The following is a 284,842-nucleotide window of genomic DNA, read 5'->3' on the forward strand; positions in this document are numbered from 1 at the left end:
AGTTCTGTTCCTACATCAATGGTGATTTGGTATTGAAACGGTTAACCTGGCAATAATTGTGCGTTTTCTTCTCCTGGCGCAAGCTTGATATGATATGCGAGCTCCGGCTGCAGAAGTCTTCTGTGTGCTTCAACGTTCAGGAGCAGTTTGCTGCATTGTCACCAATTTGTCAGCTAGCTATCACATGGAGGGGCACGTAGATAACGCGGGTCACTGTGCTGAATGGTGCAATTATTCTGAGACTTGGAGCACACCTATATGAACATAGCTCAGGCACTCTCCGTTGAAGTATAAGGGGCCCTTTCCATCTAGCAGTTGGTTGGGGGACCAGATTGAGGATTTCCACTACTGACGTGACATTGAGATCCTCTCTTTAACCAAGGCCTTCAGGGGAAGATTTATCAGATTTCTGATGAAAAAGAAGTCGCAAACCTTGCAATTTTGTTGCAAGTGGTGTTTCTACGCCGCCCTCGCCACTTTCCAACAAGAGGGCAGAACCAGCAGGTCCCGGCACATTTAACTTCATTTTTTTTGCCAGTTTTCTTGCATAAATCACAAAATTTCAGCTTAGGCGCACTGACTGCTGGAGGATATGCCTAATATAGGATATATGATGAGGCATGCTCCTTACCATAAATTAGGCGCATCCTCTGGCAGCGCAGGGGATATTGTGACCAGTGCAGAAAATGCCGGTCTCACCCTCAGTGCCTAACCATCCACTACTAAATTTCACTTTTTGTAGTGTTGTGTTTAGGGGTAAGCGATTCGACTTCGGATGAAACATCCAAAGTCGATTCACATAAAAATACTGTACGGAGCGAGCGCTCCGTACAGTATTAGAATGTGTTGGCTCCTATGAGCCGAAGTTATTACTTCGCAAAGTCTTGCGGGAATTCAGGTAATAACTTCAGAAATTAATTTCTACTGTTAAAAACCTTTTACCGACCTCTGTTTCGGTTCCAAGTGGTACCTTCGGTAAAAGTTTTTTTTACAGTACAAATTAATTTCTGAAGTTATTACCCGAAGTCTCGTGAGACTTTGTGAAGTAATAACTTCGGCTCATAGGAGCAAATACATTCTAATACTGCACGGAGCGCTCGCTTTGTACAGTATTCTAACGAAGTTTTATGTGAATCGATTAAGGATGTTTCATCCGAAGTCGATTCCCTCATCCCTAGTTGTGTTCAAAAGCCTCATACAGACAGCTGGAATGCGACTGCAACCTCTGGACCCACCATAAGACCTCATGCATACGACTGTGTCCGTATTGTTGTTCGCAAAATACAGGTATCTTCTGTGTACAATTCACATTTTTCTCATTACTAGAAATGACTATTCCTTTCCGCAAAATGGACAAAAATAGGAAATGTTCTATAATTTGTGGAATGGACATACGAATGTGGACAGCACATGAATGAGATCAGTGTGCTGTCCATTTTTTTGCACACGACCGTTGTAACTCGTGGATCCGCAAAACACGGATGGCGTCCGTTCCGCAATTTGCGGAACGGCACGGACAGCCTTTAATATAACTGCCTATTCTTGTCCGCAAAGCAAGGACAAGAATAGGACAGCTTATTTTTTTTTTGTGCACCAGGGAAGGGAGCAACGGATGCGGACAGCACACGGAGTGCTGTCCGCATCTTTTGCGGCCCCATTGAAGTGAATGGGTCCGCATCCGAGCCACCAAAACTGCAGCTCGGATGCGGACCAAAACAACGGCCATTAAAAACTTTTACACAGGCCATTTAGGGGTTAAAAAAACTCACCTCATCCATTTGCTCGCGGCAGTCTCTTCTCTCTTCATTGAGCAGGACCTGCGATCTGCGTGGTGATGTAACCACGTGCGAGCGCGCAGTGACTGCATCGCGCACCTTTTGGCAGGTCCCGTTCTGAGAAGAGAGCGCTGCAGCACGAGCAAGTGGATAAGGTGAGGGTGGGTTTATTTATTTATTAATTTTTTTGGGCTGTGGGACTCGATGGGGGCATTATATAAACCATGGGGGACATTATAAAGCTGGGGGCCCTAAAAAAAAAAACACACACACTATGGGGGATATTATTTAAGATGGGCCCCTACATTGGGGGCATTATTAAAGCTAGGGGTGAATCATTATATGCTGACACACATATTAAGCTACTGGTGTTTTGCAAATATCAGTGTTTCTAAAGCTAGGGGTGGTTAAAAAGATTATATACACCGTGGGGGACATTTATTTAGCTGGGGCCTACATGGGGGCATTATGAAAGCTGAGGACACTATAAAAAAGTGATATACACTGTGGGGGACATTTATTTAGATGGGGGCATTATTAAAGCTGGGGGACTATAAAAAAAAATATTTACACCTTGGAAGACATTATTTTAGCTGGGGGCCTGCCATCCTGTGGGTGTTCTCAGAAGGGTCTAGAAAAAACTGCCAATCAAATTCATCCATTTTTCATGGCCGTTTTTAAGGGACATGAAAAACTGATGCAAAACGGATATTAAAAACGGACACACGGCCAGAAAATGGATGCACACACTGATGTAAAATGGACAGTTTGTCCGTTTTTAACAGACGTTTTTTTTTTCCACTGTCCTGTGCCTGTAGCCTAACATCATTACGTCTATTTTTGTTAGCCATTAAAAATATCAAACCTGCAATACTCTTATTTTGTTTCTCTTAGGCCTCATGCACACGACCGTTGTTGTGTTCCGTTCCGCAAAATGGGGTTCCGTGATCCGTTTCCGTGTGTCTTCCTTTATTTTTGGAGGACCACCAAACATAGACTTTTTTTTACATTCCTTTAAGACAGGTTTGCCATGCAAATGATAGGAATAAAACGGACGCGGATGACAATCTTGTGTGCACCCGTGTTTTTTAGCGGTCCCATTGACTTGAATGGGTCCGCGAACCGTTTTCCACGAAAATAATAGGACAGGTTATATTTTTTTGACGGACTGGAACCACGGATCACGGACGCGGATGGCAAACTGTGCATTAGCCGAGTTTTCAATGGACCCATTGAAAATCAATGTATCCGCAGAAAATCACGAAAAATGGTGCAACGGACACGCAATAAAACGGTCGTGTGCATGAGGCCTTAAAGAGAGCACTAAACTAGTTTTCTATTGGCTAACACGGTACTAGACTTTTTCCTTTTTCTTTTAGCTAACATCAGGCGTGTAGAAAAATACTACTGCACACTGGACAGAAACTGTACGATGTGCACAGAGCATCATGCATGGGTTCTGATCTAGTAACTAGTATCTCTCCATCCAGTTCCGCCTGTTATCTTGCAAGTTGGTCCAGAGGAAGGCAAAGAGAAGAAGCCAAATTTCCTCACTTTAGGGGAAAAAAAATTATTTCCCGACTCCAATCAGGCAATCAGACTAACTCCCTGGATCAACGACCCCTCTCTAGTAGCTATAGCCTGTAATATTATTACACCCCAGAAATACATCCAGGCCCCTCTTGAACTCTTTTAGTGAACTCACCATCACCACCTCAGGCAGAGAGTCCCATAGTCTCACTGCTCTTACCGTAAAGAATCCTCTTCTATGTTTGTGTACAAACCTTCTTACCTCCAGACGCAGAGGATGTCCCCTCGTCAGTCTATGGTGGATTATAATAGGTACTTTTGGGTCGGCAGCCCCGGACCCCACAATTCCAAGAGGCCCCTGGCTGTCAATCCAAAACACCCACTCTCTTAAAAGCCTGCAGTGTATTGCCAGTCTTCTTAAGCAGGCTCGGTTACGGAACAAACAGAATACTGGAGGGATGAATGAGAAAGGTCAGGTGACCTCTGGACGTCAGGTCACGTTCTTACGTCGGGGTCATTTTCACAGATTATTCCCTGCAATGTAAAGCTGAGCGTCTGCTGGCTGTAACTAAATGCAGCCACTAGTGTTGGAGAGTGAATCAGGAAGAATCCAAGAGACCGGTCTTCTGCTCCACCCAGAAGTTATCCCTGTATAAAAAATAAAAAAAGAAGCTCTGTCCTGGCATGGGGCAGTAAGGTAATAGACCCTTTCACCTAACCATGACAGAAGATAACAAGAGTAAGTGAGTGTGTGTATATAGAGGAAGGCTCTAGCACTGAGCCGAAACGTCGCATTGTCTTATGGGTAAATACATTTATTTTAATTTTATTTTCTGGAGTGCTGCCTGTTTTTCTGTTATATGTGTTTGTGTGTGTGTGTGTGTGTGTATATATATATATATATATATATATATATATATATATATTGTGTGTGTATATATTATATATATATATATATATACACTGCTCAAAAAAATAAAGGGAACACTTAAACAACACACTGTAACTCCAAGTCAATCACACTTCTGTGAAATCAAACTGTCCACTTAGGAAACAACACTGAGTGACAATCAATTTCACATGCTGTTGTGCAAATGGAATAGACAACAGGTGGAAATTATAGGCAATTAGCAAGACACCCCCAATAAAGGAGTGGTTCTGCAGGTGTGACCACAGACCACTTCTCAGTTCCTATGCTTCCTGGCTGATGTTTTGGTCACTTTTGAATGCTGGCGGTGCTTTCACTCTAGTGGTAGCATGAGACTGAGTCTACAACCCACACAAGTGCCTCAGGTAGTGCAGCTTATCCAGGATGGCACATCAATGCGAGCTGTGGCAAGAAGGTTTGCTGTGTCTGTCAGCGTAGTGTCCAGAGCATGGAGGCGCTACCAGGAGACAGGCCAGTACATCAGGAGGCCGTAGGAGGGCAACAACCCAGCAGCAGGACCGCTACCTCTGCCTTTGTGCAAGGAGGAACAGGAGGAGCACTGCCAGAGCCCAGCAAAATTACCTCCAGCAGGCCACAAATGTGCATGTCTGCTCAAACGGTCAGAAACAGACTCCATGAGGGTGATATCAGGGCCCGACGTCCACCGGTGGGGGTTGTGCTTACAGCCCAACACCGTGCAGGACGTTTGGCATTTGCCAGAGAACACCAAGATTGCCAAATTCACCACTAGCGCCCTGTGGTCTTCACAGATGAAAGCAGGTTCACACTGAGCACATGTGACAGACATGACAGAGTCTTGAGATGCCGTGGAGAACGTTTTGCTGCCTGCAATATCCTCCAGCATGACCGGTTTGGCATTGGGACAGTAATGGTGTGGGGTGGCATTTCTTTGGTGGGCCGCACAGCCCTCCATGTGCTCGCCAGAGGTAGCCTGACTGCCATTAGGTACCGAGATGAGATCCTCAGACCCCTTGTGAGACCATATGCTGGTGCGGTTGGCCCTGGGTTCCTCCTAATCCAAGACAATGCTAGACCTTATGTGGCTGGAGTGTGTCAGCAGTTCCTGCAAGACGAAGGCATTGATGCTATGGACTGGCCCGCCCGTTCCCCCGACCTGAATCCAATTGAGCACATCTGAAAAATTTGATTTCCATTTTTTTATTTTTGTGTGATTTTGTTGTCGGCACATTCAACTATGTAAAGAACAAAGTATTTCAGAAGAATATTTAATTCAGATCTAGGATATGTTATTTTTGTGTTCCCTTTATTTTTTTGAGCAGTGTGTGTGTGTGTGTGTGTGTGTGTGTGTGTGTATATATATATATATAAGTTTGGACACACCTTCTCATTCAAAGAGTTTTCTTTATTTTCATGACTATGAAGGCATCAAAACTATGAATTAAAGGGCTTCTGTCACCCCACTAAACCTTTTTTTTTTTTTTTTTTTTTTGCTTACTTATAATCCCCACACTGCGATTTATGCCTACATAATCAAATTAATCATTTTGGTCCTGTAGATTTTGTTTAAAACATGCTTTTAAAATATACAAATTACCTTGCTACCAGCAAGTAGGGCGGCTACTTGCTGGTAGCAGCCGCATCCTCTGATCCTAAAGACGCCCCCTCCGCATTGTGATTGACAGGGCCAGGGAACGGAATCGTTCTCTGCTGGCCCTGCCTGTTAGCATTCAAAATCTGGCGCCTGCGCCGCGGCCGTACCTGTCTTCAATCGGCGCAGGCGCATTGAGAGGCGGCCGCTCGCTCGGCATTCCATCCTCAATGCGCCTGCGCCGGGTGTAGATGTGACGTCATCGGTGCAGGCGCATTGAGGATGGAGCGGCCGAGCGTAAGGGCTATTTGACCATGAAGGAGAGTGATGGGGTGCTACGCCAGATGACCTGGCCTCCACTGTCACCGGACCTGAACCCAATCGAGATGGTTTGGGGTGAGCTGGACCGCAGAGTGAAGGCAAAAGGGCCAACAAGTTGTTTCACACTTGTTTGTTATGTATATAATTCCACATGTGTTAATTCATAGTTTTGATGCCTTCAGTGTGAATCTACAATTTTCATAGTCATGAAAATAAAGAAAACTCTTTGAATGAGAAGGTGTGTCCAAACTTTTGGTCTGTACTGTATATATACACAGGTTCATAAATATTGGGACATGAATGAATTTGAAATGAAACAAACAAGATGTGCTTTAACTGCAGACTGTCAGCTTTAATTTGAGGGTATTTACATCCAAATCAGCTGAACGGTGTAGGAATTACAGCAGTTTGCATATGTGCCTCCCACTTGTTCAGGGACCAAAAGTAATGGGACAAAATAATCATAAATCAAACTTTCACTTTTTAATACTTGGTTGCAAATCCTTTGCAGTCAATTACAGCCTGAAGTCTGGAACGCATAGACATCACCAGACGCTGGGTTTCATCCCTGGTGATGCTCTGCCAGGCATCTACTGCAACTGTCTTCAGTTCCTGCTTGTTCTTGGGGCATTTTCCTTTCAGTTTTGTCTTCAGCAAGTGAAATGCATGCTCAATCGGATTCAGGTCAGGTGATTGACTTGGCCATTGCATAACATTCCACTTCTTTCCCTTAAAAAACTCTTTGGTTGCTTTTGCAGTATGCTTTGGGTCATTGTCCATCCGCACTGTCAAGCGCCGTCCAATGAGTTCTGAAGTATTTGGCTGAATATGAGCAGATAATATTGCCCGAAACACTTCAGAATTCATTCTGCTGCTTTTGTCAGCAGTCACATCCTCAATAAATACAAGAGAACCACACTGTGACAGACTGAACTGTCACTGGGGCTTCTGGAGAAGCCTGAGGGTCAGCCTCCTTCCTACAGACTATGGACCGAGAACTATGGAGACCCCCTCAGACCTTTTGAGGTTACAAGGAACTATGAACCCTGATTTATGTGTGTAATTTATATGCCACATATTTCCTATTGACCATTAAAAAGGCATGGTGTGGATTCGGCAACACAAAAAGGGTTAACTCTGCACTGAGGCTCCCACTGATTGTGTTAGTGATGGGATTAAGATAGTTGATTATAATAGCAGCCAACTCCTATGATACACTCAGGAGATAATCCCATCACATGTGTCTCCTCTTCCCATTCATTCATTATGGAGGGGGTGAAGATATCTGTTTGCATGTTCATTGTTGATTGCGTCACAGACAATGCCATTGTGTTTGTTGAATAGGGTTAGTTTTGTGTTTAAACTGTACAGGATTGGCTGCTATGTCATGTCCTCAGTATGTCATGTGTATATAAGTCAATGCTGTGTGTTCAATAGAGAGTTCCTGTTTTACCCTTCATCATGTTGAGGCTGGTGTTTGGGTAACTGATCGACACTGGGGATTGTTATACGCTGAAGATTTGCTATACTCCCCTGGCTATACTATTAGCTCTTGTAAGAGCTGTTCCTGGTTCCTGTGGTGGTTTTGGTGTACAGTGGGAGAGCCGGTTAGGCTCATCAACGTGTACGCCTCCCCTGACAAGGGTGAGCGACGTGAGTTATTCCAGGCCCTACGACTGCAGCTCGCTACCACCAAGACCGTAGTGATGGCCGGGGATTTCAACTGCCCGATAGAGGGGGACGGACGCAGCTCCGGGACCTCAAGCAAGCTAGACGTCACTTCCAAACTGCTTATTGAGATGGTGACCGAAGCGTCCTTGCAGGACGTTGTGGGATCCATGGGGAACGACTCCATTAATTATACGTGGTGTCGGCCCGTTGGCTCACTCCGTTCTCGGATCGACTTTGTGTTTACCTCTCGGGCAGTCAGGCGGTGTAGGCACTCTATGGTCCCCTGCTTTTTCTCCGACCACAGGGCCATTCAGGTCCAGTGCACCCTAGGCATCGGGTTTCCCCCAGGCCGTAGGTCCTGGAAGCTGAACTGCGCTCTGCTGAGTCGGGGAGATGTGCTGGCGGAGCTTAGGGACACCTACATAGCCTGGCGGAACGACAAATGCTTGTTTAAATGTACTAGTGACTGGTGGGAGTATGTTAAAGTCCAGATCTGTTGTTTCTTTCAGGCCAACCAACAACATCAGGCGTGTGAGAAGAAGAAGGACTTCAGAGCGCTGCAGCGTGAGTTGCGGTCCCTGCAAGATCTTCACCGGTGCGGCTGGGACGTAAGAGAGGACCTGGAGGAGACCAAAAAGAGCCTGAAAAGGCACTTTGAGGAGGAATCCAGACGAATCGTCTTCCGGTCCAAAGTGGAGAACCTGGAGAAGTGTGAGAGGTGTAACTCTTTCTTTTTTAGGAAACTCCACGCCGGCCACATGCCCCTGAACGAACTGCGAGACAGAGACGGCAACATGCGCTTGGGGAAGGAGGAAGTAATGGGAGTCGTCACAGACTACTACAACGACCTCTACTCCCTGAAGAACACCGACCAGACGGCCGCCGATAAATTCCTGTCGGGTATCACTAACCATCTTGATCCGACAGGTACGGAGGCCATGGATGACCCTCTGACAGTGGGGGAGGTGCTCTCTGCCGCTAGATCCTTTAGGTCCGGCAGGACCCCGGGCAGTGACGGCCTCCCAGCGGACCTCTATGTAGCACTGGGGGATCTGATCTGTCCGGACCTGCTGGAACTCTATGAGGAGATGGTGGTGGAGGGTAGGATGCCCCCATCGTTGAGGGAAGGAATGATCACGATCCTGTATAAGCGGAAGGGGGAGAGATGTGACCTGAAAAACTGGCGTCCCATCTCTCTCCTGAACGTGGACTACAAGATCCTCGCCAAGGTACTGGTCAACCGGCTGAAGGTCGTCGGCGGTGGAATCGTCCACCCGGATCAGACCTGCGGCATCCCTGGCCGCATGATCGCAGACAGCCTCGCTCTTGTGAGAGACACGGTACACTACATCCAGGACCGTCGTGTTCATGCCGCCCTGGTCAGCCTGGACCAGGAGAAGACATTCGACCAGGTCTCTCACGAGTTCATGGGCAAGGCGCTGCGCAGGCTGGGTCTGGGCAGGAGGTTCTGTTCTTTTGTTGACCTAATGTACCTTGACATTTGCAGCACAGTGTTGGTGAACGGTTGGAAGACTGACCCCTTCCCTCTCTGGGGTCAGGCAGGGCTGCCCTCTTTCACCTCTCCTTTTTGTCTGTGTTATAGAATCCTTCGCGGAGGCTATCTGGCAGAACGGAGAGATCAGAGGGATCACCGCACCAGGACACTACGAGGTCAAGTGCTCGCTGTACATGGACGATGTGACCGTCTTCTGCGCTGATCGGCGTTCGGTGACTGCACTCGTCCAGACCTGTGAGGAGTTCGGACAAGCTTTAGGGGCCAAAGTCAACTGCGGCAAGTCAGAAGCCATGCTCTTCGGGGACTGGCAACTGGCCTCTTCTGCCCCCTTTCCATTCAACATCAAATCGGACTTCATCAAAATCCTCGGAGTCTGGTTCGGGAAGGAAGGCGCAGCCCTCAAGTCTTGGGAAGAACGCTTGGCCAAGGTGAATCAAAGAATCAGACTGTGGAGCCTTAGACTCCTCATGATTGAAGGGAAAGCACTCGTCCTGTGTAATGAAGTTTTGCCTGTGCTCCAATACACCGCACAGGCATGGCCCCCCTCTTGCCACCGTTTCCAAGGCCATCACCAGGACAGTGTTTCATCTGGGGATCTAAGATGGACAGAGTAAAGCGAGCCATCATGTACAAAGAGCCCCGCAAGGGCGGAAAGGGCATACCAGACCTGCCCACTTTATTGCGGATCGCCTTTGTTTGTGACAGCGTTCGCCGGACTCTGAGAACTGCCAACGGCTCTGCGGGCAAGGCTATGTCTCGCTTTTTCCTCCTGCCCCTCTGGAGGGGTCTGGGCTGGGACAAGTGGGACAGCTCCATCACTTACAACTGGCACGCTCCCTGGTTCTACGGGGACGTCGTCAGGTTTGTGAGGGAACATCAACTGGAGGGCCTCAAGCCCGACTTGTGGAAGCCAAAAACTATCCACAAACTCATCAGAGCAAAGGATGTGGTGGAGTCAATTCCAGGGATCCATGACGACACCGCAGAGACAGTTTGGACTAATGTGTCGTCAAACAGGTTGATCAACGGGCATAAGGACTTGTCATGGATGGCCATTCAGGGCGGACTGCCAATCCGGTCATTCATGCATGCCCGCAATCTGTGCAAAACCCTGTACTGCCCCAGGTGCCCTTTCGTGGAGGAAACATCTTATCACCTGTTTTGGGAGTGCCGTTTTGCACAGCGCCTGTTGGACGCACTGGAACATGAACTCAAAGGGCCAGATTTATCATTAGCTCAGGTCAGAATAATGGAGTGAAAAAGTCCCAAAAAAAGTCCCAAACGCTAAAACTGCGCACAAATTTGCGACTTTTTTCTGCTCTGCACTATGCTCACCAGTTTTCTGAAAGTGGGCGTGTTTTCTTATGTAAATTAATCTCTAGACAGATTTACTATTGGGACTATTTAAAAAGTCGCAAAAAAGTCGCAATTTCACTCCAGTGAGGACCATGCTTATCTTATGAGACTTTTTAATAGAACATGCGACTTTTTCATAAAAACATGCGACTTTTTCGTAAAGATGTGCGACTTTTGTAAAGCTGCTTACTGACGGATAAACTGCTACCGTCAAACCACATTTATTACAGTCTTAAAGGGCCGATCATAAATCTGACTTGGCTAAAACTGACTTTAGCCATATGTTAAAGGGGAGTGAGCTGTCAGAGTCATGATAAATCTGGCCCAAAGACTCTGTGCCCAGGAACAGCCTGCAATGCACTTCGGTGCTGTATGGACTATTTCCTGGGATTCATACTGTTGAGGCCATCCAGGAGGCCTGGCGCCTTATGAACTGTTTTAAGGACGCTATTTGGGTCTCCAGGAACCGGCTCGTGCTCAGGAGGGAGAACATGTCCGTCCTTGACTGCCGCAGACTTATCCACAGCCTGCTGCGGGATTACAACATCTCCGAGGACGTCGACGAAGAAGAGGACTGAACCCCTCTCCTTCCCCCACCTTCTCCCCCCCCGTGTGTTTTTGTCTCATCAATAAAGCTTCGGACATGTGATTTCCCCCTCCCTACCCCCTCCTCCCCACCACCTCACCCGCATCACTGTCTGTATGCTTTGTTGTAAGGCTTATTGTGATTGAATAGGTATGATAGTGTAGCATGCATTGCAATGTATAGCGTAGGTTAGCCTGTGTCTTTATATAACAATGCCATTCTCGCCAAGACGATTGTTTGTAATTTATTGAGTGCTGTGCTGCGTCACAGTACCACAGTATGCATGTATGACGATTGATTGTAATATAGACGTTTTCAATAAAAAAAAAATATAAAAAAAATCGACACTGGGGATTGCTATACGCTGAAGATTTGCTATATTCCCCTGGCTATACTATTAGCTCTTGTAAGAGCTGTTCCTGTTCCTGGTTCTCGTGGTGGTTTTGGTGTAGAGCGGAGTGCTTGGAGTCCTCGGGAAGCACTAGGAGCATCCATCAAAGGAGGTACCCGGTCGGGGTGCTAGGAGATCCGTTACCACCACCATGCTTCACTGATGAGGTGGTATGCTTAGGATTATGAGCAGTTCCTTTCCTTCTCCATACTCTTCTCTTCCCATCACTCTGGTACAAGTTGATCTTGGTCTCATCTGTCCATAGGATGTTCCAGAAATGTGAAGGCTTTTTTTTATGTAGTTTGGCAAACTCTAATCTGGCCTTCCTGTTTTTGAGGCTCACCAATGGTTTACATCTTGTGGTGAACCCTCTGTATTCACTCTGGTGAAGTCTTCTCTTGATTGTTGACTTTGACACACATACACCTACCTCCTGGAGAGTGTTCTTGCCAACTGTTGTGAAGGATGTTTTTTTCACCAGGGAAAGAATTCTTCGGTCATCTACCACAGTTGTTTCCGTGGTCTTCTGTGTTGCTGAGCTCACCGGTGCGTTGTTTCTTTTTAAGAATGTTCCAAACTGCCACGCCTAATGTTTTTGTTATCTCTCTGATGGATTTGTTTTGGTTTTTTTACTCTAATGATGGCTTGCTTCACTGATAGTGACAGCTCTTTGGATCTCATCTTGAGTGTTGACAACAACAGATTCCAAATGCAAATAGCACACTTGAAATAAACTCTGGACCTTTTATCTGCTCATTGTAATTGGGATAATGAGGGAATAACAGACCTGGCCATGGAACAGCTGAGAAGCCAATTCTCCCATTACCTTTGGCCCCTTAACAAGTGGGAGGAACATATGCAAACTGTTGTAATTCCTACACCGTTCACCTGATTTGGATGTAAATGCCCTCAAATTAAAGCTGACAGTCAGCACATCTTGTTCATTTCAAATCCATTGTGGTGGTGTATAGAGCCAAAAATGTTAGAATTGTGTCGATGTCTCAATATTTATGGACCTGACTATGTATGTATGTATGTATGTATGTATGTATGTGTATATACACTGCTCAAATAAAGGGAACACTTAAACAACACAATGTAACTCCAAGTCAATCACACTTCTGTGAAATCAAACTGTCCACTTAGGAAGCAACACTGAGTGACAATCAATTTCACATGCTGTTGTGCAAATGGGATAGACAACAGGTGGAAATTATAGGCAATTAGCAAGACACCCCCCAATAAAGGAGTGGTTCTGCAGGTGGTGACCACAGACCACTTCTCAGTTCCTATGCTTCCTGGCTGATGTTTTGGTCACTTTTGAATGCTGGCGGTGCTTTCACTCTAGTGGTAGCATGAGACGGAGTCTACAACCCACACAAGTGGCTCAGGTTGTGCAGCTTATCCAGGATGGCACATCAATGCGAGCTGTGGCAAGAAGGTTTGCTGTGTCTGTCAGCATAGTGTCCAGAGCATGGAGGCGCTACCAGGAGACAGGCCAGTACATCAGGAGACGTGGAGGAGGCCGTAGGAGGGCAACAACCCAGCAGCAGGACTGCTACCTCCGCCTTTGTGCAAGGAGGAACAGGAGGAGCACTGCCAGAGCCCTGCAAAACGTTCTGCTGCCTGCAACATCCTCCAGCATGACCGGTTTGGCATTGGGTCAGTAATGGTGTGGGGTGGCATTTCTTTGGAGGGCCACACAGCCCTCCATGTGCTCGCCAGAGGTAGCCTGACTGCCATTAGGTACCGAGATGAGATCCTCAGACCCCTTGTGAGACCATATGCTGGTGCGGTTGGCCCTGGGTTCCTCCTAATGCAAGACAATGCTAGACCTCATGTGGCTGGAGTGTGTCAGCAGTTCCTGCAAGACGAAGGCATTGATGCTATGGACTGGCCCGCCCGTTCCCCAGACCTGAATCCAATTGAGCACATCTGGGACATCATGTCTCGCTCTATCCACCAACGTCACGTTGCACCACAGACTGTCCAGGAGTTGGCAGATGCTTTAGTCCAGGTCTGGGAGGAGATCCCTCAGGAGACCGTCCGCCACCTCATCAGGAGCATGCACAGGCGTTGTAGGGAGGTCATACAGGCACGTGGAGGCCACACACACTACTGAGCCTCATTTTGACTTGTTTTAAGGACATTACATCAAAGTTGGATCAGCCTGTAGTGTGTTTTTCCACTTTAATTTTGAGTGTGACTCCAAATCCAGACCTCCATGGGCTGAAAAATTTGATTTCCATTTTTTCATTTTTGTGTGATTTTGTTGTCGGCACATTCAACTATGTAAAGAACAAAGTATTTCAGAAGAATATTTAATTAACTCAGATCTAGGATGTGTTATTTTTGTGTTCCCTTTATTTTTTTGAGCAGTGTATTTATACAGTTATTAGATCGCCTCTCAGTCTTTTTTCTACACTGAATAACCCTAATTTTGATAATCTTTCTAGGTCCTGTAGTGCCCTCCTCTGAACCCTCTCCAGCTCTGCTATGTCTGCCTTGTTCACAGGAGCCCAGAACTGTACACAGTACTCCATGTGTGGTCTGACTAGTGATTTGTAAAGTGGGAGGACTATGTTCTCATCACGGGCATCTATGCCCCTTTTTATGCAACCCATTATCTTATTGGCCTTGGTTGCAGCTGCCTGACACTATTTTCTACTGTTTAATTTGCTGTCCACTAAAATCCCGGAGTCCTTTTCCATGTCAGTGTCTTACTGAGTGTTTTAGCATTTAGTATGTACGGGTGACTTGCATTATTCCTTCCCATGTGCATTACCTTACATTTGTCAGTGTTAAACCTCATCTGCCACTTCTCTGCCCAAGCCTCCAATCTATCCAGATCCTCTGTAGCAGTATACTGTCCTCTTCAGTGTGTATGTGTATATATATATATATATATATATATATATAAATATATATACACTCACCTAAAGAATTATTAGGAACACCTGTTCTATTTCTCATTAATGCAATTATCTAGTCAACCAATCACATGGCAGTTGCTTTAATGCATTTAGGGGTGTGGTCCTGGTCAAGACAATCTCCTGAACTCCAAACTGAATGTCAGAATGGGAAAGAAAGGTGATTTAAGCAATTTTGAGCGTGGCATGGTTGTTGGTGCCAGACGGGCCGGTCTGAGTATTTCACAATCTGCTCAGTTACTGGGATTTTCACGCACAACCATTTCTAGGGTTTACAAAGAATGGTGTGAAAAGGGAAAAACATCCAGTATGCGGCAGTCCTGTGGGCAAAAATGCCTTGTGGATGCTAGAGGTCAGAGGAGAATGGGCCGACTGATTCAAGCTGATAGAAGAGCAACGTTGACTGAAATAACCACTCGTTACAACCGAGGTATGCAGCAAAGCATTTGTGAAGCCACAACACGCACAACCTTGAGGCGGATGGGCTACAACAGCAGAAGACCCCACCGGGTACCACTCATCTCCACTACAAATAGGAAAAAGAGGCTACAATTTGCACAAGCTCACCAAAATTGGACTATTGAAGACTGGAGAAATGTTGCCTGGTCTGATGAGTCTCGATTTCTGTTGAGACATTCAAATGGTAGAGTCCGAATTTGGCGTAAACAGAATGAGAACATGTATCGATCCTCTGATGGCTACTTCCAGCAGGATAATGCACCATGTCACAAAGCTCCAATCATTTCAAATTGGTTTCTTGAACATGACAATGAGTTCACTGTACTAAAATGGCCCCCACAGTCACCAGATCTCAACCCAATAGAGCATCTTTGGGATGTGGTGGAACAGGAGCTTCGTGCCCTGGATGTGCATCCCTCAAATCTCCATCAACTGCAAGATGCTATCCTATCAATATGGGCCAACATTTCTAAATAATGCTATCAGCACCTTGTTGAATCAATGCCACGTAGATTTAAGGCAGTTCTGAAGGCAAAAGGGGGTCCAACACCGTATTAGCATGGTGTTCCTAATAATTCTTTAGGTGAGTGTATATATACAGTATCTCAGAAAAGTGAGTCCACCCCTTACATTTTTGTAAATATTGTATTATATCTTTTAATTGGACAACTCTGAAGATCTGACAATTTGATATAATGTAAAGTAGTCAGTGTGCAGCTTGTATAATAGTGTAAATTTGGTGTGCCCTCATTGAGGTACTTCAAGATAGCATCTCTTAGAAAACCTTCAAACAGTTTACCCACGACAGATGTTAAACTTACCGGCCTATAGTTTCCAGGCACTGTTTTTGGACCGTTTTTGAATATTGGCACCACATTTGCTATGCGCCAATCCTGTGGAACACTCCCTGTCAGTACAGAGTCCTTAAATATCATAAATAAGGGTCTGGCTAGGACATTTCTTAATTCTCTTAGGAAACGGAGGTGTATGCCATCTGGTCCTGGCGATTTGTCTATTTTAACTGTTTTAAGATGCCGCTGCAATTCTTCCTGGGTCAGACAGGGCACTTTTATTGGGGAGTTTACTTTTACATTCTGCATTTCATCTGACAGTTTATTTCCTACAGTAGAGAAAAAAAATATTTAATAGCTTTGCTTTCTCCTCATCGCTCTCTGCATCTACCCCCTCCTTACTATGTAAAGGGCCGACACCTTCAGATTTATACTTTTTACCATTTATATAATTGAAGAACATTTTAAGGTTAGTTTTACTCTCTTTGGCAATTAATCTCTCTTGGCTGCTTTTATTTGTCTTTTCCATATTCTATTTTTTTCCTTATAGTTTTCCAATGCTTCCTCGCTACCCTCCTGTTTTAGTGATTTAAATGCATTCCTTTTGTCATTTATTGCTTTCTTTACAATTCTATTTAGGCCTCATGCACACGACCATATGTATTTTGCGGTCCGCAAAAAACTGATCTGTAAAAAATACGGATGACGTCCGTGTGCATTCCGTATTTTGCAGAACGGAACAGCTGGTCCCTAATAGAACAGTCCTATACTTGTCCGTAATGCGGACAATAATAGGACATGTTCTATTTTTTTGCAGAACAAAAATACGGATATACGGAAACGGAATGCACACGGAGTAACTTCTGTTTTTTTTTTGTAGACCAATTGAAATGAATGGTTCCACATAGTTGTTTTTTTTCTTGTTCCTTACCCTTTCAATAGGACCTGTGCAGGATACTTTTTGGGCACCATATGGTCCTCACGACAACTGTACCGACTAATGTGAAGTAGTACCATGTCCATGCCTGATGTCTTATCTAGTGGGAGATAAGTGGGAATGCACTTTAAGGGCACGTCCACACACAACATAAATTCACTGTCGATTTTGCTGTGAATCCGTGGCTAAATGGGAATGAGTTGCACGGGGATTTTGTGCAGCATACATTGACGTGTTGAAAATGTCAAACCTGCTGGTCAATTTCTGCTGCTTTGCTGATACTGTAAAAATGAGCGGTAATGTCTTTGCAGTGTTCCTTTTTCCCAATGATGTCTGTGAAATCGGCGTAAAAAAAAAAATCTGTATATGGGCTCATGCACAAGACAAATTGCGGATTCGCAAAACACGGATACTGGCCGTGTGCATTCTGCATTTTGTGGAACGGAACGGCTGGCCCCTAATAGAACAGTCCTATCCTTGTCCGTAATGCGAACAATAGGACATGTTCTATTTTTTTGCGGAATGGTCATGCGGACATACAGACATGGAATGCACAGAGTTGGTTCGTTTTTTTTTTTGCTGTCCCATTGAAGTGAATGGTATCGCATACCAGCTGCAAAAAAAATGGAATGGACACAGAAAAAAATATGTTCGTGTGCATGAGCCCTACATCTGTAGGTTTTTGGAGTTTAGTCAAAATTTTCAGGAAAAATGCAGCATCTTGTGCTTCCACTTCAATTCAAGCTCACCGACACCATGTTTATGCTGCTATACACACAGAATAATTGAAAGTCGTCCTAGCCATTGCTACATATAATTAGTAGAGCAGTTGAACTTGGAGGAGATTTAGAGGAAGATCATGGTAAGATGTGGGAGGCAGAAAAAAATTTGTTTGTGTCGCTGTGGAGCAACTGATTCAAGGATTACAAACTTATAGATCCAGTGAGTGAAGACGACTTTGGAGAGTTGTCCGTGATGAAGGGGACTGCCGGGCTGCAGGTCGTGGAGCGGTTGCTAGGTTACAGCCTTTGAAGATCGCTTTCATCATCACCTTTGTAAGGACTCTCACTATTAATGAAAGACTTTAACAGGAGCTATTTGAAGTCTTCGAATCCGATCGCATTCACATATAGCATCCCAGGGGGGACTTCCTGCGAGACCTGCAAATTGGAATCTGGGTTCCACTTTTAAGACGTCTCACTGTGCAATCGTCCATCAACATTCTGTAAAATTATCTTGACACTGACCATAAGACCAAGGAACAGGGTTCTTATACGAGGTGTCACAGTCCATAAATTTGTAATATGCTCCTATATAGATTTTCCGCACGGTTTCCTTTGGTTACTCAAGTTTCAGCCACATTCGCTACAAAACTAAAACCAAATTTGTGCTGCAAAATGGGTCAAGCCAAGATTAAACCTATCACCTGTGATCATACTCTATCATAGAAATTAATAGAGTGACATTGCACATGCTCAACCACCAGACCATCCATGCCGGGTGAGACAGAGCCCCTCTTCTCTTGATTCTGGGGGGCCCAGCAGTCACCCCTTTGCTGATCAGACTCAGTACTTTTTCTGTGGATAGGTAATAAGTTTAATACTTGACATAACCCCTTTAAAGCGAACCTTTCACCTGCATTTCACTTAATAAACTATCAAAAGTACCTTATAGATCATCCTCATTGTGTTAGCACACGGTCTTGTCCCGCTTTTCTGCCATGTATATGCATGAAAAAATTGCCTTATAAAGTACTCCTCTCCAGCTCCACAAGTCACGGTAGAAGTTAAGGGGGTAGCCCTTCCCTCACTCCAGGCTGTAACTCCCCTGCCCTAACCCCGCCTCTATGCAGTCTAATTGACACCCTGCTCAGTCGCCGGGACCGCGCTTGTACAGGCGGCGCATGCGCCGTCTGACTCAAGCGCGATCCTGTAACTGAATCGCGCATGCGCCGTCCCCGATGCCTGCCTGTCTTCTCTTCCTCACGCGCGATTCAGTTACAGGATCGCGCTTGAGTCCGACGGCGCATGCGCCACCTGTACAAGCGCGGTCCTGGCGACTGAGCCGGGTGTCAATTAGACTGCATTAGAGGATGATCTATAAGGTACTTTTGATAGTTTATTAAGTGAAATGCAGGTGAAAGGTTCGCTTTAAGGCTACTTTCACACTAGCCTGCAAAACTCTCTGGATCTGGAATGGCTGGATGCTACCTGACTGTCCGCCGGCCCCGTTAACTATAATGGGGACCGGCAGAGATCTGGCCGCAGCCTGGCAAATATGCCGAGAATAGCAAGACAAATATAGCTGCGCTGCAGAGGTTAATCATGCACATAATAAAACACAATGCATATTATAGAATATGTGGCCAACATTGCCAATAACAACACTATATAAAGGCCAAATAATACTGCTCCACCATGAGTCTTTCTTGTGATGAATACCGCACCTCGCTGCCGCCGGACGTCAAATATGTAGAGCCAGCGAGATATGGTATGGTCAATGGTTACCAAGACGTGACGTTACACCGTCCCTGAGGAGCAGGTAAGGTCAGCTTGGTACAGTGTTCACAGACTCCTCCTGTTCACACGGGCACAGAGAGGCAACAAGCTGAGGGAGCCTTTTCACTGCCCCAGTGAAACAGTGCTTCCTCAGCTTGGGTATACTGCCACCAGTTTCTTGTTTGATACAACCCGCGGTAGCGCACGAAACACAAAATTATGTTATACACTATACACACACAGAATATATACAGTGGTCGGAGGTTACAAATACAGATGGTGTGGTACAAACAGGGTTAAGCAGAACAAAAGTCAGTTTACCAGGTATAGGAGTCCTTTGGGTTGTGATGAGTTCTTAGCTGTGGTCACATGGGAAGCAGTGATGTCAGCTGGTTGCAGTTCCCTCTAAACACATGGCACGATGTGACCTCCCTTCAGAGAAAGACACGGCCGCTTGCTGGCACAAGCCTTTTAACCTGTAGCCGGCCCCTCTCCTCCCTGCCTCTGGGGGGGGTCCACTCCCCCTCTGCTGGGCTGGCAGCACATGAGCCACAAAACCGATTAGGGCTCATGGCTCCAGACCGGCATGTCGCAGGGAGGTGGTTCTGGGACCAATGGATCCGCCTAGGTTCCGGCTACCAGTAGAGTCCAAGCATGGTACTGTTATTTGGTTTCTGTGGGGAGATATGTATATCTCCCCTCCCTGGCATCCCACCACCAAACTATGTTCATCGTGGCCACAAGGACACAAATATGCATCTGGTTTATGTCTGTGATGGACGGGTGATTCATAATTCCTTATGAATCACCGGTTCTATGATGTCTGATAATGTTCATTGAACTGGGGAATGGCCTAGACCCCCTGCAGAGAGGTTTTTCCTGTTCCATTAACTGGGTTCCTGGCTGGCTGAATGAAGGTGAGAAACTGTGAACAACAGTGGCCTGCTAGAGGTTCTCTGCCAGTTAGAGGGCACTAGAGGCAGCACATTCCTGTGTTTCCCCATGCGCCCATCCGCGCCCTCTCTGGTGGCGAATGCAAAGTGTTACGGCTGGAGCGCAAGGCTTCCCCGTACCAACCTCCCATTCGTTCCTGGCCAATGGAGTCATCTTGACTGAGCATGATACTGAGGCCACAATTCCTGGCGTCAGTCGGTACTATAAGGGATCTCCCGGGCAATAAATCATGGGGTGCCACCAGTTCAGGCCGTACCAGAGTCATCTCAGCGCCGGAGTCTCTAAGTCCCACGGCCTGGCCCATGGTGACTGGTTGAAAATTGTCAAGGGACCTCCTACCACCCCCACCCCCACACAACTGAGTAGACGGTTTGCGGGTCGATGACTGGGACGGGTCCCTCAGGCGCTGGGGACACATGGCCTTGAAGTGTCCTGGCTGTTTACATAGGTGGCAAAGTCAGTGTTCAGCCCACTTGGGCCTAGGGGCAGAGTGTGTCTTACCCCCTCTCCAGCCGAAAGGTTTCCGGGCCTCTGAAGTCCTGTTGTTAGTGTACTCGTCAGCCAGGGCTGCTGTTGCAGAAGCCCCCTTTGTCTTCCGGTCACGGAGGTACTGCTGGAGGTCCTCCGGGCAATTCCCCAAGAACTGCTCTGTGGCGATGAGCTCCTTCAGCTGTTGGACGGTAGAGAGCTCCAATCCCGTGGTCCATTGGTCGACCGCTCTCATCGAGGCCCGCATGTAATCAGCCCAGCTCTGGGTAGGACCCTGCTGCAAACTTCTGAGCTTTCCGGTATGTCTCAAGGGTCAAGTTGTACTGCCGGACCAGAGCCTGCTTGATGTCCTCATAGCTCAGGATGGTCTCGCTGGGCAGGTACCCGAAGATTTCAAGGACTTTTCCCCTGAGATGTGGCGCTAGGAATCTGACCCACTGGTCCTCTGGCAGCTGCCTGGTCTCCGGTCTGTGGTTGGTCCACGGACGCTTTTAGGAGAGCAGCAGAGCCTGCCTGGCTGGGGGGGTGGGCAGGTGGAGCGCGGCTCCTTGGTGGGCTTTGGCTGTGCTCCCCCTCGCCTCAGAGAAAGTTGCCTTCCACCTCCTCTTGGCTCCTCATCTGCACTGCGTCCTCCCCGCCACCATTCATAGCATCGGCCATCTCCTTAGCTTTGCTCCTTGCGATACTGGCCATCATTGCAACTGATGGTCACTGACACAGACTGCAACCTGATGCACACACACACCTTATTGTATTTGCACTCAGACTGTCTAGTGTTGAGCTGATCTTAAGACTCCAGCAGCAAAAGCTACTGCAGGTAGTCTTTAGTGTCTGGGAGTAAGGGTCCCACACTCACACACACTAGTATCTCGATCCCACTTTGCTGCCACCAATATGTGACGAATACCGCACCTCGCGGACGTCAAATACGTAGTGCCAGCGAGATACAGTATGGTTACCAAGACGTGACGTTACGCCGTCCCTGAGGTGCAGGTAAGGTCAGCTTGGTACAGTGTTCACAGACTCCTCCTTAACCCTCAGTCATAACGCATTAACTAGATGTGATAACTCATCAAGTATGTGTGTTCACTTTGCTACACCTAAGGATCAGACCACACAGGATTTGTTTGTAGTATGTTACCATGGAGACACTCAAGCCTGCATTGAAGCTGTAGAAGAAAAACAAATCAGGCATTCTAAATAATAGAATATTGTGCATTGGAATATTCATTTTGGATGCAATGGAACGATAAAAAAAAAAAATGTTTGCGAAGACATAGCCTTTAATACATTAAAGGGGTTGTCCAAGTTATATTTATTGATGACCTATCCTCAGGATAGGTCATCAATATCAGATCGGCTGGCATCCGACACTCGGCAACCCCGCCGATCAGCTGTTTGAAGAGAAGGCGCGTGCCTTGCCAGCGCCACCTCTTCTTTACTGTTTACCTTCTCGCCGTTGCATCTGCAGCAGTGAGCAGGTGTAATTACACCCAAGCCGTCCCATTCATTTCAATGGTACGGATCACTCCTATACAAGTGTATTGGAACAATCCATCCCATTGAAATGAATGGGACGGCTTGGGTGTAACTACACCTGCTCACCGCTGCAGATGCCATGCCTAGTAGGTAAACAATGAAGAGGAGGCGGCGCTGGCAAGGCGCGCGCCTTCTCTTCAAACAGCTGATCGGCGAGGGTGCCGGGTGTCGAACCCCAGCTGATCTGATATTGATGACCTATCCTGAGGATAGGTCATCAATAAATATAACTTGGGCAACCCCTTTAAGGATTGTTTCACACTATGAACATCACTTTTTTTTGTCTATGTTTTTTGGGGGAGAAAACACCCCCCAAAACCAGATGTTACATGTTGGCCAATAGGAAATTATAAAATGCCCTACAAAAACTACATTTTTTTTTGTAATGGTGTTCTGAAACCATTTCCTTCTATTTTTTCTTTTTTTTCCTTTTTTGCAATCCCGAGAATGCTGTGGGTGTGGCAGTTTTTCAGGGATTTTCCCATCTCTAAAACATGCTACCCCCCCTAGAAAAAAAAAAAGCTTGTAAAAAAAAATGTGAAAAACAAATTAGTGTGAAATTAGTGTGTGGTAGCACCATTATGGTCATTGCTTTAGGCTGTATTCAACCTTGTATAAAAATAAAAGAAATCACAGATAATATCCAAAACTGTAAAAAAAAAAAAAAAAAAGTCTGTGCAGAACAGCAGATACATTGCAAATGTGAGTTCTTAGTTTGGGGAGTAGGGGAAATGGGGGACACTGCAGAAACACGTATTACTAAGGGCATGATACAATGTAAAATCTCTTTCCTTTGAATAATTTTTTTTTTTTTTCCCCATGTCTATATTTGGTGCTGTACTGTAGTTTTTCTTTAAAAAAAACCAAAAAACCACAACTAAAGGACCAGCTTAAGCTCCTCCAGTAATATTAATATTATATAATTATATTCCCCTCTATTTTCCTTATATTCTGCTGAATATGAAGCCCCAGTCCTGCTTCATTTCACTTCTCCTTCTTTTACTACCTACTTTCTTTGGCAGTGGATCTTCTAGGCTTTTGACGAACTTGAAGCTTCTGTCTGGAAATATATTTGGGTTGGCGCTTGCACCCGTGCATTAAGATGTGAGATATTCCTTAAATAACATTTACATATTTTATTAGAGGAAAGGAAACCTCATTTATAAGAATTCAATATTACAATGAGAATGAAGAGTCAAGAACCTTACTCTACAGAGAGCAGTAGCTGTGGTGGCACCTGTTGACCCATGGTGGTGCCCATCCCTGTTTTCAATGGAAATTGCTATAAGCAACTAATCCTGCAATAATATTACGTACAGGCACCGGTAGCCCCTATATTGTATAGGTGTGTCAAAACTAAAGTCTAGTGCTCTAAAAGTGAATAGCCAGATATATACATTTAAAAAAATATATGTAATAAAATAAAGTTATCAGCACTTAAAGGGACTCTGGTCAGATTTTCAAAAAATGGCCTGGTCCTAAGGTGTAAAAAGGCTGTGTCCTTAAGGGGTTAATGAAAAGTGTAATTTTATTGCACCAAAGTCTTGTAGAAAAAAACTGACACGGACGACATACCAGTTGTGCATCCGTTTTTTTTGACGGACCCATTGACTTGAATGGGTCCGTCCTCCGTTTTCCACTGACAAGAATAGGACAGGTTATATTTTTTTGACGGACTGGAATCACGGATGCGGAGAAAATACGGAGGACTATCAGTTTTTTTCGCAGCTCCATAGAAATTAATGGGACCTCCGCTAAACTGTGAAAAATGACGGAACGGACGCGGATGCACACAACGGTCGTGTGCATGAGGCCTTAGTCTATTGTGGATTTTGAGGTGTATTTAGGATCATTATCCATTTGTAGAAACCATTCTCTTTTGAACTTCAGATTTTTTTACAGTTGGTGTTATGTTTGCTTCCAGAATTTGCAGGAATTTCATAGAATCCATTCTTCCCTCTACCTATGAAAGGTTCCCTGTGCCATTGGATGCAACCCAACCCTAAAGCCTCATGCAGACGTCCATGGAACACGGTCCGTGAGATACCGGACTGACATCCTCCTGAGTGCAGGAGCGCACAGCGTCATTGGTTGCTAAGACGCCATGCACTCCTGCACTCAGGAGGATGTCAGTCCGGTATCTAACGGACCGTGTTCCGTGGACATCTGAATGAGGCTTTAAAGCATGATTGATTTACCCCATGCTTAATGGTTTCATGAAATTCTGTGCTCTTTGTGGCCAAAGAGTTCTATTTTAACCTCATAAATCCACAGGATTGGTTTCCAAAATGAATCAGGCTTGCTTACATGTTCTTTTGCAAACTTCTGACACCAATATTTGTGATGAGGACGCAAGAGAGGTTTTCTTCGGATGACTCTTCCATGAAGGCCATATTTGTGCAGGTGTTGCTAAACAGCAGAACAATGCACCACAACTCCAGGATCTGCTAAATCTTTCTGAAGGTCTTTTGCAGTCAAGCAGGGGTTCTTATTCGCCTTTCTAGCAATCCTACGAACAGCTGTCTCTGAAATGTTTCTTGGTCTTCCAGACCTTCTCTTGACCTCTACTGTTCCTGTTAACTGTCACTTCTTAATCACATTTGAAACTGAGGAAATGGCAACCTGAAAACTGTTTGCTATCTTCTTATACCCTTCTCCTGCTCTGTGAGCCTCAACCATTTTCAGAGTGTTGGGGTACTTTTCACATTTGCGGCAGGACAGATCAGACAGGCTGTTCACCCCGGCAGAATAGCGGAAGGACGGATCCGACAGGGTGAACAGCCTGTCGGATCTGTCCTGCCGCAAGTGTGAAAGTACCCTTAGGCAGTTGCTTTGAAGAACCCATGGCTGCTGTTTTTTGGGACAAGGTTAAAGGAGTCCTAATGATGATTGTGAACAAGCCTTAAAAGGGGTTGTCCTGCCATTTATATTGATGACCTATCATCAGGATAGGTCATCAATATCTGTTTGGCGGGGGTCCCATACCCGGCAGCCCCAGAGATCAGCTGTTTGAAGAGGTGGGGCTTCATGTGAGCGCTGCTTCCTCTTCACTACGCGTAATCTCCTATGGAGCAGTGCTGTAGTGTAATTACAAGTACTCGCTCCATTCAAGTGAATGGAGCAAGTACTTGTCATTACACTGCACCGCCAAAAATTCAAAGACGATGGGCAGTGTAATGAACAGGAAGCAACGCTTACATGGAGCGCCGACTCCTCTTTAAATAGCCAACACCCAGCACTCCTGCCGATCAGATATTGATGATCAATCCTAAAAATGTAATTAATATAAATGGCAGAACAACCCATTTAACCCTAACAGACTATTTAAGGTCTGAGAACTCGGTCAAAGTTATCTAAGCGCTCAAATCTACTTTTCCAAGGAACTCCTTTCCTTTTTTTCACTCTAAAATTGTACAAAACGAAATAATCCACAGATTTTGCTAAAAATTTTAAAAAGTGTTTCATCTTCAACTTTATATCTTTTGGAGATCATTTCATGTTCAACTTGCTTAACTGTTCATAGTAACAGTCATTTTGCCTAGAGGTGCCCAAACTTTTGTATGCCACTGTATATTTGTATACAGGATTTTAATTGTTTATGTTGGCTCTAATATTTATATTTTGTATTATACTTTTGGTTTGCTTTTTCTGTTTCTGTTCAGTTATTATTAATAATAGTAAGCCAGTATAACAATATTATAAGGGTTTTCCAGGTATTTTCTATATTGATGGCCGGTCAGTGACAGCACTGTTCATTGGTCACATGGCCTACTAGCAGCTCACTCCCAATCAAGTGAATGGGCCTGTGCTGCTATACCAAGCACAGCCACTATACAATGAACGGCGCTGTGCTTCTTAAGCTGTGAGAAGGTCACAGCGATCAATGGAGTGCAGCGACAGAGGTGGCTGTGCTTAGTGCACATCTATCAAGCATTTGTGGCATATTTTGTGGATGTGCCATAGATGGCTATGATATGCGGATACCCCTGGATTGTCATTTAAAGTGATCAGATTCAGTTTTATAAGGGTTGGGGGGGGGTCTTGCCTGTTTTCAGTGCCGCGCGCTCAACTTTGCTGCAAGTCCACTCTTTGCCATGAAAACAGAATACACAATTGATGACACCTGGAGCAGATCATTTCTTAGCAGTCTCATCTTAAAAAAAAAAACTCTCTAGTAATAAAACCCCCTTATTGTAGGGGAGGCGAGCTGCCTCTCTCCTCTACATTTAATATACAGATGTTGATGCCATCAGACTAAATTATATTCTGTAATCTTGGAAGTGGTAACCTGCCAAGCCCATGATTAATATGGTGCTAGTAATGTTAGGGCAAGGATTCCTGCTCTTTGCATCGTGAAATAAAATATGGTGTACTTTGATCTGCTTCTTTTAAATGCATTGCACATATGGGAAGACCAATAGCGCTGGTTATTGCAAAATCTTTAATAAAAAGTAAAATCATTGTCCCTGCCACATCATAAACTGCCAGCTTTACTGCGCGCTCAAAAGAATGTTTAACTAAGTGACAATGAACTCGAAAATTCCACGTTGACGTCCTTCGGCCAAGCACAATGTGCGTCCTATTCTGAGTTTTAGGGCTCATGCGCACGACCATAGCCTGTTTTGCGGTTTGCATTTTGGGGAACAGAATGTCCGGCCCATTATTGAACAGTCCTATCCTTATCCGGACAATAATAGGATATGTTCTATATTTTTGCGGGTGCCACTGAACGGACATGGACAGCACATGGTGTGCTGTCGGCATCTTTTGCAGCCCCATTGAAGTGAATGTTACACTGTTCATGGCACTTGTTACCCATGACGTGCTTAGTGTGGAGCTCCAACCCTCGTATCTTCAGGATAAGGCCTCTTGTGGCCCACATACGGCAGGTCTGAAATACACAGGCACCGGCCGTGTGCACTCCGCATCACGGATGTGGACCCATTCACTTGAATGTGTCTGCAATCATGGAGATGCGGAATGGAAGTGCTTCTGTCCGTTCCACCAGCTGTTTAAAGGTGTGGCAATGCTCCAGTGATCGCTGGGGCCTTTACACAGCATACCAAGCACAGCGCCATACATTGTATCGTGGCTGTGCTTGGCATTGCAGCCCGGGCCCATTGTCTTAGTAGGGCTGAGCTCTCCCTTGGTCATGTGACTGATAAACACGATGTCACTGGCCTAGGAAGAGGCCACGGCACTCACTGGAGGGCCATGGCCTCTTCAAACAGATTATTAGTGGGGTTTCCAGAAGTCGGACCCCCACCATTCTGAGGATAGGGTATTCATACTAAACTCCTGGAAAAACCTGTTTAATACTTTAATAATGTTGATGTGGTATTTAAAATATTGTATATCACAGACCACCACCACTAAAACAGCCTTTATTTGATATGTCTAAAAATAACCAATAAGTGTCTTAAAATAATTTTCGGACTTATGGGCCCTATGGCGAAGAGAAATAATGTCCCTAATCTATAGGCCCCATAGAGCAGAGATGAATAGGGACATTATTTCTCTTCGCCATAGGGCCCATAAGTCCGAAAATTATTTTAAGACACTTATTGGTTATTTTTAGACATATCAAATAAAGGTTATGTTTTAGTGGCGGTGGTCTGCGATTTATATTTCTATAGCCCCACTTCGAATAATTATCTGACAGGACTGTGACATTTTTCAATAATGGGTTTCTGCCCCTTTTGTCCTCCCCACGATCCAGCCAGGTTTCTATGATTGTTTTCAGCTATATAATCCTTTTACCTTACTATTGCTCCATTCCTTATCACCCGTAGCGCAGGTAACACAGCTTCATCCTGTACATTTCCGGAAATTCAGAGGCTTCTTTCCATTGCAATCTTCCAGATGGGTTTTGGCTGTAATGAAGTTTTGTCTTCGTGCACCTGAAGCCTAGATTCCTGATAAAAAGCTGCAGGCGTCGGCGTTAAGAGCTGATGACTCCTCATCTCCACCCACACAACTATCTGTGCACACGTGCAACCACAAAGCCCTGTGATCCGGAGCCGAGAAGATGAAGGGAGGACGCCATGACCTGCGCCGCCCTGCAATCACGTAGTAACGCAGCCAGCCTGTGTACATTATTAAAATTTATTCTAAAAACTCCTGTACATTTCTCTCGATACACATGGATTGTGACATCTAAGTAATAGAACAAACCAATTGGTTAAAGCAGTTGGTGACGATACAAAACTGGAACCAGGCTGCCTGCCTCTTACATACAAGCGTGTACAAAAATCACTTCACCCGGGTCTTAAAATCCCCCTGAAAATATAAAAATAAATTAACTTTAATTTGTATTTTATTCCATTTGTCGATTTGAAATATTACAAATCAAAATATTATTGTTTCCATATGAACTTTTCTTATTTTGTTATTAACAATACAAAACAGATTCACAAAAAGAGAACGAAAAAAAATAAATCCCTATGTACAGAATGAGGTAAGGGCTGAGCAGTAACCTGCAAGACACATTACTGGAGGAAAGCGTGCTCTCGTCAGACGCACAGTGGAGGTCAAATTGCGATGGGGTCCATTTCTCTATTACCGTTAATAATGCAAACAGTCAACTACAGATCAGCAGTCCTGCAAGCGATAGCTCTGCAAGCAGTGATATGAAGTCGGCCAGTAGGGTTTTAATGACGAGGACCGGAGCAACTCAAAAACCGATGCCGCTCTCCTGGACATATATGCCCCTTGTGTTCACACCATGGGTAACACAGATTTGTTAATGTTTTTTTATTTTTTTTGTATGTAGATAAAGAAGACCCCCCCCCCCCCCCCCCAATTCCTCACTTTTTTCAAAACCTTTGCTTGTGTCAGTGAATGGAATAACTCTAGTTGACATCCAGATTCTTGCCCGTACAGCTATGTGAGCAACACATTTTCAGGATCAGATTTTTTGCCTTTGTAATAAAAACTGATTATTTCTACTCAGTTACAGCAAGCAGAGATCTGCCATTTGGGTGTTCAGTGTCAATACTTATTTACCAAAAAGAGAAACAAAGAGAATGAGGACACGAGCCCCAAAACTTTCTCTGGGAATGTTTCTCCTCTGAGCTTGGTTTTGTTCCCATTTTCGGTAATTAAAGGGGTATACCCACCTTGGACACTGGGGGCATATCGCTAGGATTTGCCCCCAAAGTTTGATAACTGTGGCTCCCACCTCTGGGGCCCGCACCTATGCTTAGAACGGAGCCCGCAAAGTGCCGGAGGGCGCACCGCACATGCTCGGCCACCATCCATTCATTTCTATGGGACTGCCGAAATTAGCCCAGCTGTGGGCTTGACTATTTTTGGAAATGAATGGGAAGTACACCGCACAAGCGCAGCGACCGCTCCATTCACTTTTATAGGGCTTGTGGAAATAGCTGGACCAATGCTACGGTCGGGCGGTTGCATCCTCCAGCACTTTGCTGGCTCAGTTCTTAGTAATAGGTGCAGGTGCCAGAGGTGAGACCCACACCTATCAGACATTGGAGGCATAACCTAGGGATATGGCCCCAATGTCCAAGATGGGTATACACCTTTAAGGCAGTTCTCCGGGATTTACATACTGATGACCTATGCTCAGGATAGGTCATCATAATGAGATTGACAGGTGTCTGACTCCGGGCGCCCCCGCTAATCAGCTGCTTGAGGGGGCCAAAGCACTCCTCTAAGCGCCGCGGCCTCCTCGCAGACTACCAAAAACAGCGCCGTACATTGTATAGCGGCCGTGCTTGGTATTGCAGCTCAGCCCCATTCACATTAACGGGTCTAAGCTGCTCCCAGGCCATGTGAACGATAAATGTAATGTCACATGGCCTCAAATCGAGCGCCGTGGTCTCTTTGTTCATCTGATTGCCGGGTGTCTGACCCTCTGGCAATCTTATATTGATGACCTATCCTGAGGATAGGTCATCAATAAGTAAATCCCGGAGAACCCCTTTAAGGGTTTTGTTTCACCTGTCATACACCCTCCGTATTAGGACATACCGATGTAATAGATGAAACAGACAGGGAAACTTTCCAACCCAGATGGCCATACATTATACAAAGCTTATCAAAACTGTACATAAAACTGGACAACCCCTTTACCAATCGATCAGGACAGTCCGCATACCATCGCACCTCCCTAAGCATTTGGGGCATACTTAACAGCTGCAACCTTTTCTCTCCCTAATGTCAGCAGGGCTCTATAATGGGGGCAGATGCAGCATTCTACTAGATGAGAAAGAAGAAGCCTTTAAACTTTTTTGGAATAAATAGGAAAGGATATTTAAACTTTCTTTTCAGTTTCATTTTTTTTAAAGCAACATAAACGAGAAAAAAATATTTTCAAAGTGTGGTAGAATGACTTTAAATGTCAAGTTTTCAAATTCCTGCTGTATTTTATTCTCTCTGGTACTGTGTGGATCTACATGCCTTTCAGTTGCATAGATCAGCGGGTCCCTGTCATTTATCATGGGAAGAACATGCCCAGTGTGCGATATCATATTAGATAAGGTAACTATCGACCAAACCCTCCAAATTTGGGCAACTGGCCAACCATCTAATGTGTATGGGGGCTGAGCTTACTCTACCCTGACGGCAGATGTTGGAGGTAAAGAAACATAGGCATATTGGATGTGACCGTGCTTGTTTTCAGGAGATAAGTTGGCGTCAGAGATATCTGACAACAGGCTATGCTCATCTCCATAAAAACACACCGCAGAGCTAAGCATGCATGTGTATGGGGGGTGTCGGAAGGAATGGCTGGCGTATCAACAACAGCAATCTAATGTGTATGGCTATCTCAATCCATTGTCTCATCGCAGACAACCCTTTTAATCAGAGAAATGCTTGGTTTTGAAAGGGGAAGGTTTGCCCGGCTATACATTTTTCCTGCAGCAGTACTATATGGTGGTTCATCGAGGGGGTCGCGATCAGGACTACCCCTCTCAATGTCTGATGGGTGCAGGTCTCACCTGTGCGACTCGATATTATCTCTAGAACTGAGTCCACAAAGTGAAAGCGAGCGGACTGCGCATGTGTGTCCGCCCTACATTGATTTCTATGGGACTGCAGAGCGCTGGCTTGGCTATTTCCGTCAGCCCTATAGAAGTGAATGGACCAGTGGCCACGCTTGCGCAGTGTGCTTCCCATTCATTTCTATGGGACTACCGAAAATATTTTCGGAACCCCCATAGAAATGAATGGAGGACAGACACACATACGCAGTCCGCTCTCTTTCACTTTGGGGACTCCGTTCTAGAGATAGGTGCAGGTTCTAGAGGCGAGACTCGCACCTATCAGACATTGGGGCATATCCTAGTGATATGCCCCCAATGTATGACATGGGCCAACCCCTTGAAGCCTTAATTGGACATGGTGTTGTCCTGCATGCACCGCCCCTTTAATAACTCTGAGCTTCAGCAATGAGAGGAATATAAAACACAGCCGGCATGGTGCATGAACCAGGACATTGCTGAACTAAGCAAATGCTGGTATTCCAAGCTGAAGAGTAAGAACATCAAATGCAGTCACTCTCAGTCCTAGGAAACCTACATGACACGTAAACCTGGCTAATTCCACAGACTAATCTCGTAACTGTCTGTTTTCATGTCCTACAAAAAAAAAATCAAATGCTGCCACAGAAATGATCTTAGATAAAACAGCCCAAAGTGTCGGGAATTCTCCCCGCAGTTGCATAACTCATTGCTCAGAAATAAATAAGCGTGAACCACGGCCAGTATTAGTGGCATCGAAGACAGACCCAGCCTCTAGTGCAATGTGAATGCTTCTGGCACGTCTGCTCTGGGAACCTCAGCCACAGGCACTTTCAATGGAATAACATGGCGCTGTCCCCGCACCAACCCTTCCGCAATCTCTTACTGTACATCAACTGCTGGAGAACACGTCTGGTAACACGTACATTGTTCATTAATACCGTTAAGTGACCGGTAATAAAATTGCACCAAGGTATCACGAGCGCCCCCCCTAGCAGTCGGGAGTCACCAGTGTTTTTACCTTTCTCAGACTCAATACAGCAAAAGTTTCAGTGCAACAAAGCGACAAGTAAGTTACAATGAATAAATATCTGAAGCCTTGTCAAGCTGCCGCCATTTTCTCTTCGCTCTGAAATAGCGAGCCCATCGACGTGCAGCAATGTGCTACTTCCCCGTCTGTCAGAAGGACAAGGGAGAATATGGGGTCAAGTCAATGGGTCTTCATTTGCATTGTTTCTTTGCTACAAAAAGGAAGACGTTGGTTTTGAGAAAGTCAAGTGCCAGGTGGATGCATGGAGCCGTTCCTCTCGCGCATCAGCTCTTATCTTGCATAACTGGTCCATTCTTCTCTCCGAGTCTCTAAGGAGAAAGGAAACGTGCAGTGCATTATTTTTGGGGCACTGATGCAGCAGCGTTCTGTGCTCAATGTGAGTTTGCCATTTGGCACAACTGATCATATAACAAGCTCTTCAAATGACAAATCCAGCAGTACCGCATCAGACTAGCCTCTAGAATGAATAGAGAAGTAAACTGTAGACCAGAGGCACAAATGCTCTCGCCCGAGGAACAGCCTGGCGTCTGCTAATTTTTCACCAATAACACAATAAAAAATAAAAAAACACAAATGCTTAGCTAAACATTGGTTTTCAAAGAAATTCTCAAAATCTCCTAATCCTTCTAAATGCAAGACAAGGCTCCCATTCACATTAGTGAATTGCTGGTCAAACACACCGTTTTCAGCAGGACCAACCAACAACCTAATGTGTACAGGGATCTCCTGACTCTCTCTGTCGGAGGAGAGAAGGATCAGGCAAATTGAATTTTTTGGCCTGATCCTTTTGTCCTTCCAAGACATAAGCTTCCATAAGAGGTGTCTGGCAGCAGCTTTCTCCTCTCTCCCCACTGAAAACATATATTCTCAGCCAAGCTGGCCGTCTATGTGTATGGGGGAGTTGGAAGAGAGAGCTGTTGGTCAAACGTTCAGCCGACAGCTACTGATGGTGTAGGGACCCTTTTACAAAAGGTTCCCTCCTAACAATCGTTTATCTCCTAAGCCACCTTTCCACCTAAACCCTACTTCTATTCTTTTATATAAGGCAGGCATGCTTAACCTGCGGCCCTCCAGCTGTTGCAAAACTACAACTCCCAGCATCCCTGAACAGCCTACAGCAGGGCATGGTGGGAGTTGTAGTTTTACAACAGCTGGAGGGCCGCAGGTTGAGCATGCCTGATCTAAGGGAATTCTGACATTCCTACTCACCATCATGACTACTGTTTTTCTGGAGTGAAGATAGAGCACGTGCATTGACAATCCAAACAGCAGCTATGGCAGCTAGAAACAGCCAGGTGTGATTTTCTATAACTCCCATAGAGTTGATCCTTTGGAGGAAGATTAGGACCCCTGCAGTGATCGATGGGAACCCCAGTGGTGGGGAACCCAAAATATAAACCCTGTTAAAGGAGTCATCTCATCTGAGACATTGGTGGCATATCACTAGGATATGCCACCAATGTCAGATAGGTGCAGGTCCCAAGTCTGGGAACCGCAGCGATCTTTAGAACGGGTCCCCGAATGTGATGGTGGCAATCTGACTTTGTTTGTACCCAAATGTAATGGCGATTGCACCATGCATGCGCGGCATGCTCTCTATTAATTTCTATGGCAGTCCTGAAAATAGCTGAGCGAGCGTGCCTAGCAATTTTCAGAACTGCCATAGAAATTAATAGAGCGCACTGCGCAAGCATCACTTCTAGCTCGGCTGTTTTTGGCAGTCCCACAGAAATGATTGGAGGGCAGCCATGCATGCTCGGCTGCTCCCCGCTCACTTCAGGGGTCCTGTTCTAGACATAGGTGTGGGTCCCCTACCGTATCTGATGTTGGTGGCATATCCAAGCGATATGCCACCAATTCCTCAGATGATACAACCCTTTTAAGGTCAACAGAGTGCACATTCTTCCGAGGAGGGCTGCATTTACCAGGCTAAACACTTAATTCCAGATTTGATTCCTTTATTAACATGAATATTTCTTTAGGCTATAAGTCACACGCTTGCTCCACTGCTGACACACAGACACTTACTCCGACTTTGTGAGCTGCGTTGTCGGCGTGCATGGCCAGGAAAGGGTTGGTAGCGGCGGAGTGCAGGGTGGTGGCGTGTGCTCCAACCAGAAGGTTGTTGAGGGGTAAATGAGCTGTGGATGGGATCTGCAACTGCTGAAGATCAGGCTGGTGGTGGTGGTGGTGGTGGTGCTGTTGCTGTGAGTGTTGCTGCTGCATGATCTGATAGAACAGGGCGTGGTGCTGCTCCTGGGGGCGACAGACAACATTCAAATGAAGACATACAGCTTGTCAGCTGGGACACTGCAGGCGATAGTCACATGTGAAAATGCATGTTATTTATATGAATAAAAAACTCAGCGTTCTGACTGCATAAAAAGCACCACTGGGGGGCAGGCTGCTCTGCCGTGCTCGTCTTATCATAAGTCCCTTCTCATTAAGCCTCAGAAATCAGACCTAAGATGCAGGATGTGGACATGATTATTGGAGATTCTTATAAAAACCTGACTGGGGTAAAATCAAACAAAATTCTAATGGAAACAGCAATTTTTATTTTGTAGTGACTGCCTAATCTTTCTCGACAGCGGATAGAGCAGGCCCAGAGTCTGCAGCAATGTCTTTTGGCATAGCAGCTTTAAAACTCCTGCGATCTAACAGGAGCAATACTGTGGCCTTGATTGCACCCGGCGATCATGTGATCACCAGATGCTCCCCTGGGATGGCAGAGCTGCTGTGTCTACCTGGATCAGCTCTGCCAGAGACTCATTTCCACAGGGGACTGGCGGCTCAAAAAATATTTTGTTAGCCCAACAAATAAAGTTAGGTTCTGTTAAACCACCCCAAGGGAAAAAAGCACTAAGAAGTGCTCAATCATTTAGAGCTAAAGCACCCGGCTCATTAAAGGCGTTGTCCCATCTTGCCAAGTTGCTTTTATTCTGTTCCTTTTAGCTTAATAATAAACTTACCCTATTCATGTTATTTCCGCTATGGCCTCCTCCTCTACCTATTTCTTACTTATTCTTCTTACCCTTTGTTTATTGCTTGTTGTGAGGGGATATGGCCACCGCTGATATATCGTAGCGGTGGCTGCGCTTGCCCTGTGTCTTTGTTTCAGTGTTTTTGCCTGTGTTGGCCAAGACTAGATGAGAGCGCATATATTTGCACATGCGCAGCATCTCCCAATCCAGCCATCGCTCTGCATTGCAATAGTCATCAATGGAACAGCTCCTGAGCATAGGCAATAGCCCAGGAGCTATTCGGTGAAGCAAAGTAGAGTGCAAGCAGCTGCTGTAAATGCTGCTAATAGGCTTATGGCGTGAGCTCGTACAGAACATTGCTTGCCTGTACTAATAGGCCTCATTCACACGTCAGTGGTCCACGGACGTGTGCTGTATGTGTTCTCCACGGACAGCAAGCGTCCCCATTAATTTTAATGTGTGTATTTAAACATCAGTGTGTTAGCACTGTCTGGGGGTCAGTTTTTATTTTTTTTGCCCGGATGCATGCTCTAGTTTGTCTGTGTTCACAGATCCATCACGCCCATTATAGTCTATGCATCCGTGATAACCACGGATGCCATCCGTGCTGCATCTGTGTTTTACGGATCATTAGGAAGGGATGCTTTGAAAATTATTTTTCCACTGTGTAGTGTCAGCGAAACACGGATGGCACACGGACAGCAAAAAACGGACACAATGACCCAACACGTATCCGCAACACTGACCACCTGCTCACAGATTTGAGCACGGACACGGACCTGTGAATGAGGCGTTAATCAAAGTGGAAGGTACTGCCCATGCATAGGACAGGAAGCAGTGACATGCGGCAAGGGAAAGGAGCTCAGAATGACAGATGGGACAACCCCTTTAAGGAGTTAAAAACCAACTGGTCGATATGAGGACATTTTAAGGTCTGCTTTACGGATGCAGCATGCGAGACCTCATCAGCTTCTACTTACAGACCATAAAACTTAAGAAGAACCAAGTTCCTTCAGTAAAACCAAGGGATCCAAGTGTTGTGGCTGTAATAGGGACCCCAAGATGCATCCATACTTGTACGGGTAAAGTGGTCCTAGACCTGCAAACTCTTACCGGAGTCAGCTGCTGGGAGCTCAGAAGCTGCTGGAATTGCTGCTGTTGCTGATGAAGGAGCAGCTGCCTTTGCTGGTCCGAGAGGAGTCCCAATCCAGAGGCACTGTAATAAGGAGCAGCTTTAGTACAGACCACTATGCAGGGTGTGGGCTAAGCTAAAAAGCAATAGGAAGCCACTGTCTCCACAATATCGCACAGGTGACAATGGTCAGCCCTTACCTGTTTGTTAAAGTAGAAGAGATTGGGTGTGTAACGTTGGGCAATATTGTCCCGTGAGTAAGAGCAGTAGTTTGGGGTAATGTCGCAGGAGTCTGAATCACTCCGTTCAAAGCCCCAACAATCCCATTAATCGCCAGCTGGTTTGCTGGAAGAGCTCCCATTATTGCACCCACTCCCGGCACGGCAGGAAGAGCTGGCGTGACTGACTGAATGCCACTTGTTAGTGTTCCCATGGTGACTCCATTGATTCGCTGAACCCCTTGGACTTGTTGTGCTGGACTCTGACGATCGGGGGGCGGAGTGGAGAGTGAGGAAGAACTGCTGGTGCTCTGCCTACTTGATGTGAGTTCCTTAAAAGGGTTAAAACATAAAAACAAAAATCAAGATCACTAAAATCCTTTCTGCAATATCTACTCAACCTATACGCAGACCGCCCGCCCTAATCTGACTTTTATTACAGTCGGGGATGGTAGAAGCCCCTTAAATATTGATTCATTGCAGCCAAAACACATTCACGTTGGCATTCAGAAAAGCCTTTGTCCATCCCTCAAAATGGCTGCGTCTGGGGTGACAGGTCTTCATGAGGTTCTGTGACCTTTAAATTGACAGAGCCTGCCGAGGAAACGCAACGCCGCTGCCTGCACTTGCTGTGTCACATACCAATAACATGGGCTTTCCAGGGAATCTATAATATCAGGTCACTATATACACTCACCTAAAGAATTATTAGGAACACCTGTTCTATTTCTCATTAATGCAATTATCTAGTCAACCAATCACATGGCAGTTGCTTCAATGCATTTAGGGGGGGTGCTCCTGGTCAAGACAATCTCCTGAACTCCAAACTGAATGTCAGAATGGGAAAGAAAGGTGATTTAAGCAATTTTGAGCGTGGCATGGTTGTTAGTGCCAGACGGGCCGGTCTGAGTATTTCACAATCTGCTCAGTTACTGGGATTTTCACGCACAACCATTTCTAGGGTTTACAAAGAATGGTGTGAAAAGGGAAAAACATCCAGTATGCGGCAGTCCTGTGGGCGAAAATGCCTTGTGGATGCTAGAGGTCAGAGGAGAATGGGCCGACTGATTAAAGCTGATAGAAGAGCAACGTTGACTGAAATAACCACTCGTTACAACCGAGGTATGCAGCAAAGCATTTGTGAAGCCACAACACGCACAACCCTGAGGCGGATGGGCTACAACAGCAGAAGACCCCACCGGGTACCACTCATCTCCACTACAAATAGGAAAAAGAGGCTACAATTTGCACGAGCTCACCAAAATTGGACTGTTGAAGACTGGAAAAATGTTGCCTGGTCTGATGAGTCTCGATTTCTGTTGAGACATTCAAATGGTAGAGTCCGAATTTGGGGTAAACAGAATGAGAACATGTATCCATCCTCTGATGGCTACTTCCAGCAGGATAATGCACCATGTCACAAAGCTCGAATCATTTCAAATTGGTTTCTTGAACATGACAATGAGTTCACTGTACTAAAATGGCCCCCACAGTCACCAGATCTCAACCCAATAGAGCATTTTTGGGATGCGGTGGAACGGGAGCTTCGTGCCCTGGATGTGCATCCCTCAAATCTCCATCAACTGCAAGATGCTATCCTATCAATATGGGCCAACATTTCTAAAGAATGCTATCAGCACCTTGTTGAATCAATGCCACGTAGAATCAAGGCAGTTCTGAAGGCAAAAGGGGGTCCAACACCGTATTAGTATGGTGTTCCTAATAATTCTTTAGGTATATTCTTGAGTGTATATTCCTGAATGTTAATCTCCAGTTCTATAACGGCTGACGTACCTGGTGCTGGGCAGGATGAGAGCTCTCAGTCTTGAAGTTTCCGAGGTGAGGGCTTTTGCTGATGCTCAGTCGGTCTGTGCTGGATACTACAGACAAGGAAATACAGCAGATTAGTATATAATGTAGAGCTGGCCATACCCCCTTAGTCAACAGCTATTCCTCCCGACCCTCCACCACACCATACAATCTGCACAGGACGACACATGATCCTATTTGAGGATAGCATCATCCTTCGTGGTGCACGGTATAAGCTTAGACCTCCATATAAGCCCAGCTATTTTTTAATACCCACCATCTACCTAAAAGCACTAATGAATGTGGCAGTGTGAAATTAACCCTCAGCATACCCTGACAGATGCTGTGAGTTTTAGTTTTACAATAGTTGGAGAGATGTTGGTTGAAGGCTGTGGCCGTAGAGCACGCTCCATCTCGTTCTTTACTGCGGGGGCTTGCACAGGTGCAAAATCAGACCACAGTGGATCATAAAGCGTCAGTCATGTCTGTTCTGGAAGCCATGATGCCAATATGAACAATGCGCATGAACAGAGGAAGAGGCTAGACTTTGGGTTTCTTGACCAAACTAGCAGAGACAGTGGGGGATCATGGCCTCTACGTCGCCTCCGTCTTTCGCTGGGAACTAACTAAGGAGGCAGGACCTACAGAAAGACGTAGGGGTTGGACTTTAATTGTAGATAAGACAGTGAAGCGGGCAATGGAGGAGAAGGGGAGACTAAATGAAGCCTCCATATGGAACAGGATTAACTTTAGGAAAACGCATCATGGGAATATCACCTCAAACTTTACCGGATATTAAACTCAGCTCTCCAGTGCTCTTACCATTCTGCAATGGGTATGAATGCACCTGAGAAGATGCCGCATGGTTGGAAGATATAGTGGGGAAGGGAACAGACAGCTGTGCATTCAGAAGCTGCAGCCGCTCCTTTCTGGCAGTGAGGTTCTTGATCTGTTCTTCCAATCGCCGGTTCTCCACTTGCAGCTGGTGCAGGGACTTTAGCATACCTAAAACTGGAAGCAAAGGAAGACGTCAGCAGGCACTCTGCTACACGAGGGTGAGATCACAGGAAATAATACTACGCTGCTATGTACCTTTCATCCACCAAGGATTCTGTGCTGGATTTTACCTTTGACGGAGGCTCTCACAGACACCAAAACATCACCGGTGGTACAGATCGAATGACAAGTCAATGCTACAAAGCTACATCTTCTAGTTATACGGGAGCAGAGGATAGGTCATTCAGGAGTCTAGGAAAGCTGGGTGACTAGCCATTTATAAACTGTAATGGCAGCCACCTTGGTCGTCTCCCAGCCTGTCACACATCTATGGGGTCACACTTCTGCACATTTAAAAGGGTTTTTTCCAAGATATTAATACTGATGACCTATCCTTCGGATAGGTCATTAGTATCTGATCGGTGGGGGTCAGACGCTTGGGAAAACCATTTTAAAACTTGATTCCGAAGTTGGCTTCAGTACCAAGATGACAGCCGGTACTGAAGCCAACTTCGGATTCAAGTTTTAAATAGTTTCCAAGTTTAAAAATCGAAGTCTGAAGTTTCGCAAGACTTCGATCATAACGAATTTCACCTCACCAGAGCCCGTACATTTAAATGCTGTACGGAGACGGATCTCCGTACAGCATCTAAACAAACTCTTGACCGAAGCTACTTCGGATCTATGATCCAAAGCTTGCTTCGCTCAACCCTAGTTCTTATGACTGATGTAAAGGTAGATGCTGTGTGATATTTCCTACAGTGTCCTCATTGACCAATGTACTGGATCTGGGGCTGATTTAATGACTGATTTAATGTTAGACGGTATCTCAGTATCTTCTGCAGTGTCCCATTAACCTAACCTCTCCTGTGTTAACAGTGACTGAACTACTGTCTGTCACCATCCCAGTCAGAATTTTTCGACCATCCCCTGCACCTGTGTAGGCGCCCCCATGTCTTCTTCCTAAATAACCCTGGGATCGCCCTTGTCAGGGTGGCAGTTCTGCTCCTAGGCAGGGAGAGCACAGGGATACCCGTAGGGTGTTTTACTGGGGTTGTCTTCATTTTGGGAGTTTTATAACAACAATTAAAGGTTACGTTTATGGGGTAATTCTGTTTTTGCTGTGATGATATTTACAATACCTAATATTTGATATCCCGACTTTGCTGACAAGTGATTGGTCAGATCTGTGATAATTTGATTGATGACCAATCTTCTCCTTCCATACTATACGTATAAGCCGGGCGATAGAATACCTTGCTGATGAAAGGGCTTGTCCAGCATAAGGAATTTATGGCTGCTTTCTTCCAAAAGCAGCGCCCCATCTGTCTAAAGGCTGTGTGTGGTACTGCAGGTCGGTCCCATTCGCTTCAATGCAGTGCAGCTCCAATACCGTACACCAGCCATGGACAGGTGCGGTGCTGTTTTTGGAATCCTCGACTAGTACCTATCCATCGTCACTGAATGTCACGTTGATGCCTTCGCTTACCTTCTCATGCAACGTTTTCAGATCCTGCTGTTTTATAGTCTATTACAGGCGTGCTCAACCTGCGGCCCTCCAGCTGTTGCAAAACTACAACTCCCATCATTCCCGGACAGCCTACAGCTATCAGAAGGGCATGGTGGGAGTTGTAGTTTTACAACAGCTGGAGGGCCGCAGGTTGACCATCCCTGGTCTATCACAATCCTTCTTGCCTGCTCAATGCAAGTTCTAGATGTTTTACTAATTACAATGGGGACGCCGTTAGCTGCCGAGCTGCTGCTTGTGTGTAAATGCCGGCGGCTGGACAGGAAAGTGTTAATCCTCATCCTACAATGCACAGCCTAAACCAATATTAGGAAATGAACTACGCGTTACGTCATACGTTTCCTAGGCTGGGATGCTTTTCTTCTCTGCTATGCCCGGCATGAAGTCAAGGCAGGAGAAGGGTCACTTCTAATCAGATTCTGACCACCGAGATTCCTGGACCAGAAATTTCCTGCTCTTTGATGAAATTGTAGGGAGCAGATTTTCCCGGCAGGCCCTCGTGGCGCCACATGAGTGAAATCTGCACTGGCAAACGTCACCTTCACTCCGATAAACGCCGACAAGCAGAACGTAACCTGAGCTTTGGCTGTAGGAGAACCGGCTGCAGGTTTAACCAAGCGCCATTGTTCTGCATTCATATATGCACAAATGTCTTCCGCCCCTGCAGCCGAACGGCATTTTTATTTTCTTTCAGTTTACAGCGGAGAATTTCCAGCCGTTGATTCGATACCTTTGGGAGAATTGTATTCTGGAGCTTTCACTCCCGATAGAGGAAACACAATACTGATGGGATTACCGACAGGACCCTGGAAATGGCAGCCTGCTTACTGATTCCTCCGACGTCCAAGGCTCAAATGGTTCTGCTGCTCCACAGCTTGTCTGTAGAAAATCGGACAGCGTGCAATAAAGTTTTCTTTGTTTGCTTGACCTCTATTCCAGAAGATAAATCTGGATCAGGAATAGTCACATCTGGTCATTTCCCAAGGATTTCACTTGACCCCCCCCCCCTTTTTTTTTTTTTTTTAAGCCAATACAAAGGGGATCTTAGTGCATCCAAATGAGATGCAGGACAACGTGGGTAAACCTGTCCTCTAGCTATCATGTTTAAAGGATTATCCCTGCATGAATTTCCTTGCAATTAGCATTTTCGTCCAGGATACCATTAATATCACATATACGAAGGAGGACATCCACTTTAGCGGCATGGAAAACTTTTAACCTCTAGTTCTCCATTCTGAGAGCATAAAAGAATTTCAAGTTTTGGCTTTCTTACTAATTTTGTGGAGAATGAAAAAAATAAAGAAGAACTAGAGCAGAGTCGCTCCAGACAAGAAGCAGAGATGGTCAAAAAAGTGTAATTTTTCTCCACCAACTGGTTGTCTAGGGGCGTAAAGATGGTGGAAAGCTGCCCCCAAAATGGAGAGCCGCTCTGGCGGACCTTGCCTCTCCCTGCATTACACGAATGTCCATTCATCTTTAACATTAAATCCCTCTGTACAGCGCCCTCTGCAGGAAAATGTCTGGCAAGATGCGACTGCCCCAGGGGATAACAGCTGATCGCCAAAAGTTTGAGAATTTTGGTTCCATTTGAAAAATTCCCATCAGATAAAGAGAAGTCATATTGCTAGGATATGCCATCTCTTTATGATCGGTGGTGGTCTGATCTCTGGGAACCCCACCATTACTGAAAATGAAGGGATTGCAGCAGTGGTATTACACTGGGCTTAGTGGGTGCCCCATTCAAGTGAACAGGACCAACTGCAGTTCCCTGCACAGACTTTTAGCCGGGGGGCGCCACTCTGCAGGAACTGTGCTCCTTTATTCTCAGGATCATTGGGATCCCAGAGGTCGGACCCCCGCCAATCAAAGAAGCTTTAGGACATGTGCACAGATTTTGCATACAATTTAAGTGCAGAACAATCATCCTTGTCACATGTGCTTCATACATTGCGGGGGGGAAAATTACCTGTTCATTCTTGCCCGGTTTCCATGTGGAAAATGCACACAATCCTATTAATCCCACTGAATGGGGTGAATCTGCAGGTGGATCTGGGGCATATACTCAGCAGAAAAGGCTCAGCCTTGAATTTTTGGCTGAGGATTCTGTAGCCAATGAATCCCGTGTGTGAACATGGCCTAACATTTGTGTGCTTTCTACTACAGGTGTAGTGACTTTCATTTCTCAACCAAAATATGTTCCCACTGATTGTTACCAGCCTACTGTATAAGGCGACTTTAAAAGTGCCCATGGCATAGTATGAATAGGCAGGGTGACCAGGGCGGTACTTACTGTCACTAGTTGCCCCTTGTTCTTGCAGAAACTGCTGTCCTTCACTCCACTGTTTCTCTAGAAGCTGCTCTATACTGGTAAGCATCAGGGGGGCGCTCTCTGCATTGCCATTCCCAGACTGCTCGTAGCGGGTCGAGAGACTGTTCAGAGGGGACCTGCCACAAGGAAACATTTAGGTCAGAAATTCGTACCAAAAAAAATAATAAATCAGATCAGACCATATAAAGTTGTAGAACCACAGAAAGTGACATGGGTACAAACAAGCACATTCTCTCCAGTTTGCAAACAGTTATGACAATTATTAATGACAATTATTACAGGATTCAGAAAAATGCCACAGTAATAAAATAATAATAAAATGAATCAATTTATATGACTACAAAAATACAATTTACCAGCTTAAAGGGGTTTTCTGGGGTGTTACTACTGATGGCCTATCCTCACGATAGACCATTAATATCTGATAAGTAGGGGTCCAACACCCCGCCGATCAGCTGTTTCAGAGTAGCTCTGGCAAGGGCAGATAGAAAGAGGGTTTCTTGCTCTGGAGGACCTTGGGCGTCATGTAATACCTCATATCTCCTATGGCGGTGCTGCAGGAATTTTTAACAGCTGATCACTAGCAATTCCAGTCTGATTCGCTTATAAAAAATAAAAAAAGGAATATCCATAGCTGAGAACTTAGGGCACTTTCACACTTGCGGCAGAGGATTCCGGCAGGCAGTTCAGTCGCCGGAACTGCCTGCCGGATCCGTCAATACGTATGCAAACTGATGGCATTTGTCAGACGGATCAGGATCCTGATCCGTATGACAAATGCATTGAAATTTTTTTCCACATTTTTTGCGGTCTGAGCATGCGCAGATCCGTTTTGCCGGAACACTCGGGGCCAGATCCTGCATTAATGCAGGTCAATGGGAAAAACGGCATTCTGGCAAGTGTTCCGGAATTTTGGACGGAGATAAAACTGCAGCATGCTGTGGTATTATCTCCGTCCTGAAAAGTCAAAAAGACTGAACTGAAGACGTCCTGAACGGATTTCTCTCCATTCAGAATGCATTAGGATAAAACTGATCAGTTCTTTTCCGGTATTGAGCCCCTAGGACGGAACTCAGCGCCAGAAAAGAATAACGCTAGTGTGAAAGTGCCCTAATATGTTAGCAGGCACAACTTTCTGAAAATCTCCCGAAACAAATACAAATCTTCTTTGAACCATTGACATTCAGCAACTGATCAAGAGGGAAAAGTCACTATATATATATATATACACCCACTAGATTCCAACAGTCAGCAGGTAGCATTGCTGTTTTTGTTATTTGTTTTATGTTGAAGTGTCCCCATTGGATTCCGATCTTCACCAAAGAGCAGTTCTGTTTTTGTGATTTTATTTTTAATGTTCGCTCCCCTTTAATAGGGTTCAGTTTCCATCCCCCAACTACTAATTGCATGGAAGAATGCTGAACATACTTTTCCAGCATGTAGGACTGGTAATTGGTCTAATATTTACATAGTTATTTAGGCAAAGTACAGGTTTTTCATTGCAAACACACAAGGGCAGGGAACAGGTGACTCTCCCAACGCTCCTGGTAATGGGCAGTCCAAGCCGGATACAATTTCCCTAAAAAATGTACACAGGATTAAAAAGCTGTGATCAGTCTTTCAGCTGTCAGCCGGCCTCCTTCACAGGAGAATCCCATACTGAAAAACAAATGCAAAGTACTCTCGCTGGGACTGCGAGTCAATCTGACTTATGATTGCAGGTCTGCTGGCAGGAACCTGGGGCCCTCAAATGAATGCTGGGACCATGATGGACGAGCACTTCCAAGGAGAGAGAATTGAGAACCACGGGGAACGAGCTCAAGTTGCTGAATAGAGTTCACTTATTTCCCGAGCTCGGGAATTCCTGCCCCCCCCCCCCCCCCCCATCTCCTTGCCTTATTTATTTGATTAATTATCCTTAAAAGGGGGTCGGAGACGCACACTGGAAGTATACAGCGTCTTCTGCGCAATATTGAAAGATCGTCAATTAATTAATGACATATTAAGTAAAATCTGCTTATCCTGGACCTGTCGCCTCTCCGGACATGTCTGTTTCAGTCACTACTTACTCCTCATGAAATAACTATTCTGGAGCATCTTTTATTAGATGTTCACATTGTGTTTTTCCTCTGTTATTCCTTCTGGAAAGGTATGGCATTCACAACTGGGTGTTACCATTTCCCTTGCCATAGGGGTGCGTCCCTACAGAGTCTTCGAGGTGTCAGCACTGGCTGGACGGGGTGCTCAGGGACACGCTTCTTTCACAAGAGGAATGGACACCTCCAGTTGCCAGTGAAGTGATTAATTTCTAAGAGGAATAACAGAGCACCAGCACAATGAGTTCTAAGAGTGGATTGTTATTTCATGGGGAATACAAGTAGTTACTAAAACAGACCTGTCAGGACAGCAGACAGGTCCTCGTTAAATAACGTCTCACCCAATAACCGCTCTTTATATTAAAGAGGTCCAAGTGATGGCTGCTCGGCCAGGATCAGTAATCCTCAGCAACTGGCAGCTCCAGCATCTCCTACGGTACATGTGGTTTTACATGCCAGTCAAATGAACCCCCAGAGATGTAATACATGGGCAGTCCGGGTCCAGAGTGAGAGCCGCTGCTTGCTGCAGTTCTCCTCATTCGCTGGTGCAGGGGGCGCCAGGTGGCAAACCCAATTCTATGATCATTGATTGAAGGGGTTGTCCACCTTTTTTTAATTGATTAATGGGAGCAGCACTGAAGTGATGAGCTCTGCAGATTGCTGGACTCCCGCCGATCAGCTAGTAAAGGCCTACACTGAAGATAGGCTATCCCTGAACAAAAGTGGACAACCCCTTTAAGGAAAAAAATAATAATAATATTCAATGATCCAGCGAATGCATGGTTAAAGGTATATTACATTATCATAATTACTGCTGTGCTAAACAATTTATATATTGGTTCAGTAGCTTCATTTTTGCATATTAAAGGGGTTCTGCACTTTGTTTAAACTGATGATCTATCCTTTGGATGATCATCAGCATCTGATCAGCTGGGGTCCGACACCCGGGACCCCCGCCGATCAGCTGTTTGAGAAGGCAGCGGCACTCCAGCAGCGCCGCGGCCGTCTCACTGTTTACTGCCGGCCCAGTGACGTCACAACTAGTATCAACTAGCGTGGGCGGGGCTAAGCTCTGTTCACTTGAATGGAGCTTAGCCCCGCTCAGTTGATACTAGTTGTGATGTCACTGGGCCTGCGGTAAACAGTGAGAAGGCCGCGGTGCTGCTGGAGCGCCGCTGCCTTCTCAAACAGCTGATCGGCGGGGGTCCCGGGTGTTGGACCCCCACCGATCAGATGCTGATGATCTATTTAAAGGATAGATGATCAGTTAAAACAAACTGCAGAACCCCTTTAATTAAAGGGTTTATCATTTAAATGATTTAATCTCTTTCCGACCTTTTTTATACTGATGACCTGTACTCTTGATAGGTCTTCAGTATCTGATCGGTAGGGGTCGGACACCAGACAACCCCACCGATCAGCTGTTTGAGAAGGCTGCTGCACTCCTGTGAGCTTACCCTTGGCCAGAGACGTCACGTTCCAGTGAGCTGCAATACCAAGCACAGCCACTATACAATGGATGGCACTGGGAGGCGGCAACTGCGCTCACCGGTAGTATGCAGATATTTGACCTCTGCTGATCAGATATTGATGACCTATCCTGACCATAGACATTCAGCTAATCGAGGACGGCAGCATTATTCTCCATCGATTCTTTATTGTTGGTTAATCCATGATGTACATACAAAAACGACCCAGAAAAACAGCAACGTTTCGACTACGGAGCTTGATAAAGACTACACAGTAGTCGAAACGTTGCTGTTTTTATGGGTGGTTTTTGTATGTACATCATGGATTAACCAACAATAAAGAATCAATGGAGAATAATGCTGCCGTCCTCGATTAACTCAATGTCTATTGGCGGGCTGCTGTGGGCCCAAGACTGGCTGATGCATATCTCCTGAACAGAGTCAAGAAGGTACAGAAGTGCTGCTCTACATATAATTTTTCTCTATCCTGACCATAGGTCATTAATATAAATAACTCAGAAAATCCCTTTGAACAATTATTTTAGCCCTGAAGTTTTACTAAGCTGCGGCCTAAATAGGTGTGGCGCCCTCTGGAAGCAAAATTAAATGTACAAGGCTAGTCTTGAGGTACGAGGCCTGTAATCATGGGGGAAGGAGAGAATTTATTGTGGGTGGGGGCCTGAAGCGATCACTGTAGGGAGGGAAACCTTAGAACAGAACATCCAGTCCTAATAAAACGGGAAGCACGGTGGCTCCTTGGTTCAAATCCAGCCATTGGCATGGAGTTATTCAGGCTCCTCTCACACTTTAATAAACACACTAATTTGGATTTTAACGGGGGCAATGACGATCTCTGTAGAGCATTACAGCCCTATATAAATGAATAAAATCGAATGCATCCCTCCATGTGGTGTACTAATACACGGACCTACCTACGGCATGGCCTCCTCTAAGCCTTACACATCTCCCTGCAACCCCTTACTGGAGGGGCACTGTCCAGATCTCAGTGACGGATGACCTAGAAGTGATCGGATGGTTACTTAGCACCTATCAATGGATACATGTTTATGTGAGGTCATCTCCTGCTGAGCCAGCACACCGCTCAGCCCTCTTTCCATTACGCTTATTGGCTTTGGTAGATGGATGCTATAGACAAAGAGTGAACGAAATAACAAATTATTGGCTCTAAGTGCTGTACAGTTAGTTAAAGGACACCAATTACTCCGCTAAAAGCTCCGCACATTTCCTCTCCTGTGTTCTGGGACTCTGAAACCATTTTATAACCAGATCAGTTCCAGGACAATCTGCAAGGTTTTTATGGTTCCCCTCCCCAACAGAAAATTTTGTCCAAACCCATAAGGTGTAGACACCCCCTTTAAACAATGTACAGATTTCTATACAATGCTGGATCTAGTAAATTTAAAGGCATTATGAGTATCATAGAGGAGATGGGGGGGGGGGGGTTCTGTGCTTCAGGAGCCTCTTCTGTACAAGGGGTTCCCATTCAAGACAAACTTGTATTACATTGACGGTCATACGTTTAAATGGCTGTCGTGTAAAAACACATGTCCTCTGCAGTGGCCACCTCATTGACCACAGCTTTTCTCTGCAAAGGTGGCTGCATTTTTTGAAAGCAGTTATGTTTCTGATGAGACAACCCCATAAATTCAATCTTTACTTTTTTTATTTTTATTGTTTCAGTACCTCTAAAATGAAAAGCTCCATCTTTTTGTCTTAATTATAATTCTATATCTTTGTGTCTATGGCTTCCATGCAGACTGGTGCGTCTCCACGGTAACAGACTACAAACAAACCCTGTGTCGACTGATCCTGTGGTCCTCTCCGTCCACATGTCCTCTACATCTTACCAACCTATGGAATATAAAGTAGTACGAAGTAGTGAACTGATGGATCAGACGATGCAGGGTTTAGCAAAAACTCTTCCGTTAGGATAATACAACCGTCTGCATCCGCTATGAACGGATCCGGTTGTGTTATCTCTAAAAGAGCCATGACGGAACCATCTCTAAAATCATTGTAAGTCAACGGGTGCTAGATCCGTCTTGTTCCACATTCCACGCTGCTTGCATCGTTTTTCTGTCCGGTATGGGAACACAACCAGATGGAACAGAATGCACTCCGTCCCCCTTCAGTTCAGTTTTGTCCCTATTGACCATGAATGGGGACAAAACTGAAGAGTTTTCCTCCGGTATTGAGACCCTATGATGGATCTCAATACCAGAAAGGAAAAGAGCGGATGTGAAAGTAGCCTCTTATAGTGGAGACACCTAGTGCCGCGTAGAAGCTGTAGACCACAATTTACTGATTTGTAATTAAGACTACCAGCAAATGTAAATCATTTTTCAATTTTAGATGCCCAGGAACAAAGAAAAAAGGTTGCAAAGATGAACCTAGCCCAAAAAAATACACCGCCAATCCAACAGATCTGCCAGATCAGGATTTCTTATGTTGGATGAAGACGGTATACAAACATCAACTTATGGACAACTGGTGATATTACTCCATCCCATTCTCCACCCTTGCACGGTGAGGAAGACATGTAAGCAATGAGAAGCTCAGATGAGAAGATAATAAATGAAGGGTGTCACCCATGGCATAATGAGGTGCTAATAAAGATGAGCAGCAAACTAGAAGAGCTGTGTCTGCCGCTGCCAGGGCCGGCGATGCCCCCCAAGGGACCCTCGAGGAAGCTGGACAGCCTTTCAGCACATGTTTTAATATCGTACAAAAGCAAATTCCTGCTCCTGGGAGACTACCGGCAGCCATTTCTCCACGTCCACAGGCTGTCTTTATTATTCTTCCAAATGTCAACAAAATCACCGGCCTCCGACGAGAGCTTTCTTCATTTCCGAGGTGCAATTCCGAGGAAAGAATACTCACCGCGGAGAGAGGCTTCCTCTAGGGGAGGCGACCTTCACGGCCAGGCTGCGACTATTGTCTCCAAGATCTTGATCTGCTGGAAAACAGGTCAGAAAAGCAGATGTGTTACTATAAAGGCAAATAATGACCTGTCCGACCAGTTCTACGCTGAGGAGAAGACCTCTACTGTCTACCTTGTCTCCATCAATCCCTTTTCTGGTTGTCAAAGACATTTAAGAACAGTTTGGGACGTTTCCCTCAATCGTTTCAGCCTCGTCGAAGCAATTCCTTTCCAAATAAGAGTGCAATGACCTAATTTTACATAAACTATGCGTTGCCAATTAATAACTCCCAGCTTCCACTGTGCAGGGGGGGATTTTGACATCACAAAGCTTTTCATGCACCGCACAGCAGGACGACTGGGACATGTGATCTGGCTTTCCTCAACGTAAGCTACATCCGAAATTTTACAAACAACTGGAAAATGAAAGAGGCTAAGTGCAGGCAGCAGAAACATTACAGAACACAGCCCGATGTTACTGCCAGCAGCCATTCCCCTCTACTTGTGGGAGATGACTTTCTATCCGTGACGATGGTATCTAGTGAGATGTGATTGTTCAGTGATACAAAGACAAGGCAATGGATATACAAATTGTTATGATGCTGGCTTACCGACGACCCTCCAGCACTCTACTATCTATATGTGCACGCACAACCTCATGTGAAGTATAATTTTTTTATACGAGGGCTAATCTTGATTATGGAAGCAGAAATTAATGGTGCACGCCACCTAGAAATAATTCATAAACATCGAGGACATTCAGCGCTTGTCACAGAAAGAATAAATTATTTACGATCCTACAGAGAGAGAAAGAAACAAACTGCAGTTACCCTACTAGGCCTCTCAGTAGTCCTGTGTTTGTGTAGGGTCCTCATAAAGCACAGCAAACACTTTTCAAATAGCATGAAATGCATACCAATATACTTCAACAAGGTCTAATCAGAAGAGTAAAATAATTTTGAATACACTTGATCGTACACCGCACATCTCATGGAGTCGGAGAGGGGGGGGGGGCTGACTTTAGAGTGAACGGTGGGCTTCCTCACTGTCCCTGCCCAGCACTGATATGTATGATCAGGGCTGGAAGGAAATCAATCTAATTCAGCCCTAGACCACCGGGTATAACAGTCTACCCCCGTCCTTGACCACCAGGGATAATCGGTTTACTTTTAACAGAAAGTAACCTGAAAAAGCCGTCAATTGTAAAGAAAATGGAGGGTGACAGAGAAGTGACCGGGTTTAGTCAGAGAAGGAGTAATGTGAGAAGGTCAGTTTCTAAAGGGTTACATGGCTGCCTTTTAGCATATGTAGCTGCCAACACCAGATTAGGCTACTTTCACACTAGCGTTCGGGGCTCCGCTTGTGAGCTCCGTTTGAAGGCTCTCACAAGCGGCCCCGAACGCATCCGTACGGCCCCAATGCATTCTGAGTGGAGGCGGATCCGCTGAGAATGCATCAGTCTGCCAGCGCTCAGCCTCCGCTCCGCTCAGTGAGCGGACACCTGAACGCAGCTTGCAGCGTTCGGGTGTCCGCCTGGCCGTGCGGAGGCAAGCGGATCCGTCCAGACTTGCAATGTAAGTCAATGGGGACGGATCCGTTTGAAGATGACACAATATGGCTCAATCTTCAAACGGATCCGTCCCCCATTGACTTTCAATGTAAAGTCTGAACGGATCCGTCTGAAGCTACTTTCACACTTAGAATTTTTTCTACAATATAATGCAGACGGATCCGTTCTGAACGGATCCCAAGTCTGCATTATATGAGCGGATCCGTCTGAGCAGACATCAGACGGACCCGCTCTGAATGGTAGTGTGAAAGTAGCCTTAGTTGACAGAGCTTGGTAAAACTGCTGGGGCGGAGGGAGTCTTCATGTTACAGCCTTAGGCTAAATGCACACGACTGTATGTGTTTTAAAAAAAAACAGATGACATCCGTATGCCATCCCTTTTATTTTGGCGGATCAATTGTACCAATGCCTAAAACGGACAAAAATAGGACGTTCTATTTTTTTTGCGGAGCTACAGAACGGACATACTGATGCGGACAGCACACTGTGGATGCAGACATAAAGGAGGAGTAAAATGTACTCCAGTCAGGGGTCGGAGTAGTTTATACTACAGGCACATGGACAGCTGGCGGTACGCCTGAGCCTAGTCATAACTTACACGCTTTCTCCACAAGCGCAGGGGGGAGGGGGGGAAACACGGCCAGTTTTTGTAAATGAACCCCAATGTCCTCCCCCCCCCCCAAAAAAAAGGACTACATACAGATATATAGATATTAGAGATAGCTTGTACTTTAAAGGGGTTGTACAGAGAAACACGGTTGCTTTCTTCCAAAAACAGCACCGCCCCAGTCAACAGGCCGTGTGCAGTATTGCAGCTCAGCTCTATTGACTCCAATGGAGATTAGCTGCAATACCAATGACAACCCATAGACAGGGGGGTGGGTGTTTTGGGGAAAAAAGAAGTCAAGTTTTCGGAGGACTTGCTATCATTTTTTATAATCCTGGATAAACCCCCCCCCAAAAAAACATTTTTTTATAGTATTATTTTTTTTTAATAGCACAAAAAGCTTACATGCCGGCCAACAGGAAATTCAAAAATGTCGACAAACATTGCTTTTTTTTTATGGCAGGTTTAGTCTTTCGGAGGACTTGCTATCATTTTTATCTCCGATAGGACTCCACAGACACATGTCGCCGTAGCTGCCGGGCCCGCAGCGGAGGAGGAGTGTGCTTCCCGTTTGCTGTACGCCTCCCCTCTGCCACTTTTAATTTCTCCAGTGAAAGTAATGAATCACAGCTGTGAGGAGCTAATCTGTATGCTTATCACAGCAAATCCCAATGTGTTGGGCTGTTTAACACTTTCTACGCTGCGGCACACCACAAACTCCAATCCCCCTGGGGCGAATGCTTGGAGGAAGGGAGGTCTTCGTGTGTGTCAGTCAATGGGTGTGCAGGGGGGGGGGGGGGGGGGGGGGGTCGAACTTAAATTTCTGCTTGTTGCACATAAAATTGTCAGATCGTCTCCGGCCCTGAAAATGGATCTCCTTGGGAAAGAAACAAGACCAGCCTATACAATAACAATGCGCGGTCAAAACAATAATCGTGAGCGTAAGAACTCGCCTGTAGCCAGAAACAAAGGCTCCATCCCCGGCTGGCCCCTCTCGAGGTTATCCCCCCCCCCCCCCCCTTCCCCAATTCTGAGGAAAACGACCTCTGACCCTCGGCTGGCAAAGACAAGGCTGATCCATGCTTGGTGCACTGGTTAAACCATCCCCCCTCCTGCAAATAGTGGTGACAGGCAGGACATGTCAAGGAAGCTCTGAAAGCAGAAACTTCTCCTCAAGGAAAGGACAAATGGATGGAGACCAGAGCCTGCAGATGTGCGAGGACAATGCTGGCTCATGGCTTCCTGTCAAAGTCCAGATAGTGAGGGGTCACCGTAAGTCTGCGGGCAGTGGTGACAATAAGGTAGGCATTTGGTGTTCTTGTGCGTTGGTTGATGTGCTTTATTAAAAATATGGAAGGGAAATGGATTTGACTCGCAGCAACTTACCCAAAAATCAAATGAGGTAAATGTAATAAAGGACCTATGTGTCATAGCGAACCATGGCAAAGGCAACACTGCGTATAGGGTCTGATTTAGAGGAGACGTCCACCTCCAGAAATATATATAAAAAGAAGCAACTTTTTAATTGAAAATGAGCTACAGCTCCTATTTAACCTATGTGTCTCCATGGTAACAGACCGCAAACAAACCGTGTGGTCTGGTCCTGCAGTTACAGTATCTTCCCTTCCAATACACAGATTTTTTTTTACCATGCAGACACACAAGGAGCTGTAGCTGCTCATTTTCAATTAAAAAGTTGCTTCGTATTATATACGTTTTTTTTTTTTTATAAAAGCAATTTTGCAAAGTTGCTTCACTTTTTGTTTTACATTGGTATTGGTATAAAAAATAAAAAGTTGATCATCGATATCAATATCTGAATGGCGGGGGTCCGATTCCTGGCAGCTCCGCCAATCAGCTGTTTGAAGAGGAGACGGCAAACGTGAGAGCGCAGCTTCCTGTTCGAGATTACACCGCACATCGTCTCACTAGTAGCAACGGCGCAGTGTTATAAGTGAAAGGGACGAGCAGGAGCGAGACGACGCGCAGTGGAACCTTGAGGCGGCAGAGCTCTCACCAGTGCCGCCTCCCCTTCAAATAGCTGGTGGGCGGGTGTCCCGGCAGTCGGACCCCCGTCGATCAGATATTGATGACCTATCCTGAGGATAGGTCATCTATAGGTACTGGCTGCACAACCCCTTTAAGCCTATCGTCCGTTTCTCCTAACTCCAGTCCACAACAAATCAAATTTTAAAGGTTAGGGTTTTCTTAAAGGGGTTTGGATCGACAAGACAAACTTCTGGTTATATACGTTTTCAGGATCCCCTTCCATTAGCAACAGCGGGGAGCCACTAACAAAGAGGGGGTCTTGCTTGTAGAAGACCTGGGCCATCCATGTACTGCATGGTCGGCCATTCACTTGCAATGTAGGGTGGTTCTACAGATCTATAGGGTGGTCTTTACCTGTCTGGCTGTTTTCAGTCAGCCCTACAGACGCGGTGAGATTTTGCCTATTTCCGCTGAGATGAGATGACGTCACCGTCGCCGAGGATCCAGGAAGAGAATTTACCTGCAGTGAAAAGACTTGTTAGTGTATTCAGAAAGTCAGAAAACAGGTGAGAGTTGACACGATATTCATAACTATTAATGCAGCAGGCATATACAATTATATTCAGTCCATTCTTCGTACTATCTGTTCTTGGGAAAGCTGGGTGACCCCAAATGACATGACAGCACCGACAGGGGATCTCACCTGCCTTTACAAGTCCTCTAAGGCTACATGCACACGAACGTTGTTGGTTTCAGTGTCCATTCTGTTTTTTTTTTGCGGATAGGATGCGGACCCATACATTTCGATGGGTCTGCATCAGTATGTCCGTTCCGTAGCCCCGCAAAAAAAATAGAACATATCCTATTCTTGTCTGTTTTAGGCATTGTTACAATGTATCCGCAAAAAAAAACAAAAAACAGATGGCATACGGATGTCATCCGTTTTTTGTTTTTTTTGCAGATCTGCAATTTGCGGACCGCAAAACACATACGGTCGTGTGCATGTAGCCTAATGTGCAAATTTGCCCGCCTATATTGTGTTGTTGTACTGGCAGCTATGGTAGTAGCCTAGTTTGGGCCCTGTTCACATCTGCGTTCACATGCTGTCATTCTGACCGATCTGCATGCAGTGCAACACATTGGTTATAACACCACAGAGTCAATGGAGTGCAGTGGGCGTCACCGGTGTCTATCGTGTGTCAGATCCACTAGAGAAGGCATGGCCAACCTGCGGTCCTCCAGCTGTTGTAAAACTACAACTCCCACCATGCCCTGCTGTAGGCTGATAGCTGTAGTCAGTCTGGGCATGATGGGAGTTGTAGTTTTGCAAAAGCTGGAGAGCCTCAGGTTGGCCATCCCTGCACTAGTGCGCCTTTGTAACATAAACCATGACACAAACGTGAACAGAAACTTATAAAGATCCTATCATCTCTCCTAAAAAGTCTAATTTTTTAGTAAATTATTGTATTCCCCATGAAATAACAATTCTGGAGCATCTTCTCCACTCCTCAGTTATTCCTATTAGAATCTATGAATAAGCTGACAACAGCTATTCCTATGGCTCTATGTTTTACTTTTCCTCCATTATACCTGCAAGAAGTTATGAATGGATTGCATTAAAGGTCCAGCTGGGTGTTCCCAGGGTCCCTGCACAGTCTGTCACCGATTGGATGTTGTCAGACTGTGCAGGAACATCTCCACCCCCAAAAGGTAACACCCATCTGGATCTTCACTGCAAATTTCTAGCAAATCATTCATAAATTCTAGCAGGAATAATTGGGAAATGGCCCAACATAGAGTCATAAGAATAGGTGCTGCAGAACCTATTACATGGGGGATGCAAGTAGTTACTAGAACCGACATGTCCGCGGAGGTGACGGCTCCTCTTTACGAGCTGCTTTGGAGGAATGTGGGGCAAGACATGCACATCGTGGTCCGCAGATCAATGCACGTTCACTGACATGGGAACGATACGAGATGTGACATTTTGCCAATAGATGACAAACACGAGCTGCTTCTCTGAATACATGATACCAGCTCAGCAATGGCTCGTGCCCGTGCATCCCTTATACTGGCATATAGGAAAAGACTGGAGGACTCCCCTGAGGTTAGGACACAACCAGGGGCATTAATCAAGACTATGCCAGCAAAGAAAAAGTTGCAAAATGTGGTGCCCGGAATATTTGTGCCACAATTTGGTGATTTTTCAGCTTTTCACTTTTCTAAGGTGGTGGGGAAAGGGGCGTGGCTTAGCAGAGGGGACGGAGTCTATCGCGACCCGCCGGATTTACTGTATGCATAGCCCTTCTCATATGCAATGAATGGCGCTTTAATAATAAATAATAATACCGCTGTGGCCACGGATTTCGCTTTCCTGTGGACAGCGTCTATAAACCAAATCAGTCAGCAATCCCATTAGCCACAGTCAATGTATTTACCTGGTTTATTCTTTGCCCCAGAGGCTAACAATCTAATTTCTTAGGCTGGACAACATGCCATTATGAAGGGAACCTACTCAGCACGGTAACAGGAGACGCCACAAATGTGTGCCAATTCACAGCACCATACATGTGGATACGGTATTAAACACCCCATCCACACACACTGGGAAAAAAATAAATCTGTGAAAAAATGTCAGAATGCCGCCGACAAGGATTCTGCAGACGAGAATGCCGCCAACAAGAATGCCGCCGACAAGGATTCTGCAGACAAGAAAGCTGTGCATTCCCACACATTTTCAAAGCAGGATGCACCCTCTGTGGCGAAATCTGCATCGGATAATTTACCCTTAGGATGACTGCACATGGTGCAGATTATGCACTGTTTTGCCACCGGAAATACCGCAGTATAGTCCACTACCAGCAAACTGTATGAGAAGAGACAAATCTAATGTACACTTTTTTTTTAATCTTTGAAGTATAAATTGGCCTGCCGCGCAGATTTTTAAATCCGCAGCTCAGTATACCGTATCCAATATGGAACACGTCACTGTGCGCATCCCTTCCCCATGCAGTCCAATGACAAGAATTCAGGAATTTCACTCCACCTCCAGGAAGACTGGACCAGCATGGAGGACGGATGTTATAAAATGAGTTAATTGGCCGATATAATGCAGCCCCCCCTGCTTGTAATAGTGGGGAACTAAAGTAATTACACAGTATGAAGGATTGCATTCACCCCCAAAGTGCCCTGCCAAATAATGGGACCTTGGGGTATGGCGACCATGTGGTTATCCTGTTAATGATTTAATCTTATTAAACCCTTCAGAACGCAAGAACAGGTAGACAACAGATGTCTCGCCAACAATTGGCCCGTCTAACATCTCAAGCCGGCTGCGGGGGTCAGAGGGCTCAGTCTTCAGACGCACCGTTCAATCCCCGCATGACGGCATAGGACTGTGCGCCGTCGTCCCTCCGAAATCTGCACGCTGTCTGATTGCTTCCTTTTTCTGCCTGGCTCCATGCTCCTCGAGAGGAGGAGAGCAGGAGAAGGAGGAGGAGGACGTGTTCGACACAATAGACAGTTCCACAAATAGGCGCTTTGCCCTGACCTCAAACAAGGAGCTGGATTTTTTGGCAGCGTCCCAGCCCTACTTACTGAACAGCCCTTCAAAACTTTTGTATTCATTCATGTCGCTAACCACTGCTCGAAAAAGGCCTGTACTGGGACCTGTGCCAAACACGTGAAAATGACCCCTCCAACATACGCAGCCAAAGTCTTGCATAATCCGCTGCAATAAAAACGCTCTCCCTCCTTGGCCGCACACACCACTGCCTTTCTAAGAACATTCCTGTGTCTGTCATCCTGCAGGAACAGAAGCAACTTGTGCACCGCGGCCACAAAGGCATCCTTAAAAACCAAACAAGTTCAATCGGGGGCAGCAGAACGGTCCTTACCCCAGCGCGGAGAGGAATGGGGGAGCAGACCAAGAGCCGCTTACCCCCGGGATCTGCCTGTCTAATCGCCCAAAGTCTGGTGGAACACATAAAGGGGCTAAAAGTAGAAATACACAAATGTACTGAAAAAAAGGGAAGCATACAAGAAATAAATGGTTAGATGCAATGGGTATGAGTAAGGCTCTGTTCACACTGCCACCACAGGCTGCACTGCTCAAAATGATGGAAAACATGTTGGAACCCAAAGGACCCCATTAATAAGTCCACATGGGTCCAAAGGGTGCTGATGGTGTCTGACATGACCGGGGGGGGGGGGTTTAGCGGGGAATTGAGGCTTCAGTTCTAAACAGAAGCTAGAATGATGTGAATTCAGCCATACGTCCTTCTATTAGGCCCCATGCACACGAACCTATTTTCGGTCCGCGCCTGATCCGCATTTTTTTTGGAACCTCTCATTTCTAAGGGGCAGCAAAAAAATGCCGGCAGCAGACAGATGTCATCGGTCTGCTGTCCGCATCTGTGCAGCCACATGTCCGCCCTGGAAAATATATATATATATATATATAAAAAAAAGGGCGGGACATGCAGGATGAACACGGCTGGTATCCGTGTTTTGTGGAACTGCGGTTAGCGGACTGCAAAACACATACGGTCGTGTGCATGAGGCCTTATGCTCTATATGCAGTATTCCCTTTGAGGACTACATGTGCTGGATCTATTTAAAGGGCAAGGCAGTCCAAATGATTTTAACGTATGCTATTCATTTTCTGTAGGCTACACACGTCTGCCCCGTTGAGGCTGACAATCTAATTTCCCTATCTTAGACACACGCGCACATTAGGGATGATTTAGCAGGAAGTCAATTAGCCTATCAGCATATTTTTGGAATTTACAAACTCCATCCAGATGTTGGTCGCACAAGGTGGACACCGTATATAGGAGAAGTGGTCTATTCCAAACGATCAAAATTGTGTCAGCTTCTCTGTAATAGAAATCTCTGAGCAGTGCCAAAGGGGTTCAAAAGGATTTGAAAAAATATATAAAAATAAATTAAATATATATATATATATCTTTGTTACAGAAACAGTGTCACGCAGTCTATATGTTGCGCCTGGTACTACAGTTTGACTCCATTAATGGCGCTTTCCAGTACATAGATATTGATGACCTATCTTCAGGATTGGTCATCGATGCCAAATCAAATCAGTGGGGCTTCAACCGCCAGTTGTTTCATGCACTGTAAACTATACAGTGGATGGAGCCGGATGCACTGTGTAGTGGCCGTGTCCTATTCACGTGAACGGGAGATGACCTGCAGACGCCAGAAACTACACGGTGGATGGAGCTTTCCGTTTCTGCATCTACAGTATAGTTTTCAGCGGCTGCCTGATCGGTGGGGGTGCTGTGTCTGAAGCCCACCTATCTGATATTGAGGACCTATCCTGAGCAGATATCTAAAGCAGCAGCATTATCCAATACATTCCAGACCTCTAAGGGTTATATAGCATCATAAATCAATATAATGCTAACCCCGGCAGTGCTGGGAGGTCAGGACGGGAGCTGTCTTATACTCACGCTCCGAGTCTCGTGTGAAAGCGGCCAGAAGGTTTGTACCTGATTTCCCCTTCTCCCTACCAGGCTGAATGGGATGGGACGGGATGGGGACCCCCCCCCCCCCCCCCATTGCTTACTAAAACGGAGAGGGCGGACAGATCTTCTTCAACAGGCTACACACCGGGAGGTTAGTGCAGAGATTTCCATATTTTTTTTTCACTTTTAATGCCGTGGACCCACTCACCGTTTAGCCCCACTGACTGCAGCTAAACCGTCTTGGTGTTGCCGTGGTTTTAAGCCCCCGGATGCGTGTACGGCAGCGTGGCCTCCCACAAAAAAAAAAATTGGAGACAGACACCAGGTGGCTACCAGCAGAATTCTGGCATGGGATCTGACAACATTTTTAAGATAGTTTCTTGGCCCCCTTTGCATTTTTTTTTTTTTTAAATAAATTGGCACCATGGGCATGGCATTTTTTTCATAGACTTCTCTATAGGAAAAAAAAAGTGTGAAAAAAACTGAGTACTATTAAAAAAAAACAAAAAAAAAAACGTAAACAATATAAAAAATTGCAATTTTATGGTGCGTTTTCCATGCCAAAAAGAACAGTCCCTTACTAGGACTGCAACCCGAGAGGTCAGTGCATACACCTATATTAGAGGGATGGGCGTCCTGGACACGAGGCCGTGATCACCACTCAGAGACGCTCGCCCCTTTTTGCCATCATGTCTCTCTGACCGGCTGTACGCTAATTCCTAGTGACTGTCCTGACACTTGCCGGTGAAGAGAATGGTAACAAGCCCCTGCTGTTCGGCGCAGCCATCACTTTTGTCCGAGTCACTACTTCTGACTGCACAGCGCTGCTCATCTCTGCCGGCCCAGGGTTCAGCCGCTTAACCCTTTCATGGCTGGACGTGGGCGAGCATCCTATGCCTCGATCATGTCAATGAGATCCTAAAGAATAAGAACATTTATGACAATTCTGCTTACACCCCATTATAAATATATCCGATTACCTGGTGGAGTCTGCAAGGGTCTGAACAAGACTGTCAAGACGTGAAGGAAATAAATGATTTCACAACAGGCAGGAAGATTCATCGCTCTACATTGCCTGCTGATCGTCACAAGTGATTTCTCCTTCTAGAATTCAATGCTGGACAAATCCCGGGAGTCAGGCAGTCAACTTTTTGGTAAGTTTTGCCATGCAAAGAAAAAAATTGGTCTCCCAGAAGAGTCTAACTGACTTCTTCAATGTTTGTCCAGTCTACTCAAATAAAAGGGCTTTTGGACAGGTTTCAATGTGTTCTAAAACACTTAAAAGGTCACTGTACTTTCAACAAACCTTGTATAAATCAGTAGTGAATATGAAAAACATTGTAATATATTTTATCAGAGAAAAATGCCTCTTTTGACATCTTGCAGCTCATTTCTCCTCTGCTTCGTCCATGGACATGTAATCTGATTCAGTCAGCCAACAGCTCTCTTGTCTCTTAAAATGGGCATCAGAAAAAAAATGTTAGTTTGTGTGGAGGGGATGGGGCGAAACCTCTTCTCTGATAACGAATATTACATAGTTTTTTATATTCACCTGTACTATAGATTTATGCAAAGACTGATGAAAGTACATGGACCATTTTGGAGGTGCCAGAGACCATTTCCAGTTGTGTGGTCCATGAAGACCATCCATGATACAGTCATCTCACCGCTACTTGCCTATTCTTGGTACCACAAGCTAAATGCCAACTGCTTTTCTGCCCATCTGCTGAGGTCATAAGATGTCATCCAGTTTCCAAACGGTCCCTATACACAGCAGCTACGTTACAATATGGCAGGTCTTGTAGGCCACACCTGAGATGCAAAATGGCTACCATATTGGGTGTTCTCCTGAAACAAGTAGAAGCTTAAGGACTTAACGTGATGATTGGGAGCTAGTGCTTGTACAAAATTTGTTCGGCTGATCGTCAGCCCTTGTAGGCAATATGCAAACTGCATGGGGGATGAACAATCGTACTACCAATCAGCCCGTGTAAAATCCCTCTAAACAAGCAGCGATCAACCTGCTACATGGTCGATCTCTGGTTGCACCGGGCTGTTAACGCCCACTTTAAAAGGACCCTTAAACAATACTTATTAGAAAGGCTTGTTAAATCAGGCAAAAATTATAAAAATGTATAAAACTAGACTTGGCAACCATTACATTAACATTTTGCATGATATAACGGTGGCAAAAATACAATATCAAAAACACGTAATCCACTGGCAAACAACTAGTTACACAGACCTAATGTGTAATTCACAACTACAAAACATGGAATCCACAAAAAGAAAAAAAAGAAGAAGAAGAAGAAGAAGAAGGGTGCAGCCAAACTGCGGCTCACTCCAGCCTCGGCAAGAAGGAAAAAGTAATAAATATTTAAGTTGCGCATTATTAACACCTTTGCATTGCGGGGCTAATGGCAGCGCAGGGATTAAATGTGAAGCGGGAGATTCATGTTTCACTCCCGGTAAAAACAGGCCATAGCAAGCATTTATTAAAAAAGTGCAATCATCCTGTCAATACACATTAAGGGCAGAGGATTCCGACAAGCCGGAAAATTCCACAGCTGAAATCAGCTTTCGCTGGCTCCCAAGAGTGGACGCCCCTTTATGGCGAATGTTCTGCAGAATAGAGAGAAATTCCAGGACCCTGCAGCGTCACCCAGGCCATTGAAACCCACCGGGCAAGGATCCACAAATGATCAGTGGGCTGTAATCACTGGCAAAATGAAAAGATGCCAAAACAGATGCAAAAAAAAAAAAAAAAAGAAGCAATGATATTGTCTATTCTGTGGAAAAGCTGGGTAACCACTGTGGGACCTGAAAGGCCATGTTCACACGTGGTGGATACACTGCCACAGAATTGCATGTGGAAAACCGCATTGTTTTACGGTATTAGCAAAGTGCACGCGATTGTAAAGCATTGCATCCGCCGTGCGAATCCTACATCCACAATCCAATTAATGCTTAGAGGAAAATCTGCAGGAAATAAATGCAGTAGAATCTGTGGCTCAGATTCCGCCACATGTGCCCGTACCCTAGGGGTAAGCCATTTACATGTGACTGGTTTGAAACGGATGACAGTACAGTGTACGGTAACGTGTATATAAAGTGTTATATATACAAATAGACAGCACTCCAAATGAAAGATATGCAAATGAGTGTATTTATTCAGCCAGAGATGGTGGCGCACAACAATACAACGTTTCGGGCTAAAGGAAAGCCCTTCATCAGGCTGGTGTGCAAAAAAGAAAAATGTGTCTACAAAGTGTTGATGTTGGAATGATGAAGGCGGCATTCACACGCTGCTGGTTTTTGGTGCGGATTCCACTGCAAGACGGCAGTGAATTACAGAACCATACATGAATAAGGGTTTAAAATGTCTCAACCACAAGCAGCAGAAAATATCTGCGTGGAAAAATTCATCCATTTAATGTATAGGAGTGATGTACACAACTAATTTGCAGCTCACGAACGACATACGGATTTTGCTGCAGAATCGGGACGGAGATTCAATGCGGCAAAACTTCCACCACATGTGGACCTAGCCTTAAAGGAGATATACAACTCTTTACAAATGGCTTTATCCACAGGTTAAGCCATCACTCTCTGATCAGTGGGGGGTCTGACACCATGCTGATCAGCTGTTCTACACTGATCCGTCCATTGTGAAGTGGACAGAGAAGGTTACTGCCATGTTGCTCCTACTGAAGTGTCCAAACTCTGTCCACTTCACAGGGACAGAAACTACAGGGAGTGCGGGACATCGGACTAAGATACTACAGGGAGTGCGGGACATCGGACTAAGATACTACAGGGAGTGCGGGACATCGGACTAAGATACTATAGGGAGTGCGGGATGTTGGACTAAGTAACTACAGGGAGTGCGGGGTGTTGGACTAAAACTACACGGAGTGCGGGGTGTCAGATTAGGAAACTACAGGGAGTGCGGGGTGTTGGACTAAAACTACAGGGAGTGCGGGGTGTCGGACTAAGTAACTACAGGGAGTGCGGGGTGTTGGACTAAAACTACAGGGAGTGCGGGACATCAGACTAAGATACTACAGGGAGTGCGGGACATCGGACTAAGATACTACAGGGAGTGCGGGATGTTGGACTAAAACTACAGGGAGTGCGGGATGTCGGACTAAGATACTACAGGGAGTGCGGGACATCGGACTAAGATACTACAGGGAGTGCGGGATGTTGGACTAAAACTACAGGGAGTGCGGGATGTCGGACTAAGATACTACAGGGAGTGCGGGACATCGGACTAAGATACTACAGGGAGTGCGGGATGTTGGACTAAGTAACTACAGGGAGTGCGGGATATCAGACTAAGATACTACAGGGAGTGCGGGATATCAGACTAAGATACTACAGGGAGTGCGGGGTGTTGGACTAAAACTACAGGGAGTGCGGGGTGTCGGACTAAGTAACTACAGGGAGTGCGGGGTGTTGGACTAAAACTACAGGGAGTGCGGGGTGTCAGACTAAGTAACTACAGGGAGTGCGGGACATCAGACTAAGATACTACAGGGAGTGCAGGGTGTCGGACTAAAACTACACGGAGTGCGGGGTGTCAGATTAGGAAACTACAGGGAGTGCGGGGTGTCAGATTAGGAAACTACAGGGAGTGCGGGGTGACGGACTAAAACTACAGGGAGTGCGGGGTGTCGGACTAAAACTACAGGGAGTGCGGGGTGTCGGACTAAAACTACAGGGAGTGCGGGGTGTCGGACTAAAACTACAGGGAGTGCGGGGTGTCGGACTAAAACTACAGGGAGTGCGGGGTGTCGGACTAAAACTACAGGGAGTGCGGGCTGTCAGATTAGGAAACTACAGGGAGTGCAGGGTGTCAGATTAGGAAACTACAGGGAGTGCGGGGTGTCGGACTAAAACTACAGGGAGTGCAGGGTGTTGGACTAAAACTACAGGGAGTGCGGGGTGTCGGACTAAAACTACAGGGAGTGCGGGGTGTCGGACTAAAACTACAGGGAGTGCGGGGTGTCGGACTAAAACTACAGGGAGTGCGGGGTGTCAGACTAAGTAACTACAGGGAGTGCGGGGTGTCAGACTAAGATACTACAGGGAGTGCGGGACATCAGACTAAGATACTACAGGGAGTGCGGGGTGTCGGACTAAAACTACAGGGAGTGCGAGTGTCAGATTAGGAAACTACAGGGAGTGCGGGGTGTCGGACTAAAACTACAGGGAGTGCGGGGTGTCGGACTAAAATACAGGGAGTGCGGGTGTCAGATTAGGAAACTACAGGGAGTGCGGGGTGTTGGACTAAAACTACAGGGAGTGTGGCGTGTCAGATTAGGAAACTACAGGGAGTGCGGGGTGTTGGACTAAAACTACAGGGAGTGCGGGGTGTTGGACTAAAACTACAGGGAGTGCGGGGTGTTGGACTAAAACTACAGGGAGTGTGGGGTGTCAGATTAGGAAACTACAGGGAGTGCGGGGTGTCAGATTAGGAAACTACAGGGAGTGCGGGACATTGGACTAAGATACTACAGGGAGTGCGGGATGTTGGACTAAAACTACAGGGAGTGCGGGACATCGGACTAAGATAGTACAGGGAGTGCGGGGTGTTGGACCCTTAGGCTTCTTTCACATTATTGTTATTAGTTCCAGCAGAGAACAGCCTGTTGGAGCTATCTGGACCCGGATGTTACCGCAATGCCCATTGGTCCTATAACCCATTGACTATAATGTGGTCCGGCGGAGATTCGGATGCTACCCGGAAAAAATGCAGGCATTCAGCCAGACAAAAACTGCTGCGTGCCTTACCAATCAGATAGTGATGGCCTATCCTGATCCATCACTTGCAAAGGACGACTCCTTCAAGCTATGCGTGTGCATGGAATCTGTATGATCAGTACAAAGCCACAGGGTCTCTGTATATAAGGAGCTATCCTCCAGTGGAGGCAGCACTACTAGGGTCCAGTACCTCCATACAGTACATACAGCATGTGATCAAATTTGTATGAAACGTGAAAGAGAAAAACCTGTGTGTGCCTCAGTAGTATATTGGGAACGGGAGCCCTGTTTTGGCTCTGTACAATATAAAGTGGTAACACGACCATGTGCATGAGGCCTTACTGTTCTAGAGACCTGCGCGCCCGCACCTCTAATCTCATCGTGTATAAGCACCACTCGGCTCTGGTGGAATAGTTCCCTGTACACATATTATTAAAGGATCAGTAAAACTAAGAAACTACAGGGAGTCACTTGAAACCACTTAGGAAATTATGACTGTACATTACCTGATACCCAATAACAAGCACAATTATCTCAAGATCTATCCAGGTATAGTCACATGGACACGTCTAGGAAAGATGGCGCTTTCAATTATCAACCAAGCAGGATGGAAATCAGCTAAAAAGTTATTAAAGGGGTTGTATAAGATTACAAAAACAGAGTCTTCCAGAAACAGCGCCACTCTTCTCATTGGCTGCATGCAGTATTGCAGCTTAGCCCCATTAATGGTGTTTTTTCTGGAAGAGGGGAAGTATGTTTTTGTAATCTCATCCAATTTCTTAAAAGGGTTGTCCAGTTTCACTTATAAACCAGACAACAATGGGGAATAGGCTGCAATAAAGAAGTGAGCTGCTCTCATCTCCGCACCTCAGATGCAGCTCCGCAACTCAAATTCTCCTAGCCGCGCTCTGTTTACCGCTGCAGCGGTGATGTCACAACAAGTGACCACTGCAGCCAAACACTGGCCTCTGCTGAGGCCAGAGATTGGCTGCAGCCATCACCACTGCAACTGGGTAAGGCTACTTTCACACTTGCGTTTGGTGTGAATATGTCATGGATCTGCACAAACGCATCCGTTCAGTTAATACAACCGCATGCATCCGTTCAGAACGGATCAGTTTGTATTATCTTTAACATACCCAAAACGTATCCATCTTGATCACCACTGAAAGTCAATGGGGGACGGATCAGTTTTCTATTGTAGCATAGTGTGTCCCTATTGACTTAAATTGTGTGTCAGAACAGATCCGTTTTGTCAGACGGACAACAAAACGCTGCATGCAGTGTTTTCGTGTCCACCTCCAAAGTGGAATGGAGACGGAACAGAGGCAAACTGATGCATTCTGAGCGGATCCTTATCCATTCAGAATGCATAAAGGGCAAAATTGATCCGTTTTGGACCGCTTGTGAGAGCCCTGAATGAATCTCACAAACGGAAACCAAAACGCCAGTGTGAAAGTAGCCTAAACGGAGTCCGGCCAGGAGAACCGGAATGGTAGTGCTGGATCTATTAAGCAATAATAAAAGGACAATCGCCACAGTGCTCTCCCTGCAGCTCAAAGGGTTCAGTCAACCGCAGACCACCGGTCAGAAATCCAATTTCAGAACATTTATTAAAATCGTCCAACTTTTATTTCATCTTCTGAATAAAATTAGCGGTACAGTAGTAGTTCACCCATAACCATTCTGTACCGCTAATCCTATTAAGAAGATGAAATAAAAGTTGGATGATGTTCACAAAGGCTCTAGATTTGGCTTTCTGAAGCTGGATCTGATAGGCAGGCACAGCTCAGATCTTTTTTTAACCTTTATAACTGTATAACACCTATAACTCGGTGACAACTAGACAACCACACCAGGAGCCATTGGATTCTTATAAATGCCAGTGAGCAAAAAAATTAAAAATTCCAACATCATCGGTAGAAAACCACCCAAAAAGTTAAAAGACTGGTTAACTGGCTCTTGGGAAATGTTCAGTCTCTGATTATTACGATGATGTGCCATCCAGCTGATTAAAAGGTTTTGCCTAGGAAAAAAGGAGGGAAAAACAGTAATAAAACAGCCTTGACAAGATAAATAAATCTCCCACGGCTTCAGATGTCCCTGTTGGCCTTTGTGGATTCACTTGAGCCCAGCAGCCAATGACTAGCCTCAGTGCCCTTGTGGTCCACATGGAAGAATCCACCGGCAGGGACCATAGGAACAAGACACACTGAAATGGTAAAGGTTCTTTCATTATGGTATTCCCTCCATTCTTGAAAAACCCCTTTAAGATCTCTGGAAATCATATGAATAGCTGTTTTTCAGAATATGCTTGGGTCCATCTTGTTCTGGATCAGTCTCCACGTCTGGTTGTTCAACTCTTCCGGGCACAAACGCCTCTTCCGTTGCGAAGGAGACCGTAGACCTAGAATCTACTCTCTGCATTGAGTATATTCTCTAAAAAAAAATATACTAGTAGATCAACCAGATCTCTAAGAAAGTGGACCTAGTACTGGTGTGGAAGCACCATGGGGCCACAAACGTATCTATGGCTAAGAACCACAGTGAAGGGTGGAAAGATCTCGAAAGACAACCAGCTCGGAAGAGAGGTGGCAGATTTAGGTGCACACCTGGAAACTTGACATTTCTTCTAGATCTACAGGAAGTATCGTATATGGGGGGAGGTACCGTGGGGTTAAATAAATTTTTAGCTTTTTTCGGAAAGCCCATTTTTTGTTGTTATTTTCTTCTTTTTTTTTTGCCTCAGCTCCCGACAAGTAGGGCTTTAATACTCAGCGTGTGATGAGAGATGAAACCAAGTGTGAACAACTTTCAGGTCCCATGAGGGGGCTGACTGTTCAAGCTGTCAGGTTCAATTGCATCATTCGACATTATTCAATGCCCCAAACTGCTCCCTAATTGTTAGGGGCTTAACATATTCAGAGCCATTGTTTAGGCTAATGCTGAATGCCCACAAGTCGAGTTTCCATAAAGAAGGGGGTGGGATTTCATTGTACTTAAACCATACAGAACCCACTGCCTCCGCAGTCTTTGGTGCCATCCCGTGTATGAAAAACCGACTGTGAGACGGCTTTAATCAGTTTATATACTATCAATAAGCCTCTTATTTTATGACTACAGATATATAGCAAGAGAATTGCCGAGACTGATGCAGGGACAGTTCACTGGCTCGATACAATCACAGGAGAGAGCGCCGCTTTCAATCCTCCGCAGCTACAAGTCATTGTAAGTTTTTTTTTTTTTCTGTACCTAATATCAGATGTGACACCTCGTAGAAAGCCACGCACAAACCCTTTTACATTCGTCTGAAGATCCGTTGCCTCGGCTGACAAACGATTATTTTTTCAGTTGCATTCCTTATCCTGCTGATAATGAGATGGGGTCAAGCAGATTATTCGCTTCCTGTTCTGTCACTGCTTTGTATTGCTGAGAGAGGAAGTGAAAAAACGAAGGGGAGACACCGGGTAAACAAACCAAAAAGGAACGCCGACGCTACAAAGCAACGGAGAAATCTGTATGATCTGGAAAGTGGTACAGATTATTGTGCTTCCGAAATTGTGATTTCTGCATCTGTGTGTCTGTTCAAAGGCAATAAATAGACAAGTTGCAAAAAAAAGATTCCAATTCTGCAGTAAAAAAATAATATATATATAAACACCATCTCAATATAAAAAGTTACAAACGCGGGTAAAGTAGCAGGAATAGAAGAGGCAGCAAGGCTGAAGCAAAGCTGGCAAAATGTGATGCTCCGACAGGAAACAGCAAATAGGTTTACAAATCACAAGATAGCCGGAGGGCGCGGACCATATGCTCACTTCTCAGCAGTAATGAAGCCATGTGGGTTAAGATTGGAAATACCAATATGGAAACAAAACAAAGAATAAAAAACTGAATAAAAAAAGGAAATATATTGTAATTTGCCTGTGTGTGTATATATAGTAAAAATATAGTTAAAAAAATAATAAAAAATAAATAAATATATATATATATATATATATATATATATAATAAAAATTTACAGAATTTTTTTTATTATAAAATTTTGACAATACAAATATTTTACATACACATACCTAGGATAATTAAAGTTTTAGGCTACATGCACATGGTGCATATTAGGCTACTTTCACACTCGCATTTTGGCTTTCTGTTTCGGAGATCCGTTCAGGGCTCTCACAAGCGCTCCAAAACAGATCAGTTTTGCCCTAATGCAATCTGAATGAATGGATAAGGATCCGCTCAGAATTCATCAGTTTGCCTCCGATCAGTCTCCATTCTTCTCTGGAGGCCGACACCAAAGTGCTGTTTGCAGCGTTTTGCTGTCCGCCTGACAAAACTGAGCCAAACGGATCCGTCCTGACTCACAATGTAAGACAATGGGGACGGATCCGTTTTCTCTGACACAATAGAAAACGGATCCGTCCCCCATTGATTTTCAATGGAGTTCATGACGGATCCGTCTTGGCTGTGTTACAGATAATACAAACGGATCCGTTCATGACGGATGCATGCGGTTGTATTATTGTAACGGGGAGGCGTTTTTGCAGATCCATGACGGATCCGTAATAAACGCTAGTGTGAAAGTAGCCTTACACACAAATTTTCCACATGGTTTTACGTCCAGAAAATGCACAGCATAAGGGCTCTTATGCGATCCGCAAAAAACGGATCTGAAAAAAAAATACGGATGGCGTCCGTGTGCATTCATATTTTGCGGAATGGAACAGTCCTATCCTTGTCCGTAATGCAGACAATAATAGGACATGTTCTATTTTGTTTGCGGAACGGACATACGGAAATGGAATGCACACTGAGTAACTTCAGTTTTTTTCTTGAGGACCCATTAAAACGAATGATTCTCCATACGGTCCACAAAAAAACTGAAAAATACGTTCGTGTGCATGAGCCCTAATACAGTAGCAGCTACGTATAATCTTCCGTACAAGGTGCAGAAATTGACCCGCGGTGCGGATCTTTGAAATCTTTAGCACGTCAATTGTTTTGCACGGATTGTTTAGCGCAGATTTCGCCCTTTGCATCTGGGGCAAAAACGCGAGTAACATTTGCTGATTTTGGTGCAGATTTCCTGTGGAAATCAGTGAAACCTTCAGCAAATTCAGAGCGGAAAATCTGCATAAGGGCTCATGCACACAACTGTATGTCTGGTCCCATTCATTTCAATGAGCACACAGCACGCCGCGCGCTTTCCGCATCCGCTCGTTCGTTCCGTGGCCCTGCAAAAATTATAGAACATGTTCTATTCTTGTCCATTTTGTAGATAAGGATAGGACATTTCTAGGGAAGTGAAAAAGAAAATGGCAGCATGCACGTGGCCAGGATCTGCGATTTTGCAGACCATGAAACACATACGGGGTAACTGCACAAAGTGCAGATTTGTGTGCAGAAAATCCACATGAAATCTGCATCAAAATCGCACATAAATCCGCCTTACCTATCGCATTTTTGTACAGTTTTTATGCGTTTTTTGGGGCAGATTTAGGTGAACAATACCATAGAAGTCTATGGGGAAAACCACTCTACATAAGGTGCGAAATCACACAAACAATTGACTTGCTGCAGATTTCAAAAACCACACGGCAGATCAATTGCCTTTGCTGGCACTGTATTAATCTGCCACGTGTGCAGGTACCACTAAACCTGACTGCTGTGTGCACATGCCCTTACTCATTACTATACAATTTAAACAGCGCCACCATGCAACTTTGTGATGAAAAATAAAATAAAAAAATAAATAAAAAATAGACAAAACATAAAATACCAGAGCAATTATTAAAGCAAACAAACCTGATTCTGACACAACGACGAGACCTATTGGGGGGGGGGGGGGGGGGGGGAGACAAAAACAGCTGTACGGAAGGAGAAAAGAATCAGTACTAGATGTTTGCACTATGTTCCTGTCACAGGCAATGCTACACGAGCTATAGCAATAGTTTTGATATTATTTTTTTTTATTTTTTTTTATTACAGTGGCTTTTATTTTTAGTTTATTTAAAAAAAAAAAAAATATATAAGATCAAAATCTGCAGAATCCAGATATCCACCAAAAATGTAGACCTGACCCAGTGACACGTGGATTTGAATTGTTTCTTACATTAGTGAGTATGTTGTTCTGGCAAAGGAATTATCTGTCAAAAATTAAGAACTTGACAGGCTATTAAAGTGATCTCGATGACATCAGGAGCGGCGAGATTTCTGGAGAGCAGACAATAGAGCTGACAGGCACGCTACTTATACCAAATTTTAAGGCCACAGACAGCTTGTGCCTGGTTCAGTGTCATTTCATCAGCGACTTACTGCAGAGAGAGGACTCCATAAAAGAGCTCCTAACGCTACTCATCGGGCGCGTCTGCCATTTTAATGCAACCAGTCAAACGCTAATACAAAAAGAAATCCAACTATTGCATTATAGCTGGATATTGCCTGCAGCCATCAATCTCGCAAAATGGGCAGTAGACAACGCGCCCGGGTTATTTAAATCAACGCAGTGTTAAGTCTCAATTCCTCCTGTATTTGCATAACTCCGTTTCTGCAAAGCTATGCCGCCGCACATTAATATCCCACTTCAATCCCACGCCAAATGTTTGTCTCGTTTCTCATTGCAAAAGAGGAAATGCACCATTTATAACCGCAACATGACCAAAAATACTGCAAAATACTGAAATAACAGGCAACATTTACAATGTAGCATCTGTTTAAAACCGCATGTGTTTTGGGGGGGGGGGGGTGCAAGACATTGTATAGATTAGATTACGATAGATAGATAATGAGATAGATAGATAGATGTATAGATAGAAGGATAGATATGAGATAGATAGATGGAGATAGATAGATAGATAGATAGATAGATAGATAATAGATAGATAGATATGAGATAGATAGATGGATGATAGATAGATAGAAGGATAGATATGAGATAGATAGATAGATAGATAGATAGATAGATAGATAGATAATGGATAGATAGATATGAGATAGATAGATAGATAGATAGATAGATAGATAGATGTAAGATGGATAGATAGCTAGATAATAGATAGATAGATATGAGATAGATAGATAGATAGATAATGGATAGATAGTTTTTAATTCTTTTATCCCACACTCAAAACATGTTTTCACTTTTCTAGATAATTGTTAACATCCACTTTTTCATTATTAAGATTTATCCAATAACATTTTTCTTTTATAATTTTTTTTTACGCATTTATTATTTACATTTAGTACACATAAAAATGCTAAACCATATATATTTTTATAGTATAAAGTCTTCAAAATAATAATCAACAGCAACTGTATCTGAACACAAAGTTTTATCCAACTGTTCACAAATCCAATCCTACAATCGAAAAAAAAAAATCAAAAAGCAAACTTCAGAGACACCGACCCCAAGGTCTCCTTTACAGACCCTTTTATTAGGTGGTTTTTTTTCTGCTTGGTTAAAAAAAAAAAAAAAAGATGCTATGAATTTCATGTTTTTTTTTTAATGCAGACCTTTTTCACAATGCTTTTTTTTCTCTCCTATAGAGAAGCCTAAGGAAAAAGGGACAGAAATAAGCCCATACTTAAAGCACGCTGCTATAATGCTACAAATTAGTGCATTTAATATTGTCCTACTGACCGCATATATCTTTAAAAAAAAAAAAGAAAAGAAAAAAATCGCCATGAAAAATGTGGCAAAAAAATAAAAATAAAATGGTGTTTTTCCTAAACTAATTAAGAAAATCCTTAAAGTTAAGCAACAAGAAAACCAAAGGGAAGAAAAAGAAAGAAAGGACTTGAGCTCCTTCTATCAGGCAACATGGTCTTCGAATGCGGCTCCGTCACTATTGTTTTAGGCAGCTAAATGAAGGTCCTGCTACACTCAGTTCAATGAAGAGGTCAATGCGGCTGGGTTGCCTGGAGACTGATGGCTGCTACAGGAGCACCAGATAAGCCACACTAAATAAGCCTCAGCTCCCAGGCAATAAGCATTCACTGCTAGGAGCAGAATCGGAGATGCAGCTGTCTCGGCGCGCAGCGCTGTACCGGACCATGCAGCGGCCGCCACAGCCGCGTCCCTCTGCTCGCTCAGGATTTCAATGTGAAGCCAACCTCGCTGGGACAAGGGATGAAATAAGATTGGAAGGATTTTAATTCGAGCGAATACAGGATTACTCTAGTACTGGGACTCCTTTGTTCTTCCTGTTGGGTCACATGTTACCTAAGAATTTCCCCCCCGAGCTGTAAATTCCTTTTTTTCCCCCACCCTCTGACCTCTTCCTACTTAAAACCCACTGCTTTCCCTTTAAACGCCAAAGGCTCGGCGCGTCCATCATCTCGTGCTTGCCTCAATCAATCAAACGATCGTCAAGGGAAACCATAAAAAAAAATAATATATATATATATATATATATATATATATATATATATATATATATATATAATGGGTGTTTAGTAAATATTAATAATAATACTGACCAGCTGGGGGCACTAGAGCTGTGTGATATGTCTTATAAACAGGGATACCCCACCAAATGCAACACGATGAGCGTATACAACAATGCAGTGCAGATCATATACTTCCATATCAGCTACAGAAACTGTACAAAGTCATGGCTTTTACACCAGAAAATTAGTAATCATTTTGCATGATAAAAAGGCCACTAGGGGGCAGTGTTCTGTAAAATCGACAGAAACACGATTTAATTTACTTTAAGGGTCCATTCACACGTCAGTATTTTTACCTCTCCAGATAAACATTCCTTTATTCTGCGGATCCGTTATTCAGTACAACCTTCCGTTTTTTTTACTAAAGTGCTTCCGAATCCATTCCGTGTTTCCGTTATTTTTTTCCATCCATTTTCCTGTCAACGGATCCACAAAATCGGATGACATTCGGATGGTTTTTGTACATGTCATCCGCATTTATGCGGATCCATTGACTGGAATGGACAACGGACCCGAAAAACGGACAGAAAGTAGGACAAACCTAATTTTTTTTCAGGATCCGCATACTCGAAAATAGGAAAACGGAACGGATTCCGTGATTCGGACAGCACTATGATTGGTGTCCGCATTTTTGCAGAGGCAATTGAAATTAATGGATTCGAAAAAAAAAATCAGATTTAAATCGGAACGGAAACGGAGTGTTATAACGGACGTGTGAATAGACCCTAAAGGGAAGGCGTCACCAATTTTTTTTTTCTTACAGTTAAAACCAGATCGTGACACATCTCCTTTTTTTTCTAATCCTTTTTTATTTTCTGATTACAGGTTTATTTATTCTATTCTCTGCACATGATTATGGGGGCGGCCATCTTGCCTGAGCTGTTCTTAACAGCATTAGAAATATGCTTTACGGCAGTTCTATGTCCATAGACACAGTGGTCTGAAGGGGACCTCATTGACTTCTATGGAAGAGTTTTCTAGGCCGCTCTGTGACCTGTGCAGAGGTCAGGAGGGAGAAGATGAGCTGTGATGTCATCTGTTGTGAATGGTGGACCTACAAAGTTTCAGCGCCGTCAGGAGCAAGCAAGGTAATTTTTTTATTATATTTTTTTTTTATATATCTCATCTGAGGTCTGATCCGAGGTTTGATTTTTCTTATTTACCTCCTCTAAATCCTAGGTGCGTCTTATAGTCTGGTGCGAAAAAAACTGTGTGTAGTATATAAAATATATATACACACACACACACACTGTGTTACAATGTTACTTCCACCACATATCTCAATCGTAGATAGTAGGTGGGACCACACAAAATGTCCCTTTATGACCCTAGTGGACAAAGAAGCATCTGCTTGTTAGCCTTCATCAGAGCAATGTTTGGAAACAACAGTCCAATAGACGTTGGCTTTTGGGTGGTCTTTAGCCAAGACAGCTATCAGGGTTAGGGTTAAGAGGGCCTCGATACCTCCATCTCATATGTGGAGTGTTTGTGGCGTTATGTTTTTTTAGAGTGTGAACCTATAAGTCTTATCTTGTGCACTGCCTTAAAGCTTGCCAGCTGACCATACACATTAGATTTCAAAATGGCCAAACCTGTCGATTTCATCTGTGCATGGGGACCTCTTGACTTCCTCCCCACTGTAGATGTCCATAGAAGAATTGGGTCCATCTCTCTGCCCCGCTACTCTGATGCCTCCGCCCTGTACCAGTCATTGCACTGGTTGCCCATACAGCACAGGATTTAATTTAAACTTCTCACTCTCACCCCCAAAGCTCTCCACAGTGCTGCACCCCGTACATCTCCTCCTTAGTCTCTCTCTACCACCCTACCCATGCTCTATAAAACATTTAAGACTAACATCCACCATAATCAGAACCTCTCACTCCTGTCTCCTGAGCTGCCCCAGTTCTCTGGAACGCTCTACCCCAAGAAATCAGGTTAATTCACAACATCCACAGTTTTAGGGTCTCCTTAACAACACGTCTTTTTAGGGTGGCCTATCACATCCTCTGATCTGACTCTTCTCCATTCACCCTCTTCTTCCTGATTCTTTCGAGCCTGATCCATAATCCAACACTATCCACCACACCCCATGCCCTCAGAAGCACTACAGATACCAGCTAGCGACGGCCCATGCAGCTTTATATCTACTCTCCTATTCGGATAAGATGGCTGGACTATTGTACGGCACAAGCACTTCTTACCTTTTGTCTTGCCCCTGTCTCCTGATAGATTGTAAGCTCTTGTCAGCAGGGCGCTCATTCCTCTTTAGTTATTGACCTGTTTGCTGCTCTGTTATTTATGACTGTTTGTACATGAACCCCTGAACTGTGAAGCGCTGCGGAATATGTTGGCGCTATATAAATAAAGATTATTATCATCGGGTTGTTGGATTTCAACATGTCCTATCCTATTGTTCTCAGAAGATAAACCGCCGCCAGAGGAGTCTGACAGCAGCTTACTCCTATCTACCAATGGAGAACACCTGCAAGAACGGCTGAGCCAAGTGTGCATGTGTACGGAGGGGTTCAGAGACAGAATGTATATGGCTAGCCTTAAAGGGATTTTCTGACTCTTAATAACTGATGCCCTATCCTCTGGATAGGTCAACAGTATCTGATTAGTGGGTGTCTGACACCCGGGACCCCCACTGATAAGCTGTTTTAGAAGGCACCGGCGCTCCTGTGAGTGCTCACCAAGCACAGCGTCGTACACTGTATAATGGTTGCGCTTGGTATCGCAGCTCAGCCCATTCACCTCAATGGGACTAAGCTGCTCCGAGACCAAGTGACCAATGAACGTGTTGTCACTGGCCTCGGGTAAGCTGCGAGAAGGCCGTAGCGTTACTGCGAGCACCGCTGCCTTCTCAAACAGCTGATTGGCCGGGGGTCCCGGGTGTTGGACCCCCACCGATCAAATACTGGTGACCTATTCAGAGGATAGGTCATTAGTTAAAGAGCGTCAGAAAACCCCTTTAATGCTACCATACAGACTAGATCATATTCTGTTAAACCCGCCAACTTTGGTGAGGTATGCCGACTATGTAATATCGGAACCAAGCATGCATGTGCACAGGGGGAGTCAGGGGGATATCTATCAGACGTATGCTACTGGAGAGGTATCAGCATCTTTACAAATGTCATCAGTTTTACAAAATAATGACCGATTACACATAAGCCTCGAGAAAAGCTCGCATTTCTGCCCCCGATCTCTTCCGACTGATCTGCCGACAAACAGACGATGTTATCACGGCCGGTGTTTGCCGGCTTTCGTCTCTCCAGCGATAGCGCTGAATGTAAACAGCTCCATGTTTTCTCTGACAAATGACTGCGCCGTAATTAGTTTAAATAGACAGAGCGGAGAACAACGATCCCCAGATAAGATTCAGATGAAAGGAACCAGAGCAAAATACGCGAAGAAGAACGGCTCCATGTAATCTGCGGCTGCAAATTACAGCGCCGGCAGATTGTCTGTGACTTGGGAGACGTCCTCCATGTGCCGCTCCTGGCTTACTGCGGGAATAAGCCTTCCAAGACCCGAGTGGCTCTAAAGACCAAGCATCCAAATATCCAAGTGCAATAATATTAACCCTCACATAGGCAACAGAAAGCTAACGTTACGTGACCCCTGGCAGTCGATATGCTCATACCTAAACACACACATTCAGCAAAACTAGAGCTAGGGAAAAGCCCCGAGCAGCCAGACTACAACTCTCATTTTTTCAGAGGCTCTTTGGAAAAGGAAAGCAGCAAATTATTGCTTGCTACGGACAACTGCTCCATTTTTCTGTTGCACAATACATCTTGGGTAGAAGATACAATATACGAAATGCAGCACTTGTGCCAAGTCATAAAAACCAAATTCTTTATTGATGGAAGCAGCAAAAATCTCTTACGCGTTTCAGGCTACACTAGCCCTTTTTAAAGTGAGCTGGTTGAGGGTGGAGACCCACTGTGTGCAGGGTAGAAGATGGTGATGAATAGGGTTAGAAAAAGATAGCTGCCTTCCACCAGAAACAGCGCCACCTCAGTCCAAGGGTTGGGTCTGGTATTGCGGCTCATCTCCACTGAAGTGACTGGGGGTGAGCTGCGTCACTAACCACAACCGAAGGATAAGAGAGCGTGGCAAGAAAGAGGTCATATCTTCTAACCCTGCACAATCCCACCAGACATAGCCTCTCGACCGACTGAACATTGGGCGTGGAGAGACTCGCTACATGCGCCAAAGCAGCTGACACCCAGCGAGTATTATGTACGGGCCCTATTCTAATTGATAGAACCCATCTACAATACTCGATGGGTGCCATGCGGCGGCTTCAACAACTGTACCGCCCAGCGTGCAATTGTGCCTCTCCATGCCTGATGTCATATGGGGTGGTTATGCTTGGTCCAAAGGCGTGCATGTCCACGTTCTTTTTCCACTGACCCACGGCCACTGGAAAACCACTGAGGTGTGAACAAACACATTAAAAACCAATGGAGAGTTCAGTAGAGAACACAGACGGCACACGTCCATGATTCACTGAAGTGTGAACAAGGCCTTAGTGGACAAGCCAGTGGATTTTTATGTTGCAATAAAAAAATTTTTTTAAAAAGCCTAAAAAGTGTCAGGTTTATACCATGCTCCCAATGAATTCAATGGGAAAGGGGTAACATACACTGAAGTGTAGTTGGCACCATTTACTCCACCAAAAATGCCAGCTTACCTTCTGACCTGCCACGTATTTTGTCACGTGAACATAGCCTTACACTAATGTGTCAGGCCACCTTGAAGGATCCTGGGGATACAAGACTACTTATTTTCCAGTCTTGGCAGCAGCTGAGTGATGCAAGCACGATATGGCGCCTCTTCCACACTGTACGGGCACATGGCAGCTCCATAACAGAGCGGGGGGAGAGGGACATTTTTCAGAGCCTCGTTATACCAGATGCCAGAAAGAGACTGGAGTAAACGGGGATGAATCCCTGCGGACTGGGATACGACGGAGGCAGTAAGAACCCACCAGTGATGCAACCCCCACCGGCGAGCGTTGCGTCAGTCCCGCAGTTCTGGCTGGGTTGTCTATTTGCTTGCGACGTGTTTATTGCTCTCGAAATAAGCCCTCATTAGTGTAAATTGACTTCTCATTCCTGAGAGGATACTTTGCATCACAGCTCCGAGCCTTGTCACACTGCGCTGGATGTCTCATTTCATGGTAGTGCTGAACTATAAATTGCATCCAGAATGGCAGAGGACGCCCCGGGCGTACGTGTACCTGTCCTACTAAAGCATGCCCCTACCGAGCTGATCATCAGACAAAGGGCTGGATGCCATGCCAGGTCTACCGGGGTCTTATGGCTCCTTCACCTGGTGCATGCCTCGATATATGAGCTTCTCTACACTCTTCATAGGGCTTAATGAGCCTCTGATGTAGGTGCGCTGCAGCTGGCAATGACAGCGCAGACACCAGTGTACACGAGTCCTCCCTGACCAGTCATTACTTTGTCAGTCCTGAGTCCACATCTTATTGCATCGTCACTATATTCGTGCCCTCCCCACTTCTCTGATCAGAGCCAAGTGGAAAAGATCCAACTCCAAAAGTGGCCGCTGACACACAGATTCATTAGACCCGTCAGCACTTGCCACCTCCTTGTCCCAAGCAATGTACCAAGAGTTCCTATGCTTAAGGGCTCATGCACATGACCGTATGTATTTTGCAGTCCACAAAACATGGATCTGCAACAAAAAAAAATGGCCAACATCCGTGTGACGCCAGTGTTCCATCCGTATTTTTTGCGGATCCGTTGTAACAATGCCTGTCCATGTGCACAAAACGGACAAGAATATGACATGTTCTACTTTTTATGCGGAACGGACTTGTGGACTTACAGATACAGAATGCACACCGAGTCATTTCTGTTTTTTTACTTTTGTGTGGCCCCATTGAAATGAATGGTTCCGCATACGGTCCGCAAAAATAAAAAAATAAAAATACAGAACGAACACGGACAAAAAAATTTGTTTGTGTGAATGAGCCCTAAAGGGAAGGTGTACCTTCATGTAAAACACTCATTAGATTATTGGTCCTATGCAACTTTGCAACATCTCCTCTGCAGCTCTGTGTCGCCATGGAAACAGACTACAAAAAAACCCGCCCTGTGGAGTCAGGTCAAGCAGTCATAATCTTTTTCCTGTATCCCACACATATTGCTAATCTACACAATGAATGTTAGTAAGCAGTAGAGGTCAGATGGAGGAGTGTATGGTTGGAGGATCTGACCACACAGGGTTTGTTTGTAGTCTGTTACCATGGAGCCACATTAGCCTGCATAGGAACAAAGTGATAGGATAATTGGGGCTACAGAATATCCGACCTCTGCAACCTGAGAATGAAGGGGACATAGTACTGTTTCCCCTCTGCACAGAGGCTCACAACCTCCTGGATGTGCAGGGAACCCCAGCACTGCCCATTAAAGTCAAAGGGACTGTGCCACAGTTTCCTGCACCTGTGGATGGCTGGCAGTGAAGCTGTGCAGGAAAAACTAGAAGGGGCGGCAGTGTTACACCAGGGATGTGCCCCCTGTCAGATTCGAACAGAGCATAAGGTGACGGCATATGATAGCGATATGCCATCACTTTATTAGAAGGGAAACCCCATTTAAGATGCAATGAAATTTGCAAATCACCACAACAACAGGACAATAAAGCAGCATTATCAATACACTCAGAATGGCTCTATGTGTAAATGTGAACCAGTTGCATTCCACCAGAGGACCGCAGGACATAAAAATAGGGGGGTGTCAACATTACATGCCACAAATCTCCCAACACAACTTGTATACATCCAGAATAGAACAGAAGACGTAAAAAGCATGTCTATGCCAACATGAGGACGATAGAGGAACCGTCTTACCTGAGTAGTAGTAGTGCTGGCAGGGACAGTAGTTGAAGTTGAGGGCAATGGGGATGAGGATCCTCCAGGCTGTAGATGGGCCGTGGAGCATTGTGATACATGGGTACTGGAAACGGGTGTACTGGAGCCTGACAAAGCACTGGGAAAGGACACCGCTACGTCATTGCTGCTGAAAATACCTGTAATAAAAAAAGAGCATAAAATAGATTCTGTTCAGATACTTAGAAGATAGGATTTACAAAGAAATAAAACCATTTGGAACCGAACCAGAGTTCGGGAAATGTTTTTTTACAGTATAAATCAATTTCTGAAGTTATTATGCGAAGTTTCGCGAGACTTCACGAAGTAATAACTTCGGCTCATCGGAGCCAATACATTCTAATACTGTACGGAGCGCTCGCTCCGTACAGTATTCAAACTTTTATGCGAAGTTTTATGCGAATCGACTTCGGATGTTACATCCGAAGTCGATTCACTCATCCCAAATAGTATCCCCCGAATCCTGACCTAGGCCTCTCAGCCAGTACTACTTTGCACTGATGAGAGGCTGGCTTATGTAATATCCAAGTCATGTCTCAAGGCCTGTTTAAAGGGTTGAACATTGACTTATAGGATAGCTGCCTTACATCTGGTGGCACCAGAGGCAGAGCTGGCCTATAAGACTCTCCATAAGGAGATATAGTACCCCCCGATGTATGGAGCAGTGTAGCACACTGGACAGATTTGTGGATATCTTTTTAATGGGGCAAAAGGGAATAAGCTACTTCCAGACACCTCCAGCATCTGCTTATTTCCCATATGAAGAAAGGTTAGGGCATGTTGAAATCCAGCATGCCCAATCCTTCTTTCTTATAACATCTGGGATTGGTGGACTGTTGGGACGCCCTTACACATACAGTAGATAGTCCGATCCTGCCACAATCAGTGGATGTGATCTCCTTTCATCTAAGGTGTACGGGGCCCCTTTAGAATAAAATAGTGCAAAGGACTAAATAATATTGAAATCACAAAGATTTCCTGTGACATTGGGAAAAATCAGGGAACTAATCATGACCGTTTTTTCTTACTGCCGTGACGTTGCTTCTGACTTTTATCCCCATGAGAGATCACAGTGGCTGCATAGAAGAATTACAGTGGTTTTACTGTGTGGCCCTAAAAACCTCTCCTCCTCTCCACAGTACTAAAGTCCATCCACTGCATATGAATAAGACACAAGGAGATTACCATCTGGGGTAAAATATAAAAGACTAACAAATAAAGAGAATTAAAAAACAAGAAAATTGGGGGCAGACTGAGAACTCAAAGAAGCCATAGAAAAAAAAACAACCTAAAAAAGTGGCCCCATGTTGTAGTCAAGTCCAAACTGACAGAAGGTAAGACAGAACAAGTAGGCTGGAATAACAGGAGTGGGCAGGGCCAACAATACTGTAGTACAGAACAAAATACCGCCCCCGCAGAGCCAAATACCACAGTGCAGCACAAAATACCACCACCCCCAACTGCAGTATTCAACTATATCCCCTTAATTCTGGAGGGCAGTTGTGGCTGCCGGCCACGGGCATAAGTACCTGATGCTCCTAGCATTAATGCTGAAGGCATCAGATCATTATGTACCAGGCCTGTGTTGTGAGGAAGGCATGGGCGGCCCCCTGGGCATTGGCCCACCAGGATATTTCCATGTAGGGTCTATGGCCAGTCCGCCCCTGCCTTATATGCCTGCTTAAGTAAATGCATGTATTCCCCATAAAAATAAGCTTTTTTTTTTTTTTTTTAGGCCTCTGCATTAAGTTGTTCATCTGTTACTGCTGGAAATGTACAACTAAACTGACAACTGGGTGTTACCTTACCCTTTTTCAGTGGGTGTCTCCCTACGGAGTGTAATACAGTCAGCCTGATTGGACAGTGTGAAACTGTACAGGGACACGCCCCCGACTGGTAACACCCAGCTGTCAATTTATTCTTAAACTTCTAGGAGTAATAAAAATTATCCTTTACCAGCAACATAAAACGATAAATGAAAATACAGGAATTCTTGATTTTTCAGTGCTGGTCACTGCAACAACCAATATGATGTAAATACAGAGAAACCACACCAAAAGACCAACCCCTCATCGAGACCAGATTCTCTCATGTGACAGATTTTCAATTCCCCTATCTTCTGTGTATTATTTATTTTATGCACTTATATAGCGCTACGTCTTTGGAGTGTGTGAGGAAACTGGAGCAAACGCACGCAAACACGGGGAGAACATACAAACTCCATGCAGATGTTGCCCTTGGTCGGATTCGATGTTGGTATCTTTTAGGAACAATTCCCCAAGAATATTTTTCACTAAAAATTTTGGGTGGCTGTCTCAAAATACTATAAACACTAGCAATTCAAAAAGCTCAACATGCAAAATCATCACCTAAGATCCTAAAAACTCAGTATAAAAGCAAAGTAAAAAAAAAAACAAAAAAAACTAGCAAACAGTTCAAAGACATAACAAACCTGTGAATGTCATGAGAACAACCCAACAAAAAGTCATCATCACCCCCCCCCCCCACCCCGCCAAAAAAAAAAAAAAAGTGACAAATAGAAAGCGTTCAAACACAACAGACATATAAAGACAAACAGAAAAAAACTCAAAGAGCAACAGAATCTCTTATTTATCTTAATCTCACGCTGGACTGACGCCATCCGTGAAATACATAAGGTCTCCTAATTTATCCACCGCGTGCTAGATTAGGACATTTCAGATCTAAAGAGGAAGATCACTCAGGAGAGAGAGTGACGGAGAAGGTTTTCAGCTCTTGAATAAACCCTGTTGGGATGCACAAAACAGATCAATCACAACATTTGGAGAAAGGTAGGAGCCTTTTCACAGGGCCTCTGTGAAGTTGGCACCCATCCGTCTTCTGGTGAGAACACAAAGAGGAGCATGATGGAAGATTGTGAGGTCGAATGTGCGCTCCCTTTCTCCTTTGACACCTAGTGCATGAGGAGGGTGAACAACAGGTCAAAGGCTGCTTGGTGCGCCCACCGCTACCAATTCACTGAGGGAGCTGGGCTCGAAAGGGCGATTCCCCTGTTTTTGTTTCCAGTTATTCAATCAGTGCACATAGACACAATACAATAGATACGAGCAGTATAGATAAAGATATAGAAAACCATCAATGGAATAAAGAAAAGAAACAAAAGTCCTGATAAAGAGAGAAATAGATAGATATGAAAACGATAGATAGATAGATAGATAGATAGATATGAGATAGATAGATACATAGATATGAGATAGATACATAGATATGAGATTGATAGATATGAGATAGACAGATACATAGATATGAGATTGATAGATATGAGATAGACAGATACATAGATATGAGATTGATAGATATGAGATAGACAGATAGATAGATATGAATGAGATGGATACATAGCTATGAGATAGATACATAGATAGATATTAGATGGATAGAGATTAAATAAATAACAGATAAGAGAAAGATAGATAATATAGATTAGATAGATAAATATCTCATAGATACATATTAGATAGAGATTAAATAGATAATAGATATGCGATAGATATGAGTATTACACAGACTGACTTCCTCTGATAGGACAGGAAAACACACAGAGGTTAAATACCCCGCCCCTTCCCCTCATCACCAGTGTATTTTAACAGAGACCAGGATAAAGGGTAGAACCCAAAAAATATATGTGCTGTCATGGAGACTTCCAGGAAATCGGATTACCGGTGAGTGTAATACTCATTTCCCCAGTCGTCTCCATGACAGCACACACTGAGAACTAACAAAGTGAAACAACTCAGAGAGGGACTACAGCACCCAGGACCTTGCGTCCAAAGGCCATATCCTCATTGGCAAATACATCAAGCCTATAATGTTTGGTAAAAGTATGGGCCCTCTTCCAAGTGGCCGCCCTGCAAATCTGCTCTAGGGAGGCAGAGGCCCTTTCGGCGGCCCAGGAGGTAGACACTGCTCTCACTGAATGAGAGATGGAGGAGGCTCTTTACCAGAGGCTGTATACGCTTCCGTAATAGCACTTCTTATCCACCGGGATATGGAGCTCTTCGCTGTTTTCCTACCTTTATTAGGGACAATACTGCACAAAAACATTTTTGTCTATCCTCCATTCCCTGGTAGCATCAATATAACGAAGAACTGCCCTTCTTACATTTAAATTATGGAATTTTGCTTCCTGCTCGTTCCTGGAATTAGCACAGAATGAGGGAATGACAATATCTTGGGACCTGTGAAAGGTGGATACTACATTTGACAAGAAATTGGGGTCCAACTTAAATATTAACTTATCCTCTAAGACTCTAAGGAAAGGCTCCTGGATGGATAGGGCCTGAAACTGGCAAACTCTCCTAGCAGAAGATATTGCTACCAGGAAAACGGACTTAAGAGTAAGCCACTCGATAGACAGAGAATCTAAAGGCTCAAACGGGGAATCTGACAAGCCTAAAAGAACTGTGTTTAGGTTCCATGGGGCTACCAAATTCTTAATTCCCCGGTTTAGCCTATCTGCAGCTTCCAAAAACCTAGCAACCCAGGGGACATCATACAGACTAGTGTTGTAGAGGGTACCCAGGGCGGACACCTGCACCTTTAGAGTGTTTAGGGAAAGACCCATATCGAACCCATCCTGGAGGAACTCCAAAATGAGAGGGCTATTGGGAGTGGACTGGTTAAACCTGTTGTCTCTGAGCCACCACTGTAAAGAGATTTTTACATCCCTGGGTAGATCTATCTTCTGGTCCAGAGTTAGCAGAGACCTGTTCCATTTCCTGAGGATCAGATCTTGCAGGGGTCTCATGTGGTGTTGAGCCCAGGCAACTGCAGGGATACATGACGAGAGATGACCCAGCATTTTCATGCCTTCTCTTACGGAGCAAGCCGGACATCTCAGGAATTGCCTGATTTTGACCTTCAGATCCTGGACATTTGGGGAGGGTAGGAAAGATTTCTGGAGGATGGAATCTAGAAGGATGCCCAGAAAAACTCTCCGATTGGCTGGAAAAAGGCTGGACTTTTCCCAATTGACTATCCAGCCAAGATCCTGAAGATGAGCAAGGACCACCTGGATATGTGATTGAAGCAGATCTGTACTTTCCGCTACGACTGACAGATCGTCCAGATATGGAACTATTAGTATTCCCTTCCGGCTTAAGGAGGCCACTGCTTCTGCCATGACATTGGAGAAGATGCGAGGGGTAGAAGATATTCCAAAAGGAAGGCAGTTAAACTGATAATGATGAACCCTTCCTTCCAGCTGTACCGCAAATCTTAGATACTTCCTGGATTGAGGATGGATCGGGATGTGGAAGTACGCATCCTTGAGGTCTATCGTGACCATCACAGCCCCTTTCTTGATAATATTGAGCCTTTTACCTTGAAAAGTTGACTTCTGCTGTGTGACGTCACTGGAGCTTAAAGGGAAAGTGTCATCAGAAAATAACTTAATTGTTTAAATTAAGTTTTAAAGAATTTTTTGTTGATGCGATTTTCAATTTTCCATTTCCCTATCTATAGTTAATAATAAAAAAAAAGAATCCTAAAATACTGCAGATTGCACACTGGCCACTAAGCCTAATAATAGACTCCACTTTACTTGGACTGTACAGATCACTTTTCAGTAGTCATCTCATTGTCATCACATGCAGGATTGCACTGACAGATCTCAGCTTTTATATAGATAACACAGCATCCACCATTCCCAATAGGTGATATCACAGCTCATCTCCTCCCTCCTGACCTCTGCACAGGGCATGCTTAGAAAACTCTGCCATAGAAGTCAATGAGGTCTTCTCCTGTCCATTTTGTCTAAGTGCCATGAAGGGTGTTGGACGCAATATTGCATGGATCAAGCGTTTGAAGCTCCGTACACTGGTTTGATCCTGTGTGTGGATCTATGACAGTGGGAACTGCACAGTCATTACATCTGGGAATCTGATAGCGCTGCCGCCCTACTTGTCTTAAAGGGGTTTTCTCGCAATAATTATATTTTATCTAATGCCATAAGCCTGCCTCCAGAAAATTCATACTTACCTGTTCCGCACCACTGCGGTTCTCCGCGCTGCCTCTGCTGTGTCCATGTTTATATCCGGCGCTGTGTGGGCATGGTCACATGCTCCGCTACAGCCAATGGTTGGCTTCAGCAGTGATGTGCCACTTGCGGCCATGTCACCGCTGAAGCCAGTCAATGGCTGGGGGTATACAGTGCCGGACGTAAACACTCCGGGGATCGGAATATGGACACAGAAGAGGCAGGGCAAAGGACCCGAGCAGGCACTACATAACAAGTAATTACTCCTGGAAACCCCTTTAAGAATCACATCATTATGGTGGAGCGTTAACAAGGAGGCCACACAGGTTAAATCATATTAATGGAAAGATACTCTAAAGACAATTATAGGCGTCCCTCCCCACATAACGATTAGTGAAAACGCACACGGACGAGGTCTCCAGCATATCTACACTTAATATAAATGGGATAAGGCATGAGGTTTCCTTGGCAATCGGCAATAGAGTCTCGCCCCGCGACTTTAAAGGCACGGTGACCCAGTAATCAAATTAAGGGTAGAACCAGGAATACTTGCCTCGTTGTAATTACAGAGCGCCGTACGCAGGCTCCATGGAGCACACTGTCCTGACCCTACTTACCGTACAATCTAATTTGGGCATCGAGGGTACGCTGAGATAAAGTGACCTGACAATTCCTAACAGCCGACCCCGGGATGAGAAACAGGGGTCTCAGCGATATTTTCATTGTTATTTTTTAATTCCTTTGCCAGGTTTTTATTTATACAGAAATAACTTAGTGAACATGGAAGCACACTGCCGCTGATCCTGATGAAGAGCGGCGCCTGGAAAGGACACTGTCCGACAAAGAGTAATCTCTGTATTACCAAGTGTCGGTAGTATCATGGCTACAGCAATGCATTTTGAGATTTGTTTGCATTATCAATTGTGTTTTTTAAATTGTTTTATTTTTAATTTTTTACATTATTTTTTTAATTGTCTCATCACAGACAATGGTGGCATATCGCTAGGATATGCCCCCATTGTCTTATAGTTGCGGGTCCCACCGCTGGGACCTGCACCTATATCGCGAAACGGAGCCCCGCAAGGTGGTGGCTGGAGGACACCGGTCCAGCCCCCACCAAGCGCGCTCCCCATAGAAGTGAACGGGAGTGTACCGCTCATGACCGGCCACCGCTCCCATTCACTTCTATCGGCCCGACGGAAATAGCCGAGCCAGCGCTCAGATTTTTTTTGACGGCCCCATATACCCCCATTGTCTGTGATGAGACAACCCCTTTAAAAGCGCTGTCCACTACTTTAATATTGACGAGCTACTCTCAGGACAAGCCATCAATATATCACCAGCGGTGGTCCGACACCCCGCACCCCTGCTGATCAGCTGTTGGCTCCAGAGCCAGAAGAACACAGCTAGGTCCACTGTGTAATGGACAAAGCTGCTTACTGCAGCCCTGCCCCCATTTAGGTAAAAGATCCAAATGTATTTATAGGGGTTGTGCCAAGAATGAAAGCTATCCCCTATGCAAAGGAGTATAGCGCTGTACTCGCCTTTCTTTGGCAGGCCCATGGAGAAAAGATGCAGAGCAGGCCTGCCGCTCCATGAGGATGGGGACATGGATGGTGAGGGCCCCAATGGTTGGAGCCACATCAATCAATTAGTTATCTCCTAGCCTGTGGACAGGGAATAACATTAACACTTGGCACATCCCTGTTAAACATATCCATTAGGGCTCCATTCACTCAATAGAGGAGAGTGCAGTTTCTGCCCCCGTTGGGGTGGTAAGCATCGGCATATCTGTGCACAGGAGACTGCATGTTCCTATACAGAGGACCACTGCAAATAAAAGTATACAACCCATGGGAATGAGGAAGCTCGGTCGCTTCAGTCTCATAGAACTTGGGGCCCCCCGTTCTCAGGGGTCAGACATTTATCCTATGGATACTCTTTAAGAGGGGGGGCGGGGAAGGTAATTTGCTCTGATAAATATGCATCGACGCCACTTTGCTGGAAATCCTCCCATTTACACCCGAATCTTTTCCCTGGGATGTTTGCTCTGCTTTGCATAACAGACAGAAAAGTAATTAAAAATTCGACGCCATCCCATTTACTACGGCTACTGCCATTTGCATAGTGTCAGGCCGGTTTCCCCTTATATCAGTATGAATTGGATTTCTATAATCTCGTTAAACAAATCAGCTTTTTGAATCTATTGCCAAAAAAAAAAATGCAAACCACTTAACCAAGCAGCATGGAAGCGGTGCCCTTCCTTGACGCGTTAACCCTTCCACATATCCGGCCGCATCCTTTAGGTAATAGACACTTGGATGATACAAGGTCCCGGATATGTGCACGTACTGTATATAACAAGATCTGGTCAGTGCTTTACATTTCTCTACACTATACTCAGGCATGTTAAAGGGGGTTTCCGGCACTAGAACATTGATGACATCCTCAGGATAGATCTGCATTATCTAATCAGTAGGGGCCCAACTCCCAGCACCCCCGTCGATCAACTGTTAGAAGGGGAGGCCGAGGAGGAGTTTTACGGCCTCCTCTTTGGTCTGTGACGTCACTTTCATCAGTCACATGGCCTTCTGTCTCTCAGTCCTATTCAAGCTGCAATACCAAGCACAGCCACTACACAATGTGCGGCGCTCTGCCTGGCACAGTATGAAGAGGACACAGCGCTCCTTTGAGCACCGCAGCCCCTTCAAACAGCTGATCGATGGGGTGTCTGGTGTCGGACCCCCACCAATCAGATAACGATGACCTATCCTGAGAACAGCTCTTCAATGTTTCGGTCCCAGAAAATCCCCTTTAAAGGTAACCTATCAGGTCATTTTTGGACCCTAAAAACAAGCAATAGAATTGACAAAGTTGCTACACATGCCCCTGTACGCTAAGTTTAATGCCGCCAAATCTCACAAATCACTATATATGAAAATAATTCCTGAAATTTAAGCTTTTTTTTTTTTTTACAAGCATTTAAAAAACGTGCGAGAAGGAGGCTTTATGTAATGTCAAACCCCCCCTTCCCGCTCAAAAATAATGCTGCCTCATAGAGGTGAAGGAGTAATGTTAGTGTTGATATTAATGGTCTCTAAATGACAAAAAGCCCGGAAGACCATGGGCGACCGTATCTCACGAGTGGGCACTAAAAGCCTCGGCTGTTCCATAGAGCGTCGTGCACTTGCCATTAAATGTCTATATGTGTAGCACTCTATTGTGAAGCTGAATAAGACCCCCGGATTATTTCCAGACTCGTAAAGCGCCACCGTGTTTTATTCTACAGACGTCGCTCGGAAAGATGGCACCCTTCTTCTTTCTCCTTGAAAAGGAGCCGTTCCATGCAGACACGCGGAAGAATGAAATGTCATTCAATAACCAGCGCGCGGCTTAAAAGCCCATTTACATCCAGGCTTGTGGGTTCTGCTTGGTTCAAGGGAGAAAATGGTCTTTAGATGTAAAGACCTCCTACCTAGCCATTGAATTAATGCAGTTCCACTATATAAAGACGGAGGTGTGGGTATGAAATCTCGTCAATATGGCATTGGGAGAGTTACGTAAAGTGCACTTATGTCAATTTATTTCCCACCTCAACCGAACTGTGACTTTCATTCTCACTACAGATACCGACATAAGAGCACAAAGGAGAGGGGAGGGAGCGCTTTAAGAGAGGAAACAGGGCTGCGGCACGGATCCTGCTTGTTAACCCCTTAAAGGCGTCAAGACTAAGGGCCCTATTACACAGGCCCGCGTCCATACGAACGCTCATTTCCGATAATCAGTCCGCGTAAAGGTGCCGCAGATCACCCGATATATGAGCAAAGCGCTGCACCTAAAAGCAACGTTTCCCACCAGCACGTTGCCCTGTGTAGGACAGGGATGCGATATCGACAATGTGCAAAGTGAATGGGGGATAAATGAATGTATAAATGCCCATTCGCCCCCTTTCACTGTGTACTGGGCTGTGTGAACTAGCGGCAAGCAACCTGCCCTGAGTAAGAAGAGACTCGGGCCCTGTGCACACGGCGTCCGAGGTCTAAAGGCGGGTTTACACTGCACGATGTAAGGGCGTTCCTACCCGACAGTCGGCTGCTTGCTCAGTGAAGGAAGCCTCTGTATTTACATGCAGAGATCGCCTTCACTGTAGGAGGACGAGGGGTTGCTGTTGCGATCGCTCGTCCCCATACAGAATCATTGTTTCTGGGCAGCAGATCACTGTTTAGACCACACAATCTGCTGCCCAGAAAAGATGAAAAGATGATTGGAGTGCCTGCATGACTGACGGGATCACCCGGGTGATCGGCGGCACATTTACATGGGCAGATTGTCGGGAAGGAGAGTTCCTTTCAGATAATGTGCCCAATATTCGGGAAGTGTAAATCCACCTCAAGTCTTTCATCTCGAATCTATGTTGGGAAAATTTCCCTGACAATATAAGGCTCCAACGTGGCCACTGCAAATATCAACCATAGGCTCCCACGTGGTATACAAGGCTCCCACGTGGTATACAAGGCTTGCTGCTGCAGTGGTCCTCTGCATAGGAAAGTACTATCTGCTGCAGTCTGCTCCAATTTACTATGCATTCGGGGAAAGTAAAAAATTATATATATATATATATATATATATATATATACACACATACATATATATACACACACACACACACACACACACACACATACGGTACATACATACTGGGGTTAATAAGTTGAATGGGGGCTTATGAATATATGCTTCTGCGTGTGATAGCTACCAAAAATATCTACAGAAAAGGGATCATAAAAAAAAAACCTCAATGACAGCGCCCCTACAGGGGAAGTGAAGCATTACACAGCGGTCACTAAAATAAATGCGGTGGCCATTCAATGCAACTACACACTGGCCAAGAGACAGCCACACATCCCTCTGGCTAATAGATGAGGGTCCTGAAGAGCCTCACGTAAGACCCCTACTACACAGCCCAAGGTTCAGCATGACGAGTGCTTGTCGACACGAAATATGGCATCAGTCAATGCAAAGTATATGGGGGAGGAACGACTGTTACTGCGATCATTCCTCCTCCACCAAGTCGTGTCGGTTATCGTCAGCACATCCCTGACTGCACAGGGTGACGTGATGACCATAATCGAGTGTTTGGTTGTATGTCAGCTGATTTGCAGCCCAATTACAATGGCCGATTACCATGAACCAGCGTTCCTATGTATACAAAGGTAACCATCCTCTCAGAAGAGTTTATCTTTGGCCTCAGTCTTATAAACATACAGTTGCAAGAAAAAGTATGTGAACCCTTTGGAATGATATGGATTTCTGCACAAATTGGTCATAAAATGTGATCTGATCTTCATCTAAGTCACAACCATAGACAATCACAGTCTGCTTAAACTAATAACACACAAAGAATTAAATGTTACCATGTTTTTATTGAACACACCATGTAAACATTCACAGTGCAGGTGGAAAAAGTATGTGAACCCCTAGACTAATGACATCTCCAAGAGCTAATTGGAGTGAGGTGTCAGCCAACTGGAGTCCAATCAATGAGATGAGATTGGAGGTGTTGGTTACAGCTGCCCTGCCCTATAAAAAACACACACCAGTTCTGGGTTTGCTTTTCACAAGAAGCATTGCCTGATGTGAATGAAGAGCTCTCAGAAGACCTACGATTAAGGATTGTTGACTTGCATAAAGCTGGAAAGGGTTATAAAAGTATCTCCAAAAGCCTTGCTGTTCATCAGTCCACGGTAAGACAAATGGTCTATAAATGGAGAAAGTTCAGCACTGCTGCTACTCTCCCTAGGAGTGGCTGTCCTGTAAAGATGACTGCAAGAGCACAGCGCAGACTGCTCAATGAGGTGAAGAATAATCCTAGAGTGTCAGCTAAAGACTTACAAAAGTCTCTGGCATATGCTAACATCCCTGTTAGCGAATCTACGATACGTAAAACACTAAACAAGAATGGATTTCATGGGAGGATATCACAGAGGAAGCCACTGCTGTCCAAAAAAAACATTGCTGCACGTTTACAGTTTGCACAAGAGCACCTGGATGTTCCACAGCAGTACTGGCAAAATATTCTGTGGACAGATGAAACCAAAGTTGAGTTGTTTGGAAGAAACATACAACACTATGTATGGAGAAAAAGAGGCACAGCACACCAACATCAAAACCTCATCCCAACTGTGAAGTATGGTGGTGGGGGCATCATGGTTTGGGGCTGGACGGATTGCTATCATCGAAAGAAAAATTAATTCCCAAGTTTATCAAGACATTTTCCAGGAGAATCTAAGGCCATCTGTCCACCAGCTGAAGCTCAACAGAAGATGGGTGTTGCAACAGGACAACGACCCAAAGCATAGAAGTAAATCAACAACAGAATGGCTTAAACAGAAGAAAATACGCCTTCTGGAGTGGCCCAGTCAGAGTCCTGACCTCAACCCGATTGAGATGCTGTGGCATGACCTCAAGAAAGCGATTCACACCAGACATCCCAAGAATATTGCTGAACTGAAACAGTTCTGTAAAGAGGAAAGGTCAAGAATTACTCCTGACCGTTGTGCACGTCTGATCTGCGACTACAGGAAACGTTTGGTTGAAGTTATTGCTGCCAAAGGGGGTTCAACCAGTTATTAAATCCAAGGGTTCACATACTTTTTCCACCTGCACTGTGAATGTTTACATGGTGTGTTCAATAAAAACATGGTAACATTTAATTCTTTGTGTGTTATTAGTTTAAGCAGACTGTGATTGTCTATTGTTGTGACTTAGATGAAGATCAGATCACATTTTATGACCAATTTGTGCAGAAATCCATATCATGCCAAAGGGTTCACATACTTTTTCTCGCAACTGTATATGCATGGTATCCACATTTTTTTCTACCATTGGGACTTCTGAGCAGCGTATGCCGCTGGGGAATACTCGTGATGTAAGGCTCATACGTAATGTGAACAGAGCCATATTTTGATCATTCCGTGGTTGAATTGTACATATAAAAAGCTAAGCAGAAGTCAATACAAAAGAGTAAGCGTTCCTGGGCATAGAGAGAGTGTAGTTCATGTCACCCACCTGATCCTACGGGAGAAGAGCCAACACTTAGGCTCTGGAGGCTGCCATTCCTGAGCAATGTAGGGGACCTCTGGAGGCCAGAGCTGGCTATACTGCCGGCTGCAGAGGCCACAGAGGATGTAGGCGACGCTGAGGAAACAGACAGGTTGGACATGCTGTCCTGATTCTTGCTTCCTTTCGGCCGGCCAGGCCCATGTTTACTCTGCTTACTTCCTTTCCTCCTCTTCTCTTTTACTGCATCTTCTTCCACCATGGAGGACTGGACCCGCTTGTATCCTGATACAGTAAGGCTTGAGTTAGCATAATCTCCGGGAACACTATCAAAGTTTTTGGTCTGGAAAGACATAACTGGATTTGATGGTAGGCTCATTAAAGAGTTAAAACTGCTAACTGTCCCTTCCTGCAGTACGGGCTCCCCTTTAGATGTCTCTTTGGTTGACAGGGACTGCTGGGGGTGGTGATACCCATCAGTCCGCAGCTCACAGTCGGTGAAGCTCAAAAAATCCTGGGGCGACTGCACGGAGCTGCCCGAAGACGACTTAACACTGCTTGGCGTTCCCGAGAAACTGCCTAAAAGACAAAAACCAAAAAATAAAAAGTTAAAAAACAATACGCCATGCTTCGGGGCAGAGAAAAGCTTAAGAGATAGACCCACTTTAACACACACTAAAAAAACAAATGCCTCTTCCATTGGAGTAAAATATTCGTATCCAATCCCTGTTAGAGAAAAAGAGACGGGAACATGTCGCGTTATAGGTCATAGATCACACAGCAGCCGATGCATGCGAGAAGCCTGGCCACACACAGTACCGGGCATCCATACAGGGGGGCATCACCAATGAGGCCAGGTGAGGCAATCGCAGCACCAGGTAGGAATAAGAGGGGGCAGCGTAAGAGCCATGGGCAATGAGCGCTTTCATTGTGGCAAAGGGGTTAGGTTAAGAAATTGGCATCACTGGGGGTGGGGTGCCGCCTCAGTTTTCGCCTCAAGCAGCAGAAAGGCTAGGTGCACCCCTGCATCCATAGTGCCATCTGCGTGATGGGTTTGCTTCTGTTGCACTTTAGAAAAACATGGAGACATCTGGAGCACATGTTTTGTGCTTGAGTGGGACGCTGAGGCAAATGATTACGGCCAATAGATGTCCCATCCACACCACTGCACATGCCTTGTAGGGATAGCTCGGAATAAATGTAATGATACCTTTCACTTAGTGATCGGTTGCTTCCTTCTGGAGAAAAAGCACTTTAAAGCCATATGCAAATGAGCAGTTAAGTGCACCGAGGGAGGGCCCAAGGCACTCTGTGCACCCTTGCTTCCTCTGCCAGTTATGCCCCCGCCCCCAGCTCTGATGTCAAAAAAACTTCTTAAAATTTCCTAAAACTGAAAGGGGTTATGACAATACATTTCTAACACAGCTAGAACCAGCCCTGTACCTCACATGGATCCAGAGATCTCCACATTCATTGCTCTGCTAGATATATATCAAGCTGACAGCTCAAGGGGTTGAGTCCCTTCTGCTGCAGCTCAGGGGTTGAGTCCCTTCTGCTGCCGCTCTCTCATTAACTGCCACAGCTTCTAGCAGAACATATGATTTGTGTCTGTTGAAGATCCAAACTGAGCACGTGTGACCAGCTCAGTGAGATGGACAAAAAAATAAGGAAAAGAACAAACAGCAGGTGGCGCTATACAGATACATTTTATTGATTAACTCAGTGGCTATGCTATTTTGATTACATGCAATTACAAAAGTATTCGGATCCAGGTGCTAGTTTTAAAAATATAGAATATGTTCCATGACAACTAATTTAAAGGCTTTTAGGACTAGTTTTATAGCTGCATTCTGCTAATTTTGGGCTAAAAACTATTTTTGCTATGTGTCTTTATTAAACAATTTCAACAGTCCTCTCCCTACAGCTTTCACTTTCTCTGCATTTGCCGACTATTCCTTCCCTCTTCTCAGTGAATCGTCAGAGAGCTGATCTGTTGGCTCGATCTGTAGCCCATTTTTTGTACTTTCCTGGCAACTCATACTCATTATAGCTGAATTCCCATTGGGTTTATGAGCTTTCAGGAGTTCAGAGATAAGGGCTACAGGTACTGCTGGCATATTCACCAAGAAGGAGGAGGAAATAGTCTGCAATGCAGTGAAAGCTGTAGAGTAGGGCTGTACAGATTACTCAATTAAATTGAGTAACTCGACAAAAAAATCCTTAATGCAAATTTTTTGCATCGAGGATTCGTTTGGGTCATGTGACCACGGAGCGTGAGTGAAGCGCTTGCTATTACTCTCGCTCCGCGGTCCCCCGCCGGCTCGCACCGCGCTGCACTGTATCCTGACATATCGTCAGGACATAGTGCGCGCTTATGTGCACTATGAACTGACGCTATGTGACATCAGGACGACGGGCAGAAAAGAAGAAGCTAAGCAGCTGAGTGTCGGCAGCGCCCCTACAAGAGAGGTAAGTATTCAACTGGCACTGGGGACTGATGGCTAGAAGCGGAGGGCATGGAGGACTGACGGCATTGGGGGGGGGGGTGATGGCACTGGGGGGGTAATGGCACAGAGGACTGATAGCACTGGGTGGCGGGGTGATGGCACAGCACAGAGGACTGATGGCAAGGGGGGTGATGGCACAGAGGACTGATGACATGGGGGGCGATGGCAGAGAGGACTGATGACATGGGGGGTGATGGCAGAGAGGACTGATGACATGGGGGGTGATGGCACAGAGGACTGATGACATGGGGGGTGATGGCACAGAGGACTGATGACAAGGGGGGTGATGGCACAGAGGACTGATGACATGGGGGGGGCTGATGGCACAGAGGACTAATAGCATGGAGGGGCTGATGGCACAGAGTACTGATGGCATGGGGGGGTGATGGCACAGAAGACTGATGGCATGGGGGGGCTGATGGCACAGAGGACTGATGGCACTGGGGGGGAGCTGATGGCACAGAGGACTGATGGCACTGGAGGGTGATGGCACAGAGGACTGATGGCACTGGGTGGCGGGGTGATGGCACAGCACAGAGGACTGATGGCAAGGGGGGTGATGGCACAGAGGACTGATGACATGGGGGGCGATGGCAGAGAGGACTGATGACATGGGGGGTGATGGCAGAGAGGACTGATGACATGGGGGGTGATGGCACAGAGGACTGATGACATGGGGGGTGATGGCACAGAGGACTGATGACAAGGGGGGTGATGGCACAGAGGACTGATGACATGGGGGGGGCTGATGGCACAGAGGACTAATAGCATGGAGGGGCTGAAGGCACAGAGTACTGATGGCATGGGGGGGTGATGGCACAGAAGACTGATGGCATGGGGGGGCTGATGGCACAGAGGACTGATGGCACTGGGGGGGAGCTGATGGCACAGAGGACTGATGGCACTGGAGGGTGATGGCACAGAGGACTGATGGCACTGGGTGGGGGGAGCTGATGGCACAGAGGACTGATGGCACTGGAGGGTGATGGCACAGAGGACTGATGGCACTGGGTGGGGGGGGGGGGGGTGATGGCACAGAGAACTGATGGCACTGGGGGGGTAATAGCACAGAGGACTGATGACATGGGGGGTGATGGCACAGAGGACTGATGACATGGGGGGTGATGGCACAGAGGACTAATAGCATGGAGGGGCTGATGGCACAGAGTACTGATGGCATGGGGGGGGTGATGGCACAGAGGACTGATGGCATGGGGGGGCTGATGGCACAGGGGACTGATGGCACTGGAGGGTGATGGCACAGAGGACTGATGGCAGGGGGGTCTAAAGGGTTTTTATAAAAGAAAATGTTCTTTTAATTAGTTTTCTTCTGATTAGAGTACTCGATTAATCGTTGGATTAATTGATAGAATACTTGATTACTAAAAATAATCGATAGCTGCAGCCCCACTGTAGAGGATTTTTTTTTAATAAAGACCACCTGAAAAAAAAAAAAACTTGGGGGAGGGGGGGTCAAAATGAGTAGGTGTCCATAGCATTTAAAAAACGACTTAAAATCTAAAATTCACAGCAAGATGGAAGTCACTAGTCAAAAAAATAACACCCAGGGTAGTGGAAAAAAACGAACCAGTCATTAGCTCATCAGGAAGAAATATTTCAACTATAATCCAATAAAATATTTTATTGGATTTCACACCAATACAAACCAAGCACAGCTGAAAGTTATACTAGACCTAAGTAAGAACAGGGCTTGAAAATGAAAATGAAAAAAATAAAACTTGGCATGCCCTTCCCCAACCTTCTCTGATCTTCAGCTTCCTCCAAAAAGTCGACAAATCGGTAGTAAATATTAGAAGGGCTCTGCACAGGAGAAGCTGTAAGACGACCACTGTTTTGTCACTTAATTAGCAGCTATGTAAAATGGGTTTCCATTAGGCGATCTGACTGTCACCATCTGTCTTTCTTTCAGCCCTTTGTTTTTACAGCTGCTCTTAAGAGCTCATTAGGATTCTACAACTTCTTCTAATCCTACATAGCGATGGAAGGATTTCGGAAAACTCGTCTCCCCCCCTCCCCTTAAACAGCAACTGAATTATGTTGGATATGACAACATCTGAAAAGAGCTAGGGCAGACATGGAGTTACAAAATGGAAGAGTTGGATCTAGCGCCAGGATCCTGTGCCAAATGATTCAGTCATATATTTAAAAGGGGGGGAAAAAATACAGAACATTTTAAATGTAAAACTATTTTTGGATGCTTACTCTAGGCCAGAGGCGGCACTCGGAGCCCTCTCTGTGGGCACCCGCACCCTGGAAAAAGTCTATGGTGTACCGATATGCCTTACAATTTTCCTGCAATTCATCAGCGCAGGGCACACTATGAACGGCACAGGAAGCGCATTGTATGTAGGCAGGATATTATAGCTAGATGATAAAGTATATGGAAGATACACTATATTGGCATTCAGGGTAAATTGCCATTTTGGCACTTTGCAATAAATAAGTGGGTTTTGGGTTGCAGTTTGGCCACTCGGTCTCTAAAAAGTTCACCATCACTGCTCTAGACTGTAGAGCGCTGGGATCTGATCTGACACTTGGAAATCTTTATTCTGGACTAGCAGGCACATGTCCAAGAACAACGGCAGAAAAAAAAAAAATATATATATATATATATTTATTTTTTTTAATTTTTTTTACAGTACAGACCAAAAGTTTGGACACACCTTCTCATTCAAAGAGTTTTCTTTATTTTCATGACTATGAAGGCATCAAAACTATGAATTAACACATGTGGAATTATATACATAACAAACAAGTGTGAAACAACTGAAAATATGTCATATTCTAGGTTCTTCAAAGTAGCCACCTTTTGCTTTGATTACTGCTTTGCACACTCTTGGCATTCTCTTGATGAGCTTCAAGAGGTAGTCCCCTGAAATGGTCTTCCAACAGTCTTGAAGGAGGTCCCAGAGATGCTTAGCACTTGTTGGCCCTTTTGCCTTTACTCTGCGGTCCAGCTCACCCCAAACCATCTCGTTTGGGTTCAGGTCCGGTGACTGTGGAGGCCAGGTTATCTGGCGCAGCACCCCATCACTCTCCTTCATGGTCAAATAGCCCTTACTTTCAAAGTTTTCCCAATTTTTCGGCTGACTGACTGACCTTCATTTCTTAAAGTAACGATGGCCACTCGTTTTTCTTTACTTAGAATTTGTATTATGGCAAGAAAAAAAGCAGCTAACAGTCTATTCAGTAGGACTATCAGCTGTGTATCCACCTGACTTCTCCTCAACGCAACTGATGGTCCCAACCCCATTTATAAGGCAAGAAATCCCACTTATTAAACCTGACAGGGCACACCTGTGAAGTGAAAACCATTTCAGGGGACTACCTCTTGAAGCTCATCAAGAGAATGCCAAGAGTGTGCAAAGCAGTAATCAAAGCAAAAGGTGGCTACTATGAAGAACCTAGAATATGACATATTTTCAGTTGTTTCACACTTGTTTGTTATGTATATAATTCCACATGTGTTAATTCATAGTTTTGATGCCTTCATAGTCATGAAAATAAAGAAAACTCTTTGAATGAGAAGGTGTGTCCAAACTTTTGGTCTGTACTGTATATATATATATATACATACATACATACATACATACACACACACACACACACACCGTATTTTTGGATTATAAGGCACACTTTCTTTCTCCTAAAAGCAGGGGGAAACGGCAGTGCGTCTTATGGTGCAAATGCTAATGATGGAAGCGATCATCAGTATGCAGGAGGCGTAGGGAGCAGTGAGTGTAGCCCTGCCCTGGCTGTACTCACTGCTCCCTGGTCTTCTTCCAGGCGTCACACTGCATACGTCCTGACTGCTGTGCAACGCTAGGCCGACAGAAGACCAGGGAGTGGTGAGTGTCAGCACAGTCTAGAGCAGGAGAGGTAAGTTAATTTATTTATTTATTTTTTGTTGGAGCTTGGGGTTTGATCTGAGGAGAAATTTTGGGTATGATGAGGGTCTGATCTGAGGTCTGATGAGGAACAGGGGTCTAATCTGAGGTATAAGATGGGATGGGGGTCTGACCTGAGGTCTATAAAGGAATGGGGTCTGATCTGAGGTCTAAGAAGGAATGGGGGTCTGATCTGAGGAGCTTAGGGGTCATAGAGGTCTGATGGGGCTTAGATATTTTATTTTTATTTTTTTTTACATCAAATGTGTATTACTAATGCCAAATGACATTTTCTATATTCATCTAAAATTGTAAGATATGCATTTTGCTTATAAGACAGCACCCTATTAGTTACTCAGTTAAAGGGATTCTTCTGGATTTGATACTGACGGACTATTTATAAGCTAGGCCATCAATAACAAATTGGTTGGGATCCGACTCCCAACACCTCCACGAATTAGCTGTTGGAAGTTCAAGTGCCACCCCCCCTTCAATGTTTGGCAGCACAGCTGTACACATTTTGTACTGGCTGTGCTTGGTACTGTAGCTCTGTCCCGGAATCAGACTGATGCACATATAGCTGCAATACCAGGTGCAGCTGCTATAAAAGAGATGGTGCTGTGCTTGGTGAGCAGTGAGGGGGTAGTGAAATGCGATGGAATGCTGCGAGCCCTTCAGACAGCAGGAATGGTGAGGATACTGGGAGGTGGACACATACTGATCTGATATTGAAGCATTATGTTAAAGAGAATGTATCAACAGAAATCGACCTATTGTTTAAAGGGGTTCTGCACTTTGTTTAAACTTATGACCTATCCTCTGGATAGATCATCAGCATCTGATCGGCGGGGGTCCGACACCTGGGACCCCCGCCGATCAGCTGTTTGAGAAGGCAGCGGCGCTCCAGCAGCGCCGCGGCCTTCTCACTGTTTACCGCCGGCCCAGTGATGTCACGACTAGTATCAACTTGCCTGGGCGGGGCTAAGCTCTGTTCACTTGAATGTAATTAATCCAGAGGATAGATCATCAGTTTAAACAAAGTGCAGAACCCCTTTAAATTAAGTATTTATGCTATTAACATATTTTTGAAGAATCTTTTGTGATGTTCTCTTTAATTTTCCAATGTACTATACATATTTGAACAAAATCCTAAAATCTTGTAAGTTTCACAGAGGCCACTAAGCCTAATAACAGGCTGAGAATGCCTGTTCTGTGTAGGTCACTCTCCAGCAGTCACCTCATTATCATCACAGCTAGGATTACACCATTAACAATAGACTGCAGCTTATCTGCTCCCCCTCCCTGCGCAGGTCACAGAAAACGTCAAAGGTACCACTTTGAGCCGAACCAGAGTTCGGGAAATGGTTTTTTACAGTACAAATTAATTTATGAAGTTATTACTCTTAGTCTCATGAGACTTCGCGAAGCAATAACTTTGGCTCATCGGAGCCAATACATTCTAATACTGTACGGAGCTCCTGCTCTGTACAGTATTGGAACAAAGTTTTATGTGAATCGACTTCAGTTGTTTCATCCAAAGTCTATTCGCTCATCCCTAATAATGACCAATGCACGTACAGTTAAAAGGACACAATTCACTACCTTGCTGGAAGGGACTGGTTGCTGCAGCTGAACTGGTGGCGCTCCTCCCACTGCTGGACTTCCGGCCGCGTTGGATGGAGTTGTGACTCGCCGCCTTCCTAGGTCTGCTCTCCGCCATTCGTGTTTCTAGAGCATCTTTCAGACTTGATGGATGTGCAGAAACCTCCTGAAAATTAGCATTTGTGAACCGCGCTGCAGTTTCCTCCAAACGCTTTATTGAGCTTGTGATCGAATTGTTGGTGCTGGAGGCGAAGGACTGAAAGCGAGACACAAGAGGGTGAATACATTTGTACATTTCAACAGGGTGCAAAAGTTAGTCTGCATTCACATTGTGATTGTCACAAATTCAACGTATACGCACGACGTGTACATTAAGTGGATGCCATACAGTGGCATCCGTCACCATACAGTCCCATTGTAAAAAATAAAATAAAATATGCATTCAACATATTCTATGTTTTTCTGTCCAGTGAAGTCCAGTAAAGAACATATATTACCGTTTTACATTCAATTTTACCCATAAAATGGTGAACACAAGTTAACTCTAGAAAGAAGTTAACTCTAGTACATCATGGCCTCATCAGTGTAAGGCAGTTTCAAAAATTAAAAGCACATTTAAAAATAATAATATGCACATTGCTTTAAGGAGTCAAAACCAAGCTTGCTAGTTCCATACAAATGTGTGCTGTGTGTTTGTCTGTCAGTGTACTGACTTCTGCCTGATTCCTGGATTCTGAACCATGCCTAACCACCATATTAACACTTCAATGCCTGCCCTCAGACCGTTTACATATTGCGTGTACTCCACCTGCCATGACCTTGGCCTGTCCCGGACCACGATTTTGTGTGACCCCCATGGGTCATCTGTCAATCAGGCAGAGACACCTCCAGGAGGCAGCGACCTAGTGGTCCTACTGCAGCAAAGTCCAAATCCCTATATAGAGGTTAAAGGGTGAATGCCAGGTTAATGGCCTTTAGCCCAATCTGTTGGTTGGCACAGTGGTTTCACACCCATTGCCGTAACACACGTCCCATCACATGCTGTATTACGGAACCATTCTCCACTTGAACCATCGCTTCTTGAGAAGCACACAGCAGCGGACGCATACAAAAAGTAATATTTTAACATATTAGATTTTTTTCTAATAATGTAATTAAAGAGGTATTCCCAGAATGACAAGTTATTACCTAGCTGATATGTATGATCGGCAGGGATACGAACAATCACAAGAAGGTGGGCCTGTGTCCCTGTTTGAACGAAGCGGTGGTCGAGCATGTACGCTGCCACTCCCTTCAGCTCGATGGGACAAGGAAGATAACCGAGTATGGCGTTCAGCGATTTCCGGTAGTCCCGCAGAGTATGAATGGAGCAGCAGTGCACATGCTTACCGCTGCTCCACTAAAAGTGTGGGACCCCTGTCCTTGGGATCGGTGGTGATCCTAGAGGTCACCCCCCCACTGATCAGACACTTAGTACCTACCCTGTTGTTAAACTGAAATTCTATGACCATCCCTGTAACAGTTTGACGGAACAACCAATACTATGTGATATGTCACATGGAGGAAATATAGGTCAGAAGAATTTGCTGGGTATTTCTGCTGTAGAACCTGATCCAGTTTGCGCTGCTCACAGAATTCGCCTGTGAATTTGCCAAGTCAAAAATTAAATTTTACACACAGAAAAAAAGCATGCATTTTCCTATTGAAAATGATAGGAAGACTATTGTAATGGAGTTTTGATGCAGATTTGGACTTGGATTTAAAGAATCCCCCACTCCAAAGACATACTGATAAGGAACTTAGATTGTGAGCCCCATTGGGGACAGTGTGATGATAATGTCTGTAAAGAGCTGCAGAATATAGTAGCGCTATATAAGTGCATACAAAATATTCCATATCAAAGGCAGAAAACTGAACAAATGTGATTTCATCCATCAGGCTGGTACCGAGCCATAGAAGAAAGGATCCCAGAAACGTATTAAATGAACAAACCTCAGTCACTGGGCAATGTAATTATTCCAAGTATCACATAAAATTGTTACAAGCAAAATAAATAAATAAATAAATAAAAAATTACAAACAAATCGATAGCAAACGGCATAAACCAAGGCTACAGATCGGGTCCTAGTAAACATCACAATGGCACAATACTTTGTACTGATCTGCTCGGATCAATTACCATAAGAGCCCAAATCAATAAAAACATTCAGCGTGCCTTCCTAATTACACAGAGGTGATCTGAAGGATCTGCTGACGGAAACGCTAAGGCCCCTTTCACACGGGCGAGTATTCCGCGCGGATGCGATGCGTGAGGTGAACGCATTGCACCCGCACTGAATCTGGACCCATTCATTTCTATGGGGCTGTGCACATGAGCAGTGATTTTCACGCATCACTTGTGCGTTGCGTGAAAATCGCAGCATGTTCCTCTTTGTGCGTTTTCACGTAACGCAGGCCCCATAAAAATGAATGGGGTTGCATGAAAATCGCAAGCAAGTGCGGATGCGGTGCGATTTTCGCGCACGGTTTCTAGGAGACGAGCATGCGCAACGTGCTGTCCATTTACCGTTATGGGAATTCTGAAAGCAGCCATGTGAGCATAGAAGTCCCGTCACAGTGAATGGACGCGCGTGAACGGCTGCCTCACCATTCACCACTATGCGACTGCCAGAAATAACTGTCACGGACGTTCCTGCGACAGGTGGCAGGAGATCGGTGAGACTGGCAACACATGGTTTGATCTGACAGGTTTTTCTTGTGGATCAATAGGAGTCTGTGTTGTTTCTGGTAATGGCCACACTCCTTGCCTCAGGTGTTGCTAATGTTGTCATTTAACCTTCCTTATTTATTGTTGCTTGTCCCACAAGGCTGTGCGGTTTATAGCTTCAGTCTCAGTTGTGCATAGCTGGTGTGTGGATCTCGGCGGAGGTCCTGGTGCTTCATTGCTCCTCTGAAGTTAAGTCTTTCCTTTCCCTTTTGTATTTTTTTGGGTTCTGTGTGTTGCATTTCCCTATTGCTTGTATAAGGCCTGAGGAAGACTCCTGTTCGTCCTTTCTTTTGGAGGAACAGATAGTCTCGTCCCTGCCATTAGTACTAGGGTCCTATAGGGCAAGACAGGACTTTAGGTATTCCTGTGTATGAACTCACCTACCTCTGGTGTCTGTTCATACTGATAGTCAAGTCAGGATTTTGGTTAGGGTTTTACTAGGAGGTGTCCTTCTTCCGGGGGCACCTAGCTGACATGGATGACATATCCTGGCGATACGCCATTAATGTATGAGATGTGTTTAACCCTTTAAGAGGAGCTTCATTTGTATTTAAGGAAAGCCCCCCTTATAGAAGACCTGTCCCCTTTCCTGATGTCAGTTTTAGTGAATGCCTGTATGTTCCAGGAAATAATAATTCTCTGCATGGTGCAGGGGCATGTTCTTTCACACTGACTCAGCAGTGATTGGACAGGATCAGAGTCAGTAGGGACACACCCCTGAGATGTCAATTTATTCATAAATTTCTGGGAGGAATAATGGAGGAACAGCACAACTTATAACTCTAAGAATAGATGCTCCACAACTGCCATTTCCTGGGAAATACAAGTGTTCACTACAACTGACGGAGTAGACGTGTCCTCTTAGGCTCCATTCACACGTCCGTATAATGGGTCCGCATCCATTCCGGTCTGCGGCTACGGAAAAAAATAGAACATGTCCTATTTTTGTCCGCAATTGCGGACAAGAATAGGCAGTTCTATGGGGGTGCCGGCTGGGTGTATTGTGGATCCGCAATGCACTACGGACGTCTGAATGGACCCTTAAGTGTCATTTAAGAGACGTTTTAATCACTGGCAAGTTCCATGCTGATTGTTGTAGAAGTCTGACCTGACTGATCAGCACCTTCTCCATGACGGACGCGTACGATATTCCCCCGTGTTATCAGGATCTCCCCCCCAGACATTATGCAGAGGCAGGCGGGCGGATACACATTCCATACCATTCTCCTCTTCCTCGCTCACTCCGACATTTCAGCACAAGCCTCCAATGCCCTCTGCCACTACACAATGGAGACTTCTGACCAGTGAGATTATTTGCTTTAGCCCCATTATTCAGGAGACATTCCTAGCGCGGCCCGGCTCTCGAGCTGGCGGTTTTAGTTTTCAGCTCCTTATGTTCATACACCCCTTTGTGCCTGCAGATGTTCTCGAGATCCTATTCCTCGGAGCACAGGTGTGCGCATCACACTGAAAAGCAAAGATTTTTTTGGTCTTTAGAAGCCACTTAACATTACTGACCACCCAGCGCATTTCTAAGCCAAGATTAGACCGCAACTGGAGAAATTTTTACGGCGAAAGAAGTAGTTTTGTTACAAAAGCATTCATGTGTAAGGGCATTTTCTGGTTTTGTCGATATAAGAGGCAGAAAAGGGGGGGGGGGGTAGGAGGCCAAAAAGTGATTTCAAATCACAAAAACTAATTTTAAACAGGATATTTAGGCCACACTCACAGATGGCAGATCTGCTGCAGACTATTCTGTGATTGCAAATCTATTCCATTCATCTGAATGGGGTTGTTTCTGCAGCATGTGCATCTATTTCTGCAAGGCCCATTCGGATGAATGGAACGGGCACAGAAACGCTTGCATCAAATCTGCAGCTTGTGAATATACCTTTAAAGAAGACCTGTCCCCTCTCCTGCCATGTCTGATTTAGTAACTACCCCCCCAATGTAATAAGAATTCTGGAAGATCTATTCTATAGAGGCCTCATACACACGTCTGTGCACGTGGTAAGTCTATGATGGCATGGTCCGTTTCATCTGTGTCGCAGTCCGCGATGAATGTGTTTTTGATCCATGGTTCCGTGATTTCCAGTCCATGGGTGTTCTGTATTCCATGGCCACCGCAAAGCTGAAAACTGGTTTCCCGAGCATCCTCTGACTGCAATCCGTGAAAACCACTGATCAAACACGGATGGCATCCATGTTGTGTCCGTGATTTTCACAGGCCCATAGACAAATGTGCAAGAGTGACGGACAAAATAGGGCACGCTTCCGTGGTGTCACCACAGACCCGTAGTCCATGGAAAACCACTGATGTGTGACTTACACAAATTAAAGTCAATGGATGCATGAGCGGTCCACGGAGACCACAGACAGAATGTGCATATCAACCACTGATGTGTGAAAGAGGCCTTATGATGTGCCATTGCTTCCCGCTAGAAGTTATAAATTAATTACTAGCAGTTTGCAATGAAGGTCCAGATGGGTGTTACCTACTGGGGATGTATCCCTGCAAACTGTACACATAAGGTAGGTCCCCCCAGATCTTCCGACTCCACACCGGGTGTTCGATTGCTTTACTCCAGAGAACATTGCCATATGCACAATTACGGAGGTGATTGTTATCATTACTATTGGCTCCTTCCTGCAAAGTATCCTACATGCAAAGCCAAAAATTACAATACATTCTTCTTGTGGGTTGGTGAATGGCCAAACTTAAAGGGGTTCTCCAGGAATAGCTTAAAATGACCTCCAGAATGTGAGCAGGACCGGTTGCCACCACTTTCAGTGCTGCCGAGGGAGAGGTGAGGGGGAAGAGTCCTCACTACACTTTGGCACTTGAATGCTACATATTGGTGAGTGTTCCTGTCAGGCTGCTCATCCATGGTGGCATATCACTGCCACCTATTGTAGTAAGTAGAGAAGCCCCCTCACCCTCTAGGCAGCTTTGCAAGTGTAAGCAACCAGTCCTGCTCGCATTCTAGGACAGGTTGCTCGCGGCCATTTTAAATGATTCCCGGAGAACTTCTTTAATATAAAAGAGGGAGCCAAAAGGTTCTGCTGGTTTGTTTGGAAAACTGTCACATAAAAGGGTATAATAAAAGACATAAAACGGTTACGATGACAGTCTAACATTACTACAATTGTTCTACCCTAGTCATACATCAAGTGTGGCTCTGCTCCTTCACAGTCATGGAACTGAATTGGCTCTCAGCATGACTTGAAAGTTGCCGCGATTGCGACCGCAAAATCCCCCCCAAAAATCAAGCAGGGCTGTATTTCTTGGCAATTCTGGGGTCCTGCAAACTTGCGAGTCGAGCTGCGACCCTATTCAGTTCTGTGGCTGCACTGCCACACAGGAATATTTGGTCACCTAACGAGAGTCGCAGCCAAGATCGCCATGCAAATTTCTAGGTCAAAATATCAAGCGCAAATTTGCAGTGAAATCGCGCCCTAAAAGGGTAAATTTAGGTATAACTGAAGACTGGAATTAAGACTTTCCTGCAAGATGCAAAAATAACCGCCCTAAACATCAAACACTGCTCCTTTACCTGGAAACATGGCGCTGACCGCCTCATATATGATCCCGCACCCCACCCTTGCATAATAAATATTCAGATGGGGACTGAAATGCGCAGGACGCTTTCACCTTCCTCCTCTTTGAACATTAATAAGAAAAGCGAGGTCAAAGTGGAGTGGGCAGAATAACTCCACTGCCTGTCACAATTAGGCCTCATGCACACAACCGTTTTTTTTTGCGGTCCGCAAAACGGATTTTCGTTGTTCCGTGACCAGTGACAGTTTTATCGTCCGTGGGTCTTCCTTGATTTTTGGAGGATCCACGGACATGAAAAAAAAGTTGTTTTGGTGTCCGCCTGGCCGTGCGGAGCCAAACGGATCCATCCTGACTTACAATGCAAGTCAATGGGGACAGATCCGTTGGACGTTGACACAATATGGTGCAAATGCAAACGGATCCGTCCCCCATTGACTTTCAATGTAAAGTCAGGAGTCCCTATTATACCATCGGATCAGAGTTTTCTCCAATCCGATGGTATATTTTAACTTGAAGCGTCCCCATCACCATGGGAACGCCTCTATGTTAGATTATACCATCGGATTTGAGTTAGATCGTAAAAACTCAGATCCGACAGTATATTCTAACACAGAGGCGTTCCCATGGTGATGGGGACGCTTCAGGTTAGAATATACTAAAAGAACTGTGTACATGACTGCCCCCCCCCCCTGTATTTAACTCATTGGTGGCCAGTGTGGCCCCCCTCCCTCCCCTGTATTTAACTCATTGGTGGTCAGTGCGGCCAGTCCCCCCTACCTCCCTCCCTTGTATTTAACACATTGGTGGCCAGTGCGGCCGCCCCCCCCTCCCTCCCTTGTATTTAACACATTGGTGGCCAGTGCGGCCGGCCCCCCTCCCTCCCTTGTATTTAACACATTGGTGGCCAGTGCGGCCGGCCCCCCCTCCCTCCCTTGTATTTAACACATTGGTGGCCAGTGCGGCCGGCCCCCCCTCCCTCCCTTGTATTTAACACATTGGTGGCCAGTGCGGCCGGCCCCCCCTCCCTCCCTTGTATTTAACACAGTTTAATCGCTGGGACTCCGATCGGTAACCATGGCAACCAGGACGCTACTGTCTGTGACCGGCCGGGCGCTCCTCCTACTGGTAAGTGAAAGGTCTGTGCTATAAGCAATGCGCCGCACAGACCTTTCACTTACCAGTAGGAGGAGCGCCCGGCCGGTCACAGACATCGCAGGTAAGTATAATGCTTCTAAAATTGCTAAGTAACCATGGCAGCCAGGACTGCAGTAGCGTCTTGGCTGCCATGGTAACCGATCGGAGCCCCAGCGATTAAACTGGGACTCCGATCGGAACTCTCCGCTGCCACCAATGATGGGGGGTCAGTCATTTTAATTAAGGGGGGGGGGGGGGGGCGCCGCACTGGCCACCAATGTGTTAAATACGAGGGAGGGGGGGCCGGCCGCACTGGCTACCAATGTGTTAAATACGAGGGAGGGAGGGGGGGGGGGGGTCTTTTAGTATATTTTAACCTGAAGCGTCCCCATCACCATGGGAACGCCTCTGTGTTAGAATATACTGTCGGATCTGAGTTTTCACAAAGTGAAAAATCAGATCTAAAACGCTTTTATGCAGACGGATCAGCGGATCCGTCTGTGTGAAAGTAGCCTACGGACAAGGATGACGGACGCGGATGGCAATCTTGTGTGCATCCGTGTTTTTTCACGGACCCATTGATAGGACAGGTCATATTTTTTTGACGGACAGGAAACACGGATCACGGATGCGGCTGCAAAACGGTGCATTTTCCGATTTTTCCACGGACCCATGAAAGTCAATGGGTCCGCGAAAAAAAAGCAGAAAACGGAACAACGGCCGCGGATGCACACAACTGTCATGTGCATGAGGCCTTAGGCATCAGCTGCCACTGTCTGCCGGGGCTGTTAATTGTACATGGACCATGTGCACAAAATCACACCAGGGCAGGTAAGTACAGCAAAGACTCCTGAACTGTACAATACCGACTGCAGCCATCCGTTTAACATTGCACACGTGCAGTACAATTCTCAGAAGAGAAGGTCTAAAGAGGACCCGTCACCTCTGCTGACATGTCTGTTTTACTAACTACTTGTATTCCTCATGTAATAACAATTCTGGAGCATCTATTCTTATGACACTATCATTTGCCCTTCCTCTATTATTCCTGCTAGCAATTATGAGTTTGCAATGAAGGACCAGCTGGGGTGTCTCCCGCCCCAGCCTGACCATGTCCAATCAGTGCTGCCAATACCAGTTGTATTCCACATGTAATGACCATTCTGAAGCATCTATTTTTATTACTCCTATGCTGTTATTTTTCTATTATTCCTACTAGAAGTTGAATTGAATGGCCAAAATGGTGTCACCAGTTGCTGTCAGGGACACACTCATACATAAATCAATATCATATAGTTGAGGTCCAGCTCAGGGCACCCCCGCCGATCAGCTGTTTGATGAGAACACACCTGCTCGCAAATCGACACTGGAGCTGCAGCTCCTGAGGATAGGTTAATGCTACCGGAAACCAGACAACCCCTTTAAGGCCTCTTGCAGACGAGCGTGCCGGATTCAGTCTGGATGCGTTGCGGACGGGTACAGGGAAACCCGTGCGAGTTTGCACGCAATTTGTCTGCGATTGTGTTGCGTTGTTTAGTTTTTTTCCACGCGAGTGCAAAGCATTTTAATGCGTTTTGCACGCGCGTGATAAAAAAAACGGAATGTTGGTACCCAGACCCGAATCTGGACTTCTTCACTGAAGTCCGGGTTTGGTGTTCTGTAGATTTTATTATTTTCCATTATAACATGGTATACGGGAAAATAATAGCATTCTTTAATACAGAATGCCAAGTAAAATTTCCATTGAGGGTTAAAAAATAATAAAAAAAATACTTACCTCATCCACTTGATCGCGCAGCTGTTATCGTCTTCTTTATTCTTCTTGCAGGACCTGCGCTGACGTCATCGCACTCACCACGCGGTGACTTCAGCGCAGGTCCTGCTGAATGAACTGTTTTATATCCATATCATTTACCTATCAACCCTGTATCTCAATGTGCAGTAAGGCAGAAATACTGACACATTACTGAGATACTGCACATATTGCAATATGGAGGCTGGATCAGGCCTAAAATCTTATTTCATAAGGGCAAGACAAGAGTAACCGGAATGGAGGACAGATATTCCATAAAACATCGTGCAAATAACAAGGTTGCTAAGAGCGCTAATGCAGAGCAACCCAACTTCCAGAAGCTGACCAGGGAGACACAACCGCAACACGAATTAGAAAATAAATTGCTGGCTGTTCAGTCACGAAGAAATCAGGTTAGGTCATATGTTCAGGATTTGATAAGGATTTAGGCCTCATGCACACGACCGTATTTTGTTTCCGTGTCCGATCCGTTTTTTTTTGCGGATAGGATGCGGACCCATTAATTTCAATGGGTCCGCAAAAAACGCGGACAGCACACCGTGTGCTGTCCGCATCAGTATGTCCGTTCCGTTGCTCCGCAAAAAAAAAATAGTGCATGTCCTATTCTTTTCTAGTTTGCGGACAAGGATAGGCATTATTACAATGGATCCGGAAAAAAAAATGATCCACAAAAAAAGAAAAACGGATGACATACGGAACGTCATCCATTTTTTTGTGGATCCGCAATTTGCGGACCACAAAACACATACGGTCGTGTGCATGTAGCCTAAGGCTCCATTCACACGTCCGCATCCATTCCGCAATTTTGCGGAACAGGTGCGGACCCATTTATTTTCTATGGGGACTGAATGGATGCGGACAGCACACAGTGTGCTGTCAGCATCCGCATTTGCGGAGCGCGGCCCCGATCTTCAGGTCCGCAGCCCCGCAAAAGATAGAACGTGTCCTATTCTTGTCCGCAGCTTGCGGACAAGAATAGGCATTTCTATAGGGGTGCTGGGTGGGTGTGTTGCGGATCCGCTCCATTCACACGTCCGTGGTGTGTTGCGGACCCGCAAATTGCGGATCCGCAACACACCCGCCCGGCACCCCTATAGAAATGCCTATTCTTGTCCGCAAGCTGCGGACAAGAATAGGACACGTTCTATCTTTTGCGGGGCTGCGGACCTGAAGATCGGGGACGCGCTCCGCAAATGCGGATGCTGACAGCACACTGTGTGCTGTCCGCATCCATTCCGTCCCCATAGAAAATGAATGGGTCCGCACCCGTTCCGCAAAATTGCGGAACGGATGCGGACCCATTTGCGGACGTGTGAATGGAGCCTTAGTCGCAGGTTCGGCATCTGACATCCTGCATTTCCTACTCCGTGCACAGGCAGCGGAAAAAGTGGCGCGGAATAACGACCACAACCGATGCAGGGAAAACCGGGGAACGACATCCCGTGAATTAAATGGCTAATCCTCATGCATCTCTTCTAGCGTATCGACGGCACAAATGACAATTTAAAGGGGTTATCCCATGATTAATGTAACAAAAATATATATGCCATCATATAGTACATACTGATCTCTTTCTAAGAACCCTAGAACCTGTCCTGTACCTCACATGGATACAGAGATCTCCATATACATTGCTCTGCTAGATTTAAATTAAAGGGGTTCTCCAGGCTTTTAATACTGATGACCTATCCTCAGGAATATCATAACAGCAGCGAGCAGGAAGCGAGAAGGGAGACGGCACATGCGCAGTGCGCACGCCTTCCCTTCATACAGCTAATCGGCAGGGGCGCTGGGTGTAGGACCCCTGCCGATTAGCTGTATGAAGGGAAGGCGAGCGCACTGCGCATGTGCCGTATCCCTCCTCTCTTCTTGCTCATAGCTATGTCAATGGGGAGCAGGAAGAGAGAAGGGAGACGGCACTGAGCGCGCCTTTCCTTTCATACAGCAGATTGGCGGGGGTGCCAGGTATCGGAGGATAAGTCATCAACACTAAAAGCCCAGAGAACCCCTTTAAGCTGGCAGCTCAGGGAGCATGTCCAATCAGCTGCAGCTCATGAGACATGTCCTTTCTGCAGAATATTTTTTTGTGGGATGACCCCTTTAAGACTCAGATTTGTACAGATGATACAAATATAAAAAAAAAATAATAATAAAAATAAATCATCCTAATCCCAGTATACGGCTGCCTTCGTGTCGTGTGTGTATCTTAAATGTCACAGCTACAAAGTAACTTTGGCTCATTAGCGTCCTGTCGAGTGGCTGGCCTCACCTTTTCAGTAGTCACAGTCAGAGAGGGAACTAATGATGCCAAAGGCTCCATTTGCTTTCTGGATTTCTGTCTGTGCTTTTCTTTTTCTTTATGTTTCTGAAAGGAAGAAGGGAAATTGGTCAGGATTCATTCAGTATATAAAAATGAAAAAAATAAATACATTTTCAATATTTGAACACTGCGAAAAGAAAAACCGCATTGGATTTATTAGTCTTATTGTGTCATTATAAAAAATAAAAATAAAGAAACGTAAACCCTAAGGCGGCTAATGATCAGTGTTCCCTGAATCGACTGGTCTCCAGCCACGCACATGTTCAGTGCGGCTCCCGAAACCCTAAACCTCGCACTCCTGAGCCATGTAATGAGGATCTGCCTTAAAGGAACGCTGTCCAAGCGGCCTCCTTCTAACCAGATCTGACAGCGTCCACACATGGAGCTACTAGGGCTGGCAATCAGATCATTTAATATCAAAGGGGATCTAAAAGGGTCGAAGTTGACCTTTTTTCTCTGGTAAAAAGACAGAATCCTGAACGGAAACTGAACGGAGTCCATTATAGTCAATGGAGTGTCTTCACCTTGTTCGGCCCAGTTATGTGCTGAATCCAGCGCTTCCGTTCTGTTCTGCTCCGCTACCGGTGTTGTGAAACCACTGTTCCCTCTATGCTAATATTCTTCAAATTTCCCCAAATCTTTCACTATTTATGCCCCACTACTGCGTCCACGGACCTGCAAAATTTGGACGCGGTCCGTGTGCTTTTTTTTTTTATTTATTTTTTGCGGACCCATTGACTTCAAAAGGGTCTGTGTTCGCACACGGCAGACTTTATTGCAGAATTTCCCAGGCCTGAAAATCAGTTTCCATTCATTTGGATGGGGGCGGCAAGCACGTGGATTTCTGCGAGCTCCATATAGGTGAATGGAACTGATTTTCAGGAGCGGAAAATTGCGCAACAAAATCTGCATGCTGGCACCTAATGGGATTTCAGAAGACATGTTCTATTTTTGTAGATGTTGGGGGTCATTTATTAAGCAGAAATACGGCTAAATTAGGTGTATATTTCTGGCGCCGATTACAGCGCAAAGGGCCTTCTCTGCAACTTCTCCCCGTTCATGCCAGGTCTAAAATGGTGGGCGGGGAAAGGGTCTCATTCATCATTTCCTACACTTGGTTTAGGCATAGAAAATGGTCTAAATGTAAGACAGCAAGGAAGCAATCTTACATTTATAACTGGTGTTGGATGCGCCAAAGTTATGTAGAAGCCTGCGCCTCTTCACAACTCCAGGGGATCCACCGCCAGTGCAGGGCCTCATTAACACCGGCGTCTAAAACGGCGGTCTTAATAAAGGTGTTCCTTTGTTCACAAATTTAACAACTTTAATATGAATTTTAAAAAAGACTAAAAATTTTGATTTGTAAATGGTTCAGAGAACTTTAAAGAAATCCTGGGCCCTAGAAGACCGACTCGCACTCATTTTAGGCTTCAGATTCTCATCGTCATGCGATCTTGGTCAAAATGTTCCACTTTTGTAGACTTTTCACAACTTCAAAGAAGCAATAGGAATTCATAACATTTCGGAGAAAACACATGCCGTTTACACGTCGGCAAAATATCAGCACAAGGGGGTTATTTGTATTTATTAGAACAGAGGGAGAAGAAAAAAAAACACCCACAGAAAGCCGAGTGTTGACAGATGGACTATTTCAGCTTTGGAGGAAAAAAAAACAAAAAAAAAAAAACAATCGGCCCTATTAAATATCAGGGGCAATTTTGATAGTTAAGTGACCTTTTGGCTCCGGGATCTCAGGAGACGTTTCATGAGACTATTAAATGTCTGTTATAAGCACGGCTTATTTAAGTACACACATGGCTCGTCTCTGGCAAGAAGTCCACGTAATTAAAAATCCTAAAAATAAGCAGCCGAGGCTGTAAACATGGCGTGAATTATTCGTAATTATATATTTATTTATTTTTTTCGGGGATGTTAAAGAAGAATTAATAAAAATAAACTCGACAAGTTACTGTTTAGCAACAACAGCTGAAAAAAATCAAAAAAAAAAATAAAAAAGTTTACAAAAATCTGCGGCCTGGCCTAGAAAGCACTTGGCAGGGAGCCTGGAGCGCCGGGGTTGGGAAGATCAATGATTACTTTAAAAGTGAAAGGGGATTCTGGGTCAGAAAATTTCACGCGCCATTCTCTCCTCGCTGCTGTGTTTTGGAAAAAATACACGTGGATCATTAGCTCACTGCTTGGACCAGACGACAGCGAGGCCTGAATTACACAATACGAGCGTAAACTAATGTAACTGTGCACGATGAGGGCCAAAGGGGGGGCCCTTTAAGCCTCTGTCGGGTCAGCATACATTGGTATTTACACTATTCCATGCGTTTTGTTCTTGTTTTTTAACCATAGGACCCAATGGGTGATGCATGCCACTGTATAGCATCCATCAGAGGCATACGTTAAATGGGTTGTCTGCTTTTTACTATTGATGACCCATCCTCAGGACAGGTCATCAATATCAGATCAGCAGGGGTCCAACTCCCGGCACCCCCACCGATCAGCTGTTTGAACCCATTCACTTCTATGGGACGGCTCTGTAATATTCACTTGAACCAACAGAGCCGTCCCATAGAAGTGAATAGGGACCAGTGATGGTCAGTTCGCAGTGTTCGCCAGCGAACACATGCAGGCTGCCATCTTTAGTGAGGTAGACTCACCCGTCCGGCAATGCACAGGTAAGCCCTTACCTGTGGCGGGGGCCGGTCTGAAAACAAATGCAGTCACCGGGAGCAGGCAGTTCAGAGAACAGCCCGATGAAGGCCCCCTGCGGCTGTTCTCAGAGCTGCCTGCTCCTGGTGACTGCATTTGATTTCAGACCGGCTCCCGCCACAGGTAAGGGCTTACCTGTGCATCGCCGGACGGGGGAGTTTACCTTACTAAAGATGGCAGCCCGCATGTGTTCGCTGGCGAACACTGCGAACTGACCATCACTGATGGGGACGCCATACTTGTAATTACACCTGCCCACCACTACAATTGCTGCGGCCAGCAGGTAAACAGAGCAGAGAAGGCAGCGCTCGTATGACCTCTGCCTTCTCATCAAACGGCTGACCCCCACCAATCTGATATTTGAAGACCTATTCTGAGGATAGGTCATTAATAGTAAAAAGCGGACATCCCCTTTAAATGGAAGCCATAAACCGAGCCTAAAAAGTGACCAAGATCCTTCAGCTATGTAATAGGAAGCACAAGGCACTCATTCTGTTGTCATAGAGTGCTTCTGAGCATTACAAAGGTAATCTCGACTAGAATAGATGCATTACATGACATTAGATGACCCCTGGATTATTCACCTGCCAATATTTTTAGTGATTCAATCAATTCATGAGTGATGTGTGCAGTGGATGGCTTGCTTTATATTTCAATAAATGGTCACTATTTTACTATAGATCGATAGTACAAGCGACCACAAGAAACTTTGTAATATGTTTTATCAGTGAGAAATGTCTAATTTTCATGTTATCAGCTGAACCCCCCCCCCCTACTTGCTTTTCTGTTTGAAAATTGCCTTCTTCCTGGGATCATCCCTGCAGGCGGATTACATTACACATGTCACCACCATGACTAGGAGAACTGCGAACTAGATAATCAGCAAGCACAGAGGAAAACCGCTAAAATAATGCCAGATACAAGTTGTATAATGCCCAGAAGTAGTGTTATTCCTCGTGTAACCACACCGTACTATTGGCTATTGCGCCTTTCCTGACATGTCTGCTTTAGTAACACCTTGTGTTCCCCATGTAATAATTTTGTAGCATCTACTGTTATGACTCTGTTATGTGGCATTCCTTTATTATTCCTGCTAGAAGTTATGAATGAATTGCCAGCCGTTTGCAATGAAGGTCCTGATGGGTGTTACCAGTTGGGCGGGTGTCCCTGCACAGTCTGACACTGGCAGCACTGATTGGATAGTGTCAGACTGTTCAGGGACACGCCCCCCAACTGGTAACACCCATCTGCAAACTGCTAGTAGTTCATTCATAACTTCTAGCAGGAATAATAAAGGAACGGCACAACACAGAGTCCTGAGAATAGAGGCTCCAGAATTGTTATTAGATGGGGAGTGCAAAGTAGTTCGTACAACAGACATGTCAGGAGAGGGGGCAGCTCCCGACCCATCTTACACATTTAGAGCACATCCACAGGACCCACACCTATTGGGAGACCCGGCCCCAAGTTGCTGGTTCCCAGCCTCTGCTTTCAGTGTAGATGTGCGCAGCTCTCTCCGCTGAAGTTCATGGAACTTACAAAATGTAGATGCCCGATGTAGATCAGATAGAACAGGTTTACTGTCCCTTTAAAATAGTACTTTACAGGTTCCAGAGGACCGAGGAGCAGGATTTCTATGACTATCTGCACGTTTTCTACTCTGTGGTGACACAGTGACCGTACATCAGATCATCATCAGCCCATGATCCTTGGGCTACAGACACGAGAGGCGGCTCTGGGGCCGAGCGCGTCATGGCGGTGACCAGAGCAGGGCGCAGGCTGCACAATCGCATCCAGTCCTTGCTACGTCGTCCTTATAATCCATTTGAGGAGATTTGGAGGAAAAGCATTTCTTCCTCAATGGTAATCAGCGCAAACCCAGTTTTAAAGTGACAGCCTGGAGGCTTTTTCCGCTCCTTACATCGCCGGGCCTTTTCAGATAAGCGCAGCTACACGATCTTCTCCGGGGACCTGCGCGCACAATGGAAGCAGTTTGTGTTTTCCTGAGGTTCCACGTGAATGAAGTTGCAGGAAGAAGGGCAAGAAATAATGGATTGCCATCTGCGCACTATATCAGGGAAGCTGCCGCGTTTCAGGAGCTCAATAACATTTAAAACAAAAGGGTTAAACCTGATCTTGTGCCCTCCTGCACGCTCTGCGGCCCCCCCAGGCAGCCCCTCTGTACGTCACACAATAATTATTACGACCAATAGAAAAGGGTCTTCGACTAATCTGTATCAGCAGATATTGGCAAGGAAGAATATGCTTTTAGGGACATAATAGGTGGAGACACCTCTATCCAATATCCAAGAGGGTCTGACCACCCGGCCCCTTGAACTGTCCAGATCGGAATAGAATTCTGCACAATATTCGGACGTGTTACAAGTAATTCTAAGCCTCTGTTCACACTTCAGCTCCAATCTAAAAGCATTCTCCGTGAAATAATAATTCTGGAGCATCTACGTTGTGTCATTCCTCTGCTGTTCCTCCTAGAAATATAGAAATAAATTGACATTTGGATGTCTTATCAGTGGGGTGTGTCCCTACACAGTATGACGTGTGGATTGGACAACGTTAGGGTGTGTAGGGACACCCCTCAACAGGTAACGCCCAGTTGTAAATATATTCATAAAGCTCTAAGAGTAGTAACAGAGGAACAGCACAGTTACAGTATTTACTAAAAACGGACATGTCGCCAGATCCTCTTTGGAGGGGTTTGGCCACTTTCTGATCGTATTTCGGAAGTGGCATGTAAAGCTCTAGAAGTGGTCACTCCTTGGGCCCCAAGATGGCAGCGGTCATATGATTTGCCTCCTCAGTCACGCCCTCTTCTGCATCGTGCTGCAAGCGCTCAGCATACACGCAGACACAGGCGATTACGTATCGGTCAACACGCTGCTGCTTTCCGAGGGAGTAGAAAAAGACTGGCGCGTCGGGGTAAGGGGTGATTTTAAAAGCTTTGCAAGTCAGTACACAGCGGTGTGCGCCATTTCTGACATTTTACTAGGAAGTGACCACAACCACTTTAAGGCTTTCTTATTAACTAAGGCCTCATGCACACAACTGTAATTGCAGATCCGCAAAAAAAAAAACGGACACGGTCCGTGTAGCATTCTCATTGTTTTGTGGACACATTCACTTCAATGGGTCTGTGGTCCGCATTTTGCAGCCAAGTATAGGACATGTTCTATCTTTTTGCGGAACGGACATATGGACGCTGAAAGCACATGGTTCACCTGATAGACTATGTCTGTAAAATGCGGATAATAGACCCACTGAAGTCAATCGGTCTGCCAAAAACTGCAGACGGCACACGGACCGAATCCGTATTTTGTGGACCGCAAAACGGAGACAGCCCCGTGCATGAGGCCCAACAAGAAGAATATCAGATCAGTTGGGATCAAAATAAGTAGGAATCAAAACACTTCAGTTGAGGGACCACTCGTCCAGGGCTGTTTTTTACCAAAATTCAATCATTCATCCATATGACGCATAAACTATTTATCCCCCCCCACATATCTCCTGATCAACTTACACAGACAGACGCCAGGATGGTGGCTCCTTGTGGATTACTCTATGGTACTACTCACCCCATCTGGCATATGCCTAGGGATTCAAACTGCCAGCACTTCGCTCTGTTCATACTGTAACCCGAGAATCTTACAAGAAAGCAACAATTCTCCTGATATTTGGAGGCTCCCACTTGTGATGTGAGCACAGCCTCCGTGGAGGCTGACATCAGGTGTAACAGGCAGGTGACCGCTATATCAGGTGCATGGCAGCACATACATGGCCTCCTGTCTGATATAAATAAGGGGGTTTTATGATGGCCGGTATGAGTTTTCTGGCATCAAGAATACGCAATTTGTGCAAAATACAAAAAAATATATACGGTATATTTTTTAAATTGCAGCTTTTTGTGTTTTTACGCTGATTTAAACTGGGCTGGACTTAGAGTGAGGCCAACGGATTTACAATCATTTACGTCGTAGATTGGCGTCAATCACAGAGCAACACTACACCAGCTCATAGCTCGGCTAATACATGTATATTTGCCGTACACGTGTGCGCGCACCTGTCTCGTGTTACAATAGGAGAAGTCATTTGTTTGGATCTGACCTCAACGTATTTTACTTGATGCTGAGCGCAGACTGCACACAAATGAGCCGAGGCGGCTGGCAGCAAAATCTGGGTTTGTTAACCAAATGCCCTGCGCCTCCTGGACCAATATTTGACTCCAAGTATTTCCATAGAATGCAAGATGACGGCAGACCGCAGCCAGGCCATACGAGCTCCTGTATACGGCACGTCTTGTATGTGTGACCTCACTTAGGCCTCATGCACGTGACCGCAAATACAAGTGTGCAAACCGCCGATCAGCGAAATACTCCCACAGCCATGTCGGCACTTTGATTGACAGGGCCAGGCGGGATTATGTTTTCACTGCCTGGTCCTATCAAAGTGCATAGGGGGCGGCAGTTGCAGAGAGAGCAGAGACTCTAGGTGTAACGGCAACACCCCCATTGCACCTAGAGGCTCATTTGCATATTTAAAAACACAATCTTTTTCTTAGCAATGCGGCCACATGTGAACATGGGCCCTACACAGATGCCTTCAGCTGCCAAGCGCACATGTAACAGGTCAGCCGGTGTCATAGATACAAATCTGCTGACAGATGCCCTTTAAAAGGGGTTCTACAATATGAGCAGGCAGGGTGCAGGGGTTAACAATTCATCTGTCACCAGTATTCTGGTTTCACAGCAAAGATCCCTTCTCCTCTTCCGGTCCCCTCGCCGTATTGGAAGCCTGACGTCAGTCAATGGTCTCAGCAGTGATGTGTGCAGGCACCACTACTGCTAAGGCCACTGACGGGCATGAAGCCGGCAGGCCACACTTCTGGTCCAGTGCAGAAGGGAGTCTGGTGCTGGAACGGGAGCAGCGGTGACGGGCGAGTCTCCAGTGACTGTGAACAGGCACCAGGAAGTAGAGAGCAGCAAGTACACGGAGAAGCATTGGCAGGGGAATTTTTTAATTTGTTTTTTTTTTTATAGCATTTTTGAGGCTTTTCTAAATCATTTTTATCACCTGGATCTCCCCCGTAAATGCACAAAAAAATATATCTGCCATATACAATGACAATTCCAAAGTCAACCTCTAAACTTTTCTTTTCAAACATACACAGTCGTATATATATATCGGTCAGAAAAAAACTAATTGATTGAATATCCCGGGTTTAAAAATACAAGCTTTTAGGGCCGTTAATGGCTCTTCTGCTGGCAGTAACACAGCGTACGCCCGCCGCTTTTTCAGGCGCTCTGCGGTCTGCGCCTTGCATCATGCAAAACAGCTAAATGGTGACATTTTAAGTTGCCCCCTATTTTGTGCTATAAATGAAATGTATTTTACTGTACGCTTCGCACTGAGCCGCACAGCTGACAGCCAGCGCGTCTACGTTCGGATAAAGCTCCTCCACTGAGCTAACTAAATCAAAGTGGTAGACGACTTGCAAGTCAGCGGGGAGGCAAATTAGTATTTAGTCATGCTCTTTATATTTTTATTAAAAGATTAAAACTCCGTGTGAAACGCATGGCATGCTGCCACCGTCGAGGGGCTGGCTGCCAGCACCACTGCAAACACATGCCAACAAGGAATCGATCTAAGCTCGAGAAATGGCTCCGCCATGCACTCCACCTCGCTACGGTAAGTTAGATTTATTGCTAAACAATATAATTAATAAGGACGGCTAAGGATTTCGGCACAAAGGGAAGGGGGGCAGAGCTAATAGGTTTTAAATAAATTGGACTTACAGATTATCGGAATCACGCCGTGTGAATCCCTTCAGCGTGTTTACCAACCTATCAGACATATTCCTAAACTTCTCATCTTGGCAAAGGTTTAATTGCAGACCAGGAGCGGGACCGACGTCTTAATCAGCCAACGCAATAATGGATAGGGACCTCTGGACACCCCACCGCCGGACCAGATGCTTCACATTCTGAATGTGAAGCTATCTCGGAGCCCGCGTCTGCACGTCTCTGTTCTACGAATGTGTTAGGGCACACGCTGCAGATTTTATTGCTGAATTTTTCGCGGCTGAAAATCAGTTGCACGTGCTCAAATGAATGGAAAAGACTTTCAGTCGTGGAAAATTCTGCAAGAAAATCTGCAGCGTGTGAAGGCGCCCATATCAGCTTATTAGCCGGCAGCACGGAGCAGGACAATGACATCACCATGACACAATCAACCTAAAAATTTTGTCAAGGGCCAATTTAGGGCTTTAAGGCCCCTTTCACACGAGCGAGTTTTCCACGCGGGTTGCGATACGTGAAGTGAACGCGTAACACCCGCACTAAATCATGACCCATTCATTTCAATGGGTCTGTGCACGAGCGTTGTTTTTCACACATCAGTTCTGCGTTGCATGAGAATCGCAGCACGTTCTACATTCTGCGTTTTTCACGCAGCCCTGGCCCCATAGAAGTGAATGGTTGCTAGGAGATGTTGTTTCTAAACCTTCATTTTTTTTATTTTTTTTTCAGGCATCAAAACGGATTGCACCCGCGCGGAAAAACGGAAACACTGAACGCAATCACAGACAAAACTGACTGAAATTTCTTGTGAAATGGTGCGAGTTTCACTGAACGCACCCTGAGCCAATCCGTATCGTTCGTGTGAAAGAGGCCTTAAAGAGGAGCCGTCCCCTCTCTGACATGTCTATTTTAGTAACTAGTTGCATTCCCCATGTAATAACAATTCTGGAGCATGTATACTTCACGCTGTGCCGTTCCTCTATTATTCCTGCTAGAAGTTATGCATGAATCGCTAGCAGTCTGCAATGAAGGTGGAGATGAGTGTTACCAGTTGTGGGTGTGTCTTTGCACAGTCTAACATTATCCAATCAGTGCTGCCAGTGTCAGACTAGGCAGGGACACCCCCCCCCCAACTGGTAACAACCATCTGGACCTTTACTGCAAAGTGCTAGTTATTTATCCATAACTTCTAGCAGAGATAATAAAGAAATGGCACAGCATGGAGTCATAAGAATAGATGCTATAGAATTATTAGTACATGGGGATGCAAGTAGTTATTAAACAGGCATTTCAGGAGTGGGGACGGGTCCTCTTTCATTCTGATGGCCTACTCTTAGGTTAGGATATCATTATGAGATCAAAGGAGGTTGTTTAAAGGGGTTGCAGCACTTCATATTCATTATTTATGTGGCCCCTTTAACAGCTGCCAGGAGTGGGCCAATAAACTCATGCCAATTTAATATGGATGGCCTATCTAATGCCCTGATAAGGCCTTGCCCACTGATTACCTTAGGTCAGTGTCAGAGGGCCATGTGTCGGCCACGTCTCCTGGACCAGCCGTGGCTCATGTAAACTGAACTCCTAGGATCACATTGATTTATGATGCTGTCACTTCCTGTCGGACCGCGGCTCTGCTGTACCGTAGTCAGGTCACCCTGTGGGTACGGTACAGCAGACCGACGGTCAGTCCGGGACGGCACATGGACACACAGCCATCTTGTCATACAGATGATGGCCGGATCCTACTGACAAAGTCATAGAGGGGAAATTTTCTTAAGACAAAGTCCACTGGTGCAAGATGCCCCAAAATTATTAAAAGGCGGGAGGTCTGCGCACCAGTAACCGAAATCTACAGCAGCTAGGAGACGGTGTAGGTGTCGGACTTCAGAGACCACTCCATGGTGAACTCGGCGTAAAAAGGTAAAAAGCTGCAATATCTGCGCAAAAAGACGCGTGGGCATCAAAATACAAAACTTCTCTCTGCCAGGAAACTGGCATCTACATCAGCTCCCCCCCATGGTTTGGCAGCTTTTGACCGTACGACTGCGCCACTTCAAAAAGACAAGACATTTCTATTTTAAAAAAAATATATGTTCTCTATTGTGTCGTTTTATTATTTATGAGAATAAGGGGATGGGAGCACCAAAAAAGTGCCCGGAGCAACAGCAACAGTCCCTACTTATTACTGTTTATTTAGCGGTATCGGTCTGGTGGTATCAAGCACAATTAGTACCAGGCATGGTGTAACGTCTGACAGGCCGCAAAACATTGCAAATAGAAAACTGCCGCTGTGTCAAAAAATATTAAAGGGGTTTTCCGAGACTTCCTCTGGATAGGTCATCGGTGGGGGTCCGACACCCAGAAAACCCACCAATTATCTGTTCACGAAGGCAGCAGCGCTCGCAGCTTTCCCTAGGCCGAGTGACATTACGTTCATCAGTCACATAGCCTAGGCCTGTGATGGCTAATCTCCGGCACTCCAGCTGTGGCGAAACTACGACTCCCAGCAGGCTCCATTCATTTCTATAGAGTTCTGAGAACAACCAAGCAAGTGTGCATCTTGGGAGTTGTAGTTTTACCATATCTGGAGCGCCGGAGGTTAGCCATCGCAGTCCTAGGAGCAGCTCAGCCCCATAGAAGTGAATGGGGCTGAACTGCGATACCAAGTACAGCCACTATACAATGGGCGGCGCTGTGCTTGGTGAGCGGAGAGAAGGCCACAATGCTACTGCGAGGGTAAAGTCTTGGAAAACCCTTTAAAATACAATACAATTTAATCACTTTCTTGGGAGATACCTCTTTGCAAATTCGTTTCCCAAGGAGCATTACTGATGCGTCTCCACACCCCGGAGTACTTCCAGTAAGTCTCCATACAGGACTGGTCTCTTTCAGGCGATTCATTATTTCTCAACAAAGTAACCGTTCCTTTGTTATTCCTCCTGGAAATGTATTAATGAAGTGACAACTAGGCGTTAATAGGGTCACCCTCTGCACTGACTGGACAATATTACACTTCGTAGGAACACTCCCTATTGCCAAGGGAGACGATAAAATCTCGTTGTCCATTTGTGTCATACATTTCCAACAGGAATAACAGAGAAATGGCACAACGCAACGTTCTAAGAAAATATGCTGCAGGATTTTCAGTTTCATCGGGAATGTGTCTATTTACTGAAACAAAAACAGGTCAGGAGAGGCGTCGGGTCCTATAAGGAGCTCAAAGGCGAGGCGCCCCAAGCTTCACTGATGCCTCCGCACAAGATGTCTGCAGCTTGACAGATGCACTTTAATTGTGCGCAGACCGGCTCACATGTTCCACGAGCGGCAGCCAAGTGTAAAGGAAAAGGTGAGGTCTCTGATCAGAGAACACGGGCGGACGTGAGACTTCCTCGCTGAGAATACATTGTAGGTGGGAGTAGTAGACCACGCCATAGTCAATATTAATAGGCTTGGCACACAGTCCCTGCTCGCACTAATCAGCACTTGCTTCTATTATTGCAGAGACGTCACACTTCATTACTATCACCTCGTAATTTTAACCTGCTTAATAAAGATTACCGACACCCCCCCCCCCACCAATCCCGCTACACAGTGCGGGTCTGTGCCATTAACAGCTCCCATCTCTAGATTAGACACAATCACTTCAGTCTGCCCGCCAGTGAGGAGTATCGGCTTCATGGTACAACCACAAGATCCGGCATAAACCTGGGCGGTAGACGCACGTCCAAATGCTATTAACATAGCAGGGGACTGGGGGGGGGGAAGAATTCTGAATACCGTGTATTATAAACAGTTACCAGCAATGCGTAATTACAGCGCCACGACAAGTACGTTGGTCAATTGGAAAATTGTCAAAAACCTTTTACAGCGTCTGCATATTTTCTGCGGACAAGGAGGATTAATAATGCGGTCCAAACCACGGTTTCAAAGATCGGATATCGCTCAGCACAGCTAATTGGATTTCGGCACGTTTACTATATTTGCACCTTTCTAAAGGCGTTTTTTTTTCTTCAATTTTTTGTTCTCCCCGAAAGGCCCACAGAAAGTAGCGGAACAGATGATGAAGAATGGGGGTCATTCATTGGATACAGGGCCATGGAGATGCTTGAGCCGACAGTCTGAGCTTGTGGCTCACCTCTAATCCCGCAGAGCCGACAACTGCTGGAAAAGTACTACTTGCGCCATGCCTCGAAAGTCTGCAGCTGTCCGTAAATGCTGAGAGTTGTAGCTTCACAACAACTGCAAAGCCAGGGGTTGAGGCCAAGGGTGGTCAACCAGAGGGAGACGTGACAACAACCGAAAAATCCCAAAATGTAGACGTTCTCCTAATATTTCACAGCGGTGCATTAGGTAACCACTTGATCTATGCTGCAGTATTGCTCTATACGAATGCAATATTTTTGCCATTTTTAACTAAAAAGATCACAATTAGGAATTCAAGATCAGTGTGGTTATTATTACAGGACGGCGCATCCCAAAAAGATATGGAGGTTGGCCGCTTCGATACGAAGATCCTGAGCGGAAGTGACCCTTGGAGAGAAAGGTTAGAGGGATACACAATAAGGCCTCATGCGGTCCGTGTGCCGCCCGCATCTTTTTTTTTTTTTTTGCAGACCCCATAGACTTCAATGGGTCCAAGGTTGCAGAACTGCAAGATTTTCCTAATCTGCAATTTGCAGACCGCAAAAGACATATATGGTCCTGGGTATGTAGCCTAATTGATACAAACTAAAATCTTAAAGTCAATTTTAAAAAGTCTTTTATAAAAAATAAATAAAATAAAAACTGCTCTTGGCACCAACTTACGAGTCTCACAGCGACTGTCATGTCATCCCCCATTCAAAAGAAAGGGAGCCCTACCCGCCGAGCTGCATCGTACTGTATGTGTGAATAGGTTCAGGATAGAAATCCAGTCAAAATGTATTGTGCATCGATGATTCATTTTTCCTTTGAAGGGACTCTATCAGCAGTTCTGAGCCCTCAAAACTGCTGACAGCATTACACCTGTGACAGGGTGAGCAGCACAGACGTACTTTGGAAGATGGTCAATGTTTTCTTCCTGGGCTGTGACAAAAAATGCCGAGGAGGCGGTAACTTGTTGGGTTGGCCTATCTCACAATATGGAGGTATATCGCTAGGATATGGCATCAGTATCCAATGTGTGTGTGTGTGTGTGTGAGGGGGTGGGGGGGGTCACACCTCTGGGACCCACACCTATCTCTAGAACAGGACCCTCAAAGTGAACAATGGCACTAGGGCAGGCACTTCTCTGGGAGTTTCAGAAATCGCCGAGCGCAGTGATTGGGTCGTGGTGCACTCTCCGTCGCTTTGGGGGCCCATTTCTAAAGATAGGCTCAGGGACCAGCACCTATCAGACATTGGTGGCATATCCTAATGATATGCCATCAAAGTGCAAGATGGGCCAACCCCTTTAAGTGCACTGATACCTTCCCAGGACCTCTGCTCTGGAGTGCTGTCACTCAGAGCAGAAGGGTGCCGCATGGGATACATCAATATCCCGGTCATGCAAACTGCACGACTGTCTCTCTAGGCATGTCTGCAACACTATAAATCACCTCAAGACTGCTGACGGGCTCCTTTTGAGGTGAACCTGTCATGCTGAACATGGTGTCTGAGCTGCAGGCGCCTTGTTATAGAGCAGGAGGAGCTGAGCAGACTGATATATAGTTTTATGGGCAAAGATTCAGTATAAATTGTAATTCATTTTAATCTCTGCTCCTTCGACACTTTTGTGACAAAGCCTATAGAGAAAAGTGTCCGTCACTAACAGGACCGCCCACTGGACTCCTAAACATAGATTGAACAGGAATTTAAAATTAAACTATACCTAATATTTTTCCCATAAAACTAGATGTCAATCTGCTCAGCTCCTCCTGCTCTATAACATGCTGCCTGGAGAAACAACGTGGCAGGCTCCCTGTAAGCCTGTTCCCTGCTTTATGAGCCGATATCTTCTCCGTTTGGATTGCGCAACTTCGAGCTTCTCCTGGGAAGAATAAGCGTCGCCCGTTTACCATTTTCAAGGCATTGAACGTGTGACCTAGTCGGCTTTGTGCTGCAAAAACAATTGTTCCTTCTTTTTCAGAGGTGGATGGGCAACAACACGATGAGCCGGTGGGTATGCGAATCTAGAAGCACATGCAGAGGGTAAATGAACGAGGCGCCAGGTCATGCTGACATCACTACGAATGACAAAACAAGACCGTGGGCAGAAGCTCAACTAATGAACGGCAACGGTGAAATGTCTCGATTGAGCGCGAGTTCCATGCATGCGGAAACGGCAAGTAAACTTACTTTTTTCTCCTTCTCATGATGTTTATCCTGAGAGTGAGAGGAAGAATCACTTAAACTTTGATCACATGATCTACTAAAATCCAGTTTGCCTTTTTTCTATAGAGTAAAAATAAAAGAAATAAGTGTTGCCATGACACCTATAGGCTCTGCTCTCTCTGCAACTGCCGCTCTCTCTGCAGGAACAGGCATAATCACTGCACTGCCTGGTCCTGTCATTTAAAGTCAAGAGGATGCGGCAGTTGCAGAGAGCAGAGCCTCTAGGTGCAACGGTAACGCCCCCGTTGCTCCTAGAGGCTCATTTGCATATAATAAAACATCACTTTTCTCAGCAATGCGGGCACATATGGACATGGGACCAACGCAGATGTCTTCAGCTGCCAAGTGCACATGTAACAGGTCAGCCGGTGTCATAGCTACAAAACTGCTGACAGATGCCCTTTAAAAGGCAGTCATACACAATCAATGGCTGTCAGCTGAATGATGATTTGTCCGAAAGCTATCATTCCCGACCCCCCCACACAATCTACATTCAAATCAATGAGGAGAGGGAGAAAACCACAGCTGGACACTTCTGTCAGGAGCTTATGTCCCAGGGGAGCAAAAGGATTGAATGAAAATATTCACTTAGCCCAATCCAGCTCTTCCCCCGACATCATCTCTCGGGGAGCTCCCCACACACATTAGACTGTTGGCTGAATCCACTGCTACCGGTGGCTTCGGCTGACAATATAGTAATGTGTGTGGCAGCCTTAAAGGGGTTCTGTACCTTTTTAAAGGATAGATCATCAGCATCTGATAGGCCGATCAGCTGTTTGAGAAGGCAGCAGTGTTGGCAGTAGCGCTGCGGCCTTCTCACCGTTTTCTGCCGCCAAGTGACGTCACGACTATTATCGCTGGCCTGGGCGCACCTCAGCCCCATTCACTTCAATGGGGCGGAGGCGCCTCCAGGGCAGTGATCGTAGTCGTGACGTCACTGGCTTGCGGGAAGCAGAGAGAAGACTGCAGGTGACCGGCGGGGGTCCCAGGTGTCGGATCTCCACCGATCAAGTGCCTAGTGATCTATTGAAAGGGTCGATAATCAGTAATAAAAAGGTACAGAACCCCTTTAAGTCTAATGATGGCTGCAAGTGACCAAAGTGCTGTCGTACAAACACTAAACCAGAAATGCACAACTGCCTGCAGCAGGAGCTTCCCCCCTAACATTTTAGCAGTAAAACATAAAAATTGTTAAAGGGATTGTACCATCCGGACATTCGTGGCCTATGTACAGTATAGGTGCACGTCCCACCTCTGGTACCTGCTCCTATCTGAAGAACAGGGCCCCGTCGTGTGGCGCTGGGAATGTACAGGAAGCAGTGCATGCCCGGCTCTCTCCATCCCTTGCTATAGGACTTCATAAAATAGTCGAGTGCGCTCCCTCTGCTGTTTTCAGAAGTCCGATAGCAGTTTAGGGAGAGGGCCAAACATGCGTGGTTCCCAGTGGCATGCGCACAGGATCAAATCCCTGAGGTGAGAGCTGCACCTGACACGTATTTGGCCTATCCTCTGGACAACCCCTTCAAGGCTTGTTTAAAACGGAAGCTGCAGGAGAATACCGCTGTGCGCATGTAGAAAATCGTGCAGACTGAACAAGAGTGGGATCAAATGTATCCCCTGTTCGCTTGTATCATTCATTTCCAGATTTAGCGTTCCTTTAAAACATGGCTTTATGTTAGATTTGGAGCTCCGTATCCGAAAATCATGGTTCCGATTGCCATAATGATATAAGACAGGGATCAGCAACCTTCGGCACTCCAACTGCTGTGAAACTACAACTCCCAGCAGGCATCATGCTCACCTGTTTGTCCAACTCTCATAAAAGTGAACAGAGCATTCTGGGAGTTGTAGTTTCAGAACAGCTGGAGTGCCGGAGGTGGTGGATCCCTGATATAGGAAGACATTAATGAGCGCAATATTGGGAAAAATACGCAAAGTATTGCAGGGTGGACATGTACTTTAACAACGACCTTTTATGCTCCCTCCACGCAAATCTTCTATTACCCATATGGAAAGGAATTTCTAATCCTGGAAATGGAAATGTATTCAGTGGATGCACATTGAGCAGCAGAAATCTGGGGGTCGCCTCGTGGGCAGGGGCATACCGGTTACCAATCCGAAGCCTCACCAGTTACACAGGAATCTGATCGCTTATTCCAAAATAATACATTACGAATGCTCTCGTTTTACTTTTGCAATTTAAGGAGGAAACAAAAAGGGCCCCTTGGCAAGGAATGGCATAGCAAACAATGCAGGAATTCAGTCAATCGAGGGGCAAAGCAGTTTCTTCCTGCAAACTTCAGCTCATGATATGCGTAAAGAACCCTTTGTGCAAATGTGCTCCATACTTCCCAACTACGCAGAGATTACACTGTAAATAATATCCCTGTAAATGGATTAGACATTCCGGCATTAACATGGCGATTACAAGGCAGCCGTCCAAAGGAATATGCCGCTTCACAAAAACTATGGGGCCGTGATATTGAGCGATGTCACGTGTGATCTGCACATGGTCATGGTGCAGCGACCACTGATGGTACGGTCATGGATTATGGCACGCTTTGTAGTCAGAGGCATCGGCAGCTATTTGTAGGTCTCATATGTTATGAATGAGACTGGCGCAAGAGTCAGCGTATGGGCCCTGGACCTCAGTGATATCAACTTGCAGGAGAAACACGACTGCACTGTAGGGCCCCACAATGAAAGAGATCGCCCCTCCACTCACACCAGAATGAAGCCCAAAAGGCCTAACGTGGTTACAGTTTTATATAAAATTACCATCCCCCTGATGTCCGCTGAAGTAGGCGCTTGTATTCCCACAATATATCCTGGAGAATCTTTTCTTAGAATTCTCCATTGGGAAATTAGTTAGGGCTCATTCAGACGGCCGTATGCTGTCCGCAAAAATACTGAATGCTATCCGTTTTTTGTTTTTTTGCGCATCCGCAAAAAAAAACAATAGCATTCAGTATTTTTGCGGACCCGTAGACTTCAATGGGGGCCATGTCCTGATATTCACGGACAAGTATAGGACATGTTTCATTTGTTTTGCGGAACCGTGGAATAGAAAAGGGCCCCATAGAAGTGAATGGGTCAGCATCTAATCCGCAAAAAAAACGGATCCGCATTTTTGCGGATAGCATACGGCCGTCTGAATGAGCCCTTAGTCCTAAGAAATCGGCAACTAGGTTTTACCATCCGCCCTTGTCAATGGGGCATGTCCCTACACAGTCCAAACATAATCTAACCAGGACTGACCATGCCACCCTGTGTCAGGGCACTACCCACTGGCAAAGCAGGGGTTAACCTGGGATGATGACCTATCATCAATATCAGATGGGCGGGGGTCAGACACCTGGGGCAGCCACTGATGGGCTGTCGGAAGAGGCTGGTGCTCCATAAGCGCCACCACCTCTTCCTAGGCCATGTGACGTCACCGTACATCAGTCACATGGCCTAGTTGCAGCTCAGTCCCCGGTGAGCACCGTAGCTTAGCTGATTGGTGGGGGTCCGAGCCCTGTGGATAGGTCATCGATATTATTTCCCTGATAACCCCTTTAATTTATTCATATATTTCCCGGAGGAATAACAAGGGAACGGCACTGCGCAGACGCTCCAGAATTGTTGTGTCATAGGGTATACAAGTATTCAGACAAGTCAGCGGTAGCGACGACTCTCCGTCACTAGAAATTGAAAAAAATAAATGCATCACATAGAGAAGCGGAGACTAAAATACCCCAAAACTTCCCAACTATTTTTGGACAATGCTTCAGATTGATATGCAACAAGAATTTACCACAGAAGAAGTCACTTCTGCAAAAAAAAAAAAAAGTCTTTTCTTTCAGCAGACGCTTTCTACGAGTTATCCACACGGCAGATCCCCGATTCTTCACAGAAATTAAGAAGGCACCAAGAAGAATTAGGATTTTTCTTGATGTTCTGTAAATTGACCCCACAGAAAAACACTCAAAGCAGATGGAGAAGGATAAAGTCACACTGTGGTCGCCCACCAGGACTTAGTCTTACGTTTATAAACCCCAAGGGTCGCATTCACACAGGACAAGTATTTGGAAGGAGTCTGGATTGACAAAGCCTGATGCAAAGCTTACACATCCAGCAGGACAGGGATGTGCCATTGACAACCATGATTTTTGGGCTTGGTAGTGGGTCGATCACCTGTCACTGATCTGATCAATCTGTCGGCCCATTGCTGCCCTGTTCACACCGGGGTGAGGTACTGCAGCTCAGCTTATGAATGCCCGTCCGGCCACTTACCAGCCTGTGCAAAAGTAGATGCCGACCTTTGGGCACATCTTTCTATCCTCTGATCACCACGGCTTGCGGGTGCGCTTCTGACCATTCTAATCTGACCCAAAATTTCTGATTGTGAGCGATACAGTGCGTTTCGGCCTCTTAACTGACTTCAGTGAAGTCCTTTAGGCCTTCAGCATTTTTAGCAGGAAATCTGCATTTCTACACACGTCCACATAGTGGAATCAAGACCCAGCACTAGTTTTAGAATGGCCTGTACCTGCTTATTCACAGACAAAACCGGCAACTTCTATTAAGCAGAGTGCTGAAGAGTGCAATGGCTGCAGCAGTGCTCCGTCAGGCTGGGTGCACATACGCATCGCATCCGGACGGTCGTTTGATGCCGGACACAGCTGACGGAATCTGAATGCACCGAGCACCGGTCCGGTATCCGCTGCCTGAAAGCGCCGGACAGAAAAATGCTACAGGTTACATTGTTCTGCCGGGGGTTAAATAATCCCGTGGAAAACCATGGGATCAGTTTCGGCATCAGTTTCCCCCCAGCGTTTCGGTGCCACACCAGAGGGAAGCTACAAAAGGATGGCGAGGTATATGGAAGCCCAGCCGTATTGAACTGCTCCTGTTTGAAGGAACTGATATGTGTGTAAATCTCTACAACTAGAGCAGGGATCAGCAGCTTCCGGCGCTCCAGATGTTCTGAAACTACAACTCCCAGAACGCTCCATTCAGTTCTATGGGAGTTGTGAGAATAGCCGAGCATGTTGGCATGCTGGGAGTTGTAGTTGCCGAAGGCTGCTGATGACTGTACTAGAGTGTAGCTTCACCTGGATGAACAGGAGGAGATCAGGCGTCAACTCTTTTAAAGGATATGTTTAAAAATATATAAACCTATCTATAGGGAAAACATAACAGGCAGGCAATGGTGGATGTAAAAGGGCCGTCATCAGGCTCCAGCCATGCCGTCGGCAGCCCGCCCAACCTGACAGGCACCGTCTCCACGCAATTACCTCCTCTATTATCTTGTGTCCTGCTGGTGAACAAAATATATACTGAACAGTGTCCTGAACAAACGCCTATATACACCCTGTACCCAATAATCTCACACTGGGCAGATACAGAAATCGTGGACAGACATGTCGGTAATAGTCGCTGCTCCGGTCCTTACCAATTTACTATAGTGGTATTTACAATAACCACAGTACTGCACATTGTCTGCGCCGTTCCCTTCCTCTTCACAAAGAAGTCCTGCAAACTGTGCGCTGAAAGAGAGAAAACCCATCAGGTTACACAAGGCAATTTAACATGTGAAATGGAGCAAACAACATGGACAAATGAAGTCTTCTATATATTGTGTCATATTATCAGTGACAAATCTCTAAGCCAAAGGGGTCAATGTTTTCAACACAGTCTTTTTCTTATTCTGGAAATCAATGGTGATCTAAGATCGCAGACTTCCCCATTGTGATCATCTTAGGCTACTTTCACACTGGCGTTTTGGCTTTCCGTTTCTGAGATCCGTTCAGGGCTCTCACAAGCGGTCCAAAACGGATCAGTTTTGCCCATAATGCATTCTGAATGGAAAAGGATCCGCTCAGAAAGCATCAGTTTGCATCCGTTCATTCTCCATTCCTCTTTGGAGGCGGACACCAAAACGCTGCTTGCAGCGTTTTGGTGTCTGTCTGACGAAACTGAGCCAAACGGATCCGTCCTGGCACACAATGTAAGTCAATGGGGACTGATCCGTTTTCTATGACACAATCTGGCACAATAGAAAACGGATCAGTCGTCCATAGACTTTCAATTGTGCTCAAGACAGACCGTCTTGGCGATGTTACAGATAAAACAAACGGATCCGTTCTGAACGGATGCAAACGTTTATATTATCTGAACGGATCCGTCTGTGCAGATCCATGACGGATCCGCACCAAACGCGAGTGTGAAAGTAGCCTTACATGTACCTGCAACACATCAGACTGTTCTGGTTGGTTTTCCTGCAGTGGATAGAGCCTGTACCTGCCGAGCTCCTATTGAAGTGAATGGTGCGGCGCTACAGTTACCAGCATTGTCCGCTACACACAGGGTCGTGCAATTTTGGCGCTGGAACTACTGCAGAACAGATGATCATAGATGTTGGACCATGATCAGATATGGATGGTCTATCCTGAGGACAGGCCATCAGTATTAAAATCCTACAGAACCCCTTTAAGCAGACAGCGTGGATTCACTAGCGCTGGTCACCAGGCGTCTGTCAACCAGTGTCTCCTGTTAAGCAGTTTTCTTGATGTCTAACAACTCACCAAGTCACGTGGAAGGCCTGTCGACAACCATGTTTATTGCAGGTCATACAAGCCCCGGTAGCAGCTTTGCTCTCTCGCCCTTGCTCATCACAAATATAGCAAGTCTACAAATAAAGAGGAAAACATGTAAGTATAGAAGCCACCCTCCATACAGTGCAATCATACGGTTATGATAGGTCGGCATTTCATTATTATTATTATTATTATTATTAAAGCGCCATTCATTCCATGGCGCTGTAGATATGAAAAGGGGTGCACAAACATAATTAAAAAAAGGTCAATAAGCATGAACAAGACGAGTTACTAAGGGTCCATTCACGCGTCCGCAAATGGGTCTGCATCCGTTCCGCAATATCGGGAACGGGTGCGGACCCATTCATTTTCAGGAGGCAGAATGGGATGCGGAGAGCACACTATGTGCTCTCCGCATAAGCATTTACGGAGCGCGGCCCCGAACTTCCGGGCTTCGGCTCCGAACTTCCGGGACGGGGCTCTGCAAAAAAAAAAGTTAAAACATGTCCTATTCTTGTCCGCAATTGCGGACAAGAATAGGCAGTTCAATGGGGGGTGCCGGCTGGGTGTGATCCGCAATACACCACGGACGTGTGAATGGACCGTAACTGATACAGAAGGAGGAGGACCCTGCCTGCGAGGGCTTACAATCTTAGGAAATAAAAAGAAAGTGTAACTAATTTAAACAAAACAATATAAAAATATAAAGAATACAGACAAAGTTATGTCAAATATGTACAAACTGAGGCAGCGGCAAAAAATGAGACAAAAACAGTGCTTAAGGGCTCGTTCACATCAGTGCTATTATTTCCACTGTCCCGCTCAGGTATAGGAGTAGAACAATGAAAACAACGGAAGGGATGGATCATGCCCACAACGGACTGGAACGGAGCCAAACAGATTTCACCGACTATAATGGGGTCCGTTTGGTTACGGTTTTTGGTGGAGAAAAAGTCCTGCAGAAAGTTTCTTTCCGCTATTTTTGACAAACTCTTTGACGAAGGCCCCAACGAAGACGTAAACATGCCCTAGGATGGTTGAAATATCTATCACGGCCTCTACTCCAGACCCAAAACACTAGGTCGCGTCTCCACACTGCAGTAGCAAACAGTGATTGTTAACGTCCACAGCGGTATTACCAGCAAAATCGGACGGCTGATTAACGCATTCTTTCAAACCCCTGCTCACAGACTGTGGACATGTGGCTGCATGAGGCTATCGCGCCCTGCCTTACTTATGCATTCAAGTAACACAGCCTTAAAATAAAAAATACTTAAAAGGCTATTCTGGTTATGTTAAGTTTTCCATTATCCACAGGATAGGGGATAGCTATTAGATCGGTGGGGATCCTACCACTGGGACCCCATTCATCACAAGAACGGGGGTCCTGTACCCCCTGAAATAAATGGAGCGTCCGCTCCATTTATTTCTATGGGAGTTCTAGAGACCGCCGACCACAGCGCTCCACTATCTCCGGAATTACTATAGAAATGAATGAAGCGGCAACGTGCATACCCGACCATCCACTCCATTCATTTCAGGGGGCTGCACGGGATACGGGGCACCTGTTTTTGTGATTGTGAGGACCCCCACCAATCTAATAGTTATATCCTATCATGTGGATAAAGGATAACGTAATGTAACTGGAATACCCCTTTAAAAAGCTAAAAGCACAAGTAGGTTAAGGCAGACAGGTCAGAAGCTATTCTGCAGTATGGCAGATAGTTTTCAAAAAACAGGGACCACCCCAGTGGCAAAAATATAATACTGCGTATATATACTTGTCCTCTAGGGGTGCTATTATAGGAGGGTCCACAGTGTGATTACGGCTCATGCGCTACCGCTAATTACTGGGCGGTACGTGAATGCGCCACTGTTCCAATTTTGAAGCCCAGCAATTAGTAGTATAGAACCCCTAATAGAAGGGGCGCCGTCACAGCATTAGATACATGTGAAGTCTGATTTCCTCCATTATGTATATGAGACTACAATTTAGTTTAAAAAAAATAAAAAATGCAGCAGAAAATTAATCAATATGCATTTCCGTCCTTCCGCCATACGAATGTTCTGTTACGTGGGCGCCAATTACTATTGCGGCAGGAAGTGTCCATCACGTTTCTGCCACCCAACCAGGCCCAAAACCTACCCCGCACCGCTGAACGGAACTCGGAAATCCCCATTATACAATAAGGATCTGTGGGACGCTGGAATCATTACATACATACCCATGCAAAAACAATGCGGCCTACAGAGGGTCTGTAGATGACTGGTGCACACAAGGGTTAAGGAGCCAGAGTGACTTAGAATTCAGTGCACATGATGGAGGAGGCTGGGGGAAGGTAGGAGGTGAGTAGTTTCACGTGTAGCCTCTAAGTGATAACAAGCTAGTGGGGGATGGGTATTAAAAGCAATCAGAGAAGCAGCTGGAGGTCCTAAGCCAAGACTTACAGCAAGAAGAAGGCAGAAATGAGACCCTGGTAAAGGCAGAGCGGGGGTCATACTGTAGCGGGCTGGGTATGGCATAGTCTAGGGTAGGGCGGTCTACCAGCAGCTATCCGGCATCTGGAACAATGTCTCCAATAGCTGATTTTTTATTTTTTTTCCCCCTTTACGCACTTCTATAGGCGCAGCCATAATGGAAATGTTTCCTAAATCTGCTTATAGAGGATTGGGACAATTAGAAACTAGATTTCCAGTTATCGGCCATAGGGAAACAATGAAATACTGTGGGTCCCCGGTCATGTGGAGACAAAACTGCTTACAATAAATAAATCCGCAGAGCCAGTCAACTGAGTCGGCTGCAGGGAAGCGGCGTTCACGCCAGTGATTTGGGAGTTGAGTCGTTAGGCTGGTTCTGAGCCATGCAAAGAGGGCAAAGAGTGGCTGCATTCCCACGGGAAGAGGACACCTCCGGCCTCCTTGTAGGAAACAGGTTTCACTGTCCAGAATGGCCTTAACCCCTCGCGCGCCGGCGGAGGCACTGAGGCTTGGCAGCAGGGCTTTAACGCAGGTCTGTGCCTCCATTGTGGCTGTGGTTTACAGGGCCATCTTTCCCCTTCGGAGGCCTCTAGGTCTAGTCTTTTATGAGACAGAAATCACTTGTATGCCCCAAATCAGCGTTGGAGACTTTCCCACGTTTGTTTGTAAATGACAATCTATGCAGAACTTGGCCTGACCTGAAAAAGGAAGGAGGGGGGTGTGAAATGTCCCCATTCAGTGGCCTCCTCGAATTAAATAGCTTCACCTTGCATCGGCTGCCAAAGTATTACTCTCACAAGGTGTGTTGACTGTATGAAACCGATGCCGCGCAAACCAGGAAAATTAATTTCAAATTTTTTATCATAAGCGGTACGGCTAGATTTACAGTGTGCAAAGACACGAGAGAGATGGCGAGAAGCAGGGCAAAGAAATAAAAGTCAGAGGAAGTCTGCCGAACAATCTGGCATCCCGATAATTCTCTGCGAGGTCCAGGGACACAAGCATTTTACTAGATCTATAGGGCCACGCTGTCCTGCCGCTGTTACGGGGGCATCAACACAAAGGAAAAGGACAATAATCAATGTCGGGAAAGAGAGGAGTTACAAAGGTGAAAGGGAGAGAGAGGAGAAAGGAAGAGGAGAATGAAATAGAGCAGAAAGAAAGGATAGTGAAGAGGAGAGGATAGAGAGAGAGAGAAGAAAGAGAAAGAAGATGAGAACGAGTGTGTGAGAGAAAAGAGAAAGAAAGAGAGAGAAAAGAGAAAGAAAGAGAGAGAAAAGAACAGAGTAGAAAGAGAAAGAAAAATAGGAGAGAAGAGAAAAAGAGAAGAGATTACAAGAGAGAGAAAAAAAATGAGAGAAGAGAAAGATGAAAGAAAAAAAATGAGAGGAGAAATAGAAGAGAGAGAGCGCAAGAGAGAAGACAGAAAGAGAGAAGAGAAAAACAACAAGAGAGGAGCGAGAAGACAGAACAGAAAACAAGAGTGAAGAAAAAAAAGGAGAGAAAAAGAGGGGTGAGAAGTGAAAGATGAGAGAAAAGAGGAGATGAGAGAGAAGAGAGATAGGACAGAAAGAGCAAAGATAAGAGGAGAGAGAAAAGAGAAAGGAAAAAGAGAAGACAGAAGAGAGCAGAAAAAGAAGACAAAAGAGAGAGCGAGAGAGAAGAAAGAACCGAAGATGAGAGGAGGAGAAAAAAAAAAAAAAAGGAGATGAGTCAGAAGTGAAAGATAAGAGAAAGGCCTCATGCACACGACCGTTCCGTTTATTGCGGTCCGCAAACCGCGGAACCGCAAAAAACAGAAGCCGTCCGTGTTGCCTTGCGCAATTTGCGGAACGGAACGGGCGCCGGCAATATAAATGCCTATTCTTGTCCGCAAAGCGCAGACAAGAATAGGACATGTTATATTTTTATAACGGGGCCGCGGAACGGAGCAACGGATGCGGACCCAAACATTGGTCGTGTGCATGAGGCCAAAAGATGAGAAAAAGAGGAGAGAAGAGATAGGGGGAGGGAGATAAGACAGGAAGAGAAAGAAAACAGAGAAAGAAGATAGAGAGAGGAGAGAGAAGTGAGAGAGAGACAGAGTAGCACAGACACAGCATTCGCTCCTCTAGTTTGCAGCGATAATGATTTTCAGAAAACTATATGCAAAAACCAAACACTTTTCCCCAATTGGGGGGGGGGGGGGGGTGTCAATGACAGATGTGTGCACCCATACAGGCCTACATCTGTGTACCTCTGAGGGGAACGCTTCCAACATAGCAGTACGTACACGTTTTATTTTTTACTTCCAAAACAATCCATAAATAGGAAGAAAGACAAAAAATACAAAAGTGATTAGGATGGATAAAAAAATAAAAAAATAAAATAAAAACCACAACAATGCTGTAAACCAGAAGCATCCGATCTAATAGTAAATATAGATGAGACCTAAGAGGGCTACCTACCTATACTAGATCTGGCCAAGCCACAGCCCCATGGGGTGGCATTTCTAGTGATTCCCCTGTAAGGGTTAATAGCCGCCCCCTCTCCCAGGTTCCCAGGTCTAGTTGTTGGGAGGTGAATTCCTTCGGGCTGATGTCTGCGCTGCTGATTTGGGCAGGTTTATTTGTCAATGACAATCCGTGCATATTCTTACACACATCAAAGGGGAGAAAATGCTCCTCCGTGTCTACAGCGCAGATTCCCTCATTTCCTGTTGCTGTCTGGTCCAGCGTCAGATTAGCAGCAATAATATGAGACGTCCCAGAAACAGTGGCTCCGACATATGGAATTTTAATAAACGGCTTTAAGGCGAGATCCTGGAGCCTTTCTGGCAGTATGGGCATGAGCGGACGATTATGCGGTGGCCGCCTCTGGAGGAGAACGCCATTCTTCCTCATTTTAAAGAGAGAAAGGATTTTTTGAATTATTATTATTTTTTTTACAATTTTGAACAGAAAGTGAAAGCCAAAATTAAATCTACTGACTCTGGGGGATAAAATTAGCAGCCATTCAATCTTCTGGCATAGATGACCCCTTCACCCTTCTCGCCGCTCTCTCTAATAAAGCAGAGTGTGTGTCGTATGTATAAAGGAAATCCCCGGATGACACCAAAGCCCTACGAAGATTACATCAGGGGGCTTATCAACTACTCAGCAGCCGGACGCCCGGCCCCCATACATCCACTTCACTCCTAGGGCTCAATCACTGCAACTTCCCAAAATGGATAACGTCATTCTCAGTAATTCGGCCTTAAAGGGGTGGTGTCATCTCATACATTTTTTTATTAGTATTTTTTTTTTTTTAAAGGGATTGGCTCTCACACACTGGGGGCATATCACTCGGATATACCACCAACGTCTGATAGGTGCGGGTCCCAGCTCCATCTCTAGAACAGGGCCCAGGAGCGTGTGGCCGCCTTCCATTCATTTCTATGGGAGCGCCGAAAACCGACAAGCAGCACGCACAGCTTTTTTCAGAAGTCCCAAGTAACACCGTGCAAACGCAGCCACCAATCCATTCGCTTCTCTGAAGTTGACAGAAATGGCTGATAGCCATCGCTCGGCTATTTTCGGCACTCCAGTAGAAATGAGTGAATGGCGGCTGCGCATGCGCAGTCCGCTTTCCTTCCGTGGGACCCACACCTATCAGACATTATTGGGTTTTACTGCTTTTGACATCTGTTCCTGTCGTTTTCAACATTCCCATGCAAATTCTGTTAGATGCCCTTAAAAACCGACCACGGCAAAACGACTGGGTCAATTCAAGTAAGCCAGGGTTTCCGCCAGGCTGCCGCCTGCACATTGAGGACTGGCTGCGCACTACGCTTCCACTGTTAATGCTGATAAAGGAATGCACAACTGAGCCCTTATTACCATAGAAGTCCCATAAATACACAGGATCCAGTGAGGACAGCACCCCCGTGTACAAACCATAAAACACCCCGCCACCTCCCAATGACATCTTCACTATACACAACTGTTTTCTGCATCGGAAACTGCTATAATTCCATAGGAATGTTTCCAGAGGGGCGTATATCACAGAAATTGCAAAACAGGAGAATACTTTATGATCTGTGATATTTCTGTACAAGTCAGATTATTCCTTTGAGCCTAAAATTGGAGCAGCGCTATAAATGTCTCCCCTTGCAAAGCCACTGAAATCGTGTAAAAGCGCGTGGGGGGGGGGCAGTGCTGATCGGCAGCCGGCTCCAGCGGTAATTTTACATCTCTGTTCGGAAAAGTAATTATATCAGCGCAACTACAAGCAGCGCGAGCTCGCACGGCCTTTGACAATTACAAAGTCAAATATTACCCCTTGTGTCAATCAGCAACGAGAAGTTCTGTAATGCAAGAAACAGACTCCTCCGTGCCTCGGGAGCCTCGCGAGACACGTGCACGCTGCAGAACTTGTGGCCAAGTCCATATGTTCTACGTGATAATCCGCCCACTGGGTCGACTGTATTTAGGATGTTGCGCTCTCAAACTTCTGCTGCATATTCATGTCAAGAAAGACCTTTAAATAATAACTATTAAAACTGAGAAATATACAAAGCAATCTTCTGTGTGTGTGTCCCGGTGTCTCCTCACTGTCCTGTGTCTGGCTGTAAGACAACTGGCTGCAGCAGGAGCCTCCTCCTCCCTAGGCTGTATTTGCAGGAAGACAAAAAGAGGGTTAAACCCCATCAGCTGCTTCCCAGAAGATTAACCCTTGTGTTCTCTGCAGGATTTCTACAGGACCGCTTGCTTCAGGAACATGCAGAAAATCCTGCAGACAGACTGAGAGCGAGACTATCTGCCGCTTACTTGTAACATTCATTCCTCGGTCTGGTGTTCCTTTAACGGTATTTTTCAGTTCATAAAAAAAATGTCCATGAAAATGCAAAAAGTGTACTCAGTCTAAAGGCCTCATGCACACGACCGTTGTGTGTGTTGCAGTCCGCAAAACACGGATGGTGTCTGTGTGCGTTCCACAATTTGCGGAAGGCACGGACAGCCATTGATAAAACTGCCTATTCTTGTCCGCAAAACGCGGACAAGAATAGGACAGGTTATATTTTTTTGGCGGACCACGGAACGGAGCAACGGATGCGGACAGCACACGGAGTGCTGTCCGCATCTTTTGCAGCCCTATTGAAGTGAATGGATCCGCATCAGAGCCGCCAAAACTGCGGCTCGGTTGCGGATCAAAACAACTGCCGCAAGCATGAGGCCTTAGGCTCCATTCACACGTCCGTGGTGTGTTGCGGACCCGCAAATTGCGGGTCCGAAGATCGGGGCCGCGCTTCGCAAATGCGGATGCGGACAGCACACTGTGTGATGTCCGCATCCATTCCGTCCCCATAGAAAATAAATGGGTCCGCACCCGTTCCGCAAAATTGCGGAACGGATGTGGACCCATTTGCGAACGTGTGAATGGAGCCTTAAGGCGTATTCATGCCTGTATTGCAAACAGAAATATAAAGGGCCGTGTGAATCCTGTATCGCGGATGTGGACTCATTGACTTGAACAGGTCCGCAATCGGCAAGATGCGGAGCGGAGGCATAATTCGGAAGGGCTTCCATTGGCTTTTGGGTCCGTGCCTTCACACTGCAAAAGATAGGACTTAGGCTAAAGCTCTCCCTAGGAATGGTTGGGTATAGCCCAAATTTTACTATAAAAATTATATTATGAATACACTCCTCAACAATGAATTTGCAACATCAAGAAGGAAAAGTTTTGGGTTTATGGAAATCACAGGATGGACAGATATGTTAATGATACAAAAATCGAGACTAAATATTTTAAATATCTCTATTTATTCAGCATAGAGTTTGAGCACGGTGAGCAGAAATGCACACCTTGGCACACTATCAGTCAGGGCCGTCTTTACCAAGGGGCAAAAGGGGCAGCTGCCCCGGGCCCAGTTGCTCCTGGGGGGCCCAAGGCAGCTGCCTCTTGAGCCCTGCTAGCCACTGCTCCGGGTGTCAGGCTGTCAGCTCTACCAGGATTCCAGGCATCATGATCGTACTGTGTTAAAGTTGTGATTTAGGACCTTAATGACATCATCACCATGTGACCAGTAACCTAGCAATTACTGGTCACATGGCTATGAGGTCATCACAGGTCCTGTGGAGTGTTGCAGAAGTTAACTCTGGAGCTTTTTTGTGTGAAGATTACATCAGAAAAAGGTGCCAGGGGCTGTTATGTTAATATATGGTAAACTACTGTATAGTGGGGTGCTGTATACTGTGTGGTGGGCTGTATACTGTGTGGTGGGCTGTATACTGTGTGGTGGGCTGTATACTGTGTGGGGGCCTGTATACTGTGTGGTGGGCTGTATACTGTGTGGGGGCCTGTATACTGTGTGGTGGGCTGTATACTGTGTGGGGGCCTGTTTACTGTGTGGGGGCCTGTTTACTGTGTGGGGGCCTGTTTACTGTGTGGGGGCCTGTTTACTGTGTGGGGGCCTGTATACTGTGTGGGGGCCTGTATACTGTGTGGGGGCCTGTATACTGTGTGGTGGGCTGTGTACTGTGTGGTGGGCTGTATACTGTGTGGTGGGCTGTATACTGTGTGGTGGGCTGTATACTGTGTGGTGGGCTGTATACTGTGTGGTGGGCTGTATACTGTGTGGGGGCTGTATACTGTGTGGTGGACTGTATACTGTGTGGTGGGCTGTATACTGTGTGGGGGCTGTATACTGTGTGGTGGACTGTATACTGTGTGGGGGGCCTGTATACTGTGTGGGGGCCTGTATACTATGGGGGGGGGGCTGTATACTGTGTGGGGGCCTGTATACTGTGTGGGGGGCCTGTATACTGTGTGGGGGGCCTGTATAGTGTGTGGGGGGCCTGTATACTATGGGGGGGGGGGGGGCTGTATACTGTGGGGGGGGCTGTATACTGTGGGGGCCTGTATACTGTGGGGGGCTGTATAGTGTGGGGGGGCTATACTGCTGTACTGTATACTGTGGGGGTCTGTATAATGTATACTGAGGGTGCGGTATAGTGTGGAGTGCTATACTGCTGTGCTGTATAGTGTGGGGGCTGTATCGTGTATTGTTTGGGGTGCTGTATACTGTGAGGTGTTGTATACTGTGGGGTGCTGTATACTGTGGGCTGCTATACTGCTCTACTATATACTGTGGGGTACTGTATAGTGTGGGGTGCTAAACTGCATACTGTGTGGTGCTGTATACTATAGGGTGCTATACTGCATACTGTGGGTTGCTGTATACTATAGGGTGCTATACTGCATACTGTGGGATGCTGGGGTGCACTGGAACACTAGGGTGAGCCGAGCCCTGGTCTCCTTCCTGCAGAGTGGTGCCCACTTCCAGCCTGAGCCCAGCTGCACAGAGCACTGACCCTGAGCCGCTGGAGTCTTCAGAACTGGAAGTATTTACAGTAATTTACTGGACTCTACCAGGTGTGTGGATTTTTTGTGTGTGTTGTGGTGGAGGGCGTGATTGCCTGCTAAGGTGTGGGAAGGCGGGATCCAGGGGGCCCAAGTAAATTTTTGCCCAGGGTCCAATCAATATTAAAGACGGCCCTGCTATCAGTGAGGTTATTAATGGTTGTCCAAGGAATGTTCACTTGGGCACACAAATCATCAAGATCTGCTGCTCGCAGCTCCCTTTGCAATTGCTAACCGATGACGTCCGCCCATCGTGCATATCTGGGACAAGCCACTGAAGACACTGCAGGCTATGGTAGCAGGTATGGGCCATGCAGGCTGCTCACAGTAGCACGAGCAACATGTGGCCTGGCATTGTACTGTTGAAGAATGGCTCAAGGGACACTGTAGAGAAATGGCCACATAACCGGTTCCACAACCAAATCAAAGTAACGATGAGCTGTTAGTGTACCTGAGATGAAGACTAGAGGAGTCCGGTACTGGAAATTATGCCACCCCACACCATAATCTCAGATGTAGGACGTTCCCTTGTGAAGACCACCTAGCAGAGACCAGGTACGTCACCAGAACTAATGAAAAAGCCCTTGCCCTGCGAGATTCAGTGCAGGGCAAGGGACAGCATGAGGGGCTGCCTGGGTGAAAAAGGGATATGTCCGGGTTCAGCTCTGAACACCCCCTTTAAATGAACATGCTTGAGTTAGTCACTTTAAAGCAAATCTGTCACCAGTCTGACAGCATCCAAAACTGGTGACAAAGACCCTGATGGGCTGAGGGCAACTCTGGAGGAACACTTCATAGTTAATTCTGATTCTGAAGATGTCTTCATGTACAGTATATGGAGAATCTACGATTTCGCTGGCTCACTGGCCAGAGAATGTATGGGACATGAATACTGGTCCTTAAAAACGGTGACGATTTAAATGGTGGCACGCGTCTCATAAAAACAAACGAGATGGTAAATTTTAACAGCCGTGTGCCGAGATCTTATTTAAAGCCACTACTCGCACGAGATTGGATTCTGCACATATTTGACTCCTGCCTTTAAACAGCGGTTTAATAAACCGGACGTGTTTATTAAAACCACAGTGGGTTGGCGTCATCGTTTTTAATTTCCTCTATGGAAGCCTGGCCACTAGCGGCTCCGTTATACGAGAGCCTAGAGGGGTCATTTACTAAGATAGTAGAAAAGGGGATAATCGCTCGTAACCGTCAGACATTTGCCTTTCCGTTGTAATTTTGGCTAGATCAATAAAAGCTGCGTGCGGTTGCCATGGCGCGGAAGCCATTTGTTATCCTCCTCTAAATGAGATTTATCTTCACATGCAGCAAAGAAGGACAACCGTCAATCATGTGAACTGGTGGACATTTGCACATTTATAAGGTCCCCTGTTCCGAACCAACCGTATAATTTTAGTGAACCATTCCAATAAAAAAATATAAAAAAATCTGTTTTTCCTATACTGAGATGACTGCAAGGTGTGAACGTTGCAGCATGCGTTTGTTAACAGGTTACACGTGCCATAAATGCTTTAGATGGGATGACATTAATTATGGTGATAGATCTTATAAGACATAACGTCAAAGTATCTCTGTGAACGCCTGGACGGCTTTTTTCCCGTAATCCGGCCGGTATTCTGACCTCAGCCATGAATAGATGGGCTGGGAATTCACTTTTAAAGGGATGCCATTACTTTTTGATCTGCGCTACTGCTGCTGATCCCGAGACTCTGAAAAATCTGCAGATATCAGAATACAATGCCATGTCCTAGCACAGGGATGGCCAATCTGAGGCTCTCCAGCTGTTGCAAAACTACAACTCCCAGCATGCCCAGATTGCCTACAGCTATCAGCCTACAGCAGGGCATGGTGGGAGTTGTAGTTTTACAACAGGCTGGAGAGCCTCAGGTTAGCCATCCCTGGCCTAGCATTTCTGTGATGGCAAAACACCTTTAAAAGGGTTATCCGCCTTTTTCAGATCGATGATGTAATCAGAGGATAGGTCGTCAGTATCTGATCGGTGTGGTCCTTGTCGCTACTTCCCGTACACCAGTGACATCACAAATGGGCGCATGCTCAGCCCCATCACATCCGGGACCCTCACCCATCAGATGCTCATGACCTATCCAGAGGATAGACAGTCAGTCTGAAAAAGGCGGATAATACGTAAAAAAAAAAAAAAAAGTTTGTCCAGCTGCCATTTTTCCTGATATCCCACCTCCCTTACACATGTATAAGCTCTCAGAGAGAGAGAGGAGTAAAAGCCCCCACACACATTAGTGCACTGTCCGCTGAGCCTCCTGAGAATGGCGGGTTTGGTCGACACGCTAATGTGTATGGGGGGACTCCTGACAGATGATGTCAGGGGGACAGAAGGATCGGTTGAAATGAATATTTTCGCACCATCCTTTTTGTCTAGCAGCGGCTTTCTCTGCTCTCCCCATAGAATACACATGCATGCTTGGCCGAGCCAAACAAGTTTGTGTATGGGGGAGCAGAGAGAGACATCTGTCGGCCGACTGCTATTGAATGTGTGTGCCCAGCTAAGGGTGCGTTCACATCATGTTTTTGCCATCCGTTTAAAGTATACATAAAATGTATACGGTAAACGGATGCCACAGACTGATGTCATACAGTGGCATCCATTCACCATAGAGTTCCATTGTATAAAAAAAAAAAAGCGTATACGTTAATGATAGAATGGGATAGAAAAGTTTGGTGTGCTACGCTTTTGTATCCTTTCCCCCCCCCCCCAATGTATACGTTAAACAGATGCAAAATATTTTGGCCCGGGGAATGTGGTGCTGGCCCGGTGAGGAAATTCTCATGATCATCTATAATGGGGAAAAACGGATAACCCCTTCAAGCTTCTGTTCTGACTCTTGAGAACAAACAACTGACCACCGTGTTGAAATCCAACATGTCAAACAAACCCTTCTTTTCCCCAAATCTGTGTCGGGGGAGAAACCTAGGCGGTCAGCCAGTGCCACCGGAAGTTTCGTCCTAAGGAATGGACGAATACATTTTTCATCTTATCCTGCGACATGACAACTCATGACAAATCCTACTAAGACAATTCTAATAGGAGAGCACTTCCTATTTGTCTCAATTCCTTCCTTGATGCCGCTTCCCAAAATGAGATACCAGCGCTATTTCTGGTACGTTGAAATGTACACAAAAAAAAAACTATGATCATTTACCTTATTGTATCTTTCATGTGGCACCGACTGTAAGACAATAGGCTCCATCGTAGAAACATTTGCAAATTGGACTTCTGGAATATATAGTGCACATACCACATGAGCCCAACCTGGAAGAGAGAACGGGACATGTAACACAAACTATCCTGGGAACCTGTCGAGTCACCAAGCACGCCCACAACTGCTGTGTACACCTCTCAGCTGATTTCACATGACCTGACCCAATTTGCCATGTGATGTGGTTTTTTGGCACTTTATTTGTAAAAATTGCGCATGTCTTTACAAAAAAAAATTAAAAAAAAATTCTGCCAAAAACAAAACAAAACAAACCCAGCAAGAGTGAATTCACCCTTCCACAATAGGTGCCAGGGAGCTTGCTCTATATCATAACTCCTAAAGGCCATGCAGTTTGAAAGGGATGCTATGTTTTACATACATCGAGTGGTAACATACTTAAAGGGGTTTTCTGGTTTGCATCAACATCCTTTGAAATGATTATTTATGACCGTAGCTGAATCTTTGTAATGTATTTCCTTTGCCTTCATTGCTCCCATCTCCCGTTCTGGGCTGTGGTCACATGACCATGTCCAGGCTGCTCTTTCTTATTTCCTTTGATGTTATGTCCATGGGTGGGGCAGTAATAGGGGAGTGTCTATGTAACTAGCTTGGTGGGAGGGGCTAACAACACACTGGGTGTGGTTAGGGGGGCGGTGCTGGAGGTGTGGCAGAGAAAGGTGCAGTGCATCATGGGTTTGGTTGGACACAGGAACAGGAAGTGATACATACAGGATGGAAACAAACCAGAGGGGTTGGTTTACATGATGAAAATGGGTCAGGAGAGTCTAAAAAAGCATGGGAAAGATGTACATGAGGTAAGCAACTACATAAGCAGATCTGTTGAAGATCATAGTAATCCTGGAAAAACGCTTTCAACCGTTATTTACCCAGAAAGTTCCCTTTAAAGGAAATACTAAGTTTTTACCAAGTGTCCTCAGCCTTCCTCTCTAAACACAAGATTCATCCTACTTGCGCTCTTCCGCTCCAGTCCTCCATGCTGCCTCTTAGTGTTGAGCGAACTTGTGTTTTAAGTTCGGCGTCTAAAGTTCGGGTTATCGAAGAATCGCATTATGGATTCCGCTACCACGGACCAAGTTATGGTCCGTGGTAGCGGAATCCATAACGCGATTCTTCGATAACCCGAACCCGAACTTTAGAAGCCGAACTTAAAACACAAGTTCGCTCAACACTACTGCCTCTGCTGTGCTCATGTTTCGGTCCCTGGCTTGTTTTCCTCTGGCGCTGCATGGACATGGTCACATGCTTCGCTCCAGTCAATGACTGGCTTCAGTGATGACGTGCTGCTTGTGGCCACATCACCGCTGAAGCCAGTGGTAGTGTTTTTTTGTTTTTTTTTTAAACTCTTATTAACAGAAAAGATGATGACATGCACGGCTAGATCGCCGATAATTGGGATCACTAAATGACAACTTTTCTGAGGGAGACGTTATTTATGGCTCGTAAATGTATTTCTTTGAGATGGTACAACCAGTACACCGAACTTGTCCATGTGGAAATTACAATAAAACCAAATTCTACTGCAATAAACCCAAAAAATGTGACAAGGTCTGGGGCCTATGGTGTGGGTCACCGGACACGATGTACTCCACCTCGAGACTGCGGCAGGCATTATCAGCAGCTCGAGGATCCATGGTCTAGTCGGTGGATGGGGTCCCCTAATGTATAATGTATTTTGCAGTGCAAAGTCAGTCACAGAGATCAGGATCCACAAAGGGGCAGTGGGTGATTGAAGTAACTAGACAAAAGACAAGTGTATCTGTTTGTATTATAATATGTAACAGGAATGTACAATATTAAAGGGATTCTGTCACCTCTTTTTACCCTATAGAGATGCGGACCTGCACGGCTAGATCGCCTGGTAAGGAGCCCAAGGGGCAGCACTAACCGTTCTGGAGCCCAGCCAAGCGCCCCTGTGAAGGAGCCCAGCACCGCCTGTCTCCGCAAATCTCCTCCTTGCTCACAAAGTCCGATCGCCGTATTCTCACAATGCGCGAGCTCGCGCATGCGCAGTGCCGGCATAGTGTTCCTTCCCTGTGCTAGCATCAGGGAAGGAACTGCGCACCGCGAAATTATGGCGATCTGACTTCGTGAGCAAGGAGGAGATTCCTGGAGACAGGCGGTGCTGGGCTCCTTCACAGGGGCGCGTGGCTGGGCTCCAGAACGGTTAGTGCAGCCCCTTGGGCTCCTTACCAGGCTCATTTACATTTATATATAAAATCATTTCTTACACTCAATAAAACCACTCAGAGACATAGGACAGGTATATTGCGGACATGCTAGCGGCGATCTAGCCGTGCATGTCCGGAGCTCTATAGGGTAAAAAAAGGCAACAGAATCCCTTTAATATCGTACATTCCTGTTACATATTAGAATACAAACAGATACACTTGTCTTTTGTCTAGTTACTTCAATCACCCACTGCGCCTTTGTGAACCCTGATCTCTGTGACTGACTTTGCACTGCAAAATACATTATACATTAGGGGACCCCATCCACCGACTAGACCATGGATCCTCGAGCTGCTGATAATGCCTGCCGCAGTCTCGAGGTGGAGTACATCGTGTCTGGTGACCCACACCATAGGCCCCAGACCTGGTCACATTTTTTAGGTTTATTGCGGTGTTTAAACACCAGCACTATATATGGTAGAATTTGGTTTATTTGTAATTTCCACATGGACAAGTTCGGTGTACTGGTTGTACCATCTCAAAGCAATACATTTACGAGCCATAAATAACGACTCCCTCAGAAATGTTGTCATATAGTGATCCCAATTATCCTCTTCCAGTATTCCCAGCAGGCAGACTTCGGGGGTGCAGGTCGCCCCAGCCAGTAGCAGATTGGAGAGAAAAGCTGCTACCTCCCCCCAAAATGTAGCAATCAGGCTGCATCTCCACATCATGTGCCAGAAGTCGGCCTCCAGGTCCCCACACTGTGGACATGCCGTGGATGATGCTCTACCCATTCTATATAGTCTAGTTGGCGTGAGATATGTTTGATGGATAATGTATAGTTGAATTACTTTATTATTGACTGCTGTTGACACCTGTAAGTGCGATTCTAATAAATCGGATATATATTCCTCTGTAAGTGTGGGTACCAGTCTTTTCCATTTACCTATGACCGTGAGGGGATTGGCTCTAACCCTTGCTTGTATTAGATATGAGTGGATTATCGAAAATAGTCCTCTAGGTGCCTGGGTTTTAACAATTCCTATGAGTGGGTACTTTGATACCATGGTATTGACATATCTGGAAAGAATAAATCAAGGCAACTGGACTTACTGTAGATTTCTTGAAAACGTTTCACTCGTTCTTCCAACGTTTTCAAGAAATCTACAGTAAGTCCAGTTGCCTTGATTTATTCTTTACAGATCGACCATGACCTGGATAAATGAGAACCTTCACAGACACATGGTATTGACGTTCGGTAATGTACTCTGTGAAGCTGTAAGTACGGAAAAAAATGGGTACGGGGAATGTTGTACTTCTGAGATAGCGCCTCGAACGTCATTAACACTCCCTGGCCATATATATCTCCAAGGGTTTTGACCTCTGCTGATTGCCATCTGTCTGCCCCCATAACTACCTGCATTTTCAGCAACGATTGATTAGCCCACAAGGGTATTTTGGAAACAATATCGGTAAGTTGGGTCAATAATTTAGCTTTCCTCCAGACTGTCTGTGCCAATTTATGCAGCAGCAGTAGTGGTTTCTGGAATTTCGGGGCAGTTCCAGGATGGACCATAGTGTGTAGCAATTCAGGTAGTGTTTTAAAAAATGCTCCGAGGTGGGTAGGTCTCCTGATGTATACCAGGTATTGATAAGCCGCAACTGGCCTGCCAGGTAATAAATATAATAATCCGGTAGAGCCATACCTCCCTCCGTTTTGGGGCGTTTAGCATATCCAGGCTTAGTTTGGCGAGAGATCTGCCCCATATAAATGTTCTAGAGCAGGGGTCTATTTCTCAAAATACCGATTTGGGTACATGCACCTCCGAGTGTTGAAGGGCATATAGAGCTTTGGGGAGAATAATCATTTTGATTAAGTTAATGCGTCCTGCTACTGAGATGGGCAATGTCTTCCAGTTTTGGAGCTTGCCCTTAATATGCCCAGTTAAGGGATGAATATTAAGTGACAGGGCTTGAGAGTATTTTTTGGTGATATGTACTCCCAGATACTTGAATGTATCCACCACTTTTAGTCGTTCCACATGAGAGGGACCTGTCCAGTCTGCACTGCCCAATGGCCTGTATACTGATTTCTCCCAATTGATTCTCAGGCCCGAGAACTCCCCAAACTTGTCTATCGGGGCCACTGCATTGCCAAGAGATGTGTCTGGCCATGATAAATACAAAATCATATCATCTGCATATAATCCTATACGGACTTCTCTCTCACCCAGGGTTACTCCAGTTATATGGTTACTGACTCTTATCCTAACTGCCAAAGTCTCGACCGCCAGGGCAAACGGGAGCGGCGACAGCCTTGTCTCGTTCCTCTGTAAAGAGGGAAGCTTTCACATTTATCAATCGCCTGATCACTGGGTTACTATATAGAATAGTAATCCATCTAAGGAACTGTGGACCAAACCCAAATCCTCTCAAGCAGTTAATCAAATAGGCCGACTCTATAGAATCAAATGCCTTGGCTGCGTCTAGTGAAGCCAAAGCCCAATCCTCATTCAGAGAGTATCCCACCTGTGTAACTACCTGAACCCGTCTGATGTTCTCAGTAGTGGATCTCCCTGGACTAAAGCCCGTCTGTTCTTGATGGACCAAAGACAGAATTACCCGATTTAAGCGGGTGGCCAATACTCTGGTCAGGATTTTGTTGTCTACATTCAGCAATGCTAAGGGTCTATAGGAGCCGCACTCTAGAGGATTTTTGTCAGGTTTGAATAGGAGTATAATAGTGGCTTCCATAAATGAATCCGGCAGGTGGCCCAGTTACACGGCTGAGTGGAGAGTAGTTAACAACTGAGGGGCTAGTACTTCTGCATATTTGGCATATACCTCGTTTGGGAGCCCATCTGGGCCAGGGGATTTCCCATTATTTAAGTATGTTATGGCTTGCTGTATTTCTTCTAGGCTAATTGGCAAGTCCAATTGGGTTCTTTGTGCTATAGTTAATTTGGGAAGAGATATACCCTCTAAATACGTGTCTCTCTCTGTTTCAGATGTTGTTATGCTGGATTTATATAAGTCTTTATAGAAATATGTAAAGGAGTTAAGAATTGCTTCCTGCGTGCAGAATTCTTGTCCTGTAGAGTTCCTGACTGCAAAAATTGCTGAAGAGGTGGAATTATGATGGATTAGTTGAGCCAGTAGTTTAGCTGACTGATTACCTGGCTCGAACGCTGTCTGTTTCATAAAAAATAGTTTCCTATCTGCTTTGTCTTTAAGTATTGCTAGGTATGTCTACCCGCCTGGAGCCAGGCATTCCTGTTAGTGTCTGTCGGATGGTGGATATATTGCTGTTCCATCTCCAAGCGTTTAGTGTCTGTTTTATATAAGATATACTGGAGTGTAAGTGTCATGGTCCCTCCCATGACAGAGGTGAGAAGATCGGATAGACTTGCTGCACGTGAGGGTATCTGACAGGTCTCTCTGTTTCCGTCTTTGTATGCTGTTTGGCAGGATCTCACCTCTCCTCAGGTTCTGCTTGTTATCAGTGATGAGGCTCTATTTAGGTCCGCCTCACACTGCTGACCATGCGGTTGATATTTCCTTTTGGAGTTGCTAGAGCTTGTTTGTCTTGGATCTCCTGCTTTTCCATTCATCTAAAAGCTAAGTACAAGTTACCTGTTCAGTTTGTTGTTCTCTGGTGTGTTTTGGTTCTAGGCCTCAGGGAGACGCAGGTTTCTTCATCTAGGAAGGAACCAGCTGTCTCATCCCCTGCTGCCTATCCTAGGGCTCGTCAGTTTTAGCAGGGCATAGGTATCCGGTGTATGAGCATTTCCACCATCAGGATCTGCTCATACTGGCAGGAGTTAGGGAAAGGCCTAGGGATTACAAGGAGGTTACCATCCCTCTTGTTGTCTATTTCTTTTGTGTGTATCTGGAGTTTCCCCTTCCCCACTACCCGTGACAGTAAGGACCCTCGAAGAAATGCTTTTAGGATATCCCATACTAGGGCTAAATTGGGTTCGTCTGCATGTATTTTCAAAAACTCATTTAGCTTGTGAGAAGTCCCATCCGTGGAACCCAATAAGTTTAGCCAAAACGGATGTATATTCATTCTATACATTACTGAGGGGGTGCCACATATCAGGGTACCCAGCACCGGTGAGTGGTCCGATATCCCGCTAGGCAAGTATAATATAGAGCGAAGGTTTAACATCGCAGTCTCATTACCTAGCATATAATCAATTCTGGTTAGAGAGTCGCGACCGTCACTATGACAGGAGTATGTCCTACCTCTGGGGTATTTAGCCCTCCATAAATCTAGCCGTCTAAATTCAGTTAAGAACCTGTTGAGTGGTGAGGGACTCCCCGCACTTGTCGGATCCACCATATCCGAAAAGCGAACTAGAGGAGGAGTCCAACATCATGTTGAGATCTCCTATACTAAGTACCCTGGCACGTGGGTAAGTAGCTGCAAATTGTAAAACCTGCATAGAGCCGGGAGGAGAATTATAAATGCCTAATAATACATATTGTACATTGTCAATAAGAGAGTGACCAAAGACATATCTGCCTTCGGCATCAGTGACTAGGTCTTTCACCTCCCAGCGTAGTTGTTTGTGAATTAACAGGGACACCCCTCGTGAAGAGGAAGAGTGGTAAGAGTGTGCTGCCCATTGAACCCAAGGTTTCTGCAAAACCCGAGATGTGTTAGCGGTAAGATGTGTCTCTTGGAGACATAGGATTTGTAGGCTTGAGTTTCTGACAAATGCAAGTACCATGGATCTCGTTTCTGGTGTGCCTAGTCCCCTGACATTCCATGATAAGATTTTTAGCTCAGCCATGGCTTTCTACGTACACGTGTATCATCAGGAGTGGGACATAGTGCAGTGGGTGCATTAACATGCAACAGTAAATAACCAAAGAAAACTTAATTGTTCTAAAACCGGAAAACAATCTAAATCCCTGACGTTATGTTTCTGCAAGTGTAGAGTTAGGTCTGGGGTGATCTCTTACTCCAGACTATAGGCCAGTAAAACCGGGATGCCTCTGCCTACGATGATGAGTTGTATATAGGTATCGAGGCCCTATATCTTTAGCAAATGTACACTAAATGTGATCAAATACTGCAATGAAATATATCTGAACATGTCACATAGACCAAACCAGTTTGTCGACGTCTTCTGGTGACCAGTCCCTAGGCATACCGAGATTCTCAGCGTCTTGGGGATCTTTGGTGTAAGGCCAGCCATTCAGAGACTTATCCAGGAGATGTAAAGAAGACCGCTCTGTCGCCGTCCACCCCAGATTTTGCAGGATAGCCCATGGAATATGGGATGTTGGTGTCTCTCAGGCGCCGCTTGACATCCATAAAGGTGGCACGTTGTTTCTGCAGTTCCATGGAAAAATATGGAAAGATGGACACCCTGGCGTTGTCATATTTAATTTCTTGCCATCTTCTAGCTAAGGCTAGTATCCTGTCTCTATCTTTGCAGTTGAGGAACCTTGCAAGCATGGGCCTGGCTAAGGCCCCTGGTGGAGGAGGTTTCGCTGGTACTCTATGCATATGCTGAAGAGAATTCTGCATCCGGAAAAAGTGCTTTCATCCATTTTTCTATAAACTCATCTGGTGCACGACCTTCCGCTCTTTTAGGGAGACCAATGATTCGGATATCGTTTCTGCAGAGCCCATTTTCTAGATCATCAGCTTTCTGTTTCCAGAGCTCCGCTTTGGTGTTAAGGTCAGATATGGATCTTGGAACAGTAGCTGTGGCATATTCAATGTGTGAAATACGCTCCTCTGTATGTTGGACTCTTTCCCGCAAGTTATACGGATCTTGGCGTAACCGTCCCAGGTCAACCTTAACTTCATCTAGTTTCCCTGTAAGGGATGTCTTATATGCTGTAATGGCTTGCAGGACTTGAGCAGATACTTGTTTAAGCGTAGGCTCCTCATGGTCTTCCTCAGAGGAGGTTATAGGGGGTTAGTAATTCTGATGCTGTGCTTGCTCTGGTATGCACATTTCGCTGCGGTAATGGTGACCGTGCACCTTCATCTGGTTGTCTAGCAAATTCACGCAAGTTTTCTGCGTCGCTCTGTGTTTTTTGTGGCCCCATTGTTATATGAGGTTAGCAGCCAGTATGCACTAGTGGAGGCCAATTCCGGTTATCTAGGAGGTGCAGTGTATTTTATACAGTAAGTCTGTAGCCTATAAACGTTTTGTGCTGTTATTTACAACCCAGTGGTCTGGGTATATTATTAGGCAGTCTATATTCTCCACTTTGGTCTTATAATGTCAGAGATATTGTGTTTATATTATATAAAACAGGAGGTACTGTGCCCTTGTATTGAGGCAGGAGCCTGCGTCTATCTAATCTCCTCCCCCCCCCCAAGTGCTGCGGGGATGTTGCCAAGATGGCCGCCTGGTGGGAAACCGACAGAGGCACGCGCGCGTGGTTGGTCCCCGCTCCTCCACCTCAGGGAGGCCCCGCCGCTTCCCAATATCTTCCCTTTACTCCTCACCAGGTCTGATGTGTCGGAGTGCGCGGCAGGTCTTCTGTCCCGATCACCAGCGCAGATCTTAGGGTCCAGGTCTAGTGCGCCCAGGTGCTCCGCAGGTCCTCTGCCTCCGGCGTGGTTCACAAACCTTGGCTCCCAGCGCAGTTCTTTCCGTGCAGTCCGCCGGGTAAGTCTGTGTAGCGCTGGGTCCCGTTTATTGCAGGGCTTAATCAGTGGTCAATTTAGCTGCAAATGGCTGCGAGTTGTCCAGGATTTGTCCGGGTCTGCAGTGCCTGCCACGGAGATCCTTCTACATGCGTCCAGCCATCTTGGCTCCACATGGAGGTTTTTGACAGTAGAATTTATCGCAGATTTTCCTGCCAAAAACTGGCAGGCGTGAGTGTGGCCAAGTTATTATTTATGTTTTTGCCACAACCGAGATAAGAAAGAAAAATGCTGGAGTTCATGGCCATAAACAATGCCCTCCCATTGAGATGAATGGGAGGCCGATTGCACCCAGACATCTGGCAGCTTTTAGGTGTGGGATCAAATCTGACCAAGGACAACATCTGCATGGAGTTTGTATTGTTCTCCCCGCGTTTCCTCCCGCACTCTAAAGACATACTGATAGGGAGCTTAGATTGTGAGCCCCATTGGGGACAGAGTGATGCTAATGTCTGTAAATCACTGCGGCATATGTCAGCGCTATATAAGTGAGGAAAAAAATAATAAAAAATGTGAGCTGCACTGTGGGTGACCGGGAGTGTCACAACACAGGGAAATCTGAGAAAGTACCACAGTGGTCAGACCCACTGATCAGAATACAAGGACATACCTTAAAGGGGTTGTCTCACTTTAGCAAATGGCAGGTATCATGTAGAGAAAGTTAATACAAGGCAATTACTAATGTATTGTGATTCTCCGTATTGCCTCCTCTGCTGGCTGGATTCATTTTTCCATCACATTATACACTGCTCATATCCAGGCTTACGACCACCCTGAAATCCATAAGTGTGGCCGTGCCTACACACTAGGGGTGGGCGATATAGACGATATAGGCGATATGCGATATAAATTTGTGCCACGATATGGATTTTGAGCATATCGCCTATATCGCCGGACCGAGATATGATCGCGCTCTCTGCGCGCACCATCTTCTCCTGAGCCGGCACACTGGGCACAGTGGAGAAGGAGAGAGTCCCTCCCTCCCCACTATGCGCGGCTGCCGCTGACCACCAATGACAAAAGAGGAGGAGGGGAGGGACTGACAGTAAATCATTGAGTTTTCACGATCTCAGTGAGCGCGTGAAAAACTCAAATCCGATGGTATATTCTAACCCCCAGGCGTTCCCATGGTGACAGGGACGCTTGCCTGGTGGTTAGAATATACAGGGCCACGCCGCTGACAGTAGAACATTTAAAAACTAATCAGTAACTGTAACTTTAACTTTATTAATTGGTGATCTCTTTACTGTATACCTTACTAGGTCTTAGCTCCGGTAACAGCAGGCAGTGCGGGGGGCGGCGCTCACTCGCTGACGTCACGCGCCTGCTCCTCCCACTAGGCGGCGCAGGCGCGTGACGTCAGTGAGTGAGCGCCGCCCCCCGCACTGCCTGCTGTTATCGGAGCTAAGACCTAGTAAGGTATACAGTAAAGAGATCACCAATGAATAAAGTTAAAGTTACTGATTAGTTTTTAAATGTATTCCTGTGAGCGTGGGGGGGGGGGGGGGAATCTGTGGATGGCACCGTTTAGGGGGGGGGGGGGGGGGATCTGTGGATGGCACCATTTAGGGGAGGGGGATCAGCTCCCTGCTGCTGTGTGCACAAAGCACAGGGCAGCAGGGAGAGTGTAAAGTCCTATTCACCCTATTAGAGCTCTATTAGGGTGAATATGACAAGGGTTCTACGTTCTAGCCCTTAAGGAGACTAATAGTTATTAAATAAAAAGTAAAAAAAAGTTTAAACACGCCCCCCCCAAATATAGAAAACAATATATCGCAATATATATCGCATATCGCACATGCTTAAAATTATATCGCAATATAGATTTTAGGCCATATCGCCCACCCCTACTACACACTATAGGAAAAGGCACCGGCCTATGTGCACTCCCACGGACCCGGCCACCAGAGAGGATGGCGCCTTTTCCTATAATGTGCAAGCACGACCACCACTGATGGTCTGCAGGGTGGTCGTAACCCCTGGAAACGAGCAGTGTATAATGTGATGGAAAAATGAATCCAGCCAGCAAAGGAGGCAATATGAACAATCACAATACATTAGTAACTTTCTCTACATGATAAATGCCATTTACAACCCCTTTAATATTCTATGACAGGAATACCCCTTTAACTAGAGGGGTGGGGCTTCGATATTCTTGCTTTTGCAGTCAGAACAGTCGGGAAGGGGCCCTATCCTGGCCCAGCTTAGAAGGGGGGGGGGTTATCATTGGGATCACAAGAGAAGAGCATATCGCTAGAATGCCGCTAGATTTTATTTAAGGGGGCGGTATCCATTTGACAAAAAAAAAAAATCATTCAATGCTTATGGATGCATGTATGTGTTCTAAGAGAAAGGACTACCTGGCTCCGGGGATTTGGCTAGAAATAATAATAATCTACAGGCGACAAGAAAAAAAAACATTTGCCATAATATATTCCTATTGGTGAGGCCAAGAAAGAAGAACTTGATCAAAATCCCCGGGCAACTGAGACTGCAGCTACTTCAATGACACCTACACAGTTCGTGGCGATGTCTGAAACGCGCTGACATTTGTCCTCCGTCGTCCCAGCGTAATTACCACTCACCTCGAGCGAGAGCCTTCTTTACACAGAGGCCAGAAGAATGGGGTTTATCATGCAGAGCGGCTTTCAATGAGCTCCAATATGTTGGATTATGAAGAAAATCAGCTTTAAGTCATAATGTGTGCGCTGCGCCTCCAGAACAGGCCATTGTGGCCATGCCAGAAACAGCAGCAGATTTCGGACGACTTTAATAGCCAAAATGATTCTGCAGGACTTGACCAGCGTCCAACTTCTAGTCCCTGAAGGTAAACACGGGCTTCGGTGGCAGAAAGCAATAAGTCAATCTACTTCTCAGTGTTCACACACATATGGGGCCGTCTGGTACTATTCCCTCGCCCCGGCGGATGGGAGGAGGCAGACGAGATACTTACAGATGTAAAGCTCCTGTTTTTAAGTAATACTGCCAAGAACGGGAGGGTAACGGTGCAGAGTGACGCGCGTTAGAGATCGAGAACATAAGCAAAGGATTTAAAAATAAATAAATCACAATTTCCCCTCAGAAGTTGTTAAATCCACTAATCAACGGCTTCTGCGAAAGCTGGGTGACAACGGGTAATACTAGAAAGCTGGGTGACAACGGGTAATACTAGAAAGCTGGGTGACAACGGGTAATACTAGAAAGCTGGGTGACAACGGGTAATACTGGGGTTGTCAGCCAACGAGTATTCAGGCTAGTACGTACAAGGGTTCATGCATACGACCATGCTGGCTCAGTGCCTGTGCTGCGGACCGCTAATAGCGGTCCACAATGCAAGGGGCACTGGCCGTGTGCGCTCCGTTTTGCGGTGCGGACTCATTGACTTGAATGGGTCCGTGATCTGCAAGATGCCGCCAAAGACAGAACGTGTTCTATCTTTTTGCGGTGTTGGAGGCACTGACCTGAAACCCCATGGAAGCGCTTCGTAGTGTTTCTGTGGGCTTCCAATCCAGGTTTCCGCTCCGCAAAAGATAGGTGAAGCCCCACTTCGGTCATAGCTTGCGGCTCGTGGACCCATTCAAGTCAATGGCCAGTAGCCTACACTGAGCTCTTACGTTCACGTGCATAAGCCGTAAGACTCAGATCACATCTAGTCTGATTAAAGGGGTATCCAGGGCTAGCAATATCCGACTGGTGAGGGTCCGACACCCGGCACCCCCACCGATCAGCTGTTCCTTTCAGCCTCCGATGCAAAAACTAGCACAGAGCCAGCGGCACCGGTCCAGTCAAAGTGTAGGGACCATAACAGAATACATTCACTTCAGTGGGAGCAGTAACCCAGCACACCTACCGCACTGTGAAACGCACCGAGATCCCGGGTCAGTCCGAGGGGTTAGTCCTGAAGCTGGAGGCTGTGGGGTGCTGGGTGTCGGAGTCCCACCGATTGAATATTGAAGCCCAGAAAACCCCTTTAAGCTCACCATACACATAACTGCCGGACAAACGTCCATTCAGCTGACAGCTATCCTCCCATACATGTGCATGCTCAGCTCCGCCGAGCCGCTGCCAGACACCTCTTCTCTCCTGAGAGCAAAAGGATCAGCCCGACAAAATCCAACCTGCCCAATTCTTATGCCCCCCAACATAAGCAATAGGGGAAAGTTGGAAGACCCAATACACGTTAGACCAGGGGTCAGCAACCTTCGGCACTCCAGTTGTTGTGAAACTACAATTCTCAAAATGCTTTATTCACTTCAGTGGGCGTCCTGAGAAGAGTAGAGCAAGTGTGCATGCTGGGAGTTGTAGTTTTACAACAGCATTAGACAGTTGGCCACACCTGCCGGAGAGTGTCCCCCGACTTACACCTCCAGTAAAGGCTCTGATGCACCATATGGGCATACAGTGGCATGCCTCACCCATAGGCCTGCATGGTATGCATGTATCTTTGCAGTGGCCCACTGTATAGGAAAGCACAGACTGCAGCTCTCACAGAGGTATGCCGGCACATAGCACCCTGAAATAAACCAAAAGGACACTTGATTGTGTCCCTGCTGTGTGCCACTGGCATCAGTGATTGGATATTGTCAGAATGTGCAGGGACACCCACTCCAACTGGTAACAACCAGCTCGACCTTCACTGCAAACTGCTAGCAAATCATTCATAACTTCTAGCAGGAATAATAGAGGAATGGCACAACATACAGTTATGCGAATAGATGCTCCAGAATTTTTATTACATGCCAGGAGAGGTGACAGCTCCTTTTTAAAGGGGCTTTCCCCTCGGCCCCTATACACGGTATACGGATAAGTATCTGATCGCTGAGGGTCCAGAGATCACCAGCACAGAGGTCCCCGATTCCCCATGTGAAAGTCTACTGTCCACTCACTTCTACAGGACTGCAGGGTGGCGGTCATGCATGCACACTGGGAACCAGGGAACTCCGTTCTAATGACCGGTGGGGAAGGGGGACCAAGCAGGGACGCCCCCAGTGATCAGACACTCACCCCCGACTCTGTGGTAAAGGTGGTAAAAGTCACGGTTGTGTAGCAAATAGTTCCCTTCCCATACATCTGCTCCGTGTCCCTCTATAACTAAGATTAGCCGTACAATCAGGGCAGCCCAACTGACAACCTCTGCGAGGGCACATGTGACACCAGCTCACAGGTTGTCAGCCAGTCTTGCCGAGGTGACAAGTCTCATCTCCTGTGACACTGTATGATTTTCGGGGGACAGAGTCTTTCCGCGATCTCCAGCCTAGTACCATACATTCCCTGTAATAACACGGCAGCCATTTAACTCACATACCAGCCGTTTCATTGTAATAAACCGAACATGGAGAACAAATGGTTTAATATCGGAGTCATCAGAGCCGGCTACCCTGGATTTCAGCCTTTATTGCCATGTATTATTAATATCCTGCTGATTTATTTCTCCACGTGTGTCCCACAGTGATCAGCAGCGCGGCCGCCTGCAAGAAAGTCAGCGCTTTATAGGAACATTTCCTAAAAGCTTCCCCATGTAAACCCTCAGGAGGCCAAATCAGACTAGAAGACTGTGTGTGGGGGAAGGGACGTGACAACCACCCAGTCTCATGAATAGAAATTCGTGTCCAGTTTTATCTCCTGTGCAGTACAGAAAATGCTGCTACTTAAAGGGGATGTTCCAAGAAAAATATTTTACAGTTTTTAAACCAACCTGGATCTGAATGGTTTTGTAATTGCATGTAATTAAAATGTATATAGCCACTGAGATAGTCAATAAAATGTATCTGTATAGCGCCACCTGCTGTTTCTTGTTCTCCTTATTTCTTGTCCACCTCACTGAGGTGCAAGCACTCGCTCAGCAGAAAAGGTATGCACCTTGAGAAAGGACACGCCCCCTTGAGAAAGGACACGCCCCCTTGAGAAAGGACACGCCCCTTGAGAAAGGACACGCCCCTTGAGAAAGGACACGCCCCTTGAGAAAGGACACGCCCCTTGAGAAAGGACATGCCCCTTGAGAAAGGACACGCCCCCTTGAGCTGCCAGAGCAATTGGAGCAATGAGTGTGGATCTCTGAATCCATGTCAGGTACAGGGCTGGTCCTCGCTTTGTTAGAAAAAGATGGTCACATACTATGTGATGTCAGATTTTAATTTTCACATCAATCATGGCATAACCCCTTTAAGAGGTTTTCCAGGAATTAAATATCCTCAGGATAGGTCATCAATTTCAGATCGACTACCGGCACCTCCACCTATTCGCTATTTGAAGGGGCTGGAGCACTCACCCCTTGTACTACACCAAACTAGGGCTGAAACAATTACTCGAATTAATCGATTAAATCGACACAAAAAAATCCTTGAATCGATTGAATTGAATCGATGATTCATTTGTGCCATGTGACCACAGAGTGCGAGTGAAGAGCTTGCCATTACTCACACTCCGTGGTCACCCGCCTGCTCGCACAGCGCTGCACTGCATCCTGACGTACACACATCCTCAGGACATTTTAGTTCACTGGCGCTGCGGCTGGGCACTGATGGCTAGGAGGGGGAGTGGAGGAACTGACGGCAGTGGGGGGGAGCTGGTGGCATTGGGGGGAGGAGCTGATGGCACTGGGAGGGGGAGCAACTGATGACATGGGAGAGCTGGTGGCATTGGAGGGGTAGCTGACGGCACTGGGGGATAGTGGAGAGCTGACGGCACTGGGGGATAGTGGAGAGCTGACGGCACTGGGGGATAGTGGAGAGCTGACGGCACTGGGGGATAGTGGAGAGCTGACGGCACTGGGGGATAGTGGAGAGCTGACGGCACTGGGGGATAGTGGAGAGCTGACGGCACTGGGGGATAGTGGAGAGCTGACGGCACTGGGGGATAGTGGAGAGCTGACGGCACTGGGGGATAGTGGAGCGCTGACGGCACTGGGGGATAGTGGAGCGCTGACGGCACTGGGGGATAGTGGAGAGCTGACGGCACTGGGGGATAGTGGAGAGCTGACGGCACTGGGGGATAGTGGAGAGCTGACGGCACTGGGGGATAGTGGAGAGCTGACGGCACTGGGGGATAGTGGAGAGCTGACGGCACTGGGGGATAGTGGAGAGCTGACGGCACTGGGGGATAGTGGAGAGCTGACGGCACTGGGGGATAGTGGAGAGCTGACGGCACTGGGGGATAGTGGAGAGCTGACGGCACTGGGGGATAGTGGAGAGCTGACGGCACTGGGGGATAGTGGAGAGCTGACGGCACTGGGGGATAGTGGAGAGCTGACGGCACTGGGGGATAGTGGAGAGCTGACGGCACTGGGGGATAGTGGAGAGCTGACGGCACTGGGGGATAGTGGAGAGCTGACGGCACTGGGGGATAGTGGAGAGCTGACGGCACTGGGGGATAGTGGAGAGCTGACGGCACTGGGGGATAGTGGAGAGCTGACGGCACTGGGGGATAGTGGAGAGCTGACGGCACTGGGGGATAGTGGAGAGCTGACGGCACTGGGGGATAGTGGAGAGCTGACGGCACTGGGGGATAGTGGAGAGCTGACGGCACTGGGGGATAGTGGAGAGCTGACGGCACTGGGGGATAGTGGAGAGCTGACGGCACTGGGGGATAGTGGAGAGCTGACGGCACTGGGGGATAGTGGAGAGCTGACGGCACTGGGGGATAGTGGAGAGCTGACGGCACTGGGGGATAGTGGAGAGCTGACGGCACTGGGGGATAGTGGAGAGCTGACGGCACTGGGGGATAGTGGAGAGCTGACGGCACTGGGGGATAGTGGAGAGCTGACGGCACTGGGGGATAGTGGAGCGCTGACGGCACTGGGGGATAGTGGAGCTGACGGCACTGGAGGATAGTGGAGCTGACGGCACTGGAGGATAGTGGAGCTGACGGCACTGGAGGATAGTGGAGAGCTGACGGCACTGGGGGATAGTGGAGAGCTGACGGCACTGGGGGATAGTGGAGAGCTGACGGCACTGGGGGATAGTGGAGAGCTGACGGCACTGGGGGATAGTGGAGAGCTGACGGCACTGGGGGATAGTGGATCTGACGGCACTGGGGGATAGTGGATCTGACGGCACTGGGGGAACTGATGCACTTGGGCTGATCGCACAGGGGGGAACAAAGGGTGTTGGGGACTGATGGCAGGGGGTCTGATGAGTTTTTATAAAGGAAAACAGTCTATTAATTCATTTTTTCTTATTAGAGTACTCCAATAATCGTAAAAAATTATCAGTAGAATACTCGATTTATAAAATAATCGTTTACTGCAGCCCTACACCAAACACAGCGCCATAATTTGTAGTGTGGCGGTGCCTGGTATTGCAGGACAATACAATTCAATTGCATGGGACTGATCTACATAAAGGCTGTGTGACCAATTGATCTGACGTCACAGGCTGGAGAGCCCTTCCGACAGGTGATCAGTAGGGTTTCCTATGATGCTGCTAGTTTGAGTCAATAGACCGGCAGCCAGGACGGGATCTGAGGCCGAATACGTGCAGTACAAGACAGCTGTATAATGGCCATGTGAGTGCAGTCTTATAGACGAAGGCAAGGACCAGGCCACAAGATTGCAGCTCCTGCCTACGTCATCAGACCAAGTAACTCTGCTAGTGAACTTTAAAGGTTACCATACATATAATGGTCTGCAGCTCTGCTGATTTCCCCCAAACATGCACCCTCGACTAACCATGTATGTATTGTGAACTGGAGAGGAGATAGCTGCTGCCACACTTCTTTGGCAGCGGCTTAACTCCCCAAATCTTTGTCTAATGTGTATGGCCACCTTAAGATATTCCCATCTAGAATATTGATGGCATATCACTGGGATGGGGGCAGGTCTCATCTGTGAGACCTGCTCCTATCTACAGAATGGGGCCCAGAAGGCAGAGCAGCTACATAAGCGCAGCCAAACTCTGTTAACCTCTATGAGAAATCCGAAAATAGTCACGCGTGCGGTATCAGTTGGGATTTGGCACGGCCTCCATTATGAACAGAACCCACCACGCCGCTGACTGCTACCCTAAAATATGAACAAGATGTCTAAAAGGTGCACAGCAACCACTAGTAATGTGGTCCAGCAGATCTCGGGGACACGTGCTCAAAACCACGTTGTCCACAGAAATGTGCCCTCCTGGGTTCTCGACGTGCGGTCTGTTAGACCGTGGCGTTGCCGCTGAGATACCCAAAATCTGCTGGACTGAATTACTGAAGAACCTAGATTACAAAGAGAAGGAAGGGGGGACATCGTGAGCTCAATTCAATAAACGCTAAAGATTAAAAAAGGAGTAATGCTTCAAAAGAGAAACCTGCTGACTCAGAGCTTGGCGTCCGACTCGAGAGCTCTGATTGAAAACCTATGAAATGTAAAAACACCGCGGCGCGGCTCCTTGGCCTCATACCAGGCGGACGCAAGTGGTAAATCCTGGTGAACCCAGCGACACGGCATTCCTGGTCGGCAGCCAGAGGGTTCGGATTTCACTAACAACTTTTGTGTTGTAACCATCCTGCCCCGGCAGAAGAGAAATAACACAGGGGGACGAAGCAGCAGCAGCCTGTAAGCTCAGAAGATTTATGGGATCAGATGAGCACATCACAATTAGAAGGTTTCGCATATGCAATGCTGGAAAGGAGACGATGGGGGTTGTTCTTCCTCGCTGCGGTGAAAGCTTTTACAGCCATGGTGCTGACGGAGTCCTCAATGTCTAGTAGTTTGGGGCAGGCAATGCATGTTTTGGCGGGGCAGATGCTGAACTTAGCCGTCTCCAATGGGGTTAATGGACACCCAACAATCCCGGGGAGAGATCCAGCTGGTGGAGGAAGTTTTAGGGAAGGCTGACACATGGGGGATATTCCAGCAGATTTCCCAATGCAAAGCAAACTGGATGGAAACAGACCTGCGTTGCAAATTTTGAATCCCCAGCAAGTCAAATTATGCTGCAGATTTCCAGCACAATATATACCGCAAAACTGGCAACAAATACGCTGATTTTACAGCGTTTTTTTCAGATTTTTCACACTAACTTTTTGTCTCGCACCCTTACTGGTAACACTCGGCTGATAGCCCTCCAAGGTTCTTTAATGGTCCAGTCACTGAATTATAGGGTAGCTACCTATAGGTGGCACTAGAGAGACAGTTTCCATCCTTCTGGCGGAGACCTACTTTGCATACTTTCTTTCCCAGGAAGCATCTCTTCACCAGCGGGATCCCTACAAGAAGAACCAATATCGCCCACCCCGACAGACATGAGGAACACAAATATTCATCTTGGCGGCAAGGCGGCAGGTAGCCATACCAGTCCAAATCCTATTGTCAGCAGCTCTGGAATTCCTCCGCCTACGATAGATGTCCTTGAGCCGCTCTGTCCAGTTGTGCATAGCGAACATGTTCTTTCCAAACTAGAAACCCCACATCTGGCTTCCTCCCAAAAACACAAACAACTTCCAAAAGCTTCAAGGTACAAGTTGGAACAGAGATAAATCCGATCCATCTGGCATGTATTATTCCTGAGGCTAATGAAGACAAAACGCTGATACATAATGAATACTATAAAATTGGGATTTTTATACACAGCATCTGGCAATTTTTCGCTCCCTTTTCACCTTGGCTCGTACTCTGCCAGGAAGGCCTGGAACAACATGTGATGCATTGTGGGTCCATCAGGCTGCGCAGGGATTAGGAGCGATCCATCACCTACACGGGTAGGTTCCTGCATGTCTGGAGATCGGGATTAGGGCGTTGTCCTATTATCGGGTCATAGTCTATCACATTTAACCAGGATCCCACACACCGACCGCACTTGAAAAGCTCGCCCCCCAGAAGGCCGAGAAGAAACGGCAGTCTGCAAGTAGGGAGGGTGAGAGACCAAAAACATCAAAATGTATATTTTATAGCTCGTCATTATTAAACAGTAACTAAACCTTCATATGAACTTTTAATAAGATGTCCCTAAGGGTACATGCAGACGACAGCCGTATGCCATCCGTTTTTTTTTTTTTTGCAGATCCATTGTAACAATGCCTAAAACGGACAAGAATAGGACATGTTCTATATTTTTTTTTTGCGGGGCTACAGAACGCACATACGGATGCAGACAGCACATGGTGTGCTGTCCGCATTTTTTGCGGACACATTGAAATGAATGGGTCCGCATCCTATCCGCCAAAAAAACGGAACGGACACGGAAACAAACAATGTTCGTGTGCATGTAGCCTAATTCCCTAATAAAACTCTCTCTAATATACTTTATTAGGCGATTTCACTGTGCACCTAAAACTCAGTTCTCCATACACCGCTGATTACAAAGAATTGGAGTAGACGGCCCACGGTACAGAAAGGTCGTCCCTGGATCCGAATTTAAAGGGGGTTGTCCCACAAAAAATATTCTACGTTTTTCAACCCAGCACCTGGATCTGAATACTCTCGTAACTGCATGTAATTAAAGGGGTTATCTGAGTGTTTAATACTGATGACCTATCCTCAGGAAGAGATAGGTCATCAATAACTGATTGATGGGGGTCCGACTCCTGGCACCCACGCTGATCAGCTGTTTGAAGAGACTACAGCGCCACGTGAGCGCTTAGGCATCTTCCTAGGCCAAGGACGTTGTGTTCATTGGTCATATGGCCTGGCACAACTCAGTTCAAGTGAATGGGGCTCAGCTGCAATACCAAGGACAGCCACTATCCATCGGACGGCGCTGCTGTGCTTGGTAAGCTTTGAGGAGGCTGTGGCGCTCACTGGAGTGAGGCAGCCTCTTCAAACAGCTGATCTGCCGCAGTGCCGGACCCCCACTGATCAGATACCTTTGACCTATCCTGAGGATAGCATCCAGTTCAAAATGTAAGACAGCTTCCTTGCCGTCTTACATTTAGACTATTTTCTATGCCTAAAACAGGCACAGAAAATGATGAATGGAGGCAGGTCTGACGGCCCGTCCCCAGATAGCGCAGCTGTTAGCCATCCGTACAGTGACCGCTTTAGTGAAGCCACAATGACGAAGGGACTGACTGAGATAGCGGCGTACAACACTCAGCGGTTTGACCTCCACACCAGTCAAACTTCTATTCATGGAACTCAAAACTTCTATTGTAGCGATCATGGGAGTCCCAGAGGTAGGGCCCCCAGTAGTCAGATATTACCAATCCTGTCGTGGTGGTCCCTTTAAGAACTATTAAGGACCAATGCACTTATTGATCCTCCTCATCCGGAGATTAAAATGGTCTGATTACAATCTTCTCGTCAGAGACAACCCCTCTCAAATAGGAGCAGCTTAGGCGATCAGATCCTGGTTCCCCAGCAAACAGCCAATTCTGCCAGGGGTTATAAAGGCAGAAGGTAAGAGCAAACAAGTTTAGTAGAAAAAGTTTAAAAGGGGCTGTCTTATTTCAGCAAATGATATTTATCATGTAGCGAAAGTTAAGGCACTTACTAATGTATTGTGATTGTCCATATTGCTTCCTTTGCTGGCTGGATTCATTTTCCCATCACATTAGACACTGCTCGTTTCCACGGCTACGACCACCCTGCAATCCATCACTGGTGGTCGTGCTTGCACATTACAGGAAAAAGCCCCGGCCACTCTGGTGGCTGTACCTGTGGGAGCTCACATAGGCCGTTGGTTTTTTCCTATAGTGTGCAAGCACGACCACCGCTGCTGGATTGTAGAGAGAGCTTTAATTGCAGATCATGAAGTTACTGGAATTACTTAACGTGCAGGGTATACATTCTTTTGACGAATGGGGATTCCAGCGGTAGGAACCCACCGATCTAATAGTTCGGACCTCTAACAATCGGAATACCCCTTTAACTAGTCTGGAGATAGGAGCAGGTCACAGAGTTTGGACTTTTGTGGCAATATTCCATAAATGTTAACAAGGAATACCCCTTCAATTGAAAATTAAGTATATGAACCGAGCCAGACTTTAGACTCCAAATGAGATCAAACTGAAGTGGAGCAGTCTACAAAAAAATCTCTACTTTGTATCTACAACTCTTATACTGTACATACCCATGTGTCTCCATGGTAACAGACTACAAGCAACCCTGAGTGTAGTCTGACCCTGCAGTCCCATTGCTTCCATTTGTTCCCCATTTCTCATCCATAGCTCAGCGTATTAGGTTCACAGGAACTCCGCATTGTATTGCCTTCACATACACACAACACAGTCCTCCGTGAGAGTCAATCATCCACATCACAACACACAGGAAAGAAAATCCTGTTGTAACGACAGGACCTCTGACAGATCAAAGCTCAGAAGGCTTTAAAGTGGCAATTAAGTTTTTAAGATCACATGATTGGTTACTATTAGGCCTAGTTCACACGAACGTGTGTGATCCGTGGGCGTATTGCGGGCCGCAATACACAGCCACAGTTCCGTGTGCATTCCGCATCATGGATGCGGACCCATTCACTTTTAATGGGGCCGCAAATCCGGAATTGCGGAACGGCCGCACGGAACGGGACTCCTCGGAAGCACTACGGAGTGCTTCCGTGGGGTTGCGTCCCGTACTTCCGTTACGCAAAAAGATAGGACATGTCCTATCTTTTTGCGGAACGGGCGGATCGCGGACCCATTAAAGTGAATGGGTCCGCGATCCGATGCGGCTGACCCACGGCCAGTGTGAACTCGGCCTTAGGGTACTTTCACACTTGCGTTGTTTGATTCCGGCAGGCAGTTCAGTTGCCTGATCAGAAAAACTGTATGCAAACGCACGTCATTTGCAGACTGATCAGGATCCTGATCAGTCTGACAAATGCATTGCAATACTGGATCAGTTTTTCCGGTGTCATATTTATTATTTTTTACATTTTTAAAGATCTGAGCATGCGCAGACCTGGAAACCGGATCCGTTTTACCGGAACACTTGATACCGGATCCGGCATTAATACATTTCAATGGAAATTAATGACGGATCCGGCATTCAGGCAAGTGTTCCGGAATTTTGGCATGCTGCGGTATTTTCTCCATCCAAATACCGTAAAACTGACTGAACTGAAGACATCCTGATGCATACTGAACGGATTGCTTTCCATTCAGAATGCTTTGGGACAAAACTAGGACAGAGGACGGCCCCTAGAACGGAACTCAACACCAGAAAACTTTAACGCTAGTGTGAAAGTACCCTTAGGGATGAGCGAATCGACTTCGGATGAAACATCCGAAGCCGATTCGCATAAAACCTAGATTCCATACTGTACGGAGCAAGCGCTCCGTACAGTATTAGTATGTATTGTTCCTTGGAACGGAACCCCGAGTTCGGGAAATGTTTTTTTTACAGTATAAATCAATTTCTGAAGTTATTATGCGAAGTCTTGCGAGACTTCGCAAAGCAATAACTTCGGCTCATCCGCGCCAATACATTCTAATACTGTACGGAGCGCTCGCTCCGTACAGTATTGAAACTAAGTTTTATGCGAATCGACTTCGGATGTTTCATTCGAAGTCGATTCGCTCATCCCTAGTTACTATGTAAATGGGGGAGGCTGTTTAAGATTAAGAGTCGATTCACACTGCTAACCTCAGCTCCAGCTTTTCTGGAGCGGGTCCAAGACACACGAGCCTTTAAATATGACGCTAGCGATGGTGAAAAAATTAAATAAACCAGTTTTCTTTGAACTTAATCACAATGAAAAAAGTCGACATTGCAAACATGTGTTCAGATTTAAAGAGTGGACACATAGTGAAGGGTAAGCAGTCTCCACTTTCATCCACAGATCCCTGGGCTTCATTTAGGAGAGGGGGGGGGCATAGACTGCAGCAAGCCAGATTGCAATAACCTTACAGATAATTGTGGCTTCTGGGTTTCCTCTCGCTCTGTGTATACACATTAGACAACTGCTAAAATGGCAACTACCACAACTGGAATAGCTGCAAACTCCAATAACGAGCGATACGGATTATGTCAGGATCTGTTCAGGGAAAGACTGATGGTTTTGCACAAAGTTTCAAATCAGTTGTGAGGATGCAATCAGTTATTGATGAGTTTTTCATGCGCGTGAAAAAAAAACGGAACACTCAACATCTCCGAGCAACTATCAGTGAAAAACACATTGCATACGGACTCCATTCACTTCTATGGAGCTCGGGCTGCGTGAAAAATGCACATTATAGAACGCGCTGAGATTTTTCCTGAACGCAGAGATGATGCTTAAAAAACGCATGAATGTATCAGGATTCAGTCCGGATGCTGTCGGTTTGCAACACGCATCCTATCCGGACGGAAGACTCACTCATGTGAAAGAGGCCTAAGGGTCCATTCACACGTCCGTGTGTTTTTTGCGGATCCGCAAAACACGGACACCGGCAATGGTCGTTCCGCATTTTGCGGACCACAAATCGCCGGCACTAATAGAATATGCCTATTCTTGGCCACAATTGCGGACAAAAATAGGGCATGTTCTATTTTTTTTCCCGGGAATGGAAATGCGGATCCGGAAGTGTGGGTCCGCATTTCCGGATTCGGGCCGCACATCGTGCAGCCCCATAGACATGAATGGGTCCGCAATTCCGTTCCGCAAAATGCGGAACAGAATTGCGGACGTGTTGCGATCAAACCGTATACGGACAGAATCCTGACTCATTCATTCGTTTTTCATGCATCATCTTTGCAGGTCTGGAGCACTTACAGGAGCACCAGTACCGGCAATACAGGACCTCATGATAAGGAACAACAAATCTGTTACCCAAAAAATGGGGGGGACTTACCTCCATTGTCGGTACGCTTTAACGCTCCATCCTTATGAGGACACAATTCACATCTCTGGGTGAAAGAAAACAATTGAAAGAAGAATTACACTTGATGACATGTATGAGGGGCGGCTGGTCATATGTATCTATAGGTCGGTTCACATCTGTGTCGTGAACGCCTGCGCTGTGATCTGTATACGGTGTACATGCCGGCTTTCGGACAGACAAAAAGTACTACACGCTGCATTTTTTTGTTTGGCCAAAAGCCGCCGTATATGCCGGAAAGCGCCTGGATCCCCACCGGATCGCATTATAGTGAATGGGGATCCGGCGGTGCCGGATACGGTAAACTGCGGTGGTCTGTTCCTCCGCGGGCTTACTGACCACACCATAGAAAGTATCAGCAAAGCACACGGTTAGCAGTTCTCTATCACTGGACCAGGGCCTTTCTCAGGTCCTGGGCTTGTTACAATGCAACAGTCTATGCAATCCCTGTGAGCTAAAACACAGCGCTTGTAGAAATCTCACTCCTGAGAGTTTGCTGCAATGTATCAGTGTGGGCAAGACGTATCCGTCTCTCCGCTTTAAGAGGTGTGAGGCTAGGATCTGATAGGAGGAGGCTACGTCACAAATTCCAGCAAAAAAAAGCAGGACAAAATCCTGCTGCCTGCACTGTAACCCAACGGACCCCATTAAAGTCAATTGGATCCGTTGGGCACTAGATCAGTCGCTCCAATTTATTTTTCTTTTCTTTACCGAAACAGAAGAACAGAAAAGCGTTTCTGATGTGAGCCGGGCCTTACATGGATAGATCTTCAAACTGGTAACTCAATAATAAAAAAAAAGGGGAAATTATCATGGCCTGTGAGCCAGTTTTCTGGCGTAACAAAAAGTTGCAAAATTTGGCGCACACCATTTTTAGGTTTTAACTTTGCGGGGCATAGTGGAAGGGCCGTCAACATGGCGGGTTGTACCGTGGAATTGTGGTGTGGACAGCCACGCTGAGATTCCTCTGAAAACCTGCCGGTGGCTACGTCCTTTCTGCTTCCCATACTGAGGATGGCAAAGTGGTGGCTTAAAGCTACAGGTGCGCCCACCCAGAAAGGACATGGACGCCAGTGGGTTTTCAGCGGAATTAAATTGTGGATTCAACATGTGACTAGGCCCTAAATTTTTTATAATTTATGAAAAGAAAGTGGGACGAATTAAAGCTTTAGGCTACATTCACACAGCTGTACCCCTTTTGTGGTCCGGTAAATGTACATATGCGCTGTTTGCATCCCGCACGTTCCACAGGTCAAGACGCCAATTCTTGTCTGCAAAACAGGCATGTCCTACAACTTGCAGCACACTCGTCCGGATGCAGAAAGCACAGGGAAGACATGCGCTGTCCACATTTTTTGCAGCCCCACAGAAATAAATGGGTCTGTGTGCAATCCACAAAAAATGCGGATCAGACGCAGACGGAAAATATGGCCGTGTGAATGAGGCCTAAATCTACATCTAACTGGAATAGACTTTACTTTGTGGTGAACAGACAGGAAAAAAATGTCACATCTTCAGCTTATTAAACGACAGTGTTAGACCAGCCCTGTCCTTGTGCCCTGGACACCCAGTTATCGTGCTGTCTGACCCAACCTTGTATTCCAAGGACCGCTATTGAACTGAATGGCCGCCAGGTAGTGCCAGGGGTGCCATGAACGGGACCTAGGGGGCGAACAGCTGACTGTCCTGGAGGCTACATTCTGAAAGGGTGATCTCTGGTCCTTATAATAGAACCTGGCCCACCCCTGTATCTGACAGAGGACCACCACCATGCTGAGGACAATCACAACCCAATTCTACAAAGCTACAAGCCTCCTCCTATCAAACGTACAAAGATGGACACCTGTATTGTAGATGTACAGGAGATCAGACCACAACTATTACAATACAGCTCACCAGGAAAACAAATCTACCCCCGGGGTAAGGCAGGGGCACCAGGGTAATAAGAAAGAAAGGTCTATGCATGAATACTGTGAACAGACTGTGCTATTGTAATCCGGGACCCAAGGCATTGCCTCGCCCTGTACTTATCCCCAGCTTTTAAATACACTCATTGACAAAACAAATACCGCACCAAGGAGGAGTTGTTGGAATGAAACTTCCCATGTGTGACTGTAATGAGGATACATGTAAGTGATTACAAGAGAAGGGTATTGGGGAAACCGTACACAGGAAAGAAGGCTATAGGACCCTGTTTGGCCACCTCTAGCCTGGATACAAGATGAGATACGGCCTCTAGCCTGGATACAAGATGAGATACGGGCTCTAGCCTGGATACAGGATGAGATACGGCCTCTAGCCTGGATACAGGATGAGATACGGCCTCTAGCCTGGATACAGGATGAGATACGGCCTCTAGCCTGGATACAGGATGAGATACGGCCTCTAGCCTGGATACAGGATGAGATACGGCCTCTAGCCTGGATACAGGATGAGATACGGCCTCTAGCCTGGATACAGGATGAGATACGGCCTCTAGCCTGGATACAGGATGAGATACGGCCTCTAGCCTGGATACAGGATGAGATACGGCCTCTAGCCTGGATACAAGATGAGATACGGCCTCTAGCCTGGATACAAGATGAGATACGGCCTCTAGCCTGGATACAAGATGAGATACGGCCTCTAGCCTGGAAACAAGATGAGATACGGCCTCTAGCCTGGATACAGGATGAGATACGGCCTCTAGCCTGGATACAGGATGAGATACGGCCTCTAGCCTGGATACAAGATGAGAGACGGCCTCTAGCCTGGATATAAGATGAGATACGGCCTCTAGCCTGGATACAGGATGAGATACGGCCTCTAGCCTGGATACAGGATGAGATACGGCCTCTAGCCTGGATACAGGATGAGATACGGCTTCTAGCCTGGATACAGGATGAGATACGGCCTCTAGCCTGGATACAGGATGAGATACGGCCTCTAGCCTGGATACAGGATGAGATACGGCCTCTAGCCTGGATACAGGATGAGATACGGCCTCTAGCCTGGATACAGGATGAGATACGGCCTCTAGCCTGGATACAAGATGAGAGACGGCCTCTAGCCTGGATACAAGATGAGATACGGCCGCCCATCTGGATACAAGATGAGATACGGCCGCCCATCTGGATACAAGATGAGATACGGCCTCCCATCTGGATACAAGATGAGATACGGCCTCCCATCTGGATACAAGATGAGATACGGCCTCCCATCTGGATACAAGATGAGATACGGCCTCCCATCTGGATACAAGATGAGATACGGCCTCCCATCTGGATACAAGATGAGATACGGCCTCCCATCTGGATACAAGATGAGATACGGCATCCCGTCTGGACACAAGATGAGATACGGCCTCCCATCTGAATACAAGAGATACGGCCTCTAGGCTGGATACAGAATGAGATACAGATGAACATGGAGGCATACAGGTTCCTGGTATCCTGCAGCACTTTTGACCACAGATGATGCAGCTGGACCTGTAGATCCTGCGCACTCGTAGGTTGATGAAGTGGATATCTGGGGCAGTGTGTTGCTCCACAATAAAGGCAGGATTGAAGCACTCATCATGAGACCTCCATACTCCAACCTGACTGTCATCGGATCCAAACAGAACCTAGATTCTGTTACAGACCATACGGTTCTAGCCTGTAGCAGTCAAAGTTTCTTATTTACAACACCACCAGATAAGGCGACTGTGGCTGGCTGTCAGTGGTGGGACACATAATGGACACTGCGACACCAAATCTGTGTCTGGAAATGGTCCGGGCAGAGACAGGGGTGTAATGAAGGCGCCACCTGTGTCTGGATAGTGGACAACAACACTGTGGGAGCTCCTCAAGCTTGTCAGCGGATCAAACAATCCTCCCTAATGGTAGTCTGCCTGGGCTGTCCAGAGCATGTTCACCATCTGTGTGGGCCCTCATGAAACCACTGCTCCCAACACCACCTAACGGCTAGGTCAGAACGGCCTAGAAGACGGGCGATTTGTCAAAACACCAACCTACATCTCTCAGTCCAGTGATGCATCCCCCCCGAGTCAGCATCGTAGAGGCATGTCTAGCAGTCAAAAATCTCTAAACTCTCACGGTCACCAAAAGTTACACTACCCAAAAGTAGCCTCTGAGAGCCTTTTTATAGGATGGCGGGGGAAGCACTCATACACCTCTACTCATTTACAATTCTGCATGCTGATGTGCATGGTATCTGCTGGAAGCCAGGCCACAGAACAGAATTATGTCATGGAGATTTCAGCAGCGAACCTAAACGCACGACTACAAAATGTGATTTCCAAATGAACACGAGATGTAAAAACAGGCCGGTGACTTTTACCAGGCCCCCACAGACACTTCTACCCATGAACATTCGCACAGAGCTATTGTCTACATCAGGCCATTTTGAGGGTTACGCACAAGTAGTGGAAAGGTGCCACAGAGCACCCAATGACGAAAGTCGTTCATCGGGCGAGATGACTGTTCATATGGACACCTCAAACATCATTTCTGGGCCGTAGATTGTGCCGTGTAAGCGGGGATCTGCTGCCCAGATATGATGAATCTCTATGAGGAAGGGCGACAGCAGTCGCCACCGCTCGTCCTCATACTGTGGGGCGATTGCAGCATGTAAATGCAGCTCTTCACCTCTACTGAGGAGCAGGAATTTATCAGGAAGGAAAGATTCCTTCCCGATAATTGAGGGCTCCTCAGCGCAGCGTAAATGCGGACGGATATGTTGAGTCTGCTCCTACTATTTGCCTTGAGAGATAAGAGCTGTCTGGCCCCTCTCATTTCCCATGGACCACTGAAGTATTAGGGACATCATGGCTACCCTTATAGTTACAATTAGGGTTGTCCCGATACCGATACTAGTATCGGTATCGGGACCGATTCCGAGTTTTCTCGGCGGTACTCAGCCGCCGATACCCCGCCCCGATACATAAATAGAATACTATGGGCGTAACTATGGGCGGGGCCCGGTGCAGTCACTGTACTCTTACACCGGGCCCCGCCGCTCACCGAAGTATTTATAAACGTGAATCCTTATCCTGTTGTTAAGTTGAACTAACGCTGCCCTCTCCCATGTCCCCCCTGTATCCCCACAGCACTTACTTAAGCTTCCATAGCAGGCAGAGCAGACGGCAGCAGTAACGTCACTCACTGACGTCGCGCGTCTGCTCCGCCCACTTTATGAGTGAAGCAGGCGGAGCAGGCGCGCGACGTCAGTGAGTGACGATACTGGTGCCGTCCGCTCTGCCTGCTATGGAAGCTTAAGTAAGTGCTGTGGGGATACAGGGGGGACATGGGAGAGGGCAGCGTTAGTTCAACTTAACCACAGCATAAGGATTCACGTTTATAAATACTTCGGTGAGCGGCGGGGCCCGGTGTATTGGGGGACACTGTTATGAGGGGGATCTGTGGATGACATATAGCAGTGTCATCCACAGATCCTCCCCATAACAGTTCCATCCACAGATCCCCCACCAAATAACAATGCCATCCTCAGATCCCCCCACCCCATAACAATGCCATCCACAGATATCCCACCCCATAGCAGTACCATCCACAGATCCCCATAACAGTGCCATCCACAGATCCCCCATAACAGTGCCATCCACAGATCCCCCATAACAGTGCCATCCACAGATCCCCCATAACAGTGCCATCCACAGATCCCCCATAACAGCACCATCCACAGATCCCCATAACAGTGCCATCCACAGATCCCCCATAACAGTGCCATCCACAGATCCCCCATAACAGTGCCATCCACAGATCCCCATAACAGCGCCATCCACAGATTCCCCATAACAGCACCATCCACAGATCCCCATAACAGTGCCATCCACAGATCCCCCATAACAGTGCCATCCACAGATCCCCATAACAGTGCCATCCACAGATCCCCCATAACAGTGCCATCCACAGATCCCCCATAACAGTGCCATCCACAGATCCCCATAACAGTGCCATCCACAGATCCCCCATAACAGTGCCATCCACAGATCCCCCACATGACAGTGCGTCATCCACAGATCCCCCAAAACGGTCACATGACATTTAAAAAAAGTATCGGTATTCGGTATCGGTGACTACTTGAAAAAAAGTATCGGTACTTGTACTCGGTCCTAAAAAAGTGGTATCGGGACAACCCTAGTTACAATACAGCTAAATGAAAAGTTAGCGCGGCTGATGGGAGCTTTTTGGCACAGAATGTGCAAATTCCGACAGTAAAAAAGGGCTTTACAGTTTTGCCCTTTTGGAACATCTAAGGCCGCATTCACAAGTCCATTTAGGAGATCCGGCTGCCTGACCCGGCGCAAATGCCTGCTGTTGGCCGGACAAAAAAAAAATATATGTTTTTTTGTCCAGCGGAAACCTGGCATTTATTCCAGAAATCGACCGGATCACTGCTGGACCTCTGTGCCCTCAGTCAATGGGGATCCAGGGGTGAAGCAGAGGATCCAGCAGACTGCTCTGTGCTGGAACAGCCTGCCCGATCTCCTAACGGAGATGTGAATGAGGCCTAAACCGGACAGTGGCTGCTTCGTTTGGCCATACCCTAACTGTCCAGCGTACACAGGCCATCCAGGCAAGGTCTGGAATTTTATGAAGATTGCATAAATGGTATAAAATAAAGGAATAACCATTGCATAATTCACATGGCCGCTGCTGCCAATCACTGGCCTCAGCAGTGATGCGTGCATGTGTGACACAGGACTGATGGGACTAGTGATTGGCTGTAGGAGTACATGATGTTATCTCTGCAGCTGTGCTGGATCGGCATGGGATTTAACAAAATAAATAGTGGCCATTTCTTTATCTTATACCATTTCTGTCTCAAAGTTCTTAAAATCCTGGACGTTAACCCCTTTAAAAGCAACTGAATCAGCTGTAGGGGCATGCATGTGTGAACACATGCATCCATACAGAGAAGAATTCAGTGGGTGGTAAATTAGAAAGTTTCTGCACTTTCCGCGCTGAGAAATAGCAGCAAGCCTGGGATACCACATGTACGTGATTTCCTGCACCGCATATACCAGGGATCAGCAACCTCCGGCAGGCCAGCTGGGGTGAAACTACAACTCCCAGCATGCACACTTGCACTTGAAGTGAATGGAGCATGCTGGGAGTTGTAGTTTAACAGTGCCGGAGGTTGCTGACCCCCTGGTATATATAGCTAACCTGAAGACACCAGATGTAGCAGTGCCCACAGTGCTCTGGAAGTAAACCACCTGATGGATCCTCCCGACTAGACCTCTGGAAATCCGGGCACGCTCTCGCACACCTCTCTTTTCTGAAACACGTGCCTAAAGCTAGCAGGCTGTCAACGAGATCAAGGCGACGGCCGATATCGGAACACGGCAGAGACATAGACGGACTCACCACTCTGGCCGCTCTTTCCTGGGATTCGCACTTCCTACAGAACCATGGCCCGGTTGGCACTTGCACTATGCCGTAACAAGCTGTGGAAGAAGACACAAAGTTAGAAGGCAGATTACATTACACCCGTCCTGCCGCTGACAGAAGACACCTGCGGCAAGCTTCAGTTCACTGAACGAGACCTACCGGCAGCCAGCGTGCGGCTATACAGCGCCCACAACCAGTTCCCCGCTGCACTGCACTTTCATGTAGGATCTACCACATTTTTTGGGAAAAAGGAAGGGGAAAATTCTTCCTGGTCACCCAGAAAAAAAAGTGTGCAGTGCTAGACAAGTAGAGAGTCCGGCAGCTGCATCCTGAGCTTCCCCCACTATAAAGCCCAGTGCCCCCGTGTGCGAGGAGGAGTCCCAAACCTCGCACCTCCCTGTCATTCCTCTTCCTACATTCAGCTCACACCAGGCCAAGCACATAGCACAACAAAGCAGCTGTCTCCGTGCCAGAAGGCAGCCTAATCTCTGACTGCGGCAGTCAGGTAATGCGAGTGGGGGAGGGTGGTCTGCTGGGAGCCGCCAGCAAAGGAATCCCTTAACCCTTCTTCAGACACCCAGCGAAATACTGGAACAAAGGTATTCACTAAAAGGGTCATTACCAAAACAATTACTACAACTAGAAGGCCTCGTGCACACGACCGTATCCGTTTTTTGCGGTCCACAAACCATGGTCGTGTGCACGAGGCCTAAGGTTGCTGCCACACATTGCGCGGTGCTGCACATGTCTTTTTCTGGTGCGTTTTTTTTGCAGCACAGCCGCATAGCAAGGCAGCACCCTGAGGGCCCTATCAGATCGCCCAGTGCTTGGGCAAGACGGGCGCCGATTGACGATAAACACGTAGAGTGGCGCCCTTTTGTTTGGCCTGTTGTAGTAGGCCGTTGCAAACAGAATGGAGGAGGAAGGATCACTACTGCGGGCGTTCCTCCCCCGTTCAGTTCTAAGGCTCCATTCACATGTCCGTAATAATGGGTCCGCACACGTTCCGTAAATCACCCCCACTATGTGCTCTCCGCATCCGCATTTCCGGAACGCACCGCCAATCTTCCGGTCCGCAAAAAAATAAAACGTGTCCTATTCTTGTCCGCAATTGAGGACAAGATTAGGCATTTCTATGGGCGGGGGGGCGTCCAGGTGTATTGCGGATCTGCCATTTGCGGAGACTGCAATGCACTATGGACGTGTGAATGGACCCTAATGATCATCGGCAGCGCCTTCATGATTACACAGGGCGAGGTGATGACGATAATTGTGCATCTTTCATTCAGAATGAAACTCATGAGCGTTCGCTCATACACCGGATGACCGGCGGCACGATGCCAAATATCGGAAACGCCTGTTCCTGATAACTGACCCGAAAATTGTCCAGACTAAGAGCAGCTTGGGGACATTTACAAAGAGCGCTACGCCTGTTTCCGGTGTAAAAAAAAAAGCGCAAGGCCATGTGTTGCAACTTTTTAAGCGCCATTTTGTACACAGCCACAGTACGGCAATACTAGCGAGAACGGAAGCAAGTACAACATAGCGACACATAAAATGACAGGATCAGACCACACACGTGGCCGGTAACTATGGAGACACATGGGCTTACACAGGAGATGCAGACAATTCGCATTGTCTGCAGCGTATACAGCTGGTTCCCAATGAAATTAATAGGATGATGTTTCAAGGCCTTTTTTGGAGACGATTTTGAAGTGGAAAGGGGTCAACGGGTCCGCAAAAAAAAAACTGAAGTTACTCCGTGTGCATTGCGTTTCCGTATGGCCGTTCCGCAAAAGAATAGAACATGTCCTATTATTGTCCGCATTACGGAGAAGGATAGGACTGTTCTATTAGGGCCTGGCTGCTCCGTTCCATTGCACATAGACGTCATTCGTATTTTTTGCGGACCACAAAATACATAAGTTTGTGTGCATGAGCCCAAAGGGAAAGGCAAAAATCGCTGAACTGTGAAATCAAGGCTACGCTTCCTTCTAAGGGCTTATGCACACAGCCGTATCTGTTTTGGAGGTCCACAAATCGCAGATCCACAAAACACGGACACCGACCATGTGTATCCTGCATTTTCCCTTCCGCGGATCCCACTGTACGATACAAATGCCTATTCTTGTCCGCAGTCTTTTTTCGGGGGCCGCAGAATGGACATACGGATACAGACAGCACATGGTGTGCTGAACGTATCTTTTCTAACTCCACTGAAATGAATGGGTCCGCATCCGATCTGGAAGAATTGCGGATCACTGCGCGAGCTAAAACTACAGTCCCCGACATAACAGCTGGCAAACCGTGTACATGAGAGGCTCCCACAGTCCTTTATAACTTTATAACCTGGATCTCAGAGGTGAGAAAAGGACAAAACGCGAGATCCCCGCGCTTTCCTCCGGCAGACATCTTGAAGTCTTCGGCATCTAATACTGGGAGGGGCAATCATGTCTAAAGATGTCCATACAACTGAGGGCTCATTCAGATGACCGTATATTTATGACCGCATCCGTTCCGCAATTTTGCGGACCCATTCATTTCAATGGGCATGCATGTCTTCTCAATATAGAGAGAGAAGTAAGCCGGTGGCAGACTCTCCAGAGAGGACAGAAGGATCGGGCATGTTAAAATACTTCTTCTTAGGCCTAATGCACACGACCGTTGTGTGTTTTGCGGTCCGAATATCGCGGATCCGCAAAACACGGATGGCGTCTTTGTGCATTCCGCAATTTGCGGAACGGTACGGACAGCCATTAATATAACTGCCTATTCTTGTCCGCAAAAACGCGGACAAGAATAGGACAGGTTGGGTTTTTTTTGCGGACCACGGAACGGAGCAACGGATGCGGCCCCATTGAACTGCGGCTCGGATGCGGACCAAACAACGGCCGAGGCTACATTCACTGGACCGTATGTGTTTTGCGGTCTGCAAAACACTGATCAGCAATAAAATACGGATGACGTCCTTATTGCATCCGATTCTTCTTGTAACAATGCCTATCCTTGTCTGAACAAGATGAACAAGAATAGGACATGTTCTATATTTTCTGCTGAGCTATGGAACGGACATACGGATGGGTCCGCACCCATTCTGCAAAAAAAAACAAAAAACGGAACGGACATGGAAAAAAATACGTTCATGTGCATGTAGCATAAAAGTAAAAAAAAAAAAAGACATTATAAAGCAGCATGCCCTTCCTAAGAATATTCAAGGGGCAGCACCAATTTCAGGCTGCTCCAGTGGCATCCAGCGCAGGCGCAGTGCACAGATGAAGCCACGGACACCTCGAGAGTGGCATCTTTAGAAAGCTAGTATCAGGCAGTTTGAGGACAGTATATTTGATGACAGGCTCCATTTAAAACGGGAATATCCTTTAAGTGATCACGTTGAGGAGCCGTCCCCTCTCCTGACATGTCTGCTGTAGTAACTGCTTGCATCCCCCATGTAATAACACTGCTGGAGCATCTATTCCTAGGACTCCACCTTGTGCCATTACTTTATTATTCCTGCTAGAAGTTATGAATCAATTACTAGCAGTTTGCAATGAAGGTCCAGATGGGTGTCACCTGTTGGGGACGTGTCCCTGCACAATCTAACACTGGCTGGACTGATTGTTTACGGTGACATACACTACAGCTTACTCACTGTATAAGCAGAAATGACAGGCGTTGTAATAGAGGACATGAGTGGTTGTCATCAGTAAGGCTACTTTCACACCTGCGTTCGGTGCGGATCCGTCTTGTATCCGCACCGATAATGCAAATGCTTGTATCTGTTCAGAACGGATCCGTTTGCATTATTCTTTTTAAAAAAAAGTCTAAGTTGAAACGGATCCGTCCTGACTACATTAAAAGTCAATGGGGGACGGATCCGTTTTCAATTGCACCATATTGTGTCAGTGAAAACTGATCCGTCCCCATTGACTTACATTGTAAGTCAGGACGGATCCGTTTGGCTCCGCATAGTCAGACGGTCACCAAAACTCTGCAAGCTGCGTTTTAGTGACCGTCTAAAAAACACAACGGAGGCCAAACGCAGCCAAATTGATGCATTCTGAGCGGATCCTTATCCATTCAGAATGCATTGGGGCTTATCTGATCTGTTTTGGGCCGCTTGTGAGAGCCCTGAAACGGACCTCATAGGCGGACCCTGAAATGCCGGTGTGAAAGTAGCCTAAACGGAATAAGAAAGTCAGGCATTCACACTGGAGGAGAACTCTGGTGGCTTTTACGTGATATTTCTAAGACAGGACACATTGATAACGAGGGTGTAAAGTAATTAATGGTGCGTCCTGCTTCCAGCTGGCAGACAGGGACTACTACTCTGCCCAGACGCCACGAGCACAAGTGACTACACCCACGGGCAGAAACAAACTGACGGAAGTCTTGGGAGTAAAAGCTACTACGGAATCTCAGAGGCACTGGGAATTTTTATTTTTTTGTATACGAACCTCCAAAGTCAACAACCCTACATTTCAGTCATCGGCTCACCAGCTCTTGGCATTGCCCAGCCAAACGCCAAAGAAACGCAAAAAAAGAGAAGCATCCGCAGCCCTTAGGCCCCTTTTACACGAACGATACAGATTAGGTCCGGATGCGTTCAGTGAAACTCGCACCATTTTGCAAGCGAGTTCAGTCCGTTTTGTCTGCGATTGCGTTCAGTTTCAGTTTTTTCCGTGCGGGTGCAATGCGTTTTGATGCCTTTTTCACGCACGTTAAAAAAAAAAAAAAAAGGTTTACAAACAACATATTCTAGCAACCTTCAGTGAAAAACGCATTGCACCCGGACCTCATCTGGATTACATCCGGATGCAATGCGTTTTTTACTGAAACCCCTTTCACTTCTATGGGGCCAGGGGCGCGTGAAAGACGCAGAATATAGAACGTGCTGCGATTCTCATGCAACTCAGAAAAGATGCGTGAAAAACAACGCTCATGTACACGGACCCATTTTACTCTAGGCACACTCCTCAGGCTCCTTTCACATGAGCGAGTTTTCCGTGCGGGTACAATACGTGAAGTAAATCCCGATCCATTCATTTCAATGTGTCTGTGTACATGAGCGTTGTTTTTCGCGCATCCGTTCTGCGTTACATGAGAATCGCAGCATGTTCTATATTCTGCAGTCTGTTCCTGCGGTGGATTTCCGTGTCTGGGATAGCCGGATACACCCATTCACCCCTGGACCCCATAGACTATAATGGGACCTGGCCGGTTTCCAGCATGAGTGCCGATGTATGCAGTGGTTTTTATCTGGTCGAAACGCAGCAATCAGGCCGGAGAGCGTCCAGATCCTGTTATAGTCAATGGGGTCCAGTGGTGCATGTTAGTCGCAGGCTATGCCAGATCCAGTGAACTCAGGCAGGCTGTTCTTCTGCTGGAACAACCTGCCGCATCAGTGACCACAGAGGTGAATAGCCTGTGCAGGGACACCCCCCCAACTGGTAACACCCATCTGGACCCTCACTGCAAACTGCTAGCAATTCATTCATAACTTCTAACAGGAATAATAAAGGAACTGCTCAACACAGAGTCATAAGAATAGATGCTCCAGAACGGTTATTACATGGGGAATGCCATGTCAGGAGAGGGGACAGCTCCTCTTCAAAGGGGTTGTCTCATCTCAGACAATGGGGGCATATCACTAGGATATGCCCCTGTTGTCTGAGAACGGAGCCCCGCCAGGTGATGGCTGGAGGACACCGGTCCAGCCACTACCAAGTGCGCTCCCCATAAAAGTGAATGGGAGCGCACCGCGCATAATCGGCCGCCGCTCCCATTCACTTATATGGGCTCAGCTAATTTAGCCGGCCCCATCGAAAATGAAAGGAGGGCGGTTACGCATGCGCAGTGTGCCCTTCACCACTTCGGGGCTCCGTTCTCGATATAGGTGCTGGCCCCAGCGGTGGGACCCGCACCTATAAGACAATGGGGGCATATTTTAGCAATATGCCCCCACTGCCTGAGATGAGACAACCCCTTTAAGGCTATATACACAGAGTTCTTACACTCATCTATGTGCTCTCTATACTTTTTATAGACCAATCCACTAGCAAGAAAATCGGACCAAGATAAAGCCTACTGTGAATTCGCCCATTAACTCTATCGTGTCCGTGTCCAGCTGTTTCCCATTCTACACTCGGATGTGAATTTTCCTTGTCTGAATGAACTTAAAAGGGGTTGTCTCACGTCAGCAAGTATCATTTATCATGTAGAGAAAGTGAATACAAGGCACTTACTAACGTATTGTGATTGGCCATATTGCCTCCTCTGCTGGCTGGATTCATTTTTCCATCACATTATAGACTGCTCGTTTCCATGGTTACAACCAACCTGCTTGCACACTATAGGAAAAAGTGCCGGCCTCTGTGGTGGTTGGGACCGCCAGAGTGCTCATAGTCTGGTGCTTTTTCCTATAGTGTGCAAGCACGACCACTGCTGCTGGATTGCAGGGTGGTCATAACCATGGAAACGAGCAGTGTATAATGTGATGGAAAAATTAATCCAGCCAGCAAAGGAAGCAATATGGAGAATCACAATACATTAGTAAGTGCCTTGTAGTAACTTTCTCTACATGATAAATGCCATTTGTTGAAGTGAGACAACTCCTTTAAGGCCTCATGCACACAACCTTATGTATTCTGCGGTCCACAAAATGAGGATTCGCAACAAACGGATGACGTCCTTTTTTTGGGGGGGAGGGGTTAAGGGTTATCCATTGACTTCCAAATATAAACAGTCGTGTGAATGAGGCCTAAAATAAGGGGTAAGAAACGCATCACATCCGTCAGCCCAGGTACAAATATTCTCCTGACAGAGGAGCGGCTTCTCGGACGTATCTTGGGACACTCCGGCTCAAAGGGAGGCATTATATACAATTCCCTGAGGCCCCTTTCACATTGCCATGTCGACATCCATACATCCCTGACAAGATGGCCAGCGGGTCATCCGTGACGTTGTCCATAAAAGAATCCATGTTTAGTCCGCGTGTCATCCATATTTCACGGACACCGTTAGGCTGAAAACCAATTTCCAGATCATCTCCTACAAATGGTCCGTGAAAAATACCAATAGACCAAAACGCAAAAGGCATCCATGTTGCGTCCGTGGCTTTCACCATCCTACAGACCTATAATCATGGACAATAGTGCATGCTTCTGTGGCGCCACCACAGTCCATGGAGAACCACTGATAAGTCAATGGATGCATGAGCAGTGCGTGGAGACCACGGACTGCACATGTCCACGAATCACTGACGTGTAAAAGGGGCCTAACACATAAGGCAGGAGAAATCCAAGCGCCAGGTGGCCAACATGCCCACAAATGGATTTTCTGCGACTGACGCGTCGCAGTATGTTGCATGTCGCAGTGCGACACCATAGACTGCTATTATAAAAATTGTCTCGCGACATTGTCGTCGTGTAGACCTAGCCTTAGATGGAAAAGTTGGGGGCGACAACCAATATGCCGACATCCTGTCGCCTCACAGGGGTTGTCACCCAGCTCTTCTAGAGCCCCGAAGGGCAGATCTGCTCACTTTCCCAGGTTCTCCAACCCCAAATCAGTAACAATGCGTACAGAATTCACATACCTGGACTTTCTTCTTTTTTTGGGGGGGGGGGGGGGGTAATTTTCTTTTTTTAAGGTGGAGTCGCTCCTCGAATAAAGCTTGTTAACACACGGACTTGGCGTGGCACGGTACGGGGATGGGGGAGCAGATCACCTGTTTCGCAGGAATGACAAGCGAAAAGCCGAAGAAAATGACACTAACAATCATGAATAGGATCCGGGGAAGATAAAACAGAGGCCGCTGCCATTCCTCGGGGCCTCATTTATTCAATAGCCCTTGCCTTTAAAGGCGAGCTCCATCTATTATAATGCGAGTCATACATATGTATACAGGACAGAGGTTACACAGCAGAGTTTACTATTAACAATCCGCAGGGTGACAACGTCTGCAGGGAATGTTAATGCACACGGCACCTCAAGAGCAGCGCTCGTCTGCCAGTTCCACCGGGAAAAAGCAGACAATTTAAAGGATGCCTCTGACATAAAATCAGGGGAGGCGGCAGCAGAGGACGGGGTATCAGAGGCAATCACGCTTCTCTTATGAGCGGTAACATGACGGGGAGGAATGGTCTGCGGACAGAGTCATGCACAATTCATGAGGCCGAGGAAGTCAGAGAAGATGGACTGGAATGGTTATTACACTGATGTTGACGGATCCCATCATTTTCAGACTAGATCTGATGACGATTATTGGTGTATTGGGGAGGGGGGGGGGAGCTGAACCTCTCTGCGTGTCCACATGTTAATAAAGGGGTCAATAGAGTGGAAATGGTGTCACCATGTGCAGCGACTCCCCAGAACTATACAGCAGGACCTTAGGCCAGAGCTGTCAATCTGTCCCATCCTTAGTTACGGTGGACACATTTTATTGTCTGCTTGTTCTACTCTTGGACAATCCCTTTCACCGTATCCGTTTTGCAATCAGCAAACCGCAGATCCACAAAACACAGATCCCGGCCGTGTGCATGTCATTATTTTTTATTTTTTTTGCAAACTCCTGTAGAAATGACCTATCCCTGTCCGCAAAACGGACGAGAATAGGACATGTTCTATTTTTTTTTGTGGGGACATACGGTATGCTGTCCGCATCTTTTGAAATAAATGGGTCCGCATCTGATCCCCAAAAATTGCGGATCGGATGCGGGCTGAAACTACAGTCGTGTGCATGAGGCCTTAATAACGGATAGCAGTAACCTCCTTTTACATGGGACAATGATCAGGAACGATCCTTTCATTCCTGATCATTCAGCTGCATTTACAGTCCCCTCTTAATAGGGCCAAACAATCACTACTGCGATCATTCATCCCCATACAGAGTCATTGTTTGCTGGAAGCACACACGCATCCCTAGGGTGATATGCTGCCCACAAACAATGATTTTAGGCGCCACAAGAAAGATGCGATCACCTGTGGAACGAGCTAACGAATTTGCATGTTCGTCGGGAGATTGGTGCCACCTTTACATAGGACAATTATCGGGAGTGGGAATTTGTCCCCTTTGAGTAAAGATGTGCCAGGTTTATCACGGTGGCTGATGCTGGATGATAAAACTGACGTACCTTTAGGGTCCTGTTACACGGGCACACTTTTACCCATGTAACGTTCAATGATATAGGAAGTCGACCTGCGCCCATCTGGGGACCTTCACACAGGCAGATTATTGCCCAAGTAGTCAATCAGCCGGCAAACAAAGATTTGCTTGTCTGTCGACCGATCCTCGGGCGTTTTTACACTGGCTGATTCACATCGGCGTTTAACTGACCCGGCCGGCGAAGCAGCCTCCCGGAGTTCACTGGATGTGGCATAGCCAGACACAGCCTTGTACCGCTGAACCCCATCACCCAGCGGTGAACCGGCCACTGTCTGGCGCAAGACAGAGAAAAGTCCTGCATGCAAGGCTGTTTCTCTGGCCGAAGCCGGCACTTAAAGGGGTTGTATCTCTTCGGCAAACAGAATTTATCATGTAGAGAAAGTTTAAAAACAAGGCACTTACTAATGTATTGTTATTCTCCATGTTGCTTCCTTTGCTGGCTGGATTCATTTTTCCCCCATCACATTATACACTGCTCGTTTCCATGGTTATGACCACCCCGCAATCCAGCAGCGGTGGTCGTGCTTGCACACTATAGAAAAAAAAGCACAAGCCTATGTGAGCTCCCACTGTCCCGGCAACGAGAGAGGCCAGCACTTTTTACTATAGTGTGCAAGCACGACCACCGCTGATGGATTGCAGAGTGGTCATAACCATGGAAACGAGCAGTGTATAATGTGATGGGGAAAAATGAATCCAGCCAGCAAAGGAGGCAATATGGACAATCACAATACATTAGTAAGTGCCTTGTATTAACTTTCTCCACATGATGAATGCCACTTGCTGAGGTGAGAGAACCCCTTTAAGTAGCGGCTGCATTTCCTGGACCAAGCACTGCTTCTCTAACCCAAACTTAACGCATCAGACACAGGTCTACTTTCCCGTGCTTCCTAAACCAAACACAAAGCCAACTGTGAACTCAATAAAAGTGCTTGTGGACTAGAATATAGAATGATACAAAATGCAGGATAGTCTAAAGCTCGTGTATGTAAGCACACCTAGGGGGGGGGGGAACCGCTTACATGCTTAGAACATGTTCTAGCTTGGTGCCAGTACTGCAACTGTTCACATGGACATCATGGTTCTTTTGCGTCACATTTCTACGGCCCCTGCCTGGCAGACCAGCATAGCATGGGACCACCTGCACCCATCACACCCCTTATGGATCCTGTAAGGCCTCCTGTACACTCCCGTGCCTGCGTGCTGTCCCCATCCGTATGTCCATTCTGCAAATTCTAGAACGTGTCCATTTTGCGGACCATAATAGAAGTCCACAGACCCATTGAAGTCAATGGGTTTGCAAAAAAATGGAGATGGCACATGAACGGAATCCAGAATTTGTAAAATACATAAAAGGTGTTGGGCATGAGGCATGGTTTTTAGCTGCACCTTGTCTCCCTAGGTTTATATACACTATGGGCTCATTTACACGGATGATTTTCACATCGGAGTGCTGTCCAAATGTGGAAAGGGCAGCACCAAGCACGCACCATCCAGCTCATTCATTCGAGCGTATGGGTCTAAAGAAAAAAGGACTACGGACAGAAGCCACCCACGAGGAGTCCATCTGAAAACTCGACAAACAGACGTGTTTTCCCATCGTCCGTCTGAATAAACCACCAGCCTGACGGGATATCTCTGGAATAGGGTTCTATACATGCCCCCGTCTCCAAAGCAGGATATCGGAGAAGAAACCAGCAGCATCTGGCGCATGCGCAGTAAAGCGTACTGGTCTCAGCTCTATCTGCACGCTTCGCATGCGCCACATGATGCTGGACTCTTCTGAAAGTCTGCCTTTATCCTGGAGAGCCACTGGATCCCAGTTAGGTCCCAATATAGTCAATAGGGATCCACGATAACTCCATTTGTCTGCTCCTTACTACTGGAGGTAAAGGCCAGAGATGTGAACCTACCCTTAACCCTTTCAGCCCCGGAGGGTTTTTCATTTTTGCGTTTTCGTTTTTTCACTCCCTGCCTTTCCGGGGCCATAACTTTTTTATTTTTCCATTCTGTTCATATAACCGAATGCGTTTTAATATTGAAAAAAAATATAGAAAAAAACATAGAAAAAAAAATTAAAACCATAGGAAGTAATTTGCACCTACAATAAGAACGGAGCCGGGGAATAAACGGAGGGCGCACTGTGCATGCGCAGCCGCCCTCCAGCCGAAAATAGCCAAGCGCTGGCTCGGCTAATGCCGTCTGCCCCATAGAAATGAATAGGAGCATGGGCCGCGCATGCGCGGTGCGCTCCCATTCACTTTTATGGCAGCAGAGCTTGGTGGTGGACGGACCCCAGGAAATCCGGGGGGTCCTCCAGCCACGGCGCTCCCTGCTTCGTTCTCGTTGTATGTGCGGGACCCGCACCTATCAGACAATGGGGGCATATCCTAGCAATATGCCCCCATTGTCTAAGATTGGAATACCCCTTTAAGCTGCCGCACAATGCATCCAGCTCCCCTGATCCTCACTGAGCGCGCTTCAGGCTTTTAGCGCATCCAGATGTCGTGGCCGTGTTTGACCATGGCTTCTGAAGGGATAAAAGTCTGCGACCGGCATCACTGCCGGTGGCAGACATGTATGAAGCAGCAGGTACCTGGTGGCTATGGCACATGCGAGCAGGCGTACATGTACGGCGCTGGTAGGGAAAGGATTAAAGGCATCTGTCAGCAGTTTTGTAGCTATGACACCGGCTGACCTGTTCCATGTGCGCTTGGCAGCTGAAGACATCTGTGTTGGTCCCATGTCCATATGTGACCACATTGCTGAGAAAATGATGTTTTAATATATATATAAATGAGCCTCTAGGAGCAACGGGGGCAAACTCCCAAGTGGCAAGGAAGGCGTAATAATGCGCACACGACAAATTATTGTGTGTTTTAAAAGCTGCAAAAACTGCCGTAAATGAACCCCAAGGTGTCTACATAGCGGTCAGTGCAGACACCCAGAGCTTCTGCAGCATATGGATGTCTACAAGGAGAGGGGGAAGAGCCAAAGGTGAAATGTGAACCAAGTAACCAGAAGAACAAAGCCCTGCCAAGTAATGGAGACTGGAAAAAGAAGTTACTGCTAAAATATCTCAAAAAGGTGGTAAAGTGAGACGCGGGGACGACTGCACTTCCAGGCTCGTCAACCCATCCGCATGAAGACAAACGTCCTGTATAATCTTATACATGCATGGCTAGCACCCAAGGGCCCCTGCAAACGTCTGCAGCAAAGGAGCAGCACATGGCACCGAGACAAAACCTAAGGATCAAAGCAACTATTCCCAAAGTCAACCGGGGTCCATTACAGGTCCATGGTCTGATGGTGGTCCATAAAGGTACCTCTGCCTGAGGTACGGAATCCGACAGCAGATAAGACCGGGTAGGAGAGCATCTGCAATGTCTTCATTAGGACCCATGCACACAACCGGATACGTTTTGCGGATCCGCAAAATACAGATACAGTCCGGGTTGCCTCTACCTGTTGACTTCAATGGGTCCGTGGGCCACAACTTGCAGACAAGTTTCGGACACGTTCTATCTTTTCGTGGATGATCCGTGTGCTTTCCCCATGCGTATCTCCGTTCTGCAAATGCGGACCATGGACCCATTGAAAACAATGGGTCCGCAAAGAAAACGCGGACGGCACACAGAGCACATCTGTATTTTGCGAATCTGCAAAACGGATAAGATCGTAATGGGATTGTTCTCAGCCACAGTGTAGTAGCGCTGGTACAACCAGAAGACCATCCAAATAATGAAGACCTCTCCTGAAAGTGCCCGCTGTGCAGCCCCCTGAAGCCCTGGTCACAAAAATGTTAAAGGGGGTCTCTCACTTCAGCAAATGGCCTTTTTCATGTAGAGGAAGTTAATACCAGGCACTTACTAATGTATTGTGATTGTCCATATTGCTTCCTTTGCTGGCTGGATTCATTTTTCTTTCATGTTATACGCTGCTCATTTCCATGGTTACGACCACTCTGCAATCCATTAGTGGTGGTCGTGGAAAAAATGTCAGCTTCTCTGGCGGCCGGGACTGTGGGAGCGCACTTAGGCTAGTGCTTTTTTCCTATGGTGCGCAAGCACGACCACCACTAATGGACTGCAGAGTGGTCGTAACCATGGAAACGAGCAGTGTATAAATGAAAGAAAAATGAATCAAGCCAGCAAAGGAGGCGATATGGATAATAACAATACATTAGGAAGTGCCTGGTATTAACTTCCTCTACATGAAAAATGCCATTTGCTGAAGTGAGAGACCCCCTTTAATGGCCCCCGTTCAATGTGTACTCCGAGAAAAGCTCCAGACATATACACCTGACCAAGGCCTGGGACAGATGCCATACAGTGGCACCCGTCACCCATAGGCCCCCATGTTGCATAGTGAGATGATACTGTATGGACACACTTAGCGTGTAGATCAGAAGCTTTTCCCGGCCTACACGCTAAGCGGAGACCACACACATGATGAACACAGTCTCACCTGATTTTGGAGGTGCTGGATGGGCAGCACTTCAGTAGACGTCCGTCAGTCCTCGGCTCTGCCCCCATTAGTCATGCGGAGCAGTCTCATGGCACCACCGAGCAGCAGATAGTCCCTGACCGGCAGGGGTCTACACAAGGGCTGCCCCTCAGATGGTCCGAAGGAACGACGACAACCCTCATCATCAATGATCATTAGGTCCAGGATACTAAAATGATGGGTTCCTCCAGACGAAGCTGACGACAGAGCCGCTCACGGATACTTCTCAGCCACTGCCATCTGTAACCAAGGCAATCCATGTCCTGCCGTGCACACGACTATGTACTATATAGTCCTGAGATGACCTACCTTCCCTTGTCTTCCTGACCACAGCCGCCGGCAGACCTCCGACAGTTATCCCTCCAGTCCCCCAATAAACCCCCCATGTTCGCTCCCTGACGAAGAGTCAAGCGAAACCCGGGGAGCAAGAGGACTTATATCTTCTACGAGATGCTTTCATTTACTCAGGCTTGTGAGTAGAATAAATCTTTTTAGAATTGTCCCCGGCTGACGGTGCTTCACCATTTGTGCGACTCCCTTGCTAATTTACAGAGGCGCTCAAGGATCAAGAGAGCGTCTTTTGCGGACACCGATGCGTCTCTATATCCGATGGTGCATAAAGAGGAATACCTCCGGTGGATTTAAAGCAGCGCGGTCCGATATCTACAAATACTGAGATATGACCATCCTTCCCTTGTCTTCCTGACCACAGCCGCCGGCAGTTATTCCCCCAGTCCCCCCATAAACATGCATGCTCAGTTCAGCCGAGCATGCACAACGCCCCAATAGGGTGACTAGAATAAGCCATTGACAGACACCACATCTGCCTTAAGAACAAAGGAAATCCAACATACCCCCGACATCTGCCATCCAGGGATTGTCAGGACATCTCCATGCACATGAAATAGGGGGGCAATCGACCCCTCAGACAGATATGGGCACCTTAAAGAGGACCTGTCCCCTCTCCTGACATGTCAGATTTAGTCACTACTTGCATTTCCCATGTCATTCTGGGCATCTATTCTTATTACTCTATGTTGTGCCATTCCACTATTATTCCTGTAAGAAGTTGTGAATGTACTGAAAGCAGTTTGCTGTGAAGGTACAGATGGGGGTTACCAGTTGGGGAAGGGGGGGGTAGAGACTGGATAATGTCCGACTGTGCAGGGACACCCCCTCGGCGGGGAAAAAAAACTCGTCTGGATCTTCAATGCAAATTGCAAGCAATTCATTCATAACTTCTAGCAGGAATAATAAAGGAATGACGGAGTCACAAGAATAAGTCCTTCGTTCCACAGTCTGCAGTGAAGAGAGCGGAGGAAAACTTCTCCGACATCTACACGGATTTTTACTGAGGAAAGCAGAGTCTGGAAATCGGTAAATTGGGGCCACGGGATCCCTCTTCTCCCAATAGTTGTGGGTCCTGTGGATGTGCCATAAATGTGCAAGATTGGTCCTTTTTAAAGGGACGGTCCCATCACCTCTCCTGACAGGTCTGTTTTAGTAACTACTTGTGTCCCCATGTAATAACTCCGGAGCATCTGACTCTATGATGTGCAATTTCAGTGTCCAGCTACGTGCTACAAGGGGACACGTCAAACCTTTGTCTATGTCCTCTGTAATAGCTGCCAACTCCTCACAACAGGCTGGTAACCGCATTTACACACAGTCACCACTAGGTGGAGCGGTCACATAACTTATATAGGATAGGTCAGGCACAGGAGAGGAGAGCATGTAGCGTCTGCTCTGTGCCCCTGGGCACACCCCAGTAGGGCGATACATATACCTAGAAGCCAGACCCAGGACTTATTGGATCCCTTGTTATAGAGCCACTTGCCAGAAACGGAGTGGATTTACGGAAGCAGCCTGTTCAAAGAATTAAGCAGATGAGTAATGCCTGCCGCTAGGGAGACCGTCCAGTACTGAAAGGCTGGGTTATCAGAGCGAGACCAGAACCAAGGAGTCAAGCTGGAACCCGTCTAGAACTGCCTCACCGGGCCTGTTGTCTGGAGCCGCAGCTCATCGTTAGGCCTCTTGCACACAAACTTTTTTTTTCCCCGTTTACGTTCCGGCTACTTTCGTATTCGACCGTATAAAGAACCATTCAATGGATCCGCAAAAAAAAAACGGAAGGTACTCCATATGTCTTCCGTTTCCGCATTTCCGTTCAAAGATAGAACATGTCCGCATAACAGACAAGGATAGTACTGTTCTATCAGGGGCCAGCTGTTCTGTTCCGCAAAAAACGGAATGCACACGGACGTCATCCATATTTTTTGCGGATCGGTTTTTTGCAGACCGCAAAATACTGAAAAACACATACGGTCGTATGCAAGAGGCCTTAGGCTACTTTCACACTGGCGTTTTGGCTTTCCGTTTCTGAGATCCGTTCAGGGCTCTCACAGTTTGCCTCCGTTCCGTCTCCATTCCGCTCTGGAGGCCGACACCAAAACGCTGCCTGCAAAGCGGAGCCAAACGGATCCGTCCTGGCACACAATGCAAATCAATGGGGACGGATCCGTTTTCACTGACACAATCTGGCACAATAGAAAACGGATCCGTCCCCCAGTGACTTTCAATGGAGTTCATAACGGATCCGTTTTGGCTATGTTAAAGATAATACAAACGGATCCGCACCAAACGCGAGTGTGAAAGTAGCCTTAGGGTCCATTCACACGTCCCGCAAAATGGGTCCGCATCCGTTCCACAATTTTGCGAAACAGGTGCGGACCCATTCATTTTCAATGGAGCCGGAATGTGCTGTCCGCATCCGCATTTTCTATGAGAGTGCCGGCGATGTGCGGTGTGCAAATTGCGGAACTCACATTGCCAATGTCCGTGTTTTGCGAAAACTCATACGGACGTGTGCAGGGTCCCTTTTGTGAAGCAAGGCATTACTTGTGTGGACACAAACTACCTCGGGGCTGACTCTCTCCTTACTCGTCACTATTCCTCATTGCACCTTGCGGTGCTGGCGTCACGAACACCAGGGACCCGGCCTCCAAGGCGCCCTAAACACCCATTCCACCAAGGGCACCTCAATTACCATCTGGCTGGCGATCCCTGCACAACAGAGAGTGCCCGAAGGATTTAGCGCTGTCCTTCCCATCACTGCACGCCGGCCAAGGGAGCTGCAGAACTGTGAGTACAATCAACTACTACCCCCATCGGACCACCAACACTCACATATTGCCTCTGCGGCCCGGTCCCCGCACAATATCTTTATTATTCCTCCTAGAAGTTATGAATTACTAGCAATAAAGGTCCAGCTGGGTGTTACCAGTTGAGAGGGTGTCCTTGCACAGTATGACACTATCCAATTAGTGCTTCCAGTGTCAGACTGTGCAGGGACACCCCCTCAACTGGTAACACCCACCTGATCATCACTGCAAACCGCAAGCAATTCATCTATAACTTCTAGCAGGAATAATAGAGGACTGGCACCTCATAGAGTCATAAGAATAGAGGCTCCAGAATGGTTATCACATGAGGGACGCCCGAGTTTCTGAAACAGACGTGTCAGGGGAGGGGACAGGTCCTCTTTAAGAAGCACCAATACTTATGACCAGTATAATGCGGACACCCTCACAGCCTGGCACATCAGTGAGCCTCATGCCATGGTCCTTGCTGCCCATAAAAAAACTAATTTCTCACACACTGTGCGTCTAATACATCCCTAACACTGTTGCACCCAACACCCACTGCCCAGACACAGATGGCACACACAACAACATGCCACACTGACTGTGAGCAAAGAATACTTCAGCCCCTTTAAACTGTGCAGACTGGACCACTGGGCACAAGCAGCCATGAGTGCCAGGCTTTACATGCAATGCCAGCGCTTACTCTTGGAATGTAGTAACTTGCAACTAACATTTGCCAACCAGTCCTAAATCACTTTAAGCTGTGCCCACATAAATACCAGGCTGTAAAGTGCAGTGTCCTGGAATACATAGCGGCTGCTGTCATAGGTAACAGAGCGTGTGGCATGTATCACAGTGTGTCTGGCACAGCTGGGCGTGTGCCCACTGCCTTTCACTAGTGTATGACTGGCATTGATGGGGTGTGACTGGTACTGATGTAAGGCTAATTGTAGCGCGTGACCAGCATCTGTGCGAGTTGTTACTAGTGTGTGGCTGGCGCTTGTAGGGTGATCACTGTCAGTAGTACATGGCTGGCACTGTGCTGTTACTGGCGGAGGCTGGCACTGGTAGCATTGTTACCGGTACGCTGGCACTGGTGGTGCTGCTACTGGTTAGAGGTTGGCACTGGTGGCACTGTCACTGATGTAAGGCTGGCATTGGTAGTACTGTTACTGGTGTGAGGCTGGCACTGGTAGTACTGTTATTGGTGAGAGGCTGACACTGTACTTGTGTGAGCTGGCACTGCTACTGGTGTGTGCTGGCATTGGTGGCACCGTTACTAGTGTGAGCTGGCACTGTTACTGATGTGAGGCTGACACTGGTGGCACTGTTACTGATGTGAGGCTGGCACTGGTGGCACTGTTACTGACGTACTGGTGGCACTGTTACTGATGTGAGGCTGGCACTGTACTAGTGTGGGCTGGCACTGTGTAGGGTCTGAGCTGACACCGTACTGGTGTGAGACTGGTGTCACTGTACTGGTCTTGGCTCGCACTGTCGCTGGTGTGAGCCAGACGCTGGCAGTGGTAGCAATGTTACTGGTGCGAGGCTGGCACTGGTAGTGGTGTGAGGCTGGCACTGGTGCGAGACTAGACATGGTTGCACAGTTCCTGGTGGTGCTGACACTGTTACTGATGTCAAGCTGGCATATTGGCACAGTTACTGATGTGAGGTTGGCACTGACAGCACAGTCATGGCTGTGAGACTGGCACAGGTTGCACTGTCACTGATGTGAGGTTGGCACTGGTGGTGCGGTTACTGTCTTGAGGCTGGCACTGTACTGTTACTGGTGGAGGCTGGCACTGGTAGCATTGTTACTGGTACGCTGGAACTGGTGGCGCTGCTACTGGTTAGAGGCTGGCACTGGTGGCACTGTGACTGGTATAAGGCTGGCACTGGTGTGGTTACTGGGTTGAGGCTGGCACTGGTGGCACTGGTATGAGCTGGCACTGTTATTGGTGTGAGCTGGTTCTGGCGGCACTGTACTGGTGTGAGGCTGGCACTGTTCCTGGTGGTGCTGACACTGTACTAGTGTGGGGTGGCACTGTTCCGGGTCTGAGCAGACACTGTTACTGGTGTGAGACTGGCACTGGTGTCACTGTACTGGTCTTGGCTTGCACTGTTGCTGGTGTGAGCCGGAGGCTGGTAGTGGTAGCAATGTTACTGGTGTGAGGCTGGCAATGGCAGCACCGTCATGGTTGTGAGGCTGGCACTGGTGGCACTGTCACTGGTGTGAGGCTGGCACTGTCACTGGTGTGAGGTTGGCACTGGTGGCACTGTCACTGATGTGAGGTTGGCACTGGTGGCACTGTACTGGTGTGACGCTGGCACTGGTGGCACTGTCACTGGTGTGAGGCTGGCACTGGTGGCACTGGTGTGAGGCTGGCACTGGTGGCACTGTCACTGGTGTGAGGCTGGCACTGTTGGCACTGGCACTGGTGTGAGGCTGGCACTGGTGGCACTGTCACTGGTGTGAGGCTGGCACTGGTGGCACTGTCACTGGTGGCACTGTCACTGGTGTGAGGCTGGCACTGGTGGCACTGGGGTGAGGCTGGCACTGGTGGCACTTTCACTGGTGTGAGGCTGGCACTGGTGGCACTGTCACTGGTGTGAGGCTGGCACTGGTGGCACTGGGGTGAGGCTGGCACTGGTGGCACTGTCACTGGTGTGAGGTTGGCACTGGTGGCACTGTCACTGGTGTGAGGTTGGCACTGGTGGCACTGGGGTGAGGCTGGCACTGGTGGCACTGTCTCCGGTGACAGCCCCCTCCCCCGCTGGCAGCTCCCGCCCCCGGGCTCTCCCTCCTCCCTCACATGTCACGCATGTTACCTTGATGCACCGCCACATTGCAGCCGTGCCCGTCGCAGTACACCAGCGGGTTCTCGGCCCAGCCCCTCTCGTCGGAGCACACGCAGCAGCCTCCGATCATCTCCTTCATACTAGTCGGCAGTTCTCCGTCCTCGGCTGTCACGGCCAGATCTCTGGACACCACCTGCAGGACACCGAACACAACAAGCAGCGGTTACTCCTCTGTGCTGCCGGGGCCCCCCGCGCCGGCCGACGCCTGCCACCCGCATTACTTGTTCTGAAGCCGCCTCATGTCGCCGGGGCTGCCTGGACTGGCAGAGGGGGAAGGATCACGACGGGGAAAAGACGACACTGCGCAGGCGCCGTGACGACACCGATGTCAACTACAGCAACGGCGCCTCTAGAGGCTGAACGGCGTCACTGCGGCCTAGACCTGAGTGCGGAAGCGGAGGAGCGGGGAAGTCCCGGGGCTGAGCTGCCAATGGCGGAGCGCTCACCTCTCCCCGACCCCTCCTGTGCGCGCACGTGCGCCTGTCCGGGTCTCCTCCGTGTGGTGACAGGATTCCCGGCACAGTAGTCCATAGCAACCAGCCAGGCTTTTGGTTGCTATGGGAAACTGCTCTGGTTTTGCTCAACAGCAACGTCTCTTTAATCTGACATCTGATAATCCGGAATTAATTGTAAATCTGTTGTTTTAAGATTTAAACCGTAGGGGAATCTCCCAGACTGAGCGGAGGTTTCACCATTAGGGAGCATTCACACGACCGTGTTGGTTTTGCGATCCGCAAATCACGGATCCGTGTGTTCCGTATGTCTTCAGTTATCTTTCCGTTCCGTAAGTCCGTATAATACGGACGTGGTGCTTCCGTGTGTCATCCATTTTTCACGGTCCACAAAAAACTGAAATGGGGTTTCCTAGAATGTTTTCAGTCCAGGGGTCCACAAAAAACGGATGACATACGGATGCATTTCCGTGTGCTATCCGTTTTTTTTACGGACCCATAGACTTTCTATGGGGCCACCGACCGCAATTTGCGGCCAAGTATAGGACATGTTTTAAAATAAAAGGAACGGATGACAATGAAAGGCATTCCGCAATTTTTGCCGACCCATAGAAATGAATGGGTCCGTGCATTGTCCGCAAAAATTGCGGAACAGACGCGGGGGAAAAAACCACGGGTCGTGTGAATGCTCCCTTAGGGTACGTCCATGCCGAGTGTAAATGCTGTGGATTCACGTGAGGCAAAACCGCAGTGTTTTACGGTAACGTGAAAACGGGTGAGATTATATAATATTTCATTCAAATGCTGCAAAAAAATATATATTCAATTCACGGCGTGAATTGACCCACGGTGCAGATAAGTCCGCGGCTCGTCCGCTGTTCACCGCCTCTGCGATGCCTGGAGCAAAATGTGCAGAAAAACCACTAACACGTGCAGAGTTCGGTGCGGACGCGCAGCACTGTCTGTGCCGTCTGTATGGCCGCGCCCTCAGGTTCTCCTTACGCACCCGGGCGATTGCTGTAGTTTTATTTTGTAATGTGGAGGGGCAGTGATGCTGACTATTTTTGTTATATTCCTTAATTAGAGTTGAGCGAAGCGAACTTCGGATGCGTAATCCGAAGCCGCTTCTTTCAAAACTTCGAAATAATGCTGTACGGAGATCCGTCTCCGTACAATATTAGAATGTATGGGCTCCGATGAGCCAAAGTTAGTTATTCGCAAAGTGGCGCGTGACTTAGTTGAATAACTTTTGTAGTTGATTTTTAGTTTCAAAAATGGTTTTATTGAAGGATTGTACAGAATCTGGGGAACGTAACCAAAGACGAGGCCCCGCGCGGGAGGCGGCTGACGGTAGAGCTTCGTTGATGCATAGTCAGTAAAATGGAGTACAAAAATGGAAACACAAAAAGAGAAAACAACAGGAAACACAAAAAGAGATAGCCTTAGGCCTCTTGCACACGAACGATACGGATTAGGTCCGGATGCGTTCAGTGAAACTCGCACCATTTCGCAAGCAAATTCAGTCAGTTTGTCTGCGATTGCGTTCAGTGCAATGCGCACTGATGCGTTTTTCACGCGCGTGATAAAAAAACCCGGAAGATTTACAAACAACATCTAGCAACCATCAGTGAAAAACGCATCGCATCTGCACTTGCTTGCGGATGCAATGCGTTTTTCACGCAGCCCCATTCACTTCTATGGGGTGAAAAACGCAGAATATAGAACATGCTGCGATTTTCACGCAACGCACAAGTCGTGCGTGAAAAACAACGCTCATGTACACAGGTCCATTGAAATAAATGGGTCAGGGCAAAGGCATTTTTTGGAGATCCGGTGACGTACCGGGCTCTCCATGGGGCTGACAGGAAGCCCGGTGACGTCACCGGCTATGATGGGCGGGCTTTAGCGCTGCCTTAGCCATTGAAACAGCTAGGGCAGCGCTAAAGCCCGCCCATCATAGCCGGTGACGTCACCGAACACACTGCCGGATGCTCCGATTCTAGCCTCAGGGGGGCCGCCTAGGTAAAAATAAGGGTATAGAGAAGTCTCGACTAGGGACACCTGCCAGCTCCCCTTGGAAAATAGTTTCACAGCATGCCTGCCACCTAGATAAGGGTATCGAGCAGTGCGTGTCCTACTCCCACTTCAACATGAAAGGCAACTTGCCATTAGATGGGGTGTTTAACCATGAATAGAGGCGAGAAACCAGTCCCCACCCTCTCCGAAAGAATATAAGAGGAAACGTTCAAAAGGAGTATATGTAATGGACGAGGAGGTCCCCATGATGGACTGCCAAAAGGACAATGCTTGGACCAATCTACAATACTCAGATGGGGGGATAGAGTGTTTAGATCTCGGGCTGCTAAGGGTAATTTTCCAGCAATAAGGAAGTCATGCAGACCTGTCAGGCGATTGGTGGACCACCAGGAGAAAGCCCCCAAAGGTCCACCCCTGGTGGGAAAACCGGGTTGGCCAATAGTGGGGTGAAGGGAGCAGGTCTTGACTGGAGACCAACCTTGAATCTTACAGATGACAGGGCCCTAGACCTAAGGTCAGAGGGTTTGTGTCCCAAAATAATGCAGGCCAGGAGAGGGGGAGATCATGGACGTCTCGAGGGCTACCCACATCGGAGGGTGTCGACGACCATGGACCAGGAGGAGCTGTTCTAGTCGTGCTGCTTTATAGTACTTAATGAAATTGGGGACTGAGAGGCCTCCCATTTGTTTGGCTGTAGTTGATTTTTAAATTGGAAAACCAGTTTAAAACTTGAAACCGAACTCTGCTTCAGTTCTGACTGGTACCTCGGAACCGAATCCGAGTTCGTTTTCAAGTTTTGAAGTGGTTTTCCACTTTAAAAAGCAATTACCGAAGTTATTCAACGAAGTCACGCGCGACTTTGCGAATAACTTACTTTGGCTCATCGGAGCCCATACATTCTAATACTGTATGGAGATGGATCTCTGTTCAGTATTATTCCAAGTTTAAAGCATCCGACGCTTGCTTCACTCAACACTAACTTTAAAGGGGTTCTTCAGGAATTGAAAAAATTAAAATACTTAAATATTATTTTAGAATAAATATATTCACAAATACCTTTCATTACTTAGAATGGCTTGTTTTGTCTAGGGAGCAATCATTAGGAGAAATAAAATGGCCGCCGTCCTATCAGTACACACAAAACCTGCCCTAACCACACAGGAGGACGAGTTACTTCCCCACAATGGGCCATAGAGCTGCCTCATCCTCCTCTCTGCTCTGCTTGTCAGGAATCATGATCCTGAATACAGGTGAATCTCTGTGGGAATGGAGAAGATGATGAGAGGAGGTGAGGATGTGGCTGATGAGCAGCAGCACTTGTATGCAGTCTCCATTACCACGGCCTGTCTTCTCTGTACTTCATGTCTCCTCATGAACTAAATTCCCCAGAGATTCAGCTAAAGATCTTATCAACTGTATTCTGGATTATAATCCCTGACAAGCAGAGAGGAGGATGAAGCAGCTCTTTACCTCAGTGTTTTGTAAATAGTGTTGATCACGAATATTCTAATCGTGAATTTTTATTGCGAATATTAGTACTTTGAGAATTCGCGAATATCTAGAATCTAGTGCTATATATTCGTATTCGCGAATATTCTACTTTTTTTTTCCATCTGAACCCATGATCCCTCACTGCTTCTTGCTTGTGGGCCATTGAGAAGGCTGCAATGTCTTTGACTTTAGGAGTAGTGTTGATCGCAAATTTTCGTATCGCAAATTTTTTATTTTGAATTAATTGCCGATTTTCGCAATCAAGAAAATAATGACTGCAGATCACGAATATATGCCGAATATTCACCGAAATATTGCGAATTCGAATATTGCCCCTGGTTGTAAAGTAACTTATCCTCATGTGTGATCCGGACAGGTTTTGTGTGAACTAATGGGACAGCGGCCATTTTGTTTCTCCTGATGATTGCTCCCCAGACAAAACGAGCGGAAAGGTATTTGAGAATATATTTATAATAAAGTAAACTAATATTTCAATATTTTCATTTTCTTAATTCCCAGAGAACCCCTTTAATTACTGAAATTGTACATTTCTATTAGAAAAAATAGCTCTAAAGTCGCCCATTTTGTGCCTTTTCTTCTGTTTACATGAAAGGGTTTTCCAACATTTTATAAACTGATGACCTATCCTCAGGACAGGTCAGCTACATCTGATCGGTGGGGGTCCGACACCCTGGGACCCCTGCCAATCAGCTGATTGAGAAGGCACCAGCTTTCCTGTGAGAGGTGCTGCCTTCTCTGTGCTCACCAAGCCCAGCATGGGCCTAGGGAAAGCCGCGAGAGGGTACCTTCTCAAACAGCTGATCAGTGGTCGAATCCGAACAAGGACAACATCTGCATGGAGTCTGTATGTTCTCCCTGTGTTTTTGTGGGTTTTCTCCGGTTTCACTCCAAAGACATACTGATAGGGAACGTAGATTGTGAGCCCCACTGGGGACAGTGTGATGCTAATGTCTGTAAAGCGCTGCAGAATATATCTGCGTTATATAAGTGCATTAAATAAATAATCAGCGGGGGTCCCAAGTGTCGGACCCTCACCGATCAGATACTGATGAGCTATCCTGAGGACAGGTCATCAGTATTAAAATCTCGAAAAACCTCTTTAACTGTGGAGACACGCTCCAGGCTGACTGCTGCTGCCCTCACTGCTTCTCTCCACATATATATGTACACACACACACATATATATATATATATATATATATATATATATATAAAGAAGGACATATATATGTATTTATGTTCCGCGATCACTCAAAAACGCAACCATCAATTTCAATGAAACTTGCTACCTTGAAAGAAATCTTGCGGCGGTCTCAGCTCTCTAGGACGTACCATTCCTGAGATATTCCCAAAAAATTACCTGCATTATCCAATACAAGCCTGCAAGTCTTTCTCTTCATATCCCAACTGTTATACACACGTCACATGTCCCTTATCAGCCAATAGAAGCTCGCAGGCCCTTAGTCTCCACATACACACAGATTTACTCCAGGTTTCCATTACAACCCAGCCATTTTTCTTCACTGCTGTAGGTCAGCTTTAGGCTAGGGCTACACGAAGACATGTGTCGTGCGACAACATAGGGCACAACTACACTGCTACATGTGTCACGCGACATTGATGTCGCACGACAATTTTTATTATGATAGTTTATGGTGTTGCACTGCGACATTTGACATGCTGCGACTGCAACGCGAGTTCACTGTGGATGTTACTGTTAAGGGGGCAGGCCGCTGTGGAGGTCACTGATAAAGCGGCGGACACTGTGGAAGTCACTGTTAAGGGGGCAGGGGCCACTATTAAACGGGCAACTGCTGTGGAGGTCACTGTTCAGGCAGCAGGGTACTGTGAGGTCACTGTTCAGGCAGCAGGGTACTGTGAGGTCACTGTTCAGGCAGCAGGGTACTGTGAGGTCACTGTTCAGGCTGCAGGGTACTGTGAGGTCACAGTTCAGGCAGCAGGGTACTGTGATGTCACTGTTCAGGCTGCAGGGTACTGTGAGGTCACTGTTCAGGCAGCAGGGTACTGTGAGGTTACTGTTCAGGCTGCAGGGTACTGTGAGGTCACTGTTCAGGCTGCAGGGTACTGTGAGGTCACAGTTCAGGCAGCAGGGTACTGTGAGGTCACTGTTCAGGCAGCAGGGTACTGTGAGGTCACTGTTCAGGCAGCAGGGTACTGTGAGGTCACTGTTCAGGCTGCAGGGTACTGTGAGGTCACAGTTCAGGCAGCAGGGTACTGTGATGTCACTGTTCAGGCTGCAGGGTACTGTGAGGTCACTGTTCAGGCAGCAGGGTACTGTGAGGTTACTGTTCAGGCTGCAGGGTACTGTGAGGTCACAGTTCAGGCAGCAGGGTACTGTGAGGTCACTGTTCAGGCAGCAGGGTACTGTGAGGTCACTGTTCAGGCTGCAGGGTACTGTGAGGTCACAGTTCAGGCAGCAGGGTACTGTGATGTCACTGTTCAGGCAGCAGGGTACTGTGAGGTCACTGTTCAGGCAGCAGGGTACTGTGAGGTTACTGTTCAGGCTGCAGGGTACTGTGAGGTCACAGTTCAGGCAGCAGGGTACTGTGAGGTCACTGTTCAGGCAGCAGGGTACTGTGAGGTCACTGTTCAGGCAGCAGGGTACTGTGAGGTCACTGTTCAGGCAGCAGGGTACTGTGAGGTCACAGTTCAGGCAGCAGGGTACTGTGGAGGTCACTGTTAAGAGGGCGGGGTACTGTGGAGGTCACTGTTAAGGGGGCGGGCCTCTGAGGGGGTCACTGTCAAGGGAGTGGAGTGCTGTGAAACTCACTGTTAAAGGGGCGGGCTGCTGTGAAGGTCCCATTTTAAAGTGGCAGGGCACGGGGGTCAGTGTTAAAGAGGACCTTTCATCTGGCAAAACATTGTCAACTAAGTGTCATGATCTGTACAGCGGCGCCCAGGGATCTCACTGCACTTACTATTATCCCTGGGCGCCGCTCCGTTCTTCCGTTATGGTCTCCGGTATGTTCGGTCACTTGGTTATAGTAGGCAGAGACTTATGGGACTTGGTTATAGTAGGAGGAGCCTGCCCTTGTTCTCCTGGGCATCTCCTTCTGCCAGGCTGTAGTGCTGGCCAATCGCAGCTCACAGCCTGGGAGAAGAAGACGCCCAGGAGAACAAGGGCAGGCTCCTCCTACTATAACCAAGTGACCAAACATACCGGAGGGCATAGCGGGAGAACGGAGCGGCGCCCAGGGATAATAGTAAGTGCAGTGAGATCCCTGGGCGCCGCTGTACAGATCATGACACTTAGTTGACAATGTTTTGCCAGATGAAAGGTCCTCTTTAAGAGGTGGGGGACTGTGGAGTTCACTGTTAAAGGGTCGGGGTGCTGTAGAGGTCACTGTTATAGTGGATACTGTCGATCTCTTTTAACGACACACACAAACATTAAATGAAATATACCCATGCGAAGCCGCAACGCAGGCCCCATAGAAGTGAATGGGTCTGTGTGAAAATCGCAAGCAAGTGCGGATGCGGTGCTATTTTCACGCATGGTTGCTAGGAGACGATCGGATGGGGACCTGATCGTTATTATTTTCCCTTATAACATGGTTATAAGGGAAAATAATAGCATTCTTAATACAGAATGCATAGTACAATAGGATTGGAGGGGTTAAATAAAAAAAATTTAACTCACCTCATCCACTTATTCGCGCAGCCCGGCTTCTCTTCTGTCTTCTTCTTTGATGCCCAGGAGGAAAAGGACCTGTGGTGAAGTCACTGCGCTCATCACATGGTCCGTCACATGATCCATCACCATGGTGATGGACCATGTGATGAGCGCAGTGACGTCACCACAGGTCCTTTTCCTCCTGGGCATCAAAGATGAAGAAAGAAGAGAAGCCGGGCTGCGCGAATAAGTGGATGAGGTGAGTTAAATAATTATTATTATTTTTTTAACCCCTCCATCCCTATTTACTAAGCATTCTGTATTAAGAATGCTATTATTTTCCCTTATAACCATGTTATAAGGCAAAATAATAAAATCTACACAACACTTAACCCACTTCTGTGAAGAAGTCCGGGTTCGGGTCTGGGTACCAAACATGCCTATTTTTCTCACGCGCGTGCAAAACGCATAAAAAATCGGGCATGCACCCGCATCCTATCCGACCCTCACACACGACGCCCGTGTGAAAGAGGCCTTAAGGAGGCAGCTGGGCTCAGCAGGATCTGAGGTTTTGTGCCGGACTGGAGGGCTGAGACCTGTGTGCAGGGAAACAGGCCCCCTAAAGCCTGCTGTGGACTGCTGGAGGCAGAAGTGCCAGCAAGGTGACTTGTGTAATATGGACTTTCCATTGTGTGTGTATTAACACCAAAGACTGCAAAGTGACGTGTTGTTTTGTGCAACTGCTGCAAGTGTGAATAAACACTGAAGTTTGAGTTAAGAACTTGTATGTTGCCTCTGTACTGTGTCCACTTACGCTATCTACCAGAGCGAAACCCCACAATATATATAAATATATATTTGTGTGTACATATATATGTGGAGAGAAGCAGTGAGGGCAGCAGCAGTTGGCGTGGCGCGTGTCTCCACAGTTAGGGCTCATGCACACAACCGTATGTATTTTGCGGTCCGCAAAAAATTTGGATGACGTCCGTGTGCATTCCATATTTTGCGAGACATAACAGCTGGACCCTAATAGAACTGTACTATCCTTGTCCGTAATGCGGACAATAATAGGATATGCTCTATTTTTTTGCGGAACGGAAACGGAATGCACACAGAGTAACTGTGGACCCATTGAAATGAATGGTTCCGCATACGGTCTGCAATAAAAACGGAACGGACACAGAAAGAAAATACGTTCATGTGCGTGAGGCTTAAGTAAACAGAAGACCAGGAGCGTTGCTAAGGCACAAAATGGGCCACTTTAGAGCTATTTTTGTAATAGAAATGTACGAGTTCAGTAATTAAAGTATATTACAAAAATGGTCGGTATCACTGCTCCTATACATTGCAAAAAAAAAAGGGTGACAGGTTCACATGTAACAGGAGTGTCAGGAGTTTGAAGCCTTTTTTTTACTTTGGTTTTATAGAAAAGCATGAGGGAAACCACCAGGAAAAAACTGCCATAGCGTACAACAAACAAAACCGCTGTCAATCTAGACTTTTCTGTAATTTGGCTTCAGCATTTCTGACCAAACAGAAACGCTCCTTATAGTCCGTGGGGTCCGTCTGCAGCTTTTACTTTCAGATGACCCCGCACTTCCGTTATTCTCATTGTAAGGGCTCATGCACACAAACGTATTTTCGTTCCGTGTCCGTTCCGTTTTTTTGAAGACTGTATGCGGAACCATTCACTTCAATGGGTCCGCAAAAAGAACGGAAGTTACTCCGTGTGCATTTTGTTTCCATATTTCCGTTCCGCCCAAAAAATAGAACATGTCCTATTATTGTCCGCATTACGGACAAGGATAGTACTGTTCTATGAAGGGCCAGCTGTTCCGTTCCGCAAAATACGGAATGCACATGGACATCATCCGTATTTTTTGCAGATCCGTTTTTTGCAAACAGCAAAATACATACGATCGTGTGCATGAGCCCTAAGGGTCCATTCACACGTCCGCCAAATGGGTCCACATCCGTTCCTTAATTTTGCGGAACGGGTGCGGACCCATTTATTTTCAATAGGGCCGCAAAAGATGCGGACAGCACACAGTGTGCTGTCCACATCCGCACTTCCGTTCCATGGCCCTGCAAAAATATAGAACATGTCCTATTCTTGTCCGCAGCCTCCGACAAGTAAAAGGAACTTCTATTATAGTGCTGGCCATGTGTGGTCCGAAAAATGGGTAAAGCACATGGCCTGTGTCCATGTTTTGCGGACGTGTGAATGGATCCTTAAGTTGCCAGGGGAAAAAAAACAATTGTAAGTGAGTCCAAATTGACTGAAGGCGGCAACACAAGTAGACGGGGACAACGGAAGTAGGAGGGGCAGCAATACCGTAGTGCAGCACCAGATACCACAGTGCAGTACAAAATGCTGCCGCCCTCGACACAGTATTCGGGCTCATGCACACAAATGTATTTTTTTTCCATATCCGTTCTGTTTTTTTCTTTTTAGTCCATAGGCAGAACCATTCACATCAAAGGGGCCAAAAAAACGGAAATGATTCCGTGTTCAATCTGTGGCCGTATGGCTGTTCAGCAAAAAAAAATAGAACATGTCCTATTATTGTCCGCATTATGGACAAGGATAGGACTGTTCTATTAAGGGCCGGCCACTCCGTTCCACAAAATATTAAATGCACACGGCCAGTATCCGTGTTTTGCGGATAGCAAAATGCATACTGTCTTGTGCAGAGAACTTCAGATCGTTATGTACCCGGCTGGCTGCCATGAGGAGGGCTCTGATGGCCCCCTGGGAAATTTCCCTGTAGGGTCTATGGCCAGTCTGTCCCGGAATGTTGCTATCTGCGTGGAAAAAGAGAATGGGGGATTGGATTATAAATAGTGGAAGAGCCAGCGTCCTGAGTCGGGGTCAGCTAAAATATTACCGCTAATGGGTATTGGAAAGCGGAATTTTAAAGGGGTTGTCTCACAGACACGTGTCTGGCAGAGGTCCACTGATCATGGGAGCGGGGGCCTGTGCGTCCTGTATGAATACAGCCTAGTCCGCGCTCCTCTTCACATACAAAGCCCTGAGTGGTATTTTCCAGTATGGACGGTGCCCAGGCCTGAGCTGACAGTTTTGCAGTTGTCAGAGGCGCTGACGGTGCGCTCCAGCGCTGCTCTCAGCTCCTAAACCTTTTATTTTAATAGCTGCTTAACCTCGTTTGGCCTCCCTGGAGGGCGGCCGCCACTACGACTGAGCCCAGTGCCAAGTGACTGTGATGCCCGGCCGCCGGAGCAACTGTGTGACAGCTCGTAATTTGGAAAGTGGGCTGCTATCACTGCCATGTGAATTTTTATAAATTTTTTTAATCATCACTCACGGAAGCCTCTTCAAACAGCTGCTCGGCAGGGGTCCTGGTGTCAGACCCCACTGATCAGATGGTGATGACCTTTCTAGAGGACGGATCATCGATATTTTACTCCCAGAAAACCCCATAAACCTCACGCGGCACATTTACTAATCCTTTAGACCAGGGATGCCCAACCTGCGGCCCTCCAGCTGTTGCAAAACTACAACTCCCAACATGCCCTTATATCAGTAAGCTGTCTGGGCATGCTGGGAGTGGTAGTTTTGCAACAGCTGGAGGGCCGCAGGTTGGGCACCCTTGCTGTAGACGGAGTGCACTCCTACACGCGGTGTGCACATGCCATGTAGAGGATACATTTGGTGCATAGCTAAAGGCTTTTGTATCATTTCATGACAATTATTTATCGGCTTATTTTGTGCCAATAGTTTGGTGCAAAGTGTCAAACTGTAGGACAAGCCCCCCGTCCCCCTGTCCCTCTGGGTTCAACGGATTGTCTAGACTCTGAACCGAAATGCACCAAATTATGGTGCATTTATAATAAATAATAAGTGTGGTCTCAAGAGTTTTTGCTGTTGTTTATTTTGTAACATGATGTTTTTTTTCTGATATTTTTTAACTCGGATGGAGACGCTTATAATAAAAACACAATGGGTCCGCATGTGGATAGTATGCGGACCCATTCATTTCAATGGGTCCTCAAAAAATGCGGACTGCACGCCGTGTGCTATCCGCATCCGTATGTCGGTTCCGTAGCCCCGCAAAAAAATTGTGCTTGTCCTATTTTTTTCTAGTTTGCGGACAAGGATAGGCATTATTACAATGGATCCACAAAAATAATGGATCCTCAAAAAAAAACGGATGCCATGCGGACGTCATCCGTTTTTTTTTTTTTTTGCGGACCGCAAAACACATACGGTCGTGTGCAAAAGGCCTAAGTGTAAGGGTCCATTCACACGACTGTATTTTCGGTCCGCAACTAAGATTCGCATTTGTTGCGTGTCAGACGTGGACCCATTCATTTCAATGGGCCGCAAAAAATGCAGACAGTACACCGTGTGCTATCCATTCCGTGGCACCTCAAAAAAGATAGAGCATGTCCTATTCTTGTCCGTTTTGCATTAGGCTTTTCTAACAAAGGGCGGGATGTGTTGATCCACAAAATACGGAACGTACTCAGCCAGTACCTGTGTTTCGCGATTATGCAATTTGTGGACCACAAAACAGATACGGTCGTGTGAATGTCCCCAAAAAATATAGCAGAAAGACCACAAAAATGCTGCAAAACACCATGTGTCAATTCAACCTGGTCAGTATTTACCACCTATCCACCCCTAAGACTCCTTACACTCGCTAGTGCAGGGTCCCGGAGCGCCCCCCATTCCTTTCTCTCCTCCCAACCTCCCCAACAACTAAAGCCTCATGCACACGTCTGTGGACCACGGACCGTGAGATACCGGCCTGGATTCCTGTTGAGTGCAGGAGCGCACGGCGTCATTGGTTGCTATGACGCCGTGCACTTCGTGCCGCCGCTGCTGTACAGTGATACATTCGTATAGATAAAACGGGTGTATTACTGTACAGCAGCGGGCGCACGGCCGGTATCTCACGGTCCGTGGTCCACGGACGTGTGCATGAGGCTTAATTGCTGAGAGCGAGGCAGTAGTCATCATGGAGCATCACGCGTGGAAACTGAATGGCCAAAATGTGATGTGAATATAGAACATGCGTGGTCTGTGGCGCTATAAGAGGGTTCGGTTCAAGGCTCTAAGGGCTCATTCACATCACCTCTATTATTTATTTATAAATAACAGAAGTGCCGAATTCGGCAAATAACTGACACTAACGGAATCTAACAGATCCCATTGACTATAATGGGATCCGTTTGGTTTCCGTTCGGGAAAACATGGTTTTTAGCGGAGCCTCCAATGCAGATGGGAAGGAGCTCTTACTAGTTAGGCCCACAGGATTGACATTTGAAAGGTTTCCACCATTTTTTGACAACCCCAAACCCCCTGGTTTATAATGGCAGACGCACCAGAGATAACAACGCAGCACAAAAAATGTCCCACATGCGTGCAGGTATAGAATCTGCTTTGGCGTATCCCTCAGGAGAGGGGGATGGTGCAAAGGTAGCCATCATACCTAGCCCCTGGTGCTTGAGGGGGCCCCAAATCCCCTCTGCCACGTAAGAAGACACCAGTATGGCACATGGTAGGCGGGGGCCCTGTTTGAGATTTTGCTTTGGGCCCAGGAGCTTCAGGTTACCCCTCTGGGGGACGGCCTATTGTGCCTCTTTTACGGTTTTTTCAGTAACAGAGCTATCATATGGCAGGGACAAAAACTGGGAATAAATCTTTTCATTATGGGGTACGTCTGATTAATCAGAGGCGCGGGCACAGCACAGGTGTACGCGTGAGGGCGCCGGCGCTGCTGATTACTCACCTGTTTCTGTGTAGGGTATAATTAATCATGGCCTTGTGAGGCGAGGACAGGGAGACGATGGGGAATAGTTTGCATTTAGATTCTGCAAAAAGTCATTTGGATTACGTGCCTCGCACCAGCTTGGCTAATTTCATGTTTTTTTTCCTTTCATTTGTAATAATATAGTTAATTAACAAAAAATATATTTATATATATATATATATATATATATATATCCTTTAAGGCCTCATGCACACAACTGTATCCGTTTTTTGCAGTCGGATCCGCAAAACACAGTCGCATCCTGCAGATGCAGACCAAAACTATGGTGGTGTGCATGAGGCCTAAATTGCAGTTTTTTTGGCATTTTAACAGAACTGCATAAAACAGGTAGGTAGCCAGCCCCTGTGATGTCACAGCCCTATAAAAAGTCTCAGCCGGTCTCCGCCATTTTACAGTGAAGTTTTCAGGCACTGGGGACAGTGGTAGAAAATACTTTATTTGAAAAAAAAAAAACTACTGAGTAGTTCAGGGAAAGATCATTCATAGGACTCATGCACACGACCGTTTTTTTTTAAGGTCTGCAAAAACTAGGTCCGTGATCCGTGACCGTTTTTTCGTCCGTGGGTCTTCCTTGATTTTTGGAGGATCCACGGACATGAAAAAAAAAGTCGTTTTGGTGTCCGCCTGGCCGTGCGGAGCCAAACGGATCCGTCCTGAATTACAATGCAAGTCAATGGGGACGGATCCGTTTGACGTTGACACAATATGGTGCAATTGCAAACGGATCCGTCCCCCATTGACTTTCAATGTAAAGTCAGGAGTCCCTTTTATACCATCGGATCAGAGTTTTCTCCAATCCGATGGTATATTTTAACTTGAAGCGTCCCCATCACCATGGGAACGCCTCTATGTTAGAATATACCATCGGATTTGAGTTAGATCGTGAAACTCAGATCCGACAGTATATTCTAACACAGAGGCGTTCCCATGGTGATAGGGACGCTTCAGGTTAGAATATACTAAAATAACTGTGTACATGACTGCCCCCTGCTGCCTCCCCCCCCTGTTTTTAACTCATTGGTGGCCAGTGCGGCCGCGCCCCCCCCCCCCTGTTTTTAACTCATTGGTGGCCAGTGCGGCCGGCCCCCCCTCCCTCCCCTGTAGTTAACACATTGGTGGCCAGTGCGGCCGGCCCCCCCTCCCTCCCCTGTAGTACTGTAGATTCATTGGTGGCCAGTGGGCCCCCCCCTCCCTCCCCCTCCTAATTAAAATCTCCCCCCCTATCATTGGTGGCAGCGGAGAGTACCGATCGGAGTCCCAGTTTAATCGCTGGGGCTCCGATCGGTAACCATGGCAACCAGGACGCTACTGCAGTCCTGGTTGCCATGGTTACTTAGCAATTTTTAGAAGCATTATACTTAGCTGCGATGTCTGTGACCGGCCGGACGCTCCTCCTACTGGTAAGTGAAAGGTCTGTGCGGCGCATTGCACAGACCTGTCACTTACCTGTAGGAGGAGCGCCCGGCCAGTCACAGACATGGCAGCTCGCAGGTAAGGGAGGGGGGGCGGCCGCACTGGCCACCAATGTGTTAACTACAGGGGAGGGAGGGGGGCAGCACCTGAGGGGTTAATTGTGCGGATCACAGCCCCCTGTAAGAGATCGGGTGCTGCCAGGCAGCAGGGGGCAGTCATGTACACAGTTCGTAGTATATTCTAACTTGAAGCGTCCCCATCACCATGGGAACGCCTCTGTGTTAGAATATACTGTCGGATATGAGTTTTCACGAAGTGAAAACTCAGCTCTGAAAAAGCTTTTATGCAGACGGATCTGAGGATCCGTCTGTGTGAAAGTAGCCTACGGCCACGGACCACGGACGCGGATGCCAATCTTGTGTGCATCTGTGTTTTTTCACGGACCCATTGACTTGAATGGGTCCGTGAACCGTTGTCCGTCAAAAAAATAGGACAGGTCATATTTTTTTGACGGACAGGAAACACGGATCACGGATGCGGCTGCAAAACTGTGCATTTTCCGATTTTTCCACGGACCCATTGAAAGTCAATGGGTCCGCGAAAAAAAACGGAACACTGAACAACGGCCGCGGATGCACACAACGATCGTGTGCATGAGGCCATAGGCCTCCTGCACACGAACGTGTGCTGCCTGTTGCCGTATTGCAGACCGCATTTGCGGATCCGCAATACACGGGTGCCGTTCTGTGGGCATTCCGCGTTCACTTCAATGGGTCTGCAAATCCGGAGATGCTGGAATGGTGCGGAACAGAAGCACGGAACGGAAACCCACGGAAGGACTACGGAGTGCTTCCGTGGGGTTTCGTCCCGTACTTCCGTTCCGAAAAAAGATAGAACATGTCCTATCTTTTTGCGGAACATGTGCAGGAGGCCATAGTGTAAGGGAAAGGATAGGGAGGCATTATCCACACTGTAGGGAGAGAGCAGGGATCAATAGGAGAGTGGACAGCCTGGGTAATAGGAGCGTTTCTATTACACCTTGCTGCACTAATTGGGGTCTATTACTACAGATTTTAGGTTGTTTTAAAGAGTATTTGCAGTAATCCTAGCATCTGTTATTGGGTTGAAAGTGCGGTCTGATACAACCAGTTTTGGGATGTCTTACTTTTAAATATATAAAAGTTCTTCCATTCGCCCTTGCTTCTGGGGTGAATTTGCAGTCTGATACAACCAGTATTGGGGTGTATTTATTTTAAATATATAAAAGTACGTTAATTCATCCTTGCTTTTGGGGTGAAAGTGCGGTCTGAGGCTACATGCACACGAACGTTGTTTTTTTCCGTGTCCGTTTTTTTTGCGGATAGTATGCGGACCCATTCATCTCAATGGGTCTGCAAAAAATACGGACAGCACACCATGTGCTGTCCGCATCAGTATGTCCGTTCCGTAGCCCCGCAAAAAAAAATAGAACATGTCCTATTCTTGTCTATTTTAGGCATTGTTACAATGGATCCGCAAAAAAAAACAGATGGCATAAGGATGTCATCCGTTTTCTTTTGCGGATCCGCAATTTGCGGACCGCAAAACACATACGGTCGTGTGCATGTAGCTTGATACAACCAGTTTTGGGGTGTGTTTATTTCATATATAAAAGTGTATAGCGTGTAATAGAACAGGTTCTGTAAAGAATCTATGTGGAATCAGCTGACGAGGGTGTAAATGGAGTGCGCTTCTTCTTGGCGCTAACATCGACCTGTAAGGGCTCGTTCACACAAACTTTTCTTGCGTTCCGTATACGATCCGTATACGGAACCATTAATTTCAATGGTTCCGCAAAAAAAACTGAATGTACTCCGTATGCATTCCCTTTCCGTATTTCCGTTTTTCCGTTCCGTTCAAAGATAGAGCATGTCCTATTATTGCCCGCAAATCACGTTCCGTGGCTCCATTCAAGTCAATAGGTCCGCAAAAAAACGGAACACATACGGAATGTACTCCGTATGTCTTCCGTATCCGTTCTGTTTTTGCGGAACCATCTATTGAAAATTTTATGCCCAGACCAATTTTTTCTATGTAATTTCTGTATATGCCATAAGGAAAAACGGAACGGAACTGGAAACAATACTGAAAAAAAAAAGGAAAAACGGCCCGCAAAACACTGAAAAGGTTATACGGTTGTGTGAACGAGCCCTAAGGCCTCTTGCACACGAACATTTTTTTTTTCCGTTTACGTTCTGTTTTTGGCGTTCCGTATACGGACCATATAAGGAACCATTCATTTCAATGGATCCGCAAAAAAACCTTCCGTTTCTGTATTTCAGTTTTTCTGTTCTTTTCAAAGATAGAACATGTCCTATTATTGTCCGCAAAACAGACAAGGATAGTACTGTTCTATCAGGGGCCAGCTGTTCCATTCCGCAAAAAACGGAATGCACACGGACGTGATCCGTATTTTTGCGGACCGCAAAATACTGAAAAAGCCATACGGTCGTGTGCAAGAGATAGTTCACACTTGAGTTATTTGGTCAGTTTTGGCCCTGTGGCTGCCCAAATAAGTGAAGTGTGCAGTGATTCTAAGAGCGACGCCTGTCATCTGCATGTCATACTGACTGACAGTATTATTTCACTACCACAGCAGACTCTCTATGCGTGCTAATGCAAGGCACAGTGTTCTACTCCATTATACAGGCTCTCTGCAGCCCGGAAATGGCAGTTTTCTAACGCAATTCATCACAAATAAATTCGGATCAAATCGTTTTGGGAAATTTGGCGAACAGTCGCACAACGGAACGGCCGCACAACGGCGGTGTGCATGAGGCCTTACGAGGCTAAATTTAGTGTGGGAAGTTGAATGGAAATTTTAATATAGCCATACTGGTCCAGAAACAGACATTATTAACCCCTTAGTGACCACCAATACACCTTTTTACTGTGGTCACTAAGGGGCCTTAGGCTGGGCCGCCACTTTTTTACGGCAGCCCAGTCTAAGCGCTGCACGGGTCCCCCTTGCAGTAGGGAGCAGCTCTCACATGAGAGCAGCGGCCCTGCTCTAACAGCCCGGACCGGCAGGAGTGCCTAACCAGGCTGTTTAACACTTTACATGTCTCCCATCGGCACCCCGCAAATGCGATCACGGGGTGCCGATGTGTGTGAAGGCTGGCTGGGGTCTCATGTAGGCCCCATACCAGCCTTAAGTCATTTCCAGCAGGCTGTGCCTCTCTGGCGCAGCCTGCTGGTCAATATCAGAATAGCACTGATATTAAAATGCAATGCACTATAGGGATAATGCATTGCATTTTAAAATCAATCAGAATGTTGTCTGTTATAGTCCCCTTTTAGGGCTATTAAGTGGTAAAAAAATGTATTCAATAAAAAAAATCCCATAAAAAAATTACGCTTTTTTCCTTGAAAATACGCTTTTCAATGAAAAAAATTGCAAAAAAAATCTCCCACATATGTTTGGTATTGCCACATCCGTAACGACCCGGATTATATAAATATCACGTAAATTATACCCTACGGTGAACGCCGTAAAAAAAGAAAAAGACAGAATTGCTAATTTATTCTTAGTTGCCACCAAGCGGCAATGCAAAAACATTTTTTTCTTTTAAAAAAAAAGGGGTTTTATTGCAAAAAAGTAGTAAAACGGAAAAAAATATATATGTATTTGGTATCACTGTAATCACAGTGACCCAGAGAATAAAGATATTATGTTATTTATAGCGAAAAATGAACGCAATAAAATTTATAACGTAAAAACGCAGTGGCAGTATTGCTGTTTTTCGCATCTCCCTCCCAGAAAGAGTTATTAAAAGTTAATTAGAAAGTTATGTGTACCCCAAAATAGCGCCATCAAAAAACTGCAACTTGTCCCGCAAAAAACAAGCCCTCATAAAGCTTTATAGACTGAAAAATAAAAAAGTTATAGCTCTTGGAACGCGACGATGAAAAAAGGAAGAAAAACGCTTGGTCAGTAAGGCCCAAAACAGGCGGGTCACTAAGGGGTTAAAGGGGTTGTCCCATCTGGGACATTTATAGTATATGCCATAAATGTCAGGTGCGGGTCCCACTTATAAGACCTACTCCTATCACAAGAACGGGGCCCCTCGAGTGAATGATTAGCACATCACAAATGTGCGGCCTAGTGGTGAATGGAGGATGGGAGCTCACGCTCTCCGTTCACTTTGGGGCCCCTTTATTGAGAAAGGAGCAGGTCCTAAAGGTAGGACCCGCACCTATTGGACATTTATGGCATATCCTATCAATATGTCATAAATGCCCAGATTGGAATACCCCTTTGGCCTCTTGCACACGACCGTATGTATTTTGCGGCCTGCAAAAAACAGATCGGCAAAAAATACAGGTGACGTCCGTGTGCATTCCGTATTTTGCGGAACGGAACAGCTGGCCCATTATAGAACAGTACTATCTTTGTCCGTAATGCGGAAAATAATAGGACAAGTTTTATCTTTTAGCGGAACGGAAATACGGAAACGGAATGCACACGAGTACCTTCCGTTTTTTGTTTTTTTTTCACCATTGAAATGAATAGTTCTGAATACGGACCGCAAATAGAAACCGCAAAAACGGAACAGAAACGGAAAAAAAATACGTTTGTGTGCAAGAGGCCTTTAATAGACCTCTGAACTGTTGCTGATGTATTCCCATCTCAGACAATAGGAGCATATCGCTAGGATATCCGCAATAAAAAAACACACAGAAAGAGCGATAAATAGTGTGGATTTATGTGTGTTTTTTAACGCAGATTTTCCACGTACAAATATGTGTGCAGGTCGTCTTAAAAGGTCTCGCTATGTAACACTAGAGGAAAGGAAAAGTCACGCTGTTGCCCACAGCAACCAATCAGGCCGCTGCTTTCAGTTTCCATCTACTGTGCTGGTGCCCGATTGGTTGCTAGGGGCAACCCCACAGTACTCGCCTGCACTATGTGTTTTGTATTTGACCACCATTTTGCCTGCAGTGATCTATAGTTACCCTATTGTGCAAGCCATACTGTATCCTCATGAGGTTCCAGGGCCCTTCTTTTTTTAGTTCGCCATTCTCCGTTGTTGGCATCAGATTTCTTTGAGCTTTCCATGTCTTCTCACCAATCGCTCTGTCCAAAAAGAAAGAAATATAGTGTAAAGTGTGAGGAAAATACAGGATATTTATTACAGAGCACAGTGAGGGGGATTTATCAAAACTGGTGAAAATGAAAACTGGTTTAGTTGCCCCTAGCAACCAATCAGATTTCACCTTTCATTTCCCAAAGGAGCTCTGAAAAATGAAAGGTGGAATCTGATTGGTTGCTATGGGCAACTAAGCCAATTTCACTTTTCACTATTTTTGATAAATCTCCCCCTGTGTGTCACTAACATAAAATTTGCTTAAAGGGATGCCCCGATTCTAAAAATGAAGTTAAAATGGCTGACACAGATAAGGCTACTTTCACACTAGCGTTTTAGTTTTCCGGTATTGATATCCGTTATAGGGGCTCAATACCGGAAAAAAAAACGCTTCAGTTTTGTCCCCATTCATTGTCAATGGGGACAAAACTGAACTGAAAAAAACCGAGTGCTCCAAAATGCATTCCGTTCCGTTTAGTTGTGTTCCCATACCGGAAAGCAAATCGTCCTGGGATGCGGAGCAAGACTGATCCAGCATGACCCCCAATGCAAGTCAACGGGGACGGGTCCGTTTTCTCTGACACAATAGAAAACGGATCCGTCCTCCATTGACTTTCAATGGTGTTCATGACGGATCCGTCTTGGCAATGTTAAATATAATACAACTGGATCCGTTCATAACGGATGAAGATGGTTGTATTATCAGTAACGGAAGCCTTTTTGCTGAACCCTGCTGGATCCAGTATAAACGCTAGTGTGAAAGTAGCCTAACAATGGAAACCAGTGGCACAGCAAATCTGAAGTCATTTTAACTTAAAATGGTTGTCTGAGACAATGGGGTCATATCGCTAGGATATGCCCCCATTGTCTTAGGGCTCATGCACATGAACATAGTTTCTTTCCGTGTCCATTCCGTTTTTTTTGCGGACCGTATGTGGAGCCATTCATTTCAATGGGACCGCAAAATAAAACGTTAGTCCGTGTGCATTCCATTTCTGTATGTCCGTTCTGCAAAAATATAGAACATGTCCTATTATTGTCCGCATTACGGACAAGGATAGGACTGAAGGGCCAGCTGTTCTGTTCCGCAAAATACGGAATGCACATGGACATCATCCGTATTTTTTGCAGATCCGCTTTTTTCAGACCGCAAAAATACATATGGTCGTGTGCATGAGCCCTTATAGGTGCGGGTCCCACCACTGGGACCCGCACCAATATCAAGAACGGAGTGGGCCAAAGCGGTGGCTGGAGGACTCCGGTCCAGCCACCACAAGCTCCGTTCTCGATATAGGTGTGGGTCCCACCTATAAGACAATGGAGGCATAGCCTAGCGATATGCCCCCATTGTTTGAGATGAGACAACCCCTTTAATATTAGGGGGGTTGTCAGCTCTGAATAACCCCTCCCCATATATGGCAAAACTCATAGTGGGAATTTATCATGGCTTTTCTGTCAGAAACAAAATGCAAATTTTTGTGCATCATTGCGTAAAAAAAAAAAAGTGTGACTTCTTGGATTTTGTTTAAATTCACACGACAGTGAAAAACAAACTTTTGACCACCATATTTTTTTTTAACGGCCATCACACGTCCGCTTTATGAACAATGGTAGTCTATGGGGATATTCACAAGGCGATTGTTTTGGGGCCAGTGAATAACGGACGCAAAAAATAGGACATTTTCTATCCTGTCCATTTTCACAGACTGACAGACACCGTACAATTGAAGGGCGCCGTTTTTAAAGTCCGTTTCTCAAAAACGCACATTGCCGGCACTTAATAAAAAATGCCTATTCTTGTCCGCAATTGAGGACAAGAATAGGACATGTTCTATTTTTTTCGGGAACGGAATTGCGGACCCGGAAGTGCGGATACGCAATTCTGGATCCAGGCAGCACATCGTGCTGCCCCATAGAGATGAAAGGGTCCGCAATTCCGTTCCGCAAAATATGGAAAGAAATTGCGGACGTGTGAATGGACCCTTGTGTTTTTTTTTTCACCATTGTGTGAATGTAGCCTAAGGCCTCATGCACACGAATATGTGTACCCCATGCCTGTGCTGCGGACCGCAAATAGCGTTCCACAATACACGAGCACCAGCTGTGTGGTCGCCGTTTGAGGATCCACAAGATTCAATCCGCACTGCAAAAAAAATAGAACATTTGCAGCCCCCCAGTACCACCCGATTCACTGTCCTGCCCACATCCCGCATTGTCTGTGTTGTCAATAGTACTGGAAATATGGGGAACTGTCCCTGATAATCTTCCAGGTAATAATGGGAGGGAACAGTGAGCAAAACCCAGATTATGGCGCAGGTTCACTGATCAAAACTGAGCCTGTTTTCTGGCGCACAAGCCACAGGTCACATTTATTGAGTGTATTTGGCGTTTTTTGTGCTTCCAACAACGTATGTGCCTTAGGCCTCATGCACACAACCGTTTTTCCAACCCAAATCCAAGCCGCAGTTTTTGCGGCTCGGGTGCGGACCCATTTACTTCAATGGGGCCGCAAAAGATGCGGACAGCACTCCGTGTGCTGTCCGCATCCGTTGCTCCGTTCCGAGGCCCCACAAAAAAAATATAGCATGTCCTATTCTTGTCCGTTTTGTGGACAAGAATAGGCATGTCTACAATGGGCCGCCCGTTCCGTTCCGCAAATTGCGGAAGGGACACGGGCGGCTTCCGTTTTTTGCGGTTTGCGGTGGTCGTGTGCATGAGGCCATAGGCCTCTTGCACACGAGCTATGTTCATCCGTTCGGTGCATTAGGGACCGCAATTTGCGGTCCCCAATGCACGGGCAACGTCCGTGCGGCGGCCGGGACGGATCGAGACCCATTCAACTTGAATGAATCCGTGATCTGTCCGCACCGCAAAAATATAGAGCAAGTTCTATTTTTTTGCGGTGCGGCGGCATGGACAGAAACACGAAGGAAGCCCTCTGTAGTACTTCCGTGGGGTTCCGATCCGTGCTTCCATTCCGCATCTCCGTGTATTGCGTGACCCGCACTGAATCCGGACCCATTCATTTCTATGGGGCTGTGCACATGAGCGGTGCTTTTCACTCATCACTTGTGCGTTGCGTGAAAATCGCAACAAACTCTATTTTGTGCGTTTTTCATGCAACGCAGGCCCCATAGAAGTGAATGGGGCTGCGTGAAAATCGCAAGCATCCGCAAGCAAGTGCGGATGCGGTGCGATTTTCACGCACGGTTGCTAGGAGACGATCGGGATGGGGACCCGATCTTTATTATTTCCCCTTATAACATGGTTATAAGGGAAAATAATAGCATTCTGAATACAGAATGCATAGTACAATAGGGCTGGAGGGGTTAAAAAAAAATAAAATAAATGTAACTCACCTTAATCAACTTGTTCGCGCAGCCGTCATCTCTTCTGTCTTCTTCTTTGAGGAATAGGACCTTTGATGACGTCACTGCGCTCATCACATGGTCCATCACATGATTTTTTTTTACCACAGTGATGGGTCATGTGACGGAACATGTGATGAGCGTGGTGACGTCATCAAAGGTCCTATTCCTCAAAGAAGAAGACAGAAGAGATGTCGGCTGCGCGAACAAGTGGTATAAGGTGAGTTAAATTTATTTTTATTTTATTTTTAACCCCTCCAGCGCTATTGTACTATGCATTCTGTATTCAGGATGCTATTATTTTCCCTTATAACCATGTTATAAGGGAAAATAATACAATCTACAGAACACCGATCCCAAACCTGAACTTCTGTGAAGAAGTTCGGGTCTGGGTACCACATTCAGTTTTTTATCACGCGCGTGCAAAACGCATTGCACCCGCGCGATACAAACTGAACAACGGAACACAATCGCAGTCAAAACTGACTGCAATTGCGTACCTACTCGCGCAGGTTTGCCGCAACGCATCCGGACCTAATCCGGACCTAATCCGGACACGCTCGTGTGAAAGAGGCCTTAGACCTCCACCTATCACTACCTTTGATGTGTTGCTAGGACATTTTAGCAGTTTTTTTTAAGATGTTCCAAAATATAGGCGCAAAATCTTGGTGCACCGTACGCCAGCCAATAGACAGTTTAAAAGTTAGGCTGAAGACAATTTTATGGTATCTTCACGTGTGATCCATTCTGATAAATTTCCCACATCTTTGAAGTGTCTAGTCTACGTTTACACTGTCTATAGATCCATAAGGGTTAATTCAGAGGACCGACAGGTCCAAGTGTAGAACGGACAGTGCACGGTCTTAACACGGACACATTAAAGTCAATGTGCCAAATAATATGTCTGATTTTCTTTATGGACCATCATTCCGAGCAGAGAAAATTTCAGCATTCTCTGGTCCGGTGCTAAACTAGCCCATTGGTCCATAAGACGCCATCCATGTGTGCTCCATTATTCAAGGTTGGTTGGTGGGAAGCACTGGGTGGGTTTGTTTTTTGTTTTTTTTAACGGCTGTGAAAATCGATGATAACTGGTGACATACAGACAGGAAACAATAGACAAACGGAACGCCGTTTGCCATATGTTTAAAATTTTTACAGTATGGGCGTTTTCGCATGTGGTGATATCCATGATGTGGGGTTTTTTTTTGTATTTTTATTTTGGGAAAAGGGGGGTGATTAGAATTTTTTTTATTTTTTTAAACTTTATTATTATTATTTTTACTATTTTTTATAGTTCCCAGAGGGAACTATAACAAGCAATCATTAGATTGCTGTTCTCATTGACCCCAATGCATTAGCACTGGGGTCTATCAGAAATGTAGTAGTTTCTTATGGAGCCATAGGAAACACTGTGCAGCAGCCTCCTTCATTTCCTATGACAGTGGCTGCTGTATACAAGGTTCGGCTCCTCCGATCGCCACAGGTGGGGGCCGGAGGATCCCTGAAAGCGCACACTTCCGGTAATACATGCACTCAGATGCCGAGGTCAGGTTTGATCATGGCATCTGAAGTGTTAAATGTCCATGACTGGCATTATGGCCTAGTTGCAGCTCAGCCCCATTGAAGTGAATGGGACTGAGCTGCCGGGAGCTGGCTCCGGTGAGTGCACCGGCTTTCTTGTAACAGCTGATCGGCAAGGGTGTCGGGACTTGGACCCCCGCCAATGTGATAATGATAGCCTAATATCCTGAGGATAGGTCATCATTATACTTACATGGATAACCCCTTTAACAGTTTAACGGTGCATTTACACGACTGTATGTATTTTGCGGTCCACAAAAAATACGGCTGTAGTCCACGGCTATTCTTGTCCGCAAAATAGGACATGTTCGATCTTTTTTGTGGATTCGGACAGCACACATTGTGCTGTCTGCATTTTTTGCCGCCCCGTTGAAATGAATGGTTCCCCATCTGATCTGCAAAAAATGCATATCGGATGCGCACCAAAAATAAAGTAGTGTGAATGGGGCCTAAATAACAGTCCATAAACAATGGCAGAAAATAACGCACCCTAAGGCCTCTTTCACACGGGCGTCATGTTTTTGGCCCGGATAAGATGCGGGTGCGTCGCGGGAAAATGTGCAGAACTGATGCGTGGAAAACAACGCTCATGTACACAGACCCATTGAAATGAATGGGTCAGGATTCAGTGCGGGTGCTATGCGTTCACGTCACGCATTGCACCCGCGCGGAAAACTCGCTCGTGTGAAAGGGACCAAATGGTGCGGGTTTCACTGAACGCACCCTGAACGCATCTGGAGCCAATCCGTCATGCTCGTGTGAAAGAGGCCTATGTCTGGTTTCACACGGGCGTTGCGGGTGCGTTGCAGGAAAAGATGCGGGTGCGTCGCGGGAAAATGCACAATTTTTCCACGCGAGTGCAAAGCGTTTTAATGCGTTTTGCACGTGCGTGAGAAAAATTGGCATGTTTGGTACCCGAATCCGGACTTCTTAACAGAAGTAAAACTAAGTAAAAGTAGAAGTAGAAGTAAACTAGGGATGGAGGGGTTAAAAAAAATAAAAAATTTAACTCAGCTCATCCACTTGTTTGTGCAGCCCGGCTTGTCTTCTTCTTTGAGGACCTGGGAGAAAAAGAACCTTTGGTGACGTCACTGCGCTCATCACATGGACCATCACCAGAAGCCGGGCTGCGCGAACAAGTGGATGAGGTGAGTTTAATAATTTTTTTTATTTTTTAACCCTTCCATCCCTAATTAATTAGCATTCTGTGTTAAGAATGCTATTATTTTCTCTTATAACCATGTTATAAGGGGAAATAATAATGATCGGGTCTCCATCCCGATAGTCTCCTAGCAACCGTGCGTGAAAATAGCACCGCATCCGCACTTGCTTGTGATTTACACGCAGACCCATTCACTTCTATGGGGCCTGCGTTGCGTGAAAAACGCACAATATAGAACATGCTGCGATTTTCACGCAACGCACAAGTGATGCGTGAAAATCACTGCTCATGTGCACAGCCCCATAGAAATGAATGGGTCCGGATTCAGTGCGGGTGCAATGCGTTCACCTCACGCATTGCACCCGCGCGGAAATCTCGCCCGTGTGAAAGGGGCCTAACCGCATGTGGGCTGCTGCATGTGTTCCCTAACTGCATCATGACCATGACACGACCACGCTGCGTGGTCGTACCCTTTGGCCCCTTTCACACGGGCAAGAATTCCATGCGGGTGCAATGCGTGAGATGAACGCATTGCACCCGCACTGAATCCGAACCCATTCACTTCAATTGTGCTGTTCAGATGAGCAGTGATTTTCACCCATCACTTGTGAGTTGCGTGAAAATCGCAGCATGCTCTATAGTCAGAGTTTTTCACGCAACGCAGGCCCCGTAGAAATGAATGGGTCTGCGTGAAAATCGCAAGCAAGTGCGGATGCGGTGCGATTTTCACGCATGGTTGCTAGGAGATGATGTAAGTAAATTGATAAAAGTCAATTTACTGTATTATTTTTGTTATAAGGGAAAATAATAGCATTCTTAATACAGAATGCTTGCTAAAATGTGGCTTTAGGGGTTAAAAAAATAGAAATTACTCACCTCATCCTGTTGTTCGCGCAGACGGCTTCGTCTTCTTTCAGGAACTGCCAAAGGACCTTTGATGACGTCACTGCGGTTACCACGTGGTGCGCGCAGTGACGTCAGCGCAGGTCCTGCTGAATGAAGATAGACGATTACGTCATCAAAGGTCCTTTTGCAGGTCCTGAAAGAAGAGGAAAGAAGACAATGCCGGCTGTGCGAACAAGTGGATAAGGTGAGTTAATTATTATTATTTTTTAACCCCTAAAGCCATATTTTACTATGCATTCTGTATTAAGAATCCTATTATTTTCCCTTATAACCATGTTATAAGGGAAAATAATAAAATATACAGAACACCGAACCCAAACTTCAGTGAAGAAGTTCGGGTTTGGGTCTGAGTACCACAGTCAGTTTTTTATCACGCGCGTGCAAAACGCATTGCACCCGTGCGATAAAAACTGAACATCGGAACAGAATCGCAGTCAAAACTGACTCCAATTGCGTACCTACTCACACGATTTTCCCTGATCACAGACGCAACGCATCCGGATCTAATCCGGAAACGCTCGTCTGCAAGGGGCCTAACAAGTGATTTGTTCAGGATTTAAGTGTAGAGAATCCGCACGAACAATCCACATCAATTGGTGCGGATTTGATGCATATTTTCCGCATGCGGATTTTACTCTCCCCGTTGAAGTGAATGCAGAAAATCTGGTCAGGAAACAAAAAAAAAAATAATCCTTTGACATGCTGCGGATTTTAAAATCCGCTCTGAAAAATCCGAATTTCAGATACTCATAGAACATAATGTACACGACCTACGGTGCGGATTTTCCAGGCGAAAAAATCCAAACACACAAACCTGATCGTGTGCATTTAGCCTAAGGTCGCCTTCACACGTGGCAGATTTTGTTGCAGAAAATTCCGCAACGCCAAATCAGTTCCATTCATTTGAATGGGACAGCGAGCACATGGATTTCTGCAAGCCCCATTAGTGAATGGAACAGATTTTCAGTCGCAGAATTTTTTTGCCCCAAAATCTGCCGGCATCAGAAATAGATCATAAAAACTCATTACAGGAAAAAGCCACCCTCCAAAAAGGTAGAATGTTTTTGCACCTTATAAGGGCCCCCTTCTGGGCCCCATAGCAAATAACATGGCTATAGCTACGCCCGTGATGCAGAGTACATAACGGGCAGCATTCCAGGAAAAAACGTAGATTTCTTGATTTAAAAAATTATCAAATAATATAAATTCCTAGAAATCGGATGCGTAATAAAGTGTAAACTTCAGTTGCCCCATGCATGTGCATTGCTCTCCTCGTGTGAAGCACAAGGGGTTAAGCAGCCTTCCCTTCCCCCTTTCTAGAACCACCCCTTTCCAGCGCAGTGATAGTAAAAGGAGAGGGGCAGCTGGCTCTGGATTACAGAGCTGGGAAGCAGAAGGAGAGCTGCAGCCGCTCGTCATTAACCTCTTTGTGGCTGAAAAGCAGAACATGAATAGGATTTTATGAGAGTACAAGCAATAAATATAAGAGCGTGCTGACACCTGTAAAGAGGTGCCTATGGTACAGTCGTAGGAAAAGCGCATAGCGCAGGACCTGGCGGCTGGTTTAATATTCACCGTCTTTACGGTATGCGCGTTAAAAGCACCGGCACCGTGGAAAACGCTCAAGGAAACCGATAAAAGTTTAGACGTGTCCCCGGACGGATCCGAGCGCCGCCGTAATGTGGCTGCCACCAAGGCTGCCTGTTTGTAAACTGTCTACACGGGAAACAGAACCATCTTTGTACACAACGTTGTGTCATTGTGTACGCATCTTTCACATGATAATAAATGAAGCTCATGGTCCAGTGCCTCAAATTAGTGCCATTGGGTTGGGGGGGGGGGGGTGTTCTGTAGCAAATAACATCAATTTAATGTAATGATCCTCGCTTCAAAGAGCTTGGCTCAACTCAAGTGTATGCGCGAGGCCACAGATGTTGTGAATCCAAGAAAATGTCTTCTCCTGGAGCCAAGGAACTAACGAGATAGTGACATTTTTTTTTCCCTTAACCTCTTTATTTTACACCAGAGTCTTGACGTGGAGGCGGCGGCCCTGGCTTTGTCATTTCTATGCATTGTGTACTTATTGACGAAGGCCTGTCCTCTAATTGCATGCCTTAGATAAGATCAGCTGTTTGCAGTGGACAGCCTATTGTCTTCTGTTCTGGTCAAATATGATAAGTAGCGCCATGTGGACAGCTAACAGTTTTAGGTTTTTCTTGACTTTTTTTTTTTTTTGGAAGACCATACGACGAGTGTTATCTCATAGCTTGTATTATTTTTTTTTGTAAGTGGCGGCTGTTTTTGGATTTTCCACATTTTGATAAATTCGATGCGGCTTTGATATCTGGTTTCGGTGATGCGCTGAGACTTGACTCTCAAAAGTTTTCATTTTCTTCATTTTTTTTTTTTTCTGTTCAACGTGTGTTTTGTCGAATGAAGGGATCCGTCAATTCGCCATTCATTTTTACGGGAGTCTAATTTGTGACTTTGATTAGGGCCCCTCATTTATTTATTTTTAACAAAAAAGAATATCCACCGACAGATCCAATGTTATAGAATGATATTTATTGAATTGTTTTAATAAAAAAAAAAAATATAGGGAAAAAAATGCTATATTTTCTATTTTTAATAAAAAAAATTGTAGGGAATTTTTTTTTCTACAAACAGCGCTGAAAATGTCAAAAAGTAGGCTAAGGGCTCGCGCACACAAACGTATTTTTTTGTCTGTGTCCATTCTGTTTATTTATTTTTGGCGGCCCATATGTGGAAGCATTCACTTGAGTGGGGCCGTGTGCATGCCGTGTGTCCGTTCCGAAAAACAATAGAACATGTCCTATTCTTGCCCGCATTACGGACAAGGATAGGACTGTTCTATTAGGGGCCAGCTGTTCCGTTCTGCAAAATGCGGAATGCACACGACCGTTATCCATGTTTTGCGTATCCACAATTTGTGGACCGTAAGACAACAATGGTCGTGAGCATGAGCCCTAAGACTGGGTTCACTTCTGCTCTCAGATTTTCATCACGGGAAGTACTAAAATGACGAAAGTTCTGGATCTGTCACATGACGGACCTCATTGTCTATAATGGTGACTGTCCGGTTTCTGTCATTATGTCCATTTGCGCTGTTTTTTCCCCCCAGCATTTTTTACACAATCTGCGTGAATACAGCCTGATTTCCGCACTACATATTAGGGGGTCCTAGCACCAAGGGGAAAGAGACGTATATATGGATTACATCTGATAACTTCAATTGTAAAGCGCTGCAGAATATGTTGGCGCTATATAAATAAAGATTATTATTATTTATTATTATAAAAGTGATGACATTTCTACATCTGTTTTTAACAGTACCAGGTTTTTTGTCTTTTTTTTTGCTACCCTGTGAGGCCACGTAAACGAGTGCATGCGGAGACTCCACTCTGTTCATTTCTTATTTGCTAGCAATTGCCTTTACAATTGTACATTATAGTGGCCACTCTAATGCAAGAAAGATAGTCTCAAGGTCTAGGCCTTAGTATCTGTTTAGTTGGTAAGCTCCGGTGACCACTGTATAAAATATATGGTGCAAAAACACCCCTAGATGCATTGATAAAAAACGTCTTTGTTGTTGAAATGTGTCTCCCCTTTCCCATTTGCACCAATTCACTACATTGTCCGATGACTCCCCCCCCCCCCCCCCAGGAACAAGTGCTCAAATTGTGAAAATCCAAGAAATGTAATTAACCACTAAGATAGAAGAGTAAGTGTTCTCATCACAACAGAAGAAAGATGCTGTAAATAAAGTACTTCTGGATGCTGAGGGTAATTGTCGCCAGACAGGTCTGAAGCTTTTCCCCCCTGTATATCTCATTAAGGCCGCCTTCACACACACATGCATATATTTTTTTATCATGTTGAAAAGCTTGTAAGAAACGCCACGCGTCTCAAGCGTTTGTAATTGTATTCTTTACAAATTTTTTGGGTGGTATTTTTTTTATTCTGTGACATTTAAAATGTTTTTTTATTTTTTATTGTGACATCTTGTATGCACTGTAGAGAAGGAAAACGCCATGCCGCGGAGTATGCCCTCCCCAAAAATGAAGACTTTTTCTATGTAATGGGTTTTATATTTGACTGTAGACTAAGGGAACATCTGGCCGCAGAAAAAACACTGTCAAAAACACTATCAGCCTGAGGGTGGCTACACACTATGTAGAAAAAACCCCACACATAAATCTTCACTATCAATCGCGTTTCTGGTTCCGTTTTTTTAATGCAGATTTGATCTCACAGTTCTATTAAAAAAGGATGAAATCCGAACGAAAAAAAAAAATGCAAAAACAATTGACGTGCTGCGGATTTCAAAATGTGCACCTAAGAAAAAAAGTGTGCAAGAGATTTGGCTAATCTCATACACTTTGCTGGTACTGTATTAGGCCTCTTGCACACGAAGGTTGTGTGCCCGTGGCTGTATTGCGGCCCTCATACGGCAGGTCCGCCATACACGGGCACCGGCCCATGTGCACTCTGCATCACGGATGCGGACCCATTCGATTGAATGGGTCCGCAATCACGGAGATGCGGAACGGAAGCACGGATCGGAAGCCCTACGGAGTGCTTCCATTGTGTTTCTGCCCGTGCCTCCGCACCGCTAAAAAAATTGTTCTATTTTTTCTGCGGTGCGGACGAATCACGGACCCATTCAAGTTGAATGGGTCTCGATCCGCACGGACGTTGCCCGTGCTTTGGGGACCACAAATTGCGGTCCCCAATGCACGGAATGGATGCACAATGTTCGTGTGCAAGAGGCCTTAGGCTGTGGTTTTTCCACACAAAAGATCTGCATGCATCCACCCTTAGGCTACATGCACACGGCAGTGGTTTTTTGCAGCCTCCGTTCCGTTTTTTTTGCGGATCGGATAGTTTCCCATGCATTTCTAAGGAGCCGTTAAAATTGCGGTGTAGTCAACCATTTCTTTTACGCTTCCGCTGTCCGTGTTTCCCGTCCGCAAAAAAAGTATTGCATGTCCTATTCTTGTCCGCAATGAACGTTTTAGCGGACCCATTGAAGTCAATGGGTCCGCAAAAAAAATGCGGATGACCAACGGAAGCCATCCGTATTTCATTATAATTTTTTTTTGCGGATGTTTGCTGGGAAACCTGTATATATAAAATTTCAAGAATTACAGCCTTCAAGTTTTTTTTGCGGACTGCAAAAAAAACCTGAAGACACACGGAAACACAACCTACAAAATTTGCAGAGAAACGGAACGGATGTGGAAGTAAAAAAAAATTAATTAATTGTTAATAGCGCTGTGGATAGATGTTGCATGAAAGTCTATAGTGATATATAAAATGCCATGCAAACATTGCGTTTTTGCTTGTCGCATTTTTTGAGGCCAGTGTCTAAGTTTAGCAGGCCCCGGCATTTTTTTTTTTCTGCCATTTTTTCCATAGGTTACTCTAGGACCTAAAGAGCGCCATGAAATAAAATAAAAAAAAATATTACAAATTGAAAAAAAATAAAAATACCAACACCAAAAATTCTGGTAAAAAGTGAAAAACACATTTTACTAATGTCTGTGAAAATGTCAAAATGACTTTGAAATAAAAAAGAAAATATATATATATATATTAGTCAAATAGTTATATACAATATAGTCAAAGATTTCTCCATGGGACACATAAAACCAAGCAGCTTTGTCAATTTGAACTCTGTTCACATATCATGTATAGGATATTTTTTCCTTCCTAATAAAATATTTCTCATTATATTAATATAAATGCACAACACATTTGGAGCAAAATGTTTTCCCTTTTCTCCTCATCTATGTCCTGCATTCAGTTATGATATCATGGTGTGATGATTACTTGCTAATTAATTTAATAGACAGCATGCACAGTTAAATATTTTTCGCCATTGAGTGAAAGGTAGGGTGCACTGTTATCTTTAACAAGTGAACAGTAGATTAAAGACCCCTAGTAAGACATTTAACATAATACACTTCCTAACAAAAAAAAAAAAAAAACTACTTTGTAATCCTTTCATGCAGGTCTTTATTTAGAGCACGTAATTCCCATGAAGATTATAAACACCATTTTTATGATTTATCTAATTCGCCTGCACCAGTTAAACGTGACTTTCTTACGTAGCCAAGCAGAAATACTGGATTCAGACCAGTTTTTATATATTTTTATTTATTTTTTTGCTACTCCCCATGAATAATGCTAGAAAAAAAAAAATCTTAAGCCTAAAGCATAAATAATTCACTAAATGTCTTGTGCTTTTTTATGAATAGTTTCTAGTCGGTTTATAGGTTTTAAAGACAATGGTTGATTTTTTTTTATTGCTATTTTTATCAATTTTATATTTATTTTGATCACCTTTTTTTGTTCAATTACTAAACTTTATCTCTATATCAATATACCTTTATTCCACCTGTAAAAAAAATATATCCCCCCCCCCCCACCCAAAAAAAACCCACAAAACAAAATAGGATAATCTTTAACAAAAGCAGAAGACAAATGGTTGCCCTGCGTTGAGTGCAGAACTGACTATTTAGTGACTTGAACTAATTTAACTGGAGATTCCATTCTGACATTTAGGAGCTCGAAATTTATATTTTAGGCTAAAAAGCCATGTATATATAATATTTGTTCCTGGATCCAGGGCAGATGTTCATTCGAACACACTTGCTCAAAATGAAGACTAGTTAAATGAATTTATTTGTTGCCACGTTATTATTTTTATTATTATTTTATCTTTCATGTTTTATTTCTCCCACAAATTGTTTAATATTTGTATAAAATTCATGATTTCTTGTGTAAGCCTTCAGGCTTTTCCCAGGGAATATTTTGGGAATATCTGTGGCCGGATTCTCCCCATTGAAAAACAGAATCGAGGAAAACCCCTCACAGGGAGAGCGTGATCATGCTGTGCCTTTGGGGAAAAAAAAAAAATCCTTGCATTGCCAGGGCCCTAATGTGCTTTTTTCCACTTGATGCACATGGAAAAAAAATCATTATGAAAACAGCATAGACTTTTTTTTTTTTTCACGGGCAGTGAATTTCAGGAGGAGGGGGGCTTGTATGGGTACAAGTAATGCCCTTTATTAGCCTATAGATTTATATCGTCATATCAAGTATGGAGCTTAAGAATATATTTAAAAAATCTGCAGATTGCTTATGACCATATGATGTATCTTTTTCGAAAAATCTTTTTTGTTACAATATGTAGGCCAAATATCTGAATGTGCAGATAAAAAGTTGAAGGCTGTAGATAGTATATCATAATATAACTTATTATTGAGCTGAAAAAAATATAGGAAATGTATAAATAATATATCATCCTGATACAAAAAGGAATTAATATTTAACATATGCAATACTGGTGAAACACCAAAAATTAGAATATCGTGCAAAGTTCATTTATTTCAGTAATGCAACTTAAAAGGTGAAACTAACATATGAGATGGACTCATTACATGCAAAGCGAGATATTTCACGCCTTTATTTGTTATAATTTGGATGATTATGGCTTACAGCTTATGAAAACCCCAAAGTCACAATCTCAGGTACCCTTTGCTCAGGGGGTATGGATTAATTAGCTGACTATAGTGTGACACTTTGAGCCTAGAATATTGAACCTTTTCACAAAATTCTAATTTTAAGTTGCATTACTGAAATAAATGGACTTTTGCACGATATTCAAATTTTTCGAGTTTCACCTGTATGTGGAAGTTACATATTATAAATATTTTCTATACATGATATATACAATTATAGAATCAAATATAACAATTAAAAATTTTCTAAGTAGTATCTTTTTTTTATTTTTTTTTAGAAGGGCCGCTTCACATACTTCTGGAGACCCAACTGGGTTTTCCTCCGGCAAGGTGCAAAAAACGCTGAATGGAAGCTGAGGCTATAGTCTTCTTTGGGATTGTTCATATTCATCCGACACCTCAGTTATGATGCCGGATTTAAACCTACTCTGGACAGAATAAAAAAGCATTGCATGCTACAAACCTGTGCACTACACATACATATCAGTTGTGTATGCAGGGGCACACTGGGAATTTAAAGTGGCCCTGGAGAAAAAAAAATCAAAAAGTTGTTGTAGGCAGATCTAAATTTTCAGTAGGCGGGGCAACAGAAGTAGGTGTGGCCAGCAATAGCATAGTGCTGCACAAATTAACACCCCAACAGAACTAAATACCGCAGTGCCGCAAAAAATACTGCTGCCCCGCTGCTGTATTCCACTGTATCGCTGTCCTGAGGATGGCGATACTTTGAATTCAGGAGGGGACCTATAGCCGCCACTGCCTGCCAGCCAGAAGCCTAAGTTTATGATGTTTCTAGCATTAAGCTGAGAGCATCAGATCGACTGCTATGCGGAGGCCTTGGGCAGCCCCCTGGGCATTGACCCACTGGAAAATATATCCCTGTAGGGTCTATGACCAGTGATATTTTAGCCACATCCATCTTATGTCCATTTTCAATGCCCATTAAAAACAGATGTAGTTCGTTGTTTTTTTGTTTGTTTTCTTTTGCATTCCAATACCCCCTTCAATGGAGGCAGCAGGACCTGCGCTCCCAGGGTGATGACATCACATCATGTGACATCACCACGCTTGAAGTGTCAGGTCCTAAACCCTCCAGTGAGGAGCGAGTGTCCCCATGCATGCAAGTGGATGAGGTGAGAATTTTTATTTTATTTTAACTCCTTAATGGCTTTTTGGTTACCCTTTTTTTTTTTGCTGTAATTATCAACATTTTTTTGTAAAATATATTTTTATTGAGAAAAACAAGTACAGAATGATATACAATAAAATTGTATCGAAATACAGAGTCTGCACAACATCAAATTATATGCATATACGAACCTGGGGACATGGTTTAACCATTTTAATGGCCATTAAAAAAAAGTCCCATTGATTTCAGTGTGAAAACTGGCAAAAACAGGACATGTCCTATTTTTTGATGGCTGCTATTCACTGACCGTTATGAGAATTTCTATTGACTTTAATAGGTCTGTGTGAAGTCATATCCACCTCACAGGTTTCCCCCACTGATCCCATTCTGACGCTTCCCAGGTCCCCCTGCTAGTCTCTATTTCCTGGGCCCTCTCGACACAGAACTGCAATGGTTCAGCCATTCACTAGCTGAGGCAGGTCGCCGACCCTTTAAAAAAAATGTACCGGGCGCTCAACCGCTTTAAGAAGCATATCTCCACATAATGCATCTAAGCCACAATTGTATTGGCAGCATACCCGTATCGAAGCATGAAATGTGTTCCATGCAGTGCTTAAAGGCTACAGTACATACGTCAGAAGATCCTTCTGCAAACACATCGGTTGTGCCCATAGCGTTCTCTTTCCGCGATGTATGGCTAAAGTGTCCATTTGGCATACATTTGGCCAGTACTCTTATTTAATACAACCGGCTATGCATTCTAAGTACAGCGGGATACTGCAAATAATGTATGTGCTGCCTGGTGCATAGGAGTCAGTGGCAGTTGTACGCTGAACATAAATTTTCATCTACAAAATGTAGGTAAAATCTACATTTTAACCAATGAATGCTCTGACACCACATTAGTGGTGCGCTTTTGGTATGTTTCCCTTGAACCTGTCCCAAAGTATATGTTGAATGTTTGGCCTGCGTATGTGACCATATGCCAAGCAATTGCATATGTCTCCTATTGACCCCCATGTGATATGAACATACCTTAGACTGACTATACAAAAGCAACGTACATACAGGGATGCCCTGGGAGATCAGCAGTGCCAGAGATGTCTAGCAATGGCTTATACCTTCTTCCTACGACATCTTTATGGCTGAATTGGGGGAGATAGCTATTGCCCACACACATGTTCGATCCTATCTTAAAGGGGTTTTCCGAAGTGGGCTTTGGTACTGGATGGTACCTCTGTACCAAAGCCAAATATCATACTCGTTCACCAAAGTCTTGCGCAACTTCGGGCGAGATGACGTTTGGCTACACAGAGCCCATACATTTTAACGCTGTACAGAAATGGCATTACATTAACAACAAACTTTTTTAACAGATCGACTTGAGATCTATGATCCGAAGCTCGATTCGCTCAAGCCTACAGATGACCTATCCTCTGGACCTATCCTCTTTTTGTTCTCCCCAGAGATAAGCCACCGCCAGAAGTGTCCGGAAGCAGCTTTCTCCGCTCTCTCCCCATTGAATACACATTCAGCCAAGCCGAACGTGTATGGGGAAGGAGTCGGGAGAGAAAGCTGTCAGCCGAATGATCGTGTGTGGCCTGCCTATACAGACCTGTACGACCGGCCAGTCTGACCACTGCAATTTTAACACATTGTCAGATACCATATTATTATAACCTCCAATTGGTTAGCAGTCGTCCATCTCTGCCAAAATCGTGAAATAATCAACCGGAAAATCCACAGTAGCAGAGCAAATTATCAACAGATCAACAGAAATTGGCTTCTCGGATGAAAACGAGTCCGATTCTTTGCCAGCCATGGGACCCGCAGGTCGAAATAGCCTGTTTCATATAAACCTCACTCGTGTGCGTCCGGCAGCTGTATAATACAGGATCATTTATCACGTGCAGATTTTACTTGTAAGGTCAGAACTAAACATTTCAGGAATATGCTGATGATTCCTATTTCACGTAAATGTGTTTATGGCCTTTGATACGTCCCGGGGATTGTGCTGTGTGAAGGGGAGAGGGGGGAGTTCTCTGTACTTCAGGACTCATGTCTTCAGCTCCAGGAATATTCTTTTCCTTTTTTATATGGAATATGATTGGCCGTATTCCAAAAAGTAATTTCCGCACGTGATAAATGATAGGACTCATCCTGTATTGTAAAGCTGGTAATGGTCACAGTGTTATGCTACAGATTAATTATGTAGCCTTCACTTTACGAAGGGGGTTTAGTGCTCTCTGTGCATATAGCTGTACAGCACAGAGTAAATCTTGAGGGATGGGTGTATATACAGTCATGGCCGTAAATGTTGGCACCCCTGAAATTGTTCAAGAAAATGAAGTATTTCTCACAGAAAAGTATCTCAGTAACACATGTTTTGCTATACACATGTTTATTCCCTTTGTGTGTATTGGAAGAAAGCCAAAAAAGGGAGGGAAAAAAGCAAATTAGACATAATGTCACACCAAACTCCAAAAATGGGCTGGACAAAATTATTGGCACCCTTTCAAAATTGCTGATAAATAAGATTGTTTCAAGCATGTGATGCTCCTTTAAACTCACCTGGGGCAAGTAACAGGTGTGGGCAATATAAAAATCACACAGAGAGCTGTCTGAGGACTTGAGAGCCAAAAATGTGGAAAAATATCAACAATCTCAAGGTTACAAGTCCATCTCCAGAGATCTAGATTTGCCTTTGTCCACATTGCGCAACATTATCAAGAAGTTTGCAACCCATGGCACTGTAGCTAATCTCCCTGGACATGGACGGAAGAGAAAAATTGATGAAAGGTTGCAACACAGGATAGTCCCGATGGTGGATAAGCAGCCCCAAACAAGTTCCAAAGAAATTCAAGCTGTCCTGCAGGCTCAGGGTACATCGGTGTCAGCGTGAACTATCCGTCAACATTTAAATGAAATGAAACGCTATGGCAGGAGACCCAGGAGGACCCCACTGCTGACATAAGAGACATAAAAAAGCAAGACTACATTTTGCAAAAATGAACTTGAGTAAGCCAAAATCCTTCTGGGAAAATGTCTTGTGGACAGATCAGACCAAGATAGAGCTTTTTGGTAAAGCACATCATTCTACTGTTTACCGAAAATGGATGAGGCTTACAAAGAAAAGAACACAGTACCTACAGTGAAATATGGTGGAGGTTCATTGATGTTTTGGGGTTGTTTTGCTGCCTCTGGCACTGGGTGCCTTGAATGTGTGCAAGGCATCATGACATCTGAGGATTACCAACGGATTTTGGGTCGCACTGTAGAGCCCAGTGTCAAAAAGCTGGGTTTGCGTCCGAGATCTTGGCTCTTCCAGCAGGACAATGACCCCAAACATATGTCAAAAAGCACCCATAAATGGATGGCAACAAAGCGCTGGAGAGTTCTGAAGTGGCCAGCAATGAGTCCAGATCTAAATCCCATTGAACACCTGTGGAGAGATCTTAAAATTGCTTCCAATAAGAGAGACCTGGAGCAGTTTTCTAAGGAAGAGTGGTCCAGAATTCCAGTAGAGAGGTGTCAGAAGCTTATTGATGGTTATAGGAAGCGACTGATTTCAGTTATTTTTTCCAAAGGGTGTGCAACCAAATATTAAGTTAAGGGTGCCAATAATTTTGTCCAGCCCATTTTTGGAGTTTGGTGTGACATTATGTCCAATTTTCTTTTTTCCCTCCCTTTTTTGGTTTCGTTCCAATACACACAAAGGGAATAAACATGTGTATAGCAAAACATGTGTTACTGCAATACTTTTCTGTGAGAAATACTTCATTTTCTTGAACAATTTCAGGGGTGCCAACATTTACGGCCATGACTGTATATACACCTTTATTCACTCATGCAACGTTTCAGTCCTCTTACTGGGACTTTTTTTTCAAGCCCTAGTAAAAGGACTGAAACGTTGAATGAGTGAATAAAGGACACGTTTTTCTCACCATATGGAGGTGCCGTGGAAGTCTACTTCTTTTATCTATTTGGTACTCTTGGTCGGATCCACAACTGCTGGCACCCCTTTGACTTTTTCGTGCTGCTCTCATTTATATATATAAATATATACACATACTAATCAGCCAGTATAGCTCCCCCCTCCAGATGCTAAATAGTTTCTGACCTGTCAAGGCATGGACTCCACGAGGCCTCTTAAAGTGTCCAGCATTATTTTTTTTTCTGTTTGTGTTTTAGTAGATCAAACCAGACGGGCTAGTTTTATGAGTTTCCATGAGCCTTGGGCGGTATACCGGTTGTCCTGCCTTGAAACACTTACTTGGTAACTACTACATACCTGTCTTTTTGAAGATAGTGTGAACCAGTCGTCTAAATTAGGGTACTTTCACACTTATGTTGTTCTTTTCCGGCATAGAGTTCCGTCACAGGGGCTCTATACCGGAAAAGAACTGATCAGGCATATCCCCATGCATTCTGAATGGAGAGTAATCCATTCAGGATGCATCAGGATGTCTTCAGTTCAGTCGTTTTGACTGATCAGGCAAAAGAGAAAACCGCAGCATGCTACGGTTTTATCTCCGGCGAAAAAAACGGAAGACTTGCCTGAATGCAGGATCCGGCATTTTTTCCCATAGGAATGTATTAGTGCCGGATCCGCCATTCAGAATACCGGAATGCCGGATCCGTCCTTCCGGTCTGCGCATGCGCAGACTGAAAAAAAAAAAAATGCCGGATGACACCGGAAAGACGGATCCGGCATTTCAATGCATTTTTTCGACTGATCAGGCATTTTTAAGACTGATAAGGATCCTGATCAGTCTTACTAATGCCATCGGTTGGCATACGTTTTGCCTGATCCGGCAGGCAGTTCCGGCGACAGAACTGCTTGCCGGATCTCTCTGCCGCAAGTGTGAAAGTACCCTAAGGCTACATTCACACAACAGAGAAAAACTGACATGTGACGTCATTTTCTTTAATGGCTGTCACAAATCCAGTTTAAGAACAGTGGTAGCCTATGCGGTTATTCACATGGCACGATGGAACATGTTCTGTTTTGGCCATTTTCACTGATTGACAGCCCCCCAAAAATTGAACGGGAACGTCTTAACATCCGTTTCACAGAAAGGCTTTAGTGAAAAAATGTCTGTTAAAAATTGACCATTTTGCAGTTTTTTTCATTGTCGTGTGAATGTAGTGTGACCATCACAATTTGGCCCTCCTCGCTATTGCCTACTATACCATCGTTGCACACACGCACGTACACAAGCTATACTACTACTAGTGCTAATTTAAAGTGAGGCAGATGATGGGACTCCTAAGTGTTCCCTTCCGCTCCATACATCTCCACATGATGAAAGCTGCGCCCATTTAATAGCAGACACTGCATTGTAACTCCAGGAGGAAGAGATCTTTATGTCAGAATAAACTTTGTGATCACAGACAAAGTATTACTATCCTATAGCGCCTTCCTAGTCTAGCAGAAGATCAGAGGTGAAGTGTATGAGCTGAAAGTGCAGAACAGGACATCACTAATTTATCTCCAATATCCAGCGAGTTCCAACTCGTACAAGCATCCGAGACATGGAGATAGCATCCCGCAGTACATGACACAGACAGTCAAGGCTGCAATTAAAGGGAACCTGTCATCAACTTTATGCTGACCGTACTGAGGGCAGTATAATATAGTGACAGAAATGCTGATGTCAGCTGAGTGTCACTCATGAGCTAAAAGTAAGTGGTTGCCGAGAACCAGCATCATAATCATTGTAGCCCAGGCCTGGAAAAGAGTCCAATCTACCTGAGAAGAGTCCTGGGTATTCATAATCTCCTGCTCTCCTGACCATCTGCTGATGATTGGCAGTTCTCTCCTAGAGAGAAAGGGAGAAAACTAGGTAGAAGCCTGTCAGTCATCAGCAGGTGGGCAGGAGAGCAGGACTCTTCTCAGGTGGCCATGACTCTTTCCCAGGCCCAGTCTGCAATGATTGTGATGTTGGTTCTCGGCAACCACTTACTTTTAACTTATAAATGACAGACCGCTGAAATCAACTCACCTGTCTCTACTTTATCCTGCCGTTAGTATGGGCAGCACAAAGGTTATAACAGGTTCCCTTTAACGGCTCCTTCACAGATTTCATATATCCTTCCAGTCATAGCCCAGCAGTCGGTTTGTGCTTGAGAATTTACCAAAACAAGTCTTAGGCCTTGTGCACACTACTGTATCTATTTTGCAGATCCGCAAAATACTCATACTGTCCGTGTTGCAACAGCATTTTTTGCAGACCCATTGACTTCAATAAGACATTGGTCCAAGATAGGCCTCATGCACATGGCCAGATCCTAGCCGAGTGCGTGCTGCCATTTTTTCACACTGCTCTAGAAATGTCCTATCCTTGTCTTTAAAACGGACAGGACTAGGACATGTTCTATTTTTTTTTTTTTTTTTTGCGGAGCTGCGGACAGACAAGCGGTTGCGGACAGCATTGAAATGAATAATTCCGCATCTGACCCGCCAAAAAATGCGGATTGGGTGCAGACCGAACATACAGCCATGTGCATGAGCTCTTATAGGACTTGTTCTGTCTGTTTGCGGAACGGTCATGCGGAATGCGGAAAGCATATGGGTCACCCATGTGCTTTCCACATCTTTATGTCCGTTCTGCAAAAAGACAGAATATGTCCACAAAATACAGACCACGGACCCATTGAAGTCAGTGGGTCCGCCAAAAAAATACGAATGGCATACGGACACAGTCGTGTGCATGGGGCCTTAAATTACAGTGCGTAGGAGTGCGGTGCAACAAATTCATTAAGAGGCTGGCACATCTGGCAAATTTATGCGCAGGTGTAGATATGCACTGTAATTTATGCCATTGGCAAATCTGTCAGTCTGCGGAAGTCCATGCCCCTGAAACACTTTACTTGGGACTTTAATAAATAGTGAGAAAAGTGTAAAACAGTCCCACATTTTTGCACAAGTGCATGCTCCAAAATTTGCATTTTTTTGGTGTGTATGACACAAATAAACCATCTATTGGTATTGACTCCCTGATCGCCAGTTTTGTCTGACATGTTTTTCTGATGGGGTCGTTCATGTGAAAGTTCCCAGGGGTGACTATTCGGCCACATTCTGGCAGATCAAAGTCTTACATGTACCAGCTCGACCCGATAAAGCTGTGCCCTAATATAGTCAAGAAAAAACAGATGTAACTGACATCGGTTATTGTGAAATGAGAGAAAAAGGAAGTGCAAACTGGAGACACCACCACAACCACTGACTGTGTCCACACAGGGTCGTGATGAGAATGCGATGAGGTACATTGTGTACTTAGAACTACGCCATAATGAGTTGTAATGAGAAACTCTGCTCTGCAGCCAGAACCAACCCGTTCAGATGAATGAAAATAATTTTCAGTCGCAGAAATTTCTGCAACAGACTCTGCCACGTGTGAAGACCCTAATGGGTTTAGCTCCTTCAGCCAACCAGTTCTCCTGACAAGGGCATAAGATCGGGCGTGCGACCCATCACAACACTGCAGGTTGTGCTGAAGAGCCTGATGACATTAAAGTGGTTGTGGCATGTATTAAACGAATCGCCTACCACCAGGATAGGAGACAACTGATCGCTGGAGATCCGACCACTGGGTGTCCTGGGATGGAGAAGCAGGTTAGGCATGCGTCCCACCACTACATTCGCATTCTATGGACTGGGAATATATGGAGCACAGCGCGAACGCTCATCCTGTCAAGACTGGGTACTACAACCCTCATCACTTTGGGGCACAAGGCCCAAGAGAAGCAAGTGTTTTTTGTGTTAAATCCCTTCTGATGTGGTCGCCTTGTCATGGCGGATGGGCTTACACACAAAATGTGCAGTAAAAGCTTAAAATTTCTACGTATAGTAAATCTAGCAGTAGTGCAGTTCAAAATTCAGCATATATTCAAGAGTGCTGCGGCATCTTTTGTGTTAGTTTGCTTTTGCATTGCAGCCACAGCAGCGTGCACTATGTATTTACTTCACTTGGGATGTGCTGACCCACTTAGTTTTTTGCATTGACTACATTATATGTATAGATTGACAGCTTAAAGGGGTATTCTGGTTATAGAAAGTTATCCCCTATCCTGTGGATCAGATTGCTCATAGTCCTACCGCTGGGCCTCCCATGATCATGAGAACTGGGGCTCGGTATCCTGTGGAGCCTCCCTGAAATGGACGTGGTGGCTGGTTGGAAAAGCAAGTCGCCGCTCCATTCATTTCTATGGGAGCGCTGGAGATTGCCCAGCATTGTGCTGACATATCTCTGGCACACCCATAGAAGCGAATGGAGTGGCGGAGTGCTTTTCCAACCAGCTGCTCTGTCCATTTCAGGGTGGCTCCAAAGGGTGCAGGCCCCTGTTTTCATGATTGTGTTGGTCCTTCCACTGAAAACTGGGGATATGGGGATAACTTTCTATAACCAGAATACCTTTTTAAAGGCTATGTACACCTTTGGGGGCAATTTTTTTGTGCATTGTACTCATTATGAGCTAAAAAAAAAAAAATCAATTGGTCTTTTTTAAAAATATGGAGTCCTTTTCTCTGTACAGAGCTGAGATGCTCTACTAGCAGGATCTGACTTTTCTCTCTGGTCGTCAGACAAGCTCCTTATCTCTGCTCTCTGACATTATAAACATTCATCAAAGCTCAGTCCTTATCTTACTGATAAGAATGTGGCTGAAATAAGTTGTTATGATCTCTCAGTAATTTAGAAATAAGGGTGATTAGTTGACCAGCACAAAGTGAAAGTACCATTTACACATCTAGAAAAACGGTTGACCCTTTGTGACAAAATGGCTTAATATTTTTAATAAGGACCAATTGAAAAAATTATTTTTAGCCCCAAATGAGTGAAATGCAATCATCAAATCAAAATTGTCCCCCAAGGTCTACATAACCTTTAAAGGGGTATTCCCATCACATACAATGGGGGCATATCGGTGGGACCCGCACCTACAAGGAGAACGGAGCGGGGAGAGCTGTGGGTCCGTCCACCACCAAGCGCTGCTGCCCTCTGCTTCCATACAAGTGAATGGGAGCGCACCACGCACACGCCACCCCTGCTCCTCTTCTTTTCTTTGGGGCAGAGGGAAATAGCCGACTATTTTCGGCGGCCCCATTGAAATGACTGGAGAGCGGCTGCGCATGCGCAGTGCGCCCTCCATTAATTTCTCTGCTCCGTTTTCTTTGTAGGTGCGGGTCCCACCCCTGTCAGAAAATGGGGGCATATCCTAGTGATATGCCCACAAATGGGGGCATACAGTATCCTAATGATATGCCCCCATTGTATGTGATGGCAAAACCCCTTTGAGTATGCCAGAGCACTGCTTGTTTGCGGCTTTCCACTGCGGCTTATAAAGGGGAGTGCTGATCAGAGGACCCTCGATGACATCCATGTGAGCCCCACATTGGGCAACCAATTTCATAGCCAGGATTTTGGGATGTGATGCTCTACAAACACATCTGGATGTCTTTGCATATTTTATTTGTTCCGCCTTGTTGTATAGGAGATGATGATCCTGTAGAGAGAAACTTTACCAGTATATATGCAGCATTCAGGCGTCCACATTCTTCATATACTGTATATACACACGTGTAATGTAAGGACAGCTGATCTATTTTCTAGATTGATTACTAATGGACTAGACCAGCTAATCGCTGCACAGAAACACAGACAGTAATTAATTGAATTATCCTGAGCAGACAATAAAAAGAGGAAGGTAACGTCTCGAAAAGAAATCCCCCTTCCTGACTAGAGACGCTATTTACATCTTGCTACATCACTGTCTTACTATATCACTCTGACTCCATGATGACCAGAACCTCTGCTTCCAAAGACAGTGTTAGGAATTCTTTAATAAGATCTTGCTGCAATACTGGGGTATGTTCACATGCGGCAGGTTTGTAAAATTTCTGCAAATGAAAATCCATTCTATCCATTGTTTCTACAGCCTGTGCATGGATTGTGTAAACTTAGGCCGGGTTCACATCTACGTTGTGAACTCCGCACTCTGATCCAGTCACTGTATCCGGCATATATGCCGGAAAGCGACCGGACAAAAAAATACTGCACATGCCAGATACAGTGAACTCCGGCAGTCCGTTCCTCCGCCGGTACAGACTGGCAGAGCTCACAGGTCAGATGTGAACGGGGCCTTCCCCTTATACACTCAATTTGTCCCTTTCCATTCATGTCATCTATATAAATGTGTCTGTCTCCTCTATACACTGTACTATGCCTCTACAGCTTGGGGGGTCAGCAACCTCCGGCACTCCAGCTGTTGTGAAACTACAACTCCCAGCATGCTCCATTCTCTTCTGTGGGAGTTCTGAGAACAGACAAGTGACTGTGCATGCTGGAAGTTGTAGTTTCACCACAGCTGGACTGCCTGAGGTTGCTGGTCCCTGCTCTACAGCCTCCCTTATCTGTTTGTATATTTACCAATGTGCCAATGATATGGATGGAGAGGCATTTGAAATGGATAGACGAGACAGAGCTATAGTTCAGCTCTATAAATTATCTAGATTTTTTTACCTATCAAATTGTTAAGTGTATATGCATCCACATTCAACTGCAAGAGAAGGTAAGTGGACCCTTTGGAACTACCTGGATTTCTGCATTGATTACTTATAAAATGTGGTCTGATTGTTATCAATTATAGACAAACACAAAGTACCATAACTAATAACCTACAAACAGTTGTACCGTTCATGTGTTTCAGTCCTCATGCACACGAGTGTATTTTGCATCCGATCTGCATTTTTTGCGGATAATACACAGACTAATTTATTTCTATGGGGACGCAAAAAAAAAAAAAAAATGGACAACACATGGATGTCATCTGTCTAGTGTCTGCATCTGTATATCCATTCCACAAGTTATAACACATGTCTGTATTGCAGATGAGACTAGTCATAGGAGTGAGGAACATGTGGAGTGCACACAGAAAGGAATCCGCATTTTGCAGTTCCGTAGTTTGCAAGGAGAAAAAGTTAACCATTGAATATAATAATCACTTCCATTACATATTTCCTGTAGCTGCAAAAAGTTGCACAATGTTGAGGAGGAGTTTTGGACCATTCCTCCCGCAAATGTGTCTCACATGACTTGGCCTTTCCATAATACAAATCTTATTTTCAACTGTTCTTTAGTTGATGTACTTGTGTGCTTTGGATCATTGTCTTTTTTTCATCACCCAACATCTGTTCAACTTGTGGTCATGGACAGCTGCTCTTACATTCCCCTGTAAAATGTTTTGCTACACCTTAAAATTCATTGCTCCCTCAGTTATGGCTAGATGTCCAGGCCCTAAAGCGGCCAAGCAACCCCAAACCAGCATGCTTCACAAGTAGGAAGAGGTTTTGTTTCAATGTCCATTGTTCTTTTTCCTCTAAACTGTTGTCTCATTTGTCCATAGAACATTTTCCCAGAAGCCTATTTAGAACATCCAGGTGGCCAGGCAAACCTGAGAGGGCCACAGTGTTTTTTGGACAGTACTGGCTTCCTTCATGGTGTCCTTCCTCAAGCACCATTCTTGTTCAATGTTTTTCTAATAGTGGACATATGAACAGAAGTTTTTGCTTTTTGTAAATTCTCCTGTATGCCTTTTGATGTTACCCTTGGGTTCTTTCTCAACTCTTTCAGAATTGCTGATTGTGCTCATGTAGTGATCTTAAAGGGCATCTGTCAGTAGATTTGTACCTATGACACCGGCTGACCTGTTACATGTGCGTTTGGCAGCTAAAGGCCGTGTTTATATGTGCCCGCATTGCTGAGAAAATGATGTTTTAATATATGCAAAAGAGCCTCTAGGAGTAATGGGGGTGTTGCCATAACACCTAGAGGCTCTGCTCTCTCTGCAACTACTATGCCTGCTGCTCGTTGTTTAACAGGGCCATGCAGTTGTTGCCACAGAAGAGCCAGCGGATTTCACCTTTTCCATTGCACATTACACATTGCTCAATTCCACGGGCTACGACGATCCTGCAATCCAGCAGCGGTGGCTTTGCTTGCACACAGGGCCGTCTTTAATGCGGGGCAAAAGGGGCAGCTGCCCTGGGCCCAGTTGATCCCCGCAGATCCCCATAACAGTGCGTCATCCACAGTTGCCCCATAACAGTGTGTCATCCACAGATCCCCATAACAGTGTCATTCACAGATGCCCCCATAACAGTGTCATCCACAGATGCCCCCATAACAGTGTCATCCACAGATGCCCCATAACAGTGTGTCATCCACAGATCCCCATAACAGTGTCATCCACAGATCCCCCATAACAGTGCGTCATCCACAGATCCCCATAACAGTGTCATCCACAGATCCCCATAACAGTGTCATCCACAGATCCCCATAACAGTGTCATCCACAGATGCCCCCGTAACAGTGTGTCATCCACAGATCCCCCCATAACAGTACGTCATCCACAGATCCCCCATAACAGTACGTCATCCACAGATCCCCCATAACAGTGTGTCATCCACAGATCCCCCAATAACAGTGTATCATCTACAGATCCCCCATCAGGGCCGTCTTTAACGCGGGGTAAAAGGGGCAGCTGCCTCTTGATCCCTGCTGGCCACTGCCCACAAATTCAATGACATTGTCGCAAAATATCTTGCCTCCGCTCCGTCGGCTCCGTGTCCCGATCTTATCCTTCACTATGCGAGCGGCATGGCTCGCATACTGAAGGACTTACTTGCTTGTTCCTCCTCCCGATCTCCCCTGCCCTTTGCGTACGCCGCGTGCCGTGACGTCACGCGGAGGCACTGCAAAGCTAGGGTGAGCCGAGCCCCACTCTCTTTTCTGAACTGCAGAGCGGTTCCCACTTCCAACCCTGAGCCCAGCTGCCCAGAGCACTGATCCTGAGCCTACTGGAGTCTTCAGAACTGTATTTACAGTAATTCACTGTAAGCTATAATATATATATATCTTGTTTTATGTGAGTAAGGGTGCTGGGTGGTTGGAGAAGGGGTGTGTTGTGGTGGAGGGTGTGATTGCATGCTAGGGTGTGGGAAGGCAGGATCCAGGGGGCCCAAGTAAATTCTTGCCCGGGGTCCAATCAATATTAAAGATGGCCCTACTTGCACACTGTCGGAAAAAGCGCTGGCCTATGCGCTCTCCCGCGTTTCTGGTCACCAGAGAGTTGCAGTTGTCGCCATTGTTTGGACTTTTAGCATGGCAAACAGCCTTGCTTGACTTTCTCAGTTTGACCATTCACCAGAGAGGGAAGAGGGTGAGGGACTCAATTAGAGCATCACACAGTACAGTGATGGCAAACCTTTTACAGACCGAGTGCCCAAACTGCAACCCAAAACCCACTTATTTATCACAAAGTGCCAACATGGTAATATAACCTGAATACTGCAGTCCAATATAGTATATATTTCATGTACTTGACCATCTAGCTATAATAGCCTGCCTGCATTCGATCCAGACCCCCCACTGAGGAGCTCAGAACCCCCAGACAGGCACCCTGTCCAACATCATACATTTACTATACTTTTTTGACACTGTTGATATGCATATCAAAAGTGTTCATAGCGGGGGTCCCGGCTCTGAGACCCCTGCTGATCTCTATAACGAAGAGCAGTCTGAAGCACTCATCAGAGCGCTGCTTCTCCTCACTGCTGAGCAGGATGGTGAAGACGTCCCATAGACTTTATATTGAGACGGACTTCACTACAGTGCTCAGAGCTGGGACACCCGCTAAAGCCCACTGGCCACCACTGCAACGTCAGGGACCCCACTGCCCAGCAAGGCTGCTTAACCTGCAGAGCGCCTAAGGGTGAAGATTGCGTGCCACTGCAGGAGCCTCCACATCTTGAAACCGGTACTCCAAATGCTCCGGCAGCCCGCTCAAAGCGACCAATACCAAAGCTTCTTTCTGTAAGGAGCTTTGTTATTGGTTGTTTCAGGTAGCAGCAGCATCGCTGCGCTGTCTGTGCTGTTCACAGCACCTACTGCGCTGATGAATGGCAGGAAAAGTATTGGTACGCCTTAGACTTTTTCCAAGGCGCACATGCCCACACGTGCCATAGGTTCGCCACCACTGACATAGCACATCGATAAAGGCCCTATCACACCTGCAGATAATCGCTAAGATCATCGCTAACAAACGTTCGTATGAATGCTCTTTAGCAATGATCCGGCAGTATAATACTGCCGCGATTACCTGATGAATGAGCAAATGCTCGTTCATTGGGTAATTTGAGTCATTCAACATGTTTAAAAACACCCTGCTGCCAGCAAACAATGATTCAGAATGGGGATGAGGGATGGCATTAGCGATCACTTGTCCACATACTGAAAAGGAGATCGCTACATGTAATAGCAGAAGTCTCCTCCGCTAGCGAGCAGGCAATTGCGGGAAGGAACACTAGCTGTCATTGTTGGGGGCACTCTAGTCCTCACTTTTGTGAACACTCTGATCATCATGTTGAGGGGGGGGCCCTGCTGTCAGTCACTGTTGAGGCGCACTGGTTTTCACTGTTGCTTTTGAGAATCTGGCTGTTACTGTTGAGGAGCACTGACTGAAGCTGGGCTCTCGCTGTAAGGCTACATGCACACGACCGTTGTGTGTTTTGCAGTCTGCAAATCGCAGATCTGCAAAACACGGATGGCGTACGCGTGCGTTCTGCAATTTGCGGAACGGCATGGACAGCCTTTAATATAACTGCCTATTCTTGTCCGCAAAGCGCGGACAAGAATAGGACATGTTATATTTTTTTTGCTGGGCCACGGAACGGAGCAACGGATGCGGACAGCACACGGAGTGCTGTCCGCATCTTTTGCGGCCCCATTGAAGTGAATGGGTCCGCACCCGAGCCACCAAAACTGTGGCTCGGATGCGGACCAAAGCAACGGCCGTGTGCTTGAGGCCTATCTGTCAGAAGTAACTCAGATGCCAGCCACTTTATTCCCTAGATGCCATGGTCAGTGGTGACCAGTTAGAGGGAGAGGGCTCCCTCTGCTACCATTGGTCTTGGCAGCCAGGGATCTAACAAAGACCCCCAGGACTGCCATGATTGTATGTCTATTAGACCGTGCATCAGACACAGCCTAATACACTGCCTGTCATTGGTACATGGTAGGCTATAATGCATTCGTATACAAGGTATACCTCTGCAGTATAAAAGCAATGCTCCCAAGTAAGAATAAAAAAAACTAGCTAAAAGTTAATAAAGTTGAATAAAAAAAAAAAAAAAAATTGTGATTTTACTTTAAGTGGTAACACACATATAATATCACACCATATTTGCCACAACTGTGTAAGAAAGGTAACATGTTATTTAAACTGCCCTGTTAACAATGTAAAAAATGAAGAAAACCTTCCTCCAAAAAATAGTAAATGTTAATCAATAAGCCCCTTACATCCCAAAAATGGTACCAATGAAAACTACATCTCGCCAGAAAACAAGCCTTCATATGGCTACAACAGCGCAAAAGTGAACGAGTTTTGGCTCTTCGAATGCAGCAACATAATGAGATGCGCTTTTATGATGATAAAGTAGTATAAAGCACACAAACCTATGCGTATTTGGTATCCGCATAATCGCGCTGACCCATAGAATAACACGCTAGTTATGGCGCACAGTGAACGTTGTCAATTTAAAGTACAAAAAACAATGGAGGAACTGCTTTTTTTTTTTTTAAAACGTAGTGCAACCTCCGAACCGTAATTCTGCATCAAGCATCCACCATATTACCCTAAGGCAAACTGATTCTGCAGTGGAAAATGCTGCTGAAAAATCGGCAACTACTTCTGCGCTGGATTTGGTTGCGGATTTTGCCGCTACATTTTCTACTGCAGAATCCGTTTGCCATAGGATTGAACGGCGAGATTCTCATGCAGGGAATCTGCACCATATTTTACAGCAAAAAAAATCCTGCAGATTTTGTGGCAGAATTTTCCGCAAGGCGTGAAGCCGTCCTTACTGCAGTTACCTCGTGTTTGTCTATAATTGTGACTTCAACGATCACACCACATTGCAGTGGCAGAAATGCAGATAATTCCAGAGGGTTCACTTTCTGTCTGTCGCACTGATTGTCAGTGTGCGACTAGTGACGGAGAGGATGTAGAGGAGAGGATCCTGGATGTAAAGGCTTCTCCTCTCCCCTTCCCACCCTGTTGTGTTCTCTTTGCTATGTCGGGAACAATGGCAGTGCCCTGAGGAGAAGTAGACTAGTACAAACTTGCTGCATTTCCTGGCTCTTTACAACCTTCCCCTTCCACAGACCTCCTTCAAATGCTCTGGCAAATTAATCTTCTGCCAGAAGTAACCTGTGAGCGTTACATAATACAGGCTGCACGCTCTCCATGTTACCGCATCCATTCAGGCTCTATAACAGCAGCAGCACGGCGCGCAGCCAGCTCACCTTCATTTTTCACTTAATTTTTTTTTTTATTGCCTTGCAGCTTCCCAATATTTCCAGGATTAAGGTCGGCCTATACTGTACATTGATTCTCTGAATGGGTGGTTCGGGAGCTTGTGGGTCACACGTTTGTAATTCTAGGTCTATAAATTACACATGTTAAAAAAAATTAAAGGGCACCTGTCAGCAGTTTTGTACCTATGACACCGGTTGACCTGTTACATGTCCGCTTGGCAGCTGAAGGCATCTGTGTTGGTCCCGTGTTCATATGTGCCCGCATTGCTGAGAAAAATTAAGTTTAAATATATGCAAATGAGCCTCTAGGAGCAACGGGGGCGTTACCGTTACTCCTAGAGGCTCTGCTCTCTCTGCAACTGCCGCGCCCTCTGCACTTTGTTTGACAGGGCCAGGAGTGATGATGTTTTCACTGCCTGGCTTTGTCAATCTAAGTGCAGAGGACGCAGCAGTTGCAGAGAGAGCAGAGCCTCTAGGTGTAACGGTAACGCCCCTGTTGCTCCCAGAGGCTCATTTGCATATATTTAAACATCATTTTTCTCAGCAATGCGGACACATATGAACATGGGGCCAACACAGATGCCTTCAGCTGCCAAGTGCACATGTAACAGGTCAGCCAGTGTCATGGGTACAAATCTGCTGCCTTATAATATACATTACTGTGCTTAGTACATACGGATGCGAGTTTATTGGTCTTTTTACGCTGGCGGCGTTAAAATACAATAAAGTCTTAATGTGGCGTGTTTAATTTCAAGTAAGCAGAAATAGTGGGGGTCATTTACATCAGTTTTTTGCATAAAAATAAATACGGGTGTTTTTACGCCTTTCTTGCCACTTGGGAGTGGCGGGGCCGGAACTTCAACTCTGGTAAATTTACTATTATTTATGCCTGAAAGCAGCCGCGAAAGAGGGGTAAAAACTACTCCAATCAGGGGATGGACTGCCAAAAGCATGCAATGTGTAATTTATTACGAGGCGCATATCTCGGCATAAATTTGTTGAATCATCCACCGGGGGGGGGGAATACGAAAAAGATGGTCTTTGTAAATGACCTCCAATGGGTTTAAACCACAAAAAAAAATATTTTTCTAAAAAAATAGTCAAGAGCAATTCTTTAGAGATGAACAAACGTTATTGTCACCAAGTAAGGTTGTGAGGGTTAAAAGTGGGACTGGTATAATACAGTATATATAATTACTTACCACTCCTTCACTAGCCCCTCTCCGATTCAGCACAACCAATGACGTGATGATGTCCAGTACAGCACTCCAACCAATCACCGGCCACATCACTGTACAGCCCAAGACAGCCGAGGCCAGAGATTGGCTGCGGCGGTATATGGGACATCATCCCTGAGACACTGGATCGGAGATTGTCATCACTCACATCGGTCCCTTTCCCCATTTAGGTGCACCCTCGAAATGCCAGTTTAATGGGGTTGTCTGACAGATCCTCTCATTTCTATGGGTCCACAAAAAAAGTAAAAAATACAACAGCACATGGATGTCATCTATGTGCTGTGCTTCCGTATGTCCATTCCACAAATTATAAAACATATCTTATTCTTGTCCGTATTGCAGAGGAGAATAATCATTTCTAGTGATGGAAGTGTTAAAAAACGCAGATTGCACACAAAAGATATCTGTATTGTGTTGGTTTGCAGACATGGTGATGTGCATGAGGCCTAAGGCCCCTTTCACACGGGCGAGTATTCCGCGCGGATGCGATGCGTGAGTTGAACGCATTGCACCCGCACTGAATCCCAACCAATTCATTTCTAAGGGGCTGTTCACATGAGCGGTGATTTTCACGCATTACTTGTGCGTTGCGTGAAAATCGCAGCATGCTCTATATTCTGCGTTTTTCACGCAACTCAGGCCCCATAGAAGTGAATGGGGTTGCGTGAAAATCGCAAGCATCCGCAAGCAAGTGCGGATGCGGTGCGATTTTCACGTACGGTTGCTAGGAGACCATCGGGATGGAGACCCGATCATTATTATTATTTCCCCTTATAACATGGTTATAAGGGAAAATAATAGCATTCTAAATACAGACTGCATAGTAAGATAGCGCTGGAGGGGTTAAAAAATAAATAAATAAAAATTAACTCACCTTAATCCACTTGATAGCGCAGCCGGCATCTCTTCTGTCTTCATCTTAGCTGTGTGGAGCAACAGGACCTGTGGTGACGTCACTCCGGTCATCACATGATCCATCACATGATCTTTTACCATGGTGATAGATCATGTGATGACCGGAGTGACGTCACCACAGGTCCTGTTCCTACAATCAGCAGAGAACGAGACAGAAGAGATGCCAAGCTGCGCGAGCAAGTGAATTAAGGTGAGTTAAATAATTTTTTATTTTTTTTAACCCCTCCAGCCCTATTGTACTATGCATTCTGTATTCAGAATGCTATTATTTTCCCTTATAACCATGTTATAAGGGAAAATAATACAATCTACAGAACACCGATCCCAAGCCCGAACTTCTGTGAAGAAGTTCGGGTTTGGGTACCAAACATGTGCGATTTTTCTCACGCGAGTGCAAAACACATTACAATGTTTTTCACTCGAGCGGAAAAATCGTGCGTGTTCCCGCAAAGCACCTGCATATTTTCCCGCAACGCCCGTGTGAAATCAGCTTTAAAGTGGACCACTTAGTCCCGGCATCCTGTAGAGAAGCCGGATTAGACATAATAAAGCCATCCTGCTGCTAGCACACAAGTATAAGGCCTCTTTCACACGGGCGTTGCGGGAAAATGTGCGGGTGCGTTACGGGAACACCCGCGATTTTTCCGCGCGAGTGCAAAACATTGTAATGCGTTTTGCACTCGCGTGAGAAAAATCGCGCGTGTTTGGTCCCCAAACCCGAACTTCTTCACAGAAGTTCGGGCTTGGGATCGGTGTTCTGTAAATAGTATTATTTTCCCTTATAACATGGTTATAAGGGAAAATAATAGCATTCTGAATACAGAATGCATAGTAAAACATCGCTGGAGGGGTTAAAAAATAAATAAATAAAAATTAACTCACCTTAGTCCACTTGTTCGCGGCCCGGCATCTCCTTCTGGCTTCATCTGATCTCTGTGCAGCAACAGGACCTGTGGTGACGTCACTCCGGTCATCACATGGTACGTCACATGATCTTTTACCATGGTGATTCACCATGGTAAAAGATCATGTGACGTACCATGTGATGACCAGGGTGATGTCATCAAAGGTCCTTGACCTATAATTAATGCTCACCACAGGTCCTATTCAGTAAAGGGGACAGAAGGAGATGCCGACATCGCGATCAAGTGGATTAAAGGGACTCTGTCACCACTTTCTAACCCCCCCCTTTTAAAAGTATTGTTCTCTCCATGGCGCCCTTGTGATTACAAAGGTGTTGTTATAACATAAATTCGCCGTCTCGTTTTGATAAAAATACCTTTTATCTAACCTGTCAATCTTGTGGATAAGGTGCCCAGGGCGTTTCTGAAGGTCTGAAGCTGCCGCCCGCCGCCGCCGCCGTTGGTGCCCAGCTCCTCCCCTGATCCTTTCAGCGCCTCCTGAATGTAAAGAAATCCGCCTCCGGCTCTCGCTCAGTGCCCCCTCCTCCTTTTCGCGAGCACTGCAGCCAGCCACTCAGAGCCTGCCAAGCGCTGTATGGAGCCGCAGGCTCTGAGTGGCTGGCTGCAGTGCTCGCGAAAAGGAGGAGGGGGCACTGAGCGAGAGCTGGAGGCGGATTTCTTTACATTCAGGCGGCGCTGAAAGGATCAGGGGAGGAGCTGGGCACCAACGGCGGCGGCGGCGGGCGGCAGCTTCAGACCTTCAGAAACGCCCTGGGCACCTTATCCACAAGATTGACAGGTTAGATAAAAGGTATTTTTATCAAAACGAGACGGCGAATTTATGTTATAACAACACCTTTGTAATCACAAGGGCGCCATGGAGAGAACAATACTTTTAAAAGGGGGGGTTAGAAAGTGGTGACAGAGTCCCTTTAAGGTGAGTTAAATGATTTATATATTTTTTTTTAACCCCTCCAGCGCTGTTTTACTTTGCATTCTGTATTCAGAATGCTATTTTTTCCCCTTATATCCATGTGATAAGGGAAAATAATAATGATCGGGTCTCCATCCCGATCGTCTCCTAGCAACCATGTGTGAAAATCGCATCGCATCCGCACTTGCTTGCGGATGCTTGCGATTTTCACGCAACCCCATTCATTTCTATGGGGCTTGCGTTACGTGAAAAACGCACAAAGAGGAGCATGCTGCGATTTTCACGCAACGCACAAGTGATGCGTGAAAATCACCGCTCATGTGAACAGCCCCATAGAAATGAATGGGTCCGGATTAAGTGCGGGTGCAATGCGTTCAACTCACGCATCGCATCCGCGCGGAATACTCGCCCGTGTGAAAGAGGCCTTACTGTCTCCCTTACTGCTGGCTGCTTAATATACTGTTTAATTGGTGGATCGGGGTGTTATTTTCTATGTACGGCTCATTCAGCCTGTTGGTATATACTGTATTTGGAACCCTGTGTCAAACCGTGTTTTTTACAGCCATTATTGGGGGCAGCATATTTACCCTATTGACTCCCGTTTATGTGGGGGTGGGGGGGCTTTCTTCCATTTTATAGCACATTTTGAAAGGTTTTATCATTATTGCTTATGATTATGTATATGATGTCCTTTTTGGATGATTTAATAAAGATGTATTCTTGTATTGTCATTTGTGTGGCTCTAATTAATTATTTAGGAGTTTTTTTTAATATGTTTCCACACATATTGTTTTGTATTTTGTTCAATTATTGGCGGTTGTTATAAAAGGCACAACAAAACATTATTTGCTCTGTTCCACTGCAGAATATTAAGACTGGTATTGACACCTTTCATCTCCATAGTCTAACAAAGGGGATGACTTTATGTTATGGATATTCTGGTGGAAAATTCTGCCACGTGTGATGGCACCCTAAGGGCTCATTCCCACGGCCGTATGAACGGATCCGCGCCCTTTCCGCAATTTTGCGGAAGGTCTGTGGATCTATTTATTTCTATGGGCCCTCAAAAGATGCGGACAGCACACCGTGTGCTGTTCGCATCCATTATTCCGTACCGCGGCTCCTCAGAAAAGATAGAACATGTCCTATTCTTGTCCGAAATCGCGGACAAGAATAGGCATTTTCTATTATTGTTGTGGCCATGTGCGCTCCGCAAATTGCGGAAAGCACATGGCCGGTATCCGTGTTTTGCGGATCCACAAAGCACTACGGCCATCTGAATAGGCCCTAATACACAGGGGGTCAACTGCTGCAAATAGAGCAATGCATTTTTCACAGGGATGTAATGATCATACAGCTCTTTATATTTGGACTACTTATTCATGTTATTTAAACGGCCGCTGTCAGCGGCTACTTTCACATTGGCGTTTTGGTTTTCCGTTTGTGAGATCCGTTCAGGGCTGTCACAAGCGGTCTAAAACGGATCAGTTTTGCCCTAATGCATTCAATGAACTCACCTCATCCACTTGTTCGCGCAGCTGGCATCGTCTTCTTTCTTGTTCTTTCAGGACCTGCAAAAGGACCTTTGATGATGTAATCGCGCTCACCGCGTGGTGACTTCAGCGCAGGTCCTGCTGGATGACGATAGAAGGATCTTCTATCTACATTCAGCAGGACCTGCGCTGACGTCACCACGCGGTGAGCGCGATTACGTCATCAAAGGTCCTTTTGCAGGTCCTGAAAGAACAAGAAAGAAGACGATGCCAGCTGCGCGAACAAGTGGATGAGGTGAGTTTATTTTATTTTTTAACCCCTCAATCCACATTTTACTTTGCATTCTGAATTAGGAATGCTATTATTTTTCTTTATAACCATGTTACAAGGGAAAATAATACAGTAAATTGACTTTTATCAATTTACTAACATCATCTCCTAGCAACCATGCGTGAAAATCGCATTGCATCCGCACTTGCTTGATTCATTTCTATGGGGCCTGCGTTGCATGAAAAACGCTGAATATAGAAAATGCTGCGATTTTCACGCAACGCACAAGTGATGCGTGAAAATCACTGCTCATCTGAACAGCCCCATTCAAGTGAATGGGTCCGGATTCAGTGCGAGTGCAATGCGTTGACCTCACGCATTGCACCCGCGCCGAATTCTCGCCCGTGTGAAAGCGGCCTTAGTCTGTCCCGATGTGACTATTACATTATCATCTTGTACAATAATAAGAAATAGTGTAACATATAGTGTAGATATGAAATGCACAAGGCTTTTGATAAAACAAGGTGTCAGTTGCAGTTCTTAGTAAATGATCACTTCCTCTTGTGCTATGAATGGGCTGATCTTTGCTTGTTTTGCGGTTTTTTGCAGAACTATTTTAGGAACACCTCATGTTGCTTGAACTTTTGAGGTAAGATTTATAATAGGTTGATAAAGCCTAACTGTCAAGATCCGTGCAGGAATTCACAGGTGTGCATTAACAGATGCTTGCACAAACTTCTCCACCTAAAGTTAAAGTGGAGATATGAATTTAAAGGGCCAGCCTAAACCACCCCGAAAAGCTGTGTAGGCAAGAGAATAATGCCTGTTCACTCCTGGGTCCATCACCATCCTCATCAGCTTCTGCAATCATCTTGGCATGAGGGAAGGGATACCGGTAATATGTAAGATATCAATGGACATGTAGCTAGGAAACAGACTGTGGCCTGAAAGAGCTAATTTCCTGTGAGCATAGCAATACAATGTGTATACACACAAAAGAGAAGTGCTCCGGCATCTACAGGTCAGCCGCACCTAACGGACAGAAATGTATCATAAAGGTCACATTTTGGAAATTTATAAGGAATATTTCCTGGTGTTGATGCTCTGGTGCTTCATTAGGCCCCTTTCACACGATACGGATTAGGTCCGGATGCGTTCAGGAAAATTCGCACCATTTCGCAAGCAAGTTCAGTTAGTTTTGTCTGCGATTGCGTTCAGTGGTTCAGTTTTTTTCACGTGGGTGAAATGCGCATTGATGCGTTTTTCACGCGCGTGATAAAAAACGGAAGGTTTACAAACAACATCTCCCGGCAACCATCAGTGAAGAACGCATCGCATCCGCACTTGCTTGCGGATTCAATGCGTTTTTCACGCAGTCCCATTCACTCGCCCCAAAATATAGAACATGCTGCGCATTTCACGCAACACACAAGTGATGCGAATAAAACAACGCTCCTATATACAGACCCATTGAAATAAATGGGTCCAGATTCAGTGCGGGTGCAATGCGTTTACATCGCGCATTGCACCCGCGCGGAAAACTTGCTCGTCTGAAAGGGGTCTTAGCCTCTGTTCACACTAGTGTTTATAACAGAAGCCATGACAGGATCCATTATACCGAAGATCCAAACGGTGGCTGACAAACACACATTGGGGTTCCTTTACCCTAAGTTCACACCTGAGCGTTTTACAGTGCGTTCCTACGCGCTGTAAAACGCTCAACAAGGAGACACCAATGCTTCCCTATGGGAATGGTTCTCACCTGTTCGTTTTACAGCGCGTACGATCGCGCTGTAAAACGCCCGATGCTCAAACAAGTTCTTGAGCTTCTTTGGGGCGTTTTGTCGCGCGTTCCCGTACATAGACTTTCGGGAACGCGGGACAATGAGTGTTCGCTTGTCTCTGTATGCGCGATTGTAAACGCCCGTACAATCGCGCATACAGAGCGCTCCTTTCAGAACCTCTCAGGTGTGAACCCAGGGTTAAGGTTCCCATCATTTTGATGGCAAAAATAAAGATGTAGGCTCGCCATTCTTGATTAAATCTTGACTGTACCCTCGGCAAGGAATCTTAGCAGGTTTGACTTTGGAGAACTTACGTGAATAGGCTAGAAAATTAGCCAAAGGGTAAAGGGTAATTCCATCACTGTGTTTTTATTGGAATTTTCTCTTTTCACATACAGGGTATTCCCATATGGACATTTTACAGCATATCCACAAGATATGGCATTGTAATGTCCATTGCTGCAGATCCCATCTTTGTGACCCCCACCTATCTTGAGAACAGAGCTCCATCTTGAGCCGCTGGTTGCGCATGTCCATTCACTTCTTTTGGAGAAAGCGGCTATTTTTGGACATACCTCTCCATTTGCAGTGGCACGACATGGGGCTCCGTTCTCAAGATCAGTCCAGATACTGGGGTGTTAGTTTCGAAAATTATTTATTGGGGTTATACATTATTAGGCCCCCTGCACATGAACGTATGCACCCTGTGGTCGTGCTGCGGGCCGCAATGCACGAACACAGTCCGTGGGGCGGCTGCAGCGGATCGCGGACCCATTCACTTGAATGGGTCCGCGATCCGGCCGTTCCGCAAAAAGATAGGACATATTCTATCTTTTTGCGGAACAGAAGTATGGGACGAAACCCCACGGAAGCACTCTGTAGTGCTTCCGTAGGGTTCTGTTCCGTGCTTCCATTCCGCACCATTCCGCAGCTCCGGATTTGCGGACCTATTCAAGTGAATAGGTCCGCATTCGTGATGCGGAATGCCCACGGAACGGCACCCGTGTATTGCGGATCCGCAAATGCGGCCTGCAATACTGCAACGGGAAGCACACGTTTGTGTGCAGGGGGCCTTAGAATAAATGACTTTATGATATAATCATCATAATATATAATAAATATAACAATGGAAAAGAAATCAGGAAAGAGAAAAGAAAAGGGAAATTAGAAATATCGAGTAACATTTCAAAAAAGGTACAGATATGTGTACATGGAAATGTAATGGGGATATACATTCAAGCAGGTCATCAATCATATTCCTTGGAAAAATCCCATTTAAAATGGAATATCCCACAAAAATATTTCTTGTGGGTAGATGAAAAATGGTTAAAAAAAATATGCTTGCGGGGGGCTTCACTTCTGACCATTATAATGGGGGTCCCTGAGCTCCCATTCTGGAGGAGTGGGGATCACACATACTCAAAGTGTATGGGAGAAGCAGAACCAAGTGCACTGCCGTCTCCCATAGAAGGTAAATAGAGAGGCAGAACATATGCAGTAAATATCTCGCCACCAAAACAAATTAAATCCAACAGCGCAGCACAATATATCTCGCCAATAACGCCAAATAAATCCTACAGCGCTGCACAATATATCTCCCCAGCAGCATTCAATACCAACATGAAGCACAACATCATTGTCCGCTAACCACCCCTCCCCGACTGGCAGCAGTTCTTTACCCTCACCACCCCTCGACCATTGTGGTATTGTCCCCGACCTTCCCTTTCCCCTGGCAGCAGCATTGTCCCTGGTTACTGACCACCACCAAAACAGACCCCCTGACCAACCCTTCCACACTGGTACCAGCACTGTCCCCATTTTCATTTCTCACCTGTCTTGTAGACTGGCAGGGCACGAGTAGTGAGGCTAGAGTTGGAGGGAGATGCTTCTTTGCAGTTCTTCTCCATACTTTCAGAGGATCAAGGACCTGTAATTACATCATCACAGGTCCTGCATTGCCCTAACCTCGAACTGGTGCAGTTTCTGTACTTTTTTTTAGGAAGTTTAGGATTTCGATTTCAGCACTACCCTACTGCTGCAGGGTTTGCACTATTAGTGCATTTCCTGTCTAATTGTCAGGCAGCCCCTCGCCCACCCGTAATATGCCTGCTAGGGTAGATTACCATTCCGGGCCTGTCCGTTAACGTTTTTTTTTTATTGTAATACATAGGGATTTTTTTTTTATCAACAATAATTATAAAAGCTATGTTTTAGGGGACACTTTAAAGTACTTACCCAGTGATAGCATTTCTTATTGTCAAAGGAGACTGCTGCAACAAAACTAAAAAAAAAATACCAATATCTCCTGTACGAAAATCAATCTTATTACCATACTTCGAAGCCACTGTTGGGCAATGCATGTCCATGTCCATTATGAGTCAACATAACTCAATATGCTGCATGCTACATCAGTTTTCCATATAGATTTCAACATAGCCTAGAAAAACTGATGTTGTCTACTTTACATTTGTATCACATTGCTATTTTGGTCTTTTTGTTTTTGTATCTTCAATATGGCAGGAAATATTAATGAAAAACACAACAAAAAGCTCATAAAAATCTGATACTGACACGAAGAATACCGACATAAACCGAACTAGCTGCACTGAAAGCCATTTGTATTTCATGTCCTTTAGATCGCTGTATTTTAGTGCTTATTTCGGTGCACTCATGTGCATGAGGCCTTCCTGGGGCTATACGGTTTGCTTAGTAGACCAGATAAATTATCATTGTCCAGCAAGTCCGTATGTCATAAATGTTCGCAGTCCACAGTTCCCCCGATCTTACTTTATGACATTCAGTTTGGCAGAAGCATGTGATGAAGCAGAGCGCTATAAGGACTATGTCATATACAAACCTCCAGGGCCGCAATCCCTTGCATTTAATATAAGGCTACATGCACACGACCGTATGTGTTTTGCCATCCGTTTTCTTTTGCGGATCTATTGTAACAATGCCTAAAATGGACAAGAATAGGGCATGTTTTTTTTTTGTTTGTTTTTTTTGCGGGGCTACGGAACGGACAAACCGATGCAGACAGCACACGGAGTGCTATCCACATTTTTGGCGGACCCATTGAAATGAATGGATCCGCATCCTATCCGCAAAAAAAAACCGGAAGGGACATGGAGACAAACAACTTTCGTGTGCATGTAGCCTAAGATTAACACAGTTTAGGTTGAACCCAATACATTGATTTATTGATCAGTTTAAGGAATGTTTTTTTTATTTTTTTATTTACTCACTGAGACGGATTTATCAAAACTGGTTTAAAGGAAAACTGGCTTAGTTGCCTAAAGTAACCAATCAGATTGCACCTTTCATTTTTCAGAGCTCCTTTGGAAAATGAAAGGCGGAATCTGATTGCTTGGTATGGGCAACTAAAGCTTATATTACACCTGCAGATTATGCAGCCAATTGTCAGGAGGGAAGCGTTCCGTCCTGTCAATCGCCTACAGCAATCATACATTTATTACCTGTCCTAATGCATTTTATAGTATATGCCCTTTAAGGAACACATCATATCAGTTATTGATTTCAGACGTGAGATATTCTGTGTGCTCTATTTTTTCAAGCCATACGTTTGTTTGTTTTTTAATGAAAGGGGCTATCTCCAGGGAGCTAGAATGCAAAGTCTTTCTTCATTCACAAGGTGTTTGAGGAGAGACCTCATGGCCTTGATGCAACAGGAGAAAAGTCAGAATGAATGGAAGTACGAAGGTTGAGTAGGTACTCCACACCTCCCTCCAAAAAGGGGCCAACGATGGCCAATCCCAATCCCATGGCAGCACCAACAAAGGGAGGAGACATGGCATCATGGATGCAAGAAGGGACTCAGTACCATCTTGATTGTATTTTGTAGCTCGACTCTTGAAGCCAATTAGGGATAGAGAAGCCGTGGGCAGGCTAAAGAGCCTCAGTCTTTGTATATTTGAAAGAGTCATATTTAGGTCTCTGTGTGACCAAGGTGGTTGGGGGAAGGATCTCAATATCACTTTTAAAGGGTCACTAACTTTTCAAAAAACTTGATAGGTCATAGAGATATACCAGAAGTTTAGAGCGTCAAAGTCTGAGCGCTAAGACCCCCACTAATCTCTAGAACGAGGGAAGACAAGTACGCACATATGGCACTCTCCTCACTGCACGAGACAGGCTCCAAAGAAGTCTACGGGTCCGTCTTGATTCCCAATTCTGTACTTTACAGTGAGGAGAGAGAGTGCAATATGTTCAGGCTTCTCTCACACTCGTTGTAGAGATTGGTGGAGGTCTCAGCGCTCATAGTCCAACCGATTGATATTTCTCTATTAAATATCAAAACTTAGTTACCCTTTAAATCAAAGATATGTCTCACAGGTTCCAAAGAAGTCCTGACTTAGCAAAAGGATGTGGGCAAAGGTAGAGGGAAGAGAAATTTTTGGAGCTGATTGGCTTTCCAGTACCCTAAGGGGACAGGGCTCTGGAATGACACTTAGGGAGTCTAGGGAAACATTATTGTAATATATCAGGAGTAATAAGTCAAAGCAGCTTGATTGTTGTATTTTCTCTTCAAGACGTTCGCTAGTCACCTGACTGGCTTTCTCAATTAAAAATCAGCTGAATGACAAGCGAAACGTCTTCAAGAGAAAATACAACAAGTCCAGTTGCTCTGACATATTACTACTGATATACCATGACCTGGATAAATGAGAACCTTCACAGCCATTATTGGACTATGTTATTGCATGTCATAAATGTGTACTAGTTCACGTACTGAGTTTGTACATTAACACGATAGCCATGATATCACAATGTATGACTCGTTTTTATAGTATTACTGATAAACCTACTGGGTATTCATTGTACGCAGAGGAAATCCCATTCACCTCTTCTATACCTCACTACAACTAACCCAATGCAGAGGTAAAGGCGGCCTTACACATTAGATGGTCTGACAGCAGTTGAACATACAATAATTTGGTGAACGATAGTTTCGCAGATGCGGCCATGCACACTTTAGTCTATATTGTTACATTTCAACTGACGAACATTTGTTTTGGTTAAAATTGTCCATTTTCATCAACTTTAGGGCTCATTCATACATGGCCGTTACCCCTTCGTTGCCGTATTGCGGCCCGCATATGGCGGGTCCGCAATACACGTGGCACCAACCGTATGCATTTCGCATCACGGATGCGGACCCATTCACTTGAATGGGTACGCAAATCCAGAGATGCGGTGCGGAACGGAATGGAACCACGGAACCCCATGGAAGCACTACGGAGTGCTTCCGTGGGTTCCGTTACGTGCCTCCGCACCACAAAAGGATAGAGCTTGCTCTCTCTTTTTGCAGAACGGACGGATCGTGGTAACATTGGGACGCCCTCTGTGAGGTCAGCAAGTTGCGCGTCGACGCCAGGATGATGTAATCGGGACCGGATGACGTCGGCAGTGGAGGACGGGGCAACGTGACGCTTAGGGGCGGACCCACGGACGCATTACGTGGATGATGACGTGAATGATTAGACAGCTGGGTATACATGCGCACTGAGCGGTAAGGAACGCCGAACATGGCAATTGATGTTTTGCTTTATATCTGATACTTAGCAATCACAGACGTTATGCGATGATGGGGTTAACCTCTAGGAGGATTGGTGGACACTCAGGTGAGACATATAGGTGAATTAGGCTAAGTAAATACGCATTCTCATTAGTCAGTCTGTGCCATTGCCTGCAATTGGATAATCCGGATGGGGGGGGGGGCGCACTTGTTTTTACTATAGGAGGAGGCCTGACAAAGGCTGTGCATCAGCCGAAACGTTGCCGTTTGTATTATTGCTTTGAAGTCCGAATAAAGTCGATGATGTGAGATGCTGCTGATACCGTCTGCACTTTTCTATGCTCTGGATAGGTCACTAGTATTTAATCGGTGGGGGCAGGGGTGAGCCTAGCCTTTCTGCTGCCCATCCAGAGGATAAGTCATCAGTATAAAATTCTCTAAAAACCCCTTTAAGGCTCCATCCACATCTGCGTTTTAGCATTACAACTCTGTTCCGGCAGAGGAGCAGAGTACCGGAATCGCAGTATCCAGCATAGCCACACACCATCACTATTCACAAGAATGGGTTTCTGGCAAGAATGCAGTTTTTTTGCAGGGGGGAAAAAAGCCGGGGTGCAATCTTGCCAGACAACCAACAGATGCCATTATAATTAATAGGGATCTGGCGGCTTTGGATATGACAATTCCGATACTCTGCCGAAACATAGTACCCAAATGCCAAAACGCACATGTGGACGTAACCTTATCCTTCAATCTCCCATCTAACATTGACTTCCCCAGGTTATATGGCCCTCAGTGTTTGCTTTAAGTCACCTGCAGGTAAAAGTTTTATGCCTCATGCACACGACCGTTTTTCGGGTCCGCATCCGAGCCGCAGTTTTTGCGGCTCAGGTGCGGACCCATTCACTTCAATGGGGCCGCAAAAGATGCAGACAGCACTCCGTGTGCTGTCCGCATCCGTTGCTCTGTTCCGGGGCCCCGCAAAAAAAAATATAGCATGTCCTATTTTTGTCCGTTTTGCGGACAAGAATAGGCATTTCTACAATGGGCCGCCCGTTCCGCAAATTGCGGAAGGCACACGGGCGGCTTCCGTTTTTTTGCGGATCCGCGGTTTGCGGTCCGCAAAAAAACAGCACGGTCGTGTGCATGAGGCCATAGGCTCATAAAATATTCTTCTCTTATCAAGAACTAAACAAACAAAAACCCTTTTCAGCCCAGTCATATAAACCCCAGATACCCCTAGTGTTGTCAATGGCATGTTAAGTCTACTTTCACACTCGCGTTTGGTGCGGATCCGTCATGGATCTGCACAGACGGATCCGTTCAGATAATACAACCGTCTGCATCCGTTCAGAACGGATCCGTTTGTATTATCTTTAACATAGCCAAGACGGATCCATCTAGAACACCATTGAAAGTCGATGGAGGACGGATCCGTTTTCTATTGTGTCAGTGAAAACGGATCCGTCCCCATTGACTTACACTGTGCGCCAGGACGGATCCGTTTGGCTCAGTTTTGTCAGACGGACACCAAAACGCAGCGAGCGGCGTTTTGGTGTCCGCCTCCAAAGAGGAATGGAGACGGAACGGAGGCAAACTGATGCTTTCTGAGCGGATCCTTTTCCATTCAGAATCCATTAGGGCAAAACTGATCCGTTTTGGACCGCTTGAACGGATCTCACAAACGGAAAGCCAAAACGCCAGTGTGAAAGTAGCCTAAGACACAGCAGTAACCACAGAAAGCAGCTTCACTCCTCTACCCTTTCCGCAGCAGTAGAGAAGAGAGAGTTTCGAGCTCATGCGCCTGCATGTAGTTGATCTGCTAATATTCAACAGGAACTTTGTGTAAAACCCCTTTCCTGTGCACTTGTGGGTGAGAGAAGGAAGCCGTGTTGTTTATCAGTCGTTACAAACCTGCTCATCCCCCCCCCCCCCAGAGATGCACCTATCTAATCTATATATATGCACACGCATACACCCTGCTACGTGCCCTCAGCCTTTTAACTGAAAACTAGACAAAAACACAGCAAGACGCAAGGACGGCGACCACATGACAACCGCATAACTACATTTTAGGGGAACTGCTGAACAGATAGCACGCTCGCTTTTTTTTTTTTTTTTTCACGAAGACAAAGGGAATCATTATAGTTAATGTACTCAGCCATCGCTCAGCTTGGAAAATGAACCCTTTAACTTTTAGATTGCCTGGAAGAAATATTATGTGATGTATGTCCGTGAGCAGTCTCAATTAGGATTATTGACGCGACATACATTTCCTTTCCTATGTGAATGCTGTGTAAAGTAATGACTATAGGTGGATGGCAATGAGGTACCTGTGTGGGGGAAGGGTTTGTGTATGGCGGGTCGCAAAGGGCGCTTGGCTTAGTTTCCCCGGACAAGACTTGCTTTAGTGGTTTTGTAAATGTTGTATTCTTCTTTTATCCTTTTTTTTACAGTTTGTTTTGTTTTCGATGTATTATTAAGTTTAGACTTTTAGAAACATGTTTTATATTTTAACATTTCACTCTTTGTAAAGGTCAACAACTTTTTAGGCTGAATTTTTTTAAATTCCAATCTTATAGGTCATGGGTCCGCAACCTTTCGGAACTCCAGCTGTTGTGAAACTACAACTCCCAACATGCACACTGGCTCGGCTGCCATAGAAATGAATGAATCATGCTGGGAATTGTAGTTTCATCGCAGCTGGAGAAGGTTGCTGACCTCTGATATACAGGTATTAGGCCTCCTGCACACGAACGTGTGCCTTCCCGTTGCCGTATTGCGGACTGCATTTGTCGGATCCGCAATACACGGGTGCCGTTCCGTGGGCATTCCATTCCGACTTGAATGGGTCTGCAAATCCGGAGATGCGTAATGGTGCGGAACGGAAGCACGGAATGGAACCCTCCGTAGTGCTTCCGTGAGGTTTCGTCCCGTACTTCCGCTCCGCAAAAAGATAGAACATGTCCCATCTTTTTGCGGGACGGCCGAATCGCGGACCCATTCAAGTGAATGGGTCCTCGATCCGCTGCAGCTGCACCACGGACTGTGTTCGTGCATTGCGGCCCGCAGCACGACCACGGGGTGCACACGTTTGTGCGCAGGGGGCCTTAGGCTTTTCTTTTCCTATTGCTTTTAATGTTACTGACTCTAGTTACACACTGAGACCCCATTCACATGGCTGTATTCTGGTCAGTATTTTGCTTCAGTTTTCATAAGCCAAAACCAGAAATAGGTCCAGAACGCAGAAGAGGTGCAAATCTTTCCATTTTTATTTTTTTTCTGTATGTGCTATTTTTTTTATTTTGGCTTAGGCCTCTTTCACACTTGCGTTGTCCGGATCCGGCGTGTACTCCACTTGCCGGAATTACACGCCAGATCCGGAAAAACGCAAGTGTACTGAAAGCATTTGAAGATGGAACCGTCTTCCCAATGCTTTCAGTGTTACTATGGCACCCAGGACGCTATTAAAGTCCTGGTTGCCATAGTAGGAGCGGGGAGCGGGGGAGCGGTATACTTACAGTCCGTGCGGCTCCCGGGGCGCTCCAGAATGACGTCAGAGCGCCCCATGCGCATGGATGACGTGATCCATGTGATCACATGATCCATGCGCTTGGGGCGCCCTGACGTCACTCTGGAGCGCCCGGGGAGCCGCACGGACGGTAAGTACACTGCTCCCCCGCTCCCCGCTACACTTTACCATGGCTGCCAGGACTTTAGCGTCCCGGCAGCCATGGTAACCACTCTGAAAAAGCTAAATGTCGGCTCCGGCAATGCGCCGAAACGACGTTTAGCTTAAGGCCGGATCCGGATCAATGCCTTTCAATGGGCATTAATTCCGGATCCGGCCTTGCGGCAAGTGTTCCGGATTTTTGGCCGGAGCAAAAAGCGCAGCATGCTGCGGTATTTTCTCCGGCCAAAAAACGTTCCGTTCCGGAACTGAAGACATCCTGATGCATCCTGAACGGATTTCTCTCCATTCAGAATGCATTAGGATAATCCTGATCAGGATTCTTCCGGCATAGAGCCCCGACGACGGAACTCTATGCCGGAAGAAAAGAACGCAGGTGTGAAAGAGCCCTTAGCCTAGTTTCACACTAGTGTTAAATCAATCCGGCAGCCTGTACCGGCAGAGGAACAGCCTGCTGGGGTTCTCCGGAGTCGGCATAGCCGAATATAGCTACTTGCCCGCCAGACCCCATAGACTATAATGGCATCCGGCAGGGAATCCTGCTGCTCCCCTGGATTTATGCCGGGATTCAGCCAGACAAATATCGCTACGGACATCAGTGTTTATAGTCAATGGGCTTCGGCAGCGAATGGCAGTATCTGGCTATGCCGGACCTGGAGAACTCCGTCAGTCTTCTCCTCTGCTGGAATAACCTGCCGGAATGCTTTGTGAAAGTAACTTTACAAATACTGATGCAAGATAATGACTGGAGTATTGCTGTGTGAATGAGGCCTAAGGCATATCTCAGATGGCAGTAATATAGTCACATTTTACAGTCTTCATTAAGTTCCCAACACCCAGACCCTGCCGCTTTCACACTAGCGGCAGGGGACTCCGGCGGGTGAACAGCCTGTCGGATCCGTCCTGCCGCTAGTTCACGTGTGCCCCCGGACTGACTATAATGGGGGCGGTGGCGGAGTTCCGGCGGCAGCACGGCAGTGCACGTCGAGAGGCAGCCGGACAAAAAGTACTGCATGCAGTACTTTTTGTCCGGCTGCCTCTTGACGTGCACTGCCATGCTGCCGCCGGAACTCCGCCCCCGCCCCCATTATAGTCAATGGGGCTGGAGCGGTAGTCCAGGGGCACACGTGAACTAGCGACAGCACGGATCCGACAGGCTGTTCACTCGCCGGAATAGCCTGCCGGAGTCCCCTGCCGTCTGAAAATGCGGGCCACAATACGGCAACGGAGGGACAACGGTCGTGTGAACGAACCCTAACCCATATATATAGTCCAAACGTTTGTGACTACGGTTTTCTAATTTAATGCAAACCACTACGCAATTTTACCCCTAATGAACAAAGGATGATCAAATTATCTGAGGATCTTATATTTACTAGCCTAAGTTGTAATACAGTAAAAATGAACTGTGTGTATGTGGAAAAGGGTTGGTTAAGAGGGAACCTGTCTCCATTAAAATGCAATCTATAGGCAGCATGTTATAGAGCAGGAGGAGCTGAGCAGAGATATATAGTTTTATGGAAAAGGCGTCTGCTCATTCTATGTTCAGGAGTCAGGTAGGCGGGTCTATTTTGAGAGACCGCCCACATGACTCCTCAACATAACATAAGCAGACATGGATAATAGGTAAATAAGAAGTTTTACTGAATCTTTTCCTATAAAACTATATATCAATCTGCTCAGCTTCTCCTGCTCTATAACATGCTGCAGTTTTCTTTAACTATATCATTGAATACTTTTGAGTAAAATAATACAAGTGGTCCCTCAAGTTACAATATTAATTGGTTCCAGGACAACCATTGTATGTTGAAACCATTGTAACTTGAGTTATCGGTTCCAAAGCCCCAAAATGTCATCCAAGATAACAAAAAATGAAGATTTAAGAAAATTAAGCAGATAACGAAGACCGATAAAACAAGTCCTTGCATATAACAGTCAGGAATGGCTGCTAACGAGCAACTAATCCAGCTAGTTTACCATAGAAGTGGCCTTGATTGGTTGGATCCGAGTCTGAGACATTGTATGTAGAGTCTAGTTTCTACTTACGGTGCGGGTCATAAAAAACCATTGTATGTTGAAATATTGTATCCTGAGGCCGTTGTATCTTGAGGGATCTCTGTATATGGAATATATTACCATTACTGAAAACGGTTGCATAGGCTATTATTACTTTATAGGTTTACATGGTTACCGGGATGGAATATGCGTACCTTTTATTGTAGGAAAGGGGCAAATGTGAATATATTTAACATCACTTTTAATCTTTCTTACTTGGAGAAGAATAACTTCATGAGGTGCTAGGATGGAGGGTCAGAGACTTACTGCTACTTTAAAGAAGCCCTGTACCTTCAACTCTCAGCAGCCCCATTAATGTTAACGTCTGTGGTTTCCAGGCTACTGAAGCCGCGCTGCCTGATGTTCTACCCAAAATAGGCTTTCTTTTTTTTTTTTTTTTTTTTCAAGAGAGCCTCAAGATTTTATTAAACCTGCAAACTAATTTTCTTTTCAATAAGGAAACGTTCGGCTGGAGCTTTCTGTGTCCTATCCATCTGACCCTTACCTGTTAGGTTTACGGAAAGACACATTTTTGATCAAATCCTGCTTATTGGCCACTTTCACACGGTCAGTATTTTCAGGTTTTTTCTTTAACTGATCATGATGGATCATATTCAGATGTATGGAACACAAGCTGATGCCTAAGTGTCTGCATACGGCTTCATCTGTTCCACTGTGGACTGTGCTCCATGTGTCAACAGTTTTTCAATAATCTTAGATAACTTGCAAAATAACGCAAATAGGCAATTATCTATCTATTCGCAAAAAAACGAGGAAGAACTTTAAAGTCAGTTTTCACCCATGATACGTTTCAGCCCTTCTCAATGGGGACAAAGGCCTCTATCTATCTATCTATCTATCCATCTATCTCATATCTATCTATCTATCTATCTATCTATCTATCCATCTATCTCATATCTATCTATCTATCTATTTATCTCTCTATCTATCTCATATCTATCTATCTACACTGCTCAAAAAAATAAAGGGAACACTTAAACAACACAATGTAACTCCAAGTCAATCACACTTCTGTGAAATCAAACTGTCCACTTAGGAAGCAACACTGAGTGACAATCAATTTCACATGCTGTTGTGCAAATGGGATAGACAACAGGTGGAAATTATAGGCAATTAGCAAGACACCCCCAATAAAGGAGTGGTTCTGCAGGTGGTAACCACAGACCACTTCTCAGTTCCTATGCTTCCTGGCTGATGTTTTGGTCACTTTTGAATGCTGGCGGTGCTTTCACTCTAGTGGTAGCATGAGACGGAGTCTACAACCCACACAAGTGGCTCAGGTAGTGCAGCTTATCCAGGATGGCACATCAATGCGAGCTGTGGCAAGAAGGTTTGCTGTGTCTGTCAGCGTAGTGTCCAGAGCATGGAGGCGCTACCAGGAGACAGGCCAGTACATCAGGAGACGTGGAGGAGGCCGTAGGAGGGCAACAACCCAGCAGCAGGACCGCTACTTCCGCCTTTGTGCAAGGAGGAACAGAAGGAGCACTGCCAGAGCCCTGCAAAATGACCTCCAGCAGGCCACAAATGTGCATGTGTCTGCTCAAACGGTCAGAAACAGACTCCATGAGGGTGATATGAGGGCCCGACGTCCACAGGTGGGGGTTGTGCTTACAGCCCAACACCGTGCAGGACGTTTGGCATTTGCCAGAGAACACCAAGATTGGCAAATTCGCCACTGGCGCCCTGTGCTCTTCACAGATGAAAGCAGGTTCACACTGAGCACATGTGCCAGATGTGACAGAGTCTGGAGACGCCGTGGAGAATGTTCTGCTGCCTGCAACATCCTCCAGCATGACCGGTTTGGCATTGGGTCAGTAATGGTGTGGGGTGGCATTTCCTTGGAGGGCCACACAGCCCTCCTTGTGCTCGCCAGAGGTAGCCTGACTGCCATTAGGTACCGAGATGAGATCCTCAGACCCCTTGTGAGACCATATGCTGGTGCAGTTGGCCCTGGGTTCCTCCTAATGCAAGACAATGCTAGACCTCATGTGGCTGGAGTGTGTCAGCAGTTCCTGCAAGACGAAGGCATTGATGCTATGGACTGGCCCGCCCGTTCCCCAGACCTGAATCCAATTGAGCACATCTGGGACATCATGTCTCGCTCTATCCACCAACGTCACGTTGCACCACAGACTGTCCAGGAGTTGGCAGATGCTTTAGTCCAGGTCTGGGAGGAGATCCCTCAGCAGACCGTCCGCCACCTCATCAGGAGCATGCACAGGCATTGTAGGGAGGTCATACAGGCACGTGGAGGCCACACACACTACTGAGCCTCATTTTGACTTGTTTGAGGGACATTACATCAAAGTTGGATCAGCCTGTAGTGTGTTTTTTCCACTTTAATTTTGAGTGTGACTCCAAATCCAGACCTCCATGGGTTAAAAAATTTGATTTCCATTTTTTTTTTTTGTGTGATTTTGTTGTCAGCACATTCAACTATGTAAAGAACAAAGTATTTCAGAAAAATATTTAATTAATTCAGATCTAGGATGTGTTATTTTTGTGTTCCCTTTATTTTTTTGAGCAGTGTATCTATCTATCTCATATCTATCTATCTATCTATCTATCTATCTCTCTATTTATCTATCTATCTATCTATCTATCTATCATCTATCTATCTATCTATCTATCTATCTATCTCATATCTATCTATCTATTTATCTCTCTATCTATCTCATATCTATCTATCTATCTATTTATCTCTCTATCTATCTATCTATCTCATATCTATCTATCTATCTATCTATCTATCTATTATCTATCTATCTATCTATCTATCTATCTATCTATCTATCTATCTATCTATCTATCTATCTATTATCTATTTATCTATCTATCTATCTATCTATCTATCTATATCTATCTATCCATCTATCATGTAAAGGGGATCGCAGCACTCCAGGGATATGAAAAAAGTAGTAGATTTATTCCTCTGTATCCATAAAAACGCAAAGTTTCAGCTCTCATTTGGAGCTTTTTTCTTTCTTTCTTTCTTTTTTTTCCATTTCTATCTATCTATCTATCTATCTATCTATCTATCTCATATCTATCTATCTATCTATCTATCTTCTATCTATCTCTCTATCTATCGAATCCATATCTATCTAATCTATCTGTTTGCTTACCTATTTGACCAAGCCATTTTTGCTAGCCAAAAATATATGGACTAAACAATTACCATATTACATTTAGTAAGATGCCTTCCTGTATGCAGAACTGTGCATTTTACTTCTAAGTAATATTTTTAGATGAATTTGCAAAAATGGTTTTCTACCTCCACTGATTATTTGTTTTATCCTTTTCTTCATATTTAATCTCATTATTTTTCTGCTCTTTTTTTTTTTTATAAAATGGTAGCCTTATTGTGATATAAATGTGTGTTTTTTTTAAACTGACATATTGACATAAGACTGTGTCTTTCTTGTGTTTTTTTTTTTAATGAATGTTTACCCCTGAAATAAATCACAAGAAGAAATTGTTTTTTAGCTACGAAACATTTTATCGTAACTATTGTATCATTCAGCAGTCAAAGGGTTAATGTTGGAATTGCACCATTAAAATGCAGTTTTTTTTGCTCCAGATCTCAGGAATCTCACTCATTCAGATCACTGAACCTTGACAGCTACACATGTGGCAAGTTCCTCCTATTTAGACCCGGGCAGTGTTTTTTTTTTTTCTTTCTCTCTCTTTTGGGGAGGGGGGGGGGGTGTCTAAGCAAGTTCATTCTTGTGCTGCTTGCCACCTTCAATTTTATTTCAATTAACAGTTAATATGAGTACGGTCTCATGATAAATAATGAATGACCCTGAATAAAATGTGTGATGGTTCTATTAATCCTCTCATTCACCTGCATAAATGCCTATGTAATTATGATGCAATCCACTTGTCTTTTCCGCCGCATAGTTTAGATATGTTTTGTTCCACGCTTTACTGTTACATAAAGATATAATAATAGCTTCAAGCCTCATGTCCTCACTGCCAGGATATTATGCTGTATGTTTTTATTGTTATTATACTAAAAATACATTTATTTCCATAATAATAATATAATCAGCTTTGATCACTTTTATTACTACCAATAAAAAAATATATGGATGCTGCAACAGGCTTCATTCACATACTCTTTATTGCATTTTTTTTTCCCCTTGCAAAAATGCCATGAATTTCAAGTGTTTTTTTATTGTGTTATAGTTGCTCTTTAATAAAATTTTAAAAAAATCATTACATTATTAACATACATTATTTTCTGGCGCTTTTTTTTTTTTTCTATATGGAAAAAAAACTCCAGAAAAGAAAAAACATAACCAGAGCATTCTGCACTTCGAAAAGATTGCCAAGGACCATGAGACTAGGAACATACTGCAAAGGGCTTTTGCAAAAATCAAGCAGAAAAAAAATCTATATGAAAAAAGCAATGTTTCAAAAAAAAAAATTGTAAGCATGTTTCTAAAAAGCGCCACTTTTTTGTCTGGTTATTTTTTTTTTGTGGGGGGGGTTTGCCATTTTGACCCCAAAAAAAAATGCAGCCAATAACTGTTTATACCAAAATATAAAAAGCACTAGCTTCAATGCATTTGCTTTGATTTTTGTGTTTGCCGGTTTTCCCATAGGCTTCTCTATAGGACTTGAAAAAATGCATGTACAAAAAAATTACCACAAAAAATCATGTTACATTTAAACAAAAAAAAAAAACTCTTGACATTTTTATATATTTTTTCCATGCATTTCAAACACCAGAAAAGTAGAACTTTGTGAAGAGGCCCTAAAACTGCTAAAATCTGTATTAAAAATAAATAAATAAATAAATAAATAGTAATAAATATTATAAAACTAACCTTGGGTACCAAAATGGCCTTCAGTACTTTTGTTCCTATGCTGCACTTCAGCGTTGTATAAATGCATCTATGCAATGACAGTTAAATATCAATAGTCATCAAGCGGGGGGGGGGGGAAATGTTGCTACGTTTTGCTCAGGCATCATTCCCCCAGTGAGGTGAGGAATAAAATATGTATGCAAAAGAAGAAATGTTGACCCTAACGGTAATTGTCATTTTTTATTTTTTTTTGTGCAAATTTTTTTTTAGGACAGATTTTTTTTTTTCTGCAGCCAAAACATAATTGAGTCTATTACAGCAAACTGAAGGTTTCTGCATTGACAGTGCAATCGATAGCATTCATAGCATACCTTTTGTGTCACCCCCTACTCCCTCCTAGAGTGTAAGCTCTTGGGAGCAGAGTCGCTCACGCCTCTTGTTCGAATTGTTGATTAGTTTGTTACTCTGTAACGTCTGTTTTTTGTCTGAATTATAAAGTGCTGGCGCTATATAAATAAAGATTATTACTACATGGCCCCAGTGCTGGATTGTAGGGGCGCAATATTGTCTAGTAGTCGGGGCAGTAGTCTTGTATAAGGTCCCCAACTATCATGCTGTCATTTATCATACTGGTCTCCGCATATGGGACAGAGAGAGGCCTTTTGGCCCCTCGGGCTCTTGGGCCTAGTACTACAACAACCTTGCATGTATTGTACGGTATGTGTCGGCTAGTGGCCATATTGTAAATTGTAAGTTTGTAGAAGGGCTTTCTCTCCTGATGTGTCTATCCTAAAAGGCTCCCATGGACGGTTCTTTATGTGTATGATACCTACAGGTTCTTCTTTTGCAATGTGCATTGGCACAAAAGATAATGGACGTATGAGCAGTGATAGCGGCCATAACAATCGTGCAGTTTGTATAGGATTTTGGAGAGAGAGAGCTCCAGCGCCTAGTCCCTCAGATGGCTCAGGAGCCTCTGACACTTTAGAGGGGTATCCTGTGAATGGAACCCCTGAGCACTGGTGACGTCACGGGGCCCGATCAGGGATTCTCCTGAGGACCAGAGAGAAAGAGGAGGGAGGGGGGGGGGGGGGGGGCTGAGCTCTGAATGGAACTCTGGGGGGAAAGGTGAAAGGTCAACCCGGGAGCTCAGTGGTGACCACGTGACAAAGCAGGGGATGCACAGTGTGCTATAGAGCCTGCAGCTTAACCCCTGCAGCACAAGCCATTATTACAGCATGTATATTTAATGCATAAGTCTATGGCATCTGTGTGTGCTTCATCACCGAGATAAATAAAGGAGGCTGACCCTGATTCTGCAAGACCGGGCAGCGCTGTGTGCAATGTGTTAGGGTTCCTTGCAAAACTCATGCTTCTTGTGTCCAGACAAAGCCAAACGCTTCAGTGCAATATATATGGGTGTGGACAGGACTGGTATCACATAGGACAGCCATTGGGTTCTCTTTGCCTTTCGGGTTTTGTATTTTATTTTTGGAATAATGACTGTATTAAGTGAGGGATCCTACATGTTTCATGGGATGCAGCTTCAGTTTCTGCCTCTCCACCCTGACATATTTCTCCTAGAATTTATGGACATAAATATAGTGAATATGTAAACGAACCCTACTCATTTATATGTACAATAGTAAAATCAAATAATACAAAAAGATTCTTTTTTATTCATTTTCTCCCCACCACCATCACCAACCCAATCCCAATAAAAAGCAGAGTGAACGTAGCACTGGTTTATAAGGATGAAAAAAGACGTCTGTCCATCCGGCTCAGCCTGTTATCCTGCAAGTTGATCCAGTTATCTCTTTTCTTATCTTTTTTATTCATTTTAGTATTATTAATATTTACAAAAGATAATGTGGTAGATAAGTTTATAGGAGGTGTGACATATCTCTGCACACACGCACTTGGTGCATTGAGATCATTTTTTGTATATAAGTTTACAAAAGACAAGTTAGAAATTGGCGGGTCAAGTCCTAATCTCTATGCTAGTCTCTCAATATTTTTTAGATTATTATTTTTTTTCATTTATATTTTTACAGCTCATCCAACTACTGATTCATGAAATGAGAACAATTAGCATCAGCTGGTTATTATGTTTTAAGGGGAAAAAATGTATCTGTCGTCCCAACCCTTTTCATTGATAGATTTTTAAGGACTCATTCACGCTTCCGTTTTTCACTGACGTGTGCTGTCCACATTTTCTGGAGACAGAATTCGTACCCATTGATTTTAATATGGTTTTTCACACCTCAGTAATTTTTTTTTTATGACTGTGGGTCTGTGAAATAATCATGGAGACATGTACTACTTTGGTGTATGGGTTGGCACGCGGTGTGCTGTCTGCATTTTTTGCGGACCCGTTGAAATGAATGGGTCCTCATCCAATACGCAAAACCAACGGAACGGACAAAACACGATCGTGTGCATGTAGCCTCAGTGTGAACTTTGCATAAATCAACACCCCCCCAATAATCACACACCAGGCCATGACTGTCCCACGGGGGATCAGGTGAATCCCCCTTTGGGCCCCTGAGCAATGGTGGGCCCCTAGTCCCCCTACTCCCTGCCCAAGGGGTACACTGACTGCACTATATGCAGATATTCATTACGCAGCCCATGGGTCCATATAAAAAACACTGGGTAAATTCTTTAACAAACTACCCATCCTATTATTACAGATGCATCGGTTGCTGAGATGAATTGTAGGCGCAGAGACGGGGTCTCCGGACAGAGCCGTCCGAGGCACAGGCTAAGGCTGAAAATAAATGTGTACTGATGCAGTTTTAGGGATTTGCAAATGGAGGGGGGAGGTAATATTTGCTTGTAGCTGTACAGTGGGCCCCCCAAAGTAACAACTTTACGCGAAATAGTAAAAACTAAACCTAATCATTTATTGCAAAATGCAGATGTACAGCAATCGCATTCAATAGAAATGGCGCACTGACCGCTTATTCTTATGTATCTGTCCAAAAACCCACCAATAGGTTTATCTTACTATGAAATTAGTCCCAGTGCGTCTGTGTGAATTTGGATTGAGAGCCCCATTGGGGCAGAATTTGTGGCCACTACGGGGAAATAAATACAGAACAATACAGAACTGTGCTTCTGGAATATCTGCAACTGTTCCATTCACCTGACTGGGGCTTGCAGAAACGAGACGGCTCATATAAATGGAACAGATTTTCAATTGCATAAGAGTCTGCAACAAATCTGACAGGTAAGAATTTACCTTTAGGCCTCATGCACACGGCCGTTGCCGTATTGCGGTTCCGCATACAGCGGGTCCGCAATACACGGGCACCGCTGTGTGCACTCCGCATTCGCGGATGCGGACCCATTCACTTGAATGTTCTATTTTTTTACGGTGCAGACAGATCACAGACCCATTCAAGTTGAATGGGTCTCGATCTGTCCCGGCCGCCTCAAATTGCGGTTCCCAAAGCACGGAGCGGCCGTGTGCATGAGGCCTTAGGCCGCTTTTAAAAGAAGCGTATTCGCAGACCCAGATTTTATGCTCCGGAATCCGCTGCTATTGTTAATGAATAGAGCTATTCACATGGGCGTATAATTTCCAGCAGTATTTGAATCCGCAGCATGTCTGAGTTTTGTGCGTATTTGTTTCCAAATTACACCCATTATAGTCTATGGGAGTGCATCAAAATTGCAGGAAGGAAAGAATACGCATATAAATACGGATGAAATACTGAAGCAATACTGATGGTATATCATCCGGAATCCGTGTGTAATCCAGAGCCAGAATACTGATGGATTTCAATACGCTCGTGTGAAAGCGGCCTTATAGCCAGTGTTTAGGGCGCTTCAATATATTCAGACATCAAGGCAACTCGTCGGTTGTGTACACACATGGACAGTTATAATGTTGACATCAGGCCTCATGTACATGGCCGTTGCCCGGCCGTGGCCGTATTGAGGCCCGCAAACAGCGGGTCTGCAATATGCGGGCACCGGCCGTGTGCTCCCCGCATAACAGATGCGGACCCATTCACTTGAATGGGTCCGCAAACCGGAGCTGCGGTGAGGAACGGAGGCACATAACCCCACGGAAGCACTATGGAGTGCTCCCGTGCTGTTTCCGTCCGTGCCTCCGCACCGCAAAACATGTTCTATTTTTTTGCGGTGCAGACGGATCACGGACATCCGTCCCGGCTGCCGCACAGACGTTGCCTGTGCATTTGGGACTGCAAATTGCGGTCCCCAATTCACGGAACGGCCGCACAACGTCCATGTGCATGAGGCCTTATGCTGCATTTTTTTTATGGGGGAGTGGGTTGGGCTCCAGCAGTGTTACAGCTGTTTACATTGCAGTTTTGGCCAATGGAAGCTAAAAAAAAAATACTAAAATTGATGCATAAAATTGCAGTATTTAAACAGGCGTTATTGTACATCCGCTTATTTAGGGCACATATTAGGGACAGGATAGGGATCTATTCCTTTCTATGTGACAAACTGCTACCAGAGTGCATTCGTTTTCATCAGCTTGCAGTATCACAAGGTATAATGCACTAGTAAGTGCCATCTATAAGGCCTGGCTACAGAATGACATCACACGCATTATATCTATAAGGCCTGGCTACAGAATGACATCACATACATTATATCTATAAGGCCTGGCTACAGAATGACATCACACGCATTATATCTATAAGGCCTGGCTACAGAATGACATCACATACATTATATCTATAAGGCCTGACTACAGAATGACATCACATACATTATATCTATAAGGCCTGACTACAGAATGACATCACATACATTATATCTATAAGGCCTGGCTACAGAATGACATCACATACATTATATCTATAAGGCCTGACTACAGAATGACATCACATACATTATATCTATAAGGCCTGACTACAGAATGACATCACATACATTATATCTATAAGGCCTGACTACAGAATGACATCACATACATTATATCTATAAGGCCTGACTACAGAATGACATCACATACATTATATCTATAAGGCCTGGCTACAGAATGGCATCACATACATTATATCTATAAGGCCTGGCTACAGAATGACATCACATACATTATATCTATAAGGCCTGACTACAGAATGACATCACATACATTATATCTATAAGGCCTGGCTACAGAATGACATCACATACATTATATCTATAAGGCCTGGCTACAGAATGACATCACACACATTATATCTATAAGGCCTGGCTACAGAATGACATCACACACATTATATCTATAAGGCCTGGCTACAGAATGACATCACACGCATTATATCTATAAGGCCTGGCTACAGAATGACATCACACACATTATATCTATAAGGCCTGGCTACAGAATGACATCACACACATTATCAGCAGTACTATCCTTCTAGTAACATGCTGTATTTGGTGGCAGTTAGCATGCAGCCTACAACATTAAAATGCACAAGGCCATAGGAATTGAAATTTCCTAGGAGGTGTGTTGTTACTTGCCAGTTATTTTGAGTTTTATGGACATTGATAAGTATGTATTACTAATGTCACTGCCCCTCCTCCTCCTCCTGTAGCCCCAAACCTAGCACATACCCCCACCTCACCCCTCTCACTCCCTGCCCTGGCTGCAGCTCTTGGCAATACTACAAACAAGGGGATTATAGAACATATACATGTGTCAGGCTGTAAGCAGGAAGGTAGCATCCTTATGTATGCTTAACCCTCTCCCTGCCAGCCCAGTATGAAGTCCTGCTTTATGATCAAAGAGTTGTCTTTATAAACTTTGCAAACTCTTCAGACTGGATTATATATAACATGAGATCCGTGCACTGACTGTACACAGTGGTAAATTCACTATCTGTTATGTCATAGGAAGTAACATTGTTTCTTTTGTATTGTTAACACAGTACAGGAGATAGATAGATAGATAGATAGATAGATAGATAGATAGATAGATAGATAGATAATAGATAGATATAAGATAGATAGATAGATAGATAGATAGATAGATAGATAGATAGATAGATAGATAGATAGATAGATAGATAGATAGATAGATAGATAGATAGATGGTAGATAGATAGATAGATAGATAGATAGATAGATAGATAGATAGATAGATAGATAGATGATAGATAGATAGATAGATAGATAGATAGATAGATAGATAATAGATAGATAGATAGATAGATATGAGATAGATAGATAGATAGATGGTAGATAGATAGATAGATAGATAGATAGATAGATAGATAATAGATAGATAGATAGATATGAGATAGATAGATAGATAGATAGATAGATGATAGATAGATAGATAGATAGATAGATAGATAGATAGATAGATAATAGATAGATAGATAGATATGAGATAGATAGATAGATATGAGATAGATAGATAGATAGATAGATAGATAGATAGATATGAGATAGATAGATAGATAAAAATAGATTTAAAAAAAATAAAAATAGAGATAAATGATAGATAGATAGATAGATAGATAGATAGATAGATATTAGATAGATAGAAATGATAGATTATAAATGAAAGCCAGGTAAGTCAGTATTGCTTACATGGCAATACTATATGCAGAGGTAGAGGCCTTTTGTTATAATAGGACAATTACAGCTAAACATATGACATATTGGTATTTATTTAGGAGGGGGGTAATAATACTAGGAATAAGACTATATTTAATGTCCATACTTTATGCAGAGGGACAGGCCTTTCACAATGCATTTAGGCTGGATTCAGATTTTTGTTTTCTGAGTGTCCTATGGACTTGTAAGTGACATAGGTCTTTCTATAATAAGAGAAGCCTTTAGACTTTTTTTGGTAATAAATTGGGACATTCTGTGTTACCTTTGATCTACACTTTAGGTTTTCTCCAGATCCTCCACCTATAAATGTAGCTCTGCAGATGGGGAAGTCTTTGCAGCTCTGCCTACTGAGGGTTTTGAGGGTTTTTTTTTTTTATCCATTGTGCAGTATTTAAACTTTTAGATGTGTATTGTGGCACATGATTAATATGGACCTCCATTTGTAACACACCGCTTGTGTGTGTCTTTATTTCCTTTTTGTTTATTTTTTTTTTACATCTTTCCTTTTTTTATATACTATTTTGTGGTTTTTGACATGTTCAGTACACTCTCCTTTATGGACACTTTCCTTTGCTTATGGACAAATGCCCACATAGACATTAGAGGCATCTATCTCTATTTTAAAAGCATTGCACACATCCAATAAAACTGTGCATCTCAAAAGATTCAGATCTACCACTTCTATCTCCTTTATATTACATGTGGGTCTGAATGGGTAAGGCATTGTAATATAGATCATTTAGCTTAGGGTTCCCCTCTGCTAGCCACCTAACCTGCCACCCTGCCCTTTGCAACTAATGCTGGCTGTCATAATATTATATCCTGTAAACTGGCATGTGCAGTCTGTAATGATTTCTCCTCTGCCAAGCAGGATGCCCTGTGTAATGTTAGCTGCCTAAGGAGATGCCCTCTTCAGTCCTCCCTGCCTAATCCTCCAGTGTAATGTGCCCATCTAGGAGGCTTCAGTGCAATTCCTGGAATCTGGTGAACTATGGCCGTGTAATCCCAAGGGTTTGCCATGCTAATATATATATATATATATACATACATATATATATTTTTTTTTTGTCATAATCAATATTATTATAAAACAGCCCATTTCCTTGCTTGCCATGTGCCATGCATAATGCCCCCTGTCCCACTGCAGCCTGCACTCTGTATACCTAATAAGCAATGCCATCTCATGCCACCCTGGCTTTTTGCACCCCATACGGTCCTCCCAGCCTTGCAGCCCGGCCAGCCTGCTCCTCTCACCCGGATCTGCTGTTAATGAGCCCCTCTCCCACCCCCACCCCGCCTAACACATTCTCATCATTTTACCCTGTGTTGTCCTACATAAAACACAACAACTTCCAATGCACGTTTTGCCGCTGCACCACATCCTTCTCCACCAGTTTATTCTAACTTTCTACACTCGGTCCCTGCATTAAGCTAGATTCTTTTAAAGTTACAAAGGCTGATTTTTCTGCAGCAAATTACCAGCCGCCGATTTCAGTTCCAGATCGTTCAAATCGCGCTAAAGAAATAAAAATAAATAAATAAAAATGCTGCTACAATTTTATTTATCAAACACTCTGCAGAAAAGGCGCAAAGAACCCCAGGGGGAGGGGAACGGTGTAAAGAACGGTGTTACATTTTGCAAGAACAAAAAATAAAGATCTGTGAAGCCGGATGGTGATCGCCTTTGTTCCTCTATTGTCTCCAAACAGCACAACAAATTCTTACCTTCCCTTATATCTCATCCAAGATCCAGGGCTTTCCATCCAGTACCAGTGCTAGATTCAGGCTGGCAGAGCCCAGAACAGGAGTTTTATCCACTGTATCCCATTTATTAATCGCTGGATCCTGCTCTTTCTTTAGGATTAAGTTGCTGAGCACGTTGTGGCAAGATGGAGACCCCCTCCTTGTGAATCTCTCACGTTTAGGACCTCCAATTCCACCCAGAGAGGGAGAGCAGAGAGGCTCTGAACTTTCAAAAGAAGGGGCCTGCTCCTTTCCCTAAACTTGTGAAATCAACTATTTCTATGCACTTTTCCAATGCATTGTTTTGCACAGGGTAAAAAAAAAAAAAAGAAAGAAAGAAAGGAAGAAGAAAAATATAGGAGTGACTTTGTGAAATATTTAAAAAACTGAATTGCTAAAAATTAAAAAGATGACATAGAATTTATCACAACACTGCAGAATATGAGCCCAGGAATTGTGTCTAGAGAACAGGTATTAATAAGGGGTGGCTCAGTTGTAATAGAAAGAATCTACCACATAATTGTTATACTTCATGTATAAGGAGCGCCTTTACACAAAGAGATAAGATAGATAAGTAATAGAAAATATAAATAGATGAACAAGTGGATGGGTCATTTAAAATATGAATTAATTAATGAATATGGATGGATAGATCCACATTAGATAGAGATAAGTAGACAGATATTAGGAATAGATAGATAATCAATGACCCATATAATAGACAAATAAATGGATACATAGACAAACTCTGAATTGTCCAACCTTCATTAAGTTTTATGTAATTGGGAGGAAAGATAGATAGATAGATAGATAGATAGATAGATAGATAGATAGATAGATAATAGTGAAAAGATAGATTGATAGATAGATATTAGATAGATAATAGATAGATAGATAGATAGATAGATAGATAGATAGATAGATAGATAGATAGATGATAATGAAAAGGTAGATAGATAGATATGAGATAGATAGATACTAGATATTAGATTGATAGATAATAGATAGATATTAGATAGATAATTAGATATATAGATAGACATACATATATGAGATAGATCGGTAGATAGATAGATAAATGATAGTGAAAAGATAGATAATCAATGACCCATATAATAGACAAATAAATGGATACATAGACAAACTCAGAATTGTCCAGCCTTCGTTAAGTTCTATGTGATTGGGAGGAAAGATAGATAGATAGATAGATAGATAGATAGATAGATAGATAGATAGATAGATGATAGTGAAAAGGTAGATAAATAGATAGATAAATAGATACTAGATATTAGATAGATAATTATATAGAGAGATAATAGATA

General features: G+C 45.7%; 1 protein-coding gene across 4 annotated transcripts; it reads right to left on the minus strand.

The window, feature by feature from the left end:
- Positions 1-30,847: 30,847 nt before the first annotated feature.
- Positions 30,848-219,447, minus strand: MLLT10 (MLLT10 histone lysine methyltransferase DOT1L cofactor). 4 transcript variants are annotated; one of them, XM_040434434.1, is made up of 20 exons: positions 219,330-219,447; positions 199,456-199,618; positions 179,791-179,870; positions 172,394-172,448; positions 147,782-147,891; positions 134,715-134,818; positions 133,583-133,676; positions 113,213-113,308; positions 101,671-101,926; positions 93,663-94,232; positions 80,540-80,718; positions 54,359-54,464; positions 49,739-49,811; positions 43,234-43,388; positions 39,242-39,430; positions 38,405-38,490; positions 36,593-36,942; positions 36,374-36,476; positions 34,305-34,532; positions 30,848-32,584 (listed from the first exon to the last, which is right to left on the minus strand). In XM_040434434.1, the coding sequence occupies exons 1-20, from the start codon at positions 219,408-219,410 to the stop codon at positions 32,540-32,542; spliced, it is 3,123 nt and encodes a 1,040-aa protein (XP_040290368.1). In that variant the 5' UTR covers positions 219,411-219,447; the 3' UTR covers positions 30,848-32,539. The 4 variants fall into 4 exon arrangements, with proteins under 4 accessions (XP_040290368.1, XP_040290367.1, XP_040290369.1 ...); XM_040434433.1 differs by having other exon boundaries at positions 49,739-49,814; XM_040434435.1 differs by lacking the exon at positions 219,330-219,447 and adding an exon at positions 199,707-199,867 and having other exon boundaries at positions 49,739-49,814.
- Between the last annotated feature and the right edge of the window lie 65,395 nt (positions 219,448-284,842).

This window comes from Bufo bufo, chromosome 5, assembly GCF_905171765.1.
Source record: "Bufo bufo chromosome 5, aBufBuf1.1, whole genome shotgun sequence".
NCBI classification, from domain to species: Eukaryota; Metazoa; Chordata; class Amphibia; order Anura; family Bufonidae; genus Bufo; species Bufo bufo.

Excerpts from the sequence above, each read along its gene's own strand:
- MLLT10 (XM_040434433.1), bottom strand. The coding sequence starts at position 219,410 with ATGCCAACAACGGAGAATGGCGAACTAAAAAAAGAAGGGCCCTGGAAC. Across the intron at positions 134,819-147,781 it reads CACATGAAAGATACAATAAG|ACTTGCTATATTTGTGATGA; the intron begins GTAAATGATCAT and ends CTTTATTTGTAG. Across the intron at positions 36,943-38,404 it reads CTCATCCTGCCCAGCACCAG|GAACTCACATCAAGTAGGCA; the intron begins GTACGTCAGCCG and ends AACCCTTTTAAG.